This window comes from Moschus berezovskii, chromosome 9 (assembly GCF_049115385.1).
Source record: "Moschus berezovskii isolate FMDL1 chromosome 9, NW_MosBer_1.0, whole genome shotgun sequence".
Taxonomy (NCBI): domain Eukaryota; kingdom Metazoa; phylum Chordata; class Mammalia; order Artiodactyla; family Moschidae; genus Moschus; species Moschus berezovskii.
In genome coordinates this window covers 32807629-33035955 of record NC_142468.1, presented here as the reverse complement: position 1 = coordinate 33035955, position 228327 = coordinate 32807629, and the positions used below count along the sequence as shown (strand labels likewise).

General features: G+C 38.6%; 3 protein-coding genes and 1 pseudogene across 9 annotated transcripts; 3 read left to right on the top strand and 1 right to left on the bottom strand.

Moving 5' to 3' along the window:
• The first annotated feature begins 15501 nt into the window (after nucleotides 1–15501).
• On the top strand, nucleotides 15502–28462 carry TOMM20L (translocase of outer mitochondrial membrane 20 like). 2 transcript variants are annotated; one of them, XM_055436638.2, is made up of 5 exons: nucleotides 15594–15837; nucleotides 16010–16053; nucleotides 23827–23908; nucleotides 27294–27436; nucleotides 28348–28462. In XM_055436638.2, exons 1-5 carry the CDS (start codon nucleotides 15711–15713, stop codon nucleotides 28399–28401), a joined length of 450 nt encoding a protein of 149 aa, XP_055292613.1. In that variant the 5' UTR covers nucleotides 15594–15710; the 3' UTR covers nucleotides 28402–28462. The 2 variants fall into 2 exon arrangements, 1 of the variants encoding a protein (XP_055292613.1); XR_016038179.1 differs by lacking the exon at nucleotides 16010–16053 and having other exon boundaries at nucleotides 15502–15837.
• Nucleotides 28462–43415, bottom strand: TIMM9 (translocase of inner mitochondrial membrane 9). Of its 2 annotated transcripts, XM_088839567.1 has the most exons (6): nucleotides 43262–43415; nucleotides 40805–40893; nucleotides 40605–40683; nucleotides 31573–31636; nucleotides 31138–31233; nucleotides 28462–28969 (listed from the first exon to the last, which is right to left on the bottom strand). In XM_088839567.1, exons 4-6 carry the CDS (start codon nucleotides 31609–31611, stop codon nucleotides 28835–28837), a joined length of 270 nt encoding a protein of 89 aa, XP_088695693.1. In that variant the 5' UTR covers nucleotides 31612–31636; nucleotides 40605–40683; nucleotides 40805–40893; nucleotides 43262–43415; the 3' UTR covers nucleotides 28462–28834. The 2 variants fall into 2 exon arrangements, with proteins under 2 accessions (XP_088695693.1, XP_055292614.1); XM_055436639.2 differs by lacking the exon at nucleotides 40605–40683.
• Nucleotides 43416–43934: 519 nt separating this feature from the next.
• KIAA0586 (KIAA0586 ortholog) lies at nucleotides 43935–176065 on the top strand. 5 transcript variants are annotated; one of them, XM_055436633.2, is made up of 32 exons: nucleotides 43935–44050; nucleotides 44537–44818; nucleotides 45734–45804; nucleotides 48299–48368; nucleotides 49470–49539; nucleotides 55657–55831; nucleotides 57257–57478; nucleotides 59736–59886; nucleotides 61615–61782; nucleotides 63447–63570; nucleotides 68413–68545; nucleotides 69131–69345; nucleotides 69766–69838; nucleotides 71551–71778; nucleotides 72712–72886; nucleotides 75414–75608; nucleotides 77683–77870; nucleotides 82856–82966; nucleotides 84104–84184; nucleotides 89853–90046; nucleotides 92453–92571; nucleotides 102223–102422; nucleotides 112532–112691; nucleotides 113101–113320; nucleotides 114058–114311; nucleotides 115932–116008; nucleotides 124125–124259; nucleotides 130035–130209; nucleotides 138873–139027; nucleotides 142472–142580; nucleotides 169059–169124; nucleotides 175724–176065. In XM_055436633.2, the coding sequence occupies exons 2-32, from the start codon at nucleotides 44563–44565 to the stop codon at nucleotides 175873–175875; spliced, it is 4722 nt and encodes a 1573-aa protein (XP_055292608.2). In that variant the 5' UTR covers nucleotides 43935–44050; nucleotides 44537–44562; the 3' UTR covers nucleotides 175876–176065. The 5 variants fall into 5 exon arrangements, 4 of the variants coding, with proteins under 4 accessions (XP_055292608.2, XP_055292607.2, XP_088695689.1 ...); XM_055436632.2 differs by having other exon boundaries at nucleotides 138870–139027; XM_088839563.1 differs by lacking the exon at nucleotides 142472–142580 and having other exon boundaries at nucleotides 138870–139027.
• Nucleotides 176066–206022: 29957 nt separating this feature from the next.
• Nucleotides 206023–206120, top strand: LOC129563682 (U6 spliceosomal RNA; annotated as a pseudogene).
• The last annotated feature ends 22207 nt before the right edge of the window (nucleotides 206121–228327 follow it).

The following is a 228327-nucleotide window of genomic DNA, read 5'->3' as shown; positions in this document are numbered from 1 at the left end:
TATATTCTTCAGTCTCTACAATTAAATATTTCTAGTACTTAATTATAAAAATATTAAAACTGTGTCATTCTAATACAGTTGGAACCAAGAGGCAACCTTACATTCATACATTAGATATTTTAATGATTTATCAGCTTGAATATTGTCCTTTCTAATCAATATAAATCTGGTAATGAAGTATTGAGACCTTGCTCCAGAGAGCAAAATTATATATTCATTGAATGGGTACATGAACACTGTTAAAATCCTTTTATTGGGGCCAGGCTGGAAAGGACTATGAAAGTAATTGAATTTTGAAAGAGTATTGATGAAGTATTAAATTCAAACATTCACCATATTTTGAGGTTAGCTAACCTTTGATTAGCTAAGCTTTCCTATATGACTTAAAAAAAATAAAGGTACTCTTTAATATCTAAAGTGAAAGGTGCTATCTATAAAATCAACTTTTTTGAAGATTATGGAGATTTCTGTTTTAATATTCCAGGTGTGCTTTTACTGTTAAATTTCTGGTTTTCCTGTTCTTCACTAAGATATTTGTACTTAGCACATACATGCTCTGTCTTCTACAGAATTACTTTAAATTAGAAATCTTTATGCATTGTGCTATTAATTTCCTTATATACCTCTCTTATAAGCCCTGTAGTGTAATACAGCTATCAGCATCGTGTAAGCATTTTGAAGCTCTGAATTCAGCCACACATAAAAACAATTATTTGTATTCACTCATCAACAATTTATTGGGTATCTTTGATGTCCCAGGCATTGTGCTAAGGCCCAGGAGACAAAACAGTGAACATGATAGAAAAAGGCCCCTATGTTTGTGGACTGCATAATCTAATGAGCTCTATGTTAAACAGTTACCCTATGTAATTCTTATCTACTGGCCTGATTATCATATGAAGTTACAGCGTGCCGTGAGAAAAATGATACAGAGTCCAACTAGTGTGAAGGCAAAAGTGGTCTTGGGAGGCTTTGCAGAGAAAGCAACAGTAAAACTGAGCCCCAGTGAGGATTATAAATAGGAGAAATAGACAAATAGGAGAAATATGGAAAGGAAAATGCTCACATTGAAAGTTGGTGGTAAGAGAACAGAGCCGAAGCAGAAGAGGCAGGAGCCAGGTCAAGCGGAGCTATTTAGGCACTGCCCAAGTCATATCGGAGAAGGCAATGGCACCCCACCCCAGTACTCTTGCCTGGAAAATTCATGGACAGAGGGGCCTGGTAGGCTGTGGTCCATGGGGTCACTAAGAGTCGGACAGGACTGAAGTGACTTGGCAGCAAGTCTGATGTTCTTGCCCATCTCTGCCTCTTGCGTCTTCTGTTCCCCCCACCACTCTCATCCCTACCTATTCAGAACTATTTTAAGAGCCACTTTTCCAGGAAGCCTTTGCTGACTTCTTAACACTCCCAGAATATCACTCTCTTTTATGCTTGTATAACATGTTCAATCTTTAATATTTTCTTGACAACTTATCTTGTGCATTACATTTGTTTGTGCATGTGTCTACCTTACTAGATGTGTAGTTCCCTAAGTACTCCTCAGTCACAGGGGTATCCCACAAAGTGCCTGGTCCAGCACCTAATATGTAGTAAGACGGTCAAAACTATGTTTACTTAAATTAAGATTTGAATTGCCATTGTATTTTTACTAATGATGCTTACGCACAAAGTCAGACATTTAAAAGTTGTCTTTGGTGTTCTTTTCATAAAGTGATTTAAAAATAATATTTGAAAAGTGTAAAACTTGTTCAGCAGTCTAATCTCCAAAAAATATCCTTAAGCTGATGAGTTCTTTTTCCTCTTCTCATTGTTTCTTCTTTCCTTTTCCATTACTCTTAGGTAGTTAAAGATTTTTATCCCATTACAGGAAAACTACAGAAGGAAATGGCAACCCACTCCAGTGTTCTTGCCTGGAGAATCCCAGGGACGGGGGAGCCTGGTGGGCTTCCGTCTATGGGGTCACACAGAGTCGGACACGACTGAAGTGACTTAGCAGCAGCAGCACAGTATGTCTTAGCAGTCATCGTTAGTGAATACTGAAAGATTTTAAACAGAATAAGAAGAGCAGTGTTTCTAATTTTGGAATTTTTAATTAACATAAGTATGAAGTTATCTTCATTCTATAATTTGTACCATACAAAATTCACCTTGCAAAGTTCTACTTTTGAAAAACTTAAGAAACTTCCATGTAGATACAGTAAATGAGTACTCTACATAATAAGTAACTGGATTTCTCCTCAAGGCTGCTGCTGCGCTGCTGCTGCTGTGTCACCTCAGTCGTGTCCGACTCTGTGCGACCCCATAGACGGAAGCTCACCAGGCTCCCCCGTCCCTGGGATTCTCCAGGCAAGAACACTGGAGTGGGTTGCCATTTCCTTCTCCAATGTGTGAAAGTGAAAGTGAAGTCGCTCAGTCGTGTCCGACCCTTAGCGACCCCATGGACTGCAGCCTACCAGGCTCCTCCATCCATGGGATTTTCTAGGCAAGAGTACTGGAGTGGCTTGCCATTGCCTTCTCCGTCCTCAAGGCTAAGTTACATTAAATAAGACAATCTGATTCAAATCATTTTTTAGTACATCTCATGGGCTTCCCCAGTGGCTCAGTCAGTAAAGAATTTGCCTGCAATGTGGGAGACCTGGGTTCGATCCCTGGGTCAGAAAGATCCTCTGGAGAAGGGCATGGCAACCCACTCCAGTATTCTTGCCTGGAGAATCCCTATGGACAGAAGCCTGGCAAGCTGCAGTCCATGGGGTTGCAAAGAGACTTAGTGACTACACACAGTGTAAAACTTATGTTTATCTGAAATGCAAATGAACAGTTTCGGTGATACAGTCATTATCTCCACAATTAGCCCTATAATAGAGCTAGTTTAAGGCAGTTATGAACACAGACTTAACTGCTAGTATTCCTTTGATAGCACAACTTTACCATCAATAGTTAACTGCTCTTAGAAATTGTCTTTGATCCTTATCCAAACCTGCACTCAAATAAAAAACTAAATCTAACTGCATTAAAATTAAAAACTTCTCTATGACAAGACATTGAATAATTATGAATAAAGCCACTATAAATATCCACATACAGGTTTTTGTTTGAGCATAAGTCTTCATTTCTTTTGGGTAAGCACTAAGAGTAAGTTTTGTATGATGGTACCATTTTGCATTTCCACCAGCAACACACAGATTTCAGTTGCACTAAATCCTTGCCAGTACTGGATATTGTCAGGTGTTTTTGTTTTTCAGCAGTTCTAATAGTTGTGATATTTAGAAAGGTAAAGTGATCTGCCCATCTTCAGCTTATAAATCCTATTAAGGAGAATTTCAGGCCCCATAAGTTCTCCTTAACCATACCAAGCATTGGGGTGGATGCAGAAGGACTCGAACTCTTACTCCCTGCTATGTGAGAATACAAAATGGTACAACTACTTTGGAAAAATTTCAACAGTTTATTAAAAATTTAAACATATGACCCAGCCATTCCATTCTTAGAAACTTACCCAAGAGAAATGAAAGCATGTCCATACAAAGTAATAAAAACTTGAAATAACCCAAATATTTATCAGCTGGTGAATGGATTAATAAATTATTGCATATCCATACAATGGAAAACAGCTCAGCAATAAAATGAAATAGATGAGACAGGCAACAAATTAGTTGACTCAATTAAGCTGAGTTAAAGAAGCCAGTCGACAAAAAATACATAACTTTATGATTCATTCTAAAAATATGTATTAATGTATAGTGAGAAAAAAGCAAATCACTGGGTTCTTGGAAACTTTGTAGGGGTTGTGGAGTGGGTGAGCTGGGAGGAAGAGATTACAAAGGGGCCAAGGAGACATCGGTTGTATTCATTATCTTCCTTGTTAAAATGATTTCATGGGTGTACACATATGTGAAAATTAATGAAAATGTATGCAGGCTGAACGTAAAACAATCTTCTAAAGCATAGGAACATGCAAACCCAAACCCAAGGTCTGTGGTTGGCTAGTTCAGAACTCAGGTTAATCAAGTTCGTGATTTTTTTTAGTCTGGTGAAACTAAGGAGAAATTTGTACTTTTTCCCATCAAAATATGTTATGACACTTTTGAGGTTCCTTCATCTGACCAGAAATCTTAAGATCTTCCTACTAACACAGGTAAAATAGGCCCAGTATATCATTTCTCAATGTTGAGTATAAACAGAAATCCTATTTTTCATTTACCTAAGCTAATTCATGTAAACTTTTCCTCTAATATCTGAACATTTCTCAAATACATTTTTGAAATACTGATGCTATTAAATTGAAAATTTTACTGTTAACAACTTGGAGTCGTCACTCCTGAATTAAAATTTTATGTGATCTTCATTTCTTGTTATTAGAGTTTATACTTTTATCCTGTATAAGTTGCTAGTTTAATAGTCAAAGAATCCTACCTTATAGTTTTATTATACTTTCTGATTCACTGTGTCTTCAGCTTCCATCTGTTTTCTCCATTATCCCAAGGTTTCTTCCCTCTACAGTGCCAGTCACCTGCCTCACCTCTCTCTAGCCTCATCTTCGAACACATTGTCAAGCATTTAACCTGGTTTCTAGCAATTTTGCTGAGTTACATATTATTAGTACTAAATGACATAAGTAAGAGGTAAGGAAATGGGTAATGTCTGAAAGAGAGTAATAATATTAAAAGGGTTTAACATGCAGAAATCAGTGGGTTTTTTTTTTTTTCATTCACTGGTTCATTTAACAAACATCAATAGACTGCTTCCTGTGTACCACGTTTTCTTTGGTGGAGTATGATTTTAGCACAATAGACTCAATTTGCCAGTAATGGACTTCAAAAATGAAGAACTATCTTTAAAATTGATAAGCCACTAGCCAGGCTGATTAGAAAGGAAATCGAGAAGATACAAATCACCAATATCAGGAATGAGAAAGTGGCATTGCTGCAGACTGTCTATAGCTATTATAGGTATAATAGAGGAATACTATGAATATCTCAGATGAAATGGAAAAATTGAAAGACATAAATTATCTAAATGCACTTAATATATAACCAGATTAACACTATTATCAAATGGAATTAATGTTAAAAATCTTCCCACAAAGTAAGACTCAAGATCCAGCTTTACTGTGAATTGTACCAAATATTTAAGGAATACATAATGTTAAAACTAAGGAAGACATAATACGAATTCATCAAACTCCTGCAAAAACTGAAGATGAAAGAACGCTGCCGATTGACTCTATGAGCCCAGCTCTCCTCTAACATCAAAACTAGACAATGCAAGAAAGGAAAACTAAAGACCAATATCCTTCAGAATATATATGCAAAAATTATAAACAAAATTTTAGCAAAATCCAAAAACATATTAAAAGGAAAATACAACATGAGTCAAATAGGGATTATCTCAGGAATGTATGGTTGGTTTGATATTCAAAAATTAATATAATTCAGCGTAGTAACATTAAAAAAGAGAAACCATCAGATGCAGAAAAGTCATTTGATAAAACCCAACATCCATTCCTTAACAGAATAGAGGGCAACTTACTCAACCTGATAAAGGACATCTATCAAAAGTCTACAGTTAACATACTTAATGATGAAAGGAAAGTCATAGGCATTCAAACTGGTGAGTTTAGCAAGAATGCAGGCTGCAAGATTAATAGATGAAAATCAACTGTAATTCTACATTGTTACTGTTGTTTAGCTGCGAAGTCATGTCAGACTCTTTTGTGACCACATGGACTATAGCCCTCCAGGCTCCTCTGTCTATGGTATTTCCCCAGGGCAAGGATACTGGAATGGGTTGCCATTTCCTTCTACAGGGGATCTTCCTGACCCAGGGATCGAACCTGGGTCTCCTGCATTGGCAGGCAGATTCTTTACCACTAAGCCACCAAGGAAGCTCCATTAGTATGTATTAGCAATAAATAATCACACTAGATAGGTTCCAAATAGGAAAAGGAGTACGTCAACACTGTACATTGTCACCCTGCTTCTTTAACTTATATGCAGAGTACATCATGAGAAACACTGGGCTGGAAGAAGCACAAGCTGGAATCAAGATTGCCGGGAGAAATATCAATAACCTCAGATATGCAGATGACACCACCCTTATGGCAGAAAGTGAAGAGGAACTCAAGAACCTCTTGATGAAAGCGAAAGAGGAGAGTGAAAAAGTTGGCTTAAAGCTCAACATTCAGAAAACTAAGATCATGGCATCCGGTTCCATCATTTCATGGCAAATAGATGGGGAAACAGTGGCTGACTTTATTTTTCTGGGCTCCAAAATCACTGTAGATGGTGATTGCAGCCATGAAATTAAAAGATGCTTACTCCTTGGAAAGTTATGACCAACCTAGACAGCATATTAAAAAGCAGAGACGTTACTTTGTCAACAAAGGTCCGTCTAGTGAAGGCTATGGTTTTTCCAGTGGTCATGTATGGATGGGAGAGTTGGACTATAAAGAAAGCTGAGTGCTGAAGAATTGATGCTTTTCAACTGTGGTGTTGGAGAAGACTCTTGAGAGTCCCTTGGACTGCAAGGAGATCCAACCAGTCCAAAATAAAGGAGATCAGTCCTGGGTGTTCATTGGAAGGACTGATCTTGAAGCTGAAACTCTAATACTTTGGCCACCTGATGCAAAGAGCTGACTCATTTGAAAAGACCCTGATGCTGGGAAAGATTGAGGGCAGGAAGAGAAGGGGATGACAAAGGATGAGATGGTTGGATGGTATCACCAACTCAATGGATATGGGTTTGGGTAGACTCCGGGAGTTGGTGATGGACACGGAGGCCTGGCGTGCTGCGGTTCATGGGGTCACAAAGAGTTGGACAAGACTGAGCAACTGAACTGAACTGAATCAGAAACTGAAATTGTAAAAATATAATTTACAATAGCATAAAAACATAAAACGTTACAATAAATCTGACAAAGGATGGGAAAGACTTAAAACTACAAAGAATTGCTGAAATGAAAAGACTACAGTTTTGTTAAAGAAATGGTGCTGAACGATAGGACATCCATATGCAGAAAGAATGAACATGTACAAAAACTCAGAATGGATTACAAAACCTAAAACTAACACTTTTAAAAAGAAATCAGGAGAAAATCTTTGTGACCTGGTGCCTATCTGGGTTAGGTAAAGATTTCTTAAATACAACACCAAAAGCACAATCCATAAAGGAATATGTTGATGAATTGGACTTCAATAAACTTAAACTCCTTGGCTCTTTAAAAGACTGAAAGAATAATTCTTTAATTAAAAGAATAAAAAGACAAGAAACAAACTGGGAGAAAACATTTGCAAAGCATTTATCAGATAAAGGACTTGTATCCAGACTATATAAAGAACTCTAAACAGTCAAAAGCAGATAATGCAATTTAAAAAGACTAAATATTTGAAAACACACTTCTCCAAAGAACACACATGAATGTCAAAGAAGCACTTATAAATGGTGTTCATCAAGAGAAAAAGAAGACAAGCTATAGGCTAGAGTAAATATTATGTAAAAGAGATACCTGATAAAAGACTATGTCTTTGTTTGGACTGCTATAACAAAAATAAAGTGGGTCACTTATAAACTAACACTTATTTCCTGTGGTTTCAGAGGCTGGGGATTCTAAGATCAAGCTTCCAGCAAGGTTCAGTGAAAGGTTCTATTTCTCCTGGAATAGAAAGGGATCAGTTGCTCTGTGGGCCTATTATAAGGGCTCTAAGTCCAATCACGAGAGCGCCCATCCTCATGACCTAATCACCTCCCAAAAGCCCCACCTCCTAATACCATCATTAGGGATCAGGATTTTAACACAAGAATTTTGGGTGGACACAAATATTCAGATCATAGCAGACATATCCAAAGTATACAAAGAATTCTTAAAACTGAACAATAAGAAAACAGATTTGAAAATGTGCCAAAGCCCTTAACTGACACAATCACTGAAGAAAATATATAGATGGCAAATATGCACATGAAAAGATGCTCCACGTGACATGTCATCCTGGAAATACAAATAATAAGATAAACCACTACATATGTAATTAGGACGCAAAAATTCAAAACACTGACAATACCCTGTGTTGTGCCATGTTGACAAGAATTTGGATCAAGAGGAACTCTATTTTTTTATATTTATTTATTTTAATTGGAGGCTATTTACTTTACAGTATTGTAGTGGTTTTTGCCATACATTGGCAATGGGTTCAGTCATGGGAATCAGCCATGGATTTACATGTGTTCCCCATCCTGAAACCCCCTACCTACCACCTTCCTCCCAATCCATCTCTCTGGGTCAGCCCAGCGCACCAGCCCTGAGCACCCTGTCCCATGCATTGAACCTGGACTGGCGGTCACAACAGGAACTCTAATTGATTGCTGGTGGGAATGCAAAATGATACAGCCACTCTGGAGACAATTTCACTGTTTCTTAACAAAATTAACCATACTTCTACATATGATCCAGCAATCCTACTCCTTAGTATATACTGAAATTGATTGAAAAAACGTCCACACAAAAACTGGCCCAGAAAGTAATAGCAGCTTTATTCATAACTGCCAAAACTTGGAAGCAACCAAGAAGTCCTTTAGTTGGTGAATGGATGAACTGTGGTACATCCAGATGGTGAAGTATCATTCAGCACTAAAAGAAATGAGCTGTCAAACCATGAAAAGACATGGCGTAACTTTAAATGCATACTACTGGAAAAGAGTCTGATGCTAGGAAGGATTGGAGGTGGGAGGAGACGGGGACGATAGAGAATGAGATGGCTGGATGGCATCACCGACTCGATGGACATGAGTTTGAGTGAACTCTGGGAGTTGGTGATGGACAGGGAGGCCTGGCGTGCTGTGATTCATGGGGTTGCAAAGAGTCGGACACGACTGAGCGACTGAACTGAACTGAAGTGAACTGAACTAAGTATAAGAAGCCAATCTGACAAGGCTATGTACTGTACAGCTCGAAGTATATAACTTCCTTTAAAAGGCAAAACTGATCGCCGCAGAATAGATGCTTTTGAACTGTGGTGTTGGAGAAGACTCTTGAGAGTCCCTTATACTGCAAGGAGATCCAACCAGTCCATTCTAGAGGAGATCAATCCTGGATGTTCATTGGAGGGACTGATGCTAAAGCTGAAGCTGCAATACTTTGGCCACCTCATGCGACGAGTTGACTCACTGGAAAAGACTCTGATGCTGGGAAAAGTTGGGGGCGGGAGGAGAGGGGGAAGACCGAGAATGAGATGGCTGGATGGCATCACCAACTCTGTGGACATGAGTTTGAGTGTACTCCGGGAGTTGGTGATGGACAGGGAGGCCTGGCGTGCTGTGATTCATGGGGTCGCGGAGAGTCGGACACGACTGAGCAATTGAACTGAACTGAACTGAAAAGGCAAAACTATGGAGACAGTAAAAAAAATTAGGGGTTGAGGAAAGGGATAAATAGGTGGAGTGCAGAGGATTTCAGGGCAATGAAACTATTCTGCATGATACTATAAGGATGGATACATGTTATACATTTGTACAATACCAAGAGTGAACTGTAATGTAAACTACAGACTTTGATGTGCATGTAGGTTTATTGATTATGATGTTCTATTCTAATGTGGGAGGGAGGACTTTGTGCTTGTGTGGGTTCAGGGGATGTATCCGAACACTCTATACTTTCCAATCTTCTTGTGAATCTCAAACTTCTCTAAAAAATATCATCTACTTTTAAAAAGTGATCAATATCATCAGGTATTAGGGAAATACAAGATAAAACCACAGCGAGAAACCACTATCTGCCTTTTAGAAGATTAAAATTTTAAAAAGGTGACCATACCAAGTGTTGGCCACAAAATAGGGGAACTGGAACTCTCATATACTGGGATAGCCATTTTGGAAAAATGTTTGGCAGTTTCTTAAAAAATTAAACAGCCATTTCACCTTTAGGTATTTACTTAAAAGAACAGGAAAGATGTGTCATATAAAGTTCAGTTCAGTTCAGTCGCTCAGTCGTGTCCGACTCTCCGTGACCCTTAGGCAGCATTTTTTTTAATCCTTTAAATTTTATTTTTGTAAGTTCTAGTCTCTCTTTTTTTAAATGGTGATGGAAGTAAAGTCTGATGCTGTAAAGAACAGTACTGCATAGGAACCTGGAATGTTAGGTCCATGAATCAAAGTAATTTACAAGTGGTCAAACTGGAGATGGCAAGAGTGAACATCAACATTTTAGGAATCAGTGAACTAATATGGACTGGAATGGGCGAATTTAATTCAGATGACCATTGTAGACTACGGTGAACAAGAATCCCTTAGAAGAAATGGAGTAGCCCTCATAGTCAACAAAAGAGTCCGAAATGCAGTACTTGGGTGCAATCTCAAAAATGACAGAATGATCTCTATTCATTTCCGAGGCAAGCCATTCAATATCACAGTAATCCAAGTCTATGCCCCAACTGGTAATGCTGAAGAAGATGAAGTTGAATGGTTCTACGAAGACCTACAAGACCTAGAACTAACACCAAAAAAGATATCCTTTTTATCACAGGGGACTGGGATGCAAAAGTGGCAAGTAAAGAGATACCTGGATAACAGGCACATTTGGCCTTGGAGTACAAAATGAAGCAGGGCAAAGGCTAACACAGTTTTGCCAAGAGAATGCACTGGTCATAGCAAACGCTGTCTTCCAATAATACAAGAGATGATTCTACACATGGACATCACCAGATGGTCAGCACTGAAATCAGATTGATTATATTCTTTTGTAGCCAAAGATGGAGGAGCTCTATACAGTCAGCAAAAACAAGACCAGGAGCAGACTGTGGTTCAGATCATGAACTCCTTATTGCCAAATTCAGACTGAAATTTAAAAAAGTAGGGAAAACCACTAGACCATTCAGGTATGACCTAAATCAAATCCCTTATGATTATACAGTGGAAGTGACAAAAAGATTAAAGGGATTAGATCTGAGAATGCCTGATGAACTATGGACGGAGGTTCGTGACATTGTACAGGAGGCAGTGATCAAGACCATCCCCAAGAAAAAGAAATGCAAAAAGGCAAAATGGGTGTCTGAGGAGGTGTTATAAATAGCTGAGAAAAGAAGAAAAGCAAAAGGCAAAGGAGAAAAGGAAAGATATACCCATTTGAATACAGAGTTTCAAAGAATAGCAAGGACAGATAAGAAAGCCTTCCAGTGATCAATGCAAATAAATAAAGGAAAACAATAGAATAGGAAAGACTAGAGATCTCTTCAAGAAAATCAGAGATACCAAACATTTCATGCAAAGATGGGCTCGATAAAGGACAGAAATGGTATGGACCTAACAACAGAAGCAGAAGATATTAAGAAGAGGTGGCAAGAATACACAGAACTATACACAAAAAGATCTTCATGACCCAGATAACCACGATGGTGTGATCACTCACCCAGAGCCAAACATCTTGGAATGCTAAGTCAAGTGGGCCTTAGGAAGCATTGCTATGAACAAAGCTAGTGGAGGTGATGGAATTCCAGTTGAGCTGTTTCAAATCCTGAAAGATGATGCTGTGAAAGTGCTGCACTCAATATTCCAGCAAATCTGGAAAACTCACCAGTGGCCACAGGACTGGAAAAGGTCAGTTTTTATTCCAATCCCTAAGAAAGACAATGCCAAAGAATGTTCAAAGTACCACACAATTGCATTCATCTCACACACTAGCAAAGTAATGCTCAAAATTCTCTAAGCAAGGCTTCAACAGTAGGTGAACTGTGAACGTCCAGATGTTCAAGCTGGATTTAGAAAAGGCAGAGGAACCAGAGATCAAATTGCCAACATCCGTTGGATCATCGAAAAATCAAGAGAATACCAGAAAAACATCTTCTTCTGTTTTATTGATTATGCCAAAGCCTTTGACTGTGTAGATCACTACAAATTGTGGAAAATTCTTCAAGAGATGGGAATACCAGACCACCTTGCCTGCCTCCCGAGAAATCTGTATGCAGGACAAGAAGCAACAGTTAGAACTGGACATGGACAAACAGACTGGTTTCAAATTGGGAAAGGAGTATGTCAAGGCAGGAGTACATCACCCTGCTTATTTAACTTATATGCAGAGTACATCATGCAAAATGCTGGGCTGGATGAAGCACTAGCTGGAATCAAGGTTGCTGGGAGAAATACCAACAACCTCAGATATGCAGATAATACCACTCTAACAGCAGAAAGCAAAGAGAAACTAAAGAGACTCTTGATGAAGGTGAAGGAGCAAAGTGAAAAAGCTTCTTTAAAACCCACCATTCATAAAACTAAGATCCTGCCATCCAGTCCTATCATTTCATGGCAAATAGATCGGGAAAATGTGGAAACAGTGGCAGATTTTATTTTCCCGGGCTCCAAAATCACTGCAGATGGTGACTGTAGCCAGTAATTAAAAGACACTCCTTCAAAGAAAAGCTATGACAAACCTAGATAGCATATTAAAAAGCAGAGACATTACTTTGCCAACAAGGTCTGTATAGTCATAGTTATGGTTTTTCTAGTAGTTACATATGGATGTGAGAGTTCCACTATGAAGAAAGCTGAGTGCCGGAGAATCGATGCTTTTGAATTGTGTTGGAGAAGACTCTTGAGAGTCTCTTGGACTGCAAGGAGATCCAACCAGTCCATCCTAAAGGAAATCTGTCCTGAATATTCATTGGAAGGACTGATGCTGAAGCGGAAACTCCCAATATTTTGGCCACCTAATGTGTAGAACCTACTCATTGGAAAAGACCCTGATGCTGGGAAAGACTGAAGGCAGGAGGAGAAGGAGATGACGGAGGATGAGATGGTTGGATGTTCATCACCGACTCGATGAACATGAGTGTGAGCAAGCTCCAGGAGTTGGTGATGGACAGGGAAGCCTGGCGTGCTGCAGTCCATGGGGTCACTAAGAGCCAGACACGAGTGAGTGACTGAACTGAACTGACTGAAGTGCTAGTCTTTTTTTTTTTAACTTTGGCCACACTGCATGGGGCTCTTAATTCCTCAGTCAGGGTCTGAGCCCTGGCCACAGCAGTGAAAGCACTGATTCTTAACCACTAGACTAGTAGGTAACTCTGACCATTTTATTTGTAATAGCCCCAGACTGGAAAAAAAAAAATCTAAATATCCATCAAGAGTTGAATGGTTAAACAAACTGTAGTATATTCACAAATCAAATACTATTTACCAATAAAAATGAACCACTGATAAAACAACATGGGTGATCTCAAAATCATACTGACTGAAAGAAACCAGACAATATAAAAGGGGAACATACTGTATGATTCCATATAGCATTATCGCTGGAAAAGCATGGATTTGAACTGCCTGGGTTCACTCACATGTTTTTTCCTCAATAGTAAATGCCACAGTACTACATGATCTGAGGTTGGTTGAATCTGAGGATGTGGAACTATGGATACAGAGGGCCAACTCTAAGTTATACAGTGCTTGATTGCGCAGAGAACTGGCACCTGTAACCCTCACGCTTTTCAAGGGTCAGCTGTACATAATAATCTAGAAAATGCAACCTATAATGACAAAGCAGAGGATGATGGGGAAGCAGGGAAGGATGAGTGGAAGAACATATTTAAAAAAGGTAACCAAAGAAACTTTTGGGGCTGATGGATATGATTATTATTTTGATTTTGGTGATGGTTGAGTGGATGCATGCATATGTCAAAATGAATCAAATTGTACATTTCAAATGAGTATATCAATTATACCTCAATACAACTATTTAAAAAAAGATCAATCATCCATTATAGAACCATAATTGGGGACAATTATTAACACTATCTCAATTTGGAAAAAGCTATACTGGAATTCTTATCACCAAATTAGCAAGAGTGATGTCTATGTTTGAGAAGAAAAATCTACCCTTACCATAGAGACTTGCTTGAAAAATTTTTAGTTACTTTACAGCACGGTTTCTGTGGCAATTCAACTTCAGTGAGCTGTTTATTTCTATTTGCCTTAATAGTTCTCCTACCTTTACATGTCACTGTTTACTTTATCCCTGACACCCAACTGGGCTTCCCAGGTAGTGGTAGGGGTAAAGAACCTGCCTGCCAATGCAGGAGACATAAGAGACATGTGTTTGATCCCCAGATCCAGAAGATCCTCTGGAGGAGGGCATGGCAACCCACTCCAGTATTCTTGACTAGAGAATCCCATGGATAGAGGAGCCTGGTGCACTACAGTCCATGGGGTCACAAAGAGTCAGACACGACTGAAGTGACTTAGCATGAACACCCAGCTAGTCTCCAGCAGTTTCTGTGCTGCCAGCCTTCTCCATGTCCCCCAGGATTAGCTAAGAGCTCAGCGAAGGATAAAAAGGGGGACAGGGGAGAATGATTTTATTAGAAGACAAGAGCAGTCAGACTAAAAAAGCTTGTTTGGAGCTAGATTAAATCCATCACTAAGATTCTAAACTAAAAATCACTAGCAGATCACCAGTAACACTGGACACTGATGCTACTTTCTGTTTGTGTTTATAATCCAGTTTTGACAACAGCCCAAGCTTCTGAATAGAAGACTGAGTTACAGGAAGAAACATGCAGTATGCAAGAAAACTACCTACATGTGACTAACACCTGCTAACTTTTAAATAGTGAGGGCATGGGCTGCTTCTTAGCCCCAGTGGAAGTCACAGCAGAGATGACCACCTTGCTGTGCACACACTAGTAACATTAGTAAACGGTGAGTAGCAGTTGAATAACCAACCAACCAAAGATAAAGATAGGTTTTTACCTGGATTATGCCTTCTCTTTGGTTTAGTGTAAAAATCAAAACTTGTATTTGGGATAAAGTCCTACCTCCTTTTTGCTATGTCTTCTGAATAAGGCAAGTATTAGAAAAGCATCTAGGCTAGTTAAGTGTCATGGGTCTCTCAGAGTTGATTCTGCTCTGGTACCTTTCGCTGTCAGGTCCGGCCCAGACGAGCAAATTACTAACCTTTCAGACGTAAAGAATCTGCCTACAATGGCGGGAGACCCAGGTTTGATCCCCGGGTGGGGAAGATCCCCTGGAGAAGGGAATGGCTACCCACTCCAGTGTTCTTGCCTGGAGAATACCATGGACAGAGAAGCCTGACGGGCGACAGTCCACGGGGTCACAGAGTTGGACATGACTGCGCAATTTTCGCAAGCTTTTTTCTAGGCTAAACTTATTCTTGTTGTTGCTGTTAGTATTATTATTACCTCAACACGCTTCTTTGCTCCTGCAATTGAGCTAAGATGGTTGGGTACTGCTGGGTTCCTTCGCTGGCAAAGCAGACGCGGTTGGGGAGTACGGACTAGAGTCCAGATGTTCGGTGGGCAGTACTCAGAACTAAGAGATGACCAGAGTTATGGCTCAAACTTGCAGTTTAGGGAACAGAGACCAAAGGAGGATGAGCTCCCTCAGATTAAACCAGATTCCCGCATAGTGTGATTTGCCTTGGATGGGTGTCTGAGCTGAGACAGTGGGGCGCGTTTGGGCAAAGGGTTCAGAATTCGGAGTGCGACCGACCTGGACTGGAACAGAGCTCCGCTACTCCGTCCTGTGAGAATCCCACAAGCGTCCTCTCAGACCCTCGATTTCCTTTGTCGACGCGCTGCTCCTCACGCCCGCGGCCCGGCGCACAGGAGGCCCCGAGGCCAGAATGGGCGCCGCGCCGACGCTCCCTGCCGGCCTGCCGGCTCCCCGCGCTCGCTGGCCCGCGCCCAACGCTCGGTTCGTGGGACGCCCGCGGCCGGATGCCCTGCGTCCGCACGGTCCTCGGCCTCCTGGCGGCCTGTGGCGCCATCGCCTTCCTCGGCTACTGCGTCTACTTCGACCGGAGCCGGCGTGGCGACCCCGCGTTCAGGCGCCGCCTACGGGAAAGTGAGTGAGACGGCGGCGGGGGCGCGACGGGCCGGGCTGAGCGGGCGGCGGTGGGGCTGAGCGGGCCCCGGGGCGAGGCGAGGCCGCCGGGCCGCCGCCGCTTAGGGGCCCGCGGGGCGCACGCAGGCGGCTGGAGGGCTCACGACCGGCACGTGCCACGTTGTGTTTGCAGAAAGAAGAGCCCAGCAGCGAAAGGCTGAGGGACGGGGCGCCCAGGTGAAGTGCTTTAGCGACGCCGAGGTGGCGTTACAGTGAGTAACTTGCCGCCGGTGCCGGAGCGGCTCGGCCTCAGCGTCCCTGGCTGCTTCCTGAGCAGCCATTTCCCAGAGCCTCGATGCCTGCTCGCACCCCACTTACGCTCGGCCAATGTTTAGCTTTTATTGTCCGACATCGGGAGGAAGGAAGGAAGAACCATCTGGGGTCGTGAAAAGGCAGTAATAACGTGGTAGGAAAAGGCACTTCGTTTAGTTTCTAAAAAAGAAGAAAGAGGAGCCTTTGCCCTTCCTGAGCCGCGTGTGTGCGCGGTCGCTCGGTCCTGAGCCACGCCAGACACTTAGGAGACCCAGGTCTGCCCGGCCCGGTACGGTGCTGTACCGCCCACTCCTGTTCTACTGGGCCTTTCTTCTAGCTCAGAAACAGGATGCATCCTCATGAGTCTGCGCATGTGAGGCATTGTTCTAAGTGTGGCAGAGGTTAACAATGGCAGCCCACCAGGCTCCCCCGTCCCTGGGATTCTCCAGGCAAGAACACTGGAGTGGGTTGCCATTTTCTTCTCCAATGTGTGAAAGTGAAAAGTGAAAGTGAAGTCTCTCAGTCGCATCCGACTCTTAGCGACCCCATGGACTGCAGCCTACCAGGCTCCTCCGCCCATGGCAGAGGTTCAGTTCAGTTCAGTCGCTCAGTCGTGTCCGACTCTTTGCGACCCCATGAATCACAGCACGCCAGGCCTCCCTGTCCATCACCAACTCCCGGAGTTCACTCAAACTCATGTCCATCGAGTTGGTGATGCCATCCAGCCAGCTCATTCTCTGTCGTCCCGTTCTCGTCCCGCCCCCAATCCCTCCCAGCATCAGAGTCTTTTCCAGTGAGTCAACTCGTTGCATGAGGTGACCAAAGTATTGGAGTTTCAGCTTTAGCATCAGCCCTTCCAATGAACACCCAGGATTGATCTCCTTTAGAATGGACTGGTTGCATCTCCTTGCAGTCCAAGGGACTCTCCAAGAGTCTTCTCCAGCACCAAAGTTCAAAAGCATCGATTTTAGCAATGGTGAAAGAACATGCCCCATGTAACAGGAGCACAGGTGATTCCTTGGTGCTGCTGCTGCTGCTGCCGCTAAGTTGCTTCAGTTGTATCCGACCCTGTGCGACCCCATAGACGGCAGTCCACCCGGCTCCTCTGTCCCTGGGATTCTCCAGGCAGGAATACTGGAGTGGTTGCCATTTCCTTCTCCCATGCATGCATGCATGCTAAGTCGCTTCAGTCGTGTCCGACTCTGTGCAACCCCATGGACAGCAGCCCTCCAGGCTCCTCTGTCCTCGGTATTCTCCAGGCAGGAATACTGGAGTGGGTTGCCATTTCCTTCTCCCATTCCCTGGTGACTCAGTAGTAAAGAATCCACCTGCCAATGAAGGAGACCCGGGTTCAGTCCCTGGGTGGGGAAGATCCTCTGGAGAAGGAAATGGCAACCCACTCCATATTCTTGCTTGGAGAACCCCATGGACAGAGGAGCCTGGCAGGCTACAGTTAAGAGTCCGACGTGACTTAGCGACAAAACAACAACAACAGGAGCACAGAGGAGGCAGAGGATCACTTTCAGGGCAACGTTATCATGGAGGTGTTCTGCTTACCTATTGCTACTTTATCTTATTTGGCTCCTGAATCTTCGAGGGCGAGGTGGGGATATCACATTTTTGCTCCACTCAGCTTCAGCCGGAGAAGGCAGCCCACTCCAGTACTCTTGCCTGGAAAATCCTATGGGCGGAGGAGCCTGGTAGGCTGCAGTCCATGGGGTCGCTAAGAGTCAGACATGACTGAGCAACTTCACTTTCACTTTTCACTTTCCTGCATTGGAGAAGGAAACGGCAACCCACTCCAGTGTTCTTGCCTGAAGAATCCCAGGGACGGGGGAGCCTGGTGGGCTGCCGTCTATGGGGTCGCACAGAGTTGGACACGACTGAAGCGACTTAGCAGCAGCAGCTTTAGCCAGGTTAGCCCCAGGGCTACCTGCTGAGTCATCTGAAGGCTTACTCCCTCACATACTGGGCAGTTATGCTGGCTGGCCACTTAGCTGGGACTATTGCACAGAACAGCTACACAGGTCCTCTCCTTGTGGCATGGTCTTCCTCACAGTATGGTGAGGAAGGGTTGTACTGGGTAAGCAAGTTTGTAATATATTTGTGTGTGTGTGTTGATACACACAATTGACCCTTGAACAGCAAGCAGTTGGGGCAGCAACCCTTCTCTCTGTCAAAAATCTGAATGCAACTTTATAGTTGGCCCTCTGTATTGGTGGTTCCAAATCTGAGGATTCAACGAACAGCAGATTCTGTAGCACAGTAGCACTGTTTATTGGAAAAAAATACACACACACATATAAGTGGACCTGGGCAGTTAAAACCCATGTTGTTCAAGGGTCAGTTGTATATATGTATTTATTTATACATATATTTGAGAGAAAACATGGAGCCTGCCAGGTGGTGCCAGTTCTGCCTCATTGAGACCCACTCAGTTTTGAAGGGAGAGGAAATGGACTCCAGCTCTTGTTAGAGGAGGCTTGGTTTTGGAAGTGCAAGCAGAACTGGGAATATTGCTGTGGCTGTTTTTGGAACATGCAGTTCTTCACAGAAGACTTTAGGGGTGGCAGATCCCTCTATTCAGTAAATGTTTGACAAAGAAAGGAGTCACAGTTGGGGATGGTGGGAGGTGAGGTTGGAGAGCTAATTAAGGGCCCTGCATTGGGAAGGCTTTGAAGACCAAGTTAAGAAATTCAGATTCAATGGGGGGAATTACTGAAGATTTCTGAGCAGGAATTGTTTTTACAATAAGGGGAGAAAAAAACTTTTTATGTTAGATCAGGCAGGAGTGTGCTAGATGGATTGAAGAAAAGTAAAGTTATTGCAGCAGTTCAGGTAAGAGGTAATCAAAATCCTGACCTGTAATGGTGTCAGTGGCAACTGGTGATGAAACATGTGAGATAAACTTTCCAGAAAGAATAGGTAGTTCATGCTCGCTGATGAAAGGGTAGTGGAGAGCAGAAGACACAGATTTATGGGGATTCAAAATGGAGTCTCATAGAGAAATAAGATATAGTTGACAAAGAAAGTAGGAGAGGGAGTATTCAAGGCTGGGCATGAGAGAGGAGATGCTTTCCCTGGGGCAAAGCCTGGGTCAGTTTCACGTCCCTCTCCTTTCACTGCCCTTATAAATGGTTGGAGTTAGTGTTTGTTGATGTGATTATTTGATTAATGCTTTCTATTTATTAGAATCAACTCCACCAGGGCAGACCTTGTCTGTGTTTTTACTCTCCATTGTCTCCCCAGTGCGTAGAACAGTGTCCAGTATATTGTAGTCACCCAACAAATATTTGTTGAATATTGTTAATATTTTTAATATTGTTCAGTTGCTCAGTCGTGTCCAACTCTTTGCGACCCCATGGACTGCAGCACACCAGGCCTCCCTGTCCATCACCAACTCCCAGAGTTTACTCAAACTCATGTCCATCGAGTCAGTGATGCCATCTAACCATCTCATCCTCTGTCGTCCCCTTCTCCTCCCACCTTCAAGCTTCCCCAGCATCAGGGTCTTTTCAAATGAGTCATCTGTTTGCATCAGGTGGCCAAAGTATTGGAGTTTCAGCTTCAACATCAGTCCTTCCAATGAACACTCAGGATTGATCTCCTTTAGGATGGACTGGTTGGATCTCCTTGCAGTCCAAGGGACTCTCAAGAGTCTTCTCCAACACCACAGTTCAAAAGCATCAATTCTTCGGCATCAGCTTTCTTTATAGTCCAACTCTCACGTCCATACAAGACTACTGGAAAAACCATAGCCTTGACTAGACAGACCTTTGTTGGCAAAGTAATGTCTCTGCTTTTTAATATGCTGTCTAGGTTGGTCATTGGAGAAGGCAATGGCAACCCACTCCAGTACTCTTGCCTGGAGAATCCCATGGATGGAGGAGCCTGGTAGGCTGCAGTCCATGGGGTCGCGAAGAGTCGGACGTGACTGAGCGACTTCACTTTCACTTTTCCCTTTCATGCATTGGAGAAGGAAATGGCAACCCACTCCAGTGTTCTTGCCTGGAGAATCCCAGGGATGGGAGAGCCTGGTGGGCTGCCGTCTATGGGGCCGCACAGAGTCGGACACAACTGAAGCGACTTAGCAGCAGCAGCAGCTAGGTTGGTCATAACTTTTTTTCCAAGGAATAAGCATCTTTTAATTTAATGGTTGCAGTCACCATCTGCAGTGATTTTGGAGCCCCCCAAAATAAAGTCTGCCACTGTTTCCCATCTATTTGCCATGAAGTGATGAGACTGGATGCCATGATTATTGTAGGCAGAGAGAAACAGCTTGTGCAGAGGCACAGACCTTGAAATTGCAATATTTAAAGTGTTGTGGCCAAAGAGATAGCTGAGTGGTAGTTTGGTGTCTTATTGTGGAAGTCTTTGATGCCAAATTTAAAAGTTTTGAAATTTTTCTGTTGTGGTGGATAAACAGTGATGGTGACTTTATTTCAGGAAATGGATGCAATTATTTCTTTTTGAAGTATGGGGTGGAGGAGGAAAGTCAAAGACAGGAAAATCAGTGGCAGTCCAGGAGGGAAATGATAAAGATCTGTTTATGTCAAATGAGGAAGAGGCAGAAGCAGGATTTTTCAAATGTTCTTTTATATAATCCTCATAACAACTCTGTTCTTCTAGTTTTATAGATGAATAAACTAAGGCACAGGGAGATGTCTCTTCCTACTTACAGGATCTCTGTTCTTCCTTATCCCAGCCCTTTTTGTTTCCCACAGCATGGTCTGTGATTCATCTGCATTAGATTTACCTGGGGCATTTGTTAAAACAGATTATTTGACCCAAGCACCAGCCATTGTGATTTAGGAGGTCAGAGGTAGCCCAGTGGTTATGCTGGCAGTAATTCTCAGACTTCAGAATTTAAGTCATCTGAGGAACTCATTAAAAATCCAGATTCCTGAGCTCTACTCGGAGAAGTTGATTTGGTAGGCCTAGGTGGAGCCCAAGAAAACTGCAGTTTTAATAGCTCCTTAAGCCCATCCTTTGTGAAACACTGATCTCAGATTCTGCATAATCTCTCATCCCCCTGGAAGCTCCTTCTCTTCTCACTGATAAGTGAACTCAGATCTCTAGACCTGGGGCCCCACATTTTGCCTGCCTGCCAGACTCCGTAGTCTCGATGTTGTGTTGGCACCTCTGCTTTATGTGTTCAGAAGTAAATTCATCATCTCATCCCTTGCCAGTGTTCCTTCTCCTGTTTCCCTGGGATGCTGATACTGCTCTCTGTTGTGACCCTGCTCAAATATCAACCTCATCTTCCATAGTCAATCCCCAGTTCTTCTGTTTTGTGTCATACTCTGGGCTTCCCCGGTGGTTTAGCAGTAAAGAATCTGCCAGCTGTGCAGGAGATGGGGGTTCCACCCCTTGGTTGGGAAGATCCCCTGGAGAAGAAAATGGCAAGCCACTCCAGTATTCTTGTCTGGGAAATCCCATGGACAGAGGAGCCTGGCGGGCTACAGTCCACGGGGTCACAAGAGTTGGACACAACTCAGCCACTAAACCACCCACAACCATCTCGTACTCTCTTCCCCTTCTGTTTCCATTGCTCCTTCACTACTTCAGGCTTTTATTACCTTTTACCCAGAATATTATAATAATTTCCTACCTTGTCTTACTGCCTCTTACACTGTCAGAGCAAATTCCTTCTAATCTGCAGCTCTGTAACGTAGCTCCCTACTCTGCAGATGAAAGATGAACCCACTTAGCTTCGCACCATGGACCCGGCATCATGAGTGCCTTCTATATAGATAGTCTTCTTTTCCTAGGAATTAGACATAATATATGGAAAGCTTTCAGTCCATAGCTAGGCTTCAGTAACTGGTATTTATCATTGTTGCTTCGTTCACTGTATTACAATCCAGCTACATATGATCACTTGATATTTTCCCTGCAATTTTGTGTCAATTGTATTCTTTTTTTCAATTAGATCGCTCAGTCAGGATTTCTTCTTTAAAAAATGTATTTAATTTTTTGGCTGCACTGGGTGTTTGTTACAGCATGTCGGCTTTCTCTGGTTGCCGGGAGCAGAGAGCTCCTCTTCGTTGCAGTGTGAGGGCTTCTCGTGGTGGCTTCTCTCACTGCAGAGCACAGGCTCCAGGCATGCAGGCTTCGGTAGTTGTGGCGCACAGGCTTAGGATGTGGAATCTTCTTGGAACAGGGATTGAACTTGTGTCCCCTGCATTGACAGGCGGATTCTTAACCACTGGACCACCAGGGAAGTCCACTGGTACTCTTTCTTCATCAGACTTTCACTGAGCTTCTCCACATCTCAAATGCCATCTTTTCTGAGGAACTTTCCCTGGTCTCCCAACCAAATGTTAATATTTTGAGCCCCAGAAGACACTGGACTTTGTTGTTGATGTGTTACTGAACTCAGGCATGCTTATTTTTTCTCTTGGTTAGACTCTGGGCTCCGTGGGGATGGGCACAGGAGTCTAGATCTACTTCCCTCTCCAGCTTTCCCTAGAGTGTCCTGCTCTTGTTCACTAAGTATCTCTTGAATGAAACTTGTGATTGTTACTGATCATCAGCATGTCTGCTGATAAAAGCTTAAAATATGACCTCATCTGCTGGTTCATCCTATTTAAAAAAGAGAATTCTTAGGGAAAACAAACACAAAAACACTCCATATATAAAAGACTGAAGCTGAAGTGACTGTGGAGTGGATACTTTGAGCATGGTTTGCCCACTTTAGCTTTAAAGACAGCTCTCAGCTTATACCAGTGATGATCCTATCCTGTGAACCTGGTCACTTTCTTGAAACAGGCTATAGCAAACTATAGCATCCTTCTGAATATCACCAACTGTCCTGTCAACCCCCACCATGCCCTTTGTTAAATCAACAAGCAGTGTTAATACTCTAAGCAAGAAAATAGGTTTGCAACATACAAAGAAAGCTACCTTTGTTAGAGTTGGTTACAGTGGATTTCTCCTATGTGTACTTAGCAAGCTGGGTAAAATATGAAGTTGTTACAAGCATCTTAACCAAACTTGAATATGCCATGTTTTTCTTTTTTTCTTTTAGGAGGGTGGGATTCAACTTTTTTACAATTATAACCAGAGCTAAATTAAGAAATTACCCTAGTCTACTGACTTTATTTCTCAGAGTTGTTAGATCTAAATGACAATATAACTCATGAAAATATATGGAAAAGTACAAAAGTTGATGTAAAATGGTAATCAGGGTGTCAAAGGATTAGGGTAACTAAAGAATAAAACTGGCTGGGCTGCAGCCTGGCAGACAGTGGGTGTGCTGATTTAACAAGGTGCCATCTAGGAAGGCCATCAAATGTGCATGGTGACAAGTCACAGCCACCATCTGCCATGTTTTTTTGCTTAAGTTGCCTGAAATTATAACTCCATTTTAAGAAATTATTTTAAATATAAAGAGCAACTGCATTTGTCATACTCTGCATTTAGAAACTAGATTCAAGATGTGCTTTTAAAATAAAAGTTAGCCTCCCAGGCTCCTCTGTTCATGGGATTTCCCAGGCAAGAATACTGGAGTGGGTTGCCATTTTCTTCTCCAGGGGATCTTCTGAACCCAGGGGTCGAACCCAAGTCTTCTGTATCAGGCAGGCATTGGCAGGTGGATTCTTCACTGCTGAGCCACGAGAGAAGCCTTCAGTTTCGGCTAGTAACCATATATGTTATATTTGTTACTTATTTTTAAATATTCTGTGACTCTTTTAGTTGTGGGATCCAGCAAAAAATGAAAAATTACAAGAATTCTTTCTGCAAGAGGTACAAATGGGAGAACTTTGGTTATCCAGAGGTAAGAATGTAAACATACTTTTGTAAGCAGTTATTTATGATAACTGATGTTTGAGAAATATTTATGGATTGGTATTTTATGTAAAAAAAAACTTAACTCGCTAGATGCGTTAACCAGCCTGCTTCATTTAAAGAGAAACTGTCCCAGCATTTTCCCTTCATTGCTGTCCAGCTCCACTCTGTTAGTCTGTGTTCAAGTTCATGTTGCAATCTTGGAAGTGGGCAGAGAGAGAAGCAAAGCCAAATACAAGAACACCTTATTTACTGTCAGATAAAATTCTAAGTAAATGAGTTTTCCAAATGACTAAATGTTGTATGAATCAAAATGTTAAAAAAAAATTTAACTTTTTTATAAAAATTTTCCTGCCTAAGCATATTCTTAATAAAATAATTACTTACTTTGATGATAAAATTATTATGAGTGATCATTCAGTGTAATGATACCTGTGGGGGTACCTTACACTTAATGACTATGAATTATATTTTGAATTATGACTTATCTCCACATACACCAAGATAGATTTGAGAAATTTCACAATATTGTCAGGTAAAATGATGGTAGATAAGTATTTTATAAACATTGTATACAGTAATATCTTTATTGTGGTGTTTAACGCTAGAAAGAAAAGTTGTTTTGAGGCTTATGTAAAGCATAAAGGATATTGTTGGATGAATGAGCACCACACCCATTTATGTCTTTTTTTCACGTGTTGCAAACACCCATGCATATCACTGTGCCTACAGCTATTTCTGCTTCTCTTTTTTGTCGTTTTTGGAGACTTTTTTTCACTCTGCATTTAGAGGGTAACATCCTCCAGGATTTATAAAAGCAAAAAGTCAGTCAAAATCCTGGAAAACTCATAGCAATATCCAATAATATTTTTTAATCCAATGTTTTAAATGTTTTAATCCAATGGCTTAAATGTTTTAAGAAATGAAAAAGTCCATTCAAAGGCATTGCATATTAATCATTATAATTTGAAATTTCAGTACTTTTATTCAGTACAAATATTTTCTTTAAGGTATGATTATAAATGGACTAAAAATATCTGTTAAATGTTAGTGACAAAATGAATAGTTAGAGCTGACTTCAATGACGTAAATAGGAGTTATTTTACACAAGGTGATGAAACATAAGCTTTAAGGACTTTCATTTCCAAGGGCCTGTTTGAAGGTTCCTGCCAATCTTGTATTCTTAATTCATATTCGTTTTCTTAAATGGGGTCCCAGATTACATAAACTAGGGGCCACACAAATTTGGATGAAGCCCCAGATACTCCTTTGATATAGAGGCAATTAAAATATAAAGAACTTTTCACCTTTAACATTTTTTGAGTTAGGACAGTATAAATATGGATAGGAAAATGATGAATTATAAATCAAAAGAAAAATAATTTTATATTTTATTTACTTTAAGAGCTATCATGTAATAGTTAGATATAGAGGTGAATATTACAAATATTGAGATAATGACAAAAATTGCAAACTTGAATTTTTAAATTTTTCTCTCCAGGATGATAACATTATTTCTGTGAGCCCCTAAAATAATTAGCACTTTTAGGGTTATATACTTCTACTTTATTTCTAAAATTCTCATTGGTTGCTTATTCTTTAAATCCCCACCAAACCCAAAACCAATTAAATAAGAATCTCTGGGGTAGGACCCAGGTATCAGAATTTTTTTTATTGAAGTATCGTTGGTTTACAATGTTGTGTTACTTTCAAGTGTACAGCACAGTGGTTCAGTTATATGTATATTCTTTTTCAGATTTTTTCTCTTATAGGATCTTGAATATAGTTCCCTATAGTTCCCTTGTTGGTTACCTAGTTTGTATTTAGCAGTGTGTATAAATTAATCTCAAACTTCTAATTTGTCTCTCCCCATTGGTTACCATAACTTTGTTTTCTGTTTGAGTCTATTTGTTTCATAAATAAGTTCATTTCTGTCATTTTTTAGATTCCATGTTAGTGATATGATAGTGTATTTATCTTTCTGTCTGACTTACTTCACTTAGTATGATAATCTCTGGGTCCATCCATGTCACTGCAAATGGCATTATTTTGTTCTTTTTTATGACCGAGTAATATTCCATTGTTTATATGTACCACATCTTATTTATCATTCATCTGTCGATGGACATTTAGGTTGCTTCCATGTCTTTGCAAATTATGCTGTAGTGAACAATGGGGTGCATGTATCTTTTCAAATTATGGTTTTCTCCAGATGTAATATACAAGTTATTCTTTAAACTCCCCTAAGTTATTACAGCACACTGGCTGAGAAAACAGTGTTCTAATGCAATAATTTTTCAGCCAATTTTCTGTAATGTTTTCTCCAGTCACTTCTGCCACCACTGCCAACCCAGTTTTCACTACTTTGCTGTCAGGTAGTTCTGTAGCTGTCTCAGTTGTTTTTATGTCTATGTAACCAGAGGGACCACAGAGCCAAAAATTTTAATAGAAATTTCTGATTAGCTAATTTGATTGGATTTAATACTTGGTTGACCTAATTAACCAAACTGATTAGTTTTGGGGTTATGTTAGCTCCATCAACTTGAGAGCAGTCACTATTATTGCTTTTTCTTTCTTTAAAGGGTTTGATACAAAGTGTTTGTTTCCTACTTAGTTATATTAAATATGTCAAAATTTCAACGTCTGTTATTATATAACTTGTGAAGGAGAGGCAGCACACTGTAGTCTCAAGGTTCAGAATATTAGGTGCTATTACTAATTCTGGCATTAATTAGCTTTGAAACCTTAAATTATTTCACTGATCTTTGCCTGATTTTCCTAAAACAAGGTAGTGAGACTAAGTGATTACATGTTTTAACTTAAAGTCCTATCATTAATTTCCACTCTTCACAAATTTTCATTCTTATTTTATAGCCAGTCATCCTAAAACTCATCTGTCTTCCCCTAGATACATAATTCATGGTTACGCTAAATCGTGTTTCAGCTCTTTAATAATACAGTCTATTTTGTAAAAGTCTCATTTAGTTAGGATATCAAGATGTCTCACCCATAATATTTCATCAACCACATAGGTAAAGATAACTCATATCATTAATGACAGACGCCAGCCTTTTTAAAATAAACTCAGTATTTACTCTTGCATACCCAAATTGCAGAACATGAACATTTCAATTTGTGCACTTTCAAATGGTAATTTGGGTCAGAAGGTTATTCACACTGCAGCCTGATCACAGTGAATCTAACAGGCAGCTCAACATTTCCCTGTTTATACTATTTATTCTTTTTGAGACTTGTTCATAGTCTTTAGTTTGATATGCTTTTGTAGTCTTAATGCTTGGTGCTTTCTTGATAATTTGTAGAATATATGTTTGAGGAACTTTAAAATCCTGCTCTAAACTTATCAATTTATTCAGGAGAGCATCGAATGGGGGTTGAACATTTCAGCAATGCCCTTTTGGTGTGTGGGCAACCACAGGAACTTCTGAAAGTTTTCAAACACACACTTCCTCCCAAGGTATTTGAGATGCTATTGCACAAAATTCCCCTTATTTGCCAGGTGAGCACATATTTATCTTTGTTAAATAAAAACTGTAAATAACCATTGGGCTTGATTAGATAAAAACAGCAATGTATGTGAATGACCCCAAGTTTTAAATGAGTAATATCTCTGAATTTTTGTTTGTTTTTCTTAAGATGAAACAAGTTTCTTCTTTCATGTTCCTTTAACTATGATGGATTTTATATTTTGTTGAGTATTATACATGTTTCAACATTTCAACTTTAAAGTTAACATTGTTTATCTTTGTACCTTCAAAGACATCACTGTTATTGACTGACTGCAGTGTCAACAGAGGCCTATAAGTGGTATTCTTAGATAAATGACCTAATGGCCTATAGAATGAATATAGAAAACTGTAAATTATTGAAGCAGAATAATACTTCTACTCTCCAATATGACAAAACACAGAAATCACTTTGGTAAATTTAAACATATAGGCTAGTTAGTATTCTATTAATTACAAGTTTATATTCGTAAGTGGACTGATACCTATTAAAAAATTGGTTTATGAATGAATTTCATTTGATAACAAACTGCTGCGTGTACTTTTTCCTGCAAATGTTTGGAATTGTTTAGCTCTAAGGTGCTACTTTAACTTTGGTTTACTTTTTATTACAATTGATCACATGCAGTAGCTGAGAATATACTGTATACTGTTGGTCTGACTTGGAATAGTTCATGGTGGATTCTTAGCTTTTAAACAAAATGCAAAGCAACAGTCTCCACTAAAGCACAATAATCAACTCTTGAACATTCCCAAGCTAGTGTCAGATGGAATGTTTCCTGAAGATATATGAAAATGTAGCTAGGATAAGAATGTGTAGTGCCCACCATGACACAAGAAGGGAAGCAAGTAAAGGATCATGCATTAAAATGATTAGCAAGTAACTATTTTATGTATTTACCAGCAATTTGAGGCAGACATGAATGAACAGGAATACTTGGAGGATGATCGTGATTGAAAAACACTTCAACGTATCCACAGTCCAGTCAGAATGCTATGGAATTATATAAACAACTGCTCAGTGATATTTCCATTTATTTTACTTATAGTAATAAAATTTTTTATATCTCATACATGATATTTTGCTTTAAAATTAACAGTCACAATTGAAGAAACAATGGTTTATTTTTCTAATCAAGTGACCAAGCTGCTGAATCTTAAGGCCTCAACAAGTGTTGCATCTTATTATTTTCATTGAACAATAAGACCTTCTATTTTGATTATTCCTGTATATAACAATTTTGTTTCTCCAGTTGTTTCTATTTGCCAGTCATGACAGATGGTTTAACACGGTGGCTACTGCTTTCAGAGGATTCTATCAGGTGAATCCTCATTTCCAGTGCAATAGCTGTTGGCAATCTTTCATCAAAAGTCCATCTGTTAGGACTTCTCTATCGTGGCTGGCCAAGGAGTCCTGCTTTGGCAGCCAGGGCTTCATTCTGCTGAATATGATACTCCTGAAATCTCATAGATATTCGTTGAGTCATTTTTAAATACTTCTGTAAGCAATGTTCTGAACAGGTAGTCTGGAAATAAAAAGACCCAAGAGGCAACACAAAAATATTAATTAAAAACATTGCACACTAAAAGAATAACCAGTGGGTAGTTTTCTTTCTTTGAATATGTTTGAGAATGAAATGGTATCAATAAGTCACAAGTGATCATAGCTTTCAACTGTTAATACCTTCATATATTTAAAAAAATTAGTACATACTGAATGCTTACCAGTTTGTAGGTACTAAAAACAATGCTAAGTCCCTGCCTTCTGGACTAGATTTTCTGTAGGTATGTTTCAATAGTAAGTGAAATTCCACGTTCCCATTTGTTATTCTGATTGTCAAAATGTAGGTCCAGTAGCAGGTTTGTTCCTTTTTAATGAGAAAGTCCATTCTCAATGTTGCTATTATTATTATAATTTTGGCCATGTGGTGTGGCTTGTGGGATCTTCGTTCCCTGACCAGGATTGAACCCAGGCTGTCAGCAGCGAAAGCATAGAGTCCTAACCACTGGACTGCCAGGGAATTCCCATTCTTAATTTTCAACTTTTCACTTTTTAGTAAGACTATTTTACTTAGCATCTCTCAACCTCTGTCATTTATTTAACACACACTTATTAGATTGTTGGTTATATTAATATGTTCAGTTCTTGGCATGAAAATTTATCAGCATCTTCCACTGGAGGAAGTTTATGTCACTTTTAGCAAATACATAAATGTTTAGAGATTATTAAAAGTTAAGATTTGGAACTGGGATTTCAGAGTCCATCTATGCAATATGAGCCACCAGATTCAAGCTCTGCTTTTTCCAAAAATTAACCTGAGTTCTCAGAGTCAGATAGGAGACCTGTGTCAAGTTTCTCTAGCCTGGGCATCTTGACTAAAAGCTAATTATTAAGAATCTTTAGGGAACACATGTACACCCATGGCTGATTCGTGTCAATGTATGGCAAAAACTACTACAATATTGTAAAGTAATTAGCCTCCAATTAAAAAAAAGAATCTTTGCTGTGGAACAATATTCAGCAAGTCCCAGGCATCTTCTCTTTAAAAAGTCTGCCATAGTTCGGTGTGGCTGTGATATTAAATTTGATATCATTCAACTCAATGCCACAGAGTCCTTGGCTGGTTAAGTTCCTTTGAGCAGTGGAACATATAAAAGATAGCCTAAATTCACTAACACATGAAGAGATGCTCAACATTGCTCATTATTAGAGAAATGTAAATCAACACTGCAAAGAGATATCACCTCACACCGGTCAGAACGGCCATCATCAAAAAGTCTACAAACAATAAATGCTGGAGAGGGTGTAGAGAAAAGGGAACGCTTTTGCACTGTTGGTGGGAATGTAAATTGATACAGCCACTCTGGAAGACCATATGGAGATTCCTTAAAAAACTAGGAATAAAACCAGCATATGACCCAGCAATCCCACTTCTAGGCATATACAGTGAGGAAACCAAAACTGAAAAAGACACATGTATCCCATTGTTCACTGCAGCACTCTTTACAATAGCTAGAACACAGAAGCAACCTAGATGACCATCAACAGATGAATGGATAAAGAAATTGTGGTACATATACACAATGGAATATTACTCAGCCATAAAAAGGAACATGTTTAAGTCAGTTCTGATGAGTTGAATGAACCAAGAACCTATTATACAGAGTAAAGTGAGTCAGAAAGAGAAAGATAAATACCATATTCTAACACATATATCGAATCTAGAAAAATGGTTCTGAAGAATTTACTTACAGGGCAGCAGTGGAGAAACAGACATAGATAATAGACTTACGGACATGGGGAGAGGGGAGGAGAGGGTGAGGTGTATGGAAAGAGTAACATGGAAACTTACATTACCATATGTAAAATAGATAGCCAATGGAAATTTACTGTATGGCTCAGGAAACTCAAACATGGGCTCTGTATCAATCTAGAGGGGTGGGATGGAGTGGGATGGGAGGGAGTGGGAGGGATGTTCAAAAGGGAGGGGGTATATGTATACTTATGGCTGATTCATGTTGAGGTTTGACAGAAAACAACAAAATTCTGTAAAGCAATTATCCTTCAATTAAAAAAAAAAAGATAGCCTAAATTCATATAATAACTTGGAACAAACAAAATGTTTAGGAGCATCCCATTTATATTGTTTTATGATGACCTTAGAGAATTTTTAGTGGGCAACAGTTTTCATACCTCTTCAGGTTTTACTTCTCTTGTTGTGAAGTCTTTAACACAGTCCAAAAAGCAGGTTTCTGTAAGTTTATTGTAGGTTCCAAGAAATTCCTTAAACTACAAACAAATCAGAAGGTTCTTTAATAACAGGTTTTTAAAACAAACGTTTTAAATACTGATGTATCTAGGCAAAATATCCTGTAATACTTGAAAGGTTCTTTTACTACCTTCAATGTGTATAATATGATCTACAAAATATAGTCAGGTTTTCTAGTTGAATATTTATCCTTTCCTGGATTATCTTTCAACCTATCTGAAAAATTTGTTTCGTATCATTTAACATCCATCTGTGGAAATGAAATATAAATATTTTGTGAGATCACTGACTGACATGGTTATATCCACTAATGCCTTTATGTTTTGCAAAATTCAGTTTCCTTAATTATATTACCTTACCTGTTTTATCTGATCAGATTCTGGTATTTGTGCAGCCATATTCTTTTGGTACGTTATTAGTCACCTGATTTAAAAGTAAAAAGTTTTGTCAGTCTGTATACAAATGTTTTTAGGCTAATTGAAGGTAATAAAAACAAGAATAGATTATGAAATAGAACTGAAACAAGTCTACTTGAAATTACTGTTCAAATTTTATAGATTTCTGATTATGTAATTATATGCCACGCCTCCCAATTTCCCAGGTCACTAATAAGAACCTTATAGTTTAGAATTTAATTTTTTTATGTTAGCTAGCTATAAGACCCCAAATCCCTATATATCTAAATCTCCAATTTTAAGACAGTTTTCTCTGTTACTTTGCAAAGCCATGTGTTAAAGCCCCATTCATAGTAGAGTTTTATAGTAAAGAAATCTCTGGTGTCTATAAGTACTTAAGTTAACTGTTCCACTGGTTGCTAACACAGCTTAGACTTGTGCTATTAAATATCCTTTTTACAAACACCATCTATTTAAGACCTACCAGAAACTTCTGAATATATGACACCTGTGATCTAAGTTGGGGGCAACAGAGAAGTGAAAATAAGGAAGTCAAAGAGCCTTTCTGAATTACTGGGATTTTCACATATCCTAAATGGAGGACACAGGCCCAGTTAATTCTGACAGAGGAATGTATCACATTACTTATTCTATCCTGGCTAGTTCTAAAACAGATGAAATATATAAAAGATTTGTATAAAACAAAGCTGTTTAAAACAGAAACAACATGTAAAGGAAGAAAAAACAAATGCTAATTATGTATACTGCAAACTAACAGAATTTATATGTATTATATTTACCTTTGAGTTTCCTGGTAACCAATACAAAAAAGATAAAACTGGATATGTCTACCATTTTTAGCTAATACCATGAAAAAAAATTCTCATTTTGAATAACAAATGCAATCAATGGTAATTCCATTCCAGCATTCCCAACCATGTATAAAACTTTCCCTCTTTTGCTTTTAGTCTTCCCTCCTCTTCTGTCCCTATCCTGTATGTTCATGAGTATTACTGCCATTTTTAAAAAGTTATCTTTTCCACATGCAAGGGGAAGCACCAGTTCACTTGACTCTGTGCGATCCCATAAACGGCAGCCCACCAGGCTCCCCCATCCCTGGGATTCTCCAGGCAAGAACACTGGATTGGATTGCCTTTTCCTTCTCCAATGCATGAAAGTGAAAAGTGAAAGTGAAGTCACTCAGTCATGTCCGACTCTTCACGACCCCATGGACTGCAGCCTACCAGGCTTCTCCGCCCATGGGATTTTCCAGGCAAGAGTACTAGAGTGGGTTGTCATTGCCTTCTCCACTTCTATTTACTAACCTAGTCTTATTCCAAAAGTCTAACTACTGTATTTTAGAGAATCTTTGATTTAGCAGTAACATGATATAAACTATCTTTTCTACAAAAAGATACTCTTTGGTATCTGCTATAAACAATGCAGTAGCGGTTTTACATTAGCCCAACATTCAGGCAACCCAGTGTTCCATAAACACCTAAAAAGTCATCAAGGATGCTCTTTATTCCTATTTTATTTCACAGCTTTATAAATGAAATATGTATTTTAACTACATAAATTACCTGAAAAATACCAGGAGTTAACTAAAGGTCACAACTTTTCAGGTATTGCTGTGACTAGCATCATTGTTATGTTCCAAGTAAGATACTCCCATTATAGTTACTCTTTGCTCACTTAAGTCATGAAACCCTGATTCCATACCCTCCAACTATGGGACACAATAGAAACCCAAACCTAATGATTACATCATTTTCTAATATCAACTTCAAACTTTTTTACAGTCTGAGATCTTAACAATTACAATTTTGCTAGATAGATGTGGGTAGATGTTGGTAGATAATCACTGAGTAAACATTTATGTACCAAGTACTGTGCTAGTTATGAAACCAGCCATGCTTCTGAGGTAAGGTACACTTTATGACTGCTATAAAATATCACTAACCAGTCAAAGAAACAGAGGATTCTGTTAATATATCATATAACGAGGTTTAGGATTTGTGCTTCTGGGAGGATGAGGTACATGCGCTTTTTGCTATTTGTCTCACTAAGTACAACTAAACCCCCTGGACATTACATGCTTATCTTCTCCACCAAAGGGCTAGGAATGCGGAAGCCTATAAAACAGAAAACTTTTAAACAATAACTGCTGTACTCCAGGCCAGCACAGAAAAAACTGTGGTCTTCATCTCTACCCAAATCAGCATATGTCAGGTAGACTTCTGCGCTTACCAGGCTCTGTAACAAGACACTCCAACTTCCACACCAGAGTGGCATCAGAGAAGGGTTCTTAGGGAACAGGGGCTTTAATTCTTACTGGGCATTAATAAGGACTGCTCCCCTAAGTGTCAGTGGAAACTGCATGGGGAACCTTCCATCTCAGTTGTCAGTGATGAAATACCTTTCTCCCTTCCCTCTGGGGTGGTATCAAAGGAGCCCTAGCTGAGATTCAGGACCTGCCTGCTGCCCCATGGTAATGAGGCCATACCCTCCTGGGATGTCAGTGGAGGCTATTTGGGGAGTAGCAGTGAGGCACTCCAGTCCCTCTCAGCCAGGGAGATACCAATGAAGCCAGTAGAGAGCCACAACTCCCAGTCTCCCCAGCAGAAATGAGGAACATTCCCCAAATCCCTGAAACACACACACCCCTCAAGTGACAGAGTGAGGAACTTGCACTTCTGCCTTCACCTGGCAGTAATGAGATGCCCTCCTCTCCCCAGTGAAGCAGTGTCAGAGCAGCCAGCTCTAAGAAAAAGTTTAAACAAATCTAGTCTCAAAGTACAAGATGCAAAATCCCCAGGTTATAAAGAAAAAAACCTCATACCAAGAACTAAGATCTCAAAAAAAAAAAAAATAAGTCCAACATGAGATGAGAGATCCTAGAATAGACAAAGATTTTAAAGCAGCTATTATACAAAAACTGCTTCAATGAACAATTAAGAATGTTTAAAACAATTGAAGAAAATATAAAGCTCAGCAAAAAGTGAAAAATATGAAAGGGAAAAAAACCCCAAATAAGCTCAACAGACAGAATCAACAGCAGAACAAGAATGGGGGAATAGAGGAAAGAATCTGTGAAGGAAGACAGAGAACAGAATTATCCAATCTGAATAACCAAAAAATATTGCACAGAATGAAAAAAAATGAACAGAGTACCAGGGATCTGTATGACTGTACCAAAAGATTTAACATTTGTTTTATTAGAGTCCTGGAAGAAGAGAAAGTGGAGCAGGAATGTTAAAGTACTAGAAGAAATAATGCTGAAAACCTCCCAGATTTGGAAAAATAGGTTTATAGATTCAAGAACTAAATTGTATTCCAAAAAGCGTGAATACAAAGAAATCCATATCAAGATACAGCATGGTCAAACATTTAAAAACTAAAGACAATTTTTAGTTAATTTAGTTAAATTAAAAAAAAAAAAATTTGAAATCTGCAAGAGAAAAAGAGAGTCTTATCTGTAGAGGATAAACTATTAGGATGACAGCAGATTTCTCACCAGTCAACCCAGAAACTTGAGTCTGGCAAAAATACCCTTCAGGAGTGAAGGTGAAATCAAGACATTCTCAAACAAAGGAAAACTAAGAGAATTCACTGCTAGTAAACCTGCCTGAAAAGAATTAAAGTTCTAAGCAGAAACGAAATTATAAAAGGAGACTTGGAACATCAAGGAGGAACAACACAGGAAGAAACAATAAGTACAGTACATTTCCCTTGAGTTTCCTAAATTATATTTGACAATTGAAGCAAAAATTATAAAACTGTCTGATGTGGTTCTAAATGAAATTAAAAGACACTTGCTCCTTGTAAGGAAAGCTATGACAAACCTAGACAGTGTATTAAAAAGCAGAAAATTACTTTTCCAACAAAGATCTGTATAGTCAAAGCTATGATTTTTCCAGTAGTCATGTACAGGTGTGAGGCCTGGACCATAAAGAACACTGAGCACTGAAGAACTGATGTTTTTGAACTGTAGTGATGGAGAAGACTCTTGAGAATCCCTTGGACTACAAGGAGATCGAGCTAGTCAATCCTAAGGGAAATCGACTCCGAATATTCATTGGAAGCCAGAGCTAAAACTCCAATACTTTAGCCACCTGATGTGAAGAGCTGACTTATTTGAACCTTGATGCTGGGAAAGATTGAAGGCAAAAGGAGAAGGGGGAGGCAGAGGATGAGATGGTTAGACAGCATCACCAACTCAATGGACATGAATTTGAGGAAACTCCAGGAGATAGTGAAGGACAGGGAACCTAGCATGTTGCAGTCTATGGGGTCACAAAAGATCAGACACAACTTAGCAACTAAAGAACAACAAAATAAATGGGAAAGTAAAGGTAAGTAAGGCTTCCACACTTCACTGAAACTAGTAATATGCTGACACCATTAGACTATGATAAGCTTTGTATATCTCATTTAATACCTAGAGCAACCATTAAAAGACAACATAAGGAGATAACACTCAAAAACATTCGATTAATAAAAATAAATTCCAAAAAGTATTCAAATAATCCATAGTAAGGCAAGAAAAACTAGAACAAACAAACAAGCACATTTCAGCCTTAATAAGCAATTAGATTAAATATAACTGGTGTAAATAATCAAGAGACAGACTGGCTGAGTGGATTAGATAAATGACAAAATATATGTTGTCTACAAGAAACTGACTCCTGATACAGAGTGAAAACAAAAGGATGGAAAAAGATTTATCATGCAAACATTTATCCAAAGGAAAACAGTGGATATATTAATACTAAATTAAGTAGGCTTCAGAGCAAAGGAATTTACAGAGACAGAAAAGGACATTAAAAGTCAATCCATCAAGAAGACACAGTACTCCTAGATATGTGTGTCTTAAGCAACACAGCCGCAAAATAGGGAAAGAACTTAAGGAGAAAAAGGCAAGTATAGCTGCAGATTTAAACCACCCTCTCCCATCAGTTGATAACAACTCGACAAAATCCACAAGGCTATTAAAAACTTAACACCATTAACCAACAGGATACAATCTACAGAACATTTCACGTAATACCACAAAATACACGTTTTTTTTTATCAAGTGCTGATGGAATGAACACATACCAAAATAAACCATATCCTGAGCCATAAAGTAACCTCAATAAATTTAAAAGAACTGAAATCATACATAGTCTGTTCTTAGACCACAATGGAATCAAACTAGAAACACGTACCAGATAACAGGAAAATTTCCAAACATTGGAAAATAAATAATACACTTCTAAATAATCCATGAATCAAAGAACTCTCAAGAATTTAATTAAACTAAAAGACAGCATACTAAAATTTGTGTGACACAGCTAAATCAGTGCCAAGAGGAAAATTTTATAGTACTAAATGCATATATTAAACAGCAAATGTCTCATGTGACTTCCCTGGTGGTCCAGTGGTTAAGAATTTGCCTCCCAGTGCAGGGGATGTGGGTTCTGATCCCTGGTAGGGGAACTAGGATCCCATAAGCTGCAAGGCAACTAAGCCAGTGCGCTGCAACTACTGAGTCCACCACTGAACCTAAGACCCAACACAGCCAAATAAGTAAATAAAGAAAAAAAAAAAGGGAACTGTCTCAAATCAACAGTCTATGTTTTTCTTTTAACCTCAAGAACCTAAAAAAGAGCAAAATAAACCCAGTTAAAGTATGTAGAAGGACAAAAATAATAAAGAACAGAAATCAATGAAAATGAAAACAAAGCAACAAACAAAAATCAATGAAACAAAGATGGTCCTTTGAAAAGACTGTAATAGACAAACCTCCAGCAAGACTAACAAAGAAGTCACAAATTATCATTATCAGGAATAAAACAGGATATGGTAATATAAACCCTGTATATTCAAAAGAACAGAACTATGAACAACTTTATATACATAAATCTTAACAACTTATTCATGAATTTAGTATTATCCTAATATTAAAACTAGACAAGATGGTACATACAAGAAGACTACAGAGAAATATCTTCATAAAATAGACATAAAAAATAGAAATAAAAATCCTTAACAATAGCAAATATAATCCACCAATATGTAAATGTGATCTACCATTTTAATAGATGGAAAAATAAAAGTCATATGATCTTATAAATTGATGCAGAAAAAACTTTTGATAAAGTCAGTACCCATTCATGATAAAAACTCTGAAAATTAGGAAGAGGGGAACTTCTTCAACTTGGTAATATACACCTACAAAAAAATCCGACACCCTATACTACACAGTTAATGGTGAAAAACTGAATACTTTGCCCTAAGATAGTGAGCAAAGCCAGATGTCTGCCCTCAATACTCTTTCTCATACTGCTTGAAGTTCTACCCAGTGCAGTAACTCGAGAAAAGGAATAAGACATACAGACTGTAAAGGAAGAAAATAAAACTGTCCCTCTTTGCAGATGGCATGATTGTGAACGTAGAAAATCCCAAAGTTCCCAAAGAATCTACAAAGAAACTCCTAAAACAAAATAGTTTAGCAAGATCACAGGATACAAGATAAACATGCAAAAATTGTATTTCTATATACTTCCAGTGAACAAATGGACACTGAAAAACAGAATACCATTTATAATCACTCAAAAAAGATTTAAGGGTAAATCTGACAAAGCATCTACAAGACTTGTATGCTGAAAACTATAAAATGCTGATGAATGAAATCAAAGACTTGAATGGAGAGACACATTGTGTTCATGGACTGGAAGACTCAGCATAGTAATGACATCAATTTTCCCAAAACTGATACACAGGCTTAATGCAATTCCTGTCATGGTCCCAGTAACATTTATTATAAATATGAAGAAGATTATTTTTAAATTTATATGGAAAGCAAATGGACTTAAATTCAAAAAAATAATAAGTAGGAAGAATCAGTTTGCTTGATTTCAAGACTTAACTACATAGCTATAGTAATTAATATTGTATGGTATTGGTGGAAAAGCTGACACATAGATCATCGAAACAGGACAGAGAACCAGAAATAGTCACACAAATAGGCCCAACTGATTTTTGGTAAAGGTGCAAAAGCAGTTAAGTGAAGACAGCTTTTTCAACAAGGAGTGCTGGAATAACTGTACATCTATAGGCAAAAAATTTAACCTCAAAGTAAGTCTTTCACTTTATACAAAAATTACCTCAAAACAGATTTGGGACTTAAATATATAGAACATAAAACTATGAAAACTTATAAAGATAGGAGAAAATCTTTGGGCTTTAGGGCAAAGAATTCTTAGCCTTCACATGAAAAGCAAACTACATATCTGATCGATAACTAATAAGCAGACAAAGAAGCCTGGAGACTCTAGTAAAAACACAAATAATCCAATTAGAAAATATGCAAAAGACATTTCACCAAAAAGATTATACAGATGATGAATAGGCACATGAAAAGATGTTCAACATCGTTAGCCATTAGGGAAACAAAACCACAGTGATATATAGCATAATACACCTATCAGAATGGTTGAATTAATTAATATACAACTATCATATGACCCAGCAATTGCACTTCTGGGCATTTTTCAGAAAGAAATGAAAACTTATATTCACACAAAAACCTGCACATGAATGTTTATAGAAACTTTATTCATAACAGTCAAAAACTGGAAGCAATCCAGATATTCTTCAACAGGTAGATGATTAAACAAACTGATACACCCATACCATAGAATACTATTCAGCAATAAAAAAGAATGAGGTACTGATACACCAATAGCCTGGATGAAACTCAGAGAATTACACTAAGTGAAGACGGTCAATCCCAGAAGGTCATGTATTGTATGACTCCATTTATATAACATTCTTCAAATGACAAAACTACAGAAATAGGGAATTTATTAGTGGTTGCCAGGGGTTGAGGCGGGGCTGGAGTAGGAGGGAAGTAGGTATTACTATAAAAAGGCAACAGGTGAGACTTCTGAAATGGAAATGTTCTGCATCTTTACTGTATCAATATCAGTATCCTGGCTGTGATATTGTACTGTAGTTTTGTAAGATTAGTTACCATTGTGGAGGGCTGGGTAAATGGCACAAGGTATTTTTTTTTCTTACAACTGTATGTGAACCTACAATAATCTCCAAGTTTGAGGTTGCCAAGCTTTCTACTCCCTGCCCAAGAATAAGATACAGTGTGCAGTATGGTAAATGTTAGCAAATGATCAGAACTAGAGTTCTTTTGGCTTCCTACTCCGAAAGTAGCATGAAAACTGGTAAGATGACTTTCATGGATAGGTGTTAAATGAAATCTTTGTTTTGTGAGAACTTAAATTTACAAGTTTGCAAATTATAATGCCCAAATCAGTTTTTATTACTATCCCAGTATTTCTTCAGTTTAAAACTCATATTTGTGACTTTCTCAGGCAGAGGTCAGAGAGGCAGAAAGTAAGAAATCTTTAAATGTTGTGTCAGTTTCAAAAGCTGGTAACACTATGCTGACACCTCATCACTTCCCCTTTCATATATAATTCATAGTGACAAATGATGATTGTTATTAGGAAGTCTTTGAAGAGATACAGATAAGGAGCATCCCCAAATATTATTTGTTCTTGGTACTGTCTTCTAATATACAGTCCTTAATAGTATATCTCCTCCTTAAAATGAAATAGTTTATCTTACTTCAATAGTAATACAATCTATTTCTGGAGAATTTGGAAAATAAATGTTTCTAGTACTCAGAGACCACTGTGTTAACATTATGATCTCCTTTTCTCTAGAATCATTCAATTATATATTTTCCAGTATCAAGATTATGGTATACCTAAGTGAAGGAACTTGTTCCTAGAAAATATTTGAGATGATTGAATAAATGATTTTCAAATTTACTTGCTAGTTTGGGTCTGACCTAAGTCTTCCAGCATTCTATTTTGCAGTTATTTAATCATTAGTTATGCTGACTGATCAAGTCCAACAGCCACACAAACCACCTGATAGTGAGAAGAGGTAGAAGCAATATACCTGCCCTTTTATTTGGTCTTGATTACCTTTTACTACAAGCAAATGTTTGTTATTGTAGAGGCAAATATCCAACCAAGGCGATACCTCTGGTTATATGCTTTAAACCTGGAGAGGGAGGGAAGGGGTCTTAAGAATGATTACAGCAATGCTAAGAAATTTTTGTGTCAAAATATATAAATCCAGGGAACTTAAGAGTAAAAAGAGATGTTAGTCATCAAGCTCAAACCTTTCTTGATGCATGAGTTTCCTTTCTGTTCTGGAAAAGGAGTTGTCCAATCTTTGCTTGAATGTCTCCAGTAAGGCCTGATTTCTTACCTGAAAAAGGGAGGGATTACAGTATGACTGCTGAGGCCCCTTTAAGCTCTAAGTGTTTGATGAAACCTGAATTTCTGCTGGCTAAATCATATCTTTTAAAAGCCTCTTCCTTTTCAATAAGTGGAATTAGTTTTCTCAGTCTGTTTGAGGTTATAGTTCTTTAGCATATATTATGTATTAAAAAATACTTAATACCCTATTTTTTCCAGGTAATATGTATGTTTAGGTGAACACACAAGGACCAACAATTCTCTGAAATTTCTGAGTATTAAAAAAAGGAAAATAACTAGGGTGTGATGGGGAGATACCCTCTATTTAGTCTTCAGAATTATATGCAGATTTGTACCATGTCTGCCGTCAAATTTCTAATTTTGTTCAAACTTAGTTTACAATAAGTGATTCTTCTGATGTCCTTAGCCACTGTCACTATAACTGATCTTGGGTTCAGCATGACTGGTACTGATAATTGGAAATCTTGTGATTCAAGCAGGATTCGTGAATGGATAATAAAACTACAGGGTAATAGGTTGTTGGCGAACAGGATATATCCATTGTAGTATCAAAGCATTTCACAGGTTACACAAAAAGAAAACTTTCCCTTAACATTGGGAGATCTGTCAGTCACCACCTTAACCAATGTGGTACCACCTATGTGGTATTCTTGCCAGAAATGTTTGATGTGATTCTGATCATGAGAGAATAATTAGGAACATCCACAATGTGGGACAATGTATAAGATGACTGGTCTTTTCTAAAAATTAAAGTTATAAAGGAAAAGGAGTAGAAAGGGTTGTTCTAGAATACAAGACTAAAGAGTTGTGAATTTTGGATCATGAATCAAAAAAAATACTTTTGAATTAAAAATGAAGACTTCTGGGGATAATCAGAGAAATTTGAATATGTTATCTTCTTAGGTGTGATAATCATATTGTGGCTATGTAAAAGTATGTTCTTAAGGAGATACATACTGAAGAAAATAGGGTTAAAGGTCATGATGTCTGCAACTTTTAAGTGGTTCAGCCAAAAAAAAAAAATGTCTGAAAGAGAAAGCAAATTAAGTAAAATGTTAACAACGAAAAGAAATGAAAGAAACCAGTCTTGTGAGCCATGTTTTTTGTTCCAGGGCTGTCTGTTCTTTATTTGATAGCTCAGATGTCTAAACCAATCTGCACTAACTTGCTATATTGATATAAAATAGGACTCTGCAGCATGTCCCTTAACTTTATATTATTTGCAGCTGGTTTAGGAAATTGTGCCTGATTAACTGGCAACCCTAACTCATCATGTTATTAATCAGAGCAAAAAATTCTTTTGAAAGATTACTGCATCAGCTTTTGGGTTTAGATGATGGCTTCAAGGCCTAGAGGAGGAGCCCAAGAGCACTGGACTAGATAGAGGCAAGATTACTGGGGTTTTAACCCCAGGTCTGATATTAAGGGGGTTGTAAAATCTAAGTCAAGTCATTTCAAGGAGTTTCTATGCCCATGAGTACACCTTAGAGAGTAGAGGGCAAAGGTCACTTTTTCTTTCACATTTGTTTCACCTAGAAAATAAGGGTGATAAATCATCTCCAAAGTCTTACAGCTGACACTGTCATTATATCTTTTAATTCACGTAAATTGTAAAACAAATTGTGAACAGGTACAACCTAAAAGCCTGATAATAAAGGAAATATAACAAATAAATTACAGAAACTCATCAAGATTTAAAAGGTTCTCTAAAGCTGAGCCCTTGCTGCTGCTGCTGCTGCTAAGTCACTTCAGTCGTGTCCGACTCTGTGTGACCCCATAGACGGAAGCTCACCAGGCTCCCCCATCCCTGGGATTCTCCAGGCAAGCCCTTACTGTCTTTTAATTCTAGGATTTCTTCTATCAAAGAAGACAGCTGAGTTGTAAAAAAAATTTTTCATTTAACTTTTACATCAGATTACATTTTAAAATCTTTTAGTAATGAGTAAAGGGAAACGTTTAAGTAGTCCATCCTCGAAAATTAGCAGATCAGATAAGATGTGTTGGCCTTTGTATTCTCTCTAGAGAGAATTTTTCAGTTAAAGGAGGGTCTCGGGCTTGTCAGCTCAAGGGCAAGGCGTGGGTGCCTTTCAGTCTAACTCACTATCCCAAAACAAGACCCCGATTCCCCAGATCTGAAGATGGCTTAGAGCTTCGCATTTCGACCCTCGTCCAGTGACACGGTTCAGAGGGAAGTCCCAAACCCGCTCTCGGTACGCGCTGCCCGGTTCTGCAGCCCCCCACGGCCCCAAGTACAAGTGGCGGCCTCCTTCAGGGACCCTGCACCTTTCCCCGAGCGTTGCCGGGCCGCCCCCCGCCTGGGAACCCGGGATTGTGTGGACAGAGAAAAGAGACCATACTTATGGATAGACTCTCGCATCCGACACCATAAGAGGCAGGGGGTCTGCGCTGCCTGTCGACTCTGCGGGGGGCGGAGGGTCTGGGTCAGGCCGGGCGCCTCAGCCGCTGGATGAAAGAGAACACGTGGGAGTGGCGATGTCAAATGGCTCTCATACCCTTCGCCGCCGATTCGTTATACTGCCAGAAACTCTAGAGGAAAGAGTAGGTATCATAAGCGAATTTTTAAGTACCATGATAATTATTTTTTTACTCTCTTCTTAGACAAAATTCTGTATTTCTGACTTTCTCGCCAATATCAACACGAATCTGTCGAAACTGTTGTAAAACTAATTTACTTAATGCCGTTTCCCTAACGGTCTCCGGGAGCATTACTGTAAACAGTACGAAATAACAAGAATGGTGTATAACCAGCTAGGTCGGGAGTTCTTCAGGTCCTGGTCGAGACTCGGGTGTTATTCAGTGTTTTAAGTCTTGTGGGGCAATGTACCGCTGCCTTTAATAAAAGAAAAATTTCACACCCATTTTAAGCGTTTCACGCCGGCAGTTTTGTTTCCACCCGGAGAGGGATGGAGAAGCACCCGACAGTGCTTAGCTTTTTGGTTGGAGGATTTGGACTCTTTCATGGCGCGCATGCGTGTTGTGTTTGAAGGGCGGGTTTAAAGGAAAGTAGGTGTTGACCAGCGGGCAACTGAACTTGTTGTCAGATTAGACCTGTGACTCCGCAGTTACCGGGCTCTCGGGAGACGTGGAAGGGTGAATTTAGGTGTCTGGTGATTGCTTCTGAAGGGGTGTGTAAGACTCTTTGGTTAAAGGAAGCTATTAAGCTTCTTATCTGGGTGATTTTGGGGGGAAAAAAGTAGCATTTCGTTTTGCCTGCTTGACTCACTCTCAAATTTTAACTTGCATCCACATCTGGTTTCCTTTGTACTGCCGTCTCTCCGGGAGTACTCGAGGGAGTGCTCTGTGTTGTTATTATTGCTTATGTGGCTGTTCTTTTGTCCTCCTCGCTTTCAGATTCATTGGCGTGGTGCATTAATAGACTGAGTGGGATTAATGGGTAAATATGTTCTAGTGGGAATTGATGGGTAAATCAATCCTGGGTCAAATACCAAATTGAAGTTTCTAGCTTTATGGATAGTCTGTACAGGCACTGTTTTATGTAAAAGCTGATGATTGCATGTTTCAAAATCACAGAAATTCACGTTTTGTTTTTTTTAAATTATACTCCTCCCTCATTTTTCTCCCCTACCCCTGGCCCCCGTAAATCCTCATAGCGGTGAAAATTTTGTTCTGAAGTTTTATGGACCCAGAAGAAAATTCTGTTCAGAACTGTGGTACTAGGTTTGTTACCAATAATATGAAAGGCTCAGAGTTTTGCCTGGAAAAGAAAAAAAAGGTTAAAGTACCAGCGAGGAGACTTCGTGAGATAGTTTCTCCAAATCAGGGAGATAATTTGGCTTTGATGAAAGATGAATTGCCCCGTGTTCCTCCAGCGTTGTCTGCAAATAAACGTCTTCCTGTTAGAACTGGGAAAAGCTTGAATGGAACGTTATGTGGTATGTGATTCCAAATAGTTTCAACCAGTTTTCGATTTTGTAAATCTTTATTTTCATTTCGTTTTGTGTGTGTGTGTTTCAAAACCTAGAGGATTTTTAATGTTTAAATTCCTAAATACAAGATATGTCTCGCTTGTACAGTCGTTAGAAAAGTGACCCTTCTCCTGGGAAAATGGCAGTGACAGTCTACATCGAATCATATTCAGTAGATAGAATGAATAAAACATTTCGTATTTTATTTTTTCTTTGTGTGTTTTTTGGGCACACTCTTCTTGTCCATATCTGTGATGGACACACTTAACCTGTGTGATGTGCTTTGTCACCAGTAGGGCTGGCTTTTTATCTTCTGTTTGGATAATGCTGTACAGTTTGGAATCGTAGAAAAGCACAATTTCTGCCTTTTGATGGCATCCATAATCCAATTCACTTAACTTGTCTGAGCTCCTTGGAAGTAAAGATAATATGTTGCTTTACCCACTTCACTGGTAATCAGATTAATGACTATAAGTGCGAAAAAGAAAAGAATAAATAAAGTAGTTTTTATAGTGCTACTCTTGGCGGTTTCAGCATAACCTAGGCCTGCTGTTTATTTAGCCTTTTATATCATGTGCATGTTTTCTTCCTGGCAAGTGATTGCACACATAGTTTGTCCTAATTCAACAGTGTAACTCGTTGTATAACTTTTTGTACTTATCTCATTCGATTGTCAGTTCTGAGCCCTTACTTTCCAAAATATCAGATGTGAAAACCCTCATTGGTGTGTATATATTAAGTACATTTTAAACTTTTTGCATGAAGATTGGCTTCCAGTTTAGGTCTTGCATTAATACGGAATTTATCGTTCTTGAATTATACAGTTTCTACAGGAAAATTCTAATTTAAAACTCACTAAAATTGATTCTTTTATTGTGTTAGGTTCATCAGACTTAACTTCTGCCAGAAATTATCAGCAGCCTCCAGTAGAAAATCCCACTGTGTCAGAAAGTGTAAGCAAAAGAATTCTTAATTATGCTTATGTTAAAGTTTTAAGTATTGTCAAATAAGGCTTTTTAAAATTTTGATTAGCAATAGGTCTTGTTTTTATTTAAAGTTCATTTACCGAAGACATATTTTTACAAACTGCTAGGTAAAGGTAAAGGAGCTGTAACAACAGAATTTTTAAAAAGTGAAGTGTGAATTCATTCTAACTATTCTGAAGCCTTTAGTGTGTTTTTTTTTTTTGAGAGGTATTTAAAAGCTAATAACATGAAATTCTCATCTTAACGTCATTTTTTATTTATAATGCTGAAAATTTTGTTTATAAATATGTTTGGTCACACAATTTAATTAGACTTTGACCACTTATAATATTGACTATATATTGTGAATTTAACAAGTAAACTAAAAATGGTATTGAAGCTATTTACTTATGAACTTTGTCAACAATTCATCATAAAAAGGTATAATTATGTGCTGTACTTGGTCTCTGAATAAATGCCTAGCCTTTGGGTTGATGTTTTTTATTACTTTTTTGAGGAGGCTTTATTTAAAGATTCCGTTCCGTTCCGTTGCTCAGTCGTGTCCGACTCTGCGATCCCGTGGACTGTAGCCTACCAGGCTTCTCTGTCCATGGGATTCTCCAGGCAAGAATACTGGAGTGGGTTACCGGTATTTTAATTCAATTATTTAAATAATTTCTCAAATGTATGGATATGTTGTTATTGTATAATTGAACATAAAAGGGTTCTCTTTGGAAGATCATCAGGCCGGATTCCATTACAGAACTGAGCTGAACAGCTTGTTTTGTGTAGCAAACCTAGTTCTTTATCATTTTACCATGAGCACAAACTGCAGTCTTTTTGCATTATGTTTTTATTTCATAAGTAAGGGCTAAGATTATATTCTCTATTGACTTGACCATGCTATTTTAAAGAGAAAATGAAAGAAGTTTGTGTCCAATATGCTCATATTTAGATTTGCTCCTGTTCATACTTGTTTCTTCCTACTTCTGGAGGATGAGAGATACCTTTTCCTACTATAAGGAGCAAATCCTTATACATGTGCAGAAAGAAAGCAAAACCTTAAAATCACTATAGAAAATTCAAAAAGAAGGAGAAAAGAAATTCCACAATTATATAAAATCAAGTGCTGTTAACATTTTGAGTTTTTTTCCTATGTGTATGTATATTTCATGAAATGGGACCTTACTATTTTATAACTAAGTAATATTAAAGTTATTGTTGCATGTCATTGATTTTTTTTCTTAGGAGCTTTTAATAAATTCACAGAATTTTAGTGTATGTATGTACCATAGTTTATATGTTCATATTCCTATTATTTGACATTGATGTTTTTTCCCCCGAAATTTTTATAATATGTACAACCAGGTGATGAACATTCTGGTTTGTATCTGAGCTCACTTTCTTATATTAATTTCTAGGTGTAAAATTATTAACTAAAAGAATATGCACATTTTTGGTAATATTTCTAAATTGCCTCCATAAAAACCGTATCAATATATATTCTCCAGCAAGGTCATGAGTAGAATTAGTGGATTTCCCTCCATCTTCATTTATATGAAGCATTAAAATTAAACAAACATAAAGTTTGCTGTTTTGATAAGTGAAAAAGGCATCATATTGTTTTTGTATTTCTTTTATTATTAGTGAAGGGGAAATTTTTTTCATTTATATTGCCACCTGTATTTATTCTCTTGTGAATACATATTTATGTGCTGTGCTTTTTCTGTTTTGTGGGAATTCTCTGATTTCCCAGATGCATTCCACTGTATTGATAGTCTCATTGGCTATTTTTAAGAATTTAACACCTATTATCAGCAGATAGCTTGTATCAATTTTCTTTTATTATTTTTTCTTTTCTATTTAATGATTTAGCAGGGGAAAAATGTGTGCCTAAGGAAAGTGAAGCAATGTTAAGTGAACCAAGTACTTAAAATGTCATGGTGTCTTAGCAGTGAATAGAATCTTAGAAGTGAAATCCTGGGGTACACATGTGAGCAGAAATCTGTTTGGCAGTAGTTTTCACATCTATAGAGAAGTCTTCTGAGACTACAGTATAGCTCAGTGACAAAGAATACTGTGAAAATTAATTTCTGGTGTAGTGCCGTGTGTTGGGCATCCTTATAAACTACATTTGTCTCACAGTGAATCATACTTTTATGTTTAACTATAGCCATTGAAATGTAACATGGGTTGCCCTGATGAAAGTAGCAAATTGGGATTTGAATCTGAATTTCAGGACCATGCTTGCTTGTTCATGTTCCCATTCATTCACTTTTCTGACAGCTCATACTCATTCAACAAATCTTTGAGTAGCTTCAAGGTACCTAAGCATGATGGTGCTGGAATTAAGTATATAAATAAACAAACAGTTGTGTCCTCCTAGGACACAGTAGTCACATAAGCTAGTAAATGGTACGTAATAAATAATGAATCATAAAGTGGATTTATGCCTTTCGTTTCTTTCTTTCATATCCTAAAGGATTTTTCTAAAGATGCTGCAGTGCAAGTGTTGCCTTTGGATAAAATGGAAGAGAACAACAGACAAAAAGGTAAAAGGATAGATTTATTAATTTTTTTGGTAAAATACCCATAATGTAAAATTTACCATTTTTACCATTTTTAAGTGGCATTAGGTATATTCACCACCGTCCATCTCCAGAGGTTTCATCTTTCCCAACCAAAACTCTGTTCTTATTACATACTAACTCTATTCCCCTTCCCACCATTCTGCTTCCTGTCTCTATATATTCCATTATACCTCCATATGTGTGGAATCATATATAGTGTTTTGTCCTTTGGTGATTGATTTATTTCACTTAGCATGTCTTCATGGTTCATTTATGTTGTAATATGTAAGAATTGGGGCTTCCAAGGTGGTGCTGGTGGTAAAGAACCTGTCTGCTAGTACAGGAGACCTAAGAGATGTGGGTTCGATCCCTGGGTCAGGAAGATCCCCTGAAGAAGGGCATGGCCACCCACTCTAGTATTCTTGCCTGGAGAATGCCATGGACAGAGGAGCCTGGTGGGCTACAGTCCATAGGGTCACAAAGAGTCAGACACAATTGAAGCGCAGGATAGAATTTTAAGAGTTTTAGATATTCGTTGATTTGGTTTTTTTTAGGTGTTTATTAAACAGCTTTACAGTTTTTTCTTGTTTTCATTTTTAATTCACTTTTCCTTCTAAGTTAAGCTACTAATGAAATCTCTGAAGTCCAGAAAATGATCTGTGATGGTAAAGATAATTTTATTATTGCCAACCTATTGCATAGTTTGGTATCTGATACCTGATTATAAATGCTGAATAGACTTTGGTAAGATAATAGATTAAAAATATGCTTTGAAAAAATATATTTAATAACATTTTAAAAGTAGTTGGTTTTGTTTTCAGCTAAGCAGTGTTCTCATTAGAGTTTGAACAAATGTCTCTAATTTGGCCCCAAGTGTTTCTACACAATTTTATTCCTACAGTCTCAAGTTATGACTATTATTACTCAAGTCACTTAATTTGTTTCTTGTCTTTTTAAATTGAAAATTCATATTGCTGAATTCCCAAACATTTTTTTTAATTAAAATTTTTTCTTAGAGTAGCTTATCAAAATGTAATACATTTCCAGGAATCTAAAGTATATTTTTGTCTTTTTATTTTGCAGCAAATGACATCTTTATTTCTCAGTACACTATGGGACAGAAAGATGCTCTAAAAGCAGTTTTAAAACAAAAGTAAGTTTCATTTACAGAAAATAGGAGAGGCACTTTTTGTGTTTCTTTAAATTCAGCTTTGTTTATGCTTTGCACCTAGGGAAAAAAGTTTTTTTTTCCAATATGTGACATATATAAGAGTGATAATATGTATAAAGCGTTTTTCATGATGCTGGGCATGTATAAAATACTCAATGGCTGTTAAGAGTTATTATTGTTGCTGTGGTTGTTGTTGAAGAGGTATTGTTGTAAGCACTTTATGTGCATTAATTCATTTAATCTTCTCAAAATCCAATAACATAGATTACATTACCATCCCAATTTTATAGAATCCCCATCTTATAGGTGAGGAAACTGAGGCACAGAGGGATTGATTTTCCAGAAGTCATTGAGCAAGTATTCACTGTGTTGGAATTCAGGTAGTCTGTCTAAAGAGTCCTCTCTTAGTCACTTCACTATACTACTCATAGCAGCAGTCACGTATTTGACCACATACATAATACTGCTTACTGAAAAAGGACATTTAGACTTTTTCTTAATCTCTGCATAAGATTTGAGAAAGGGACAAGCTTAGCATCTGAGTGGAGTGAAGGAAAACTGGCTATTACTCTATCTAAATGCCTCCTTCCAGCTTTATCTTTACTGCCAATGAAATACAGAATCAACCCTGACAATAGCACTGTGCTAAACATGAAAGAATGTATCACCAGGAGTATTTTTAAAAATCATTAGTGGGGGTGGAATGAGATTTGTGTTCCTGTGCTAAATGTATTCTACTCCTGGACCAGAGCTCTACAACTACTAAAGTAAAGTTTATTCTTTTTTTAACCTATAGTTATTCAAAATATACATATTACACTCTGGAAAATACTAACAAAGTAAATACTACCTCTAAACCACAAGGCCCTGGAAGAGGGCATGGCAACCCACTCTACTATTCTTGCCTGGAGAATCCTCATGGACAGAAGAGCCTGGCAGACTTCAGTCCATGGGGTATAAGACTCTGACATGAGTGAGTGACTAAGCATAGCACAGCAAACCTCAAGGAGTGTGATCTGAGCCAGCCAGAGTTTCACAGCTGGTTCTTTGGCTTAATGGTGTTTTTCCTTTTGATATTCGATCAGCCTCCAGTTCCCAGTATGTGATAGGTGATTAGGAGGACAAGTTGGATGGTAAATTGTATCCTGGAGTTTGTAAATATATAAGAAAAGGCATAAGTAAGGATATGACGGAGGGGCAGTCTCCCAAATTCTGTTCATAAACTAAAAATTTCAGATTACATCTAATTCACTGGAGAAAAAGTGATTACCATTTCCATCCAACTGACCCCACGTAGAAATGACTACTTGCAGCCACAATAGGGGCTCTATCAACTTGCCTTCAAGTCAGAACTCTCAGATCTGAGAGGGAGAAGTTGTTCATAAACAAGTGGACAGTGAGCAGTAACTGTGACTACTACCCCTCCTACTTATTCACAGTAGGTCTCTCCCCATTTCAGGATGAACAAACAGAATTGAAAAAGAAAAACTAGGAAGGGCCTTTGAGAAGGTTATTGCAGTGTAGAGAATGGTGTGAATCAGAACCATAAAAGTGACTCTCATATTGGGTTAAAAGATAGTCTAATTGTGTCTCTAGAGAAATTTTGCTATAGTCAGTGTCACTTGATTTTCTTTTTGTCTTTTGAGAACGGCAGATGGAATTTGGCAAAGTGATTCTAAAATTTACTTGAAAGGGTACACAGTTGAGAGTGTATGCACATACTGGCTAATTTTGGAAAAACAAAAATGGAATGATGGAGAATCTGCCCTATTTGATGTTAAAATATGCAATAAACCTGTAGAAAAAAGGTAATTGACTGGATGGAGCCTTTGAGGAATGACAAGTCTGTCTGGAGTATCTAGAACAAGGGTAGAATGACCTTTCCTGTGGCTGGAGAGGTAAGCAGGGTTATGAACTGCACCAAAGAAGTTTGGACTTAAAGAGAAACTGCAGATCATTTAAAAGTTTTAAAGTTTGATCTATATTTCTTAAAAGGCTCACTCAGATAGGAAAAAATGGATTAGAAGTCTAGGAAACCAATTGACTATGAACTTTTTGAAGATCTTTTAAAGAGATGGGTTAGATTGGTCCTGAATCCATTGGTAAGTGGTGGGATGTGAAGGTGGGAATCATGCTGGCCTGGAGAGGAGTACACAGGTTTGGAAGATAATTTGGAGATAGAATTGACAGGAATTGATGCTTAGATGTGACCAAGAGGAAGGAGCTAAGGATGGATCCCAGATTTTGGCTTGTATAAATGCATAGTCAGTGATAGTATTCATTGAAAAAGGGAGGTGTTGGGGGAATAAATTTCACTTTAGACATTGGCACGGGTTTGAGGTACCTATGAGACATCCAGGTGAAAAACGTCTGATAGCAAATTGAACCTCTGTGCCATGTGCTCAATCGTGTCTAACCCTTTGTGACCCCATGGACTGTAGCCTGCCAGGTTCCTCTATTCATGGGATTCTCCAGGCAAGAATACTGGAGTGGGTTGCCATACGCTCCTCCAGGGGATCTTCCCAACCCAGGAATCAGACCTACATCTCCGGTCTCTTCTGCATTGCAGGCGGATTCTTAACCCACAAGACAAATAGAGGTCAAACTGGCAAAAAGATTCTAAGCTAAAATCCATGTGTATAAGTCATCTGTATGTAGCTAGTAGTCTAAGCTCTGGAAGTGGTTGAATTGGCCTGGTGGGAGTGTGAGAGTGAAAAGAGACGGCTTAAGATAGAGCTGTAAGAAAACCGAATCTTTAAGAGACGTGCAGAAATAGCAACGTGATTTCTAAATGCCACTCAGAAAGTGTATCCAGAGGTGAAGAGTGTGGTCTTAACAAAACTGAGGAAGTGAGGTTCTAAGTTTGATAGCTGCTCAGACATAAAGATAAGGACTGAAAAGTGTCCATTGAGTTGAGCAAGAGGAGGTATTAATAGCCTTCGTAAGAGCAGTTTCAGTGTAGTATTGAGATAGATGCCAGATTCAGAGGATTTAGGAATAAAAAGTTCTAGAAAAAAACAAAAAGGAAAGGAATTCTGAGTGGTGAATTATGTGCTTTTTTTCTAGTTCTTTACACTTAGAAGTTGATTTGCTGCATTGAGCATTTATTAATTTGATAATAGGAAAAAATAAAATCTTGAAGCTTATAAAGAAGTTGATGTCTGGTCTTATTTTTTTTCCTTGTTGGTCAATTTAATGTATTAATATGGAATGAGAGGTCTTAAAGGATAAATCACACTCAGACTAAAGACATAAATTCTAAACAATAGGGATTATCTGAATTAAATTTTCTTAGTACACCAGTCAGTCAGCTAAATGTATATTTAGCACCAGCCCTGTGCTTTTTCTTACTGCTTATGTGGTATAAAAGCCCCCAACTCCAGGTTGCTTAGAGCTTAGTTGGGGAGAGAATAGGTACATAAATGGAGGACTGCATGATTAGAGCTGTGAGAGGAAACATTGGATACATTGTTAATTTTGTTACCCTTAGTTTTGTTAAATGTCTATTCTGTGAAAGTGAAAGTCGTTCAGTGTGTATGACACTTTGCGACCCCATGGACTATTCAGTCCATGGAATTCTCCAGGCCAGAATACTGGAGTGGGTGGCCTTTCCCTTCTCCAGGGGATCTTCCCAACCCAGGTCTCAGGCGGATTCTTTACCAACTGAGCCACAAGGGAAGCCATTTAAACCGTGGGGTGGCTGACTATCAAGCCTCAATTATGTGGTATTGGAAGTAAGTGTTGTGTTAGTGCCTCTGTCATTTCTGACTCTGTGTGACCACATGGACTGTATCTCAGCAGGCTTCTCTGTCCATGAATTCTCCAGACAAGAATACTGGAGTAGGTCGCCATCCCCTTTTACAGTGATCTTCCTGAGCCGGGGATCAAACCTGGATCTCCTGCACTGTGGGCAGATTCTTTACCATCTGACCCATCAGGGAAGCCCATCGAAAGTAAATGGAAAGAAATTAATGATCAAGAGGAAGTGTTATAAGAACAGGCTTATTTATTTTTTTTGGCTGTGCCTTTTGGCATTCAGGATCTTAGTTCCCAGGGTTGAACCCATGTTCCCTGCATTGGGAACTCGGAGTCCTAACCACTGGACCACCGGGGAAGTCCCCAAGAACAGGCTTATTGAAAAGGTAAGACTTTTGTTGAATCTTGGGAAGAAGGTGAAGAAGATTGAGAGAACAGAGTGAAAAAAGCCTGGAGTCACCTGGGAGAGTAGTGTAGTGTAGTCAGTGAGAGCAGTGCAGCTGGGGAGACGTGATTTGAGAGGAAACAGAAAGTTCAGTACATGTTGGAACCTAGGGCAGGGCCAGAGGGTGGAGTAAGCGGAATGCCAAATAGGAAATTAGCCTGAATTCAGTTGTCTGTAAGGAATGATTTTAGATTTTTGAATGGTGAAATCTGTGTGAAAAGTTTTTAAGCAAATAAAAACCGGAAGAATGAAATAGTTGGCAAGAGATGATGGTTTTGTACTAGAGCAGAATTGTGAAGGGAGAATTTTTTTGAGAGAAAAAGCCTGATGTCACGGGAAGATTTGTGGGCATTGGCCTTAACTTGGCTACTTACTAGTTATGTGACATGATCAGGTAAATCCCATTATCTCTGTGGACCTCAGTTTCTTTCTTCATCTGTAAAATGAAGAAAATTAGGAAAGGTGGGCTGTTGGGTTCCCCTGCCTATATAATTCCATGGCATGATTCCTGCAATTGTGATGAAATAATTGAGAAAACCTGATGACTCAGTTGGGTATGAGATGGTAACTAAAGGGTAGAGAAGTTAAGATAACTTCAAAATTTTGAGAATGCAAGACAAATAATGCTCTTAATAGAAATGAGGCAACATCAAAGAGAAGTAAGTTTAAGAGCTCTGTGCCTTTTTTAAAAATCAGAAGGTGGAAATCCAGCAGCTGGAGACGAAGTACATTCCTGCTGATTTTACTTAGACTTACCTTAAAGTGAAAGTGAAGTCACTCAGTCGTATCCGACTCTTTGCGACCCTGTGGACTGTAGCCTACCAGGCTTCTCCGTCCATGGGATTCTCCAGGCAAGAATGCTGGAGTGGGTTACCATTTCCTTCTCCAGGGGATCTTCCCGACCCAGGGATCGAACCCGGGTCTCCCTCAGTGGAGGCAGAAGCTTTAACCTCTGAGCCACCAAGGCACTCTTCAATTTTGTCAGTGTTTCTTTCCTTTCTTTTAGGCCAAACACAGCACAAAATTGACCAGTCTTTTTTTTAAAAAATAAGTGTTTAGTTAAATGCCTTATTGTGAATATTTATTTTCTAGACTCATCTTTAATCCAGACTGCTTAGTAATGTATTTTATGCCCGTTTTAATAAATTAGGTGACATTTATTAAATCTACATGAGTTAGAAGTTTAGAAATTCTTTTCAGCAGTTTTAATAGTCCCTCGGGTTGTCTTCCTTTGGGAGTAAAACTTGATACCTGAATACTTAGAGCCTTTGCTGTATGTTTTAAATTTGTACTTCTTTTAAAATTTTTAGAATTTATTTTTATTTATTTTTGGTTGCACTGGGTCTTTGTTGCTGCATGTGGGTGTTCTCTGCTTGTAGTGAGTGGATGCTACTCTGTTGCGGTGCCAGGACTTCTCATTGTGCTGTCTTCTCTTATGGAAGAGCATGGGCTCTATGCATGCGAACGTCAGCAGTTGTGGCGCATGGCCTTAGTTATTCCATGACAGATGGGATCCTTCCAGACCAGTGATCGAACCTGTGTCCCCCTCATTGCTGAGTAGATTCTTAACCACTGGGCCACCAGGGAAGTCCCAGATTTGTGCTTCTTGACTATAAATCATTGTAATTGTGCTCATGTCTTTTTCGTATGTGTAAGTCATATTTTCTGAAATATCAGTGCCTTCTAGGAATTATCTTTTAGTTTTCTTAGTGTGTGGTGACCTAAGCCTTAATAGATTTCATTAACCCAATGACTAATATGCTGATAGCAAAAAATAGGAATTTATCTTTTTTTAAAAAAATCAAGAAAATTCACCTGCAGCAGATTGCCACTTGTATTTCTTCTAATGGTTCAGTGTAGCTTACTGAATAGACTTTTTTTTCCTTTTTTATTTCCAGAGCTCAAAGCGTGCCTGTTTTTAAAGAGGTGAAGGTACAGCTTTTAGAAGATGCAGGCACAGAAAAGGACCCTGTTACCCAGGAGAATAGAATTTCACCCAGCGGAATTGATTCAGCTACAACTGTGGCTGCAGCAACTGCTGCTGCCATTGCAACAGCAGCTCCACTGATAAAAGTATATCTGTTTCTTCCTAGATAGTCATAACTTCTTTGTAAAATGTAAAAGTGTTTACCAGACACTGATTTTGTAACTGTTGTGTCCAGCTGTTGACTAGGGGCATTCTCGTTGTTCTCTGTGGTTATGTATAATTTCTCAGAAGTTATGAGACTTAACTCTCGTCCCTGTGTTACTGCTAGAAAATCCTGGATTCCTTCGTTTTAGCAGTGGAGTATCTCATCTTGGGAGCCACTCAGTCTTGGGTAGCTGGGATGGCTGGACATCCTTATTTTAGAGCTAGAAGAGACCATACAGATCATGTATGCAAAGCCCTCCATTTGTAACAGAGAAGATTGAGAAACAGGTCAGAGTTAGCATTAGGTCTTAGAGCTAATAGGTGGGAGAGCCAAGAATGCTGACCAGACTCAGCCTCAGGTTAGTGAAGTATCGAAACCTACTTTGTTTTTACTATTTTTTGCTTTTTAACTTCCGTTTAAGTATTTTTAATTTCCATTAAGTAATTACTTTCCACTTCAGTTCCGTTCAGTTCAGTCACTCAGTTGTGTCTGACTCTGTGACCCCATGGACTGCAGCATGCAAGGCCTCCCTGTCCATCACCAACTCCCGGAGTTTACTCAAACTCATGTCCATTGAGTCAGTGATGCTATCCAACCATCTCATCCTCTGTCTTCCCCTTTTCCTCCTGCCTTCAATCTTTCCCAGCATCAGGGTCTTTTCAAACGAGTCAGCTCTTTGCGTCAGGTGGCCAAAGTATTGGAGTTTCAGCTTCAGCATCAGTCCTTCCAATGAACACCCAGGACTGATCTCCTTTAGGATGGACTGGTTGGATCTCCTTGCAGTCCAAGGGACTCTCAAGAGTCTTCTCCAACACCACAGTTTAAAAGCATCAATTCTCCAGCCCTCAGCTTTCTTTATAGTCCATTTCTCACATCCATACATGACCACTGGAAAAACTATAGCTTTGACTAGACGGACCTTTGTTGACAAAGTAGTGTCTCTGCTTTTTAATATGCTGTCTTGGTTGGTCATAACTTTTCTTCCAAGGAGCAAACGTCTTTTAATTTCATGGCGGCAGTCACCATCTGCAGTGATTTTGGAGCTCCCCCAAATTAAGTCTGTCACTTCTTCCACTGTTTCCCCATCTGTTTGCCATAAAGTGATGGGACCGGATGCCATGATCTTAGTTTTCTGCCAAAGTAAAAATTCTATGTGGCACATTTGGTATTTTTTAAGAGAAAAAAGATCTGGTTAAGGATAGCTATTCTGCCTTTTATTTCTGTGATTCTAAAAATAAAGGCTTTAGAAGCATCAGAAATGTAGAGGGTAAAAGCTCTGGTTTGATAATTTCTCTATACCAGTTCACTTTATATAGCCTTTCCAATAACTGAGCATATTTTTGATGTCTGGGTATTTTTGTTTTAGGTGCAGAGTGAGTTGGAAGCAAAGGTTAATTCTGTTACAGAATTACTCAATAAGTTACAGGAGACTGATAAACAGTTGCAACGTGTTACAGAGCAGCAGACAACCATGCAGAATAAACAGGAGACACTGCACTGTCATGATCATGAAAAACAAATGAATGTGTTTATGGAGCAACACATTCGGCATCTTGAAAGACTGCAACAACAGCAAATCGATATTCAGGTATCTGTAATAAAGCGACCACCCATCCCGTAACCTTTCATCACTCGGATCTCTAAGCTGATGTTCATTGATTATTCCAGTAGTTCATCGCCTTAGATTGTAACAGTTTTAGTTCTTAAATAATGATTTGTTTGTTCATCATTCTTTTCTTCTATGTGGAAAAGAAGAAGTCTTCATATTCTAGTTCAGGTGTCTAGCTTTGTGAGACCTCTCCTTATAATTGTTATTTTCCTTCTTTTGTGATATTTCTTTTCATGGCATTTTAAAAGGGCTTATATTGCATTGCAATTTTCTGTTTATATCAGTGGTTCTTAGCCTGGCAAAGTGCTTCAGAATCATGTGGAGAGCTTTATAAAAATACACATGCTTGTACTGGTCATAAATTCTGAAATAGCAGGTCTAAGATAGGCCTGGAAATCCTTGAAAGCTCTCTAATGATTTTGATACACACCCTTGGATGAGAATCACCTAGTATACATATTTGCTTCTACATTTACCTAGTTAAAAAGAATGAACATTCTTATGCCTTTTGAATGAGGCACAGGGCTATTATAAAAAGAGTTATTCTCACAGAGAGCTAATAGTATAGTGTATTTATTTTGAAATTTCAGAGTCCTTGAATACTACCCAGCACTCAAGTACTCAGATTTTTTAAAAAAGATTTTTTTGAATGACTGAATGACCAGCATTGTAAATGCATTGTTTTTAATTTACCCCACCGCCTCCACCCCTTATTACTGTGCAACTTGAATTTCCCAGGTGATGTCAGTGCAGGAGATGCAAGAGACGAGGGTTTGATCCCTGAGTTTGGAAGATACCCAGGAGTAGGAAGTGGCAGCCCACTCTAGTATTCTTGCCTGGAAAATCCCGTGGAGAGAGGAACCTGGTGGGCTACAGTCCGTGGGGTCGCAAAGAGTTGGCCAGAACTGAGCACACAGTTCTAGTACTCCTTAAAAACTTTTAAAGATACAATTAAAAGATAGCATTTAGAAGAATATACAAAAATAAGCTTATTATAGCTCAGTATAAGATCATAGAGTGAACTCTAATATCCTATAATTTTTAAGTCTTCCGAATACGGTTTGTCTTGAAATGTTGATGTGATTGATATTATTTTAGTAGGAATGATTACGGCATATAAAATAAAGTTTTAGTAAGTACTCTGTACATTGCTAACATTGAGTGTGTAGCACATCATCTGGAGAGGCCCTATCAGAGTGCTGGTCCCCTGTCTACAGAAATCTTTGCTTCTCTGAGCCTTGATTTCTTTACCTAGAAAGCATTTTTATTTTTGTTGTTTAGGATAGAATGAGATTACACATTTGAAAAGCACATTGATTTCTTTTAACATAGTTCTAAGTGCCTTTCTGCCATTCATTTATCCTTCCATAAATAAACACATAATTTATTAACCTTATCATTTTTGAAGAATGAAATCTTTTGCTAATTTAGACATCTTGTTTGTGGAATTTATAATTACAGAGAAAATTGAACTTATGACATGTAAGGTATTTTCATCGTTCAGTTAATGCTTAATGAAATGAAATTGTTTTATGTAGAGGGATCTCAGCACACTTAAGAATTCTGTAAAATTCTTTTAAGAATTCTTTTTATTTTGTTTTGTTGCCTAGCATAAGACTCTTTTAAAATCAGTCTTATTAGTTATGATATGTGTACCTTTCAGATATTTTAATTAATAGTGTTAAAAACTGTGTTGTCACTGTGTTTTCCATTTATATGTAAATGAATATTTTACTACTGCTACTGTGCAAAGCTACGGTTTTATTTTAGTGCTTTCTACCAATGGTTTTTAAACCTTTAAATGTTATCATCGGTATTTAAAAGATGAGATGTTTTGGTTTTAAATTCTCTGGTTTAATCAGAGGTCAAGAGCTAGGGTCCCTTTCTCCTAGTTCTCTCCTAGAGATAGTGTCTCTAGGAGACAGTAGTGTCTCTGTTTCCTGAGCCATCAGGAGTATGTGATGAGCCATCTCTGAGGTGAAAAGGAAGAAATTGGGGTTTAGAACAAATGATCAGGGCCACACTGTAGAGCCAGACGTAACCCAAGTCTTTGTGTTACTCTATCTTTCCCGTGGCATTGCTCCTGCAGTGAGTAGTTGCATGTAATGTTTATATGGTTATCATTTATTAAATCTAATAGATTGTTTTCAAGTCCTCTAATAACTTTCAAGATATTTTGCCATCTAACTCTTGCAGGTGATATCTGAAATTAACAAAGTTATTTTATGTTCTCTAGACTCATTTCATCAGTGCTGCACTCAAGACTAGTAGTTTTCAGCCCATTACTGTCCCTCCTTCTAGAGCGGTGGAAAAGTGTCCTGTAAAACCAGACCATTTGAATTACAGCAGTAATCTGTCTTCACATAATGTCTTTACTTCCAAACAAGGTAAAAATATGTAGTTCTCTATGAATAAAAGATGCCAGCTATGAATGTTCTTTGCAGTTTGTAAGCAGAAAACTTATTTACTAGGTTATAGGAGACTCTTTATTTTATAAACTTAGGGATTTTTTTCGGCCAAGTCATTTCTAGATTATTTTGAAACTTGTTCAGCCAAGTTATGGATCATGTCCTATTTAATGGTTTTTAATTAATAACTTCCATAAATTGTCAGCAGCTCTTCTACATAAATTTTAAAAAGTTCTACTTATCTAGCAGACCTGGGTTTGATCCCTGGGTTGGGAAGATCCCCTGGAGAAGGAAATGGCAATCCATTCCAAATTTCTTGCCTGGAGATTTCCATGGACAGAGGAGTCTTTAGGGCTACAGTCCTGGGGGTACAGAGTCAGACACAACTGAGCAACCAGCATACACACATATACGCAGCATTGAAACTGCTTGTCAGCAGCTCACCAATACTCTGACAAACTGCATATTTAGAAACTGTGTTTCTTCATTCTGTCAGGGGAGAAACCACCTGAATACAGTTATAAACTATTTCTACATATTTTCAAAGAGTAATACAAGTCTATTATAATGAAATTTTAAAAATCTCTTTATAATAACAAAGGAATACACAACATATTTGTGTTAAACCTTTGGAATTTAAACTCTTATCTCCAAGTTACTGATATTTGAATAATGAACTGATGAAAATCAAGAGCCTATCCCTTTAGTGATATATAAGATCCATGTAGTACATTATCCCTGACATTTGTTAGGATATTGTTATATATCAGACATATTAAAGGCTCGTTAAACTTGCAAGTTGCTTTATGTCTCCCACAAACGTGTGGGTCTTACATTTTGTGAAGTAATGTGAGTCATTTTTTAAGTTGTAAAGGGAGGAAGATGAAGCACAGAAAGTTTATGACTGCCTGCTCTAGGTCACCTGGCTTGAGGGTGGGAGTGTCAGAGCTGCAGCAAGAACTCAGGTCTCCATGCTCACTGTTTATAGTTGTCAGTTTTGTGGGCTTTCTTGGTGGTTCCGTGGTAAAGGTTGGCTCAGTGGTAAAGAATCACCTGCCAGTGCAAGAGACAAGTGTTCAATCCCTGGGTCAGCTGAACAATAGAAACATTGTGTTTTGTGCTCACTAAAGCGGGATCTCTAGATCAAAGTGTATAAAAATTTTGAGACTTGTTATACTTAGTACTGGGCTTCCCTGGTGGCTCAGCTAGTAAAGAATCTGCCTGCAATGTGGGAGACCTGGGTTCAATCCCTGGGTTGGGAAGGTCCCCTGGAGGAGGGCATGGCAACCCACTCCAGTATTCCTGCCTGGAGAATCCCTGTGGACAGAGGAGCCTGGTGGGCTACAGTCCATGGAGTCATGAAGAGTCAGACACGACTGAATGACTAAGCATACGTACTTAGTGCCAGATGGCCTTAGTTTCATTGCCATGAGCAGTGTCTGGCTTTGCCATTTTCATCACAACTTAAATAGCACTGAATATTGTCATATTTTTTCTTACTTAATTAGGTTTAAGTGTAAAGTATTTATAATTTATATTCTTTTGATTTTTAGTGAGGATGAAGTTATTTCTATGTATTTGTTAATAAATTGAGTAGCCTATATAATTTTGGTTTTATTTTTAAAACATGGGGAAGAATAATATTATAATTTAAATTTTTTTTTTAAAGTAAGTTAAATTTATTATTTTCTTAATTTTCTGTTGAAGCACCTTCAAGAGAGGTTGAACATACAAGTTTTGATAAACAAAAGTCTCCTTTGGAGACACCAGCACCTCGCAGATTTGCTCCTGTTCCTGTTTCAAAGGATGATAAAATATCAAAGAGGGAAAATCCTACAGAAGAAAAAGAAAATAGTGAGCTTTCATGTCATACAGGTAATAAGGCAATTATAATTAGCACATACTACTTTTATTAGGGGCTTCCCTGGTGACTCTGTTACCGTGTTGTGCTCAGTCATTTTCAACACTTTGCTACCTCATGGACTGTAGCCCACTAGGCTCCTCTGTCCATGGAATTTTCCAGGGAGAATACTTGAGTCAGGTTGCCATTTCCCTCTCCGGGGATCTTCCCAACCCAGAGATTGAACCTGCATCTCTGGTGTCTGCTGCGTTGGCAGGCAGATTCTTTACCAGGAAGTCAGCAATAAAGAATCTGCCTGCCAATTTAGGAGCCATGGGTTTGATATCTGGGTCAGGAAGAGCCCCTGGAAATGGCGACCCACTCCAGTATTCTTGTCTGGGAAATCCCACGGACAGAGGAGCCTGGTGGGCTGTAGTCCATGGGGTCGCAAAAGAGTTGAACATGACTAAGTGATTAAACAAAAGCAACAACTTTTGTTAGACCTATCTCAAGTTAGGAACAGATTTCCACACTTATGATTTATAATTCCCTCACGTAGACTTCCCAGGTGGCTCAGTGGTAAAGAATCTCCTGCCAAGCAGGAGACATGAGTTTAATTCCTAGGTCAGGAAGATATGCTAGAGAAGGAAATAGTAACCCTAACCCACTCTAGTATTCTTGCCTGGGAAATCCTATGAACAGAGGAGACTGGTGGGTGACAGTCCATGGGGTCTCAGAGTCAGACACAACTGAGCGACTGAAAAAAAAAAACCAGCAAATGAACTGAAGTGGGACCTCTGTTTTTAATATTTTTCTTTAAGTGATACTGGGCAAATTAAGCTTCTTTTGATTCTTTGTAGGAGTTGGAGATAAACCTTTGTAATTATTCTATCTTCTACAAGTAATTATTTAAACCTTTAATGAAAAGTATGTTATTAATAAAAAATAATGCATTGTTGAAAGTAAGCTGATTATCATGTTTACTTATATTATTTTTAAGTGTGAGTTTTAATAATAAAACTAAGAAATTTAACATTTATTATCATGTTCAGTTAGAAAAATGCTAATAACCTTTATAAGTGACAAGAAATAATTTGTTTTAGATCCTTATAGTGTTTATAGTAAAGGTAAGCAGAAATGCTAAGTATAAGCTTTCATTTTTGGAATTATTTAAATGCATTTTATCTTGTCCCGGACACATTTAAAGACTCTTAAGTAATTTAAAAAAATATAATCTGTATAAGTAAACCAACCTTGACCACCAAAAAAATTGATAAGTAGTTTCATTAAAGATGAGGCTAAAAGGAAGAATCAACCAATACTAGCTATGAAGAAACTGTTCAATCTCCCTTTTACTGTTTATAAAAATATTTCTGTATACAGGGCTTTGCCATGATGTTACTTTTCATTCATACTCCTTTTTCTTCTGTAATGGAAATTAATTCAGGCCTGAACTTGTACAAGTACAGCTTCCATGAGTTAAATATTTAGTTTTTGATGTATATGTAGTCTACCTTTACAAGTATAGCTTCCATGAGTTAAATATTTAGTTTTTGATGTATATGTAGTCTACCTTGTAGAGTGAACTGAGTAGATCATTACCATGTGACACTAATTTAGTACAAATATGTGTGAGCTATTATATAAAAGAGGAATGAATTAGTACTTGAAAAATGATACTGTATTTCTTGTATTGTAGGAAGTGTAGGATTCTTGGAACAAATTCTGAATAACCATGATTCTTTGACAAGAATAAGTGAATCTTCAGACAAAACTTCACTAGCTAGGTCAAAAACGGGATGGAATCCTGAGAGGAGAAACAGGTAAAAATGAGATTGGAATACAAACTAGATTGAACAGAGTTTTTTCTTTAATATTTCTAAAATTTCTTCAGGAATTTTAATGGATTTATAAGATTGCTTTTAAAAATTGTTTTAGATTTAGTTACCATTTTCTTCTGCTAATATATCTTTCCTCTTTTCTATAATTATACAATGTGTGTGTGTTTAGTCGCTCAGTTGTGTCCGACTCTTTGTGACCCCATGGACTGTAGCCTGCCAGTCTCTTCTGTCCATGGAGATTCTCCAGGCCAGAACACTGCCTTCTCCAGGGAATCTTTCCAACCCAGGGTTCGAACCCAGGTCTCCCACACTGCAGGCGGATTCTTTACCATCTAAGCCACCAAATGAATACATCTAATTTTCTCAAAATGTAGATTATTTACTATTCATTTCTGATTAAATGATATCTGGAATTTGCTTCAATAATAATCTATTGCATGGTGGGGAAAACCAGTTTGGAAGTGTAAATGAAATGAAGATAGCCGTGAGTTAGTTATTGATGTAGGTTAATAAGGGTATATGGAGGTCATTATACTACTCTTTCTACTTTTGTGTTTGAAACTTTACATAATAAAAAAGTTTTTAAAAAGTCAAGTAAATAGTAAAAGTCAAGGTATAGTCAGCCACTATAATTTTTTCTTGAATGTCATGAAAACTACAGTAACAAAAACTAAACAGGCTATATTTTGTGTAATCTCATAAGGAGACATTGTACAATTTTAGTCTGTGACAGTTCGTGTAATTACTGATAAAGTAAGATTTATGTCTGTCATGTTGTTATGTGTTTTTACATATCGTAGATCTTTTTTTTATTCCACTGTTCCTCCATAGTGTCTTTTTTTAACATTAAATAGATATTTTCTAGGATAACATTTTAATTCCCTTATTGCTTTTTTACTATTTTTTTTTTGAGTTATTTTTTCAGTAGTTGCCCTAGGAACTGCAATTAACATCTTAATTTAAAACAGTCTAGTTAGGATTAATGCCAGTTTAATTTCTATAGGGTTCAGAAACTTTACTGCAATATAGATTGACTCCCTCCTCTTTTCTTTCTGCTATTATTATCATACAGATTTTGTCCTTATACATTATAAGCTTGTCTCTACAGCTTGATAATTACTGTTTTACACAGTTGTCTTTTCTATCACATAGAAGGAGAGAGTTATAAACAAATAATTTAATACTGTCTTTTATATTTACCTATACAGTTAACTTTCACCCACACGCTTTATTTCTTCATGTGGATTTGAGTTAGTGCATAATGTCCTTTTATTTCACCCTAAGGGACTCTTTTTAGTATTTACTATAGGGTTGGTCTGCTGGAGAAGGAAATGGCAACCCACTCCAGTGTTCTTGCCTGGAGAATCCCAGGGACGGGGGAGCCTGGTGGGCTGCCGTCTGTGGGGTCGCACAGAGTCGGACACGACTGAAGTGACTTAGCAGCAGTAGCAGGTCTGCTAGTGATGAATGCTGTCAGTTTTATTTATCTGAAAATGTCGTAATTTCTATCTTTGAAGCATAGTTTTACTGGATGTAGAATTTTTGGTTGATACTCTTGTCCTTTTAGTGCTTTGAATATATCATTTTACTACCTTCTAGATTTCATGATTTCTGATGAGAAATGTGCTGTTAATCTAAGGATACTTTGTATATAATTAATCACTTTTATCTTTAAGGATGCTCTCTTTGTCTTAGGCTTTTGACAGTTTGATGTGTCTAAACGTGAATCTCTTTGAGTTCATCCTCCTAAAATTTTGTTGATCTTCTTGGATGAGTGAATTAACATTCATTAAGTTGGGGAATTTTGGGGCCGTTATTGTTTTACACAGTTAAATAGTATACATGACCTTTTTTTTTTTCTCCTTGGGCTATGTTGTATGTTGGTATGCTTGATGGTATCTGACAGGTCTTTAAGGATTTTAGTTTTTTTCATCCTTTTTTTGCTCTGTTCTTCAAACTGTGCTCAGTCACGCCCAACTCTTTGCGGCCCCATAGACTATAGCCCACGAGGCTCCTCTGTCCATGGCATTTTCCAGGCAAGAATAGTGGAGTGGGTTGCTATTTCCTACTCCAGGGGATCTTTCCAACACAGAGATCAAACCCAAATCGTTTGTATCTCAGGCAGATTCTTTAGCACTCCTGGGGAAGCCCATTCCTCAAACTGGATAATCTCAATTAACCTATCTTTAAATTTACTGATTCTTTCTCTTACCAGTTTGAGTATGCTGTTTAGCCTGTCAGGTGAATTTTACATTTCAGTTGCTGTATTTTTCAACTCTAGAATTTCTCTTTTTTTAAAAATAGCTTTTGTTTTTTAAAACAATTATTTATTTATTTATTTATTTTTGGTTGCACTGGGTCTTTGTTGCTGCTTGTGGGCTTTCTCTTGTTGTGGTAAGTGGGGCCTACTCTTTTTTGCAGTGCACAGGCTTCTCATTGTGTCTTCTCCTGTTGCAGAGGGTGGTCTCTAGGTATGTGGGCTCAGTAGTTGTGGCATGTGGGCTCTATGGTGCACAGGCTCAGTGGTTGCAGTGCATGAGCTTTAGTTGCTTCATGGCATATGGAATTTTCCCAGACCAGGAATGTAACCCATGTCCCCCACATTGGCAGGCAGATTCTTATCCACTGTACTACCACAGAAGTCGAATAGCTTTTATCTTTTTTGGTATTCTTTGTCTGATGAGACTTCATTCTTATTTATTTATTTATTTTGGTCTTGGTCTGTGGCTCGTGGGATCTTAGTTCCCTGACCAGAGATTGAACTCAGCATGGAGTCCTAACCACTGGAAAGTATGGAGTGGTGAAAGCATGGAGTTCTAACCACTGGACCACCAGGGAATTCCCAAGACCATTATTATTTTTGTTGTTGTTGTTCAGTCTCTAAGTCATGTCTGACTTATTGCAACCCCATGGACTCCTGCACACCAGGCTCCTCTGTCCTTCACTATCTCCTGGAGCTGGCTCAGATTTATGTCCATTGAGTCAGTGATGCTATCTAACCATCTCATCCTCTGCCACCCTCCTTCTCCTTTTGCCTTCAGTCTTTCCCAGCATCAGGGTCTTTTCCAGTGAGTTGGCTGTCTTTGCATCAGGTGGCCAAAGTATTGGAGCTTCAACTTCAGCATCAGTCCTTTCATTCTTTTGAAAAGTGAAAGTGTTAGTCACTCAGTTGTGTCTGACTCTTTGAAACCTCATGGACTGTAGCCTGCCAGGCTCCTCTATCCATGGGATTTCCCAGGCAAGAGTACTGGAATGGGTTGCCATGCTGTCCTCCAGGAGATCTTCCCAACCCAGGGACTGATGCTTTTCTCTAATTATAGTAGCTAATTTATGGTCTTTCTCTAGTAAAGTCCAATATTTGGAGTTCCTCAAGGATAGTTTCTACTTACATTCTTTTTCCTGTGTCTGAGCTATATTTCCTATTTCTTTGTATCTCACAACTTTTTGTTGAAAATTAGACATTTAAAATAATTTAATGGGCCAGTTCTGGAAATTAGATTCTTCCATCAACTCCCACCCTCCCACCAGGGTTTTTTGTTATTGCTGGTGGTGGTTCTTGTTGTTGCTGCTTAATGATTTTCCTGGACTAATTCTGTAATTTTTATTCTTTATTATGTGTAGCAAGTCTCCATTTGGTTAGCTAAGTCAGCTAATGATTGGAAGATTTCCTTAACTATACTGAATGAATAAGTCTCACTGTCTTTGCCGAGGGACTGTGTGTGTGTGTGTGTGTATACACTGGGGAACACTTTCAGTGTTCCAGTAGTTTGTCAGCCTGTCTTAATCCTGACTTCCTACTCGTACAGAGTTCATGGTCAGCCAGATGTGAAAGATTATGCCCTTCTTAGGTCATTCTTATGCATGCATATAGCCCTGTACATGCACGTGACCTTCTAGAGCCCCGGTAGTGTTTCAGAGCTTTTTAGACTCCATCGTGGGGACTTGCTGGGCAATTCAGTGGTTAAGACTCCACCTTCCAGTGCAGGGGGTATGTCTTGGACCTCTGGTCAGGGAACTAAGGTTCCACATGCCACGGGGTGTGACCAAAAATTAAACAAGTCCATTATGGACATCTCCTTCCCCAATTTTTTGGCTTATTGTCCACCCTCTTGTTTGCTTCAACGGGTATGACTCCCTCAGGCAGCTAAGATGTTAAACAGTTGCCACTGTTTTCAAAAAAGGACCCCGGGATGGGATTTCTTACTGAGTCAGATTTAAGGAGAAACCTTGTGAATATGACTTTTTTGAGGAGCTCCACACTTTTTCCACCCTTTTAGTGGCTCTGAGGCTGTTGGTTTTCACAGCTATAGTGATTATGAGGCTGTTGATTTTCAAAGCTACTCAGAGTTGGGGAGAGGCCTCTGGGAATAGAGCAATTTAAAATATCATAGAGCTTGCTGTTCTTGTCAGCCATTATTGTTAAGTAAGTGTTCCTTAGGTTGCAAGCTTTTGTTTAATTCCCACCATTCTGAAAAAGCTGATTTGACCATTTTTGCTAGTGTTTTGTTTGCTTTTATTCAGGAGTAGATTTTTAGAGATTATTACTCTACCATCATAAAAGTGCTTCTGCACATTAGTATCTTCAAAGCAAAACCATTTTCTGCTCTTTTCCTACTATTCTTAAACCAATCTGGTCACAGTAATTTTGTTTCTTGCAATTTTTGTGTTTTGTATGTTTAACCAAATAATTGACTGATTCTTTGTACAATTTTAATAAGATCCATTTAGAATTCATATAACTAAGAATGTATCAAAGATTTATATCATCAAATGTTTCCTGAATTTATGGCAATTTAGAAAACTTTACTTTGAAATCTTTTATAGCATTGATACTATAGCCACTCAAAGATTTCCTTCCTATGAAGAACTAGGAACAGCTAAAGTGACTGTGCAGAAGCCTGATGATATTCTTCATGAACTTGACCAAAAGAAGAAAGAAGCGAATAGCATGCTTCAGGTAAAGTGTGAACCAAGTCTTGAAATTAATGATGAGCAAAGGTAAAAATTATGTAAGAAATAAAGTTACCAAGACAAAGCAGGAGGAGGATGAAGACAGAGCACTGAAAGATATGTCAGCCCAACTTGTTTCCCTTACAAAACTTTTCCAAAAGCCCTCGTCAAGTGATTTCTACTTACTACTCCTTGGCTAAAAGTGAGCCACGTGGCCAACTGTCACTCTCAAGCTTCTGTTGGAGAAGAAGGAAGGCAGAAGGGGAATATGAATGGCCCTTGTTTATCCAGTTCACATTGTCTGCCCTGCCTACCTTGCTCTTAATTTGTTTAGCTTTCTTCACCAGATAGAGCTTATAGGCCACTGAACTACTGTGGGCTTCCCAGCCCCATTTCACTGAACATTCACAGTATGCATCTAAATGGAAAGAAACTTTAGTTGCCAAGTATTCTTTTATAGCTCTTCAGTTTGACAAATTCATTCCTTAGACTGGTGTAGTATATGCCCCAAACTATACTAACAGCTCTTATGTGGATTAAAATATGAATATAAGTTTTACATATTGATATTCTTGCCTTTTTATCTTTTAAGTGGAAAGAATCTCAGATGTCAGGGCTTGCTGATCTTCCACAGAATTCCATTAAGCTTCAAATAACAAATACAAGATCTGTATTGAAAGATGCTGAGAAGATTTTAAGAGGAGTTCAAAATAATAAAAAAGTACTTGAAGAAAATCTGGAAGCTATAATTCGTGCAAAGGATGGAGCTGCCATGTATTCATTTATCAATGCTCTATCCAACAAAAGGTAGGACAGGATGTTGGCATCCCAAGGTTTTTTATGAAGCTGCCAGTTTACAGGCTCTCCTCATTTTTTTTCTAAGCACTTCCTTTTGCTTTAACGTGTTTTGATGTTTAGAAAAGATTCTTCATTGCCTTTGATAGTGTGGGCTTATTATAAAGTTGGAATTTGGTTATACATATGCTGCTATTATTTTTCACAGGTGTTAATTTTCCCTTTAATTTTTTTTTCTCTTTTGTTATGTATTTACTGGAATCTACATATGCTTTGCAGGCATCCTTGAAACATTTGATGAAACTAATAACATTGGCTTTTCCTTTTCAGATGAAGGATATTGGGCTACACAATAGATTCAAAGCTAAATAGGAGATCTGTTCTTAGGATCTTTAATGTTAATCTAAGAAAATTCTTTTTTCTCTTTTGTAGAGAGATATCAGAGAAGATTCGGATCAGAAAGACTGTAGATGACTGGATTAAAACGATTTCTGCAGAAATTCAAGTAGGTATTGGAAAGAATTAAGTGAATTCTTTAGAGATACCATTGATTCCAATTTATAAGTATCATAGCTATTCTCAAAATATTCCTTATAAGTCCACTTATAAGTCTTAATTTCACTCTGTCACCCATTGTACTTATTAGTAATAAGTTCCATTTATTCAACATGTGCTTTGTCCCATAAATTATATTATGGCTGTTAACTGGAAAATTGTAGATAACTACTAAGATATGAATGATTTCAAAGAAAATTTAGCGAAAGTATTTGGAAAAGAAAGTAGACATAAAAAAGTATACTTAAGAAAAAAAGAAGGCAGCAGATTTAGAAGCAGTGGCTTACCAAAGTAAAAGCATCAAAGTTAGTTAAAAGGAAAATACTCCACAAAAATCTCTCAGGTTTCTGTGTTTAGAGAAGTCAGTTCCAGATGGAAAAATTGCCACTTTCTCACTTCCACACATTTTATGGTGTATCTACAGACATTAGTATTGCACAAATCCAGGAGAGTTCTTTTTATTAGGGGGTCAGTAATTTAAAGGAAATTTCTCAATATTTTATGTATTTAAGTAAGCACAACTAGACAGGGTAACTCATTTTTACCTTGAGGTGCAAAGTATTTTTTTCCTGACTGTAAGATGTGTGTATATGCTTACTCACAGTTGTAGCAGAATGAAGTGTTAGTTTGGTTTCCATAGCTGTAAACACTAAAATGTACTTTTTTTGGGGGGGTGGGGGGGAGGTTATGTGTGTGTATGTTGTTTTCTTTGTTGTCTCTTTTCTTTTTTTATGGCTACACCATGCAGCTTTTGGGATCTTATGTTCTTGACCAGGGTTTGAATCTGGGCCCTTGACAGTGAAAGCACAGAGTTCTAACCTTTGGACCACCATGGAACTCTCTAAAATACACTTTTAAACACTGTTGTCTTAAGAATATGTATCTCTAATACAGTTACAAAGAGTTTATATTAGCTACTATGTGATGCACCAGAAAAAAAATTGACCTAAGGGTCAATAGACTTGGAGTTCACTTCTGGTTCTTCAGATGACTAGCAATATATGTAACTCTGTAACAGTAGATTTCATGCAAAATATGCTTCTTTAAACCTTCAGGTAACTTCTAATTTATAAATATCTCAGAGCTTTATTACAAAATTTTTACTTTTTGAAAACTTATTTTTTAATTTATTTTTTGAAGTTACTATATTCATATGGTTTAAACATCAAATAATGTAAAAACCTCTATGATGAAAAATTGCCCTCTTACCCCTGAAGATCATCTACTGTTTCTCATTCCTCTGCTCCATAAAATACTAGCCTTTTAAATTTTTTGTTTATTCTAAAAAGAATTTTTATTCATATGTAAACCAATATCATTTATTTATAAAGCTTTTAAAACTGCTAAATCATATTTCTATAACAGTAGGAAAAAATGGGCTTCCCTGGTGCCTCACTGGGAAACAATCTGCCTGCCAGTGCCGGGGACACAGGAGTCATGGGTTTGATCCCTGGGTCGGGAAGATCCCCTGGAGAAGGAAGTGACAACCTGCTCCAGTATTCTTGCCTGGGAAATACCATGACAGGAGCCTGGTGGGCTACAGTCCATGGGGTCGCTAAAGAGTCAGACACAACTTAGCAACTAAACAACAACAACAACTTTGGATGTGAAGTGTTACTACTTGAATAGATTTTAAGTAATTTTAATTTTGATTATGTTAAGGATGAACTGACAAGAAAAGATTATGAACAAAAGAGATTTGATCAGAAGAATGAAAGGAACAAGAGAGCTCACAACATGAATAAATATATTAAAACCAACACACAAGATAAAACTGTAAACAACGCTGTAATTCCAAGAAAACATTCTCAAAAACAAAAAGAGGATCATCTTCAAAATCCACCTATAAGGAGCATGCCTGCTTCAAGCTTGCAGAAACAGAGGAAAGAAGTAAGATCCTAATCTGGTTTTGTGATGTAAATGTTGCATTATTATTAAAGATTTAAATAATGAAGTGACTGTGAAAATGTTTTAAATATATGAATAGCTATTCAAATGAAAACCGTCTTTAACTACTGATATTTAGAGTTTTTGATATCTGTAACACAGAAATTATTGCACAAAGTACACTGTTCTTTCCTTTTGAGTTGACATACTTATAATCATAGTATTTCAGTTATACTGGATTTATCTAGAAATCATCTAGTCCAAAAATTAGATTTTTTAGTTCGTGGTATTCAAAATTGTATTTCATCTTTGCACGTGTATATGTGTATGTGTGTATTTTTGTTTGGTTATTTTTCAGTTTAATAAATGTCTGTTTAGTGCCCAAAAATTGCATGGCAAGGTACTAGATGCTATGGAGGGAATTTTTTGGCTGCTCTGAGTAGTAACTTTGTTAATGCCAAACATGGATTGTTGGGCAGATTAATAAAGCATCTAATTAATTCAGTGCTTGGTGCTTAGCAGATATTCAATAAATGCTACTTTTCTGTGGCATTTAGATTATGATTGAAGGTGGGATCAGAAATATAGAAAATTATTTAAAGACTTGGTTAGTGTCATTTTACTGTACTTGAAAGTTACTACTTTCAGTTGTAAAATGTGTTTAAACTTTCTTTTTGGTACTGAAAATATGCTTAGTAGTGTAAGAATCTTCATGTTTCTTGGGTAAATGATTTTTGTCTTTAATTTTCATGCTTTTGAAAACTTTAAAAATGCAGTTTGGAAATTGTCTCCAGAATTTAAGAGCCATTTAATATAGAGGATTTTCCTGATCTCATCATTCTTAGTATAGTACTTAAGCTGGCAAAAGGAGGTTTTAGAAAAATGAGATAACGGATGACTATTTTGCTGATGAGTTGAATACCTTTGTGTACTTAGGGATTTTTGAAAGCAACCACAGTGGAGCAAGACAAAGAATATATGTTACAAATCTATGGAAAACCAGTTTATCAAGGTCATCGCAGCACTCTTAAAAAAGGACCATATCTCAGATTTAATTCTCCATCTCCTAAGTCCAGACCACAGAGACCAAAAGTAATAGAACGAGTTAAAGGTATGAAACCTCATTTCTTGTGGTATCAGTTTAATATATAAAGTTTAATTTTTGCTTATTATTTATTAATTATAAATACATTCAAATTATATCATGCTTAGGGATGGAAATATTCATTCCAGGAGAGTAGGAAAAAATAGACTAGATTCGAAATATTGGGGGTAAAAGTAGTATTGGATGATATCTTCAGGTAAACATGATAAAATTTAAGAGATGATGACTCTTAAGCAATTTAAATTATAATCTAGGGAACGTAGGCTGTTCTTGCAGATCTTAGTCTATCATTTTCTTTATGGACAGAAAGATGAGCCATATGAGGTACATTATCATAAAAGTGCTTATCAGTTCAGTTCAGTTCATGTGACGAGTTGACTCACTGGAAAAGTGCTTATGGGCACTTTTAAAATTTGGTTTGTTATCAAAGAGTCTTAAGTAGCAGAATTGAAAATTTTTTATCATGTTTATATACAAGTAAAAATATATTTATCACTATGTGTTTTGATTCACATACCATTTCACTAGCATATTTAAATATAACTCTTAGTTAAGTACTGAGTTTGTTGACTTTAGTTACATTTTGAAGTTTCTCAGCTTGTGCTTTAGCAGTCTATAAGCCACTTTGATATTATGCCATAACTCATGGATCCCAATTCATTTTCCTTTCTGACCCTGTCTTGTGAGTTGGTGGTTGCTTTATTTTTCCTTTCCTTTACAAAAGTTAATTGATCATATAGGGTGTCAGTTTATCTTGAAATCTTATAGATTTTATTTTAGTAGGCTTTGTGGATGATATTTACCCTAATGTTTTATTAGATTTATTGATTTATTAGAGCTTGCTGTTAACTTATATTTGGGATTTGGAAACTTTTGCAAAAGATGACCCAGGGTTTTAAAATACTTTCAAATCCAGAAATCACTGTATGAATTAACTCTTTTAATGATGAAGTGATTGAGAACCTATGGATACAGCCTCCTCTTTGGGTCTTGTTACCTGTTATTTCCCCTGCCTGGAGAACTTTTCCTATAGACCCTTGCATGGCTCACTCTCAAGTTCTTTCGATCTCCGTTCTTAGCTGTTAGCTCCTCAGAGAGGTCTGTGTTGACCATCTCATCCAAAATATCATCACCTAACCAACCCCCTCTATTCCCTTCCTCTTCATATTGCCTTTCATAGCAGTTTTCACCATCTGATGTATTTTTGTTTATCAACTTTTTTCCTTAAGAAGTTATAAGCTACACGAGTACAGTTGGTTTATTCAGTACTTATATTCCCTTTGACTGGAATGATGCCAAACACATTTTAAATGCTGAGAGAATATATTTTAAATAAACTTGCAAGAAAAAGATTCATTCAGTTGAATGAATGAATACTTGAGAAGGCAATAAAAAATTATAAATGTACTAAAATTTTTCTTCCTGGGATCATAAAACTATATTTACAAGTCCAGATTTATAAAACTACTCATATATTAAAACTAAAAATGTAGTAATGTCAGGTATTAATTTAAAAAAGATTTTAGTTTATTTTCCTTTACACTTTTACTTAACTTTTGCAGGGTTTTAATAAGAATAGAATTTGATTATCTTTACATTATTTCCAAGGATAAAGTCTGGTTATTCAGAATAATGAGAGGATGAAAAAAATTTTCAATTCCAAAAATGATCTTTAACTTTTTTACACCTATTGGAAAAAATGTAAATGAGTTAAGTAATACCAGGGGCTTCCCTGGTGGCTCAGAGGTTAAAGCGTCTGCCTCCAATGCGGGAGACCCGGGTTCGATCCCTAGGTCGGGAAGATCCCCTGGAGAAGGAAACGGTAACCCACTCCAGTATTCTTGCCTGGAGAATCCCCTGGATGGAGAAGCCTGGTAGGCTACAGTCCACGGGGTCGCAAAGAGTCGGACACGACTGAGCAACTGAACAGAACAGAACAGAATACCTGCTGAATATTCTTTCAAATCTTAATCAACATTTTCTCCTAGTCATTATTATCATTTCTTTGTTTTTTCTTTTTTTTAACTTTTTGTCTTTATTTTTTGGTTGCACTATGTAGTATGTGGGATCTTAGTTCCCTGACCAGGGATTGAACCCATGTTCCCGGCATTGGAAGCACAGAGTCTTAATAGGGAATTCCCCTAGTCATTGTATCTTTTCTATCATATTATTTACACAAGTTGTTGCATCTATTCAGAGATTGAAAAACCACAACCTGCAGGCTACATGTTTTATACATAAAACTCTGTTGGAATATAGGTACACATTCATTTATGTATTTGTCTATGAGTGCTTTCATGCTACAATAGTAGAATTGAGATATTGCCACTGAGACTGCACAGCCATGAGGCTAAAATATATCCTATCTGGACACTTAAGAAAAAGTTTGTCACTCCTTGATTTATATGTTACTTGTATTTTGGGATCCTGTAACCTTGTTACATAGAATGAGATCTTTCTTTGAAGAAGAGTTGCTATATTTGTAGATGTTCAAACAATATTTTAAAAGATCTGCCATTGATGATTATTATAGGCACTAAAGTCAAGTCTATAAGAACACAAACAGACTTTTCCACCACAAAACCTACAAAGATGGATTCTAAGTTGCAACATTCTATTACTACACTGTCTCCTGGTGATCAGCAGTATTTGTTCAGCCCAAGCCGGGAAATGCCTACTTTTTCAGGTACACTGGAAGGTCATCTGATTCCTATGGCAGTTCTTTTAGGTAAGACCCAACAAAATATGTGGCATAAATTTTAAAATTCTATTCAGCAATAATATGACTTACAAAATGGTACTGACACAGTAGTCATGTACTTTTCCTTAATGTGTTGCTTGTATTTGTGAATAGGGCTTCAGGATATATTTTACTTTGTCTAGTAGCAGTGTCTGAAATGGTGCTATATTTTCACTCACATGAAACATTCTTACAGTGTTTTATAGTATATTGCTGTAGATGAAATTAATGTTTAGACATGTCATGAAAGTAGTGAAAGTCGCTCAGTTGTGTCCGACTCTTTGTAACGCCATGTCTATACAGTCCATGGAATTCTCCAAGCCAGAATACTGTTGGAGTGGGTAGCCGTTCCCTTCTCCAGGGGACTCTTCCCAACCCAGGGATCAAATCCAGGTCTCCCGCATTGCAGGTAGATTCTTTATCAGCTGAGAAGCCCAAGAATACTGAAGTGGGTAGCCTATCCCTTCTCCAGCGGGTCTTCCTGACTCAGAAATCAAACCTGGTGATTCTTTATCAGCCGAGCTACCAGGGAAGCTAGACATGTCGTAAACATGCATAATAATTAAAGAATTTAAGGATTTTGATTGGTTTAATATAATCATATTTTAGGAGAAGTACTTTTTATTACCTTTTATGTACTTTTGGACTAAGCTATGATAAGTAAAAATTATGTAGCTGTGTGTTCTAAGCTAAGAGTTTGTTATTAACTTATTTGAGTTCTCTCAGACCCATCATTGTAAAAGTTGAACAAATGATTTTTAGTATCACCCTAGCTCTTCAAGCAGAGAAGGCAATGGCAACCTACTCCAGTACTCTTGCCTGGAAAATCCCATGGACGGAGGACCCTGGTAGGCTGCAGTCCATGGGATCATTAAGAGTCAGACACGACTGAGCAACTTCTCTTTCACTTTTCACTTTCATGAATTGGAGAAGGAAATGGCAATCCACTCCAGTGTTCTTGCCTGGAGAATCCCAGAGATGGTGGAGCCTGGTGAGCTGCTGTCTATGGGGTTGCACAGAGTTGGACATGACTGAAGCAACTTAGCAGCAGCAGCAGCAGCTCTTCAAATCTAGTTAGCTATTTTTTCTTTTAATGTCATTGCAATTCTTAATTTTGATGAATTATTGTGAATATTTGTATATATATAATGGGAATATTTTTCATCATGAGAGAATTTTTTTTTTTTGATATTACGGGTTAATGACATATCAACTTGGTAGCAGTCTGTTCAACCATGTCTTCTACTAAAATAATAGGCAGTACTTACAAAGTCCTGACTGTGTACCAGGTATAGATCTAAGTACTTTATATAAATTAGCTAATTTAATCAACCCTATAAAACACATGGTAATGTATCAGTTTTATAAATGAAGAAACTGGGGCACAGAAGAGTTTAGTGATTTCTCAGAGGCCACATAGTTAGAGTGGAGTAGATTAGTTAGATTCAGACCCAGGCCATGTGATTTTTAGAGTCTGTGCTTTTAGTGAGAGCACTGCTCCCTCTTTACTTTGAAATATAGGAAACAAATGGAAATTTTGAAGTGAAAGGTAACAAAATTTTGATGGCTATGATAGTTACCAAATAGTAGGCCTACATGATATTTATTGGTAGTCAGACACTAGCATTTTGTTGTTGGTTTTATTTCTGTCCATTTTTGCTCTATAAAAATTTGAAACTAAAAATAATGCAACATAATGCAGTATACTTCAAATCTTGCCTTCGCCTCTTACAAACTATTATGACCTTCAGCAAATTATGTTTCTAAACCTCTGTTTCTTCAACTGTGAATATTAATACTTCATAGGCTTATTTAATTTAGATAGTGAATGTGAAGTATTTAGTACATATGAGTGCCTGGTAAATGTTAGTCACTGAGGAAAGGCTAACATGGTGAGGATAATGATGATTGTGATGACAGAGGGAAAGATGATTGCAGAGGGAAAGGAAAGGTAGTGCTTTCCTTTCGTATGAGAATTTAACCGTAAAGATCTAGGTTATATATTAGAATTTTCTCTTTATTTCTGAAATGGTTGACTCTTTTTCTCCTCTGAATTTTTTAGGACAAACCCAGAGTAATAGTGATTCCATGCCACCTGCTGGGGTAATTATAAATAAGCCACACCCTATAATAGTGACAACTTCAATTCCACCATCATCTCGAAAAATAGAACCTGGAGTAAAGAAACCTAACATAGCAGTTATAGAAATGAGGTCAGAAAAAAGGGATCCTCCTCAGCTTTCTGTACAGGTATGCAGTGTGTATGAACAGAAAAGTTTAAGGGATACAACTTTTTGCATAACTTCAGTGCTTAAAATCTATTGTATTGCTTCATGAAGATTTTGCTTTCCTGATGGATCTTTCATTCTTTAAAACTATGATATTTATGTGATATCACTATCCTTGTTCTGCTTGGTTTAAGCTACCTTTTCTAAGCCAGTGACTCATATCCTGGTAACTTGATGATAGTCCAAAGGGAATGTTATAATTCTGTTGTTTTTAAGATTGCATCCAAGTACTGCATTTCGGACTCTTTTGTTGACCATGATGGCTACTCCATTTCTTCTAAGGGATTCCTGCCCACAGTAGTAGATATAATGGTCATCTGAGTTAAATTCACCCATTCCAGTCCATTTTAATTCACTGATTCCTAGAATGTCTATGTTCACTCTTGCCATCTCCTGTTTCACCACTTCCAATTTGCCTTGATTCATGGACCTAACATTCCAGGTTCCTATGCAATATTGCTCTTTACAGCACCGGACCTTGCTTCTATCATCAGTCACATCCACAACTGGGTATTGGTTTTGCTTTTGCTCTGTCCCTTTATTCCTTCTAGAGTTACTTCTCCACTGATCTCCAGTAGCATACTGGGCACCTACCGACCTGTGGAATTCCTCATTCAGTATCCTATCATTTTGCCCTTTGATACTGTTCATGGGGTTCTCAAGGCAAGTATACTGAAGTGGTTTGCCATTCCCTTCTCCAGTGGACCACATTCGGCTGTGGTCCATGTGATCAGATCAACTAGTTTCCTGTGATTATGATTTCAGTGTGTCTGCCCTCTGATACCCCCTAGCAATACCTACCGTCTTATTTGGGTTTCTCTTACCTTGGTCGTGGAAAATCTCTTCACAGCCGCTCCAGCAAAGTGCAGCCACTGTACGTTTCCAAGGCAAACCATTCAGTATTACAGTAATCCAGGCCTATGCCCCAACCAGTAATGCTGAAGAAGCCGAAGTTGAACGGTTCTATGAAGACCTACAAGACCTTTTAGAACAAACACCCAAAAAAGATGTCCTTTTCATTCTAGGGGACTGGAATGCAAAAGTAGGAAGTCAAGAAACACCTGGAGTAACAGGCAAATTTGGCCTTGGAGCACGGAATGAAGCAGGGCAAAGGCCTGTTTTGTCAAAAGAACACACTGGTCATAGCAAACACCCTCTTCCAACAACACAAGAGAAGACTCTACACATGGACATCACCAGATGGTCAACACCGAAATCAGATTGATTATATTCTTTGCAGCCAAAGATGGAGAAGCTGTATACAGTTAGCAAAAACAAGACCAGGAGCTGACTGTGGCTCAGATCATGAACTTCTTATTGTGAAATTCAGACTTAAATTGAAGAAAGTAGGGAAAACCACTAGACCATTCAGATATGACCTAAATCAAATCCCTTATGATTATACAGTGGAAGTGAGGAATAGATTTAAGGGACTAGATCTGATAGATAGAGTGCCTGATGAACTCTGGACGGAGGTTCATGACATTGTAAAGGAGACAGGGACCAAGACCATCCCCATGGAAAAGAAATGCAAAAAAGCAAAATGGCTGTCTGAGGAGGCCTTACAAATAGCTGTGAAAAGAAGAGAAGCGAAAAGCAAAGGAGAAAAGGAAAGATATAAGCATCTGAATGCAGAGTTCCAAAGAATAGCAAGGAGAGATAAGAAAGCCTTCCTCAGTGATCAATGCAAAGAAATAGAGGAAAACAACAGAATAGGAAAAACAAGAGATCTCTTCAAGAAAATTAGAGATTCCAAGGGAACATTTCATGCAAAGATGGGCTCGATAAAGGACAGAAATGGTATGGACCTAACAGAAGCAGAAGATATTAAGAAGAGGTGGCAAGAATACACAGAACAACTGTACAAAAATGATCTTCACGACCAAGATAGTCACGATAACGTGATCACTGACCTAGAGCCAGACATCTTGGAATGTGAAGTCAAGTGGGCCTTAGAAAGCATCACTATGAACAAAGCTAGTGGAGGTGATGGAATTCCAGTTGAGCTATTTCAAGTCTTGAAAGATGATGCTGTGAAAGTGCTGCACTCAATATGCCAGCAAATTTGGAAAACTTAGCAGTGGCCACAGGACTGGAAAATGTCAGTCTTCATTCCAATCCCAAAGAAAGGCAATGCCAAAGAATGCTCAAACTACCGCACAATTGCACTCATCTCACACACTAGTAAAGTCATGCTCAAAATTCTCCAAGCCAGGCTTCAGCAATATGTGAACCGTGAACTCCCAGATGTTCAAGCAGGTTTTAGAAAAGGCAGAGGCACCAGAGATCAGATTGCCAACATCCGCTGGATCGTGGAGAAAGCACGAGAGTTCCAGAAAAACATCTATTTCTGCTTCATTGACTATGCCAAAGCCTTTGACTGTGTGGATCACAATAAACTGTGGAACATTCTGAAAGAGATGGGAATCCCAGACCACCTGACCTGCCTCTTGAGAAACCTGTATGCAGGTCAGGAAGCAACAGTCAGAACTGTACATGGAACAACAGACTGGTTCCAAATAGGAAAAGGAGTGCGTCAAGGCTGTATATCGTCACCTTGCTTATTTAACTTATATGCAGAGTACATCATGAGGAACGCTGGGCTGGAAGAAGCACAAGCTGGAATCAAGATTGCCGGGAGAAATATCAATAACCTCAGATATGCAGATGACACCACCTTTACGGCAGAAAGTGAAGAGAAACTCAAGAGCCTCTTGATGAAAGTGAAAGAGGAGAGTGAAAAGGTTGGCTTGAAGCTCAACATTCAGAAAACAAAGATCATGGCATCTGGTCCCATCACTTCATGGGAAATAGATGGAAAAACAGTGGAAACCGTGTCAGACTTTATTTTTTGGGCTCCAAAATCACTGCAGATGCTGATTGCAGCCAGGAAATTAAAAGACGCTTACTCCTTGGAAGGAAAGTTATGACCAACCTTGATAGTATATTAAAAAGCAGAGACACTACTTTGCCAACAAAGGTCCGTCTAGTCAAGGCTATGGTTTTTCCCGTGGTCATGTATGGATGTGAAAGTTGGACTATGAAGAAAGCTGATCGCCGAAGAATTGATGCTTTTGAACTGTGGTGTTGGAGAAGACTCTTGAGAGTCCCTTATACTGCAAGGAGATCCAACCAGTCCATTCTAAAGGAGATCAATCCTGGGTGTTCATTGGAAGGACTGATGCTAAATCTGAAACTGCAATACTTTGGCCACCTCATGCGACGAGTTGACTCACTGGAAAAGACTCTGATGCTGGGAAAGGTTGGGGGCGGGAGGAGAAGGGGACGACGGAGAATGAGATGGCTGGATGGCATCACCGACTCTGTGGACATGAGTTTGAGTGAACTCCGGGAGTTGGTGATGGACAGGGAGGCCTGGCGTGCTGTGATTCATGGGGTCGTGGAGAGTCGGACATGACTGAGCGACTGAACTGAACTGAACTGATGTTATAATTAATTTTTAAAAAGGCTTAATGTGTTTATATAATTAAACTTTAACCTTTACACAAACGTATATGAGGACTTGAATGAATATGGAGAGATCTTGTGTGTGAATTTTAAATATTCAGGTTGTCGATTCTTCCTAAGGTAATGTATGATTTAAGTGAAATTGTATTTTAAAAATAAAATCCATTAATTTTTTTTTAACCTGAACTTTAGGATCGTTTTGATATTTGAAAGAACAAAGAGTTTAGTGTTTGATACTGGTCCCATTTAAGAAATATTCTTAGTTTTTAAAAAGAATGTAGTATGTAATAGATGCTTCATTAGGATTCTCTTAAATGACATATTGTATAATTGGTTAGCAGTGTGGAAATAGATCAGTTTTAGACTCTAAATTTTTACTGTATATAGCAAATGAGTTCCAAATAGGCAATAGGCTAAAGTATACCTACAAAATATAAAAACAGAAGAATTAGAAGATAAGTTCATGCAGTCCTTATCAAAACTAAGCTAAGTCTGGATATGAGAGGAGGAAACTTAGATGTGATAGAAAACAGACTTGATTCTATAAAATTTAAAGCTTATGTATGTAAAAAACTTCTAAATATAAAGGGAAGTGACATACAGTGAGAACATACGAAAGGAATATGATAGGTTTATTTTTAAGTATAAAAACCTCCATAAATTAGTAAGAAAACATAAGAGGAAATTCATAAATATTCAAAGAATGTAAGACTCTAGAGAAGAGGAAATAGAGTTTATAAGATATCAAATTGAATAATTTAAATCTTGCTAGTTACCATGGTAATGCAAATTAAGATAACAATAATGTATCTCCATTTAAAAACCATTCTTGCTGAAATAATTCTATTATCTAATTTCAGTGAAAGTTGGGTGACTGATTATGATTTTGATGATGGAAAGAGATCTCTTTTGGATTGCATTTCAGTAGTAACTACCAAAAATCTTAAATAATTATGCCTTTTGGCTCAAGAAGTTACTCTTATGTCTGACTGTATATCATAATGAAATAATTCAAAGTCAGGGAAAAAAACCCTTATATATGCAATTTTTTGGAGTGATATATTTCTATCAAATAGTGAGTATATAAGGAATATCCTGAATGTTTACCAACAGGAAATGATAAAATAATACAGGCTTATGTTCAGTCATTTAAAATATAATTATGATGTCTATATGGTAGTATAGTAAGGCATTTATGACTTGATTACAATGGAAAATCTGGAATGAAACAGTTTTAGATTTTAGCTCTGCATAGTGGATAGTAAAAAGATAAGGGGAACAGTAAAAATGAAGTTGTCTTCAGTAGGATTCTTTGTGGTTCCCTTTTATTTTCCAGTTTTTGTGAAATATGCTTTCATAATTTAAATTTGTTATCCATTGACTTTGCAATAGAAAGTTAAATATTTTATTAATACATAGATTCACAGTTATTTGAGTCAAAGTGATGAACTGAAAGCTGGATGTTGTATTCTGTTTTAGGTATTACCCAATGTAGATATTGACAGCATCTCTAATGGTAGTGCTGATGTTGGTCTGTCTCCTTCTAGTCCCAAAGAAGCATCTTCTCCTCCTTTGAGAACCTTGATACAGGTATTACTTAGGAATGTATCGTATATCTTTGAACAATCTGTATTATAGATTTTAACTGTTATTCTGTGCAAAGTCTCCCATTATAATATATTTTAATTATTTAGGTTTTAAGGAAAAGATTCAAAACAAATTTGAAATTGTTTATGAACTTGAAAAAAAGAGTTTGATTAAGACCTTTACATTTATCAACATTTTGAAAGTGATCATCCTTAGTGTAACTTTTTGGCAACTTAAACTGTAAGACTCATAAGTGAGGAGAGAATTTCTGTCTCTTTGGAGAAGAATCTTGATTTAAATGGAAATTATAGTTTTCCTGAATGTGAATTTTATAATGACAATTGGAATTCATGTTTTGGGATGTTGCTTTGTCATCAAACTATTGACATGATACAAAAATACGCATTTATTTCTAGTAATATTTATTTGCTGCTTGTGACTGAATGACAGAATTAGGCCTAGCACTGTAACTTTTCCTTGGGTTTCATCTGTTGTAAGCAAATTTAGTCATTGAGCATATAGTTTTAAGGAGAAGAAGAACATCAGTTTTTCACAATCAAAAATAGTGAAATAGAATGACCCCAAATGCCATTGTGCCTAATTTAATTTTTCATCAGTATTTTTTTAACTAGAAGTTTATTAGAACATATATAACTTCAAATAATAATTTTCATTGTGCTCTAAGAAATTGTCTGTTGTAGTTTTTGATAGCTAGGTTATATATTGTGAGGCCTGGAGACTAAATTTGTAAAATAATTGTTTTCTTTATTTTTTTATAAATTATTTGATTCTTTATCAGTCTTTTTGTGAGTTTGTGTATGTGTAAACTTATATATCCATATAAACATTTTCCTTTAACTTTAGGAGAAAAGTCGCAATAATTAACTTGATCAGTTGACTTAAGTTGCATTGTTGATGGAGTCCTTGATAGAAAAACTGGTACCTAATTTTATATAGCTATTGAAATGATAACTTAATGACTTGAAGACTAGCTTGGATTTCATTTACTAATTACATTGTTTCTGAGCAGGATATCAACATAAAAAATAGAGGCATGTAATTATAAGCTTATGCTGTGGGTTGTATTACAGTAAACTAGGTATAATTTGCAACAAAAACTTTCTGAAAATGCTTTCTTAGACTCCAGAATTTACGAAGGCAGATGAAGAAGAGGTGAACTTTCCAGGAACCAACTTTGATGAAGTAATTGATATTGTACAGGTAACAAAGCTTAGCAATCCTGTGAATTTATTTTTCTAGTATTTTTTCATGTGACTTGATTATCTTATTTTTTTTTAAACTTAATTTTTTCTTTTTTTTTTTTTTGCTGCACCATGCAACATATGAACTGCCAGGGGATTCCCCTGAGACTTTATTTTAGAGCAGTTTTGGTTCACAGCAAAATTGAGAGAGATGTACAGAAATTATCTGTATGTTCCCTACATCCACACATGCATAGCCTCCCCCATTATCAATATATCCTAACAATTTTAATTTTTTAAAGTTGATGTATCTACACTGACACATCATATTCAAAGTATGTAGGTGACCTTATGTTGTACATTCTATGGATTTGGAAAAACGTATTCATCATTACACTGTTATACAGAGTATTTTCTCTGCCCCCAGGTCTTCTGTGTTCTATTTATCCTTCCCCTTAACCACCCCTGTCCCTAGAAGCTATTGATATTCTTACTGTCTTCATAGTTTTGTCTTTTCCAGAATGTCATATGCTTGGAATCATACAGTATGTAGCTTTTTCAGATTGGGTTCTTTCTCTCAGTAATATTTACTTAAGTTTCCTCCATATCTTTTCATGGCTTGAAAACTCATTTCTTTTTAGCATTGAATAATATTCCATTGTCTAAATGGATCACAGTTTATCCATTCACCTACTAAAGGACATTTTGGTTGTTTACCAGTTTTGGCAATTATGAATAAAGCTGCCATAAGTATCTGTGTACAGATTATGTGTGGACATAAGTTTTTAACTCTTTTGGGTAGTTATCAAGGAGCACAATTGCTGGCTTATATGGTAAAAGTATCTTTCCATTTGTGAGAAACCACTAAACTGTCTTGTCATCCTTGCTGTACCATTTTGCATTCTCATCAACAATGAATGATAGTTCCTGCTCTTTCATATCCTTGCCAGCTTATGGTGTTGTCTGTATTCCAGATTTTGTCTATTCTAACAGGTGTGTAATGATATATTATTGTGTTTTAATTTGCATTTCCCTGATGACATATGATGTGGAGCATCTTTTCAAATGCTTGTTTGCCATCTGTACATCTTCAATAAGCTGTCCAAAGGTCTTTGACCCAATTTAAAGTTTGGGTTGTTCTCTTATTGTTGAATTTTAAGAGTTTTTTGGTATATTTTGGTTAACAGTCTTTATCAGATGTGTCTTTTGCAAATATTTTCTCCCAGTCTGTAGCTTATTTTCTATTCTCTTGGCAATCTTTTTCACAGAGCAAACATTTTTAATTTGAATGAAGTCCAGCTTCTCAGTTAGTTTTTTCATGGGTTGTCCCTTTAGTCTTATAGCTAAAAAGTCACCTGATGCAAAGAGCTGACTCATTTGAAAAGACCCTGATGCTGGGAAAGATTGAAGGCAGGAGAAGGGGACGACAGAGGTTGAAATGGTTAGATGGCATCACCGACTCAATGAACACGAGTTTGGGTAAACTCCAGGAGTTGGTGATGGATAGGGAGGCCTGGCATGCTGCAGTTCATGGGGTCGCAAAGAGTCGGACATGACTGAGTGACTGAACTAAACTAAAAAGTCATGGCCATACCCACAGTTATCTAGGTTTTCTTCTGTGTTATCTCTAGTTTTATAGTTTTGCATTTTAATTTTAGGTCTATAATCCATTCTGAATTAATTTTTGTGAAGGGTGTAAGCTCTGTGTCTAAATTTATTTTTTTGCCTGTGAATGTCCAGTTCTTCCAGTGCCATTTGTTGAAATGACTTATGTTTGCTCCATTGTATTGCCTTTACTCCTTTGCCATAGAATAGTTGACTGTATTTATGTCGATCTGTTTCTGGGTCCTTTATTCTGTTCCATTGATTTGTCTGCTCTTTTGCAGATAAAACAACTGCCTTGGTTATTGTTGCTTTATAGTAAGTCTTGAAGTTGGATCTTGTCAGTCCTCCGACTTTATTCTTCACCTTAGCTTTATTCTTCACCATATTAGCTATTCAGGGTCTTTTTCTTCTCCATATAACTCTTAGAGTAATGATATCTCCAAAATAACTTGTTGAGATTTTTCTTGGAATTACATTGACTCTGTAGATCAATTTGGGAAGAATTGACATCTTAATGTTATTTAGTCTTCCTCTTCATGAACATGGAATATTCCTTCACTTATTTAGTTTTTGATTTCATTCATTTGAATTATAAACTTGTCCTCATAGATCTTGTACATGTATTGTAGATTTTATACCTAAGTATTTCATTTTAAGGGCACATGCTAATGTAAATGGCATTGCATTTTTAATGTCAAATTCTGCTTGTTCACTGTTGATACATAGGAAAGTGATAAACTTGTGTATGTTAACCTTGATTCCTACAACATTGCCATAATTGCTATTTAAAAACAGGAGTCTTTTTGTTGTTTTTTTCTAGATATTCTACATATATAATCGTGTCATCTGCAAATAAAGGTAGTTTTATTTCTTCCCAATCTGTATACCTTTAATTTTCTTTTCTTTTCTAATTACATTAGCAGGGACTTCTTAGTGCAGTGTTGAAAAGGAGTGGTGAGAGGTGATGACATTCTTGCCTTTTTTCTCATGGTTGAGTATCTTTTGACCATCACTATTATGTTATAGTGCTTTGAGAAGCTTCCTTTTACTTTGCAGCTGAATATATTTTAAAATTATAAGGTTGTTTTTCTGTAGTACAGTGTTTATGCTTTGTTGCTCAGTCGTATCTGACTCTTTGAGACCCCCATGAACTGAAGCCCACCACGCTCCTCTGTCCATGGAATTTTCCCAGCAAGAATGCTGGAGTGGGTTGCCATTTCCTCTTCCAGGGGATCTTCCTGACCCAGGGATCGAAGCTGCATCTCGTATGTCTCCTGCATTGCAGGCAGATTCTTTACCCGCTGAGCCATCAGGAAAGCTTTATCACCTAGCTGCCTCCATGGAACTTTATTGTTAGTTGTTTCCACCTGCATCTCTTCTCTCTTGCTTCCTACTTCCTTTTTTTTATTCCCTTTGGTTTCCTTCTCTCCAGTCTGTTCCTTCTTCTATTTTGTCTGTTTTAATTTCTGGATTATTGACAAAGTTACAGCTTAGTTCATATTGAGGAAAAAAGTTGGGAGGGGTCTAAAATCCAAGAGAAGAACCCATATAGCAGGAAGAGTTATAGAAATGATAGAAATGGTTAAATAGAGAGAAAAATTAGGAGAAAGTAAAATATTAGATTGGTACAAAACTAATTGTGGTTTTGCATTGGTTAACTTTACCACTTGATATTGGAATACATTCTTAAATGTGGTTATGTTATACATCATTTTAATGCACATTTCTTGCTTTATGTTTTTTGCTGATGAATTATTACTTGCTTTTTATATGTATTTTAGACTACTGAAATGATGTTAGACAAAAAGCAAATTTGAATGATTTTCTTATTCGAGTTAAAAATTGGTTATGAAGCAGTGGAGACAACTCACAACATCAGCAATGCATTTGGCCTGCTAATGAATGGTAATGAATGTAAAGTGCAGTGGAACTGCTAATGAGTGTAAAGTGCAGTGGTAGTTCAAGAAGTTTTGTAAAAGAGATGAGAGCCTTGAAGAGGAGGAGTGTAGTGGGCAATCAATGGAAGTTGACAACTAATTGAGAGCAACCATCAAAGCTGACCCTCTTACAACTACATGAGAAGTTGTCCAAGAACTCAATGTCGACCATTCTATGGTCGTTTGGCATTTGAAGCAAATTGGAAAGGTGAGAAAGCTTGATAAGTGGTTGTTTCATGAGCTGCCTACAAAGGAAAAAATTCATCTTTTTGAAGTGTTACCTTCTTTTATTCTATGCAACAATGAGCTGTTTATTGATCAGTTTGTGATGTACGACGAAAATTGGAATTTATGCAACCATCAACAACCAGCTCAGTGGTTAGACTGAGAAGAAGCTCCAAAACACTTCCCAAAGCCAAACTTGCACCAAAGAAAGTATCATGGTCACTGGTAATCTGCTGCTGGTCTGATCCATTACACCTCTCTGAATCCTGGCAAAACCAGTACATTTGAGAAGTATCCTCAGCAAATTGGTGAGAATAAACCAAAAACTGCAATGCCTGCAAACAGCATTAGTCAACAGAAAGGGCCCACTTCTTCTCCACAACAACACCTGACCACACATCACACAACCAATGCTTCAAAAATTGAATGAATTGGTCTATGAAGTTTTGCCTCATCTGCCATATTCACCTGACCACTCCTCAACCAATGACCACTTCTTTAAGTATCTAGACAACTTTTTGCAGGGAAAATGCTTCCACAACCAGCAGGAGGCAGAAAATGCTTTCCAAGCATTTTTTGAATATGCTAGAGGAATAAACCAACTTATTTCTTGTTGGCAAAAATGTGTTGATTGTAAGGGCTTCTATTTTGATTAGTAAAGATGTGTTTGAGCCTAATTAGAATGATGTAAAATTCAGGTCCTGAAACCACAATTACTTTTGCACCAACCTATATAAAGGATGGGAGAAAAGATTATAGAACATAGAGACTACTTGAATAATGATGTGTCAGTAGACGTCCAAGAAGACATTTGTTCATGTTTCTTAGACTTTCAGAACTATGACCAGCTTTATTTATCATAAAATAAAACCTTATTTTAAATATTAAGATATTTGTAATATATTAATGTTACTTGCTCACTGGTATGCTTTCTCTTGTGAGCTCCACATGAATGTCTTGAAGGCAAGAATATTATTTATCTTTATGTTCCTAATGTGTAGAATTGACATCAGACAGCTGTTCAATGTACAAGTGCAAGAAACATAGAAATAGCAAAGAATCTGGACTTCAAAGAGGAGTGTTTCTACCTTTGCTCTGCCACTTAATAGCTGTGGACTTCATTTTTCATTTACACTTTTTAAAGATCCTTAACTTTTTTTGAGGTATATACTGGATTATTTACAGATAAAATAATATGATATCTGTGATTTACTTCAAAATGATAGTGAAGGGGAAAGTCGATGGGGGAAGTATAGATGACATAGAGCTGGTTATGAGTTGGTAGTTTTAAAGTTGGGGAACAGGTAGGTGGGATTCTTGTCATTTATATATAGTGCTATTTTTTTTAGCTTTAAATGTATATAAACATGTATATTTTTCATAACAGAAAGTTTAAAAATTCTGGAAATAACACTGGATCATGATGTGATGGCACAATTAATGTGTAAGATAACCTAAATGCATTTTTGTTGTTCAGCTGTTAAGTCATGTCCGACTCTTTGAGACTCCATGGGTCTCATAGCACATCAGGTTCCTTTGTCCTCCACTATATGTTCCATAAGAGTAACAGCAATATTTGGAAGTATCAGTTTTACTGTGATAATAAATTAATAAATATATTGGGGGAAATGTTAGTAATGTTTTATGCAGGAATAACCAAGTTCTCTAGTTTGTTTTTGACTATTTAAAATTAATACCAGGTTTTAAAAGACAAAATAATTGTATAGAGTTTCTTCAATGTGATTTACATGACAAATGTGTGTATTATAAATGATGTAATTCCACCAACTTAGAAAATGATATTTATTAATTTAGAAGTATTGGTTAATTCACCTACTTAAGTTCCCTACCTATACTTGTCTTTCAGTAAGTGTTGAACAGTTACTTGAATGTAATAGTTCTTTTTTAAATTGTTACCAGGAAGAAGAAAAATGTGATGAAATTTCAGAATACTCTGAACCAATTCTGGAGTTTAATAGAAGTGTTAAAGCTGTTTCTACAAAATATAATGGCCCTCCATTTCCGCCGGTTGCTTCTACTTTTCAGCCCACTACTGATATTCTGGATAAAGTAATTCAGAGAAAAGAAACATTGGAAAATAGCTTAATTCAGTGGTGAGTTTATAGTGTTATTGGGGTGAACAGAATTGTAGTAGCAAGTATAAATAGAATGTATTAAGTTTTGGTTGAATATTTTCCTTGTCTCTGTTTATTAAATTTTTTCTTTCCTCTACTAGTCACTGGACACTATCTGATGTGATGCTGAGGGTTTAACTAACTGTTAGAGGTATTATTTCTGTTCTTGAATATTTGTACTTAGGCTGTCTATTATGGCAATGGAGGCTATTGTTGAGTGACAAAAGCATTAAAAATGTTCACGTTCTTTAATCCAATGGTTCATTTCTTGAAATTTATCCTAAGGAAATAATTACTTATACCAGTAGGCCATAGAATACTTATCACTTGTAGTGCTTTCTGCAAACAAGGCACTGTTTTATTATGTATATAAACTTATGAACTCTATTTTTATACCTATTTTAACCTGTGAGAAGCCTTAAAGAAGTTATGGAATAAACTATACAACTGACTGTTAATACAGTTAGCAAGATTGGTTTAAAAGTATATTTAATGATATCAGTTCAGTTCAGTCGCTCAGTCGTGTCCGACTGTCCGTGACCCCATGAATCACAGCACGCCAGGCCTCCCTGTCCATCATCAACTCCCGGAGTTCACTCAAAATCACGTCCATCAAGTCGGTGATGCCATCTAGCCATCTCATTCTCTGTCGTCCCCTTCTCCTCCCGCCCCCAGTCCTTCCCAGCATCAGAGTCTTTTCCAGTGAGTCAACTCGTCTCATGAGGTGGCCAAAGTATTGCAGTTTCAGCTTTAGCATCAGTCCTTCCAATGAACACCCAGGGCTGATCTCCTTTAGAATGGACTGGTTGAATCTTCTTGCTGTCCAAGGGACTCTCAAGAGTCTTCTCCAGCACCACAGTTCAAACATCAATTCTTTGGCACTCAGCTTTCTTCACAGTCCAACTCACATCCATACAAGACCATTGGAAAAATCATAGCCTTGACTAGACAGACCTTTATTGGCAAAGTAATGTCTCTGCTTTTTAATATGCTATCTAGGAGAAGGCAATGGCAAGCCACTCCAGTACTCTTGCCTAGAAAATCCCATGGATGGAGGAGCCTGGTAGGCTGCAGTCCGTGGGGTCGCTAAGGGTCGGACACGACTGAGCGACTTCACTTTCACTTTTCACTTTCACACATTGGAGAAGGAAATGGCAACCCACTCCAGTGTTCTTGCGTGGAGAATCCCAGGGACGGGGGAGCCTGGTGGGCTTCCGTCTATGGGGTCACACAGAGTCGGACACGACTGAAGTGACTTAGCAGCAGCAGCAGCAGCAGGTTGATGATAGGAGAAGGAAATGGCAACCCACTCCAGTGTTCTTGCCTGGAGAATCCCAGGGATGGCAAAGCCTGGTGGGCTGCCGTCTGTAGGGTCGCACAGAGTCGGACACGACTGAAGCGACTTAGCAGCAGCAGCAGGTTGAGCATAACTTTCCTCCCAAGGAGTAAGCGTCTTTTAATTTCCTGGCTGCAATCAGCATCTGCAGTGATTTTGGAGCCCAAAAAATAAAGTCTGACACTGTTTCCACTGTTTTTCCATCTATTTCCCATGAAGTGATAGGACCAGATGCCATGATCTTAGTTTTCTGAATGTTGAGCTTCAAGCCAAATTTTTCACTCTCCTCTTTCACTTTCCTCAAGAGGCTTTTCAGTTTCTCTTCACTTTCTGCCATAAGGGTGGTGTCATCTGCATATCTGAGGTTATTGATATTTCTCCTGGCAATCTTGATTCCAGCTTGTGCTTTTTTTTTTACCTTTTATGTTTTCTCTGATTTTTGTACAATGGACATCTGTTACTTGTATAACAATAATAATAATAAAGAAGCCTGTTAGCTTCTCTGAAGAAATATAAGAAATATACAGAAGCAGTCTCCCATTGTGTTTCCTTTCCTTTTCCTCTCCTACTTTCCCTTCCTAATAATGACCTTGAAAATAAATTTTTTCCCTTTTTAGAGGAAAATCTACCTGTGTTGCAGTATATATTTTTACTTCTTCGAAGAGAGTGCAGCTGGTCTTCTTTTCCAGCTTTGATCTTGTTGGGGTTTTATATGTGCTTTCAGAGTAAGGAACCCAACATTTTAGGTGCATGATATGCCAGATAATCATTGACCTAACCTTATTTTGAATTTATGAGGTCTTTTAAACTTCTCATTAGACTGATCAGAAAGATTTTAATTTGATAAACTATCTTTCACACAGAGATTTGATGTGTTTTGCTGGGAGATATTTTTGAGTTTTTTCTTCTTTTCTTAGTTCAGCTTTCAGGATGACTACTTTCACATGTAAATTTTTGTGTCTGTGGGTACCAGTTATTTTTAAGGGTGATATTTCTAACCATTTATATATTTCAACTAAATTTAGGAATCCTTAACTTTTTTCCCTCAGGGTAGAACAAGAAATAATGTCAAGAATGATCTCTGGGCTCATTCCAATCCAACAGCAGGCCACAGCTAACATCAGTGTCTCAGTTAGTGAGGCGAGTGAGCCAGTGACTTCTGACATTGGTAAGTAAAGTGGAATCTTTTAGCTTTTTTTGTTATTAAACGACAAAACCTTCAGGTCATTGCAAATTTATATATTCTAGAAATCACGTAGTCCTTAGTTGACAAAAGATAAAAGTCCTCTTCTTTTCAGTATGACTTCTCAGTTCTCTGTAGAGGAAGTTATTTCTCCCTTACCTTCTTATTCCACACTGTAGCATTCAGATTATTCTACCAGGCTCTATCCCCTTCCCCCTAAATCTCTGTTATTTCCTGTAGCACTTTGTGTATGTGTATCTTTGTTATAGTAACTGTCAAATTGTATTATGATTGGTTTGTATATCTGTCTCACTCACTAGTTTTTAAATTACTTATAAATAAGTGTTTTTCTCATTTAGAGCCTAACTTTTTAAAAAATTAATTAATTTATTTTAATTGGAGGCTAATTACTTTACAGTATTGTAGTGGTTTTTGCCGTACACTGACATGAATCAGCCATGGGTGTACATGTGTTCCCCATCCTGAACCCCCCCTCCCACCTCCCTCCCTATCCTATTCTTCAGGGTCATCCCAGTGCTCCAGCCCTGAGCACCCTGTCTCATGCATCGAACCTGGACTGGCAGTCTATTTCACATATGATAATATACATGTTTCAATGCTATTTTCTAAAGTCATTCCACCCTCGATTTCTCCCAGAGTCCAAAAGTCTGTTCTTTATATCTGTGTCTCTTTAGCTGTCTCGCATATAGGGTCATTGTTACCATCTTTCTAAATTCCAAATATATGCATTAATATACTATATTGGTGGTTTTCTTTCTGACTTTCTTCACTATGTATAATAGGCTCCAATTTTATCCACCTCATTAGAACTGATTCAAATGCATTCTTTTTAATAGCTGAGTAATATTCCATTGTGTTTATATACCACAGCTTTCTTATCCATTCGTCTGCCAATGGACATCTAGGTTGCTTCCATGTCCTGGCTATTGTAAACAGTGCTGCAATGAACATTGGGGTACACGTGTCTTTCAGTTCTGGTTTCCTCAGTGTGTATGCCCAACACTGGGATTACTGGGTCATATGGCAGTTATATTTTCAGTTTTTTAAGGAATCTCCACACTAGTTTGCATTCCAACCAATAGTGTAGGAGGGTTCCCTTTTCTCCACACCCTCTCCAGCATTTATTGTTTGTAGACTTTTTAATGGGAGCCATTTTTACTGGCTGTGGTTTTGATTTGCATTTCTCTGATAATGAATGATGTTGAGCATCTTTTCATGTGTTTGTTAGCCATCTGTATGTCTTCTTTGGAGAAATGTCTGTTTAGTTCTTTGGCCCCTTTTTTGATTGGGTTGTTTATTTTTTTGCAATCGAGCTGCAGGAGTTGCTTCTATATTTTTGAGATTAATTCTTTGTCAGTTGCTTCATTTGCTATTATTTTCTCCCATTGTGAAGGCTGTCTTTTCACCTTGCTTATAGTTTCCTTCATTGTTCAAAAGCTTTTAAGTTTAATTAGGTCTGATTTGTTTATTTTTGCTTTTATTTCCATTACTCTGGGAGGTGGTTCATAGAGGATCCTGCTATGATTTATGTCAGAGAGTGTTTTGCCTTTTTTACTCTACGAGTTTTATAGTTTCTGGTCTTACATTTAGATCTTTTATCCATTTTGAGTTTATTTTTGTGTATGGTGTTAGAAAATGTTCTAGTTTTATACTTTTACAAGTGGTTGATCAGTTTCCCCAGCAGCACATGTTAAAGAGAATGTATTATCTCCATTGTATATTCTTTCCTCCTTTGTCAAAGATAAGGTGTCCATCAGTTCAGTTCAGTTCAGTCGCTCAGTCGTGTCCAACTCTTTGCAACCCCATGAATCACAGCACGCCAGGCCTTCCTGTCCATCACCAACTCCCGGAGTTCACTCAGACTTATGTCCATCGAGTTGGTCATGCCATCCAGCCATCTCATTCTCTGTTGTCCCCTTCTCCTCCCGCCGCCAATCCCTCCCAGCATCAGAGTCTTTTCCAGTGAGTCAGCTCTTCGCATGAGGTGGCCAAAGTATTGGAGCTTCAGCTTCAGAATCAGTCCTTCCAATGAACACCCAGGGCTGATCTCCTTTGGAATGGATTGGTTGGATCTCCTTGCAGTCCAAGGGACTCTCAAGAGTCTTCTCCAACACCGCAGTTCAAAAGCATCAATTTTTCGGTGCTCAGCTTTCTTCACAGTGCAACTCTCACATCCATACATGACCACGGGAAAAACCATAGCCTTGACTAGACGGACCTTTGTTGGCAAAGTAATGTCTCTGCTTTTTACTATGCTGTCTAGGTTGGTCATAACTTTCTATCCAAGGAGCAAGCGTCTTTTAATTTCATGGCTGCAATCAGCATCTGCAGTGATTTTGGAACCCCAAAAAATAAAGCCTGACACTGTTTCCACTGTTTCCCCATCTATTTCCCATGAAGTGATGGGACCAGATGCCATGATCTTAGTTTTCTAAATGTTGAGCTTCAAGCCAAGTTTTTCACTCTCCTCTTTCACTTTCATCAAGAGGCTTTTGAGTTCCTCTTCACTTTCTGCCATAAGGGTGGTGTCATCTGCATATCTGAGGTTATTGATATTTCTCCCGGCAATCTTGATTCCAGCTTGTGCTTCTTCCAGCCCAGCGTTCTTCATGATGTATTCTGCATATAAGTTAAATAAGCAGGGTGACAATATACAACCTTAACGTACTCCTTTTCCTATTTGGAACCAGTCTGTTGTTCCATGTCCAGTTCTAACTGTTGCTTCCTGACCTGCATACAGGTTTCTCAAGAGGCAGGTCAGGTGGTCTGGTATTCCCTCTCTTTCAGAATTTTCCACAGTTTATTGTGATCCACACAGTCAAAGGCTTTGGCATAGTCAATGAAGCAGAAATAGATGTTTTTCTGGAACCCTCTTGCTTTCTCCATGATCCAGCACATGTTGGCAATTTGATCTCTGGTTCCTCTGACTTTTCTAAAACCAGCTTGAACATCTGGAAGTTCACGGTTCACGTATTGCTGAAGCCTGGTTTGGAGAATTTTTAGCACGACTTTACTAGTGTGTGAGATAAGGGCAATTGTGTGACAGTTTGAGCATTCTTTGGCATTCCCTTTCTTTGGGATTGGAATGAAGACTGACCTTTTCCAGTCCTGTGGCCACTGCTAAGTTTTCCAAATTTGCTGGCATATTGAGTGCAGCACTTTCACAGCATCATCTTTCAGGATTTGAAATAGCTCAACTGAAATTCCATCATCTCCACTAGCTTTGTTCGTAGTGTTGCTTTCTAAGGCCCACTTGACTTCACATTCCAAGATGTCTGGCTCTAGGTCAGTGATCACATTATCGTGACTATCTTGGGCGTGAAGATATATTTTGTACAGTTCTTCTGTGTATTCTTGCCACTTCTTAATATCTTCTGCTTCTGTTAGGTCCATACCATTTCTGTTCTTTATCGAACCACAGGTGCGTGGATTTGTCTCTGGGCTTTCTATTTTGTTCCATGGATCTATGTTTCTGTCTTTGTGCCAGTACCATATTGTCTTGATGACTGTGGCTTTGTGGTATAGTCTGAAGTCAGGCTGGTTGATTCCTCCAGTTCCATTCTTCTCTCTCAAGATTGCTTTGGCTATTCAAGGTTTTTTATATTTCCATACAAATTGTGAAATTATTTGTTCTAGTTCTGTGAAAAATACTGTTGGTAGCTTGATAGGGATTGCTTTGAATCTATAGATTGCTTGGGATAATATACTCATTTTCACTATATTGATTCTTCCAATCTATGAACATGGTATATTTCTCCATCTATTTTTGTCATCCTTGATTTCTTTCATCAGTGTTTTATAGTTTTCGATTTATCAGTCTTTTGTTTCTTTAGGTAGATTTATTCCTAAGTATTTTATTCTTTTCGTTGCTATGGTGAATGGAATTGTTTTCTTAATTTCTCTTTCTGTTTTCTCGTTGTTAGTGTATAGGAATGCAAGGGATTTCTGTGTGTTAATTTTATATCCTGCAACTTTACTATATTCATTGATTAGCTCTAGTAATTTTCTGGTGGAGTCTTTAGGGTTTTCTATGTAGAGGATCATGTCATCTGCAAACAGTGAGAGTTTTATTTCTTATTTTCCAATCTGGATTCCTTTTATTTCTTTTTCTGCTCTGATTGCTGTGGCCAAAACTTCCAAAACTATGTTGAATAGTAGTGGTGAGAGTGGGCACCCTTGTCTTGTTCCTGACTTTAGGGAAATGCTTTCAATTTTTCACCATTGAGGATAATGTTTGCTGTGGGTTTATCATATATTGCTTTTATTATGTTGAGGTATGTTCCTTCTCTGTCTGCTTTCTGGAGGGTTTTTATGATAAGTGGATGTTTAATTTTGTCAAAGGCTTTCTCTGCATCTATTGAGATAATAATATGGTTTTTATCTTTCAATTTGTTTATGTGGTGTATCACATTGATTGATTTGCAGATATTGAAGAATTCTTGCATCCCTGGGATAAAGCCCACTTGGTCATGATGTATGATCTTTTTAATATGTTGTTGGATTCTGTTTGCTAGAATTTTGTTAAGGATTTTTGCATCTATGTTCACAAGTGATACTGGCCTGTAGTTTTCTTTTTTTGTGGCATCTTCGTCTGGTTTTGGTATTGGGGTGATGGTGGCCTCATAGAATGAGTTTGAAGTTTACCTTCCTCTGCAATTTTCTGGAAGAGTTTGAGTAGGATAGATGTTAGCTCTTCTCCAAATTTTTGGTAGAATTCAGCTGTGTAGCCGTCTGGTCCTTTGCTTTTGTTTGCTGGAAGATTTCTAATTATACAGTTTCGATTTCCGTGCTTATGATGGGTCTGTTAAAATATTCTGTTTCTTCCTGATTCTGTTTTGAAAAGATATACTTTTCTAAGAATTTGTCCATTTCTTCCGAGTTGTTGATTTTATTGGCATATAGTTGCTGATAGTAGTCTATTATGATCCTTTGTATTTCTGTGTTGTCTGTTGTGATTTCTCCATTTTCATTTATAATTTTGTTGATTTGATTCTTCTCCCTTTTTTTTTTTTTGATGAGGCTGGCTAATGGTTTGTCTATTTTATCTATCTTCTCAAAGAACCAGCTTTTAGCTTTGTTGATTTTTGCTATGGTCTCCTTTGTTTCTTTTTCATTTATTTCTGCTCTAATTTTTATGATTTCTTTCCTTCTACTAACCCTGGGGTTCTTAATTTCTTCTTTTTCTAGTTGCTTTAGGTGTAGAGTTAGGTTATTTATTTGATTTTTCTCTTGTTTCTTGAAGTAAGCTTGTATTGCTATGAACCTTCCCCTTAGCACTGCTTTTACTGAATCCCATAAGTTTTGGGTTGTTGTGTTTTCATTTTCATTTGTTTCTGTGCATATTTTGATTTTTAAAAATTTCTTCTGTGATTTAGTGGTCATTCAGAAGCATGTTGTTTAGCCTCCATATGTTTGTATTTTTAATAGTTTTTTTTCCTGTAGTTGACATCTAATCTTTTCTCATTGTGATTAGAAAAGACACTTGAAATGATTTCAGTTTTTTAAAAATTTACCAAGGCTAGATTTATGGCCCAGAATGTGACCTATCCTGGAGAAGATTCCGTGTGCACTTGAGAAAAAGGCAAAATTCATTGTTTTGGGGTGAAATGTCCTATAGATATAAATTCGGTCTAACTGGTCCATTGTATCATTTAAAGTTTGTGTTTCCTTGCTAATTTTCTGTCTAGTTGATCTATCCATCGGTGTGAGTGGGGTATTAAAGTCTCCCACTATTATTGTGTTACTGTTAATTTCCCCTTTCATATTTGTTAGCATTTGCCTTACATATTGCAGTGCCCCTATGTTGGGTGCATATATATTTATAATTGGATTGAGTCTTTGATCATTATGTAATGTCCTTCTTTGTCTCTTTTCACGGCCTTTATTTCAAAGTCTATTTTATCTGATATGAGTATTGCTACTCCTGCTTCCTTTTGGTCTCCATTTGCGTGAAATATCTTTTTTCAGCCCTTCACTTTCGGTCGGTATGTGTCCCTTGTTTTGAGGTGGGTCTGTTGTAGAGAGCATATATGGGGTCTTGTTTTTGTGTCCATTCAGCCAGTCTTTGTCTTTTGGTTGGGACCTTCAGCCCATTTGCATTTAAGGTAATTATTGATAAGTGTGATCCCATTGCCATTTACTTTGTTTTTAGGGGTTCAAATTTATGAACTTTTTCTGTTTCCTGTCTAGAGAAGATCCTTTAGCATTTGTTAAAGAGGTGGTTTGGTGGTGCTGAATTCTCTGAGCTTTTGCTTGTCTGTAATTGGGGATGGACAGGGAGGCCTAGCGTGCTGTGATTCATGGGGTCGCAAAGAGTCAGACACGACTGAGCGACTGAACTGAACTGAACTGAAAGCTTTTGATTTCTCCTTCATATTTGAATGAGATCCTTGCTGAGTACAGTAATCTGGATTGTAAGTTTTTCTCTTTCATCACTTTATAAGTATGTCCTGCCATTCCCTTTTGGCCTGAAGAGTTTCTATTGAAAGATCAGCTGTTATCCTTATGGGAATCCCCTTGTGTGTTATTTGTTGTTTTTCCCTTGCTGCTTTTAATATTTGTTCTTTGTGTTTGATCTTCGTTAATTTAATTAATATGTGTCTTGGGGTGTTTCGCCTTGGATTTATCCTCTTTGGGACTCTGGGTTTCTTGGACTTGGGTGGCTATTTCATTCCCTGTTTTAGGGAAGTTTTCAACTATTACCTCCTCAAGTATTTTCTCATGACCTTTCTTTTTGTCTTCTTCTTCTGGGACTCCTCTGATTTGAATGCTGAGGTGTTTAATATTATCCCAGAGGTCTCTGAGGTTTTCCTCATTTCTTTTAATTCTTTTTTCCTCTCTGCTTCATTTATTTCCACCATTCTGTCTTCTGCCTCACTTCTCCTGTCTTCTGCCTCAATTATTCTACTGTTGGTTCCCTCCAGATTTTTTGTTCTCAGTTATTGCATTATTCATTATTGATTGACTCTTTTTTATTTCTTCTAGGTCCTTGTTAAACCTTTCTTGCATCTTCTCATTCCTTGTCTCTAGACTATTTATCTGTAACTCCATTTTGTTTTCAAGATTTTGGATCATTTTACTATCATTATTCTGAATTCTTTTTCGGGTAGACTCCCTATCTCCTCCTCTTTTGTTTGATTTGGTGGGCATTTATTGTATTTCTTTACCTACTGAATATTTCTCTGCCTTTTCATCTTGATTAGATTGGCCTTTCTCTATGCTGGAAGTTTGTGGTTCCTCTTTATTGTGCAGGTTCCTCCCTGTGGATGTGGTTGGACAAGTGGCTTGTCAAGGTTTCCTGGTTAGGGAAACTTGCATTGGTGTTCTGGTGGCTGGAGCTGGATCTCTTCTCTGGAGTGCAATGAAGTGTCCAGTAGTGAGTTTTGAGGTGTCTATGGGTTTGGTGTGACTTTTGGCCACCTGTATTTTAATGCGCAGGGTTATGTTCCTGCTTTGTTGGAGAATTAGCTTGGTATGTCTTGCTGTGAAACTTGTTGGCTCTCGGGTGGAGGTTCGTTTCAGTGTAGGTGTGGAGGCTTTTTGATGAGCTCTTGTCAATTAATGTTCCCTGGAGTCAGGAGTTTTGTGGTGTTCTCAAGTTTTGGATTTAAGCCTCTTGCCTCTGGCTTTCAGTCTTATTCTTACAATAGCCTCAAGACTTCTCCATTCATACAGTATTGATGATAAACCATCTAGGTTAGTAGTGAAAAGATTCTCCACAGTGAGGGACACCCAGAGAGGTTCACAGAGTTACATAGAGAAGAGCAGAGGGAGGAGGGAGATAGAGGTGACCAGAAGGAGAAGAGGGGGAATCAAAAGGGGAGAGAGGAATCTGGCTAATAGTCACTTCCCTGTGTGCTCTCCACTGTCTGGAACACTCAGAGAGGTTCACAGAGTTACACAGAGAAGAGAAGAGAGAGGAAGGAGATAGAGGTAACCAGGAGGAGAAAAGAGGGAATCAAAAGGAGAGAGACAGATCTAGCCAGTGATCAGTTCCCTTAGAGCCTAACTCTTGAGTGACACCTAGTGATAAAATCATTTTGTCATGTTAGAAGAAACTTTTTTGAAAGAAGACATCTAGGAAGACAAATCCGAAAGAAAACCAAAGTCAATTCATCCAAATAATTGCTCCAAGAATATTTCAGAATCTGTTGAAAAAGCAGCAGATAGAAAATGTCAGTCAAAATGAAACTGAAATAAAAAAGAACTAGAAGCTAAAAAAATGGCAAAGCACCATGAAATATGCCTTGGAGAAACAGGCAGTTGGACTCCCATAGCTTTTGGTCAAGATTCTAGTTGTGGAGATGGTATTCAGCAATCCCAAGACAAGGAGACCAGCCCAGGAAAGCAAATAAGTATCTCCAGAGATTCATCCAGTTTATAAGGAATATTATCCAAACTGCCAGATACTTTTTCCTCATTGCTAGGGCAGAGTGTCTTGATGGCATATTTTGGAGTGTTTGTATTCTCCAGCAGTCTCTCCTGCTAACACAAAGCAGGGCTAGTAACGGTCCTCTTCGCAGTCCATCGCATGGGTCAAGTGGTGGTTTCAGTGAACTCAGGCTTTGTCACCTTAAGGAAAGATGGTCTAATATAGAGGGTATTTAGATTCTGTTCTGTTGTCTTTAAAAGCATGTCTGTTCACTTCTGTTTTCCTATACTTGAGTAGGGCTTTTAGGTTTTATAACAGAGATATTCTGATTTTTTATCATGTTGAAACAGTGAATTACAGGAACTAAAAAGGAGACATATATTTTTGAATTTAGGTTTAGGATTATGGTAGTCTTTGCTGTGGTAGCTCCAGAGTAAATTGTTATTACTTACCTCTCAATAAGTGATCCCAAGATATCTGTACCTACCTTTTAGGGAATTCTGAGTAATACTGCCATAGTTGTACTAATTAAGGAGTACTCTTTGAGAGGTCATATTTCCATCAAGTTGTATTGATCACTGTTTACATGTTTTCCACACAGAGCTTTAGAGATACAGTCACTTTAAGCCTAATAAAGTCTCTTTAGGACGTTTTACTGACATCCTATATTCATATAAGTGAAAATTACAACCCATTTGGAAAATTAATATACTTGTAGAGCTGCTGACATCAAGCCCCTGAACTCTTAAAAGTTTGAAGAGGATTATCTGTAGTGTTAGTAATGGATGTATCTGAAACTAGAAGGAAGTAAGGTTTGTCTTCATTTTTATGAAGAAGCTGCCATTTCTCTAAATATCTCCCTATAGTCCTTGTGTTTATCAGGATATATCACAGGATTTCCTGATCCCTTTCTTTTGGAAATGTAGACTTTTTTCAGATAAAAACCTTTAAAGTGGCTGCACATCCTTTTTAATCACTAAATTTTGTAGTGGTAGGGAAGAGGCCATATAAGTAAGTTTTCATTTGAATGTTTTCTTCCCCTGTTTGATTTCTTTAGAGATGATGTTCATTATGTGAGTTTCCATCTTATTGTCTTGCATAGTAAGTAGATTTTGTATTTTCATTCAATTCCTCGTTATACCTTCTCATGCATATATGTTCGCATCTCTAAAATTATAAGAATTAAGACTTAGAATGCAAGCATGTTTCTTTCACACTTATTCTAAAATTCTTCTATTTTTTAGTGGAAGGAACAAGCAGTGGTGCCCTCCAACTTTTTGTCGATGCTGGGGTTCCTGTGAATTCAGGCATGATCAGGCATTTTGTGAATGAAGCTCTTGCTGAGACCATTGCTGTCATGCTAGGTGACAGAGAAGCAAAGAAACCAGGTCCTGTTGGTACAGGTGTTTCTGGGGATGTTTCAACAAGTGAAACACACTTGCCGGTAGGTGTGACTCTTTTTCATGACTTGAAGTCCTGGGCAATTTTTAATACCTTGTTAAAGAACAGTAAAATGGACAGATTTTAAATTGGGTCATAAGATCATAGTTTGTGGTGGAGATTGGTTTATTGTAGCTATGATTAACAATAAAAATTACCCTTGTACTTTATTTTAAAAACTCTAAAATCTTAGAAAGTATAATACAGTGAACACCTGTGTATGCTTTATCTACATTTACCAATTGATAACATTTTGACACCTTTTCTTTGTCTTTGTATGCTGTGTATTAGATATTCTGTTTTTTTTTTTCCCTTTGGCTGCATTGGGTCTTCATTGTAACACGTACACTTCTCTTGTTGTGGAGCACGGGCTCTAGAGCCCATAGACTCAGCAGTTGTGGTGTGCCGGCTCTCCAGTTGTGGTGCACAGGCTTAGTTGCCCCGCAGCATGTGGGATCTTAGGTCCTTGACCAAGTATTGAACGTTCATCCCCTTGGAAGGTGAATTCTTAACCACGAAGGATGTCCCTATATATTCTTTAAAAGTCATTTGACAGTTGTAGATGTCATGATACTTTACTTCTAAAAGCATCAGCAGTATGTCCTAAGAATAAGATTCTTTATTACATATCCAAAATACCATTATTATGCCCCCCAGTTAGAGTCCATATTTGAATTCCTCCAGTTGTTCCAAAAGTATACTTACAACTTTTTTCTTTTTAAATTCAAGATATAGCTAACAATCACATGCATTGCTTTTGGTTCTTACATAAACTGATATTTTTAATCTTTAAAAGAAAATATATTTTAAGCATTTCTGTTATTGTTTAATCAACATTTCTATGTTAAATAGTTTCTAATCACACATTTCATGCAAAGATGGGCTCGATAAAGGACAGAAATGGTATGGACCTAACAGAAGCAGAAGATATTAAGAAGAGGTGGCAAGAATACACAGAAGAACTGTACAATAAAGATCTTCACGACCAAGATAGTCACGATAACGTGATCACTGACCTAGAGCCAGACATCTTGGAATGTGAAGTCAAGTGGGCCTTAGAAAACATCACTACGAACAAAGCTAGTGGAGGTGATGGAATTCCAGTTGACCTATTTCAAATCCTGAAAGATGATGCTGTGAAAGTGCTGCACTCAATATGCCAGCAAATTTAAAAAACTCAGCAGTGGCCACAGGACTGGAAAAGGTCAGTCTTCGTTCCAATCCCAAAGAAAGGCAATGCCAAAGAATGCTCAAACTACCGCACAGTTGCACTCATCTCACACGCTAGCAAAGTCATGCTCAAAATTCTCCAAGCCAGGCTTCAGCAATATGTGAACCGTGAACTCCCAGATGTTCAAGCAGGTTTTAGAAAAGGCAGAGGAACCAGAGATCAAATTGTCAACATCCGCTGGATCATGGAGGAAGCAAGAGAGTTCCAGAAGAGCATCTATTTCTGCTTCATTGACTATGCCAAAGCCTTTGACTGTGTGGATCACAATAAACTGTGGAACATTCTGAAAGAGATGGGAATCCCAGACCACCTGACCTGCCTCTTGAGAAACCTGTATGCAGGTCAGGAAGCAACAGTCAGAACTGGACATGGAACAACAGACTGGTTCCAAATAGGAAAAGGAGTGCGTCAAGGCTGTATATCGTCACCTTGCTTATTTAACTTATATGCAGAGTACATCATGAGGAACGCTGGGCTGGAATAAGCACAAGCTGGAAATCAAGATTGCTGGGAGAAATATCAATAATCTCAGATATGCAGATGACACTACCCTTATGGCAGAAAGTGAAGAGGAACTCAAGCCTCTTGATGAAAGTGAAAGAGGAGAGTGAAAAGGTTGGCATGAAGCTCAACATTCAGAAAACAAAGATCATGACATCTGGTCCCATCACTTCATGGGAAATAGATGGAAAAACAGTGGAAACAGTGTCAGACTTTATTTTTTTGGGCTCCAAAATCACTGCAGATGCTGATTGCAGCCATGAAATTAAAAAGACGCTTACTCCTTGGAAGGAAAGTTATGACCAACCTTGATAATATATTAAAAAGCAGAGACATTACTTTGCCAACAAAGGTCCATCTAGTCAAGGCTATGGTTTTTCCCGTGGTCATGTATGGATGTGAGAGTTGGACTGTGAAGAAAGCTGAGCGCCGAAGAATTGATGCTTTTGAACTGTGGTGTAGGAGAAGACTCTTGAGAGTCCCTTGGACTGCAAGGAGATCCAACCAGTCCATTCTAGAGGAGATCAATCCTGGGTGTTCATTGGAAGGACTGATGCTGAAGCTGAAACTGCAATACTTTGGCCACCTCATGCGACGAGCTGACTCACTGGAAAAGACTCATGCTGGGAAAGGTTGGGGGCGGGAGGAGAAGGGGACGACCGAGAATGAGATGGCTGGATGGCATCACCGACTCTGTGGACATGAGTTTGAGTGAACTCCGGGAGTTGGTGATGGACAGGGAGGCCTGGTGTGCTGTGATTCATGGGGTCACAGAGAGTCAGACACGACTGAGCGACTGAACTAACTAACTAACTAATCTATTGTAGCAAGTTGGAATTATACAAAACCACTCCCAGTGGGCAGGGAGGAGAGGAAGTATCCAGGTAGGAGAGTGGGAGTTGCAAACTATTGGGTTTAAGATAGGCTCAAGGATGCATTGTACATTATCATATGTAAAATAGATAGCCAGTGGGAATTTGCTGTATTACCAAGGCACTCAAAGCTGGTGCTTTGTGACATCCTACAAGGGTGGGACAGGGAAGGAGAGGGGAGGGAGGTTCAAGAGGGAGGGGAAATATGTATACCTGTGGCCAACTCATATTAATGTATGGCAGGAACCATCACAATATTGTAAAATAATCCTTTAATTAAAAAATTTAAAAAATAATACAAGGATGTATTGTATAACACAGGGAATATAGCCAGTATTTTGTAGTAACTGTAAATGGACTGTAACCTTTAAGAATTGTATAAAAATTTTTTTAAAACCAAAAAAAAGAAGAAATTATGCAAAACCAGAATATACTCTGTATTCAGTTCAATTCAGTCGCTCAGTCGTGTCCGACTCTCCGCGACCCCATGAATCACAGCACGCCAGGCTTCCCTGTCCATCACCAACTCCCGGAATTCATTCAAACTCATGTCCACAGAGTCGGTGATGCCATCCAGCCATCTCATTCTCTGTAGTCCCCGTCTCCTCCCTCCCCCAACCTTTCCCAGCATCAGAGTCTTTTCCAGTGAGTCAACTCGTCGCATGAGGTGGCCAAAGTATTGCAGTTTCAGCTTTAGCATCAGTCCTTCCAATGAACACCCAGGATTGATCTCCTTTAGAATGGACTGGGTGGATCTCCTTGCAGTCCAAGGGACTCTCAAGAGTCTTCTCCGACACCACAGTTCAAAAGCATCAATTCTTCGGCGCTTGGCTTTCTTCACAGTCCAACTCTCACATCCATACATGACCACGGGAAAAACCATAGCCTTGACTAGACGGACCTTGGTTGGCAAAGTAATACTCTGTATTACCAACTCTTTAAAACTTCATAGTCAATTCTGATCCTGTCGATAGTAAAGACATCATTTTATATTAGTGAAACATTTAAACTGACTCATTTAAAGTATAAACATAAAGTTATATGTTTGATATTTATGGAAATTCATGTCAGGTAATTGGTATAGTGTTATTAGTTTGCCAGAGATTTGATACATAGTTTTGTTTTGTGCTTTATTTATTAACTCATCAGTAATATATGTAGTACAGATGTTATGATTTTGTCTATACTAGTTAATTTTGTCTTCTGTCCATATATTGCATATATTTTTGCGAGGGTAATTTAATGAAAAAACAGAATAATCAGTATAAGTAGGAAATATATGTAATTGTTAAGAGCATGAACTTTGGAGCTGGGAAGATCTGAATTTGAACCCTCAGTTCTGTTACTTTAGTTTTGAGATCTGCTTTATACTAGAGATAAAATTTTAGAGTTTAAACAGCTTTACCAAAATCTGCTTTCTGAATATTAAAGAGGCCAAGTTCTCTTCTCCCATTGGCATATTGTTTCTTATCTTAAGAATTGTCATGACTTCTTTTGCCTTTTAATCTTTGATAAATATTTTAAATTAGTTTTCAAGTACTGTAAAATATTTTGTTGGGATTTTTGCAAGAATTAATTCAGTTTTGGTTGGTTTAATTTGGGAAGAATTGACATCTTTATGATACTGTATCTTGTTGAGCCATAATACAAGATTTTTGTGAAAGATTCAATGAAATGATCTAGAAAGAACTAACCTAGTGCCTGGAACTTGGTAAATACTCAATAACTAATTGTTTATCATTATGATCATTATTACCCATTACCAAGACTAGTAGAATATCTTTAAATTTCTCATGATGATGAGTCAGTAGCGTTATATTTGAAAACAGCACTCTTATGCTATTGGCTTATGCAGTTAAGAAGAATAAAACATATAGTGTATTTCTTTCACTTAAAAAAACAAAGCTAAGAATATGTAAAATGTTAAGGAATGCTATGGATTTTTTTCCTTTTTTCTGCATCACGTGGCTTGTGGGATCTTAGTTCCTCAACCAGAAATCAAATCCGGGCCCCAGCGTTGAAAGCACCAAGTTCTAACCACTGGACAGCCAAGGAATTCCAAATGTGATAGAACTTTTAATATGCTTCATGATTTTTAAATTATATATCAGTTTGTAACTCAAAATACAGAATGAAGACCAATCACCCCACTATAAAAGTATGTTTTAGAAAGAGAAAAGACAAATAGAAAAACAGGGAAAAGACATGTCTAGACAGTTCACAAAGCAAAAGGAAATACAAATGACCCACATTCATAGCAAAAGGTGGTTAGTCACACTGATAGTAAAAAAAAAATCATAAATCATTGAAATTTCATTTTTATGAATCAGATTGGAAAAACTCAAGTCTGATTAATGCCACTGTTCAGCAAACCTTTGGGAAGCATAAAATCTCATACCATCTGGTGTTAGTGTAAAATGACGCTATTTAAAAGGAAATTTGGCAGTATGTATTCAAATTAAAAATTCTGTTAACCCATTACTCAAACAGACCCACCTCTGAGAATTTATTCCATCTGTCAGTCACTCAGAGAGTCAGTCAGTCAGTTCAGTCCCTCAGTCGTGTCTGACTCTATGCTTCCCCAAAATTCCCCACCACAAGGCTTTCTGTGTTCTGGTTGTTAACTCTCATGACATAGTTCAGTTCAGTTTAGTCGCTCAGTTGTGTCCAGCTCTTTGCGACCCCATGAATCGCAGCATGCCAGGTCTCCCTGCCCATCACCAACTCCCAGAGTTCACCCAAACTCTTGTGCATCGAGTCGGTGATGCCAACCAGCCATCTCATCCTCTGTCGTCCCCTTCTCCTCCCGCCCACAATCCCTCCCAGTATCAGGGTCTTTTCCAGTGAGTCAGCTCTTCGCATGAGGTGGCCAAAGTATTGGAGTTTCAGCCTCATAATCAGTCCTTCCAATGAACACCCAGGATTGATCTCCTTTAGGATGAGCTGGTTGGATCTCCTTGCAGTCCAAGGTCTCTCAGGAGTCTTCTCCAACACCACAGTTCAAAAGCATCAATTTTTCGGTGCTCAGCTTTCTTCACAGTCCAACTCTCACATCCATACATGACCACGGGAAAAACCATAGCCTTGACTAGATGGACCTTTGTTGTCAAATAATGTCTCTGCTTTTTAATATGCTATCTAGGTTGGTCATAACTTTCCTTCCAAGGAGTAAGCGTCTTTTAATTTCATGGCTGCAATCACCATCTGCAGTGATTTTGGAGCCCCCCCAAAATAAAGTCTGACACTGTTTCCACTGTTTCCCATCTATTTCCCATGAAGTGATGGGACCAGATGCCATGATCTTAGTCTTCTGAATGTTGAGCTTTAAGCCAACTTTTTCACTCTCCTCTTTGACTTTCATCAAAAGGCTCTTTAGTTCCTCTTCACTTTCTGCCATAAGGGTGGTGTCATCTGCATATCTAAGGTTATTGATATTTCTCCCCTCAATCTTGATTCCAGCTTGTGCTTCTTCTAGCCCAGTGTTTCTCATGATGTACACTGCATATAAGTTAAATAAGCTGGGTGACAATATACAACCTTGATGTACTCCTTTTCCTATTTGGAACCAGTCTGTTGTTCCATGTCCAGTTCTAACTGTTGCTTCCTGACCTGCATAAAGGTTTCTCAAGAGGCAGATCAGGTGGTCTGGGATTCCCATCTCTTTCAGAATGTTCCACAGTTTATTGTGATCCACACAGTCAAAGGCTTTGGCATAGTCAATGAAACAGAAATAGATGTTTTTCTGGAACTCTCTTGCTTTTTCCATGATCCAGCGGATGTTGGCAATTTGATCTCTGGTTCCTCTGCCTTTTCTAAAACCAGCTTGAACATCTGGAAGTGTTTTGCTGAAGCCTGGCTTGGAGAATATTGAGCATAACCTTACTAGCGTGTGAGATAAGTGCAGTTGTGCAGTAGTTTGAGCATTCTTTGGCATTGCCTTTCTTTGGGATTGGAATGAAGACTGACCTTTTCCAGTCCTGTGGCCACTGCTGAGTTTTCCAAATTTGCTGGCATATTGAGTGCAGCACTTTCACAGCATCATCTTTCAGGATTTGAAATAGGTCAACTGGAATTCCATCACCTCCACTAGCTTTGTTCGTAGTGATGCTTTCTAAGGCCCACTTGACTTCACATTCCAGGATGTCTGGCTCTAGGTGAGTGATCACACCATCGTGATTATCTGGGTTGTGAAGATCTTTTTTGTACAGTTCTTCTGTGTATTCTTGCCACCTCTTCTTAATATCTTCTGCTTCTGTTAGGTCCATACCATTTCTGTCCTTTATCGAGCCCATCTTTGCATGAAATGTTCCCTTGATATCTCTAATTTTTTTGAAGAGATCTCTAGTCTTTCCCATTCTGTTGTTTTCCTCTATTTCTTTGCACTGATTGCTGAGGAGGCTTTCTTATCTCTCCTTGCTGTCCTAAAAACAATACCCATTTGTGGATGTGACTGTTGATAGAAGCAAGGTCCGATGCGGTAAAGAGCAATATTGCATAGGAACCTGGAATGTTAGGTCCTTGAATCAAGGCAAATTGAAAGTGGTCAAACAGGATATGGTAAGAGTGAACGTCGACATTCTAGGAATCAGTGAACTAAACTGGACTGGAATGGGTGAATTTAACTCAGATGATCTACTACTGTGGGCAGGGATCCTTTAGAAGAAACGGAGTAGCCATCATGGTCAACAAAAGAGTGTGAAATGCAGTACTTGGATGCAATCTCAAAAATGACAGAATGATCTCTGTTCATTTCCAAGGCAAACCATTCAGTATCACAGTAATCTAAGCCTGTGCCCCGACCTGTAATACCGAAGAAGCTGACATTGAACGGTTCTATGAAGACGTACAAGACCTTTTAGAACTAACACCCAAAAAAGATGTCCTTTTCATTATAGGGGACTGGAATGCAAAAGTAGGAAGTCAGGAAACACCTGGAGTAACAGGCAAATTTGGCCTTGGAGTACGGAATGAAGCAGGGCAAAGGCTGATAGAGTTTTGCCAAGAGAACACACTGGTCATAGCAAACATGCTCTTCCAACAACACAAGAGAACACTCTACACATGGACATCACCAGATGGTCAACACCGAAATCAGGTTGATTATATTCTTTGCAGCCAAAGATGGAGAAGCTGTATACAGTTAGCAAAAACAAGACCAGGAGCTGACTGGCTCAGATCATGTACTCCTTATTGCCAAATTCAGACTGAAATTGAAGAAAGTAGGGAAAACCACTAAACCATTCAGGTCTGACCTAAATCAAATCCCTTATGATTATACAGTGGAAGTGAGAAATAAATTTAAGGGACTAGATCTGATAGAGTGCCTGATGAACTCTGGACGGAGGTTCGTGACATTGTATAGGAGACAGGGACCAAGACCATCCCCATGGAAAAGAAATGCAAAAAAGCAAAATGGCTGTCTGAGGAGGCCTTACAAATATGTGCAAAAAGAAGAGAAGCGAAAAGCAAAGGAGAAAAGGAAAAATATTCCATATGTACGTATATTAAATGACTTGGGCTTCCTTGGTGGCTCAATGGTAAAGAATCTGCCTGCAGTACAGGAGATGTCGAGACACAGGTTCTATCCCTGGGTTGGAAAGATCCCCTGGAGAAGAAAACGGCAAGCCACTTCAGTAATCTTGCCCAGAAAATCCCATGGAATGAGGAGCCTGGTGGAGCCCAGTTCATGGGGTCAGAGTCAGACATGAGTGAGCAACTAAACAACAAGTACATGAAATGACTTAAGTCTGTAAAAGCTAAAAATGGAACCACCATATGGCCCAGCAGTTTCACTTTTGGGTATATATTCAAGAAAACCAAAACCATTAATTTGAAAAGATACATACACCCCAGTATTCACAGTAGTATTATTTATAATTGCCAAGCTATGGGAACAACCTAAGTGTCCATCAACAGATGAATGGATAAACATGTGATTTATATGTACAATGGAATACTATTTAGGCATTCAGGCATAAGAAAGAACAAAGTTGCTATTTCCAGCAACATGGGTGGACCTAGAGATTATCATACTGAGTAAAGTAAGTCAGAAGGAGAAAGACATATCCTGTGATATGATTTATATGGAATGAGATGGCTGGATGGCATAACCGACTCGATGGACATGAGTTTGAGTGAACTCCGGGAGTTGGTGATGGACAGGGAGGCCTGGCATGCTGTGATTCATGGGGTCACAAAGAGTCGGACACGACTGAGCTACTGAACTGAACTGATTTACATGTGGAATCTAAAAAGATGATTTAAGTGAACTTATACACAGAGGACTTAGAAATATAGAAAACAAACTTATGGTTACCAAAGAGGAAAGGTAGAGAAGGGTAAATTAGGAGTTTCAGATTAGCAGATACAAGCTGCTATATATAAAATAGATAAACAAGGACCTATTGTATAGCATGAAGAGCTGTATTCAGTATCTTGCAATAACCTATAATAGAAAAGAATCTGAAAAAGTTTTTTTATAATGCAAGAAAAATCTGAATCACTCTTCTGTACACCTGAAACTAACACAACATTTTAAATCACCTACATTTTAATTAAATTTTTTAAAGTGGGACTATAGCCAATATTTTGTAATAACTGAAAACCTACTGTGACCTATAAAAATTATATTAAAATTTAAAAAATTCTAGATATTAAAAAATGACAAGATTGTATCTGGTAATTCTGTGGATGGAAACTAGTTAGATAGGACATGGTTAGGAAAGGAGACTTAATTTTCACTATCATCTTTTTGGATTTTGAATTATTTGAATTACCTATTTAACAAATTGATTTTAAAGTTTTTGCTTTTCTAATACTTTTCATCTCTACATTGTCTTCATTTCATTTCCCCCTACTTCTTATCCTTCCATTGCTTTTCATAAGCTCTGTTCTTTTGTACTAAAAGGGTGATTTTTGACATCGTGTTAATTAGTTAAAATGCTTTCTTTCTGTTATTTGGCTTACCTAGCTTGTGTATCGGAGCAGGCACTGGCACCCCACTCCAGTACTCTTGCCTAGAAAAGCCGATGGGCGGAGGAGCCTGGTAGGCTGTAGTCCATGGGGTCACAAAGAGTCAGACACAACTGAGTGACTTCACTTTCACTTTTCACTTTCATGCATTGGAGAAGGAAATGGCAACCCACTCCAGTGTTCTTGCCTAGAGAATCCCAGGGATGAGGGAGCCTGGTGGGCTGCCATCTGTGGGGTCACACAGAGTCGGACACGACTGAAGTGACTTAGCAGCAGCAGCAGCTTGTGTATGGGTTTGATCTTCAGCTGTTTTCCTCTCTGTATTAGATAAGGGAGCCTTAGATTTCTGAGGTAGAGCTGTTTCAATTGTCTGGAGCTTCCTCAGGCTAGTCCTGAAACAAATAGCTAGAATGTAGAGGACTCCATTTTTCACCCCCCATCCATTTAAATTTTATGTAACTCTGAATGAGATAATTTTATTTTTCAAATTGCCCTTATTTGGGAATTATAAGCACTACTTATCTTGTTTTATTTTAGGCAAGAGTGTGTACCCCCTTGGCTACCCCACAGCCTACTCCTCCTCGTTCACCTTCATCACCGCCTATGGAGCACGTGTTGGTAAAAACTCCAGATTCTTCTCCCTGTGTTTCAGATCACGATGTAGCTTTTCCCATGAAAGAAATATTGGCTGAAGAAGGTAGAAACTTTATTTCTATAACTCAGTTTTAATTTTTGCAACTGTCATGGTTTGTTGTATTAGAGTCTTTGTAGATTAGTATACACATAGCTGTTGCTGATTAAGTTTTAGAAATCACTTTTGCCGAAAGAGAAACTAAGGATTTGGTTGCCACTTTTTAAAGTATATGATCTGGTAGACATATTTAGATTATTTTAAGTTCACGGTAATGTTGAAACTGAAGTCTTTTCAAGGTTATTTTTTTGTACTTTACTAATTTGGGAATTTTCCCATTAAGGACCTTTATTATTATTATTATTGATTATTGTTGCCATTATTTGTATGCCAAAATGTTAAAGGCTATCTGAAACAACATATCTTGCTTTCCTGTAGACTTCTGTTGACTCTTTCTTTTTAAAACAACCTTTAGGAAATGATATGCCTGCCATCACACTTGTTAATACCCCAGCAGTCACCCCAGTGACTACATCTCCCCCTGCAGCAGCTCTTACCCCAACTTTGTCAGAGATATCAATTGATAAATTGAAGATGTCAAGCCCAGAGCTTCCCAAGCCATGGAGTGATGGAGACCTGCCACTGGAAGAAGAGAATCCCAACTCTTTTCAAGAAGAGCTTCACCCGAGAGCCATGTAAATGATAATATATTCACCCTTAGCAACTATACATTTTACCTTATGTTGACTTAGATGACCTATTGAAAACATCAGAAATGATAAATAAAAGTTTATAATTCATGAGTTCTTCTATAGTAGGAAGAAGTTTCATAAATTTTAAGTTTTTACCAAATTTGTCTATTCCTTCAGTTCTCTTTTTTAAAACAAAATTTTTTGAGAAACAGATTAAATTTGAGGGGGAATCAGATTAATTTTGGGGAGAAACAGATTAAAGATATCTATAATATTGTTAATAAAGTAGAATATGATTTTTCCCCAATGTGAATCTTCGTTTACTATAAGTTAAGTTTTATATTACCATGTATCCCTATGTAAGCTTTATTTTAGGGATGGTAGAACTTTCAAGATGGTCCTGAAAGTTCTAATCAAGAGATTAAAACATGAATTTGATTTTAGGAAAATAAGAATCTTGTTGGTTAATTATAGTAGTACAGATTATGTTAATATAGAAATATGTCTAAAGGAGACAGTATTTTTTAATCTATTTTTTTTTTCGTATTATTTGGTTATACTGTGTGGCCTAAGGGATCTTAGTTCTCTGACTAGGGATCAAACCCTTTCCCCCTGCAGCGGAAGCATGGAGTCTTAACCACTAGATTGCCCGGGAGATCCCTGGATCTATTTTCTTATATAAAAATGAATATAGGCCTTCATTGATCTGATAAATTCAAACCGTGTCTCTTTCTTCTTAGTGTAATGTCTGTGGCCAAGAATGAAGAACCTGAGAGCGAGGACTTCCCTGATCAGCTTGTTCCTCCAAAGCCAGTTGCCCTTATGCCACTTCCTGCTGGCATCAAGGCTCCTTCCCCCATACAGATGCCAAGTTCAGATTCCTCCACTGTGGAGAGTACCTTGAGTGTTACTGCCACTGAAACTGAAACCTTAGATAGACCCATCTCTGAAGGAGAGATCTTATTTAACTGTGGTCACAAAGTGACTCCTAAGAGTAAGTTAACTTGTATCAATTGATTTCAGTGGTTAAATTATGATCCTTCCTAAGTAATACTTTTCTATGTGAAATGTTTTTACTTAGTTTGTAAGATTTAACATAGTATAGTAGAAAGAATATGGACTCTGCAAGTTAACTTTTCTAAACCTTAACCTCAGACTCTAAAATCTCCCTCATAAATCCCACCTTCCAGAAGTATCACCCTTAAAAGTTTGGGGTATACTTTCCAGTCTTTTTTTAAATATGCACATATAGGTACCTAAATACATTTGTATGTTACCTTTAAAAATAGGGTCATATTATACATGCTGTTATGAAACCTGAATTTTTTTTAACCTTCAATTCATTGTGGACATTTTCCTGTACTAATACATATAGTCCTACCTCTTTTTTTCAGTGACTGGCCATTTAGATTGTTTAAATTGATCTCAGTTCAGTTCAGTCACTCAGTTGTGTCCGATTCTTTGCGACCCCATGAAGTGCAGCATGCCAGGCCTCCCTGTCCATCACCAACTCCCAGAGTTTACCCAAACTCATGTCCATCAAGTCGGTGATGCCATCCAGCCATCCCATCCGCTGTCATCCCCTTCTCCTCCTGCCCCCAATCCCTCCCAGCATCAGGGTCTTTTCCAATGAGTCAACTCTTTGTATGAGGTGGCCAAAGTATTGGAGTTTCAGCTTCAGCATCAGGCCTTCCAATAAACACTCAGGACTGATCTCCTTTAGGATGGACTCGTTGGATCTCCTTGCAGTCCAAGGGACTCTCAAGAGTCTTCTCCAGCACCACAGTTCAAAGCATCAATTCTTCGGCACTCAGTTTTCTTCACAGTCCAATTCTCACATCCATCCATGACCACTGGAAAAACCATAGCCTTGACTAGACGGACCTTTGTACCTATTGATCTAGAGGTGCCCTAATGGTGGGCATTTAGATTGTTTTCAGTGTTTTCATACCATACATAGCTCTCCGCTGACTATCCTTGAACATATATCATATATCTAATATATAACTGATAGCTTACTTAAACTATGTGCCTAGAAGTGAAATTGCTGAGTCAGAGTAGACACCTTTAAAATAGTAATACATTGCCAACATGCGCTCCAGAAAGTCGAATCAGTTTTTAATTGTATCAGTAGTATATAGGAGTATTTCCTATTTTTTCATAGTTCCAGTTGATATTTATAGCTCTTTTTAATTTCTGACAAGCTGGTAAGTGAAGCAAACATCTCACTCATCTTTGTTATAAAATAGACTTTTTAAAGAACTTGTGAGATTGAATGCGCATGCATGCTAAGTCTCTTCAGTGGCGTCCGACTCTTTGCGACCCTATGGACTGTTAGCCCTCCATGCTCCTCTGTCTGTGGGATTCTCCAGGCAAGAATACTGGAGTGGGTTGCCATGTCCTCTTCTGGGGATCTTCCCAACCCATGGATCAAACCTATGTCTCTTATATCTCTTGCAGTGGCAGGCGGGTTTTAGCGTGTGAATTATGATTTATGAACTTTGTCAGTATTTTTATTGTGTAAGTTTAAGTGTAATGTTTTACAACTTTATGGTGAGATTATTTACAAAAATTGTTTCTTATTTTTTCTAAATTTTTGCATTTTAATTTCTAGTTTTAGGAGATGAAGGACTGTATCTGGCAAACCTAAATGATAGCTTGTCCAGTACTTTGCAGGATGCCCTCGAAATGGTAAGAAATGATTCACTTCACTTTGAATTCTGACATAAAAGATATCCTGATGAACTTGCTGTAGCTGATCAGGGTTTTACCTCATATATTTGAGTTATAGTCATAAAATTTATTAAAATATCAATGAAGGAATTTAAAGTTTCTTATACACCTTATTATCATATCTGTATATTTCATTATTGTAATTGTAAGAATGAATAGAAAATTAAGGTTAACCCCTGTGGCTCCAGTAGTTGAAACATGCAATTAATGTAATTAGATAATGAAAATCTCCATATACATTGTCATGTGGAGATATTGTAAATGCCTTTATAATGCTGCCGACAGGACCTTCAATGTTGAAACCAACTCTCTTATAATATATTTGTTATTTTTCCCTAACCATGATTATAATTCTTTATGCTAAAAAAATAATTGAATGTAGTTAGTTTTAAAAGAATTACTGAAATAGGACACAGGGGTACTAACTCTTCCTGGTTATTATTTAGCTTTATAGACAAAAAATAGGCATTTAAAAATGTATTTTTACATATGTATCAAGTTATATATTATATAATGTAAATACCACATAGAAATTATAATAGGGATTTTCTTTTGAAAACTATTAAGGAATAGAAATCTTTACTTTTTATGTTTCAAACAACCTAGGTAAGGAAGGGTTGTTGTACTCAACTTTCATCTATATTTATCTCTGCGTGTGTGTGTGTGTGTATGTGTGTTGTTAGTTACTCAGTTGTGTCTGACTCTTTTCAACCCTATGAACTACACGCTGGTCTCCTCTGTCCATGGAATTCTTCAGGCAGGAATTCTGGAGTGGGTAGCCAGTCCGTTCTCCAGGGGATCTTTCCTGACCCAGAGAATGAACCTGGGTCTCCTGCATTGCGGGCAGATTCTTTACTTTCTGAGCCACTGGTGAAGCCCACATTTATCCATAGTATTTGCTAAGCATTGCTAATATTGTTGCTTTTAAGACTTACTTGATAATTTTTGACATATGTATACGTCTATAAGCCATTATCACAGTTAATAAAATAAACATACTCATCATTCATCACTCCCAAAAGTTTCCTCAGGCCCATTCATTATCCCTCCTTCTCATCTCTCGTCATTCTTCTCATCCACTATTCCTCTCCCACCAACCACTGATTCACTTTCTGTGACTATAGATTAGTTTACATTTTCTAGATTTATATAAAAGGAATCACATGGCATGTATTCTTTCTTTGTGTGTGATTGCTTTAAGTCAGCATAATTATTTTGAGGTTTATCTGGGTTATAGCTTGTATCATAGTTCATTACTTTTTATTGCTGAGTAGTGCTCTATTGTATGGATGTACCACTGTTTGTCTATTCACCTGTTGATAGACATTTGGGTTTATTCCAGTTTGAGACTATTACAAATAAAGCTGCTGTGAACACTTGTTTGCAAGTCTTTGTATGGACATACATAATTTCATTTCTCTTTGACAAATACCTAGGGGAGGAATGGATGGATAATGTGGTAGTTAAATGTTAATCTTTCAGTTCAGTCGTTCAGTCGTGTCTGACTCTGCGACCCCATGAACTGTAGCATGCCACGTCTCCCTGTTCATCACCAACTCCTGGAGCCTAATCAAACTTGTGTCCATTGCATCAGTGATGCCATCCAACGATCTCATCCTCTGTTGTCCCTTTCTCCCGCCTTTGATCTTTGCCAGCATCGGGGTCTTTTCCAGTGAGTCAGTTCTTGGCATCCGGTGGCCAAAGTATTAGAGATCAGTTTCAGCATCAGTCCTTCCAATGAATATTCAGTACCAATTTCCTTTAGGATTGATTGGTTTAATCTCCCTGCAATCCAAGGGACTCTCAAGAGTCTTCTCCAACACCACAGCATCAATTCTTTGGTGCTTAGCTTTCTTTATAGTCCAACTCTCACATCCATACATGACCACTGGAAATCATAGCTTTGACTAGATGGACCTTTGTTGGTAAAGTAATGTCTCTGCTTTTTAATACGCTGTCTAGGTTGGTCTAGTTTTCCTTCCAAGGAGCAAGCGTCTTTTAATTTCATGGCTGCAGTCACCATCTGTAGTGATTTTGGAGCCCCCCAAAATAAAGTCTCTCACTGCTTCCATTGTTTCCCCATCTATTTGCCATGAAGTGATAGGACTGAATGCCATGATCTGAGTTTTCTGAATTTTGAGCTTTAAGCCAACTATTTCACTCTCCTCTTTCATCAAGAGGCTCTTTAGTTCTTCTTCGCTTTCTGGCATAAGGGTGGTGTCATCTGCATATCTGAGGTTATTGATATTTCTCCCGGCAATCTTGATTTCAGCTCGTGCCTTATCCAGCCCGGCATTTCACCTGATGTACTCCGCATATAAGTTAAATAAACAGGGTGACTATATACAGCCTTGATATACTCCTTTCCCGATTTGGAACCAGTCTGTTGGTCCATGTCAGAGTTCTAACTGTTCCTTCTTGACCTGCGTACAGATTTCTCAGGAGGCAGGTCAGGTGATCTGTTATTCCCATCTCTTGAAGAATTTTCCACAGTTTGTTGTGATCACACAGTCAAAGGCTTTGGCATGGTCAATAAAATAGAAGTAAATGTTTATCTGGAACTCTCTTGCTTTTTCGATGATCCAGTGGATGTTGGCAATTTGATCTCTGATTCCTCTGCCTTTTCTAAATCTAGCTTGAACATCTAGAATTTCACGGTTCATGTGCTGTTGAAGCCTTGCTTGGAGAATTTTGAGCATTACTCTGCTAGCATGTGAGATGAGTGCAATTGTGTGGTTATTTGAACATTCTTTGGCATTGCCTTTCTTTAGGATTGGAATGAAAACTGACCTTTTCCAGTCCTGTGGCCACTGTTGAGTTTTCCAAATTTGCTGATATATTAAGTGCAGCACTTTCACAGCATCATCTTTTAGGATTTGAAATAGCTTAACTGGAATTCCATCACCTCCAAGCTTTGTTCATAGTGATGCTTTCTAAGGTCCACTTGACTTCACATTCCAGGATGTCTGTCTCTAGGTGAGTGATCACACCATTGTGGTTATCTGGGTCATGAAGATCTTTTTTGTATGGTTCTTCTATGTGTTCTTGCCACCTCTTCTTAATATCTTCTGCTTCTGTTAGGTTCATACCATTTCTGTCCTTTATTGAGCCCATCTTTGCATGATACATTCCCTTGGTATCTCTAATTTTCTTGAAGAGATGACTAGTGTTTCCCATTCTGTTGTTTTCCTCTGTTTATTTGCATTGATCACTGAGGAAGGCTTTCTTATCTCCTCTTGCTATTCATTGGAACTCTGCATTCAAACGGGTATATCTTTCCTTTTCTCCTTTGCCTTTTGCTCCTTTTCTTTTCACAGGTACTTGTAAAAGTACTACTCAGACAACCATTTTGCCTTTTTTCATTTCTTTTTCTTGGGGATGGTCTTGATCACTGCCTCCTGTACAGTGTTACGAACCTCTGTCCATAGTTCTTTAGGCACTCTATCAGATCTAATCCGTATCAGTCACTTCCACTGTATAATCATAAGGGATTTGATTTAGGTCATACCTGAATGGTCTAGTGGTTTTCCCTACTTTCTTCAATTTCAGTCTGATTTTGGCAATAAGGAGTTCATGATTTGAGCCACAGTCAGCTCCCAGTCTTGTTTTTGCTGACTTTATATCTTTGTCTGCAAAGAATATAATCAGTCTGATTTTGGTGTTGACCATTTGGTGATGTCCATGTGTAGAGTCTTCTCTTGTGTTGTTGGAAGGGGGTGTTTGCCATGATCAGTGCATTCTCTTGGCAAAAGTCTGTTAGCCTTTGACTTGCTTCGTTTTGTACTCCAAGGCCAAATTTGCCTGTTATTCCAGGTAGCTCTTGACTTCCTACTTTTGCATTCCAGTCCCCTATAATGAAGAGGACATCTTTTTTGGGTGTTAGTTCTGGAAGTTCTCATAGGTCTTCATAGAACTGTTCAACTTCAGCTTCTTCAGAATTACTGGTCAGGGCATAGACTTGGATTACTGTGATATTGAATGGTTTGCCTTGGAAACGAACAGAGATCATTGCGTCATTTTTGAGATTGTAACCAAGTACATGAGTTTGAGTGAACTCTGGGAGTTGGTGATGGACAGGGAGGCTTGGCGTGCTGTGATTCATGGGGTTGCGGAGAGTCGGACACGACTGAGCGACTGAACGAGCGACTGAACTGAACTGAACTGAACTGAACCAAGTACTGCATTTTGCAATCTTTTGTTGACCATGATGGCTACTCCATTTCTTCTAAGGGATTCTTGCCCACAGTAGTAAATATAATGGTCATCTGAGTTAAGTTCATCCATTCTAGTCCATTTTAGTTCACTGATTCCTAAAATGTTGATCTTTACTCTTGCCATCTCCTGTTTGACCTTTTCCAATTTGCCTAGATTTGTGGACCTAACATTCCAGGTTCGTATGCAATATTGTTCTTTATAGCATTGGACTTCATTTCCATCACCTATCACATCCATGGCTAGGTGTTATTTTTGCTTTGACTCCATCTCTTCAGTCTTTCTGGAGTTATTTCTCCGCTTTTTTCCAGTATTGGGCACCTACTAACCTGGGGAGTTCATCTTTCAGTGTTATACCTTTTTGCGTTTTCATACTGTTCATGGAGTTCTCAAGGCAAAAATACTGAAGTGTTAATCTTTAGGAAGAGCTTTTTTTAAGTTATCTGCCAAAATCTTGTGTAGACCTTTTCCTTCTATGTTTTATATTACTATAAATATGTTTTATATTACTGAGTAATATAAAATTTACTGAGTAATATGTTTTATATTGAGTAATATTCTTATATTTATATTTAACTGAGTAATATGTTTTTATTTATATTCATATTTAACTAAATAATATGTTTTATATTACTGAGCTTCTCTATTACCTCAGACGGTAAAGAATTCTCCTGCAGTGTAGGAGACCCTGGTTTGACCCGTGGGTTGGGAGATCCCCTGCAGAAGGGAATGGCAACCCACTCCAGTGTTCTTGCCTGGAGAATCCCATGGACAGAGGAGCCTGGCGGGGTATAGTCTGTGGGATTGCAAAGAGTCAGACATGATGCTTTCTTTCACTTTTATGTTACTATAAATATTTCTGAGCATTGCTCAGGAGATGGCTAAGTACTTAGAGACAGTTTTATCCTTTTGAGTCTAGAATTATGGTTTGTTGGGCAATACCACAGTGGTACTCAGTCTAGGGCTACTTATCCCCCACTGTGGAGAGAAGACTCTTCTGTGTTCTCCACTCAGTGCCTCAGTATTGAGGTTTTCCAGTCTGGCCAGTGGGAACAACCATTATCCACATCCTTTGTTATATATGATGTCATTTAACATCAGGCACTGTTCTATCCAATCCCTTCTCAGGTGCTTGTTCCTGCAGCCTCATGTAATTGCCTCAAATACGTCTGCTGATCAGTAATCAACTTAATACTCAAAGGGAATCATCTGCAGTTCTCCAGAGTTCTCTCTCTGCAGCTCTCACTTTTCTAGCATCCTGTCTTAGGAACTCTGGCTCTCATGGCCTTCCTGGAGTTTCAGCTCCATCTTTTTGGCTCAGACTCCTGTGCCACAGTCTGGAAACCTATAAGATGTAAGCTGGAGCAGTCATAGGCTTCTTTTGACTTGTTTCCCATTTCTCAGAGATCATTGTTTTTTGTTAACTGATGCTCCATGTTTTGAAATGCATGTTTTCACATACTTTGTGCATGTTGTGGTTGTTTTAAGCAGGTGGATGTTTCTGGTCTTGACTGGAAGTAGAAGGCTAGTTACATTAATCTTTTCATTTGTATCATTGTGTATGATCATGATGAAAACAGAAAGAGATTGGTGTACTTTTGAAATATCATGTTCTTCTATCCCATTACAATCATAATGCTAGAATTTCTTTAAAGCAACCTATTCAAGTGATGTAAAGTAGGACTGTATATTAAATTCACCAGTGGCGCTTTTAAAAATGTGTGTCCTTGACCCCACCCTCTGATATGTGGATTCAGTAGGTCATGAAGGTTATGTGGTACGCATGTATGTGTGTGGGTAGTTAGAAGCCTAAACCTCTATATTTTAAAAAAACATCTTAAAGGACGATATGCATCCTTTGTCAAAAATATGTTAGTACTCATTTTACTTTGAGTTGAAGGAGGTTAAATCACTTATTTGTGTCACACATCTATATAGTGATAGATTTTTATGTGGATGCATAATATTTTTGCCTTTCATTTTAAGCTATCAACTTAAGCTACGTGTGCTAAGTCGCTTTCAGTTCAGTTCAGTTGCTCAGTCGTGTCGACTCTTTGCAACCCCATGAAGTCACTTTAGTCATGTCCAAATCTTTGTGACCCCGTGCACTATAACCAGCCAGGCTTCTCCGTCCATGGGAGTTTCCAGGCAAGAATACTGAATTGGGTTGCCATTTCCTTCTCCAGGGGATCTTCCCGACCCACGGATAGAATCTTGATCTCCTACATTGCAGGCAGACTCTTTCCCATCTGAGCCACCAGGGAAACCTGATGTTAAGTTCTGTCAAGCTAAGAACTGTAAATTTTGAGTTCTAATAGGGGCTATCTGAATTCTAAAGCTTGAGTTGCAAGGGGCTGATGTTTGTGAAGTCCAGCAAACAAAAAATGAAAGATGCCCTATAGCATCTCTATCTTATTAAAGACACAGTAATGAAAGATGCCTAATCTGGAGATTCATATGTTCAAAACGTGTTAAAACAATTTTCTCTACTATATGTGGGAGTATGAAATAATGAAGGAGCATTTTGATAAGATTTTATAAGGAGTTACTTTTCTAATAGTAATTATTATGAGTAATTGGTTGAATCTATTCTGAAGAGAGTGGATATCACTTTTATAAAATAATACCGGGGGGAAGACTAAAGGAGGAGTCTTTATTTTCAGAGAAGCATTAAAATAATATTTAGGGCTTCCCTGGTGGCTCAGAGGTTAAAGCGTCTGCCTGCAATGCGGGAGACCTGGGTTCGATCCCTGGGTTGGGAAGATCCCCTGGAGAAGGAAATGGCAACCCACTCCAGTATTCTTGCCTGGAGAATCCCATGGACGGAGGATTTGGCCTACTTCATATGTCATTATGGCATTTTTATCCCTTCTTAGAACTGTATCTAGATGCCAAAGCACGTTTAATTTTGTTCAAAGTAAATCGCTGACCTGAACCAGGACTAAATTATAGTATCTTTCTTTTTCTGAATTTAAAACTAATTGATTTCAATATTTTTTACTAAGCCTAAAATCAGATATGCTGCAAATTTATGATAGAATCACATGCAGAAATACAATCTTAAAAATGAGACTAACTTTGAAGTTATGAATCAGTAGGCATTTACCTGTGTACAAGGACTTGTGCTCCAGAGTTAATAAACTTTATTTCATTAAACATAAGATACGTAGGTAAAATTACTATTAATGGAGTCTAAAGTCATGTTAATCCTGGTATTTACAAAGGAATCCAGTTTTCTGGCTCTGTGGCCTACACTGTCCTTCACTGGGGGGACTGGTCTATTTTGAGGTGCCAAGAAGTCTAAGCTGGGTCTCCCTGCTCCCTCAAAAGCACTGGAGGTCAGCACAAAGGCACAGGGACAGTCAAAGTTCTGTAAGTGCCTCACCATATTTCTGTAGGTTTTTATTTCTGCCTGTGGTCCAGGTTGCATCATTGCAACGGTGCTTCACCCCCATTGCCACATTGGGATTACGGCTTTGTGTGCTGCATCCACAGGGAGCGGGAAACTGTGTGAGAAAAGACTTGACAATCCTGTATAAAATGTTTATGAATCATTGTCACTCAATCTCATGTGACAGAAGGTCTAATTTTCATCTTATAGTAAATCTCCAGTTCAAATGTAACCAAATTATTTTATACTGATGATCATATTTGAGGCAAAGACAAAGGATTTTTAGTATAGTTGAATAGAAATGAGATCTAAGTGATAGTAAAGAGTCCATCTTCTTTGTGTAAAGTGCCAATATGATCATATTCATAATGACTTAAGTTTTATGAATCATGAATTATTAATATGAAAAATGTGATTGTTTGGGGGATTAATTTTTGTTTTTTGATTGTATTATCTTTGTATTTTATTTAGGAAGATGATCCTCCCAGCGAAGGACAAGTGATTAGGATGCCCCATAAAAAAGTTCATGCCGATGCAATTCTTTCTCTTCTTGCTAAACAAAACCCGGAATCATTAGTTTCACAGCAAGCCTTATATCATTCAGAGGTACTTTTTAACTTTAATTATTTTTCTGTTAGATCTAAATATAAGAAAAAGATAACAAAAATATTCATACTTTTAGTTAAAGCATGCTAATACTTCAGCTTATTCAGGGATCAGCCTTGTAGTAACTTTAACCTGAAACCATAGAGTTTTGATTTTTACAACTGAAAGGAATTTAGGCCATCAGTTCTAAACTTCATATTCTACAGATGAAACAAGCTGAACCCCTTTTAAATGATTTGTGGGGATCAGTCGTTTGTTCTTTCTTTCTGCAGCCATTTACTGAGTATCTGTGATATGCCAGATACAGCGTCGGAAAAGACAGAAAGATGTTGAGGCAGGATCCCTACTTTTAAGCAGCTTACAGTCCTATAGGGAAAAAAGAGCTTAAACAATTACTCTACCATGCAGTAACTGATCAAATAGCTAAAGAAGTAGATTGAACCAGATAATCGTTAAGAGCCTTGTAGGCTAGGGTTAGGCCATTGGAGTCCCTTAAGATATTGTGAGCAGGGGAGTCACAAGTTAAGATATTTAAGAAGACATCAGGAGCCATGGACAAGTGAGGGAAAGATGGAGGTCTGTCAGAACACCATTGGAGTAGTCCAGACTGAGAACATGAATAAAGGCAGTTAAGTGGAAATGGAAAGGAGAGAGATTTAAATTTGAGCACGGAATTGGCAGTAATTGGTCACTGATTAAAAGAAGTTTGTGCTTGTGTAGTTTGTGGACTTTGAAATGCAGAGAGAAGAGTGCCAGGTTTTGTGGGGAAGATACTGAATTTGATTTGAAACATTAAGGTGCTTAAGTTTAACTTATTCCTTCTTGTTGAAAAACAATTTTTCTGCAACTTACTTAGCTATTGATTAAAAACTAATTTCACTGGAAAGACATTATTTGTAATTGCCGCTGCTAAGTTTGAGAAAGTGCTCTCATAATTCTAGAAACCAAGCTGCTTAGTATAGAGACCAGAAGTCTGAGAGAGAAAGGAGAGAGAAAATGAGACACAAAAATGGAACAAAAAATAATAGAAAATAGCAGAAGTGTCAGCATAATTTAAAAATTCCACTAACTAATCCCTGTTTCCTTCTTTTTGGAAATCAGTAATATTGATTGGGCTTCTCCAGTGGTTCAATGGTAAAGAGTCCACCTACAATGCAGGTTGGATCCCTGGGTTGGGAAAATGCTTGAGAGAAAGGAAATGGCAACCCACTCCAGTATTCTTGCCTGGGAAATTCCATGGACAGAGGAGTCTGGCAGGCTACAGTCTGTGGGGTCACAAACGAGTTGGACACAACTGGACAGCTAACCACCACCACCACCAACAATATTGATTCATTTATTCATCCTATTCTCAGACTTTTCCATCTTTTTAATGCTGGGAAATTTATCTCTACTACTATTTCAATTTTTTTCTTCCTCTCATCTTTTCCCCTCTCTGGCTAAAACTTATTTCCAGATATTAATACTTCTGCTTCTGTTTGTGTCTTAGATTTTCTATCTCTTCATTCTTTTTTAATCTCTTCTTGGAGAGTTCTTCAGTCTGATCTGCCAACCACTAATTTGTTCTTTAGCCTACTGTTTATCTGACTTCTGTGTTATTCATATTGGATATTCTCACTTGTGTCTTTTTTTAATGATCTTTTGCTTCACATTGTTATTATTTTTCTTTATTCCTTTTGTGTGTATATATGTGTTTATGGTTAATGTTTTTCACTTTTTTTTACCATTTACTCCTTGAATAATTTGTTTCTTTTGTTATATGAACTCATGTTCCGGAGCCAGGGTGGGGGCAGTAGGATAAGCTCTCTGTCTGAGAATTAGTATTGGGTAAGGACTAATGTGAGAGTTGGACTGTGAAGAAAGCTGATCGCCGAAGAATTGATGCTTTTGAACTGTGGTGTTGGAGAAGACTCTTGAGAATCCCTTGGACTGCAAGGAGATGCAACCAGTCCATTCTAAAGGAGATCAATCCTAGGTGTTCATTGGAAGGACTGATGCTAAAGCTGAAACTGCAATACTTTGGCCACCTCATGCGACGAGTTGACTCACTGGAAAAGACTCTGATGCTGGGAAAGGTTGGGGGCGGGAGGAGAAGGGGACGACAGAGAATGAGATGGCTGGATGGCATCACCGACTCTGTGGACATGAGTTTGAGTGAACTCCGGGAGTTGGTGATGGACAGGGAGGCCTGGCGTGCTGTGATTCATGGGGTCGTGGAGAGTCGGACACGACTGAGCGACTGAACTGAACTGAACTGAAGGACTGAAATCAGGCCATGGTCTGTTTAAGTGAATATAAGAAGAGACGAGGCGATGAGCCCCAGGAAGGGGCTTCTCAGGCAGCACAGAACCACTCCTGATGGTGACCACGGCTGTTTGCTGGTACTCTACCATTCATTTCTTCTGATGGTTGTTACGTCTTTAAAACCCTTAGGAAGAAGTTTCTTTGAGAGGTTTCATTTTCCTGTCCTTGGGTTCAAAGGGGGACCGAGTGAGGAGTGAATACCCATGGGTTCCTGGTCAGATGTCACCTGTAACTTTTCACCCCAACTGGGGCTTCATGCTCCCTGATATCATTACTATGGGGCACTAGCGTCTGCAGCCCAGATTGTTGCCAAGATCTTTATGGTTAAGGGGCAAGCAGTGATGATTTCCAGTTAATGAGGGAAAGAGGAAATGACAGCAGCTCTTTACATCAGTCATTCTTCTCACTGCACCCCCTGTAGCCACCTTCCTCCACAGGATGCAGCCCTTTTTTCCCCACACACACCAGGTCAAGCTAGCAGTTGGTCTTTCCCAGTGTTTTTTCACAGTTTTTACTTAATTCTCAGAATCCATGGCTTCTTCTCACTTCTGTAGTTACTCCAGCATTTTTGGGGACAGGGAGCTGGTAGCCTTTGTTAGTGTGTCATCTTGGCTAGACCAGAAGCCCAGAAGTTGGAAGATTATCCTTTCCAGATTTTTTTCTAAGCATCTAAACATTTGCACATGTGTGTGTGTATGCTCATGTGTGGATAATTTTGAGGTATGTATGTGTGTTATTCTGCCATCTGATTCTTAAAATTTAACTGCATCCTAAAAGACATACCATAACCTTTTTATCTACCATGTAGTATGCCCTGGTTTATTCTCCTACTGAAGAATTTTTAGACTGATTCCAATTTTTCTCTCTCCAAACTATGAAAAGAATAAAATCCTTTCTTGCACCATGAGGAATTGCCTCTCTACCAGACCACCTTACCTGCCTCCTGAGAAATCTGTATGCAGGTCAAGAAGCAACAGTTAGAACTGGACATGGACCAACAGACTGGTTCCAAATTGGGAAAGGAGTACATCAAGGCTATGTATTGTCACCCTGCTTATTTAACTTATATGCAGAGTACATCTGGTGAAATGCCATGCTGGATAAAGCACAAACTGGAATCAAGATTGCTGGGAGAAATATCAAAAACCTCAGGTATGCAGATGACACCACCCTTATGCCAGAAAGTGAGGAGGAACTAAAGAGCCTCTTGTTGAAAGTGAAAGAAGAGAGTGAAAAAGGTGGCTTAAAACTCAACATTCAGAAAACTCAGATCATGGCATCTGGTCATATTACTTCATGGCAAATAGATGGGGAAACAATGGAAGCAATGAGAGACTTTATTTTTTGGGGTTCCAAAATCACTGCAGATGGTGACTGCAGCCATGAAGTTAAAAGACGCTTACTCCTCAGAAGAAAAGCTATGACCAACCTAGACAGCATATTAAAAAGCAGAGACATTACTTTACCAACAAAGGTCTGTCTAGTCAAAGCTATGGTTTTTCCAGTGGTCATGTATGGATGTGAATGTTAGAATATATAGAAAGCTGAGCACCGAAGAATTGATGCTGTGGTGTTGGAGAAGACTCTTGAGAGTCCCTTGGACTGCACAGAGATTAAACCAGTTCATCCTAAAGGAAATCAGTCCTAAATATTCATTGGAAGGACTGATGCTGAAGCTGAAGCTTTAATACTTTGGCCACCTGGTATGAAGAACCAACTCATTTGAAAAGACCCTGATGCTGGGAAAGATTGAAGCCTGGAGGAGAAAGGGGTGACAGGTTGAGATGGTTGGATGGCATTACCGACTGTATGGACATGAGTTTGAGTAAGCTGCAGGAATTGGTGATGGACAGGGACGCCTGGCATGCTGCAGTCCATGGGGTCACAAAGAGTCGGACACGACTGGGTGACTGAACTGAACTGAACTGAAAGAAGATAATGAGGGGTGGAATTACTCAGAAGGCACAGGCATTTATAATTTAAATAGACACTAAAGCATTGCTTTCCAACTTTATGAGATTCTGACACCTCATTATATATGTTTAATCTTAAATTTTTGCCAGTCTGATTAACAGTGATATTAAATGTATTCTCCTATGTTTTAAACGTTTGTAATAAGAACTAGTAATAACGATATATTTGTAAGTTAAAATACTGCTTTGGTAAGAAAATAGTAGCCGTTCTTTGTTGCTACTCTTTGCCCAGAGGGAGCATCTGGTCAATGAGAGTAGTCTGAGGACAGAACTGCATTTTGTACATTTATGTGTATGGCCTAGGTGTACTACTGTAGATTATAGATAAACTAAGAGTTGACATGAGTCCGAGATTTGAGTATAATATAAAAATGATAAATGCTTATGTGGTATTAGAGCATTTTGTGAATAAGGAAGCTAAATCTTCCATGGAGTATTAAGGTGTTAGGTAATTTAGCAGTTACACGTACCCTTGAAAATTGGTTCATCAAAGAGAAGGTACTATATATTGCACAACATTCGTATGGTAGTGGTAGAGTAACATAGGTCCTGTGAAATATTTCTAAGGAAAATGTGTCTGGCATCATCCTAAACTCTACCCAAGAATCTCCAAGGGTTTCATATTAATTGAAAAACAATCTTTTCCTGTTTAAAGGATGTTAAGCCATTGATATTCTTTAAGAAAAGTCAGATTACAGAATAAGGGGAGCTGTAAATCTGTAGAAGATAATTAGGTTAAATTGTAGAAAATTGTGAATGATGGATGAGCTAAGCAGTTAGATTTTATTTTGTAGTCAAGTCATCAAAGATGTTTCAGCAGTGATTTCTTCATATATTCTAGTTAAAAAAAAAACCCTTGGTTGAAATTAAACTCCTTTTAAATAAAAAATATGAGAGCCTTCATATATTGGAATTTTTATTCAGTTCTTGATTAGTAAACTATTAATTAGAATATCTCCAAGTCAGCACATGTGCTTGTGATTAGGTCATCTAGTTTTTAACACAGAAAGAATTTTAACACATCATTTTTAAAGTTTTTACTTTATATATTTGGTAAAGAAGCGTATTTGTACTTTTTGTACATTTTCAGCAAGTATTTCATTATAAATTTCATTCTAACAACTTTAGCCAATTTTCATTCAGAAAGAACAAGAGGTAAATTTTCTATTTTCTAATTTTAAACTGTATAAACAGTTTAGGTTGTGTGCCAGCATTTAGCGTTTTAAATAATAAAAATTTTCTGGTGTATTTTATTGCTGTCTAATTTGGAGGTTGAATAAACAGATAGTGGGTATTTAACTTCATAAGAAATACAAAGCCTACACTTAGATATCTTATTAAACTAACTTTCATGTAATGTGTATGTGGCTTGATAGGCACTTTCTAAAATACTTTCCAAACATTCAGGTGGTCTGCATCCTGATACATTTGACAGATATTTTTTGTTTTGACTTGATTTTAACGTGATGTTTATAACAATGGTTTCTACTTTTTATAGGACTTGGAAAACAGTGTGGGTGAGCTTAGTGAAGGGCAGAGGCTGACAGCAGCCACAGCAGAGAACATCTTCATGGGACTTTCCACATATGTGCAGAAACCTGTGGCTAAGGCAGAGTCTTCAGATAAAAAATGTGCTCTTAAGCCATCATCTCAGCAATGTGACACAGTTGCAGGTATTCGCCAAAATACTCCTTCCTGATGTAGTGTCTGTTAGAATATTTACTTTGAATCCCATCATACTCTCTTGGTACTGTTTTCATGTTAAATACTGCATTCTGTTTTATATTATAATCTACAGTAGTGTTCCTGCTCTGAATTAAGAAAAGCATAACTGTTTTCAGGTAGAAGCTTGCAAACCTTCTTTATTTTAAAGGGTATTCATAATTGAAAAGTTTGATAATGACTTTTTCTATAAACAGCAATGTTTGCCCAAATGTGGTTCATGTAACAGTGTTGGTACATGAATCTCTGGGTGGGGCATGAGATAGTTTTGGTAATATGTATATGTCTACTTAAGATTTTTTAGTATGATATTATTTATTTTAATGTATATTGGGAAAAATATAACTAGCACATGAAAACTGTGACATAACACATCTTGTGTAAGACAGTGCTTAATTAGGTAATACTGTAGAAGTTCGCTCTTTATGCTGTAGGAATTTCTGACTCAGAACTCAGTGCACTCAGTGTTATTTTGAAAGTTTACTAATTAAACTTTTTGCTGTGACAGTTTGAGAATAAGAGTGAATAGAGAATATCAGTTTCTGGTATATGTAGTTGATTCTCATTATCTGCAGTACTTTGGTCCTATAATAGAGACACCAGAAACACTGAATTAGGAAATACTGAGCCACTCTTCCTAGAGGAAATACTGGGTTAGGTTCCTATGAGCCTGTATATTATGTTATATTTATTAATATATATACAACATTTTTGACAATATATAACCTTGCTTTATGTATGTTTCTATTTAAAGGCACTTATTTAATATACACTGTTGATTCATTAACACTGATTCTCATGAGCAACAGCACTCCAGTGGTCATTCATTCCTGAATGAAACTTACCTAGCACATACATTTTTTCTGTAAGGCCCATCAAAGCTTTTTGCACTTTGGAACACTAGAGAGCATTTCTGCACTATGTTTTGGGGACATTTTAAAGAGCAAAATCACCAACAAAACATATAAGAATGTGGAAAACCTGTCACTGAATAGACAGCAAAAAAGAATACTTTGTTCACAGTATAAGAGCTGATCAGAAAGCAGAGCAGCCTGTGTTTAGTCTCATCTGCTGAGCTGTGTGTAGAGTAATTCAGGTTTTCACTGCTGTATGCATACATGCATGTCCACAAGTTGCATGTGCTGTGAGTGTTGATTTCAGGGTTACAAATAAATTTTATCAGGTGAATTTGCAGAAATGAAATCTTCAGAGTAATGAGGATCAACTGTATTCTCATTTATTGATAATCTCATGTTCATTATTGCAATCTCTTAAATGAAAAGAACTTCTGGAGGCATGCAGATTTGCCAGAAATCAGAAAGAAATACATTGGTGTAGATTATTTAGACTGTCAGTTTTATATTAAGCAAACACCTTCTCTTTCAGAAATGAGAGACCCTCAAGACTGAATTTTCCATGGGAATAAATGTAAATTAATATTTGAATTACTTATTTTATGCACATAGTAAGTTAATTTTTTACAGTATTTTAAATTAGGGTTCAAAGTAGCATAAAATACGACTTTTATATCTGTGTCCAGCTAACTGTGCAGATTGTGATTAAACAGAATTGACACTAGATGGCTCTCACAGATCACTTGAGAGCTGCTTGGTACTTGTGAACAAAGAGGTACTTACTGAATTGTTTCAGAATAAAATCCATTAGGATGTATCCTATTCAGCCCCTCCTTATGGTATCACCTAGCTGGTTACCTACAGACCAGTACATTTTTGATTGTAGGTACTCTGTAGATAGATTTTTTAATTGAAAAAAATAGTAATTTCATGGCAAATAGATGGGGAAACAGTGGAAACAGTGGCTGACTTTATTTTTTTGTACTCCAAAATCACTGCAGATGATGATTGCAGCCTTGAAATTAAAAGACGCTTACTCCTTGGAAGGAAAATTATGACCAACCTAGACAGCATATTAAAAAACAGAGACATTACTTTGTCAACAAAGGTCCATCTAGCCAAGGCTATGGTTTTTCCAGTGGTCATGTATGGACGTGAGAGTTGGACTGTAAAGAAAGCTGAGCGCTGAAGAATTGATGCTTTTGAACTGTGGTCTTGGGGAAGACTCTTGAGAGTCCCTTGGACTGCAGGGAGATCCAACCAGTCCATCCTAAAGGAGATCAGTCCTGGGTGTTCATTGGAAGGACTTCATTGGAAGGACTTCACTGAAGCTGAAACTCCAGTACTTTGGCCACCTGATGCGAAGAGCTGACTCATTTGAAAAGACCCTGATGCTGGGAAGGATTGAGGACAGGGGGAGAAGGGGACAACAGAGGATGAGATGGTTGGATGGCATCACCGACTCAATGGACATGGGTTCGCGTGGTCTCCGGGAATTGGTGATGGACAGGGAGGCCTGGCGTGCTGCGGTTCATGGGGTCACAGAGTTGGACACGACTGAGCGACTGAACAGAACTGAATATGGCATTAGATTAAGTATGTAGATGAGTCAGTATAATAGAGTAGCTAAGAGCTTAAGCTTTTGAAGTTTCAGAAATCGTTTTAAATTCCAGATCTTTATTTTTGGGCAAGTAACTTAATCTTCTGAGTCCAAGTTTCTTCATCCATCAAGTAGAGATAATGTACTAGTTACCTATTTCCGTGTAATAAATTAACCCAAAGTTTAGCAAATGAAGACAGGAAATATTTATTATCTCTCACAGTTTTGAAAGCCATGAATCTAGGAGTGGCTTAGCTGCGTGGTTCCCAGGATCTCTCATGGAGGTGTAGTTAATCTGTTGGCTGGAGCTGCCATCATCTAAGGGCTTCAACTGGGGCTGAAGGATCTGCTTTCCAAGCTCATTCACGTGACTGTTGGCAAGATGCCTCAGTTCCTCACCAAGTGAGCCTTCCTGTTACGCTGCTCATGACATAGCATTTCGCTTTTCCCAGAGTGGATGATCTGAGAGACAGTGAGCACCCACGACGGAAACCCATGGGGTCTTTTATAACCTAAAGTCAGAAGTGACGTGTCATCATTTCTGCCACGTTCAGTTGACAGCAGAGACCAATCCTGGAATAATATAGTAGGGGACTACAGAAAGGTCTCAATACCAGGAGACAAGTGTTAGGGGGCAGTAGTGGAAACTGCTTATCACAAACAGTATCTGCCTCATAAGGTGATTAGAGGTCAGTCAGTCAGTGCAGTCGCTCAGTCGTGTCCGACTCTTTGCGACCCCATGAATCACAGCACGCCAGGCCTCCCTGTCCACCACCAACTCCCGGAGTCAACCCAAACCCACGTTCATTGAGTCAGTGATGCCATCCAACCATCTCATCCTCCGTCATCCCCTTCTACTCCTGCCCTCAATCTTTCCCAGCATCAGGGTCTTTTCAAATGAGTCAGCTCTTGCATATAAAGTAGTTAGCAATATGCTTGACACATGATACTGTTACTCTCTTTAATAATGCTTGGAGAAGGTAAAAATACCTTCTCAAATACATTTAATAGAACCAGAAATTACACCCAGTTGCCTAAAAAGAAGGTGCCTATAGAGGACTACTTTGTCCCTCTTGTTTGAAGTATTTTGTTACATTATGGTTATTGTAGAAGAATGAGTCCTGTGTATCATTATTTCTGCTTCTGTCTAATCTAATGCCTTTCATGTTGATTTCTAATAGCTTTGTTTACAGAGGCTCATCTGTTCTTACCTTGCCTGTCCCCATCTCTGCTTATTTTCAGAAAGTGTCCTATTTGCAACTCATAGCCCTATACCACTGTTTTTAATTATGAGGCTCTCAGGTTGGGTTGAATAACAAAAAGATGCTAGATAAGGTTTGAATAATTGTTTTAAGAACCCTAAAATGTGAACTGGTATTTTGAACAAACTCTGAGGACTCTGAGATTTACTACCAATTATAGCTCTTCATTTGCTGGAGAAGGAAATGGCAACCCACTCCAGTGTTCTTGCCTGGAGAATCCCAGGGACGGGGGAGCCTGGTGGGCTATCGTCTATGGGGTCTCACAGAGTCGGACACGAGTGAAGCGACTTAGCAGCAGCAGCAGCAGCATAGCTCTTCATTTACTCAGAAATGCACTGAATACCTGCATGTACCCAGCACTGTATTGGTACTAAATAAAGGTTTTGAGAGGCAGAAGTAATAGGTGTCTGCTCTCCAGGAAGTTTACAAACTCATGTTGGATAATATGAGACAACAGTTACAATATTGTTGATTAATGCAACAACAGAGGCTGTTATGGGAGCACAGAGGAGGAATAACCCACACATGAGGGCTCAGAGGAGGTTTCCTGGAAGAGCAATGTGAACCTGAATATTAGAGGAATTAGCCAGACTATGAAGTGTGATAAATAAGTTCCAGTTTGTTCATTTACTTACTCAGAAAATATTTTTTGATTGCTTGCTCTGCTCTAAGCATATTCTAGGTGGTAGGAACATAAAACCTGGTAACGCCTTATTCTTAGTGAATTTTTCTCTAGTAGAGATAGTATATGAGAAAGCAGAAACATGCAGTAGGTTATTGTGGCTATTGTAACGCAGTCCAAATAGGATTGGGAATACAGGTCAGTGGTATCTGGGGAGGACAATCAAGAAAGACATCATATGTGAGGAGCTTACTTGAAATGAGTTCTCAATGATGAACAGGCATTTGCTGTGTAGTAAGTGTAGGAGAAACGTTCGTGGCAGAATACATAATAAGACAAGGGGATAAAGTTGAAATGACAAACTTAAGCAGGGAAATATTAGTTCTTTGTCACTGATTTAGAGCTTAGGATGTAATGAAATTGGAACAGTAAGCAGATATAGATGATAACATCCAGTGGTTTTTGGATTTACTCTAAGATAGTAGAGATTTATTTGTGTGCAAAATGGAAAATAATTCCAATCTTGCTTTATATTTATTCCCATGGAAAAGTCATTTGTGAATTTCTATCAATTCTGAATGTTTTATAATATCCACAGATCCATTAAGGATTATATGCAAATGAGTGAAATGATCAAATTTGCCTTTCTTTGGCAAGAACATGTGAGCTGCAGTGTGATGGATAGATTGGAGAGAATTAAGGCTGGAGGCAAGGAGTCTCTAGCTGAGACAGTTATAGTAAACTTGGTGAGTCATTATTGAGGAGCTGCTAAGTCACTTCAGTCATGTCCAACTCTGTGTGACCCCATAGACGGAAGCCCACCAGTCTCCCCCGTCCCTGGGATTCTCCAGGCAAGAACACTGGAGTGGGTTGCCATTTCCTTCTCCAATTATTGAGGAGCAGGGAAGTATAAAAAGGGAGATTTGGTAGACATTTGAGAAGGAGAGTGGACAAGACTTAGTTTGGATATGAGAAATGCAAAAGAAGAGAAGGTCTATGAAATCTCCAGGTTGCTGGCTAGAATGATTTGATAGTTGGAATCTCCATTCACTGAGGGAGAGAGGAGATGTGGAGGAAAGATAGAATTAGGAGGAAATAAGAATGAGTGGAATTTGAGGTGCCTTTGGGTTTTATCCAAATGGAATAACTTACTAGATGTGCAAGAACCAAAGCTGCTGCTGGCACTGGCAATTCAAGCAGACTAAGTCTACCATGGCTGCTTTTTCAAAGCAACGGTATTCTAGAAAAATAAAATTAGGGATTTCAAATTATAGTTAATTAGATTAAATTTGACTTGAATGGAGTAATCCTTTGAGCACCCCTCTTAAAAAGGGATAACTAACATAATTACACTCAATGAGTGTAATTTCTAGAAGTGACGTAGCAATGCAACATTGTTGTGATTGTTGTCATGGAATCCTCACCTGACCCCTTGTCACTGAGTTCCGTTCCGTTCCGTTCCGTCGCTCAGTCGTGTCCGACTCTATGCGACCCCGTGGACTGTAGCCTACCCGACTTCTCCATCCATGGGATTCTCCAGGCAAGAATACTGGAGTGGGTTACCATTTCCTTCTCCAGGGGATCTTCCCGACCCAGGGATCGAACCCAGGTCTCCCGCATTGGAGGCAGACGCTTTACCTCTGAGCCACCAGGGAAGCCCAATTAGATACCGTCAAATATTCTCCCTGTGTAGTCCTCTAATGTCACCTGCCTAATGTTGCTCTTATCACAGTGATTTGTAATCTCGCTTGAGAGTGGGGACTTTATCTTGTCTGCTGTCATCTAGCAGAGAATGTAGCATAGTCAGTAAATAAAGGTTAAGTGACAGAGTGTTTTATGAGCGGAAAGTTATTATGCACTTTTAATGCTTTTGGGAGATGTTTGTTTATACACTTTCTGGGTTTCTACATATAATTTTTTTCTTTTATCACAGTCTATCTTATGTCTCTGTAATTAATTTTTTTCAGTACACCCATGTGTCGGCCACATATCATTTTATATAAAAATATAATGTGATTATATTATGTAGTACTTTAAATTATAGATTCTTTTTTCTTTTTGAATATTCTTCATCTACCCCTGCTCCTCACATTTTTTCCTGTCCTACTTTATGCCTTATCTCAGGTAACACATGTGAAATTTCTGATATGTAACCTTTTAGGTTTTTTTCCTTCTGCATATAATTATATGCACACACACACAGAGTATATATGATAGGTACATATGGTGTGTGTATATTTGTTGTCATTTTTCAAGTTGAGATTATATCATGTGTTTTGTTTTCACCCAGGAAACCCTGTGGAAATTACTCCAGGTCAACTAGTATTACTTAAAGTCATTCTTTTTATTGACTGCATAAAGCCTTGCCAGTAATTTATTCAGTCGTTGCTTTATTGATGAATGTTTACTTTATTATCATTTCCCCCCACTATAAACAATGCTAGAATAAATATTCACTCATGTATAGCCTAACATTGGAGGAGGAAATGTCAACCCACTCTGGTATTCTTGCCTGGAGAATCCCATAGACAGAGGAGCCTGGTGGGCTACAGTCACAGGGTCACAAAGAGTCGGACACGACTGAGTGACAAATAATAGCAGCAACAACATAGCCTAACGTATTGCTGCATTTTATGTTTAGGGAGTAGTTTCCCAGAAATAACAGGTCCAAGGGAAAATATATTTAAAATTTTAAAATAGATATACCAAGTTGCTGTCTTAAAAGTTTAAACTAATTTATCTTTATCAGTAATATATTACAGCCTTTCCCCTGTATCCCTGCCAGATTTTATTTTTATTACCATTTTTATTTTTGTCATTTAAAGTATAAACGTATGACTGACTCCTGGTGAGTTTATATTTGATGATTATTTGGATTTGCTCTTCTGTGAATTACCTACTATTAGTTTGGGTGAACTCTGGGAGTTGGTGATGGACAGGGAGGCCTGGCGTGCTGTGGTTCATGGGGTCGCAGAGAGTCGGACACGACTGAATGACTGAACTGAACTGAACTGAATTACCTACTTAAGTTCTTCCCCTATCAGGTTATAAGTTTTTCTTATAAGTTTATGTAAAACTTATTGTGGCTCAGCTGGTAAAGAATCTGCCTGCAATGTGGGAGACCTGGGTTGGATCCCTGGGTTGGAAAGATCCCTACAAAGGGCAAGGCTTCCCACTCCAGTATTTTGGCCTGGAGAATTCCATGAACTATACAGTCCATGGGGTCGCAAAGAGTCAGACACGACTGGGCAACTTTCACTTATCTAAAAATATAGATTAATATAAAAAAATAGAGAGTGATTATTTGCTATACCTAAGAAATTTTCAACAGACTACCTGTAAGTGGAAAATATAATATCTGTGGGGTCTTAAAATATCATTTCATTTGAAACAATTTAGTTTATGTATAGAGCTTCAGGTCTATTTCTGTTGATTAAAATGAGATAGACCATACTGTGCTATATTTAAAAGATGACCATTAATTAGGAAAAACAGAATTTTCTGAGAAATAATTTAGCAAGAATGTGAAATAAAGAACAGTGAGTAGGAGTTGAAAGATGAGGATTTTAGTTCCTGTACACCCCTTAACTAGAATTCTGATTTTTGAACAATTGGTTAACTTTCCTGAACCTTAGCTTTGTCAGTGAAAGACAGTTATAAAATTATCTGATCTGCTTACCTTACAGAATGATTGTGAGATTCAAATTAAATGAGATCATGTATGTGAAAGTGCTTGGAGTTTAAAGTGCAATATAAATGTACAGTGATGTTATTAGATAAATATTTGTTTCTGTTCATATTGTCTTCTTTTTATTGATTTGATTGAGATGTCATTTGGATGAGGAAAAGAGGGGCTTGATTGTTTGAAAAAAAAATACCTACCTAGCAGAGCTAAGCAATACCAACATTTTCTAGTCAGGAAATTGTCCTTTGCTTTAAGATTACATTTTAGATAGAAAGTATTCTATTGACTTTTATTGACTGAAAAGGTATTATGGAGGATTGGGAGTTGGTATATAAGAGTGGGTGTTGTGTGGGGGCTGCATAAACAACTTGCTGACTGGAACCCTAGAATAATCCTTAGATATGTTTGAACATAGGTACTTTTTTAATTTGCTATGAACTTTGGTTTTAATTGCAATGAAGGCTTGGTGACAGGCATTTTCTGTTGAAGTATTTCCAATTCAACAGGTGAGAAATATTGGTGATTTTAGCCAATTTTTCTTCCTTTAAGAAATAGTTTGTTTTAACTTTCTGTTTACATATTTGATAGCAGATGCTGTTTATGAAGATTTATGTGCTAGTCATGGCCCAATGAGTTTGGGAGAATTGGAGTTGCAGCCAGATCCTCATGTTACTCGTCCCACGACACTTCTGACAGCACAAGAAAGTGATGTTAAATTATCAGAAGCCGCTGAAGCCTTTCCTCAGGTACCCAATTAAGTACTTGTACTTAAATCAGAATGGTAACAGTATTGCCTTAGCATGGCACACTGTCACGAGCACAGTTTCTGGAGTCAGACAGCCTCAAATCATGCCTCATTTTTTTTTTTTAAACTTAACTGACTCAAACTTGGCTATAAATCTTAGCTTATCCAATTTCTAGCTGGGACCTTGAATACATACGTACTTTTTTTCTGTGCCTTAATTTCCTTGTCTTCAAATTAAAAATTAGAAATAATGTATATCAAAATGCCTGTTACCTAGGTAGATAGCTATGTTCTATATTCCCATGCAATAACTAGTTTAGTAGTTTGTGCATAGCAGGTATGCAGTAGATATTTATTATATTAAAATTCGTGAATTCTTATGTACTGAAAAAATAGGATACTCTCCAAGATGTTAAAAAAAAAATGCTCATGTTAAATTAAATGCAATAGCATTTAATTACAATGCTATTACAATGTTTCTCATTGTGGATTAATTTATTCAATAAATAGTCATGGTATAGTATTGTATAGCATTGCAGGGTGTTGCAGATGAAAGCCAAACATGTATAAGATAAAGATTTGTTTATAGAATACACTGTTATGTAGGGTTTAATATTAATGACCTATGACCAAATAAAGATCAGGAAAAAACTAATAATGAATAAATATCTGTTAGTTACTTCTATAATAAAATAAAAGTTGTTTGTGACCTTGGGCTAGGCAAAAATGACACCAAAAACTGGGTCCATGAAATAAATTAATAAACTGGTCTTATCAAAAATAAGAACTTCACTTTAAGACACACTGTTAAAAGAATGAAAAGACAATCTACAGATTGGGAGAAGATATTTGCAAATCACTTATCTGATATAAAGCTTATATCTAGGATATATAGGGAACTCAGAATTCAATATTAAGAAAACAATCCAATTAAAAAATGGATGAAATCTTTGGATAGATACCTTATCCAAAGAAGTGAGCACATAAAAAGATTTTCAGCATCAAGTAATCATTAGGAAAATGCCAGTTAAAATCACAATGAAATGCTACTACACACCCATTAGAACATCTAAAATTAGAAAGGCTAACAGGCCAAGATTTGGCAAGTGTAAAACACTTAAACTCATATGCTGCTGTGGGAATGTAATATGATTCAACTGCTTTGGAAAATAGTTTGGCAATTTCTTTAAAAAGTAAAACGTATACCTACGATATGACCCAGACATTTCACTTCTAAGTATTTATTTACCCAAGAGAAACTAAAACATGTCTACACAAAGACTCACACATGAATGTTGATAGCAATTTTCCATCCCTGGGTCAGAAAGATCCCTCCGAGAAGGAAATGGCAGCCCACTCCAGTGTTCTTGCCTAGGAAATTCATGGACAGAGGAGCCTGACAGCTACCATCCGTGGTGTCGCAAAAGAGTCGGACACGACTTAGTGACTAAACAACAGCAAAAACTTTACACACACAAATGTCCATAAGTTGCTGAATATACACATTTTGGCATATCTATAAGATGGTATACTATTTAGCAAGAAGAAGCCATGGACTACTGATACATACAGTAACATAGATGATTTTCACAAGAGTTATGTTGAAGGGAAGAAAGCCAGAACCCACACCCAAATAAGAGTGTGTACTTTATGATTTCACTTATATAAAATTCTAGATGATGCAAGCTAATCTGTAGTTATAGATATAAGTATATCTATAGTTATAGAATACAGAAGGTTATAAGTAAACTTTTGAGATTGATGGATTTATTTATCACATTTTGATTGTGTTGATCGCTTCACAGGTATATACATATGTCAAAATTTAGCAAATGATACACTTGAAATATATGCTGTTTATTGTCTATCAATTGTACCTCAATAAAGATATTTAAAAAATAAAAGATTGCTTTCCTTTATTTATTGGCCTGTTTTAAAGTAAAACTGCAAAGTGTTGCCATTAGAATGGCTTCAAAAAATTAATTTCTTAGATTTCCTTTATTAAAGGAAAAATAGACGTGATAATAATGGCATAAACTTTTTTATAGTGCCTATACTCAACTGGATGCTGTTCTATGTTTGTTACATATTTAACTCATTTAATCCTTACAACAACCTACTGAGGTAATTATTATTATCATCCCCATTTTATGAATGAGGAAATCAAGGTATTTGGGCATTAAGTAACTTACCCAAAGTCAAAGCTAGGTAATGCCTTACCCAGATTTGAATACAAGCAATTTAGCTCCATAATCTGCATGCGTGTGTGCTCACCTCTTTGTGACCCCCTAGACTATAGCTTGCCAGGCTCCTCTCTCCACAGGATTTTCCAGGCAAGAATACCGGATTGGGTTGCCCTTCCTTTCTCCAGGGGATCTTCCTGACCCAGGAATCAAACCTGCATCTTCTGAGTCTCCTGCATTGGTAGGCAGGTTGTTTACCACTGAGTCACCTGGGAAGCCCCACAATACTCTGTGGTTAAGGGAGGCAGTCAGTAGGAAGGTTCATAGGAAGGTTCTAGTTGAAGTGGCCCAAGATAGTCATAGTACTCATCTTAGAAATACCCATCAAAATAATATTTCCTTCAGGGAAGAAACCTACATAACAAAGGCTCTAAACTTAGAAGACCAGCAGTAAGGCTATTGTGACTATTGCAGTTTGAAACTGCTCATTCTTACCTGTAGATAAAGGGGTACTTTCCAGAACTGAAGTGGTTACATTTGAGTCCATGTGGATAGGTTTCAGATTCTTCTCTGCTTGTATTTTGATAAGAGTTCAGAGACATCTTAAGTTTCTGTCAAATTATATCTGGTAGCTGTTCTTAGAGACTCATTCATAACTAGACTCATAAAACAGGAAAGAAAGAAAATGGCTAAATTCGTCACAATTTGTAATGTGGGATTATGAAGGAATTTTACTACTGAAAATTTTAAATTTGATTAGATTGTAGTAAGGAAAAGAGATGATGGGGCTTATAGTAGAATATACATTTCTTGAGTGACAAAGGATAATAATACCTCCTCAACACTTGTGAGAATTAAATGATGTTATTATATATAAAAGCTTTTTGAAAATTGCAGTACATTATGCAGATTTTCATTTTATGCAAAAATAGTTATATGGAAGTACTTACAGCCAAATTAAGTTTTTATCCTGTCTAAATCCATCATGTATGTATCTAGAGGAGTTGATTTATAAGTAGCTCTGAATTCTCTAGTAAGAAATAGAAGCTATTTGCATATTTGAAATCTGTATATTATCCAAATTTTTGAAAGATTTTATTTGTAATATCTTTTCTTTTGTAATATGTGCCCATTACCCAGCTGGTACTTAGAAAGCATGCATAATATTCAAATTTTATATAATAAACATGTAACTAATTGCTCAGATCTTTTAAAAGTAACTTTAAAAATGATATTATGATTTCATGTCTTTAATTCTTTAGTACCAACAAAAGCAAGACCAAGATGTTAAGCAAATTGAACATAAGCCAGTTCAAAGTCGTTTAATACGTGTTAGAAATATATCTGATATTTCACTTTCACAGCAGCAAGGTAAGATTAGTTTTCTTGTAATAGTAATTTGATACTTGTGATACTGAACAAATACATAATGAGAATTCTTTACTTTTATATGTCTTATTATCTCTAGGGTTTTGTTTGTTTTTTCACTTTTAGTCCATTAGGATTAAGACTTTCATCCTGTATTTGAGTATATATTTGTTAGTTCTTTTTATTAGTAAATACTATTTCTAATAGATTTTAAAAACTCTTAGGTAATATTTTTCTTTTAATCTAATTTTTTGGTTCTTGTACAATTGAATGTCAGTATCTTTTTATCTATGTACAAGTCTGTATCATAGTTGTCTGTTTTAAATTATGATAAAGGCAGCAGTTATGGATATTCAGGAGCTTTGTAGAGGGTGTTTATATTGTGTGGTGATTTGATTAACAGGTACAACTTAGAATACAAAGGACTCTCATGTTAAATGCTATCATATGAATGAACTTTTCTGTATTGTTTAATTAACAAAATGATGTGGCTGAATGATTCTGTACTCAGTATCACAACATTTTTGATGTTGTCTTTATGTTTCTGCAAGGTTGCTTTGTTTGCCTTCTTGCTTCTTAGTCATTTAAATTTTATATTACTTAAAATCTGAAATTTGGCAGTAGAAATTAAGATGTCTTTTATTTAAAAATTCTTCTATCTGCAATAGTGTTAGGAGTATTTTGAGCAGTAGAATTTTTTTTTTTTTTTGCTTTTGTATTTGTGTTTTTTTTAGCTCATGTATTGAATGCCAGTCTAATTGCGAAAGTAACTAGGCATTTGGCATTTTGGTGAAGACTTAAGAGAAAGTGCTTAAGATTATGCTATTTACATTTTTACTTTTCTATTTGTTTTCTCTTCCTTTCTTGCTCCAGCTTTTCAGAACTTAAGAAAGTGCTTAAGATTATGAGAAAGTGAGAAAGTGCTTAAGATTATGTTATTTATGTTTTTACCTGTTTGTTTTCTCTTCCTTTCTTGCTCCAGCTTTTCAGAACTTTGCCCTCCTGACCACTTTTTTAAACTTAACAGTGATACAGTAATGTTAGTTATTATGTTGATATTATATTTTAGAACCCTATGGAAAATTGCCTGTAAAACTTTCCTCATTGTATTAAATCATGACTGTGTAGATACGAGCAAAGGAATATGTCTAAGATAGTATCAGGACTGCCTTGATGTCCTACTGAATTGTTACCACTCATGGCCAAGACTGTATATTTAATTTAGTTTTCTAAAAAAATATATAATTTCTTAAATGTGTAAATGAATTTTATCTCCTTGGAGAAGGTTGTATGTAATAAAACGATCATTTTTCTCAGCTGATAAGGAAAATATATTTGGGAATATATTAAAGGTAAATCTCTTTAGGAAAGTGACATTGTTTTCAGTTTCTTGTATATGAATGGCCACAAGATGGCAATATTTAAATTTTTGTTGACTTACAGCAGTGTCATTAAATAATGTCCAATTAACATTTAATGTCAATAAAAATAATAAAAGAAGCCAGTGTGTTAGCTAGTGATGCAGTTTTATTTAGAAAGAATTTAGAATAATTGGATTTAATATGTGTAAAAATTATTTTCATTTAATTTTATATCTAATGCAAAGAATCTGCCTGCAATGCAGGAGACCCAATTTGATTCCTGGGTCGGGAAGATTTCCTGGAGAAGAGGTAGGCTACCTACTCCAGTATTCATGGGCGTCCCTGGTGGCTCAGATGGTAAGGAATCCACCTGCAATGCAGGAGAGCTGGTTCCATCCGTGTGTTGGGAAGATCCCACTTGAGGAGGGCATGGCAACCCACTCCAGTATTCTTGCCTAGAGAACCGACAGGGCATGGAAAGAGGAGCCTGGTGGGCTACAGTCCATGGGCCACAAAGAGTCAGATGCAACTGAGTGACTAAGCACAGTTACAGTATAATACAGAAGTTAGGGGAGCAGATGTCAGCTTTAACCAAGACAAATAAATACCCAGTGGGCTATAGATAGAACGTTTCAAATGGGAGCCGAGTGTTTCACTCTGTAATTGATATATTTTTTGAATGAATATGATTCCTTTGGCAATAGTCAGTTATGACTTTTTTCCCCATAAATTTTGTGGGGTTTTTTCCTCTGATAAAACTCTGATACATTGCCAAATGTTTCAGAGACTAGGAAAGTCAGAGTGCCAAAATAATCCTTTTGGGCTTTCAGGACTTTGACTGACCTTGAAAGAATTCAATCCTATCTTTCATACGCAAAGGGCCTTGAAGATAATGAAGGAAATTCACCTTATCACAAGGGAATCAAAACCACATCTTTTCTGGAAGATAAATTCTTCTACGAATACTTGAACCTAAAATTATGGCTGTTTCAGGAAGACGTACCATGTATTTCACTTTGAAATGTATAGTAGTTTTATATGGGTGTGTGTGTGTGTGTGTGTGTGTGTGTGTGTGTATCAAGAAACCAAGCCATTTACTAGCAATGGTAGTTTTTCAGTGATCATCCGTTAAAAATTGACTGAAAATAATGGTAGAACATAGATTCTAGCACTAAGCTTCTGGGAAATCTGTAAAGACAACCTTTCTCCTCTCCCCTGGATTATTACTTTCAGATTTTAACACAAAAGATAAAAATTGAATTGAGTTCCGAAAGATGATATCTTTGGAATCTAAGAGTAAAACTCTTGGCTTTGAATTCATTGAATGTATTTTTGATCACATGATATCACTTATCTGATTCTAAGCCCTGATTAATTATCTAACAGTTTTATAGTGAAAGCAACTTTTTAATAATTTAACAACTCATTTTTCTCCCCTTTCACTGTGCAACTTAGCTTTCTTCAGTACAAATGAAGTATTTGTATTTAAATTCATGTATTTGTTATGAACCCAGAAACAATTACATTCTATTGTGAAGTATTAAAATAGTTCACTTTAAAAAATATTTTTTAGTTTTTCCTTTAAAATTTTAAGAACTTCATAGTAAATAATTAGAAAGTCAAACATGCTTTACTAGAGTCAATGGGAAAAAATTAGAGTATATGTTTTGTGATTAAACTGTTGTCAAAGGTGTTTAAAATTACAGCATTCTTCAGTTTTCTTATTTATAGATGATATATATTGCTCAGACAATATGTATCAAAGTGCTAAAAGTAATTAATGTAATTGCAATAATTAATAAAAATCTGGTTACTTTTTTGTGGGAAATCAAAGATAGATTTTTTTTTTTTACATTATGTATTGAATTGGGCTTCCCTCGTGGTGAAGAATCTGCCTGCAGTGCAGGAGACTTGGATTCCATGCCTGGGTCAGGAAGATCCCTTGGAGAAGGGAATGGCAACCCACTCCAGTATTCTTGCCTGGAGAATTCCACGGGCAGAGAAGCCTTGCAAACTACAGACCATGGGGTCACAAAGAGTTGGCTTAATGGATATGAGTTTGAGCAAACTCCAGGAGATAGTGAAGGACGGGGAAGCTTGGCATGCTGTAGCCCATGGTGTCGCAAAGAATCAGACATGACTTAGCGACTGAGCAACACCAGTAAATGTCTTGAATTTAATTCCTTTACATCTTAGCAGCTTTTATACCTCACTGTAGTGATTGTAACTTCAGATATGTGAGAATTAGGACATTCAAAGCTTGTATATATTTGGAAGCTATTTCTAACCACATGTGCAAATGAAAATTTTTGCTTTGTATTTGAAATATCGTTAAGTTACAATAGATCTCAGAATTACAATTGATTTTAGTAATTTTAAAATCACAGTTAAAAGTTTGATTTTTTTTCTCATAAGGTATGACAGTAATTTAAAAACCATGTGTGTAGATCTCTGATAGGGTTCCCGGAAGAAGGGGCACAGACTAACAAGTCTGCCCCAAATCCATGTAACCAAATGTTTAACAAGCATAACCTGAGTAAATGTGTTTTTTACAAATACATGCTATTTCTGATTAATAAAATATAAATTTGCTTTAAAATGTTGCTGAATGTGGGGTTTCTGTTTCTCCCTAGGAGGAGGAAAGTGGAGAGTGTCACTTCTAACTATAATAAAATGTCAGATAAACTATAAAATCATAGCGTTTCTTGAACCAATCAGATAGCTTATAATGTAGAGCAAGTAGCTTAAAGTCCACGGAAAGGCAGACTTCTCCAGAGAGATGGGACACAAGAACTGTGTCACCAGAGACTGTGCCACAACATAGTCACAGGCACCATACAAGCAGATAAAGATGTTTGACTGAGCTTTTCTTTAATGAATTACTAAAGGCCAAGCATAGAGCCATTGGTAGCTACTGATATAAAAGTAGTTCACTCCTACTTGGAATCTCTTCTCCACGGACCTCTGGAAAAAGAAAGAATGGGAGCTAGGACAGGAGACTGGAGAGATTCTCATTCACTGATACAGTCTTGGAAGAGTAGCTCCCACTGCCAGAAAAATGGGAGAACTCATTCCAGCATAACCCTGATACCAAAACCAGGCAAAGACTTTACTGGAAAAGAAGATTATAAACCAGTATCCCTCGTGACCATAGACAAAAAAATTCCCCTATAGAATACTGCCAAATTTTACTGACACTTTTTATTATTCAGCATTCAGCTGCATTTTCCCAAGTCCTTTCTGAACCTGCAGTAGAAAATGGCTTCAGTTCAGTTCAGTTTAGTCACTCAGAAGTGTCCGACTCTTTGAGACCCCGTGGACTGCAGCACGCCAGGCTTCCCTGTACTTCACCATCTCCCGGAGCTTCCTCAAACTCATGTCCAGTGAGTCGGTGATGCCATCCAAAAATATCTTATTCATCCTTAACTCCACCCTCCAGATCTTTGGTGCCCTAAACTTAATCTTTTTTTTTTTTTTAATTTTATGTAATTATTGTTGACTGTGCTGGGTCTTTGTTGCCGGTCAGGTTTTTCTGTAGTTGCGGCGAGTGGGAGCTACTCTCTAGTTGCAGTGCGTGTTGTGGAGCACAGGCTCTAGGACATGCAGACTTCAGTAGCTGCAGCTCCCGGGCTCTAGAGCACAGGCTCAGTAATGTGGTGCATGTGCTTAGTTGCTTGGTGGCATGTGGGATTTTCCTGGATCAGGGATCAAACCCATGTCTCCTGCGTTGGCAGGAGGTGTCTTCACCACTGAAGCACTAGGGAAGCCCTGAATATAATCTTAGCAATAGTTTCCATTTACTGAAGCTTTATTAGGCACTTTATGTTGTCTCATGTATTCCTCATAATGCCACACCATGCAGTTAGTAATTATTCCCATTTATATGAGAAATGATAAGGTTCATGAAGGTTAACTAACTTCCCCAAAGCACACAGTTTAGAAAATGAATGTCTAGAAATCAAGCCCATATCTACTTGAGGGCAAAATTGATGTTCTTTTCCTTGTTTTATACCATTTTATTGAGTAAACACTTAATAAATATTTATTGTACGACTTAATAGTTTATGGCAAGAACTGCCTTTATCAACTCTGTATTCTCCAGACTGATTAAAGTTTCAGAGAAAATGATATATGGGATAGTTTTGTAGTTTATTTGTTAAGATAGGCTGTTCTATTTATTTAATTGACCTTGTTTCCCAGCATTGCACTGTGCTTAAATACAGTCAGTGATCAATGTGTTGATTGAATTGAATTTGATGATTCAGTCCATTTTGCTTTTGACCCCAAACAACATTTAATTCTGTTATTTAGTAAAAAGATAGAAGGAAGAAAAGAAGGAAAGGAAAGAAGAAAATGAGAATAGTTCCGTATAATCATTTTTCAGTTGATACTTTTGAATGTAGACATGGTACAAACAGCCATAGTACAATAACCTTAAGACATTTTTACTTTTCTAAAAGATTTTGTGATTTCTTTTATGTACTAAAATTTTTCGTTCTTTGAGGATGTATTAGTTAAGCAAGGGGAACAGGCAACCAAGAATATGCCCAAAGTAGAGGAAGTTAAATTGGGTTACATGTTAGTCAGTGGGTAGTATTTTTGAACTCTAAATGAAATAGAAATAGTGTGAGCATTCCTTCACTCATTCTTTATTTTTAAAATTGAGATAATTGTAACATTTTACCTTTCATAATGTACAGTTCAGTCATTTTTAATATTTTTTAAAAGTTATAGAAATTCCAGAAAATGTTCCTTGCACTAAAAGAAATCCCATACCCAATAGTATTCATTCTCTACCCTCCCCTCCCCCCAGTTCCTGGCAACTACTAGTTTACTTTCTATCTCTATGTATTTACATATTCACATTTTATATAAATGGAATCATATAGTATGTGGGTTTTGTGTCTGTCCTCTTTAACATGTTTTCAAGGTTCATTCATGTTGTAGAGAATGTCATTACTTCACTCCTCTTTATAGTTCAATAATGTTCCATTGTATATTCATTCTTAGGTCATTATTTTTAGCATGCTTTTTGTGTAAAGGACTGTGAAGGTGCTTTGGAGTTAGAGAAAGAAATAAGATGAAGCATCTTCTCTCAAAGGATAAGAAAAAGAAAAAGGAGATGTTTGAGAAAAATAATTTCTTTAAAACACTGCACCTCAGAAATAATTTGTTGGAATGCGATTAAATATAAAAAGACAAGCATCTTTTTGTAATCACACTGTCAAATTGTCACTTTTTTCTTACAGTGCTGAAAAAATAAACATATGGCAGCAAGTGTGTTAGGTCAACTTGCTGATTGTCTTTATGTATATACATTTCTTACATTTTATGTGAGAATGTTTAGATGGAGGTGGGGACATAAGCCATATGAGAGAAGACACTCTTGTGGCACGTTAATGGATTTTTAGCATAGATGATTATTTCCACTGTTCCTACCAGACAGAATTTACATCTTTTATTTAAAAACAGAAATATATGTGTGTATATATGTTATGTGTGTGTGTGTGTGTGTGTGTGTGTGTGTAATCTGAGAGAGAAATGTGCATAACTAAGGCAGATGGTGATTGCAGCCATGAAATCGCTTACTTGAGTAAGATGCTTACTACTTGGAAGGAAAGTTATGACCAACCTAGATAGCATATTAAAAAGCAGAGACATTACGTTGCCAACAAAGGTCCGTCTAGTCAAGGCTGTGGTTTTTCCAGTGGTCATGTATGAATGTGAGAGTTGGACTGTGAAGAAAGCTGATCGCCGAAGAATTGATGCTTTTGAACTGCAGTGTTGGAGAAGACTCTTGAGAGTCCCTTGGACTGCAAGGAGATCCAACAAGTCCATTCTAAAGGAGATCAATCCTGGGTGTTCATTGGAAGGACTGATGCTAAAGCTGAAACTCCAATACTTTGGCCACCTCATGTGACGAGTTGACTCACTGGAAAAGACTCTGATGCTGGGAGGGATTGGGGGCAGGAGGAGAAGGGGGCGAAAGAGGATGAGATGGCTGGATGGCATCACCGACTCGATGGACATGAGTATGAGTGAACTCCGGGAGTTGGTGATGGACAGGGAGGCCTGGCGTGCTGTGATTCATGGGGTCACAAAGAGTCAGAGACGACCGAGCGACTGAACTGAACTGAAGGCTAAGAAGATTGATAGAGAAAATCTATCTGTTGGAAAAGACACTGAAAATTATTCAAGGATTTCCATAACATTTTCACTTGTTGCTAAAGTAATTTTACTTTCTCTGTCGGAGTATTTTAATTATGGAAATTATTTACTTTTCTTGTTGTTATAGAATTAATTATACATTGTATATGAAACACATAGATTTTTCTCAAGTCTTTGATAGTAAACCTGTCTCACCAAAAACAAAATACTAGGGTTGTTTTGAAGACTGGCCAGTATTCCAGAAACCTGTGCAACTCTTTCATTGTTCTTAGCCAGATTTCCTAAAATGTGACTTTAAAGTTTTTATGCTGTTGTTTATAGAAATCAAATTGATATAAAACATAATTTAAATTATTCATTAAACTTAGTAGCCTTTTTATTTAGCAGCCATTAAATAAAATTTAACCTTCCAAAATAACCACAGAGATAAGTGTAGATTTGATAATATCCTTGTATTTTAATATCAGTGAAATGCTGAACTAGGAGTAGGAAAATCACATGCACTCGGATGAATGACCTTTGGTTCTGTCGAACTGGGAATGATCCCTCTGCTACCAAGAACCAAAGGTTATAATTCTGATTAGTGATAGCATCTGATCTTCTTATTCCAGATGTAGCAGTATTTCTATTGTACTACACTGCCCTCTTCCAAGTAACACTAACTACATTGACAAGTTAGTGTATTACCGATGATTTTCTTCCAATCAACAGAATAATCATTCAAATTTTTTGTGATTTTAGTTTTATATAAATAAAATACAAATTAGACTATTTCCATCAATGGATGGAAATAGTCTAATATTCTACTAAGCCAGTGATAGTGAAAGTTGCTCAGTTGTGCCCGACTCTTTGCGACCCCATGAACTATACATATGGGATTCTCCAGGCCAGAATACTGGAGTGGGTAGCCTTTCCCTTCTCCAGGGGATCTTCCCAACCCAGGGATCGAACCCAGGTCTCCTGCATTGCAGGCAGATTCTTTACCAATTGAGCCACAAGGGAAGCCCTCTACTAAGCCAGCTGTACACTAAATAAAAGACAAACTGGATTATTTCAATTCAAAATTAATTAGAACAGAGAAGTAATATTTTTATACTTACAGGATGTACTATCACTTGATAGTTTTAGTCTTTAATACAGTGTCTTTCAAATTTTGACTTAATCTCCTGCATTTCTAATTTAAAATGTAGATTCCCAGCTTAACCTTGAGACTGAGTCTAGGCGTGGCAATCTGAATGCTTAACTAGCACCCCTGGTCGTGCTGAGGAAAGAGGACCGCCCTTTGTGAAACATTGCCTAATGACTAGATGTTTGTGCTGATTGATGTCTGTTCTACTGTAGAATTAGAAGCACTGCAGCATAGAGCTTATACTCTGGACTCAGACTTCCTGAGTTCAAATTCTAACTCTGCTGGCTATTCACTAGCTGGTGACTTTGGGCAGGATACTTAACCTTTCTGTGCTTTTCTCATCTGTAATGTAGTCGATTCTAAAGGAGATCAATCCTGGGTGTTCATTGGAGGGACTGATGCTAAAGCTGAAACTGCAATACTTTGGCCACCTCATGCGACGAGTTGACTCACTGGAAAAGACTCTGATGCTGGGAAAGGCTGGGGGCGGGAGGAGAAGGGGACGACGGAGAATGAGATGGCTGGATGGCATCACCGACTTTGTGGACATGAGTTTGAGTGAACTCCGGGAGTTTGTGATGGACAGGGAGGCCTGGTGTGCTGTGATTCATGGGGTCGCGGAGAGTCGGACACGACTGAGCGACTGAACTGAACTGAACTGAACTGAATGTAGTATCTATTCCAGAAGGTTGATAGCTTGGTTGAAGACATGTAGTGCATGTAGAACAGGACTTACACATATTAAAAGCTATGAAAATACTTGTTATCATTGGCATGTCTGTCTCCAGAACGCCTCTTCTTTTTGAATACTCATGTTGTAATCAGCTCTTTTTTAACAGATAGGTATTGAATCTGCATTGGTCCTGAGCTTTAAGGATGTTGGTGAGAAAATGCTAGAGATGGTACAAGTCTATTTACTAAACCTAGGATTGTTTTACAAAATTTTTTTATTGATCTGCATATCAGACAACTAAATATAGTGAACCTTATTAACCAGGGTGATGTCCAATTGATAATCTTATCCATTGACAAATGAGTGTTATAGTGAACTGCACTGTCAGCAATTCTCTCATTTTTAAATCTAAGAGAAACTGATAATGCAAGAACTTAGTAATCATTTATGAGCTGTGGCATCTTGATTAAAAGTAAGGGTTAAAATTAGGGGCCGTGTTGGGCACACATAAAAGTATTAAAATGGTTAAATTTCATGGCAAAAAACCCTGTAACTCAAATGGCAAAAGGCACTATAATTTCATTGTCCATCCTGGAAACCTTCCTCATATATTCTTGAAAAACATTTTTCTTTTTATTGTACTTACATACTTTGTTTTATTAAATTAATACTTTAATGATTCTTATCTATAGTACTTTTGCTTTTTACCACTATTAACACTATTATGATTGATGTTATATAGAATAAGGTTTTATCTGTGTAACATGCCCTCAGTTTTTGCCTTTGGGCTCAGCCTTTCCACTATGCCAATTCTAAAGAAAGATCTAACATCATCCAGGTATGCTTAATACTACTAGCTTTATTACAGAATCATGAAAAAAAAATTTAAGTGGGAAAACTCTCCCAAGATTGTTCTGTGCTATAAAAAGCAACATTGGTGAAGTAAAGGCCATATTTTTAACCATGTAATTCATACGTAAACATGTAATGCAGACCTATGGCAGAGTTCAAAGATGTGTTCTACCAAAGCAAACCTGTTGTGATTTAGAAGCACAAATGAGATCATAGATACTGTTTGGAAATGGGAGTGACAGATTAAAATTTAGGTGCTTAGGACTATGGAGTTTTCTAGGCAAGTCTTACTGATTTTGAACAGTGTTTATGAAGAAGAAATTTTAACGGAATTATCTTTAAACAGAGTTCTCATTGCTGGTCTAGGGGGAGTTCAACTTACTGCCTCTGTCATTTCCCTTTCCGACATAAAGTCAACTCCATTAAGGAATAGAAGGGATGACTTTTGGAATTCTATGATGTCGTTCAGGAGCAATTGAGTACTAATCAGCCAGAACTAAGTTTTCTGAGATGGCTTTTTATTGCCTTTCATCTTCTCTAGATTTTCTTTTCTCCTTAGAAACTTCAGTTTGTGGAAGAAATTGCTGGGGAATAATAAGTGACCCTTGGAGTACAGGGATAGTTGTCTTATTCATTATAGAGCTTAATACTTTTGTCTTTCTTTCCCTAACTAACCTGGCCGGGTTGGGTAGTGGGACAGGAGGCAGATGTTGTGAGGCAGTTAGTGTATCAGTTAGTGGACCCACTTGAGTCATGTATTCTTTCTCCCACCTGTACTGCAGCCTCCATTTACTCAGTCCTGTTTCTCTTGACTGGCTATTCCTCAGGCCCTATATTTTGCCTGATCTATATGGTTAACTCATGTAAATACTGTCTTATAACCATCCAAGACCTCTGTGTCTCTTTGATCTGTGTTAATCCCCATTCTCTGATTTTTGTTCCTGGTCATGAAATTCTCATGGTGTTGATGCAGTTTGTAAAATTATAACCTGTTTGCAAACTGTGCTGTGGGGCTTGAATGGAAGTTTGGCTATTCCTCAGTAATAACTTTTATTAATTTCATATGGATTTTGGCTCCAAAATAACATCTATTCTAGCCCTTCTCCCCAAACCCTTAATCCCAATGTTATCCCCTCAGTTCTCTTTCAATATATGCTTTTGCTTTTCCAACTTCTACTCGTTCAAATGTATTTCCAAAATTCTACTCTTTCATTTATTTATTTTTTAAATTTGTTTATTTTAGTTGGAAGCTAATTACATTGCTGTATTGTATTGGTTTTGCCATACATTGACATGAATCCACCCTGGGTGTACATGTGTTCCCCGTCCTGAACCCCCCTCCCACCTCCCTACTCTTTCATTTATAGCTACTCTAACTCCAACTTTTTATGACTCTACATTATAATCTTTTCATTTTTTTTCCTTTTGGGTTCAAGAAAGAATAGTGCTTTTTACCTCCTTGAAGGTAACTCTTACACCTGCAGCTTTGATTCCCATCTCATTTCTACTCTTGACAAAGGGAGAGGGAGAAAGATATAATCCTGAGAGATGAAAAGGGTAAGTGCAGAGAAAGAAAGGGAAGAATAGGAAGAAGGGAAAAGGTCTCACTTAGAGAGTAAAGGGGAAAGGAAAGGGTAGGAGGGGAAGGAGCAGGGGGGCAAGGGAATGAATGTGGAATAAGAAGGATCATTCATTCTTATGTATAGCATGAAGTGGGCTCAGTGATTCTTCAGGTCAGTTGTGGTCACAAATACTTCATAATTCTATTTCTTCTCAACCCTCATCCTACTATACTTACCAGTGTCTCCTACATTTCCCTTCACATGCCTTTCTCAGTGTCTTCACTTGGAACTGTTCCCTCCTCTGCCCTCTTTCACCATCTTTCCATCCTAGAAACAAACATTTTTTATCTACTCTATGTCCCTGAAGGGCTTATGCTGCTGCCGCTGCTAAGTCACTTCAGTCGTGTCCGACTCTGTGCGACCCCATAGACGGCAGCCCACCAGGCTCCACCATCCCTGGGATTCTCCAGGCAAGAACACTGGAGTGGGTTGCTATTTCCTTATGCTATTTGGTATATATTTCACTTTTAGCCCTTGCATCATACCTTGTAGGATTATTTCTTTATAGCCTCTCTCTTTCTCTGGAAAGTAAATTTCTTAGAGACAATGGCCTTGTTTCATTCATTTCTGCATCATCTGCTCTCTAGCACAGCACTGTAAACATTCCAGTGTTTATTGGATCAAATGTATGAGGTAGTCCTATTCTCCCATCTAGTTCAGGGGCCTTGTTAAACGTTTTCTTTCTTTTTCTTTTCATTCTTGAATAGTTGCTATGGGCCAGGTATTGTTCCAAATGAGAGAGTGTGGTAAACCTAACAGGTGAAATCCTTGCTTTCACAGAGCTTACATTCTTGTATACATAATAGAAAAAAGTAAGTTAATTTACAGCAATTTCAGATGATGTTAAGTGCTGTGAAAAACATAAATGGTTTTTAAAAAGTTAACAGGCAAGTGCGGAGTGACTAGTACTGCTGGAAAGCCAGCATTTTGCAAGCATCCTAGTAAAGATTAGATGGGGCAGAGGTCATCAATGAATGCTAAATGTACAGGAAGTTTTAATGAGGGGCAGGATATTTGCATGTTCTTAAAGTGTATCCTCACAGAAAGGGAAACGTAGGATAGTACCCTGATGGGATGATCAAAATTAGTGCAACCACAGAGGGGCAGATGAATACTGTGTGTCTGCAGTTGGGATATCTGAGACCTAACCTGCATATGGTCATGGGGAAACACCGTACCAACCTAAACACAGGGGAAAGTTAACCACTCTGGATCTGGGCAAGTGAGATATAGGTATTCTTTATATTATTCTTGTAACTTTTCCCCAAGATCGAAATTCTTTCCAAATAAAAAGCAGAACATTTTTGAAAGGTATTCTTTATTTTAAAAATAATGTCTGAGCAGAATCAGCTGTAAGGAGGAACTTCTCTTGGGCAGAACAAGCCCTTCCAAAAACTACAATATGATGACTGTATCAGGTTAAGATATAGCCTGTGGATGGATCATCTTATAATGGATGGATAAATTTGATTTTTGCTTTGGGTGGGCTCCCTTTGGGGATGGATTATGGAATTTAAACCATGTCACAGCTGTGAAGATCTGGCACAAGATAGAGTGGTAAAAAAATTTTTTTAAGTGACAGTGCCATAGTTTGGACAGTACCTTTCAACGATTTTAATAGCCTGTGAGTCCAAGTAAATGATCATCTTATTTGCTAGGAGTGAAGTCCTAGGATGGTTTCAGTTTCTCCCAGACATGATACCTAAATTTTTACGTCAGTCCCTTTAATGCAAATTTGTATTTCTTTGCAGTAGAACTTGCAGAGAAAATTTGCACTATTACACTTAAAAGTTGTTATCCTCTTTGGCAGCTCAATAGGAAAGCTCAACATTTTAAACATGGTAGTACTGGAAATTTTATGACAAGACTTTTACCTAGCACTTAAATATGTATAAATGTATATAAGACAAACTAGTAAGCATGACCTGGGGAAATGGTCAGACCTTCTATTGTGTTTTTGGCCTTGAAAGTAGCAAGTGACCAGAATCTGCCTTGGCAACAGGCTTTAAAAAAAAAAAAAAAGACCCTTAAAAAGACACTGTCTCAACTGTGGTGTTAGCACCAGCCAGCTCTCTGTACATTTGCTAGCTTGTAGTTTTCTAAGACTGAGTAAACTTCTTATTTTTAGAAAGTGGAGGTCTGGTTTGTAACTCTCCTTGTACTTAATTGGGTAACAGTCTTTTCCACAAACCACCATCTATTTTGTGAACTTTGTTAGTCATCTTTTATTTGGTAAATTATGAACTGGTGTAAATTTGTACAGTTCATGTATATTGATTGTGGCAAAGTTGTACAGATTTCTATATTTTGGATGAGAAATTTTTCTTCTCTCTATAATAAATTGTTTCTTATCTTGGCATTTTAAAAAAAAAATAAAATAAAATAAAAATAATGTCTGTAAATTTGTATTTCTATTAGTTTCAATTAAGAAGGACATAAAGCAGAGTGATAGATAGTGAAGGAAGCAGGGTAAGTAGTTTTGATCATTTGATTAGGGGAGCCCTTTTTGAAGGAATGTCATTTCCACATAGAGTAAAAGGAAAGAGAAATGTTGCAAACATTTGGGGAAGAATATTCCGTGTAGGAATATGAAGGAAAAATGAAGGTGTTAAGGTGGGAATGAACTTGCCCAAGGAACAACAAGAAGGCCATTGTGGTTGGAGGGGAGTGTGCAAGGGAGCTGTGGTAGGAACTGAGACAGGAGATGTAGGCTACAGATCATGTCGAGCTCTGAAGACTCTGAGAAGGAATTTGGATTTCAGTCTGAGTATGATGAGACTAAAGATAAATTGGAGGACCATAAAGAAGGCAGAGTGCCAAAGAATTGATGCTTTTGAACTGTGGTGCTAGAGAAGACTCTTGAGAGTCCCTTGGACAGTGAGGAGATCAAACCAATCAATCCTAAAGGAAATCAACCCTGAATCCTCATTGGAAGGACTGATGCTGAAGCTGAAGAGCCAATGCTTTGGCCACCTGATGCAAAGAGCTGGTTCATTGAAAAAGACCCTGATGCTGGGAAAGATTGAAGGCAGAAGGAGCAGATGGCGACAGAGGATGAAATGGTTGGATGGCATCACTGATTCAATTGACACAAACTTGGGCAAACTCCAGGAGATGGTGAGGGACTGGGAGGCTTGGCATGGTGCAGTCCATGGGGTTGCAAGAGTTGGACACAATTTGGCAATTGAACAACAACAACAAGTGATGAGAATCCTGTGGAGGGTTTGAGCTGGGAAATGACAGACTTTAATTTACACTGTTAAAGTTTCTGCCAGCTTCTAGACAGAGAACAGACCTTAGGGAGACCGTGGTGGAAATAGACTAATTGGAAGTGTGTGACTGTCCCAGTATTCCAAATGAGAGGTGATGGTGGCTTGGACCCTGGTGGAGGTGTCATGGTGGTCAGGTTAAGGCTATGTATTGATGGCATATACCTAATAGAACTGAAGAATAAGTTGATTTCAAAACTTACTTACTAAGGCAAATTAGATGTAGAGTATAATTGAAAGCAGAGTCAAAGGTTAGTTACTCCTAAATTTCTGGTCTGAAAATTACTGGTTGAATGATAGTGCTACTTATTAAAGTTAGGAAGATTGAGGTGAAAATCAGCCATTCTGTGTAGGGCACATAGATTTTGAGAAGCCTAATAAAACTTCAAGTGATAGGCAGTTTGTTATTAGAGTTCAGTGAAGAGGTTGGGACTGGAGATAAAACGCTGAGAGTTGACAGTATGGATGCTATTTAAAGTTATGAGTATGGATGATATCACCCAAGGATTAAGTACGGAAAGGGAATGAGAGCATCCCTGGATTAAAATCTTGGACATTGTGGGAGAGGGTGAGGGTGAGATGATTTGGGAGAATGGCATTGAAACATGTATATTATCATATGTGAAAAGAATCAACAGTCCAAGTTCGACACATGATACAGGATGCTCGGGGCTGGTGCACAGGGATGACCCAGAGGGAGGATATGGGGAGGAGGGAGGTGGGAGGGGCGTTCAAGAAGGGGAACACATGTACACCCTGGGCGGATTCATGTCAATGTATGGCAAAACCAACCAATATAATATTGTAAAGTAATTAGCCTCCAATTAAAAAAAAATCAAAAAAATAAAACATCAAAAAAAAAATCTTGGACATCTTCAAGATTTAAAGATAGAGAAAGGAGAGGGAGCCAGCAAATGAGACATCAGACTGAGTAAATCTCACAGTAAATCTCACAGTATCAGGAAGCACCCTTGTTTGTTGTACATTTTATTGATGGAAAGCACTAATTATTCTTATTGAGTTAACATTTGCCTCTTAAAACTTCTCACTTATTGGTTCTAGTTCTGTCCTATTGGGTGTTAGAAACAAGTCTTTCAATGGAACAATCTTTCAAATATTTGATAACAGTTATAATCCAGAATCTACAAGCTGTGTTCCCTTTGTATTCAGTCTCTCAGTCGTCTACAACTCTTTATGGCCCCGTGGACTGTAGCCTGCCAGGCTCCTTTGTCATTGGAACTTTCCAGGCAGGAATACAGGAGTGGGTTGCCATTCCCTGCTCCAGGGATCTTCACACTCAGGGATCGAACCCGCATCTCTTGCATCTCCTGCATTAGCAGGTGATTTTTCATTACTAGTGCTACTTGGGAAGGCCCATGTTCCTTTTACTATTTCTTATATTGCTTCCAAGCTCTTTACTAGTTTGATCACACTCTAGTCAATATATCCTGCCTAGTTGCACTAGGATAGAACCCAGTCACTGCCAAATATGACAGATTTGTTTCTTCCCCCAAACCTACAGTGAGGAAACTAAAATCTTGGACATCTTTCAAGATTTAAAGATAGAGAAAGGAGAGGTGCTTTATAGCTGACAAAAAACTCTCATGTGTTGTAGTTTTCATTCTCACAGTAAACTAGTGAATATGTAAAATGTTTTTATTAGTGTTGTTATACAGATGAGAAAACTGAGGTTTCTGAGAGGTTAAATAACCTCACTACTCTTGATTGTCTCAGTGTTCACAGAGGTTGTTAAAAACTGGGTTAACACTAAAGGTTTTGGTGTTCTAATAGAGCTAACCAAAATTTTTTTTCAGCAGCTTGGTGTCAAGCTGAGTTTTCTACTTTCTGTAGTTGATTTTTTAAATCATAATATTCCTCAACTTTAATATTATCCTGAGAAATTTCTCAGTTGGTCTTCCTATATTCATTTTGCTCCCCTGTTTTATCCACCCAGAGCAAGAGTCACTGTTTAAAATATTAATCAGATCACTTGACTCCTTGCTCAGACCCCTCCAAAGGCTTTGCACCAGCCTAGAGTCCACACTCCACATATATCCTAAAAAGTTCTGCCTGATCTGGCCCTTGTTCTTGGAAATCACTTCAAGATCTGTTTATCAGATAAAAATAGTTAATGCAATTGCTTGTTTTTTCATACATATATGTATGTGTGTATATATATACCCATAAAAGTAAAAATGGGCAATGTCTGAGGAAATTTATATCAGTATACCTAATAATAAAAATGACACCAACTCCTTTTTCTTCATGGGTTAATCCAAGATCTAAGAAATGCATTTACTAATAAATCCCAGACAAACTACCTTTGTTAATCATTTTATTTTAGAGTTGATTCATTGTGTTTAGAAAAACTTTTAGCAGAATTGACACATTTATTCTTAATTCCTTTTGTATAAGACCAATTTTTTCATGTTTTCCTTTCCTTCTAATTACATGGGAATTCAACTTATAAGCACAACCTGATTTTTGGATTTGATGATTAAATTTAGTTAAAACCATCGTTCAGTACTGTTGCTAGTAATTTAGACTGTAAAACAATGTCTGTGAATGTGTGTGCATGAACAGCAGGGTGGAGGGGCCAGGGCAGGGGGATGCCCATGGCTGGAAATGCTGATGACTTCATTTAATCTGCACATCAGGCTGGTACTCCACTTCTGTTTCTCTGGTTTACTTCAGACATGCCTTGCAAAGGATGAAAGATCTAATGCAACAGGAAAGATCTCATTAAATGTTTGGTCTCAGTTTTTAGGGGTGGGAAGCATAAAACAAATAATAATCAGCATACTGCATCAAATGCAAATTGGGAAACCTGGGTTGTGTCTTGAGTATCACAGTAATTTTCACAATTCCACAGATTCATGTCTTCTAAGAAACCATTTTTTATTATAAAGATACAAAAGAGATTTACTGTTTATACTATTTTATAATATGTTCAAATAAGTGCGTGAAAAGTGCTGTTACTTTCAGTTTCTTTGATGGGCTACTTGTTTATCACCTAAGAATAGTGATTACACATATAAGGCTTTCTTGGATGTGTTATTAAATTAGTAGCAAATGCAGAGGCCCAAGTTGTGCTGGATTTTCCAATGGAAAATATGCAGTTACCTATGAATTATTTTAAGCTAGAATGCTATTTACTATCTTTCAGAATAGCAGAACAGATGACTACTGTGGAATATATGCCTATAGAGTCTTAAAGTGAAATGTTATTGCCGAAAATTATCTTAAAATTGAATTGTTAATCTTTATTATATTGTCAACTTAAGATTGAGAGGTACCAAAAAAAGAAAGATGAACAGGTACTTGTTAGTGTGATGACACTCACGCAGTTTAAGTCTGTAGAGAACTCTGGCACTTTTTCACTGTGAACATAATTACAATAATACTGTCCCATCTAATAAAGTCAGAAAAAATCATTTAGGTAGAAATGTAATTCCAGGAGCCTATGATTATTGCCTTCATGTTTTTCTTCCTACATTAAAACAAATCAGACTTAGGAAGTCATGGAAATATTATGTTGGATATTTTCTAATTGCTGTGTCAGCATAATCAATCATTTTCTAAATTTACCAATTTCTTGAAATAGCTTAACCTATGTTCATAGCACTTTACAGGAAGCAGCACAAAATTAGTTTCTATGTCCTCATATATTTCTCTCAGTGTCACAAAAGTATTTTTTGTATAAATGAAATATTTGTCTTTGGCAGAAAGGCCTGTACACCAAACTGCAATTAATGAATATCAGAATTAGAAAGCAAAACTTTGTTTAGTCTGAGGAAAAACAATTCTTTACACTGTAACCACATAACTGTTTCTTGTTTGCATCAGCTCTGGGTGACTGTTATTGTCTTCTGTGAATTCTGTGGGGCAGGGGCCTGACTTTGTTGAATGAACCAATTGTTTTCCTTTGTGTTGCCCATCTAGTAAGTTCCCATCTGGTTTGTATCAGACTGTTTTCACAGCCAGCAACTGCTGTCTTCTCTATATCCTGACACTTCAGGGCCCCACGCTATCAAAGCACTGCTGCCATGGCCTTGCTGGCGGGGCCCGTACAGCTGTGCCTCACAGCTTGGAACTATTGCCCACAGTAATGGTAACATAGAACTCGGACTGGCCCTTATTCCCATTGGTGTCGTGTGTACAGTGAGCAGAAATCCCCCTTGCCTCCCTTCCCCCAACCCTGAAACTTACTAGTCAACACAAAATCTTTAAAGCTCTAATTTTAGGATATGAAATGGTGTTGTTCTTATTTTCTAGTGGCTTCCTGTATTTGAAAGCTCATTTTTCATTCTTTCACTCTTTTTTTTCAAATTACCAGGTCTGGCCTTGGGGGGAAGTGAACTGGTCACCGTGTCACATTTAATTTTTGTTTCCAAATTTAGTTAGGAGTGACTAGATATGGCAAAATCCACTGTAAAAGCTATACAAATAATACACTGTATTTTTAGTGATAGTCACAGGCCATAGTTTGAGAGAAGTTTTCATTAGAAAGAATTTCCATCTCAGAAAATGAATTTTCTGGGTGTAAATTATAAAAACACTCAGATTCAACTGTTAAGTAAATATTAGGGACCTACTTTGCTTTCAGCTTTGTTTGCTATCAAATGTTGTTTATAAGGATGTGATAATAGTGACCTTCTAAACAATCTGTGGCCTTGCGTGATTAAAGTTATAGGAGTTACTACTGATTAAGAGTTATGCTGCTGCTGCTGCTGCTAAGTCGCTTCAGTCGTGTCCGACTCTGTGCGACCCCATAGACAGAAGCCCACCAGGCTCCCCCATCCCTGGGATTCTCCAGGTAAGAACACTGGAGTGGGTTGCCATTTCCTTCTCCAATGCGTGAAAGTGAAGTCGCTCAGTTGTGTCCGACTCTTAGCGACCCCACGGACTGCAGCCTACCAGGCTCCTCCATCCATGGGATTTTCCAGGCAAGAGTACTGGAGTGGGGTGCCATTGCCTTCTCCATGAAGAGTTATAGTTGAGTTTAAATGTCATTGTGATGTCATTGCTTTATAGATGTAAGCTGAAAGAGCAAACTTTTTTTGTAGTCAAAATAAGGAAATAAGTGGCTTTTATAAAATGTATTGATATTTTAGAAACGCTTTCAAGATTAGTTAAAATGAGATTCGTTTGAGCTTTCAATTAAATTGAATGGCTCATTGTTGCAGCATCAGGTATCCTAAGTAGTAAGTCAAACTAGACTTGTGAGAGTCAATCGAGAACAACAACGACAACAACCAGAACTTACCTACTTACCTTCTGCTTCTGAATGAAATGGCAACCCACCTCAGTATTCTTACCTGGAGAATCCCATGGACACAGGAGCCTGGTGGGCTGCAGTCCGTGGGGTTGCAGAGTCAGATACTACTTAAGTGACTTTGGCTTTTTTTCACTTTCTGAGTAATTTCAGCTCACAGTTGTTTCAAGATTTTAAGAAAAGAAATAGGAATTTGTCCTTGTAGTCAGCAGTGGCCCGCTGCCAATGTTAACTTGATGTGAAAGGCTACCTGGTACAGTTAGTTATGTGGCATTTTCATTCATTGGAAAACAGGTTAAAACAGTAAGATGAAACTTACCTTAGGGCAGAAAGTGAAGAACTAAAGAGCCTTTTGATGAAAGTGAAAGAGGAGAGTGAAAAAGTTGGCTTGAAGCTCAACATTCAGAAACTAAGATCATGGCATCTGGTCCCATCACTTCATGGGAAATAGATGGGGAAACAGTGGAAACAGTGTCAGACTTTATTTTTGGGGGCTCCAAAATCACTGCAGATGCTAATTGCAGCCAGGAAATTAAAAAACGCTTACTCCTTGGAAGGAAAGTTATGACCAACCTAGATAGTATATTAAAAAGCAGAGACATTGCTTTGCCAACAAAGGTCCATCTAGTCAAGGCTATGGTTTTTCCAGTGGTCATGTATGTGAGAGTTGGACTATAAAGGAACCTGAGCACTGCAGAATTGATGCTTTTGAACTGTGGTATTGGAGAAGACTCTTGTGAGTCCCTTGGACTGCAAGGAGATCCAACCAGTCTATCCTAAAGGAAATCAGTCCTGGGTGTTCATTGGAAAGACTGATGTTGAAGCTGAAACACCAGTATTTTGGCCACCTGATACAGAGAGCAGACTCATTTGAAAAGGCCCTGATGTTGGGATAGATTGAAGGCAGGAGGAGAAGGGGACGACAGAGGATGAGATGACTGGATGGCATCACTGACTCAATGGACATGACTTTGGGTAAGCTCCAGAAGTTGGTGATGGACAGGGAGGCCTGGTGTGCTGTGGTTCATGGGGTCGCAGAGTCGGACACAACTGAGCGACTGAACTGAACTGAAACTAACCTGTTGAATTTTTTTTGACTTCAACTTTTTATGGAAGTATAATATACATACAGAAAAGTACACATAGCTGTACAGCTGAAAGAACTTTCAGAAACTGAGCACACTTAGGTATTTGAGAAACAATATTGCCAGCATCTCCAAAGCCCCTTCACGTTCCCTTTCAGACACAGCTTCCACCCCCGAAAAGCTAACCACCATTCTGACATTTTTTTTTGTTCTGACTTCTAGCAGCATAGATTAGTTCTCTTGGCTTTGTACTTTAAAAAAATGAAATCACACTGAATGTATGGCTTCTTTCATGGGGCAAACCTATTGTAATTTTTAAGTTTCCTTTAGTTTTCAAACCATTATGGCATGCTTTTATAAAGAATTATCTGAGAGGAATTTGTTTTAGTAGCTGTGTCACAGGCTGTTCAACCAGCAGGAAGTGTCTTGTAGATAAAGTTGTCTACTAAAACATCGAGTCTCTCTGTTTGCAACCAGATTTTAATGCTGGAATGTCCCTCTAGACATTCCTGCCACTAAAAGGCAGGAACTCTCTTTGTCATTACACTGCTCAGTAAGCACTTAAATGGTTTTTAATGAGCCTTAATAACTAAGTGTACATTATTCAAATAAATCATAGTATGCATTCAGAATAGGTGGGTCATCTATTTTCTGAATTACCAATCAGCTTCCTGTCAGTTGAATATAAGCTTTTATGCTGCCAAGATACTATTTCTGAAAATGCTATTATTGGCAAGAGTTGTATACCTATCAGAGATGCAGCCAATGAGTAACATATTTGTTTGAAAAGTATTAACTTCTATATTTAATAATATACCTAATATCCCCCTTTTTTTCCTTCAGTGAGCACGCTAGTATAAACATTCCAGCTATTCCGATTGTTACTAATTTTAGATTTATGCTTGTTAGATTTGGTTTCAAATTCTGGGTGCCACTCATTTAAAAACTCTTGTTTTGCGGGTTAAAAAAATTCCTGTTTTGGAGGCCTTCATCTTTACACCCTTGTTTTGCAGTTAACAGTCTTATAGTACTGTATGGTTTTCTTAAATACATAAAGAATTTGTTTAAAATAATAATGTAACGATCTACAGGTTTAAGTATTGGTATACTAGTGGTTCTTACTAAAGATAGTATTACACAGTGGAAGATAAATTTTCAACCAAACATAAAAATTTTTTAAATACAGGAGTAAAACATAAAGCCTAAGTTCCTATCCTTTTAAAAATACCACTTTTTGAAATACGATGACTTGCTTTCATGTTGACACCATATAGCTACAAGATTTTGAAAGACCATTTAAAATAAGTTTAAGTGCTGAAACACAGCGACTGGAAGCAGTCTAGTGTACAGGTGGTTCAATCCCCGTGCCCTCAGTATACCCTCATTTAAGGCTTTTTCAGGAGTATCCCTACTTTCCGAGCCTTTGAGTCTATTTTCAGATCTAAGATCATGTGTTTTTATTCCCTGGTAGTTTTAAACATTTAAATAAAGTTAACACATTTGCCTTTTGTGGTGAAGCTAAAAGGATAAGTTATATTCACAGGTAATTTATGACTCAATTTTTAGTCAAAACTACCCACTCGGAATTTCCATAGAAATGTTAATAGAAATTTATAAATAAAATATTTAGAAATTTTCTCTTCTTTCTTTGACTTGAATACCAATGAATATTATGTTTCTTCAGTTTTGAACAGCAGGGTGAGGAAGTGTAAGAACTAACAAACTTGATAAACAGCTTTCAAATCCTGTTTGCCAGGGTGTGGGTTGTGTTTGCTACCTTAATTGTCACCTACAGAGCACAGTGTACAAACTTCCAGCAAACCCTGTCACCAGCAAGTGAGAATTATGAGGCAGCTACTTGTTATAGGAAAAAATGACAATAGTCAACTCTGGTATTGACATAGTAGTCTTTTTTTCCCCATTAGAAATCATTGTAGAAATATTCTCTCCTAGTTTGGATAAAGGAGAGTTTTGTTTATGGTTATAGTAACAACAATGAAAATATGTAATAGCTACCATTTATGTGTATTTCCTTTATGTCACGTACTTTGCTAAGATCTTTAATCAATCCAGTTAGGTAGGTAATGTTAATAGTAGTCTTATTTCACACTTGATGAACCTGAGGCTCAAAGAAGTTACATATTTTGCCTAAGGTTACACACTTAATAAATGATAGAGCTGGGAGTCAAACCAAGTCCAATTCCGAAATCAACGGCTATGCTCTTGAACATACTATATATTTCTTTCCTTCATAACTTTTTTTAAAAAGTAGAACAGATAATTTCTGATTATTCTTACAGGTCTCAATAGCTCAATATCTACCAAGATACATCTCAGTAGAAGAGTATGAAAATGTTAGGTGGTGGGGAAAGAACCTCTTCTTACGAGTTGTAGTTCTACAGCCAACTTGTGACATTGATTTGTCAGTGAACCTTTCTGAATTGTGCTTTCCTTATTAGTAAAAATAAGATAATCTCTGAGATCCCTTACAACTCTACTGCTCTAATATGTGACTGGTATTTTTTTCTTTTTCTTAAACAAAAAATCTCCCCGTCAAAACATATTTTGGAAAGATTGCTTTAATGAGAGCAATTCTTTTGTCAATTGGGAAAAGTTAGAAAATAATCATAGGCTGCTGCTGCTGCTGCTGCTAAGTCACTTCAGTCGTGTCCGACTCTGTGTGACCCCATAGACGGAAGCCTACCAGGCTCCCCCATCCCTGGGATTCTCCAGGCAAGAACACTGGAGTGGGTTGCCATTTCCTTCTCCACTGTGTGAAAGTGAAAGTGAAGTCGCTCAGTCGTGTCCGACCCTTAGCGACCCCACGGACTGCAGCCTACCAGGCTCCTGCATCCATGGGATTTTCTAGGCAAGAGTACTGGAGTGGCTTGCCATTGCCTTCTCTGCTTGCTAAGTGCCTCTGTGGGCACTGCTGTAGGTTATTTAATTTACATATACCGTTCTTGTTCATGATCATAAGAAACCTGTGAGCTAGAAGAGGAGATGGAAGCACAAAGTGGTGATACTTCACAGTGTGGTGTTTCTCCCAGACCTCACGGCAAGTCGGCACTATGATTTGCATTCAGGTAGCTTAGTCTGTCGGAGAAGGCAGTGGCAAGCCACTCCAGTACTCTTGCCTAGAAAATCCCATGGATGGAGGAGCCTGGTAGGCTGCAGTCCTTGGGGTCGCTAAGGGTCGGACACGACTGAGCGACTTCACTTTCACTTTTCACTTTCACACATTGGAGAAGGAAATGGCAACCCACTCCAGTGTTCTTGCCTGGAGAATCCCAGGGACGGGGGAGCCTGGTGGGCTTTCGTCTATGGGGTCACACAGAATCGGACACGACTGAAATGACTTAGCAGTATCAGCAGCTTAGTCTGTGAATCTGTGCTCTTAGCCACAAGCTTTCAGCTGTCTCTCTAATAAGAGTGTCTGGTTGTTATTTACTTGCCAAAATTTTTTTATCTTACATACCAGTGTAGTAGGAACAGAAAAAATGTAGGTTCTTTTTTTTTTTTTTAGCTTCCACCCTGTTTTGTTTAGTGTGAAAGGGGATGGTGTTGCTTATTTCTTACTATAACACAATAGGTAAGTTTGAATTCTGGGCTCTCAGGCAACCACTTCAGAGAAAACTGCCTCTTAATTTACTTGCTACAAACAAGTGCTTCTTCAGTGGAAGGGATCTCTGAGATAGTATTGATACCTTTGTTTCTGTGTTTATATACCAGATTCTATACACTCTGAATTATAGAATCTGAAAAACGCCTAGCAGTAAGTTTTGTTCCCTCGCTCAGAAACTTAAAGGCAGAGGGAAAGTGACCGTAGATAGTATCTAATAGTAACATCATAGTAAGCACTACTGGAGAAGGAAATGGCAACCCATTCCAGTGTTTTCGCCTGGAGAATCCCAGGGACGGAGGAGCCTGGTGGGCTGCCATTTGTGGGGTTGCACAGAGTCGGACACGACTGAAGCGACTTAGCAGCAGCAGCAGTAAGCACAACTCCCTTTCCCTCCTCACCACATCCCAGAGTACCGGGTTGAGCTCCCTGTGTTAAACAGCAACTTCCTGCTATCTATATGTTTTACATATGGTTATGTATATGTTTCAGTGCTACTCTCTCAATTTGTCCCACTCTCTCCCCACACTGTGTCCACAACTCTGTTCTGTATGTCTGTGTTTCTATTCCTGTCCTGCAAATAGGTTCATCAGTACCATTTTTCTAGATTCCATATATATGCTTTAATATACAGTATTTGCTTTTCTTTTTCTGACTTACCTCACTCTGTATAACAGGTTCTAGGTTCATCCACCTCACGGGGACCCATCTTGCACTGTTGGTGGGAATGTAAATTAATATAGCCACGATGGAAAACATTATAGAGATTCCTTAAAAAACTTAAGAATAAAACTGCCATATAACCCAGCAATCCCACTACTGGGCATATACCTTAGAAAAACCATAATTGTAAAAGACACATGTACCCAGTGTTCACTACAACACTATTTAAAATAGCCAGGACATGGAAGCAGCACAGATGTCTGTTGACAGATGAATGGATAAGGAAGTTATGGTACATATATATATATATATATATATAATGGAATATTACTCAGCTATAAAAAGGAAAAAATTTGAGTCAGTTGTAGTGAGGTGGATAAAGTTCATTTATAACGATTAAATCCTTAAGTAAGGGACTCTGTGAAAACTTTTAGCTTTGGAAGAAATGGCCCATGAGTTTCTCTTATTTAATACAAATAATAACGCAAATTCTCTCATGATCCTTTTCCCTAATTTTTGATGCATAAAGATAATAATCTATTAGGTAAAGTATTATCCTATTGACAGTCCTTAAAATTCAGCTGTTTAATTTCTATTTTTATATTAAGGCCACAAGGTCAGGCTTCTGTTTGCCTGGTTTTATGAAACTAACTGTGGGAGTGCATTTGGTTTGTGGGTTTGTTTGTTTGTTTTTAAGTGGAAGAAACCATGATTATTTCTATGCTTCACTGATTTTCTTATGAAAAATTTTTTTAACTGTAGCTTCAGCAGGTGATATGGATCAGACACAAATTGAGCCCAGTCTGTACCTCACATCTTTCTTTACAGGTAAGATTTTTTACTTTAAACATTTCAATTTTTTTTCATTTCCTTCTTTCTCTCATAATAATCAACATAGTAGAAACAATAATTCCATTTTTTTATTCTTCTAAATATCTCCAAATTCATCCCAAGTATAAAATTGCCTTCATACACTAAACTCAACTCTCCAAAAGTTAGGGGACCAAAAAATCTATCATTTCCTCTATGAAAGTTTATAAAATGTTGAATTAAAAGGCTGCAGGTGTGGTATTCAGAGCACCAAGGCTAGTACTCCAGATTATTCCATCTGGGGGAGGTTATTTGTTGGGACAGGACACTGTTTAAACTTTGAAGTCAGTTTTAAACAAAGTGAAGCAGCTGGAACCTGGCATAAGAAGAAACAAATCTTTCACATTAGCTATTGCTTTTGGAGAAAAAAAGATTTGGAGTTGTTTTTACAGGTGCCGATACATTTATTCTTTCTATAGGAACTGCTGTATTTTTATCTTAAATTATAAATTTAAAACTAAGCATTTGTCAACTCATTTAAAAAACAGAAGCAATAGTAAAACTTTAAAAATGTAATAGGATTTATATGTCCAAAACACATTTTGGGATGAGACTATAAAACATTTTAAATCACTTTTAAACATGAAAGTAAGGAAAGAAATGTTTAATAGTGACTAATTCTGTGAAGCAGAGGCAAATCTAAATTTTCATACTATGTACTTAACATCAAATGACCAGACATCATCTTCATCAAAACTTGTAGTATTTGTTCTCAAGCACGGAAGCTATGATTGCAAACTCTGCAGGGCTGGGTTAAGTATGTGAGGAAAATTGAATACAGCAGGATAGTTTAGCAGCTGCTTAAGCAAGGAATTTAAGCAAGAGTAGATGAGCCCAGAGTGGACAGGAAAAATGCTTCAAGAACTCAATAAAGCACAGATGAAATACTGTAACATTTTCATAGACAGCTGGGAAGCAACTGTGTTGCTGGAACTCGCTAATCTTAAAGACAAGATCTGGTCAACATGAATCTAAGCAAGCTGTTAGCTGTGAGGAACCACAGACTGTCTAGGCAGAAACAAATCAGCTTGGTTCAGCAATCATTTTAAGGCCCAGCATGTACTAGCATTATGCTGCAACTTTGTAGAATACAGAGGTACACAAGACAAAGTTGGCTTGCTCATAGGGCACATTTTAATAGGAGCAATAGACCTACAAACAAATAATAATAATATGAATCACAGTCCTTGCTTTTAAGGAATATATTGTCCAAAGGAAGTTATAGACATGTAAATAATTGCAATGCAATTTCCTAAGTGCTGCAGTGGAGTTGCCATCCTGAGACTAAGTCATCAACAGTGTACAGGAGAGGAACCCATGTATTTCACCGCTGTGGCTGGAAGAACAACCCAGAGAATGTGCTTCATCTGCACATGTTCTTAAGTGTTTAGGGTCCACAGACCCCGAGAGACACTGATAGCTATGACTACCTGACTTCCTTCCAGACTGTATTTATATGAATCCATATAAATATTAAAGTATTTCCTATGAAAGTTATTTGCGTATGATTTCAGGGTATTCATAGATCCATGATCACCCATCCTTGGACTTTAGGTTGAGATCTTTCATGTACTTAGGTTAAAGATTATTACAGTTTTTGTTCCCTTTTTCATTTTATTTTTAAATGAGTTTATAAGAAACCTATCTTTATATGCACAAAGAAATACCCAAATCCAAACCGTTTAAAATCACTGTACTATCTATTCATCTACTCATAGAAGAATCCCATAACTTTATTTATATGATTTATGCCACATGCAGTTACTGGATCCAAGTAAGGAGTGTCCGGTGCTGCATTCTTCTGTGAAGTTACTGAGGAATTTTTTTCTTCTTTTCTTTGCTTGTCTCATGTTGTTTTAGGAGAGAATGCTTTGTTTGGATTCCTCTCAGTTTGCAAATAACAGAAACATAATAATGGGTTACCGACTGTTAGAAGATTAGAGTCAGAATCTAAAACCTACTGATGAAATGGATTATCTAAACCTAAAAAACTTTGAGAAGTTATATATATATATGTATTTTTAAAAATCTTAAATTATTGCTTTATTAGTTTTAGATTTTCTGTTCGTTAGTCTTATAAGAAGATACAGAAAACAGAGTTTCTTTATGAATTTTAAGTACTTTTAAAGCAAAAAATTGAATTTCAAATGTCTAGAAAGTATATATTAAAGCCTGTCTTAGGACGCTTCAAATACATGGTCTTGCTCAATGACACCTGCAGCTTAAATGCATGCCAGGTTAAATGACGTACTGCCTACCCACGGAATCAGGGAATAGTTTTCCTTTTTTTAAAACAAATCTGAAAACAGCTGTTGAAACAATTACATCATAGAGTAATGACATGACTGTGGAAATTTAAAAAGTCAAGCTTTGAAACCATCAAACTACATTAATAGAGGTAGAAATTTTATGTTTGCTTTAATGATGATTTATTAAGATATGTCTTTTCTTAAAAAAATTGAACTCTGTGAGGATCATAACTGGATATGAATGTTATACTTTGTGCCTGTTAACAGTGATGCTTTTTAAAAAAATGTTTCCAGCCTAAAAAGTTCTCTTTTAAAGTTCTAAAACTCTGATTTTACTTGTATAAATGAGCACTTCAAAAAATCTTTCCAAAATGTACATTAATAAACCCTTTAGGTAAGATGATACATTTTATTTATGTAATTCATTGATTAAAAACACAATTACTAGAGTTAAAATTAGCATAATTATTTGGAGGCCCTCTAGAACCGTGGGGTTTTTTCCTTAGTGTATTTCAGTGACACATTCTTATCCCTCTCTCATAAGTTGACCTACCTTTTGCAGCCAACCCTAAGAGTCATTGCCTCTTAGGATAGTTTCTTTCCAGTTTCTTAAAAGCAAGTGCTAATCTGTGTTAAGTGCTTTTTGTGTGCCAGCACTATTCAAAACACTTTATATCCATTATCCCATTTAATCCTCACTAATCCCTTGGAGGTAGGTACTTTAACCTATATTATGTAGGTGAGGAAACAAGGGTTTTGAAAATTATGTAACTTTCTCAAAGTCCCTCAACACTCATTCTTCCTCCTGTACTAAATCGCTTCAGTCATGTCCAACTCAGCAATTCCATGGCCTGTAGCCCTCCGGCTCTTCTGTCCATGGGATTTTCCAGGCAAGAATACTGGAGTGGGTTTCCATTTCCTCCACCTGGGGATCTATCCCACCCAGGGATTGACACTTCCAAAACCAAGTGCTTAAAACAGGGATTGACCTGGGTCTCTTATGTCTCCTGCATTGGCGAGTGGGTTCTTTACCACTATAGCACAACCTGACATAGTATATGTTTGTTTCCTTATTTGTTTGTCATTTGCTCTTTACCCCTATCTGAAATATGATATCAGTGAGATTAGAGCTTTTCTTTTCTTCAGAATCTCCAGAGTCTGGAACATAGTGGGTGCTCAGTTGATAGTTGTCGAGTGAACGAGTGGGTATGCCCAGCTCTGCTGTGTCACAGAATCCATGTTCTTATTCCTCCCCTTCCCCTTTTACTCCTTTCCACATGAAAGCCTTACTGACAGTCTGGATGGGACCATTCCCAGGTGACTGAACAATAGACTTCAATTGGGTCCCAGACTTGACCAATCATCAAGGATTTGTGCTTGAAACTTTATCACTGCTCCTCTCTTTGGGTATCCCTACCATTACATACCACTTCTAAAATGGAATTTCTCTCAACCACCTTAAAAATAATGATTTTTATATGGGTAATTAACGTATTTGGTATCAGGCAGAAAGTGATGAGTATGAATTAGATGAATTATACTAGACTTTTTCTTGAAAACCATCTCTTACCTCGTGTGACTCTTCATTTTTGGATCTCCTTATCTAACATTTCCCTTTTATGTTCCTCTGTTTTCTCTTTATTCACTTTTCTTTATCCTTCTCTTATTTCTGTTATCATTTATTTTGTTATTTCCTTCATTGCCTTCCACATCTTTTAAGTCCTAGCTCAACTGTTGCTTTCACTTAATGTAAACCAAGTATTCCTCTACATGTTTACTTACACTGCTAAGTTTTAAGCTTCTTGAAGATGAGGACTGTTTCTTTCTCACCTGTGTATCTTCTTAACACTGTCTTAGCGTCACACATATAATAGACTCTTATAGATGTTTAGTTAGTGAGCATATGGAAAGGCCATATGCTGTTAGAGAGCAGACTGGAAAGGCCCACTCTGATATCTCTCTGCCTCAGTTATCTTTACCTTGTCTTTCTTCCAGAATTACTATCAGGATGAGATAAGATGATGTGGAAAAGGTTTTTGCAAAATTGTAATTGCTGTATAAATGTAAGATAGTAATTACAGGAATTAACATAACTTTATAATAATTGAATTTAGTATATTCCTTGAGACTTGGGAACTTCTTCAGGGTCCAAAAAAAACAGTTACAGCTGTTGTTACGTCATTGGGCAATCTAATCTGTAATCTAATGCTCAGAGTAGAAAATAAAGGCACATGTAAAGCAGCTTTATGAAATTGGATCACAGAGAAAAGAAGAATGTCTGGTAACAGTGTAGTTTTTGACAGGTATGTGAGTAATGGAAGGAATGAAATTTTTTCTTAATTGAGGAAAGATAGCATTTAAATCTACAGGTTGACCATTCATTTTGTTCTCAAGCCTTAGTTGTGCCCTGTGTTGCTTTTTACTTTATTGACAAAGTAAACTCTGGTCTTGGATACTACTCTTGGTTCCTTGAGTATTCTACATCATGACTGTAAAATGTCAGAATATTTAAATGCTTATGTACTATGAAGATTTTTTTAAGTTCTTATTGTTTCTTAATTTTAATTTTTATCATATCCTGACAGAGCCAGATTTCAAGAATTCTTTTCCTATTTAAAATATTCTATTTAAAATGACATAAGAATTGCTTTCTTCTTAGAGGATTATGCTGGTGCATTTGTTTGTGATATTGATATAGTGATACCAAATCTTATTTCCCTTTCCTCTTTTATGAAAAAAAAAAAAGAAATTGATGTAAGTAACAGAAAGGAATGGTAATGTTAAAATAATCATTGTTAGACATCGTAGTATGAAAGGAATCTGTCTTTTACAAATATTTTGATCATCTTGGACAGCTGTGATTGAGTCATCATTGAAATCTCCAAAACTGACTTCTTTTACGGTGGTCCCTATAAAAGTCTGATGGAAAATATCACTTTATTACTGTGGAAACTATTTTAAAGACTGTTGTAAAGTCAATTACAATGACTCTTGACTCAAGGATATCTATAAGATTATTTAAGATGATTTGCGTTTTAAATGCTTATTATTATGTATATATGGTAAATCCATGAAATTTGAAATTTGAAGTAAGGGTTTTTGGGTCTTAAACAGTACCAAGTTGGCATTCTTTATATTCTTAAGCAATGTGCTTTTTAAACTTAGAGGGATGAATTAGGCTATTGGCAGATACACATATATAGTCAACTCTTTTTTTTTTTTTCCTTTTTAAACACATTAATGAATTCTTCATTTCAAACTGCCTTCCCTACTTGGTCTTCAGTTCAGTTCAGTTCAGTTCAGTCGTTCAGTTGTGTCCGACTCTTTGCGACCCCATCAATCACAGCACTCCAGGCCTCCCTGTCCATCACCAACTCCCAGAGTTCACTCAAACTCACGTCCATGGAGTCGGTGATGCCAACCAGCCATCTCATTCTCTGTCATCCCCTTCTCCTCCTGCCCCCAATCCCTCCCAGAATCAGACTCTTTTCCAGTGAGTCAACTCGTCGTATGAGGTGGCCAAAGTATTGGAGTTTCAGCTTTAGCATCAGTCCTTCCAATGAACACCCAGGACTGATCTCCTTTAGAATGGACTGGTTGGATCTCCTTGCAGTCCAAGGGACTCTCAAGAGTCTTCTCCAGCACCACAGTTCAAAAAGCATCAATTCTTCGGCGATCAGCTTTCTTCACAGTCCACTCTCACATCCATACATGACCACGGGAAAAACCATAGCCTCTACCATTTATCATCTGTAATATGACTTTGGGCACTTGTATCCTGTCTTAGTCCATTCAGGCTACTATAACAAAATACTGTAGACTGAGGGGCTTTTAGACAACAGAAATTTATTTCTCATAGTTCTGGAGGCTGGTCGTCCCAAGACTGAGGCACTTCTTCGTCATTCCTGTGTCCTCACATGGTGGAAGGGGCTGGCAAACTCTCTGGGGCCTCTTTTATAAAGGCACTAATCTTGTATATGAGGGCTCCATTCTCTTGACCTAAGCATCTCCTAAAGGTCACAGTTTTTAATACCACCACACTAGGCATTAGGATTTCAACATACAAATTTTGGGGCGACATAACATTCAGATCATCACATATACTTGTAAATTACTGTCTCTAATTGTCTGGGAGTGGGTATGGAAAGAAGGGTGATTTTATCTCTCTGACAGGATCTGAGCACCTTGAGAAAAGAATTTATCCCAAATGCAATTCTCTTTTTGATCCCCAGTATTATTTGGGAAAGTTTCAATGCACTTAAGTACTCAGGTACACTTCTTTAGCTGAATGAGTTTCTCGTTTTACAGGTGGTAAAGCGGTTCCACTCTTCGCTTCTCAGACATCACCTGCCAAGATGTCTGTGACACTACCCTCAGTGAACCTGGAAGACTGCTCTCAGTCTCTGAGCATGGGCACTGTCCAGGGGGACACGGAATCCTCAGGAGCAGATACCTTCTGAATGCGAAGTGAGAGCCAGTACAATACTTGTGCTGCTGGTTTTGAGGTCATGTTCCTTGGGCATAAAGCCATCTCTCAGGCTATTTTGGTCCTTCAACATATTCAGAAAAACAATTTTAAATTTTTTATTGAAGTGGAAAGTGTAATTTGGGTATTTAGGTAACATTTTTAAATAAAATAATTTAAATAGATATCATCATGAGTCTTGTGTTATTTCTTAGAATCCTAAGGCAGCTATGGAGTAGTGGAAAGGGCAGAAATTTTGATATCTAAAAATTTACTCTATAGATATAATTATCTGTACTTAGTTGTGAAATTAAGTGGCTCAGTGTTATTCATCCCAAATTTTTTATAAGAGCAAATAATTGGTACCAATCTAATGCCTCTCAATAAGGAATTAATTGAAAAAGTGTTAGTACAACAGAATACTAGGTGTCACAAAAAAGAATTTTAAAGTGTTTATGTGTTGATATGGAATTATCTTTGAGGTCTGTTGGGTTTTTTTTCAGTTTTAAAAAATGAATATGATAGTTGAATAGAAAAATGAAGGTATAGTTGACTGAAAATATTATGTTATTTTCAGGTGTACAGCATAGTGATCCAGTATTTTTGCAGATTATATTCCATTATACATTATTACAATATATTGAGTATAATTCCCACTGTTATACAGTGAATCCTTATTGCTTATTTATTTTATATACTATATAATAATATCTGTTAATTTGTCCCTCCTCCTTTCCCTTTCCCCTTTAGTTACCACAAGTTTGTTTTCTATGTCTGAGAGTTTGTTTCTGTTTTATATATATGTTTATTTTTATTATTTTTAAAATTCCACATGTATGCCTTTCTCTGTCTGACATATTTCATTATGCATAATATTCTCTAGGTCTGTCCACATTGCTACAAATAGCAATGTTTCATTCTTTTTTATGGCAGAGTAATATTGCATTGTATATATTATATATACCACATATCTTAGATATATTGTTAAAGTGCAAAAAGCCACGTGAAAAATAGTATGTGAGTTATGCTACCATTGCTTAAAATGAGATGGGGATCAATCCAAATATATGGATGTACATACACACATACCTACATAATGCTTATGTATGCATTAAATATCTTTGGAAGGCTAGACAAGAAACAGCTAACTTGATCTCCAAGAAGGGAGATGGAGTGGGTAGGCGATAGAGAGGCTGAGTGATTAGAATCAAGGATGAGTGTATTTACTGTGGATTCTAAATACAGTTGTGACAGGAAAAAATGGAGCAGGCTTTTGGTCCTGGACTTCTGTTTGTTGGTAGTTTTTAAATTACTGACTCAATTTCAGTACTGGTAATTGGTCTGTTCATATTTTCTATTTCTTCCTGGTTCAGTTTTAGGAGGTTGTACCTTTCTAAGAATTTGTCCATTTCTTCTAGGTTGCCCATTTTATTGGGGTATAGTTGCTTATAGTAATCTCTTATGGTCCTTTGTATTTCTGTGATGTTAGTTATAATTTCTTTTTCCTTTCTAATTTTATTGATTTGGACCCCTTCCTTTCTTTTTCCTGATGGGTCTGTCCAAAGATTTATCAGTTTTATCTTTTCAAAGAACCAACTTTTTGTTTCATTGATCTTCTCTATTGATTTTCTAGCCTATATATCATTTATTTCTGCTCTTGAACTGTAATAAGAATAAAATCCTTGGTATTTCTGTGGTGTTGCTAAGAAGAAACTCACTAAAAAATTCTTTTCTACTGTACATCATCTATGTATCTGTTTAACAGAAATTAACTATAAGGATGTTGGGCATACAGTATGGTGTGGTTACTTACGGCCTAGGCAACCATCTCAGGACTCATCATTCTCTCCCTTTGGTCATCTGCCTCTCCTGGGAAATAAAGGTTGATCAAAGAACTCTATCTCTTCCTTGTGTAGAATCACCATTTGCTCACCTACCATCAGTTGTTCAGTAGTTTTTAAAACTCTCTTAAGAATGCACTGGAGAAAAAGGAATTTTATAATGAGAAAGCTCATCGTTACCCAGAGTCAGAAAATTTCAGGAAGTCAGTTTTTTCACTTGACCTAGCCCATGTCAGGAAAATAGATTCCAGGTCTCAAGACTGTCAAGCCTTTGAGAGTAATCAGCCCTTGTCTGTACTTTCTAAAGATATTATTTCTTCTTGTACTGAAGTGTTTACCTAGAAACAATAGGAAATATTAGCTGGAGTGCAGATGTCCCCTGGTGAGACCAATAAATATTGTAAAGCTATGCTGATGGTTCATTAATTACTAAAAAAGCAAAGTTCTTTTTCTCTTTCTCTGTTGTTGGTTTTTTTTTAGTGTGAATAGTTTTATTGAATAATTTCAGCCCTAGTAAGGGATATATTACCGATCCATCTCTTAAATTCAGAGAGCCCTAACCTAGGTAAAAACCCTCAAGCAAATCAATAGACTCCTCCAACTTCTCTTGGGAGGTCACTTCTGTGAGACCTTTGAAGAGACCCAGATGGTGAGACTGAACAGGATTTAAAATCTTGAAAGGAGCTGGTAAGAAATCCCAGAAATAGCTCTTGGTATGCATAGAGGTCACAGATAAAGAACAGGCCTGGCGCTGCACAATTGATATGATTTATATGTAAAGAGTTGAAAGTATATGTCTTTTTCACTGAATCATCATGACATACAGTGATAACTATATCAATTGACTCTTTATAGCTTGCTTTTCCTGAACAAAGATATATTTTTCTTTTCTATTTTTCACAAGGTGTTACCTTAGATATCAAGTGAGGAGGTATTTCTATCATTGGGATAGTTTAATGGGATTTCTTGGTAAGCCTTGTAAGTATTTTTATTTCCCTTGATTGTATTTCTTAATACTTGCATGGTTACAAAAGTACCATAGACAGGAGTATTTTAAAAGGTGATTGGGGGTGATTTTTCTCTCTGGATAAACCATTGGCTGTTTCTAATTCTGTATAATTATAATAACCAGCCTGAATGTCTGGGTTGGGAGATAATTGTCTGTATGTTCTGCAGTATAGAGATGTTCAGATCCTGTTCTCGACAGGCTATTTGCTAGTATTAAGCAGAGGTATTCCCATGGTTCTAGTGACCCCTGGAGTTGTAAATGGTAACAGTTCCAGCAAAACGTTAGGTTCGTAGAAGAGGCCATGGTCTGGCTCATTCTTAAACCACAGTGAGGTCAGGGAACTGTATTCAATATCCTATGATAAACCACAATGGAAAAGAATATGAAAAAGAATGCATATATATACATGTATAATCGCATCACTTTGCTGTATAGCAGAAATTAACACTGGAAATCAACTATAGTTCAATTATAAGAATAGCAATAAGAAGGAAAAAACAAGGTGAGGAATATTTTGCTTCAGAAAAGGGAAGGGGAAATGAAGAAAAGTAGAGTCATAGAAAACAGAGAAGGAAAGCAATAGTCCATCAGTTCAGTTCAGTCGCTCAGTCGTGTCCGACTCTCCGCGACCCCATGAATCACAGCACGCCAGGCCTCCCTGTCCATCACCAACTCCCAGAGTACACTCAAACTCATGTCCACAGAGTCGGCAATGCCATCCAGCCATCTCATCCTCCGTCGTCCCCTTCTCCTCCTGCCCCCAACCTTTCCCAGCATCAGAGTCTTTTCCAGTGAGTCAACTCGTCGCATGAGGTGGCCAAAGTATTGGAGTTTCAGCTTTAGCATCAGTCCCTCCAATGAACATCCAGGATTGATCTCCTTTAGAATGGACTGGTTAGATCTCCTTGCAGTACAAGGGACTCTCAAGAGTCTTCTCCAGCACCACAATTCAAAAGCATCAATTCTTCGGCAATCAGCTTTCTTCACAGTCCAACTCTCACATCCATACAAAACCACGGGAAAAACCATTGCCTTGACTAGGCGGACCTTGGTTGGCAAAGTAATGTCTCTGCTTTTTAATATACTATCAAGGTTGGTCATAACTTTCCTTCCAAGGAGCAAGCGTCTTTTAATTTCCTGGCTGCAATCAGCATCTGCAGTGATTTTGGAGCCCCCAAAAATAAAGTCTGACACTGTTTCCACTCTTTTTCCATCTATTTCCCATGAAGTGATGGGACCAGATGCCATGATCTTTGTTTTCTGAATGTTGAGCTTCAAGCCAACCTTTTCACTCTCCTCTTTCACTTTCATCAAGAGGCTTTTGAGTTCCTCTTCACTTTCTGCCATAAGGGTAGTGTCATCTGCATATCTGAGGTTATTGATATTTCTCCCAGCAATCTTGATTCCAGCTTGTGCTTCTTCCAGCCCAGCGTTCCTCATGATGTACTCTGCATATAAGTTAAATAAGCAAGGTGACAATATACAACCTTGACGTACACCTTTTCCTATTTGGAACCAGTCTGTTGTTCCATGTCCAGTTCTGACTGTTGCTTCCTGACCTGCATAGACACATTAACAATCTTATGAGGCAGTCGGTTTGATTGGCTATAACAAAATTCTGGTTTTGCTTCATTGTTTTGAGTGGAATTTACACTTCTCAGGTTGTCTGCTTGATCAGGAGGTCTACGGTAACCTGTTTGTGCCTCGAGGCCATCTGCTTCTGGAGGCTTCTTTGGTTAGCATCAACTTGCAGTCAGTCATGGGAGTGAATGTGCATTGGTCTGAGTTTGAAGTTTATTTTCATTATGACATACTGCACCCTGGGTGGACTGTTGTAGCTGTTGTCAAGAGGACCTGAAATGGCTCCTTTTCATAATTTCAAACATTTTTGCATCTGTATCACTTAACATTTCTACAAAACAAAACACTTCCAAAACCAGGTGCTTAAAACAGCCATTTATTTATTCATGATTCTGTGGATGAGCTGTTTGTCTGGGATCGACTGGGATAGCTTTGCTCTACTCTTTTCCTCGTGGTGTTGTCTGGCCTTATAACACATGCATTTATAGTCCACTGATAGCTGATGGTCTCATTCACATGTCTGGCAGTTGCAGGACAGTGGAGGTCACTGGGCCCATCATCTAGCGGATCTTCCCGACCCAGGAATCAAACTGGGGTCTCCTGCATTGCAGGTGGATTATTTACCAGCTGAGCTACCAGGGAAGAGAACATCTAGCAGGCTAGCCCAAGCTCATTCACATGAGATTGGTTGAGAGTTCCTAAGAGCAGCAAGAGAGGGTAAGCTCCAATGTGCAAGCAGATTTCAAGCCTCTGCTTGTGTCATGTTGTTAATAACGCTTTTGTTGGCCAAAGCAAGTCATGTCCAAGGCCAGACTCAAAGAATAGAGGAGCAGACTCCCATCTCTTCATGGAAAAAACTACAGGCACACGCGGAGGAGCAGGCAAATGGGAGCGGAAGAATTTGTGGCCATTTTTGCAATTTAATACACCCTGGTATCTTTTCCAGTGAACCTGGTCACAGAGCTAGGAGGCATAAAAGGTGGGGATGATGTCTCCTTTAGAAAGATGGCTTGTACATGTTGAGGATAAGACAGTATACTAGATTGACTTCTCATAGTTTTCAGCTAGATCTGCATGCAAAAAAATAGAGTGATTAGAGGCATTATTACCAATCACATGGGACATCCTGTAATGATGTCCTATGGAAAAAATCTGGATGAGCTCTGAGGAAGGGATCGTGTGGCCATTAACAGTAGTGATGATACATTATACTAAGGCAGATTAAGAATTGCCACTTGTTTAAAACTAGAGTCAGCAAGTTTTTTCAGTAAAGGGCCAGATAGTAAAACTTTATATAGGCCAAATATGATCTCTGTCATATATTTCATATTCTCTTTCTCCTTTTTTTTTTTTGTTAAAGCAAATTTTAAAATATATAGGAAACATTTTTTTTAAGCTTGTGGACCATCTGAAAACAGTCTGTAGGCCAGATTTGTCCTATGGGCTTTGGTTTGCTAACCCCTGATTAGGACAGTTTAGTTTCAGTGTCTCATTTATTCTACCTTTCCTGCATGGAGAGTACAGTTTTTATGTAAGGAGAGGAATCTTGCAAAGTTCTGTTACCAGGCAATGGGTTCTGCTCAACCATTGGTCGGTGCCTCAGTGGCCCCACCCACTGGCAACCAATTGTCAATGAGCAACCTTTAGTGGTCCTGCTCAGCCATTGGACAGCACAACAGTGGGACCACCCAGAAGCAACCAACTGTCAAGCAGCAAGAGTTAGATGGTCAGACAACGGTGGAGTGGTAGTCGGGAGGTGGAGAGTGAGATAAGAGTGGATCCCAGCCTTCTCCCGAAGGCCCGCACTGGGACAGTGGGTGAGCTGGGGGCCCCAGAGAACAGACTGGGGGCTGTGAACTGCAGGGCTTTAGAGGCCCCCCGCTAGCCTTGGCCAGGCCTTGAGGCACCTGTGAGCCTCTCCCCCATCCTGGTCTCTGCGACCTAATAGCAGTGGCCATTTGGGATGCAGCCTATGGACCAATCCCCACCATACGGGCAGCCTAAGGAGCCTGAGTACCAGTTGGGTCCTGGGCATCTGGCTCCCTCAGAGATGACAGGTGGACAGATTCTGGAGACCTGGCCCTGGAAGGAGCTGCCAACTCAGCTTTGCCTCCTCTTAGCCAGGACTGGGACCTTGGAGGGTGAAAATTGTGCCTTGGGACCTTGCCCTTTCTTGTCATGACAGAGAAAAACATTCCTTTCGTAAGAGATTTACAGGAACATCGTTACCTGACCATGACCCGACTTTAAGAACAAAGGATCTGACACCAGGACGTTTGCAACAACTAACTACGTCCCTCCCTTACCTTTTGCTTTTAAAAGGGGTTTGATGAAAGCTTTTAGTAACTTTGGGGCCCATAGGGAATGACCTCCCATCTCCTTGCATGGCTCTCTAATAAACCTTTCTCTGTTCCAAACTCTAATGTCTTAGTATTGTGTGGCCTTGCTGTGCATCTGGCACGTGGATTTAGCAATGTTCAGTAACAGAGTTCCAGTTAGCTGGTGCTGCCTTCATATGTCTCCTGCATTGCAGGTGGATTCTTTATCAACTGAGCAATCAGGGAAGTCTGCCATATGTGGGCAGGGAGGGTAAGTTATGACTCTAGATCAAAAAAGTTGTTCAGATAGGCAGATAAGTTGTGGTGTGAACCTCTCTGCTAAACTAGCATACCTATGAGGCAACATTGTCTTTCCTGAACAATTAGAAGGGTTTGGCATAGTTAGGAACATGCAAAGTATAGAGATGACTGTGGGAAGCTTCTACCCAAGCATTCCACGAGAAGGGTTCAGATTCGTGTTCTAGTACATTCTTGTTTGGGTGGTCCGGAAAATCCTCTCAGTTGTTTTTAAGGGACTTGGATATAGTGGAATAGTTTTTATTTTGGATGAAGAAAGATAGTGTCTGCCTATAGAGGGATCATGACTAAAATAGTTTCAAATTTTATAGTTATTTTGTAATTATGTAGTTATAAGATTTCAATAATGTAGACCAAAATTAGGTAGAGTTGCAACTTTTCTCTAGATATTTTGTCCTTTTTCTGTCAATTTTTTTTCCCTTTTTTTTTTTTTAAACTCTGGGCAATAATGTGGGGAAGGAGAAGGGGTGCCCCTAAAGAGGCTTGAGGTATCTGTCAATATTTTTAAGAGATATTTGAAGCCTTCCTATGAACAACTCAGATCAGGAGACTACAACAGTAAATTATCTACCTGTTGTATTAGAGTGGATTCTCATGGGAAAGTGGGATCATTAAGGTAATTTACTTGGACATTGGGGCTTCCCAGGTGGCCCTAGTGGTAAAGAACCCAGCAGCCAATGCAGGAGACACAGGAGATGTAGGTTCGATCCCTGGGTTGTGAAAATTCCCTAGAGGAGGACATGGTAGACTACTCCAGTGTTCTTGCCTGGAGAATCACATGGCCAGAGGAGCCTGGCAGGCTATGGTCCATAGGGTCACAAACAGCTGGACATAACTGAAGCAACTTAGCACACTTGGGACATTGAGAAAAATATGACGGTGATCCCATAAGTTCTCAAGCCCCAGGATTTTTGCACATGAAGCAAGAAAGCACCAGTTCTTAACTGCTGATTCTCAAAGAAGGGTGTATGTATATCCATTGCCATAAAATACTTACTTGTGAAAGGAATGAAAGAACATAGTATTCGGTTGGCCAAATAGTTCATTCAGATTTTTCTGTTACATCTTATGGGAAAACCTGAATGAACTTATTAACCAACCCAATATTCACATAGGTATATGGTGAATTAAGAATCATAATTCTTTTTATTGTTTTTTCTGAGGTCTTAAATCAGTAGCCTTTTCCATTAGTTTTATTAATTAGCAATGTGAACATTGCAAGGGCTGGTATAAGTAGAATTAGCCCATGTTCTTAAAAAAAATAGCATTGAATATGAGATCCTTCAGGTTTGAGTAGTCTTGGGTAATTGAGGCAGGAGTTTATAAGAATAGATTTGAATCTTAGTAGAGCCAGCATCAATAAGCATAGTTCTTAGCCTTTGGATATGGTTCTTATTCCTAAGCTATGGCCCTTCTAGGATTTCAATGGAATGTTCAAATTGTTTACCGGGCTCTTCTCAATTGGAGGGACTCTGTCTTTCCAGTCTGTCTTTCCAGTATCAGGCAACTGTTGACATCTCGACTCGGCTCTTTAAGACTTCCAGCTGTTGCTGGGATTCCACTGGTTCCTGGGATTTTCATCCAGCACATGTGTAGTGCAGGAGTCAGCTAAGGATTTGAGAGTTTGTAAGAAAATATTGCCCCCCTCCCCATCTGTGGCTCTCTTCTCTATGGACTTCCCATGTGCAATAAGTCCACCTTTCTGAGAGCCCTGAACACTGATCCTGACTGCCCAAGACCAGCAAAACTGCCCCTTTACTTGAGTGCATTCTTCATGCCCATAGGCATTGGGAAATACCTTGGATAAATGTGAATCTCAACAAGTATGTTTTCCTTTTTTCAAGTTAGTAATATTTCTTGTCCCTGCCTGCTTTTGGTTCCTCCCCAGTGCCTTCAAATGACTGGCTTTTATATTTTGTCCAGAGTTTGTAATTGTTACTGTCAGGAGGGTTAGTCTGTTATAAATACCTTACCATTACTAGACCCTGGAATAGGAGCAGCAGTAAAATGGTGAGTGAGAGGTAGACATACCTTCATTTAAAAAAATCTTTCCTTCCTTCTCTCTCCCCTCTCTACTATCAATCTTTCCACCATTGGCCCTCACCTAGAACGACCTCAGTAAGAAGAAAGGAACAAAATAGGCTATTGGTGTGAAGGGGTGACTCAAGAATGTGAAGAAGAAAGATGGTCTCCCTCTGCATGTAAATCTCCGCTCATCAATGATATCCTGAAAACACTGGAGTGATTCCAAATCTGGCTCTGAACAGTTTAAAAACCAAGACATGTAGGTCCCACTCCATACCCACCAACAAATCAACAGCTGGCGGAAGGGCTCAGTGGGTTCTGATGGTTAGCTGGGCCCAGTGAAGAGGCAGGCCTCAGATATGTCTTGAATGGAGCAGCGGATGAACGCATATGCACCGCTGGCAATTGTGAGATCGTTCCCACAAGTTAAAACCGCCTTCTCTTCCACAGCCCGTGCCTCCACTATGCTGAGTTGTTGAGGGCTTGTCCGAGTGCTGTGGAAAGTATCAACTAGCGTGTGTTTTGACAGTGATATATGATGCCTTGCTTCATGGGAAATAGTTCAGGAACAGCCAGGAAGTCTGAAGTCCGTTGAGAATGTGTTAAATGTGAGGTGTCCTGTTAGGTTTCTCAATCTCTCAACAGTCTTGAAATTTGTTTGTCCTTTTTCCAATTTATATGCTCCTGAAAAAGGCCTTTTATTGTCCTGTGCCTGTCACTTAAAGATATCCTTTAACTCAGGAAACTAACTTCACTTATCTTTAGAAGTGTTTTACTTGGATCAAAAAACAGCTGAATTACAAATGCTTTATGATGCTTGAAAAATAACACCCAGAGGTACAGTTCTAAAGCAGTTTTGAAATCCTCCCCTTTTTGTAAGAATCTCTCCTTTGGGAGGATAATTTTTTGAAAGGTAATAATCTGGCTCTTGGCATCAACCTAATTAATTGTTGTGAACAAAGCTTTTGGTTGTAAGATGAACTTACATCAAGTTTCAGGGACTTCAAGCTTCCCCGTAAAAAGAGGGACAATTCACAATGAACTGATAGCCTCATTCTGTAACTGCATTGGAAGATTTGGTTTAGACAGGGAGACTTCTGCAGAAGGGCTTACTTGATGAAAGGATGTGGTTGCCATCCTCTGAGTGTTAAATGTGGTATAAGTTGTCCATAATAGATTTCTAGGAGATACATTGTATCTTCACTTTTACTGCAAGTTTATTGCACTAGCACTAATCAGTAATGAGAAAGTGTGTGTATGTGTGTTGTGATTTTTCTCTTCTGAAGGACAGTCAATGAACTACTTTTATTTTTAGCTGTTTCTCTTTTTTTCTTGCTATGCATTCACATCTGGATTTTCTCTTTTGGAATGTAACTTCCCGTGAAGCAGTGATGATGATTTTAAAGAAAAATGAATATGACACCTAGCATAAGGTCATATATAGTTTAATATATAAAAGTTTTTGAAGGGGACGACAGAGAATGAGATGGCTGGATGGCATCACCGACTCTGTGGACATGAGTTTGAGTGACCTCCGGGAGTTGGTGATGGACAGGGAGGTCTGGCATGCTGTAATTCATGGGGTTGCGGAGAGTCGGACACGACTGAGCGACTGAACTGAACTGAACTGAACTGAATGATAATCATATGTACCAGTTTGGGGCCTTGTGAAATTATACAAGCAGAACTTGAATTGTAATTTTTTGCCACCTACTTTTTCAGTAGAAGAGCAGCTGGGTAAAGGAGTATTTAGAAACTTTATCAACTTTTTTTTTTTTTTCACTTTTTGGTCATGTAGCATGTGGGATCTTCCCAGATCAGGGATCAAACCCATGCCCTTGCATTGGTAGCATGGAGTCTTACCACAGGGCTGCCAGGAAAATCCCACATATTTTCTTCTTTTTTAAATTGAAGTATAGTTGACTTACAATGTTTCAGGTGTTCACCAAAATGATTGAGCTATATATATATATCCTTTTTCAGATTCTTTTCCATTATAACTTATTACAGTTAGTCCTTATTGTTTATCTATTTTATATAACATTTTCTTTTTCATGTTAGATTTTTTTCAAAGTTTTTGCCCAACATTATTGTTTTATTAGATTTAATCATCTATGTGGACTAGAGAATTAATTAGAAGGAAGAGAAATGGAGAAGAATTAAAATGTTTTGACAAACAAATAATTTTAAATGTATATTTTAAACTCAGATTGCATTGATCCCTTTCACATCTATATGGACATAAAGCTTCATGAAGGGGAGGCTAAATTCCTTGTTTTTATGGGATTCTTCCTTATTTCCCCTTTCTCCCTTAGAATGCTAAATATTCTCCTTCTATGTAGACTAAATTAAGTGCATCTTGAATTCATTTCTTAGAACATAAGAAATCTTTCTCTTACCAATAAGCTGTCAGTACCATTTATATTTTAAATGAAAGGCAACCCTTTTCCTGAAGGAGGAACTCCAGCTTTCTTTGGGGATTATCTAAACAATGTCACGTGTCCTCTTTTCTCTACTACTTCTTCACATGAGAAAGCATAAATCATGTAGCCCAACAAATAAACACAATTGACATGTTATTTCTCTTTCTATAGAGACATCAGTTCTTTAATCTCCTATTGCTTGCAAACAGGCCTACTTTGGAGGACTGAAATCCTAATGTATACACAATGGTATTCTATAAGTAAGAAAGGAAACTCTAATGGAACTGTATGTTAGAGAAATTTAATGTAACATGACTACAAGAATACCTCTTGCTGTTTTGCTTCTCTCATCCCACTTGGTCATAAAAACCAGAAAGCATTCCTGCTGAAAGGAAAAGAACAGCTAGCTAAGAGGAAAATCTAACCGTGAAGGGCTGGCAATGCTCAGTGCCAAGAACCTGAGACTTTCTTTCAGACATGATGTTTCATTGTTAAGGTTTTATAAGAAGTTAGCTTTAACCTATTAAGAAAGGGTGATTTAGAAATAGGGAGAAAGGAACAATTTTCCCCCATTCATTCTTCTCTAGTATAAACAAGGTATGAGGCTAATGCTTTCTTGGCATAACATGAAGCTCTGAACTAACAAAAGAGGTGCAATTAAAGCTCACCTGGCCACAGAGGTCTTCTTTCCATAAAAGTTAAATTCTAATGATTGGTACTCAGTGGCCAAGATTGGCTCAGAATATTGGCGGCATATTTAACTGATACAGAGCAGTTCTACCAAAATAAAAGTCATTAAACTGAATGGAGAAAGTCTAAGAGAGGAGCAGCAAAAGGATCCTTTTTATGTGTTTTTCTATACAGGAAAGCACTGTGGATAGGGGTCTGCTGGTGTGAATGTTTGATTTGTAAGCCTCTCAAGGCAATCCAGGGGTATCTTTAAGAGTCTGCTTCAGAAAGGCCAACAACATGAATCTTGATCGCAAAGAATATGGGTTGTGCTATGATTTTATTGAAGTATATTTGATTTATAATGTATTAGTTTCTGGTATACAGCAAAATGATTCAATTATACATATGTATTCTTTTTTGTGTTACTTTCCATTTTGGTTTATTACAGGAAACTGACTATAGTTCTCTGTGTTATACTGTAGCACCTTGTGTTTATCCATTCTGTATATAATAATTTGCATCTGCTAATCCCAAACTCCCAACCTATCCCTCTCCTACCCCCCTCCTCTTTGGCAACTGCAAGTCTGTTCTCCATGTCTGTGAGTCTGTTTCTTCTTCGTAGATAAGTTCATTTGTGTCATATTTCAGATTCCACATGTATGTGATATCATATGGTATTTCTCTTTCTGACTTACCTCACTTAGTATGATACTCTCTTGGTCTATCCATGTTGCTGCAAATGGCATTATTTTTCTGGTTGAGTAGTATGCTGCTGCTGCGTCACTTCAGTCATGTCCGACTCTGTGTGACCCCATAGACGGCAGCCCACCAGGTTCCCCTGTCCCTGGGATTCTCCAGGCAAGAACACTGGAGTGGGTTGCCATTTCCTTCTCCAATGCGTGAAAGTGAAGTCGCTCAGTCGTGTCCGACTCTTAGCGACCCCGTGGACTGCAGCCTACCTCTGTCCATGGGATTCTCCAGGCAAGAGTACTGGAGTGGGTTGCCATTGCCTTCTCTGGTTGAGTAGTATGTATATATATATATATATATATATATCACATCCTCTTTATCCATTCCTCTATCGATGGACATTTAGGTTGTTTCCATGTCTTGGCTATAGTAAAGAGTGCCGCTATGAACACAGAGGTGCATGTATCTTTTGGAATTATAGTTTTGTCTGGATATATGCCCAGGAAAAAGATTGCTGGATCATATGACAATGCTTTTTGTAGTTTTTTGAGGAATTTCCATACTGTTTTCCTTAGTGACTGCATCAATTTACATTCCCACTAACAGTGTAGAAGTTTTCCTTTTCTCCACACTCTCTCCAGCATTTATTGTTTGTAGACTTTTTAATGATAACCACTCTTACTGGTATGAAGTGGCACCTCATTGTAGTTTTGATTTGCATTTTTCTAATAATTAGTGATGTTGAACATCTTTTCATGTGCCTATTGGCCAGGTGTATGTCTTCTTTGGAGAAATGTCTGTTTAGGCCTTCTGCCCATTTTTTGATTGGGGTTTTTGTTGTTGTTGTTCTTGTTGTTGAGTAGTATGAGCTGTTTGTGTATTTTGGAAATGAAGCCCTTGTCAGTCACATCATTTGTAAATATGTTCTCCCATTCTGTGGGTTGTCTACTCATTTTGTTCATGGTTTTTCTTGCTGTGCAAAAGCTTTAAGTTTGATTAGGTCCCATTTGCTTATTTTTGCTTTCATTTCTATTGCCTTGGTAGATTGACCTAAGTAAACATAGGTATGATTTACATCAGAGAATATCTCACCTTTTCTCTTCTCGGAGTTTTATAGTGTCGTGTCTTACATTTAAGTCTTTAATCCATTTTGAGTTTATTTTTGTGTATGGTGAGAGGCTATATTCTGACTTCACTGATTTATAGGCAGCTGTTCAGCTTTCCCAATACCACTTGCTGAAGAGTTTGCCTTTCTCCTTTGTATATTCATGCTGCCTTTGTCAAATATTAATTGACCTTAGATGTGTGGGGTTTTTGATAGGCTCTGTATTCTGTTCCATGTCTGTTTTTGTACCAGTACCATGCTGTTTTGATTACTGTAACTTTGTAGTATTATCTGAAGTCTGAGAGGGTTGGTATGCATTTTATCTGGTATGCTTTGGTCTAAATGATTCCCAGTCTTCAACCAACAGAGAGCAGGCAGTGAAACAAGGCATTCTGAGACTCAGGTTTGGTTTGGTAGCTGCACTGATAGCATCTCGGAGAGCCAAGTTGCTTCCTGTGTAGAATAAATGAATTCTTTGTAACAAGCAGGTGAAGTGAACTTTTTTCCCCAATCCAAGGCTAGATAATGAGTGGTAGGTATGCCTTTATTGCTGTGAGGTCTGCGTGTGTGTATGCTCAGTCATGTCCAATTCTTTGTGACCTCATGGACTATAACCTGCCAGGCTCCTCTGTCCTTGCAATTTTCCAGGGAAGAATACTGGAGTGGGCTGCCATTTCCTACCCCAGAGAATCCTCCCACCCAGGAATTAAACACATTATCTCTTGCTTCTCCTGTATTGGCAGATGGATTCTTTACCACTAGCACCACTTGGGAAGCCCCAGTTGTTGTGATGTTCTAGACCCTTATGGAGGAATTACAAAGGGGGTGGTGATAACCTGACCCTAATACCCACTTCAAAGATAAGAAAAAAGCTGATGCTGGATATTAGAGAGAACTTCTTGGTAGAGAAGTTTGGTTTGGGAGTGATGGTGAGTTTGATGGTGCCCAGTTCAAGAAGCTTCAAGCAGGCCACTTAAAGACCTTGTTTTTAGGAACTCCCTGGACTACTGTCTCAGTAACATAGCGGTGAGACTCTGTGGCTATTACCCTGATACAGCAGGGGAGAGAGAAAGAGAGCAACTGTGATGTATTAGGAACTAGACGCACTTATCACTGAGGGGGATGGGAAAGTGCAGGGATGTGTGAGTGGTTTTTTTCTTGGACCAGAAGTGGACAATGTGGGAGAGAGCCCTGCTGGAGACATTTTATATCTTCCTAGAAGGATTACCTAGAGGGGTAATGTAACCCCAACCAGGATTGAATCATGAAATTCCCTGGGGCTAAGGGGAAAAGTAAAAAGAATCAGCCATAGGGAAATGCAATATACACGTGAAGAGCATTATAGTCTAATGTTCCCACTGGAATCTCTGAGGAACTCAGAAATGCACCACAAGAAAAGTGGTCAACTTGAACTATCCACCCAGTTTAGGAAGCATCAGCTTAAAATAACTCTACAGCCAGAGGAGATCCACCCCCAACTGATACTGGTGTCAGTCAAGTAAGATCTTTTGTGCCAGTGTCCACTCACCCTCCCCCATTCTACAACCTTTCAGCCTCCTGAGTTGGGGAGAACAAAACTGGGAAAGACAGACAAAGAAATCTGTCTTTGGAAGAGGGATCTTCCCCCTACAAGTCTTCTGCTGCAGGGCCCTGGTCTGTGAGAGGAGAGAAGGTTTGATGTTAGATGCAGTTCCGAATTCTCACAATAACACTGGGCATTTTGATTTTTGTGAATTTTTAAAAATGTATTTATTTGTCTGCCCTGAGTGTTAGTTGCAACACGCGGGATTTTTAGTTACAGCATGTGAACTCTTAGTCGCAGCGCATGGGATCTAGCTTCCCAACCAGGGATCGAACCCAGGCCCAGTCTTATCCACTTGACCTCCAGGGAAGCCCCATTCTTTAAAAAATATTCATCTGGGATTTTTGTGATTTTTTTTTTTTCTCAGTGATCAGAGAACTTTTTGTTAACAGGGATGAATGGATAGCTGTGAGGCCTGCTTTTATTGTGATTTTACTTATAAGAATTAATAGTAACATAATAATCATGTTATCATGCTCTTGCTTATCATCTAAGAGTGAATGGATAAGCTGTGGGTTCACTTGAGGTGTCATCTGGGGATCAAGGGACAATGAGCCTCAGACAGTGGACTTGAAGTAGAGTTCTGTTCTGTAGACCAGCTCGTGAATCAGTTCTGCTCAATCAACATGCCAGGCAGAATTAGGAATTACTTTATAAAAGAAGATGTTTCACATCCCTCTGCCTCACCATAACATAGATATTTTCTGCTCCTGAAGTGCATTTGGGTGAATAAAGAATCAAATAAATGATTTCTTAAGAAGCTGAAAAGGTCGTTAGAGAATTTAGTGTCCATGAAAATGAACTACATCGCCTCTTCAAGGTTCACAGACTATATGTTAAATGTTACTTTGTCTAGGATGCAGGCATGTTTCATAGTGATCATCCTCCTATTGAGTAAGAATCTTGAAATAAAAATTAATAGGACAATTTTTATATTATGGAAGAGGCATTATGTGTAGAGCTATCGATAGCAGGCACACAGCCACTTTTAATAAAGTCTCACTTCAAACATCCACCAACACTTGATGAGCTCACTTGTAGTTTTTCTTTTTTAATGATGTGTTAAGTTCTAAAATATCTAGTTAGTAACCTGTTTCTGAAGTAGGGCTCTTTAGAACACAAGGTAATCGGTTCAGAATAGTGACAGTCTGCTGGCGAGTGCAGCTCTCTGAGGTCAGGTGGAACATCTGCTCTTAAAGAATGTAAACTGGTGAAATAAATTCTAAATAAAGATAAGGTTGTTCCTGTAGGAGGAAGAAGGAGACTAAGGAAACTGCTAAACTCTTGAAAAGTGTCATTTCCCAATGCTGTCCAGGGAGTCTTTTGAAGGAAACAGTGATTAGTACAAAGGCTGCAGAGTGTCTGATAATTACCGTTTTATTTGTGTTTTTATTTGATTCATGTCTAGTCGTCCCCTTAGCTTCATGAGAGCAAGAGCTCCTTGTCTCTCAAATTTAAAATGCTGCCCAGGCCTACAATCACTTGGCCTCTTTTCTTTCTTTTTCTTTCACCATCAGAGATATTTCCCTGGAAAGGACATTGTCTACTGTCTCTCTCATCAACAATTCCCTCTACTAGGCCACACACACTCCCTACCTTGGCATGTCTCTCTCACGGTGTGGGAGTGACCCGAAGTTGGAAGGGGTGCAAGTGAGTGGCTCCTGCACACACAGGCCTGCGGCAGCTTGGACAGACTCAGGAGACACTGGCCCTTTGGAGCAAATCCAGAAGCAGTAATGGAGCTGTAGTGAATATCCCTTTTATTTTGGTTGGTCAGTTTTTCAGGTAAGAACGTACTTCAAATTATAGAGAGATATACCAAATGGGCTGCTTGGTACAGTGAGAAAATAAAATGTAGAAAAGCACCAGAGTTTATTCTTTATCCTGGGAACCGCTTCTTCTTCTTGTCAGCACTGACAGCCCTGCCAGGCTACTCTCCATTTTGAGAAGAGTAAATGGACTGTGGTGTCTCTGTGTGTGTGTGTATGTGTGTGTCCATGTGTGTGTATTCAGCAGGGTATAGTCCATAAGGAGAAAGTATTCACAGAGAAGAAACAGATCTTGTGCTCTTGACCCTGCTCTTCATCCAGTGTCCATGGATCTCCATTCTACAACTTCCTTCATCAGAGTTTGCTTTTTAGGATCTTTGTATTTATAAACTATCCCTCCAACAAGTAGTGTTAAACTGTTTTTAAAAAGTGAATGACTCTGGGTTTTATATTTTGGTTGTTGTGGTTGGCAACTAAACTAGAAATCCAGGGCAAGTCTCCCTCCTTAGAACACATGACTAGGGGATTAGCCTTTCTTCCTTTAGAGAGACTCTTGGTAAAGAGAAGGTTTTACAATTGTTCATCTTAAAATGTACCTCAAAAATTTCAAGAAACACATTAATTTTACTAATGGGAAGGCAGATATAAAGCAAAAGCAGTGAAATCTTTTCATTCCTTCCAGAATGTGGCCCAAGGTGAATACATTAAGTGTAGAGCTTGGGATTTACCTAATGGTTTTCAGAAGCCAACTCCATAGCTTTGATTAATGCTGCCTCATAATACCAATGATGTGTACCCCAGTAAATCACTGGAACATTTTTCCCTGGTAATATATTAAAGTCATACATTAAGGCTACTGTGGTTTGGGTGATATATTGCTGGGGGGGAAAACACACCCAATTGCCTAAAGGCCATGTTGTACACACTTGGATTGACTTAAGCCCAGCTCCTTTTTCATGAGTATTTCGTTGAGTATATTCAGAGAACTTTATGAATACCTGCCCACCCCCAACCCGCACCACCGCCAACATTAAAGACATGCTCCTCAAATTTGCATGGGTACTTTGTTTCAAAGAACTCTGTTCAAATACAAATGCATGTGAAAAACGTTGAGCAAGTTAAAAGTATGGGCTTTGTAGTCCTCAAAATTGTTGGCTTAGAGTTCTAGCTCTTTCATTTGATGGGCTAAGTGGTCTTGAGTAAGTAGGTCATTTAGACTTTTTGTACAATGAGGTGTGTGTGTCTACCTCGCACCGTCATAAAGAGGATGAGCTGAAATCCTAAATGTAAGTGGATAGCCCAATTCTTGGCACCAAGTCAGTGAGTGAGGGCTAGTTTTGAATGTTCTAGCAGGGACCTCCTGACCAGCATTTTTGTACCCTACTTGGAGTCTTCCATAACAACTGCTTTATTTTGAGCTGCTTTGGGTGACTAGGTTTATATAGGAGTCAAGGTTAATGATCCAGATAATGGCCTTCCACTGGGAAATGGTATGGCAGAGTTGCAGGGCAGTGCTAACTCGCCTGGCAGACTCCGTTCTCTCTAGGCCACCTTCCTTGCTGGGCAGTAATGAGCAGCGTAGCTCTGAGGTCTAAGCACAGAACACCCTGTGCCACAGTGTGGACAGGATCTCAGTGAGGGAGAAAGTAGTGACCATTCTAGTTCTTGTCCTGTGTTTTGGCTGTTGATGCTGGAGGTTAAAGAGAAAAATGAAACTGGAGAGAGAGCTTTTTTCACCAAGTTCAAGTGAACTAATTTGGTTTCAAGCATCCCAGATAATTTCTGTTGAACTTCAGTCCCAACTGAGGCTGTACTGGTCTAATCTCACAGTCAGCAAAATCAGTTACCTTTTAAAAATGCCCAACTTGGGTTGTTACAGAAATCTACCTATGCCTTGTGTGAACAACCTGTAGGGGTAAATCATACTTATTGCATTTGTAAAATAGCAATAATAGCACAAATAAGGAAGTTTTCTATAATTTCACCAGTCTCACTCAGCTACCATTTTCATATTTCTAGAATCCTCTCCAAACTTTACCCTATGCATACACAATTTTATGTTTCCACTATTGCATAGTTACAATCATTAACTTTATTAGATAAGTAATACATGAATATATACATGTACAAATATGTACAAATTAAAAAGTATAGACTTCCATAGAGCTAACAATGAAAGTCTGTTACCTCACTCCAACCAGTTCATTATCTTTTTTTCAAAAATGTTATCATCTGCTAGTGTTGTCTGTGATTTCCTTTTTTTTTTTTTTCAGTAGAAAGACAGTGAGCTTGTTCTCATTTTATAGATGAGGCAACTGAAGCCCTTCCCCACTTCTCCCTGGATGAAACAGCAAATCTGAGAATGAGGGCCATGTGCTCAGAAAGGGCCTGGGTCTCTGATGACTTCCTTGAGCGGTTCTCTCAGCTCTAGGTTGCCTACATCTGGTTTTGTATTACATGAGAGAATAACCAGCTACTTGGTTTAGTCACTCTAGCAGGGTTTCTATCACATGCAGCCAAACACATTCCTAACTGACACAGCTGTGTTCTCTCATAGACTTATCCATTTACTGATTTCCAGTCATGTGCCCACAGTGTACAGATTATGCACATAAGATTAATAGTTAACATTTCTAGAACAGTTAACTCTGGGCAATACTTGTGTCATGACCTTTACATGTCTTCTCATTTATTGCTCCACAATAACCTTTAAAGTAGATATTATTTTTCTGTATTTACAAATGAAGAAACTGAAACTCAGAGAGATGAAGTATCCCACTCAATAGCACTCATCCAGTAAGCTCCACGCCTCTCAAACACTTAACTGCAAGAAACTGCATCCCATTTATCCTTTAGGGACATAGGGACCGAACAGATGTTTTTGAGAAGCCAAATGATATGGTTAAATAAATCCTTACACTGTGAAGTATGTATGGTTATTCCCATCTTCAAATGAGATTCAGAGAGATCAAATGCCTTCAATGCAATTAATTCAGCCTGACAAATATCCACTGAGCATTGGGTTCTGGAAACTTTCTCAGGTGCTTGAGGCTACCCGGCCGGATGAAGCAAGACCTGGCTCAAGTGAATGCTGCAAGGCAGGCAAGACTTTTTCTGGAATTAAAGCAGTTGCAGAAGTTGTGCTTTCTCCGGCTGGCATCAATTACTGACTTTCTGTCAGCAGAATATTCCAGATGGGCTGGTTTCTATAAAATCCCTAGGGGGAATCCCAGGGCTTAGGAAGGGGGAAGGGGAGGGAGGAAGCTGGCAAGAGACTGTTTGCAAGGGCTGCTTTTCAGTCTCCCCAAATCAGGTACAAAATCATGAACTGTCCCAGAACACACTCTATTTGTTAATTGTTCAGTTCTCCCAAGCACAGAGAGGAGAGTGAGAGAAAGGGAACCTTTGCCATGTGATTGGACTCAGATTTGTTTACCAGATCAAAGCCCTTGGGTAATGGAAACTTCAGAGGGGGAGAGGGCGGGCGGGGAGCAGTGCCGACAGCGTCTACTTAGCTGAATGCATCCTTCTGTATGCTTTGGAGCTTGAACTGCACGGTTTGGAAATGCCAGCTCTCTTCAGGCTTGTCACAAGAGGGTTCTGGGGTGCTGGAACAGCTCAGGAACGCTGGATGCTAAGAATGTTTATAGAGGAAAGCTGCTGGATCAATTTCCTCTCCCATTCTGTAGACATCTCTTGTTTCTTAAGGGAAAAGTAACAAGTTCTTGGTTCCCCTAACATGTGTGTAGCTAATTTTGAAATTGTTAACATTTCCTGATGATAAACTTTTTTTTTCTATTAATAAACAGCAGGAATTTATTTCTTCTAGTTCTGGAGGCTGGAAATCCAAGATCAGGGTGCCAAATTGTTGGGTGAGGGCACTCTCCTAGTTGCAGAATTCTCGTATCCTCACATGGTGGAAAGAGGATGATAAACTTTCTGAAGGGTTCTCCGTATATCTCATGTCCTCTGGGGAAATATGGAACCTACCCTGTTATGGAGTGCATGTTTGTGTCCTCCCAAAATTCATACACTACTGAACCCTATCCCCATGGGGATATATTAGGAAACGGTCAGGTTTGGGGGAGGTGATTAAGGTTAGATTAGGTCATGTGAGTGGGGCCCTAGTGATGAGACTAGAGACCTAATAATTTTATTTATTTATTTTTGTATCTTCACTGTTGCTCGGGTTTTTCTCTAGTTGCGATGTGTGGGCTTTTCACAGTCGTGGCTTCTCTTGTTGCAAAGCACGAGCTCTAGAGTGCGGGCTCAGTAGTTGTGGTACACTGGCACGTGGAATCTTCCCAGACCAAGGTTTGAATGCTTGTCCCCTGCATTGGCAGGCGGGTTCTTAACCACTGGACCACCAGGGAAGTCCTCCTAGAGCCTTTATAAAAAGAGGAGGAGACAAGGAATCTCTGACTAAACCATACACTCTAATAGTTGTACTGAGAACCATTTATAATTCAAAACATTAATTTAAATGGAGAATAAAAGGGAAGGAAGGATATACCAAATTAATATCCTGGTCACCTCCAAGGAGGGAAGTTCAGTGGGAAGAGGGCCAGGAGGACTTTTTACTTTAAATGTGTTGTTTGGATTTTTCTTATAATGAGTCTGTACTAATGTGTTACTTCTATAATTAAAATTTTTTCCTAAAAAGAAAAAATTCTTACACAGTACATATTAAAAGTGGCTCTTGCCTTTAGTTATTTTAAACTACGAGGATTCTCATTAATCTTTTAAAAGAACAACTCAGCATAATGCCAGGTCTTGAAAAGTAATGTTTTTAAAATGACAAGATAGTTTGGGATTAGAATTCCCATATAAAGTGGAGGTTGTTTGCACTGGGAATGGACCGATAATACTTTGCAAACAGCCGTTGAATGATTTGTGATTGCTAAGTGCCCAGAGGATGAGCAGCCCCCAGTGCATGCCTGGTGCTGTTATTAATGTATCCTTCATCTTTTGCCTGCTCTGCAAATGTTAACTGGTTCACTCTCAAGAGTGATATGAATAAATTCTTACTGCAGTTGGAACCTGAGGTATATAGGGAGAGGTCAAGGGGATCTTTTCACTGTAATTTTTGTGGGACCTGATTTAATAGTCAATAGAATAGTGAGGGTCTGGGAGAGAAGACTTCTGTTTTTTTTTTTAATTTATTCATTTCTAGCTGTACTGGGTCCCCGTTGCTGTGCGTGGGCTTTCTCTAGGTGCGGCGAGCAGGGCCTCCTGTGTAGCTGTGGTGTTTGGGCTCTCACATGGTGACTTCTCTTATTGCAGAGCACAGGCTCTAGGGCTTCTGTAGTTTTGGCTCCCAGGCTCAGGAGTTGTGGTGCATGGGCTTATCTGACCTGCGGCATGTGGGATCTTCCCAGACTCTAAACCATGTCCCCTGCATTGGCAGGAGGATTCTCCACCACTGGACCACCAGGGAAGTCCGAGACTTCTGTTCAGTCACCAGCAGGATGACCTTTATGTTTTACGTCCAGTGTCTCTGCCTCTGGGCCATACTTGCGACAAGGGCGTCTCTGGTGAGGCTGGGAGTCCCTGTGCCTCGAGTCCTGCCTGCTTGGGCCCACCATGAATAAAGTATTTTAAAAGACCCTCTCCCGTTCAGCTTGAGATTTTACTTTCTGTTATTTCTCTGTTTCTTCTGAAGACCTGAGAAAATTACTGTGTCAGCTGTGTTATTACTAGGCAGAGTGACTTGTGGCAAAAATTAGCCTTCATGGTGAATTGTATCTGTGCAGGGAGAACTAAGAACCTGAGGGAAGCCATAGCTCTGGGCTTACTGAGAGCTGCTGCTGCTGCTGCTAAGTCGCTTCAGTCGTGTCCAACTCTGTGCGACCCCATAGACGGCAGCCGACCAGGCTCCGCTGTCCCTGGGATTCTCCAGGCAAGAACACTAGAGTGGGTTGCCATTTCCTTACTGAGAGCAGTGACTCTCAAAACTGTGCAAGTTCTTTGAGGGCACTAGGCGCAGCAGCTATTCCTATGGAATTGTTACAGGAGATGCTACCTCCTGTGGGCCATGAGGGTCTAGACCGGGGCAGGGATCCCACACAGACCTCATGTGGTCTCATTTCCTTGCACTGGAACCCTGGGAAACCAAACAGGAGAACCTATGGTGTCATATGGATTGTTGCATGGACCACTCTTCAGGGGAAACGGAATACTGTTGCTGCCCTGCTGACAGGATTTCCTATCCTATATTCTGAATCTAAATATGCTTGACTGTGGTTTTGTGCATCTGGATACTGAGTTGAGTCTGAGAAGCTGCCTACCCAGGCAGGTTTTTCAGATCCACTCTGTAGCCATTTCCTGAGGTCTTGTGCCTCTCAGGGAGTTGTTAGGCATCCAGATCTGGTTCCCTTCTGCTTCCTATAAAACCCACTGACCTCTGCCCTTGTCAGGCCACTGGTAATCTCTCCTTGAAGCCTTTTCGATATTCCCATTTTCCTTCCTGTTCTCAATACTATCTCTTTGGTATGTATAGTCCTTTAATAAGATTGGAAGAGCCATTGCTTTCAAGCAGCCTTCGGCTCTGCAAAAATTGCTAAGGCAAGGAAATACAAAAGGCTATATGTTAAGAATGGTGGACAGGGGACAGAAAAGAAAACTCTAATTAATAGGTGAAAAATTCATGCTGCCACACTTGTCAATATTAATAATAAAAGCTCTTCACATTATATAGAGCTTGGTTCTTTGCAAAGTGTTTTCACAAAACTTCTCTCATTTCAGCCTGACAATATTATTAATATAAGGGAAGCAGGCAATGGCAAGCCCTTGGGAAGGCTTGCTTTGTAACATTTGCTTGTCTCCATGGTGTAAATGCTCACACCATGGCCAGTTCCAAACTACCAATGACTTAACCAATCTGAATTATAGATATTTAACTTGGGAGTCAACTTGGGAGTCAGGACGTAGATAATCATCCTAATTTAAAGGTGAGCAAAGCAAAGCTCAGAAAATTTGTCCAAGTCACAGAGATAATAAGGAACAAAGCTAGGAACTTGAACTCATGTCTACTATTCTGTGCCTTTTTCTTAAGTCCATCCTTATGGTATAGTAATAGTAAAAACAAACGAACAAATAATATATTTACCACCAATGAAAAATCCCTAAAAAAATCCCTTCACATGTCTACTTGATCACCAGTCTTATTTCTCTCCTCCATTTGCTTTAAGGAAAGATTCTCTCAGTGTGCAGAATCCTTACCCTCCCCATTCATCCGGGACCACACTCTACCAGTTAATTCCTCTGTCTTACATCTCTGAATCATAACTCTTCCTCCTTCATCTGTATCTCCTTTCACAATTTCTCTAATCCAAGACTGATCCCCTGCCTTTGACTTGTTTACCTTCTATTTCTGGTGATCATGCTCTTAACAAAGTCAGGTTTATTTCAACATTTCCACCCCCTACCTTCAGTTCGGTTCAGTTCAGTCGCTCAGTCGTGTCCGACTCTCCGCGACCCCATGAATCACAGCACACCAGGCCTCCCTGTCCATCACCAACTCCCGGAGTTCACTCAAACTCATGTCCACAGAGTTGGTGATGCCATCCAGCCATCTCATTCTCGGTCGTCCCCTTCTCCTCCCGCCCCCAACCTTTCCCAGCATCAGAGTCACTGTTTTTTGACGCGTCCTCCCAAAGACCCCAGGTCTCCCCTCTCAAAGGTCATCTGTGCCCTTCTCATGTCCAAGCGCGGGCTCCATCTCAGTCCTCCTCCAGTTTATTCTTCCTTTGGCACTTGATGTGCTAATGATGTCCTTCTCAAAACGCGTTTCTCATCTGGTTTTCCTTCTTGGTCAGGCGCCACAATTTTTCATCACGCCTTTGTGCATGGTCTTCCTCTTAGAAAAGGGAGCCTCCTGAGCATCTAGACAGACCCTGGGGCTCATGCTTCATTATTCAGTCACTGACTCCGGCACCCTCTCTCCTCCGTTTCTCTCTACTTTTTATATCAAACCTGACACTTGGCAGAGGAGCCTGGCTACTTTTGGAACACCATCATATTCATTACACTTTATCTGCCCCATGACTCTGTGAAGATGAGACACCCACTAGGCAGGTGTACCCAGATATTGTATGAAAGGAATACACCAAAATAGCCTGTGTTTCCAGGAGAAGTCCAGAACAAGTAGACCTGATGGAACTGGCACGTCGGCCCGCCCCCTAAGTCTCATGGTTCCTGACTTTATTATTCTCACAAAATTCTCTTGGATCTTTTAGATCACCACGGTGATCTGTTGGAAAGAATATAGGCTTTGAGAAAGCTCTGGGCTTGAATTTTGGGTCTGTCACTCACTAGCATCATGGCTTTGGGCATGCCCTGTAACCCTTCTGTGTCGTCATCTGAAGAAGCTAAGCCCCTGTTTGTGAGGAGACTGCGGGCTGTGAGATAATGTATGAAAAGTGACAGCATGGCTGTCACTGAACAAATGGCAGGTCATTATCACTAACTGGCTCTGTGTTTGATGTCTCCCCACAGGCTCTAGTTCTCAACCCTAACCAATCTGGATAACCCCCCTCCTGACTTGATCCACAATGCTATCTGGAGCACCTGTCCCACAGATGGTATTCCTGTCCAGACCCTGACCTTTGGCTCTTTGAACTCTACTTTATTCCCAAATTGAAGACATACAGGAAAGGAGTTTCACTCTATTTTAGCCCAGCTAGCTTTGCCAATCTCCCAGGTCCTCCTTTGCCTGATTTATGACATAACAGGGCCACAGTTTGGTTTGGAATTTCTAAATAATTTAATGTAAACTGGAATGCTTTTTAGGTAAAGTTTAATATACACGCAGGTCTAAGTTGGTTCGCTGTTTCTTTTACTGTCTTTTGAGATCTGTGAACAATGGTCACTTCTTGGTTTGCAAAGAAATGCCTATCTCTTGAATTCCAAACCAGTGAGTTTCTGGAAGACGACTAGGTTTAACCCAAAGGATACTTTTGTTTTAAGAACACATTTCCCTATGCTGAGTACTAAAAAGATACTATCTCAGTAATTTCTGTTGGGGGTGAATCAACAAATATAGAATTTCTTTCCTTAATATGATACCATCTGTAGTTTTGTTCCCAGGTGGCCCAGAGGTAACGAATTCGCCTGCAGTGCAGGAGACTCAAGAGACTCCGGTTCGATCTCGGGGTTGGGAAGATCCCCTGGAGAAGGAAATGGCAACCCACTCCACTAGTTTTCTTTGTTCATTTGTTTATTCCTGTACCTTACTTAGGACTAGAAAAGTTGTGAAGATGCTTAAATCAGATAGTTATGTATTTCTGAAAGGACTGAAGAGATTAAAAATCTTTTATGAATAAATTATTATTTAAAGAATGATATATATTCAAATTTAAGCAGTCTAGAATCCTTAAGATATAGCACTATTAGCATCATCTTTAGAGGGTTTTTTGTATGTGTACTAACAAACACATGTCTGGAAAATATATATGTTTGTATGCATTCTTGTGTGTGTATTCACATAATGCTCTGCAACTTGCTTTTCTCAATTACAATTGGACTCTTAGAATTTCTGTGTCAGTAAATAAAATTTTGGCTTCTTTATTTTTTAATCATATGCATAATACTGTCACTAAACAGAGGTGCAATTTTAAATCAACTCATTCATTCTCATTCCTTACAGGACTTTTGGTTCTAATATGATTTCACTGAATAACACCTAATTATTTAAATAGAGGGTTCTTCCTCTCTGATAATTCATGAATAAATAATTCATTAGTAACTGAGGACTACCACAAACTTAGATTTCCTACAAAAGAAGAGGCTTATTGAATTAGGAGGATTTGTATACCTAAGCAGAAATGGCAAGGCATATAGGAGAAGACACTGCACTAGAGGCCAAAGATCTGGATTCTAGTTGTGATTCTTTTCTGTTGAACAAGGCACCAATATCGCTAGTATTCAGCAGTGTCAGTAAGTGAGGATATTAATGTCTACCTGCTTAACTCATAAGGTTCTTGTGAGGGTGTCATAAGATAAAATATATGCAAGCACTTTGAAAACTATCATTTTTGCTAGTAAGTGTTATTTAATGATTTCAGTGAGTTTGAACAATTGAGAATAAGTTGATAGTTGACACTAATGTTGAGATCTCGAATTATACCATGTCTCAGAGATTGGCCACAAATTCTTTGTGATATCTTCGATTGAGAGATGTCTAATTTTTTTCAACTTGAATTTTGACCTATGGAATGCAGTGGAGGTAGTGTTCTTTGACCTCCAAGACTAGGTCATAAGAAGCCTTAGATAGCTTACACCTTAGTCTCCTGGAACATTTGCTCTAAGTGAATCCAACCACCATTTTAAAAAAGGACTAAATACTCTGAAACTACCATGCTGTCAGGAAGCCTAAGCTAGCTACGATGGAGAGGGGATGAAGAGAGATGCCTGCCAGTCTCAGGTGTTCCAGGCTTCCCAGCTTGGGTTCCAAACTTATGAATGAAGGAGCCATCTTGGATATTCCAGCATTAGCAGACATGACGTGGTGAAAAGCCATCTTAGATACTGTAATACATATACAAACAAAGTGCTTATGCTCAATATATACAAGGAATTCTTATAACTCAGTGGTAATAAAACAAAGGACCAAATTTCTCTCTGCCAGCCCCCTTGAGACTAGGGTGCAGACATTTTGTCACTTAGCAATCAGATGTACCTTCTCAAGTCTTTCAGTCCTGAGCTGGTGATGTGAACATGAAGAACCATTTAAGGTCACGCTGGTGGCTTTGAGTCTAGAGGTTGGTGACAGAGGCTGCAGGGACAGCAGGGTATCCTCAGAATCTGTCCCATTGATGACGTGGCTTTGACTTTGGGTCCTGCTGGCCAGCTGGAGTTCTGGCCATTTTCCCAAGCTGATCCTCCAGCCTTCTAGTCCTGTGAGTCACCTGCTACGTTTCCAATAATTTCCTTTTTCTAAGGCCAGTTGCTATGGTTTCCAATGAAGAGCTCGCACTAATTTGACAGAAAAACCTTCTTGGGATATCAGTGAGGGAAGACCATGTGTGCAACTTACTTCCCAACTCAGCAATCTGTTTTTTATAGGACCTTTATCATTCTTTTTGTGTTATCTAACCAAAGGACTAGAAGCCAAAAGTGTCTGTAAGTATAAGCCTGTCTATAGGGATGTTTGCCATTTAGTATTGCTGAGTTTTTCTCACCTTGGAAAATTAAAAGAGAAGTCATTCTAACATTTTTGGTGTTCAAGTAGAAAGTATATTATGTCTTAGAATGTTTTAAAAAAACACATTGCTTTGTTCAAATCCATCTTGTCAGAAGAGTGTCTAGGTTTATTAATTTTTCCCATGTTCCCAGAATAAGAGACAGCTATCGAACATCAGTTCAAAGCCCCTCACAACTCTGAATGAATTTTGAAAAGAAAAAATTTCAATGAGAGAAAGCTTCCTGCTTTAAAGGTGAGGTCTCAGAGAAGAGGAAGGAGTAAGAAGTCAGAAGAGAGGGCCACAACAGGAGTGGAGAGAAGATGGAGACGCCAAAGACATGCACTCTGGGCACAGACCCAGGATGCCTCTGTTACCATCACGTTCATACTCTTTAGATGGTGCCCTGAGACTCAGCTCTACTGCTCCAAACTGCCCAGGAACGGGTGAGAGGCAGGTGGCCAACTCAGCCATGGTCCGAGAGCCCTCATGGAGATGCTCCCTCCAAGAAGAAGGAGTGCTGAGGCCACAAAGGCTCCAGTCTCAGCCCAGAGGCGAGGGCACAGTGAATGGGCACAGGCTACCACTCCCCTTGCATACAATACCCAAACCAAGTTGGCCGCTTAACTTCTCTCTGATAAAAACCATTATGTCATGTTTGCATGCATGCATGCTCAGTTATGTCACTTTTGCGACCCCATGGACTGGAACCAGCTGCCATTTTCTCCTCCAGGGGATCTTCCTGACCCAGGGTTTGAATCTGGGTCTCCTGCATCTCTTTCATTGGCAGGCAGATTCTTTACCACTAAGCCACCTAGAATGTTGTGTTTGGTTTAGTTGCTAAGTTGTGTCCAAATCATTGCAACCCCATGGACCATAGCCCACCAAGCATGTCATGTTTAATATATATTAAAAGACATTGGAACATATACATAAGTGATGAAACATTTTATTAAATGGAGACCCTCCATCCCACTACCCAAATTAAGAACTAGAATGTGTGTGTGCGTTAGTTGCTCAGTCATGTCCGACTCTTTACGACCCCATGGACTGTGACCGCCCAGGCTTCTCTGTCCTTGGAATTCTCCAGGCAAGAATACTGGAGTGGATTGCTGTTCCCTTCCCGACCCAGGGGTCGAACCCTGATCTCCTGCATCACAGGCAGATTCTTTACCGTTTGAGCTACAGGGAAGTCAAGAACTAGAACTAGAATTACAAGGAAGTCAAGAAATAGAATAGCGCCAGTATTAATAGTAAATTTACCCTTTCCTTTCTTTTTAAAATTCCTAGTATGGAGTGCTTAATTCTGTCAAAACACATATGTAGACTTGGGTGAACTGAAATAGATTAATACTGGATAATACTGGAGTAGGTTGCCACTTCCTACGCCAGGGGATCTTCCTGACTCAGGGATCGAACCTATGTCTTTTGCATCTCCTGCATTGGCATGTGGATTCTTTACCACTAGTGCCACCTGGAAAGCCCTAATAGTGGTTATTCAGTCTTTAATTACATAATCCTAGTTATGGTGTTATTGAACAGCCCCCCTTTAGAAGAGTCTTCCTTATATTGAACCGAAATCTGTGTCCCATGACTTCCACCCATTATTCTTGAATTTACCGTGGGGAAGCACTGTAGTTAAGAGTGCAGATTCCAAGATACAGAGAGGATTAGCATGGCCCCTGTGCAAGGATGACACGCAAATTCATGATGCATTCCATATTTTATTAAGAAAAAAAAAAAGAGTTCAAATTCCAGAATTGACTAGATCTAAGTTCAAAGCTCCGGAGAAGGCAATGGCAAGCCACTCCAGTACTCTTGCCTAGAAAATCCCATGGATGGAGGAGCCTGGTAGGCTGCAGTCCGTGGGGTCGCTAAGGGTCGGACACGACTGAGCGACTTCACTTTCACTTTTCACTTTCACACATTGGAGAAGGAAATGGCAACCCACTCCAGTGTTCTTGCCTGGAGAATCCCAGGGACGGGGGAACCTGGTGGGCTTCCATCTATGGGGTCACACAGAGTCAGACACGACTGAAGTGACTTAGCAGCAGCAAGTTCAAAGCTCAGTCAATTGCTGATTATGTGATCTTGGCAAGTTCCTTAGCTTCTTTGTACCTTAGTTTCATCTTCTGTAAAGTGGGAATAATAATACTATCCATTTTATAGGACAAGCTGGACCAGACCATAAGTGATGGTCTGGGTTTGAGGACTGTTGAGGTTTGAATTATTGTAGCTTCTGTGTATCATCTGATCAATTTGGAATTACAGTCCACTGTTGTTCACAAACTGGAATTATAGTGGTTTTTAAAGGATAGTGGTTTAGTTTTTCTTCAAGTAAAAGGGAGTAGGCAGTCCAGAGCTGGTATTTTTCTGCTCTGCCATTTTTAGTGGGTAGTTTCATGAGTTCAAACCACCATCAGAGTTCCATACAGAAAGCCCAAAAAGCGAGAGAGGGTACATGCCAATAGCCTTTCTTCTTTTTTAAGAAGCTTTCCTGTAAATCCTAATCAACAATGCTTAACTGTCATTGGACAGAGGTAAATCATGGGGCCATCATTGGCTGTAAAGCAAACTGGGAAATGTAGTCTTTTAGCTAGAACATTACCATCCTAAATAAAATTAGGATTCTGACACCAAGAAAGAAGAGAAAAATGGGTATTATGCAGCTTGCAGTCCCTACTACATAAATTAATCAAGCAGTAATTGGAGAGGGAAATGGCAACCCACTCCAGTGTTCTTGCCTGGAGAATCCCATGGACGGGGGAGCGTGGTGGGCTGCCGTCTATGGGGTCGCACAGAGTCGGACACGACTGAAGCGACATAGCACCAGCAGCAAGCAGTGCAAAGTGTATAGATATAACATAGAATCAGGGTTCTCCAGAGAAACAGAACCAGTAGGATTCATTTTAAGGAACTGGCGCATATATGTTTGGAAGATGACAAGTCTGAAATCTGCATGGAGGCCCAGCTGGAGACCCAGGGAAGAGCTGATGTTGCAGCTCAAGTTCAAAGGCAGTCTGCTGCAGAATCCTTTCTTGGGGTGGGAAGCCTCAACTTTTCTCTCAAGACCTTCAACTAATTGGATGAGATTCCCCCCCAACACACACTCATAGAGAGTAATCTGCTTTACTTAAAGTCTATTGAGTTAAATGTTAATCACATCTAAAAAATGCCTGACAGAAGTCTCTAGACTGGTGCTTGACTGAGTACTGTGATGCAGCCAGACTGATCCACAAAATCAGCCATTACACTTACAGTAAAATTATGAACAGCTCTGGCAGCTCTGTGCCTCTCTTTCTAATGGATTGAAGTGGACGTGAAGTTTAGTGAATCTACCAGCCCTGGAGGAACTTCCCAGATCAGAAGAGCCCTGAGCTTGCCTTTTGCATCTTTTCTGGCTGGTGGGGTGGGGAGGTGTGGGTGGCAGGAGGGATGTTTGATGCTCTGGGGTCACCTTGTTACCATGGAATGCAGCCTTTGTGTTAGTCACAAAATATTTACTTCCATATTTTCTTACTGAGTTCTAAGGCACTGCAGGCCTAGTCGGAGCCCACTGAGAGTCACGCATGGGTTCTGTCAGCTCATTCACCTCAACCTTTCCCAGGCAGGGGCTCAGCACGGGCTAAGGCTCACCAAACTCCACAAAGAGTTCATTCTCATTCCTAAAAAACGTTTGATTGTCACTCTCACATCCTCTTATAAGTGTTTCTTCTCCTGTACATACCTGGTTTCAGTCTTAGCACTTGATTACCTTGAATGTACATTGTCATATTGGCGGGGGCGAGTGGGTAGTGGTGATGGGAGGGTGGGAAATGGAACATGTTAGTGCACTTTCTCATTGTCACAGATGTTAGTGTGCAATGTAGTTAAATGCAGACCTTAAACAGCAGAGTTTTATAAGTTGAATAATAAAAGCAGTTTGTTTATAAGCACATAAATAGCATTCGATAGAGGAAACAAATCCTGTGTTCACAGGGGCCTTTCATTTGTGGGTGTACAGCTCCCTCCCACTTCTGACCTGGTGACAGCTCATTCTGCAGACGACACAACTGGAGCAAAGCCAGATCAGAGGAAGGGGCGGGGGAAGGGTGGACTTGATGTTTGTTATTTGGTGATACTCTGTAATTAAGCAGCTCAAAATTCTCCAAGCTAGGCTTCAGCAATATGTGAATCGTGAACTTCTAGATGTTCAAGCAGGTTTTAGAAAAGGCAGAGGCACCAGAGATCAAATTGCCAACATCCGCTGGATCATGGAGAAAGCAAGAGAGTTCCAGAAAAACATCTATTTCTGCTTCATTGACTATGCCAAGGCCTTTGACTGTGTGGATCACAATAAACTGTGGAAAATTCTGAAAGAGATGGGAATCCCAGACCACCTGACCTGCCTCTTGAGAAACGTGTATGCAGGTCAGGAAGCAACAGTTAGAACTGGACATGGAACAACAGACTGGTTCCAAATAGGAAAAGGAGTACGTCAAGGTTGTATATTGTCACCCTGCTTATTTAACTTATATGCAGAGTATATCATGAGGAACGCTGGGCTGGAAGAAGCATAAGCTGGAATCAAGATTGCTGGGAGAAATATCAATAACCTCAGATATGCAGATGACACTACCCATATGGCAGAAAGTGAAGAGGAACTCAAAGGCCTATTGATGAAAGTGAAAGAGGAGAGTGAAAAGGTAGGCTTGAAGCTTAACATTCAGAAAACGAAGATCATGGCATCTGGTCCCATCACTTCTTGGGAAATAGATGGGGAAACAGTGGAAACAGTGTCAGACTTTATTTTTTTGGGCTCCAAAATCACTGGGGATGCTGATTGCAGCCATGAAATTAAAAGACGCTTACTCCTTGGAAGGAAAGTTATGACCAGCCTAGATAGCGTATTAAAAAGCAGAGACATTACTTTGCCAACCAAGGTCCGTCTAGTCAAGGCTATGGTTTTTCCTGTGGTCATGTATGGATGTGAGAGTTGGACTGTGAAGAAAGCTGATTGCCGAAGAATTGATGCTTTTGAACTGTGGTACTGGAGAAGACTCTTGAGAGTCCCTTGGACTGCAAGGAGATCCAACCAGTCCATTCTAAAGGAGATCAATCCTGGGTGTTCACTGGAAGGACTTATGCTAAAGCTGAAACTCCAATACTTTGGCCACCTCATGCGACGAGTTGACTCACTGGAAAAGACTCTGATGCTGGGAGCGATTGGGGGTAGGAGGAGACGGGGACGACAGAGAATGAGGTGGCTGGATGGCATCACCGACTCGATGGACATGAGTTTGAGTGAACTCCGGGAGTTGGTGATGGACAGGGAGGCCTGGCGTGCTGTGGTTCATGGGGTCGCTAAGAATCGGACACGACTGAGTGACTGAACTGAACTGAACTGAACTGTACTGCACTTTTCCTCAAAGCCTCCAGATATGAAATCCAGGTAGAATTGATAGGGTAGAGGCGGAAAGAGCGCACTATGATGTGCTTGCAGTTATGTCTGGTGATTTCTTACGTTCTCACTTATGCCAGATAAGAGCATCTTTCTTAATGGAGAGAAATAGTGGCAAGGGGTGGGTTGGAAGGAATGCATTTCACAACTGTCTCTCTATATATATATACATAATATATAATCTTCAGTTTGAAACTTCCCTTGGTTTCCATGGCCCAGCTGCAGAAGGCCACCCAATTAGTTAAAAAGAAAAAAGGTTTGAAATCAGGGCTGGGTTACTTTGTGTGAACTAAAATAGAGGAAATGGCTACAATTGCTTTGCCAGGGGTGTTCAACCCTAAATTAGACTAAAAAAGCCATCATATAACATCAGACAACTTAAAAAGATGTAATAAGGGAACTGCCTACTTTGCACATCTGTTAAGAACATCTGGCTTTGGCCTAAACCCTGATAACTCTGACAGTTAGCTGGTGGCCCACAGATTAGAAAAAGAGGCAAACCCTCAACCTGTCAGGCTCGTGGCATAACCACCAAGCCCAAGGGTGAAAAGAAGCTTGGGCATTTGAAGCTGCCAACATGGCCTGTGCTCAGCTCACATTCTGACTGCAAACTTGTAAGAGAGAGGCTTTTGGGGACTCAGGTGCTGGTCTCAGGATGCAGTCCCTCTGTACCTGGCCCCAGAGGGCCCTTCAGCACCAGCATCGCTGCTGTTGGGGAGGGGGGGCTGCAGTTAGGAGGCTGCATCCCTCAATCACAGCTCCATTTCTTTGGTGGTATGTGTGTGCTTAGTCGCTCAGTCCTGTCTGACAGTTTGTGACCTCAAGGACTGTATCCTGCCAGGCTTCTCTGTCCATGGGATTTTCGAGGCAAGAATGCTGGAGTGGGTTGCATGCCCTCCTCCGAGGGATATTCCCAACCTGGGTGGTACTGGGTTGTTGAAGAGACATGCCCTGTGGTGGCTGCATTTTCCAGAGACAGCCACGACGACAGCTCTCATCACATATTGCTAGTCCTCATCAAGAGCAGAGTCTCACTTCCCTGCCTTTGAGTGTAAACTGGCTGCAGTGACATGCTTGCAGCCAGTACTGTGTCTTGGAGGTGGTGACTTCCGAGGCTGGGCTTGGAAGGTCAGAAGGCTTGCTTTCTGGACATCCCTCGTTTCGTGCTCTGTCTTGGAGCCAGCCGCCATGCTTCAGGAAACCCCAGTCACAGGAGAAGGCCACGTGCGCACGCTTCTATCGACAGTCCCAGTGGAGGCTGGCCTTTGAGTCCTTTCAGCTTGATCCCATAGAGGTAAGGAAGGAAGCCTGAAGATGATTCCAGCTCCCAAATGAGTTTCGTAGCTGAGGCCCCAGACATCATGAAACAGACAATACACCCCCACTCTGCCCCATCCAAATTCCTGACCCCAGGCATCTGTGAGCACAATAAAATGGCTGTTATATTGATAAGGGTCTTCCCAGGTGGCGCTAGTGGTAAAGGACCCACCTGCCAATGCAGGAGACAGAAGAGACGTGGATTTGATCCCTGGGTCAGGAAGATGCCCTGGAGGAGGAAATGGCAACCCATTCGAGTATTCTTCCCTGGAGAATCCCATGGACAGAGGAGCCTGGCCAGCTGCAGTCTATAGGGTCACACAGAGTCGGAACCAAAGAAAGTTTCCAGTTGAAGATGTATATCACCCACTGGGTTTGGGGTGGTTCATTGTACAGCAATAGACAATGATAGCATGTCCATAAGACACACTTCTGGAGAAATCTGAATGCTATTAATCAGCACAACCCATTCACTCTATCCCCCTCCCCAACCACAGGATCCTTCTAGGCATGCCCAGCACTATGTTACACAAAGTACACTTTTGTAAGAGAAGTACAGGGCTACCACTTGCTGCTTTTTCGTAGGAACAGAAAAAGATACCCATTCCTCTGAGACAGTGTGGTCCTGCCCCACAGCACAAGCCTGGCAGGCCAAGTGCATACTCTTAACCTGGTAATATCTTGCAGAGTGTACCAGCTGTGCTACTGTATACAGCAGCCCTGGAAAAGTGTAAAAGTAAGTCTCTCTTAAGGAATTTACATTATTATCGATATAAAATATGTGTATTTTATAAAAGGAAAGTGTCAAATGCTAAATCATGTGCTAACAGTGATTAGAAAAAGTTTTGTGCCCTGTGGACTGTAGCCCACCAGGCTCCTCTGTCCATGGAATTCTCCAGGTAAGAATACATGAGTGGATTGCCATTCCCTCCTCCAGGGGATCTTCCTGACCCAGGGATCGAACCTGGGTCTCCTGTATTGTAGGCAGATTCTTTACCATTTGAGCCATAGTGGAAGCCCATAGAAGAAGCACTGAATTTTTAAATAGAAGATCTGGGTAGAAGAACTGGGCTCAGGTTACATTCTGCTACTGACCAGTATTCAAGGCCTTGCTTGGTGTCTGGGAACAGGTGCCCGGGTTCATTGAACTTTGGTGTCTTTCACCTGGGCTGTAAGAAGTGGCTCTTAAGTGGTCACTGTCAGATATTCCCCACTTATGGCAGATCAGAGTCTAAGGACTTAGTCAGAATTACTGCCAAAACCTGGACTCAGTAACTCATATGCACATTTTATTTGTTCATGTGGCTTGGTTCTTAGGAGAAAAAAAAAAAATCACCTTAGTAGAAAAGTCTTCCCCAGCCACCATCTTTTAAATAGCAGAGCTCCGTGACCACCACTATTCCCTCTCTGTGGTGGATTAGGGATGGCTGCACGTTCTTTGATCCCCTTCCTGTGGAGAGACAGGGTCTCTATCACTTACATGTAGGCAGGTCCTGTGGTTTCTTTGAGCAACAGAATATGGCAGATGTGGTGCTGGGACAGTTTCCAGGCCCAGGCCTTAGGAGACTGACAGTTTCCACTTCCTGCCTCTTCGAACAGTTTCTCTGGGAGTCCTGGATTTGATTACCTGAGGCTGCCATGCTCAAGTAACATGGAGGCACTCCACTCAAGAGTTCCAGCTTAGCCCAGGCTTCTGGTCACCCCCACTGAGGCCCCAGACACTCTGGACCTTCAAGACTAGTCCATCTGCCAGTTGACATCACTGAATAGAAGGACTCCCCCATCTGGGCCCTGTCTAATCCGCAAAATTATGAGATGTAGTAGAACAGTTCTTATTCCAAGCCACTAAGTCTTGAGGTGGTTTGTTGCACAGCAGTTCCAGTTATCTGGAACACCACCCCTCCTCAGAATGCTTTGTTTTCCTTGCCTCCAGTGGTGTCCTGGATCTGGCTCACACTGGCCTGTGAGAACAGATGATAAAATTTTCAGGAATTCTGTGAGGTAGTTATTAAACAAAGCCATCACTAAAAATTAAATAATTCAAATTACAATGAAACCAATTACATTAAAAACAAAAGTAATAGATCCTAAAAACTCATAACGTCCTAGTTCTTCTACTATGTTTTACTCTCATCTGTGCTTTGAGGAATTATATCCCTTGTGTCTGTCTATGGTGGGGCTACTCTGCAATAGTGCATTACAGCTCATCTCCTCCCAAGTCCATGGTCAGGGATATAACACAGAGCTTGAAAGTCACTGTGCGTGTCTGCTAAGTCGCTTCAGTCATGTCTGACTCTGACCCCATGGACTGTCACTGTAGTGTGGTATAAATACCACAGAAATCATCAGACACCTTCCAGGATGTTAAATATGTCTGAGCTCACCATTACTGCTGTTCACTGTACTTACAACCAACAGATAAGTTAGGTATTTTATTGAGTATTTCTTGATTGTTTCCTTCCTCAGTGGAATGTAAGCTTCCTGAGAAGAGAAACTTTGTCTCTTTTTTTGTTCACTGTTGTCCCCCCAAAACCTCAGAAAGTATCAAGTGCAGAGGAGGCATTCAATAAATATTTTGCGTGAAGGCATCCTGCTCTGCAGCATATGTGTAGTGAAATTCATAGGTCATTTGCCACATCCTCTTCTCTGGAGACATACTGGGATCACTGTCACCAGCTGTGTGATCTGACGTGCTGGCCCCAGACTCGTAGTTCAAGCTAGACCAGGGAACATCCCTTAACCGCACATTTGGAGTTAAGTGAGGGAATCCAAGATGAAGTGGGTGTGTGAAGATGAGGGAGTGTGAGCACAGGCCGGCCGTTGTGGAATGACAGGTACTTTAAAACTTTCGGGCTTGCAAGCTATAGATGTCCTTTTCCTGTTCATCATGGGGACTGAGTAGCAAAGAAAGCTCTTCTTCCAAGAAGACAAAGCCATTTCTCAGACACAGTGATGAGTGATGGCTGCTTCCGAAGTCTCATGTATTCTCAACCTTGGGTCTCCCTGTATCCTTATAAAATGTTCTCTTGGTGTGCATTCACTAACTTAAATTGATTTCTGCAACCCAAAACACCCTAACAAACACAATCTCCGTGTTTGCTTTAATATAATCTTTAAAATTATATTAAAAAATAGCCATGTGTCTCTCTGGGTCCTTTTGGTAGTTTTGGAAGGATGCTGCTGCTGCTGCTGCTGCTGCTAAGTCGCTTCAGTCGTGTCCGACTCTGTGCGACCCCATAGACGGCAGCCGACCAGGCTCCGCCGTCCCCAGGATTCTCCAGGCAAGAACACTGGAGTGGGTTGCCATTTCCTTCTCCAATGTGTGAAAGTGAAAAGTGAAAGTGAAGTCGCTCAGTCGTGTCCGACCCTTAGCAACCCCATGGACTGCAGCCCACCAGACTCCTCTGTCCATGGGATTCTCCAGGCAAGAGTACTGGAGTGGCTTGCCATTGCCTTCTCCGTTTGGAAGGATAAGTCATGTTTAATCTCTATGGTGTGAAAACACGTACATGAGGTTTGTTGTTGTTCAGTCACTAAGTCTTGTCTGGCCCTTTGCGACCCCCGTGGACTGCAGCACAGGCTTCCCAGGTGATTCTAGTGGTAAAGAATCCAGCTGCCAATGCAGGATAAGAGATAATAATAAGAGAGATAAAGAGATGTGGGTTTGATCCCTGAGTTGGGAAGATCCCCTGGAGGAGGGCATGGCAAACCACTTCAGTATTCTTGCCTGGAGAATCCCATGGTCAGAGGAGCCTGGAATGCTGTGGTCCATGGAGTTACAAAAGAGTTGGACACAACTGAAGTGACCTAGCATGCACGCATGGACTATAGCACCCTAGGCTTCCCTGTCCTTCACTGTCTCCAGGAGTTTGCTTAAATTCATATCCATTGAGTTGGTGAGGCCATTCAACCATCTCATCCTTTTGGCCTCCAGCAATTTGTCTTCTCAGTCACAATATGTTGGAAATGACATAAAAGCTATGACAAACCTAGACAGTATATTGAAAAACAGAGACATTTCTTTGCTGACAAAGGTCTGTATAGTCAAAGCTATGGTTTTTCCAGTAATCATGTACGAAAGTGAGAGTTGGACCACAAAGAAGGCTGAGCACCAAAGAATTGATGCTTTCAAACTGTGGTGCTGGAGTAGACTCTTGAGAGTCCCTTGGACAACAAGGAAATCAAATCACTCAATCCTAAAGGAAATCAACACTGAATTCATTGGATGGACTGATGCTGAAGCTGAAGTTCCAACACTTTGGCCACCTGATGCGAAGAGCCAACTCACTGGAAAAGACCCTGATGCTGGGAAAGATTGAAGGCAGGAGGAGAAGGAGCAGACAGAGGATGAAATGGTTGGATGGCATCACTGACTCAGTGGACATGAGTTTGAGCAAAGTCTGGGAGATAGTGAAGGACAGGGAAGCCTGGCATGCTGCAGTCTATGGAGTCTCAAAGAGTCAGACACAATTGAGTGACTAAACAACAACAAAGGTTAAAACATACCTGTGGATTGAAACAGAAACAGTTTCCTTTTGTATCAGTTTACAGTTTATATTAGGGCCATGACTATGGAAAAGACCCTAGAAACTGACGTGTGCAGGTCCACATTGGAGAGAGTTTCATGTAACTATTTCTTATTATATGGTCAGTTTTAGGAAGAAGGAAAGTCTGATTTGAGACAGTCTTTTTTACTGTGTCAGAGAAATCCTTGTCTAAGGACTTTTTCATGAATAAAGATGATGTTATTCTTTATCTTGCCACTTAACCTGAAATTTTTATCACAGGTAAATGACATGAAGGTCTTCTATGACTTGTATTCCCCACAATCAACACTTTATGGCTTTTCAGATTTCATTTTCCTCACAACAGCCTACTTCTGTGCAGGGAGCACATTTATTCTTTGATCTTCTGCTTGACCAAGGAGAGTGTTTAGGCTCCATGTTTGCTAAGTGAGCCCATTTTGGGAGGCAGTTTCCTGATTAGTTGAACACTGAATTCATTCACCCTACTTGGGATTTTCCTCTTTGTTTTGATGTGTGTGTGTGTTTTTCCCCTTCATGAAGAAACAAAACAATTCAATTTGAATTTCTATTCTGGTGGCAACTTTTCTTGGTTTTGCCAGCCTACGTTTTCAAAGAGAGGGTTTTCAAAGCTACTGCCCATTTCAGCATCATTTTGTCTAAACTGACTAGTATCCAAACAATTTTTGTTGTTGTTGTTACCTATTTGTTAAATCATTTAAATTTATGTTTCATACCTCACTGAAGTCAGAGAAAAAAGGAGAGCACTTTGAATTGAGCCCCTGCTGGTGAGTTAAAGAGCGGTTCCCCTTCACCCAAGCTACCTGCCAAGTCTTTTTTACTCCTTTAACTTTAAGGCAGGAGGAGAAGGGGACGACAGAGGATGAAATGGTTGGATGGCATCACCGACTCAATCGACATGAGTCTGAGCAAGCTCCAGGAAATAGTCTGTCCATGGGATCGCAAAGAGTCGGACACAACTGAGCAACTGAACAACAACTTAAAGCAGATTGACTGCTTTCTTCACACGAGCTCCACCCTCCAGCATCATTCTGAAACCCGCCTTGATGAAAGCTTTGAGCAACTCCTCACTTACTTTATTTGCTTTTCCTTGTGCTGTTCTGAGTTGAGACACCACTCTTTTTAGGTGCCAAAAACGCTACTGCTTTTTCTTCAAAATATACACAGTTGTTAAAAATACTTGAAAATATACACAGCCAAGTGACATAAATACTTGTGCTCAACACACAGATTTCACAAATACTTACATTTTGCCATAATTGCTCTAGGTCCTCTTTCTTATAGAAATTGAATATTACAAATGGAAAGAAAGCCCCTTTTGCAGCCCTGTCTTTCCAATGTCTCTCTCTTTCCTCACGACTGGTTTTAAAATGTCACTACAAGAGTGATGGCTTCATGTATTATATTCCTCAGGGCTTTCCCAACTGAGAGGCACTGTGATTTAGGCCCATTTACATCTCGACAATAACAAAGCCCATATTTGAAATGAGTCTCCAGGTGCATATCCTGTGCTTTGTAGAGTGACAACTGCATCTATGCTTTGTAGAGTGACTCATTGTGATGTCGCCAGGAATCTTGGCTTTCTCTGTCCACCAAAGCCAAGTAAAAAATACGGAGACAGAGTTTGCAGGAAATAGAAAGGTGGCTTTTAATCATCAGCCAACAGAGGGGAGACTGTGCCCCCCCACCCCCGCTTCCATGAAGAATCGGGGGATATATAGATAAGGACTCGCAGTCAGGTTGGTGATGAGGAACAAACGTGTAAGGATCTTATATTCTTCTTCTTCTAATATTGCTTTAAAAACAGTCATAGACTTGCATCAGGTAGCTTGGGAGTCAGGTCCATTGTCTTTCTTGAACTGTACTGTGGCCTCCTTTCTGTAACACAAAAGGAGAGAAGCACTACAAGGTGTGTGTGTGTGCCAAGTTGCTTCAGTGTGTCTCATTCTTTGCAACCCCATGGACTGCAGCCTGCCAGGCTCCTCTGTCCATAGGATTCCCCAGGCAAGAATACTGGAATGGGTTGTCATTTCCTTCTCCAAGGGATCTTCCCAACCCACGGAATGTCTCCTGCATTGGCCGCTGGGTTCTTTACCACTAGCGCCACCTGGGAAGCACCAAGTGGTCTGCAAAGAGAGTGCTGGAAAGGTGAGCACCAAACACAGGAGGTGATTATCATATCGGGTTAATCTTTATTAGACTTTAGACTCCAGATCAGGAGCAGTTAAAGTAAAAAATGTTCAGAAAAAGGCAAGAGAAAAAAGAAAACATTTTCTTTTTTACTGCAATGACTGCAGTGGGGACTGTGCTGTCATTTGCCAACTGAAAATTACTGCCCTTTTGATAAGGTCAATGAAGAATGGCACTGAAAGTTACAAAACCAAGAATATCCAGGACCTCTGCACTATAGGAAATTCCAGAGGCACTTTGGTGATTCAGCAAGGGGAAAGAGCCAAAAGCTAAATCCCCTGATTCCCATAGATGTGTCCTCCCACATAGACAAATAGGTGGTTCTCTTTCACTCTCAGATCTGAGCTGCACGAGGCAGCCTGAGTACTCACTTTCAAGAAGGTGGCTCCCATTTAAGACAAATGGAGATTCTGGAGAAAAATTGCAGACAGCCTGCCAGAGGGAATAATCTGTCTTCAAGTTGGCATCTCCCAAGTGTCTGATTCTAAAGCTATAAAACATGAAAAGTGTGTGGGAAACAGGCAAGCTAATTCCAATGGTGCATGTCTGAGCTGTCCAATACTTGCTGACTTTAAGAGGCCTTTGTACCAGGAGACAATTCGCCCTTCACCACATAGCACGTGGCCTCAAGGGCAAGCCCTACCAGGGTCCCAGTCACTTGTCATCTGGGTGATTCCAGGCTTTGCCAGCTTTTGTGTGGGGCTGAGTCAGAGGAACTCATAACAATAATAGCAAACATCATAGAAAGCTTAGCATGTGCCTGGCACAGCCAGAGAGGGTTTATATGCTTTATTTTGTTTAATCCTCATAGCAGCCCTTTAGGGCAGGTCCTATGGCCCTGAGGTCACACAGGAATGAGTTGGAGAGGAAGCAGTGTGACCTGGAACTTGGGGCCCTGTGGCGGTGCTACTGTGTTCCTCTCCACCCAGCTCTCATCCAATTACCATAAAACCACCTCGGCAGCCAGATACTTCTAATAGCCAAGTGTCTAGCAAAGGCTGCATTGTCTTTGGAGCCTTAAACACAGCCCTTTTAATTGGAATTGCTTCCTCATTCAGCTTCATGTATCTTCTCTCCTCCCACACAAAAGAATCCATTGTATTGGTCTCAGGAACAAACTGGATGCTCCTTTGATATACTTTGCATGTAAATGTAAGGAACAAGACCCATCTGATTTCATTATATCCTTTATTGATGTGCCTGCAGCACTTTATTGTAGGTTTTTGTGACTAGAATTTCTAACAAAGAAGGGAGTGGGCTTCCAGGCTGGCAGCTCCGAAGAGAGAGGATTTACCACATCTGGCTCTAAAGGGACGCTCACTCGTGGCTGTTGTCATTCCTAAGCTTTTAAAAGGACTGGATGTTTCAGGAGCTGCTGCTATTTTCTGACTGTAAAAGTGTTATCAAGCATGAGACGAATGCTCCTTGCCACTGTAGGGGGGGTGGGGGACTTTTTGAACCTGCCTGAAAAGAGAGGCAGGATGACATGGTATCACAGGGGGAAATAAATGCGCTCGCATGCCAGGACTGACAGAGCTGGTACCTAATCCTTCCTACCTGCAATGACAGGCTCCTGGGACTACAGAATGGGGTTAATTATTCCCAACATTCTTCATTATAATTCTAAATGAGATGATGATTAGAAATAGTACCTAGTCATTGAACTGTAAATGCCTGAGGCATTCTCTTGCTGGAGAAACTAGCATTTTTTTCCTATGGTGTGTTAATTTCTTCAGCACTATCTTTTTTTTTTTTTTGAGGTTTAGTTGTTCTTTTAAATAACTGGAGCCTCTACAACTCAGTTGTGCCAAATAGAAACAGTTAACAGTGACTAAAAGCTGACTAAGTACCAGGTTCTTTATTGTGTTATTGCATTTAATCCTCACAGTAATCTTCTGAAATTGGGATTTTATTATTTCCATTGTATAGGTCAGAGATGGCAGGGAGTGACTAACTGCCTTCACTGGTGGCACAGCTAGTAGGCTGAGGTTTTAGGACTTGAATCCAGAGTCACACAGAGTCACAAAATGTAAGACACTTGTTTCCGAAGACCTAGAGTTTTCTCCCCATAACCCCTGGCTTAGAGGTCTATCCTTATCTCATCTAGAAGTGTCCCGGGTCTAAAGCCTTTCTGATGACACCACTTCAGCCTTCTCTTTGTCAATGTTCCAGTTTAATCTGTTCATTCTATCTTTTAACAAGGCACATCTAAGACTAACCCCCATCAGCCAAAGTTTTGTTCACTGAAGAAAAAACAACTATTCAATATGAAAGCTGTGAGTTCAGTCTTATCTGGAGTTCCTGAGGAATATAGCCCAGGAGCAACCTCACAGATAATTCTGAGGAACTGCTTCAAATAGGTAGGAGGTGAGGTCAGCAAATAGATGATTTTGGTGAAGGGGGTAAGTATAATCAAGCACACATCTCAGTAGAAGTCTGCTGCTAGTCACGAGGAGCAAATGTCTCTGTTAATTAGTTTAGTGCGTTTCTAGGCATAAGAAGATGAGATAAGGAAATGGCACCCCACTCCAGTGTCCTTCCCTGGGAAATCCCATGGACGGAGGAACCTGGCGGGCTGTAGCTCATGGAGTCGCAGAGTCTGGCATGACTGAGGGACAAAACAACACCAGCCAAGGGATAAGAAGCTACAAGAAACTGGGTGCATAAAATTTTTCCTGACAATATTTATTTGAAGGGCTGTTCTGCCAGTTTTTCCCAAAGACAGAGTGCCTCATCCTGATTTCCACCCCAACTCTTTTCAAGATGTATCAAGTAAAGATCAGCGACAGGACTGCTGTGGCTAGTGACTTCATTTTGTAGAACCAGATGGAGAACCATATTCTTTAATTTGTAGTTTCTATGGGTACTGCACTTCATGAAAACTAATTGAATGTAGTTTTTTTAAATCAGTTCCTCACTATAAAAAGTGTTGGTATACAAAAGTACTTATCAATATAACAGAAGTCTTAGCTTGCCTAATTATATATCCTACTAAAAGCTAAATTTGCTTTACTTAGACTTACTGTAGAATTCCTTCAAATACTGAGCTCCCTCATGCATTTAAAGCGAGATTCAATTGATGACAAAATTGAGTCACAGCTTTTTAAGAATGAATGCATAAAGAAAGCAACCTGCTTTAAATAAATTCTTTCATATATATTCATATATTTCCTTTAACCTAGAAGCTCCATTGCTAAACAGGACTAAAGGTTTTTCAAGGCTTCCACACATCAGTGGAGTGCAATTCTCTTCCTGTTTTCTTTCATTCCATTTCTAAATTGAGTATCAGAGTGATAGAAAGTCAGTCATCAGATAATACCTTTCAATAATTCCAGAACTCACACACTACTTTCTTGTACCATTCTTTGAAAAGATATCTTAAGCTTTTCTAACTGATTGGAGAGTTAGTGAGAGCACAGTAGGGTCTAAATGCTGTTATCTTTCAAAGACACAGCCAAAGAGTCAGAATCACTGACTAGTTCACACAGGCACTTTGGAGGATAATCAATAACCTTGAGATTATGTTTCTGTTTTTTTGGTTTTTTTTAGCTCTGCAAAAAGAAGTTTGACTCACATAGCAAACCAGTGATGATTATGGATGAGATTCAGATGATAATCAAGTGAGTGGTGGCTTTTATTTCAAATCTAAAAAGTAGTTTATTACTGCTTTTCTCACTCATGTTTCCCTGTCAAGTAGGCAGTCCCATGCTGGGGCTCCTAGCAGCTGAGCAGTTGCAGTTAGCTTTAATTATCATGTAGTTTGTGACTTCCTTGGTAAGTTGGGTTCCCCATTTGGTCCTCACCCCTAATTTTTTACCCCTCTCTATTAAGTTAGCTATCACTATATGGCAAATTACCAGAAACTTAGTGCCTTAAAACAGCATACATTTAGGATCTTACAGGCACTGCCTAGCTGACTTCTCTGCTCAGTTTCACAAAGCTGAAATTAAGGTGCCCTCTGAGGTTAAGGTCTCATTTGAAGCTTGGGGTCCTCTTCCAGATACATATAATTATTGGAAGTTCATTTTCTTGCAGCTATAGAATTCATGACCACTTGCTTCTGCAAAACCAGCATCTCTAAATTCTAGGCTCTCTTTTAAGGAGCTTACCTGGTTTGGTCAGGCCCACCTAGGATAATCTCTTTTTGATTAGTTTGAAGTCCACTGATTACATCTGAAAAAAATCGCTTCATTTTTGCCATATAACAATAACCACACGAGTGCTGTCCCATTGCTTTTGCCATATTACACTGGTTAGAAGCACGTTACAAGTCCCACTGACACTCAAGGGTGTGGTTCAGTGGGGGGTCATTTTAAATTCCTCCTACCACATTCACTTTCTGGATAAGAACAGAAATGAGGCTCATGAGCACCCAGTAGCCACTCTTTCATGCATTCAGGGCACTTTAATATAGGTTAATACTGCTGTCTATGGGGTCACACAGAGTCGGAAACGACTGAAGCAACTTAGCAGCAGCAGCAGCAGCAGCAATACTAAAGAAAATGTCTTATGTCACCTATTTACATCATTGAATCATATCCCAAAGTCAAAGATCCCTATTTTGAGAGTTTAAGGGTTTTCCCTCATTGGACAACTTTGACATTAACATGACTTTAGATCCACTGGAGGTGAAAGGTGGGTGTGGTCATTTTGGATGTTTAATTGTTCCTTTCTAGGGGCTATCTGGAGAAGGAAATGGCAACCCACTCCAGTATTCTTGCCTGGAGAATCCCATGGACCGAGGAGCCTGGCAGGCTATAGTCCATGGGGTCACAAGAGTCGGACACGACTTAGCGACTAAAGAGGGGCAGGGGGATATCAGGGAGCAAAGAAAAAGGAGTTTATTAGCAGGACTTTTCTTCAACCTCAAATGGAAAAGCAAAGGTGTTTCGGGATAAAATCAATCCTTAGTCAAGTAGACTAAAGAGTGTCATTCAAAGTGCAAGTGACATGTGTGTGTCAGTAGATTTTGTAGAACTCACAATTCTAAAATTTGTCAATTTGGAGATGTACTATTCGGAAGAGAGAATAAGAAGAGTACTCACATGTCTGTGTGCACATGTATGCATGTATATTTACACTTTTCACACTTTCTCATTGCTATTCAAATATGACCCTAAAATAAAAATAATACCAATCAGTTATTGAGAATAATCATGTTCTAGCCATCTTACATGCAGTATTGCTTATCTAATACTGTTAATGTAATACAGATAATATCGGGCTTCCCCTACCTTTAAAATTTACATAAAATTGACTTGCATGTCCTAATTATCTGTGGAAATCCAATTTTCTTTCCAAGATTGGGATAGATTCTTGTGGTCACTGCCAGCTCTGATTTCATGTTCCTACTGAATTCTCATTGATATCTGGCCTTTGGAGCTTTCCCCTTGTCTGAACCACAGACCCATGGACCCCAAAAGAGAACATAGGTCCAACAGGATTGGCTACATAATTTGTAGGATCCAGTGCAAGAGGAAAATAAGGAGGCACTTGGTCAAAAAGATTTAAGAATTTCAAGATGGTGACAGAACATTAAACCAAACATGTGGCCCTTCTAAGCTTGGGGGTATGACTGTACACATCATGTGTCCATGAATGTAGAATTTCTGCAAGTACCACCCCTACAAAGCAGTCAGGTGAACTACACATTTCTTAGAGTGCCTAGGGTAATAATAGAAGATCATAACAGCTCACAGTGAGAGAACCTCAGAATAAATAGTTCCTTCAAATTTCTGTCTGTATCTACTAAAATTTAGTTTATGTATAATTTCCTCTTTTTTCCCCTGATATCTTTCTAAACCATGGCACATACCCAGGGTGCTCATCAAGGCATTCTACTGGGCAAAATTTGACCTATTCTTAAGAGAAACTGTCTCCTTCCCTAGGAATGGAAGTAGGAATAGTTGTATTTTAAATAGCAAATTATTCTCTTTTGTGCATGTTACTATTAATATCATTCTCATTTTACAGTTAAGGAGTTCTGATGCTCAAGAGAACAAAGCGGGTGAAATGATATCTGGCTTCAATGCTTACATTCCTTCCACTATGCTTGCTGCTGTCTAAATCTGGAAGGGTTTATGAGAAGTTACACATTATTCCCAGAATGTGCCAAGACTATCTCTATGGGGTGCAGCCTGGTATAAATCTTTCAGTGGCTCCACTAGAACCAAACAGTTTGGACTGTTGTAGTCAGATTATCACGTGAAGCAAGGTCAGCCAGAGGGCTACCATGGAAGAAGGTTAGACTATGTCCCTCTTCCTTCCCTGGGTAATGTGGGATTTAAGGACTGTTTAAATTGTGGAAAATTCTGAAAGAGATGGGAATACCAGACCACCTGACCTGCCTCTTGAGAAACCTGTATGCAGGTCAGGAAGCAACAGTCAGAACTGTACATGGAACAATGGACTGGTTCCAAATAGGAAAAGGAGTACGTCAAGGCTGTATATTGTCACCTTGCTTATTTAACTTATATGCAGTACATCATGAGGAATGCTGGGCTGGAAGAAGCACAAGCTGGAATCAAGATTGCTGGGAGAAATATCAATAACCTCAGATATGCAGATGACACTACCCTTATGGCAGAAAGTGAAGAGGAACTCAAAAGCCTCTTGATGAAAGTGAAAGAGGAGAGTGAAAATGTTGGCTTGAAGCTCAACATTCAGAAAACAAAGATCATGGCATCTGGTCCCATCACTTCATGGGAAATAGATGGAAAAACAGTGGAAACCGTGTCAGACTTTTTTTTTTTGGGCTCCAAAATCACTGCGGATGCTGATTGCAGCCATGAAATTAAAAGACGCTTACTCCTTGGAAGGAAAGTTATGACCAACTTTGATAGTATATTAAAAAGCAGAGACATTACTTTGCCAACCAAGATCCGTCTAGTTAAGGTTATGGTTTTTCCCGTGGTCATGTATGGATGTGAGAGTTGGACTCTGAAGAAAGCTGATCGCCGAAGAATCGATGCTTTTGAACTGTGGTGTTGGAGAAGACTCTTGAGAGTCCCTTGTACTGCAAGGAGATCTAACCAGTCTATTCTAAAGGAGATCAGTCCTGGGTGTTCATTGGAAGGACTGATGCTAAAGCTGAAACTGCAATACTTTGGCCACCTCATGCGACGAGTTGACTCACTGGAAAAGACTCTGATGCTGGGAAAGGTTGGGGGAGGGAGGAGAAGGAGACGACAGAGAATGAGATGGCTGGATGGCATCACCGACTCCGTGGACATGAGTTTGAGTGAACTCCGGGAGTTGGTGATGGACAGGGAGGCCTGGCATGCTGTGATTCATGGGGTCGCGGAGAGTCGGACACGACTGAGTGACTGAACTGAACTAAACTGAACTAAGATCCCTTTCTTCATCTCTTAATAGAACGGGAGACCATCATTATTACCCTTATGTTCTATGTACAGTAAAAAACAGAGCACACCGGAGCCACTCTTGTTACTGAATTTCCCTCTTTCTGCACAAGGGAGGAAGAATCCTCCAGTGTGTGGCAAACATCCTTGGGGACATTCTGTCCATTGTTGTTGTGGTCCACGTACTGTGGTCAGTCCATTACTCAGTCTTACAATAACCAAATTCAAAGCCACATGAGCCAGCAAACCATCTGTGTATTTAAGCTGGGTATGTGTGAATGTGCTACAGTCCACTCTTGGGGCTAAATTTCAGTATGAAATGCTGCCTTATGAATAGACTGATTACATAATTTGTCACCCAAATGTACATTCATTAACCAACCAATTAGTTTTATTATGGTAAACCTATAAAGTCTGTTCAGAAAATATTTTCAAAAAAGAAATTATTTCTATAGAATAAAAATAATATATCAATGTATATTAAGAAAAATATTGAGTTATTTATATTTATTTCTGAACTTTAAAAATGATACAATCTAAGTAATTAGTCTTAGTATGTGTTAATGTGATTTCATTAGTTTCATAGTATTCTAATAACCATGCTGATTCTATTTTTCTGATGAATATTTTTTCAAAATGGTCTTATTAAATTAAATATTCACAGACAAATGCTCAAAATCATCTTAAAGATTACATTTTAAGGTTAATAAATTTTAAAATTGTTAACACCTTTAATTAGCTTTTGTTTGAGAAAATACTCTCTACAAATGCTGAGGCGCTTGTTAAACTCAGAGCAAGCAAATTCTGCTAAGTAAAACAAATTTGCAATTTAAATTTTTAATTCAAATTTTCAAATTTAATATTTCAGTCCATATATTTTCACAAAGACTATCTTTTTGTCACTATTTAGTTTATTTCAACAAATAATTTTATAAGTAAAAACTCATTAAAGTTTTCTTGATTACAAATAGATTGCCAAATTTAAATGCCACTAAACTGTAGACCTTCTCAAATTTCTTTCCATTCTGTAACTATAAATTTATCCTGTTAAAAACAGGAATTTTTATCAAAATATACCTCCTACAAGATGAGATATTTCCAAGTACAATTACAGAATTTAAAATCATACCTGGGCATGATTTGAACTCTCCTTTCTGGGTTGTTGACTTTCTCACTTGGCTGTATAGGGATACACTTCAGTATCTTTTTATTTGTCAGCTTTGTTTTTAGTAATTGCAATTTCATTAAACTTGAGAATCTGAACCATATGGCACCCCGTTCAATAAATACTTCAATATTTCCAACTAATTTTCAGTGAATTGGAGACCAAATGTAAAAAGCTTGTTTACAAAAATGTAGACAGGAAGGCGAGAAAGCTTGTAGTGCCATGTTGGGATAATTTAGAGTCTTCAATATCAGGTTTGTAGTTCAGTACTGCTATGTGCTGTTAGTTAGTCATTAAGTCATGTCCGACTCTCTTGCAACCCTGTGGAGTGTATAACCCACCAGGCTCTTCTGTCCATGGGATTTTCCAGGCAGGAACACTGGAGTGGGTTGCCATTTCCTTCTCCAGGGAATCTTCCTGACACAGGGATCAAACCCATGTTTCCTCCATTGGCAGGCGAATTCTTTACCACTGAGCCACCATGGAAGCCCAATGCTATGTATAGGTAATTTTATTTGTCTATTTTGTGAATTGAATCTTCTTTTATTTGGATATAACTATAAATCATATGGGGCTTCCCTGGTGGCTCAGATGATAAAGAATCTACCTGCCAATGCAGGAGATGCAGGTTCGATCCCTGCATTGGGAAGATCTCCTGGAGGAGGGCATGGCCACTCTCTCCAGTATTCTTGCCTGGAGAATGCCCATGGACAGAAGAGCCTGGTGGGCTACAGTCCATAGGGTCGCAAAGAGTCAGATATGACTGAGAAACTAAGCACAGCACAGCATAAATTATATGAACACTACACTAATTCTTACACATTTCTGTTTCATCGCTGAAGAACACTTTACCATGATGTTCTACTCCATCAAAACCCAAATTATTATCACCAAAATTTATTTTAAATGTCAAACTTTTAAGCAAAATTTTCCGTATCATTCACAACAATATCAGGAATGGAGGAATCAACATCTAAAACATTTACTTTGATTACATGAATTGGATGAAACACATTGAACAAATGTTGCAATTAAAATATTTTTCTATTTGAAGTAAATGATGACACTAACATAAAACTGGTGGTTTTACTTTTTCTATGTACAGAAGAAAACTTGAAATTGAAAGCATATTAAAATGTATTTAGAAGAACCGTCATTTGATTTAAACATAATATAAATACATACTTCACAGAGTGAGTGAGTATAAATGTACCTTGTGAAGCTTTAGTGGCTAACTTATTTTTCCAGTTCATTCTTCAAAATTACTAATAAGCATTGATACTGATGCTTCCTCAGTATAATTAGTCTTCTGGCTCTTATGTGGTCAGTGATATCACTATGACCCCCATGGAGAATGATAAATGTCAATAAATGCTTCATCTAAGAAACATGTTCCTGATCAACTTTCTTGGAGGCTTAGTACTTAATTTTTCCACTAAATTGATGCTTTTGAACTGCAGTGTTGGAGAAGACTCTTGAGAGTTCCTTGTACTGCAAGGAGATCCAACCAGTCCATTCTAAAGGAGATCAATCCTGGGTGTTCATTGGAAGGACTGATGCTAAAGCTGAAACTGCAATACTTTGGCCACCTCATGTGACAAGCTGACTCACTGGAAAAGACTCTGATGCTGGGAAAGGTTGGGGGCGGGAGGAGAAGGGGACGACCGAGAATGAGATGGCTGGATGGCATCACCGATTCTGTGGACATGAGTTTGAGTGAACTCCAGGAGTTGGTGATGGACAGGGAGGCCTGGTGTGCTGTGATTCATGGGGTGGTGGAGAGTTGGACACGACTGAGCGACTGAACTGAACTGAATTGATACTCCTTCAGTCCTACTGAATTAATTGCTGTCAATGAATATTGCAGTATAAACATGTCGTCAATAAAATAAATAGTTGTAGATTTACAGTAATTAG

What these genes read in the sequence shown, in the direction of transcription:
- TOMM20L (XM_055436638.2), top strand. Translation starts at nt 15,711, where the DNA reads ATGCCCTGCGTCCGCACGGTCCTCGGCCTCCTGGCGGCCTGTGGCGCC. An exon ending in CAGGCGCCGCCTACGGGAAA is followed by an intron (nt 15,838 to 16,009) that starts GTGAGTGAGACG and finishes TTGTGTTTGCAG; the next exon opens with AAAGAAGAGCCCAGCAGCGA. An exon ending in CTGAGGGACGGGGCGCCCAG is followed by an intron (nt 16,054 to 23,826) that starts GTGAAGTGCTTT and finishes TGACTCTTTTAG; the next exon opens with TTGTGGGATCCAGCAAAAAA.
- TIMM9 (XM_088839567.1), bottom strand. Translation starts at nt 31,611, where the DNA reads ATGGCTGCACAAATACCAGAATCTGATCAGATAAAACAG. An exon ending in AATCTGATCAGATAAAACAG is followed by an intron (nt 31,234 to 31,572) that starts GTAAGGTAATAT and finishes ATTTGTTTGTAG; the next exon opens with TTTAAGGAATTTCTTGGAAC. An exon ending in GAGAAGTAAAACCTGAAGAG is followed by an intron (nt 28,970 to 31,137) that starts GTATGAAAACTG and finishes TTTTATTTCCAG; the next exon opens with ACTACCTGTTCAGAACATTG.
- KIAA0586 (XM_055436632.2), top strand. Translation starts at nt 44,563, where the DNA reads ATGGACCCAGAAGAAAATTCTGTTCAGAACTGTGGTACTAGGTTTGTT. An exon ending in CAAGTGAAACACACTTGCCG is followed by an intron (nt 102,423 to 112,531) that starts GTAGGTGTGACT and finishes GTTTTATTTTAG; the next exon opens with GCAAGAGTGTGTACCCCCTT. An exon ending in TTCACTTTCACAGCAGCAAG is followed by an intron (nt 142,581 to 169,058) that starts GTAAGATTAGTT and finishes TTTTAACTGTAG; the next exon opens with CTTCAGCAGGTGATATGGAT.